Source organism: Saccopteryx bilineata, chromosome 2 (genome assembly GCF_036850765.1).
Source record: "Saccopteryx bilineata isolate mSacBil1 chromosome 2, mSacBil1_pri_phased_curated, whole genome shotgun sequence".
NCBI lineage: Eukaryota > Metazoa > Chordata > Mammalia > Chiroptera > Emballonuridae > Saccopteryx > Saccopteryx bilineata.
In genome coordinates, this window is record NC_089491.1 from 296,998,426 (window position 1) to 297,286,783 (window position 288,358).

General features: G+C 43.7%; 3 protein-coding genes and 1 non-coding gene across 8 annotated transcripts; all 4 read left to right on the plus strand.

Annotated features, from left to right (window-relative positions):
* Window positions 1-3,654: 3,654 nt before the first annotated feature.
* Window positions 3,655-118,651, plus strand: LPGAT1 (lysophosphatidylglycerol acyltransferase 1). Of its 4 annotated transcripts, XM_066261418.1 has the most exons (9): window positions 46,993-47,205; window positions 47,452-47,621; window positions 48,510-48,770; window positions 78,056-78,174; window positions 81,116-81,211; window positions 84,404-84,677; window positions 89,137-89,263; window positions 111,285-111,391; window positions 113,869-118,651. In XM_066261418.1, the coding sequence occupies exons 2-9, from the start codon at window positions 47,510-47,512 to the stop codon at window positions 114,018-114,020; spliced, it is 1,248 nt and encodes a 415-aa protein (XP_066117515.1). In that variant the 5' UTR covers window positions 46,993-47,205; window positions 47,452-47,509; the 3' UTR covers window positions 114,021-118,651. The 4 variants fall into 4 exon arrangements, with proteins under 4 accessions (XP_066117518.1, XP_066117517.1, XP_066117515.1 ...); XM_066261421.1 differs by lacking the exons at window positions 46,993-47,205; window positions 47,452-47,621 and adding an exon at window positions 3,655-3,749 and having other exon boundaries at window positions 48,506-48,770; XM_066261420.1 differs by lacking the exons at window positions 46,993-47,205; window positions 47,452-47,621 and adding an exon at window positions 32,207-32,328 and having other exon boundaries at window positions 48,506-48,770.
* A 10,840-nt stretch (window positions 118,652-129,491) lies between these two features.
* Window positions 129,492-185,757, plus strand: NEK2 (NIMA related kinase 2). Of its 2 annotated transcripts, none has more exons than XM_066261422.1 (9): window positions 129,492-129,609; window positions 171,437-172,162; window positions 173,134-173,351; window positions 173,615-173,855; window positions 177,346-177,428; window positions 178,353-178,479; window positions 179,719-179,938; window positions 181,579-181,704; window positions 184,895-185,757. In XM_066261422.1, exons 2-9 carry the CDS (start codon window positions 172,067-172,069, stop codon window positions 185,119-185,121), a joined length of 1,338 nt encoding a protein of 445 aa, XP_066117519.1. In that variant the 5' UTR covers window positions 129,492-129,609; window positions 171,437-172,066; the 3' UTR covers window positions 185,122-185,757. The 2 variants fall into 2 exon arrangements, with proteins under 2 accessions (XP_066117519.1, XP_066117520.1); XM_066261423.1 differs by lacking the exon at window positions 129,492-129,609 and adding an exon at window positions 159,282-159,299.
* Window positions 185,758-196,462: 10,705 nt separating this feature from the next.
* On the plus strand, window positions 196,463-196,542 carry TRNAN-AUU (transfer RNA asparagine (anticodon AUU)). The gene has a single exon. It is a non-coding gene; the product is annotated as a tRNA-Asn (tRNA).
* Window positions 196,543-274,134: 77,592 nt separating this feature from the next.
* Window positions 274,135-282,722, plus strand: SLC30A1 (solute carrier family 30 member 1). Its single transcript, XM_066261424.1, has 2 exons — window positions 274,135-275,500; window positions 277,987-282,722. The coding sequence occupies exons 1-2, from the start codon at window positions 274,894-274,896 to the stop codon at window positions 278,883-278,885; spliced, it is 1,506 nt and encodes a 501-aa protein (XP_066117521.1). The 5' UTR covers window positions 274,135-274,893; the 3' UTR covers window positions 278,886-282,722.
* The last annotated feature ends 5,636 nt before the right edge of the window (window positions 282,723-288,358 follow it).

Genomic DNA, 288,358 nt, shown 5'->3' on the forward strand with positions numbered 1-288,358 from the left:
CTCCTCTCTAAAATGAATAAATAAAGTCTTAAAAAAAAAACTGTTAAAAAAAAATTATATGTTTCAAGTGTTCGATTCTATAATACATCATCGTAAATTGTATTGTGTGCTCACCACCCCAAGTCACATCTCCTTCCATTACCGTTTATACCCCTTTACCCACTACTACCCTGCACCACTTTCCCTCTGTCTGTGTCTATGAGGGTTGTTGTTTTTTTCTTAATCCATTCACCTTTTTCACTCAGCCACCCAACACCCCTCCCCTTTATTAGTTTATTTTGTTCATTAAATTCTATATATGAGTGAAATCATATTGTATTGTCTTTCTCTGATGGACTTATTTCACTTAGTATAATACTCTCCAGGTCCATCCATGCTGTCACAAAAAATAAGATTTTCTTCTTTTTTTTTTATGGCCGAGTAGTATTCCACTGTGTAAATGTGCCACGGCTTTTCTATCCACTAACCTACTGATGGACACATGGGCTGCTTCCAAATCTTGGCTACTATTGTGAACATAGGGGTGCATATATTCTTTTGAATTAGTCTTTTGGATTTCTTTGAATATATTCCCAGAAGTGGAGTCACTGGATCAAAAGGCAGTTCCATTTTCATTTTTTAAGGAAACTCCATACTGTTTTCCACAGTGGCTGCACCAATCTGCATTCCCACCATCAGTGCACGAGGGTTTCCTTTTCTCCACATCCTCGCCAACACTTGTTGTTTGAACAACTTACAGACTTTGAAAGAAGTTTTGTGACCAGTCGCTGATCCTGAGCTGCATCTGGTTTTTGCAGTGATTTGTGGCAAAGTTTGTACTTTAGTTGATTACTCATAGTTAGTATACAGTGGTAACTGAAATTGAACTGTGTTGTGGGGGGACCCATGTTTATGACTAAACCGTGGTAACTGTAGTCCATACGTATTAGAACCATGCAAAATGAGGACTGCCTGTATAGACCAGGTAGGCAGATTGGTATAATTACCCCCATGTGTTCACCCAGCTTCAACCATTTTCAACTCATGGCCAATCTGGTTTCTGCAAGAAAGCCAAAAGCCACCCCCACTGGCTCTTTCCTGCCTGTATTATTTTGAAGCAAATCCCAGACATCTCATCATTTCATTCATCACTGCCTCTATTTGTAATTCAGAATGGGAGTTTGGACCCAGCTCTATCAAATTCCAAAGTCTGAGTTCTTAACAATGCAGTCTTCTGCTTCCTGGGGAAGGGAGCAGACCCGGAGAAGTGGAATGGCACATTAACAGTGTTGGTCTTTTCATCCTGTCAGCAACCCGATGAAGTATTGCTGTCTTCATTGTTCCAGAGGAGGAAACTAAGGCACAGAGAGGCGAAGTGACCTGTCTGCGGTCACGCAGTGAGAGAATCACGATGAGTCAGGCTGCAGTTCAGGTCTGACTGCGCATCCCATTCTCTTCCCTGCACGTGACAACTGCGCGGAAGGAGGTCCTCAAACTCCCATTGCTGACTCTCCTCCACCCAACCTCCTGTACCAGTTAGCCCCCAGCTATGGCCAAGAAATCTGGAATCCACATACTACTTCCTTCTTTCTGCACATTGGAATATGCTGTGAATGGAAAAAACAAAACAAAACAAAACATCAAAGACTCAGCACAAATCCTTGTTAAGGTGCTGATGTCTCCCAGTCCTGGGGGAAATGGTTCCCATGGGCTCTGGATCCTTTGTCGGGGCCACATTTGCTGCATGCTCAGAAGCCCTGGTCCATCAACCACCCTTCTCTACAGGTGTCTTCTCCGCCCCTGACTGTAACAATGGCTGTGCAAGCTGAAACCACGCAAAGTGATCTTAATAAGCAACGAGAAAAGAAAAGCTTCATGGAGCAGGTTACTGAAATGAAACCTAGTATGCCCCCCACCCCCAAGGCTGCGGTGAATCACTCTCCGCTTCTTAAACACCTGGGCCCTTGACTGGAGCACTCCCTGTGCCAAGCCCCTGGCGAGGGAAGGAATAGTGCCTGGTTCTCTGATACTGTGGAAACAGCAGAGAAGACAAAAAGCAGGAGGAGGGGGAGGGGAGAGAGAAAAGAAACCCTGCCTGTCAGTCAACTGGCACCTCTCTGAACCCTGCCACTAATTGTAATGGGACTTGCTGTGCCCCAGCTCATAATTCCTCAAGCACCAAGATAATAGGCTTTATTAATGGCCTCTCCTTGCTTGCTTTCCTTCCTACTACAGCTTTCTTACTTCCCTGTGAACCTTTCTTCTATTCCAAAAATTAAGCGTATTTTCTCTCCCGCTCTTGGAGGGATTCAAGCAGGATGGGGTCCTCTTTCTCTCTCTCTCTTTCACACACACACCCTTTGTCTACGGTTTCTGGGCAGTTTCAGGTGGGAGCACCAAGAAGAACAGAGGGACTGGAAACTGCCAAAAGAAAGAAATAGGTGGCTCAGTTTAATGTCTATTTTAGTACCAGGGACTGTTGCCTTACGTATGGCATCCCATTGATTGGAATGGACAGTTGGTATTGTGTCTTTTCAAGTTCAGCTCTCCCCTGTCCCAAATTCTTACTTTTGGTAACAGCACTTACAAATACCCTTTCCTTTCCTTTCCCTACTCTCCCAGAAAATTTTGGTGGGCCCGCCAATCACAAAAGCCTTCTCCCCTCCCAAGGATGAGCATAGCAACCTAGATCTGGCCAATCAGAGGCATCTTTGGGCTTATATATACTGACACAGTTTTCCTCTGGGTTACTAAGCAGAACTTAAATAAAACTGTTTATAACCATTGCCACCACTTGTAAGGAGGAAGCTCATTTATAATAGGAGAAAATGAGGGTAATCACAGAAAGAAGCAGAATTTATTGGTGTGTATATGTGTGAGTAGAGAAAGAAATTGATATACATATCTCTGCATCTCTATGTATCTATCTATTGTATCTACCTACCTACCAACCACTCCATCCATCCATCCATCCATCCATCCATCCATCCATCCATCTGTTTATGAGAAAGAGAGACAAAGAGGAGAAAGATATCTGAAGCTATTTTAGTTTCTGAATTAATACTTTTGTACCAATACATTTTTTTATGTAAACTTGAGTTCTGTTTTCGGTACTTAGAACAAAGAGAATTCTAATAGACTCTTTTCACTGTGATATCAATCTTATGAAGTAGTCAAGGCTCAGAGAATTAGCTTGTCCAAAGTGATTTATTTAGCCAATCATTGGTGAGCCAGGATTCCTAATGATGGGTAAAACCTGGTCCTGTCCCCAAGAAACAAACTCTGTGAGGAAATTAGACCTTTATAAACCACTATAAAGCAAGACAGAAAACAATGCTACAACAAAGATACAAATAAAATTCAGTGGGATCCACAGAAGAGGGAGTATTTGAGACTTCAATTGTGCTTTAAGTCAGCCCAGACCCACTTTGGGGGATTCCTGAATATTTGGATCCCCAAAGAAACCCCAGTTGACCAGCCTCCCAAAGTCACTTTGTGCTTTCCTGGGCACTGGCTATTTACTGATGTGCAAACCAGCTGTTCTCACAACCCTGCACAGAAACTGATTGTTGGGAGCTGTGGCCACTATTTGCAGAGCTTGGCATTGTTTGTGACTCTACCACTCATATTTACAGTTGCCCTGAAACCTTTGCTCAGAAGAGCCCCGCCCGCTCCCAGTCCTGGTCACTGCTCACCTGCCTGATCCCTCAGACTTCACTGCTTCCTGCTACAACCGCAGTGAGCCTGCAGCTGAGGGGGTATTGGAAAAGGTAAGTGGAGATAATTATTTTCTAGGCATCTACGAAAGGAGATGACTTTGCACATGCCATTTATAAGCTATTTGTAAAATGGGTAGTATATCCAGTTGTTTATTCCTAGAGTCAAAAACAGTGGCTTTCAATCTTTTTTTTTTTCTACTTGAGCCCACTTTTAACCCTATTCTTTCTCCTGTACCAATGGAAAAATAACCCATGGGCACTGTTAAGGGGCCATTGTAAAGTATATTCGGGGGGGGGGTTAAGTGTACATGTGCTTTAGCAATTAGGGCATAAATGATTCATACTCAAATTGCAATGCATAATTGTCTTTAGGAATAATCACTGGAAAGTTAAAGGCCAAAAGATACAGTTGAAGCAAATATGCAATACCAGCCAAAATTAAGGTTAACCAAACAAACCGCAACTAATTTATTAATGATGAAGGTGCGTTAATGGTGAGTTATAATTAAAAACAAAAATAGTAGCAATTGGGGACCTTGACCCACACATGGCCACGCTGACAGTAGACTAATGACAGTTTCAGTCCAGAGAATGTCAATGTGTGGGCAAGTCTCCAACAGAACTTTCCCTGGAAGCTGGGCTCTTTGGTGGAATATTAATCTAGAATCCTTAATGAAATTTTGTTGCTTGTTGCTTTTGGTCTATGAATTCCAAATTAGATTAACCTTTAATAATTCACTTAGCAAGCCATTAGTAAGCCTTAGATGTACAAAAAATGGGAATGTATGGATTTGTAAACAGTTTGTCCCAAAGGACTAAAGGAAAGATTTGCTTTCTTGGGTCAGTTTGAGGCTCGTCAGGTGAGCCTTGGGTAGCTTTTGAGAATCACTGGTCTCAAACACAGCTGAATTGTTATTTTCAGGGGTCTTAGATCAAGGTAGGAGTGAGAAATAAGATCTGAGAGCTGAGAGCTAGGGACATCTGTTCCAACTGTCTTGCCTTCAACAGGAAGTTTGCTTGGACCTCAGGAGAAAGTGGAACATTCCAATCTGGACACTGTCAGTTAGGTTGTTAGCATGGAGGTCAGTGTGACTTGGAAAATTTCACACGTGCTAATTAAAAAAAGCAGCCTCCTCAAAGCAATGAAAATGGATGCTGTTGACTCACATAAGAGTTATGATATTTTATTTGTACTAGAAAATTAAATGAGGGAAAGGCTACAAAGCAGTCTGCCAGAAAACCCAGCAGTACCAGTCTCCAAAAGGTTCATGCCTGTATTTCTTTTTTTTTTCTTTTTTTTAATTGATTTTAATTTATTGTGTTTACATAGATTCTAGTGTTGGCCCGAATACATCCCCCCTCCCCCATATTTCCCTCAACATCTCCTTTGTCCCCTTCCCAATATCTCCCTCCCCTCTTCCCTTCAGCTTTATCCCATCCTGTCATCTCCTTTTCCTCTGTCCTCTTTTCCTCTGGTCCCTTTGATCTCTCCTCTGTCTCAATTCCATTCCTCAGTTCACATTGTTCATTGGATTCCTCAAATGAATGAGGTCATATGATATTTTTCTTTCTCTGCCTGGCTTATTTCACTTAACATAATAGTTTCCAGGTCCATCCATGTTGTCACAAAAGGTAAGATTTCCTTCTTTTTCATGGCCCCATAGTATTCCATTGTGTATATGTACCACTGCTTTTTAATCCACTCGTCCACTGATGGACACTTGGGCTGTTTCCAGATCTTCACTATTGTGAACAATGCTGCCATAAACATGGGGGTGTATTTCTCCTTTTGAAACAGTGCTATGGTGTTCTTGGGGTATATTCCTAAAAGTGGGATAGCTGGGTCAAAAGGCAGTTCGAAGAAAAAAAAAAACATGCCTTGTATTTCTACCTTAGAAAAGAACACTTTACAATTGATAACTTGTAACCTTTCTTTCCTTTTTTTTTTTTCTTTTTCAAGTGAGAGGAGGGGAGATAGACTCCTAAATGTGCCCAACTGGGATCCACCAGCAACTTCCATCGGGGGTTGATGCTCTGCGCATCTGGAGCCATGCTCAGAACTGAGCTATTTTTTAGCACCTGAGGCGGAGGCTCCATGGAGGCATCCTCAGTGCCTGGGACCCATGTGCTCAAATCAATCAAGCCATGGTTGCAGGAGTGGAAAAGAGAGATAGAGAGGAAGGCGAGGGGGAAGGATGGTGAAGCAGATGGACGCTTCTCCTGTGTGCCCTGACCAGGAATCAAACCTGGGACTTGTACACGCCAGGCCAACAGTGAGCCAACTGTCTAGGACCAACACTTTTAAGCTTTCAAAGCATATTTACATGTCACCTTAATCTAGCCAGAAGGTGCAATTGCTGAAATAACCAATACCCTCCTTTCTTCTCCTTGCATTCATACCCATCTAATTTGTCTTTTCTCTCTTGTTCCTTCTATCCACTTTTTCAGTCATTGCATTAATAGTTGGCCCAAGCCTTGATTATTGTTAAAATGAAACTACCAGACTTTTCAGGGTTACTCAGAGGCAGCTGATCCTGGGATCAAAGTCTAATTCAATCTAGAGCTTTTGGGTCCTTTCTTAAAAAAAAAAATGGACTTTTCAATGAGTCAGGTAGAAACCTTCACATTAAGCTCCTTCACTCCTGGATAAATTATCCTAGGTAAGCAGGTTTATGAATTGTGAGTAACTCATGCATAGCATAGGCTCTCTTGTGTTTCTAGCCTCACTGAGTCAGCCAGTACCAGCTTACATGTCTTGGTTGTGAAACCTAAAGTTCAGTGACTGGAGGAGTGTTATGGGTGAACTGTGGCCCTCTACCTCCCCACCTGGCCCAGCTCATATGTGGAAGTCCTAACCCCCAGGACCTCAGAATGTGACCTTATTTGGAGATAGAGTTTTAAAGAGATAATCAAGTTAATATGAAGTCATTAGGATGGGCCTTAGTCCAATATGACTGGTGTCATAAAAAAATGGGGGAATTTGGACAGAGACAGACAAATAGAGGAAAGACATGTGAAGAGACAGTGGGGAAAACGGCCACCTATGAGCCAAGTAGAGAGGTCTCGGAAAGAGCCAGCCAACCCTCCCAACAGCTTTGAGCTGGGACTTCCAGCTTCCAGAACAATGAGACAGACAATACATTTCTTTTCTTTTTTTTTTAAGTGAGAAGATGGGTGATAGTGAGGCAGACTCCTGCATGCTCCCCAATCGGGATATACTCCACAAACCCCCGACTGGGTGATACTCTACCCATCTAGGACCATTGCTCTGTTGCTCGACAACTAAACTATTTTAGCACCTGAGGCAAGGCCATGGAGCCATCCTCAGCACCCTGGGCTAACTTGCTCGAACTAATTGAGTCATGGCTGCAGGAGGGGAAGAGAGAGAGTGGGGGAGGGGTGGAAAAGCAGATGGTCACTTCTCCTGTGTGCCCTGACCAGGAATTGAACCCAGGATTTCTACTCACTGGGCCACCAACACTCTACCACTTAGCCAACTTGTCAGGGCCAGGATAGTTTTAAAAATTAAATGCACTAATAGATGTCAAACACTTTGCTAATAATTAAAGCTACAGTGAAGATGAAAGGGGTTGGTATTTACATAGCAGTTCCTGGTGACCATATTAAAGTTACTGTGTTTTAAAAACCAGCCCCTGCCTGACCAGGTGGTGGCGCAGTGGATAGAGCATCGGACTGGGATGTGGAAGGACCCAGGTTCGAGACCCCGAGGTCGCCAGCTTGAGTGCGGGCTCATCTGGCTTGAGCAAAAAGCTCACCAGCTTGGACCCAAGGTTACTGGCTCCAGCAAGGGGTTACTTGGTCTGCTGAAGGCCCGCGGTCAAGGCACATATGAGAAAGCAATCAATGAACAACTAAGAAGTCACAACGCGCAATGAAAAACTAATGATTGATGCTTCTCATCTCTCTCCATTCCTGTCTGTCTGTCCCTGTCTATCTCTGCCTCTGTAAAAAAAATAAATAAAAAATAAAATAAAATAACTTAAAAACCAACCCCTTCCACACATGTGTACTGATCCTCTTCCTTGATTATTTTTCCCTATATAGCACTTATTTTTTTTTTTTTTGAGAGTGAGCCAGAGGAAGGGAGAGAGAAGGTGAGAAGCATCAATTCAAAGTTGCTTTCACTCTAGTTGTTCATTGACTGCTCTCATGTGTGCCTTGCCCAAGCCAGAATCCTTGAGATTTTCACACCAGTGATATCAGGGCTTAAGCTGGTGAGCTGTGGGATCATATAGACAATTCCCTTGTTCATGTGAGTGACTCCACATTGATGATCTCATGTTCAGAGCCAGAAGCCTTGGGGTCTTGAACCAGCAACCTCATCATTCTGGGGTCATTGCTTTGTTCACTTCACCACCACCAGTAACGTCACTTATCCCATTCCAACATAATATACATTTTACTTACTGATTTTGCTTATTATCTGCTTCTTCCCACTAGAAGTAAAGCTTCATGAGGGGGAACTTTCCATTTTGTTCACACTATCTCCCCAGCACCCAGACCTTGCCTGGTACCCAGCAAGTCCACAGTACGCTGTCTCCCCAGCACCCAGAACCTTGCCTGGTACCCAGCAAGTCCACAGTACCCTTCTTGGGTGAATCATAAATGCACATTTGCATCCTCTCATCTTCATCAGGCTATTGCCTACTAATCCTTTAAGACCCAGCAGGCATCTGTGCCTTAGGAAACCTGCCCCGGTCCCTTTCCTCTCCCCTAGAGTTTGGAGCTCCTCCTCCATTCTCTTGAATGGGCATTTCCATCATCGCACTGACTCCATCACGCTTCCATGCCTCCTTCATTGTGGGGTCTTGAAGGTGGGGACCACCCAGATGTGTGATTCCAGTATCGCAAGGAGGTGGCTCTGAGCCTGACCTTCAGTGGGCACTCTGTACTTGATTGCTGAGTGAACCAGTAACTGAGGAGCAAGGGAAGGGCATGGGGAGAAGGTGGAGCAGAAGTAGTTCACTAAAATAAAAGTCCTGGTGAGGATGTGAAGAGAAAGGAACCCTTGTGCACTGTTGGTAGAAAAAGCACTGTGGGAAATAGTATGGTAGTTCTTTAAAAAATTGAAAATAGAACCACTATATGGTCCAGCAATCCCACTTCTGGGTATATATCCAAAGGGATGAAATCACTATCTCAGAGAGCTTTCTGCACTGCTGTGTTTATTGCAGCATTATTCACATTAGCCAAAGATGTGGAAACAACCTAAGTGCTCATCTATTGATGAATGCATAAAACAATATGGTGTAGGCTCAGGCCAGTTGGCTCAGTGGTAGAGTGTCAGCCTGGTGTGTGGATGTCCTGGGTTTGATTCCTGGTCAAGGCATACAGGAGAAGTGATCATATGCTTCCGTATCCCTTCCCCTCCCCTTTCTGTCTCTCTCTCTCTCTCTCTTCCTTTCCCACAGCCATGGCTCGATTGATTCAAGGGCTTCAGTCCCAGGCCCTAAGACCCAGGTTTGAAACCCCAAGGTCACCGGCTTAAGCCTGGGCTCACCAGCTTGAGCGCAGGGTTGCTGGCTTGAGCGTGGAATCATAGATGTGACCCCATGATTGTTAGCTTGAGCCAACACTGGCTTGAAGCACAAGGTTACTGACTTGAGCCCAAGGTCACTGGCTTGAGCAAGGGGTCACTCGCTCTGCTGTAGCCCCCTGGTCAAGGCACATATGAGAAATCAATCAGTGAACAACTAAGGTGCCGCAACAAAAAATTGATGTTTCTCATGTCTCTCCCTTCTTGTCTGTCTGTCCCTATCTGTCCCTCTCTCTCTGATTCTCTCTCTGTCTCTGTCAAAAAAAGAAAAGAAAATCTATAAAGGGCATTGTTCTCTGAATGAAGAATTAAGGATCACAGGCTGATGCTTCTTATGGGCAAAGAATGTGGAAAGGCATCCTGCTTGCTAGACTGACCCGCTGTGGGGTTTTACTTTCCCAGGGAGCAATAGTCATGTTTCTGTTGATGTTCATTTATTCATTCACACATTTCTAAACCAAACCCTGGGCTAAATCCTGGGGCTGCAAAAGAAATATTAACCAGTCCAACAAAGAACCTTTACTTCCTGGGTCTATGTACAGACAGACCTCATTTTATTGTGCTTTGCCTTATTGCATTTTGCAAATATTGCTTTTTTTTTTTTTTTTTTTTTTTTACAAATTAAAGGTAAAAACCTCCACTTGCAAACTGATTGGGATTTGCTGAAGGTTTAGAGATTATGGTTAGAGTTTTAGCAATAAAGTATTTTTAATTAAGGTAGGTACATTTTTTTTAGACACAATACTATTGCACACTTAATAGACTATAATATAGCATAAATGTAACATTTTATGCACTGGAAAATAAAAAAATTCATATGACTAACTTTATTATGGTGATCTGGAAACAACTCCAAAATGTCCCTGAGGTGTGCCTGTAATCTATAATCCCGTTCAAACAGGTGTACTATGGCATCCTCCTGGGGTGTTGGGGAGGGCAGCTATGACACAGGGGACCACAGGCTAATCAAGCAGAGCAGAAGGCCCTTAGAAGAGTAAAACGCCAACTCCCTGGGCACCTGGGGCCAAAGCCTCAAAACCTCTTGCTGGGAATGTTGACTGGGACCCATTAGCAGAATTACAACCCCAATTAGGCTACAGGCACTGCCACTGAAAATCACTTAGCCAAAATTACCATTGAGCTGAACAGGGAGGACTCGGGAAATAGATCTTTCTAGAATGCCTGCAGAATCATGGGCATGGGTTGTTGATTTATATGATGCAGCTCTTGACTTACACGAGACCTCCTTACCTGGAACAGAAAAGTTAAAGTGAGCATAGGCTATATACTTCTTCATTTTATTTTATTTTTTTAAATAAGTCTTTTTTTTTAAGATTTTATTTATTGATTTTACAGAGTGGGGGCGGGAGCAAGAAGTATCAACTCATAGTTGCTTCACGTTAGTTGTTCATTGGTTGCTTGTCATATGTGCCTTGACCAGGCAAGCCCAGGGTTTTGAACTGGTGACTTCAGTGTTCCAGGTCGATGCTTTTATCCACTGCACCACCACAGGACAGGCATATTTAAAATTTTTATTAATTGATTTTAGAGAGGGGAAGAAAGAGAGAGAGAAATATCAATTTGTTTATGCATTTATTGGTAGATTATTGTGTGTGCCCTGATGGGGGATTGAACCCACAACCTTGGTGTATTGGGGCGATGCCGTAACCAACTGAGCTACCGGGCCAGGGCCTTACACCTCTTCATTTTAAAAATTAACACTCTCCAGGGTTTGAAAAGTGTATTTCCCTGGAAAACACTTTACATAAGTAATTCCTTAGACTATATATTTTTATATTATCTGTAAATTCTATAAATGTTTGCATATTAGAGACAAGAAGATATGCAGTGTTTACTTTGGATGTAAAGGGAAAAAGTGAAGAGACAGGCTTTGTCCAAGTCATTGTCTGGTCCCTATCCATCAGCAATCTGGTGAGGGTTACTCTGTGCAGCACTGTGCTGAATACTAGGGTGATGGAGCAGGACAAGAGGGGTTGGTAGGTACTAAGAATGTGGCAGCAAGTCCCCTTCCTCAATAAGCTTCCAGTCTCATGGGGTTCAGGTTCCCTGGGTCTGAGCTGGAGATTTGGGAGCTGGAATTTTCCTGGGGACTGTTTGGGGCTGAGGAAGCCAGGACAGGGCAGAGGTGGGAGTTGAACTGGAATGCAACAACAGCCTCAGCCGAGCCCACGGGAGCTCTGAAGTGGAGATGGCCCTGCAGAGGTGTCCTGAATTGAGGCAAGAGAGGTGCCTTTGCACTCTCTATTGAATGTCATTGCACGCAGGCTTCCCCCAAGGAGGGAAAATAAACTTGGACAAAACTTCCCTTCTGTGGAGGGAAATTTATGGGAGGGACCCAGCTGTGAGCTTTCAGCAGACAACAGTCCCAGAAGCTGGGGACATTCGTGCTGTGTCCCTGCAGCTGTGAGTGACACACCACGAGGGAGTTAACATGACAGTACAAAGCATGACATGACATCATGGTGCTGTACTGAATGTACAGATGTAGTAGAAGGAGCATTCAGAGTGTGGAGGGATCACCTCTGATAGGGAAAGAGGAAAACTTCCTGAGGAAGTTGAGGTCCCCAGACTGTGCAAACCCTTTAACCCCTGCCTGCCCTGCCCTAGGAAAAGAACTAAAATGATGGAGTCCCACCTTCCCCAGCACAGTCCCAGTGATCACTCACGTCCACCTCCAATATTTCACGGTCTCCTCGGGCTCAGAAAACCCCTGCTAGTGCTGATAGAGAGCTGCCTGTGGGGACCTTTCAGGTATGGTTACTGACTGCCCTGCTCATGACTGGCTTACCCAACTGAGCAATCCCCTTCTGGTCCAGGAACAAACCCATTCCAGGTGAGCCCAGAATTCTGAGTCTAGATGGCACTTTGCTAAGACAGTGCCTCTCGTTTTCAAAATATTTTGTTCCTATCAAGCCTGGTTGTTCACACGTTTTTGAAGCATCATGTCAAGACTGGTGAACTCAGAGTCACCTTTCCGGGATCAGAGTGGATGAGAAAGTGATGGCCCACTCTCTGGCAAGGCCAAGGGTATTGTCATCAGTTTTGAGATTTATCTTTCTGTTTGAGCTGTTTCCAGGCAAAGGGAAACAGCTTTTCCATGGATTTACCGCCCAAGCAGTAACATGTCCCTTTTCCCAGTTAATATTCCTGCTCAGTTACACCCCCTGACATTCTATCCTCAGGCAAGGCAAAACGCTGCTGTTCAGAAGCTGAATAATGGTTTCCCTCCCAGTCAGTGTTTTGCATAAATTTGTGAGCTCCAACACACAACTTTTTATGCTGTAATTCAAAAGCATTACTTTGAGCAGGCAAAATTAAACAAATAAAGCAAAGCGCTTTAGCCCTTTTGCAGATGGGACCTCATTTTCCTGCCTGTGAAATACAGAGATTGGTCTTACTCAATAATCTTTTTTATTTTATTTTTTTATTGATTGATTTTAGAGAGAGAAGAAGGGAGAAAGAGACAGAAACATCTGTCTGTTGCTGTACTTGCCCTGACTGGGGATTGAACCAGCAACCTTTGCATATTGGGACAGTGCTCTAACCAGCCACGCCATTCTGCAAGGACTTACTTGATAATTTTTGTTTGCTAGGCCCTTCCATGACAAGAGCTACTGAACTACATTGACCTTACACAGCTAATTGAAACTGATTAGAATGTGTAATAGTTCTCTATCACTGCTTAACAAATTACCACAAAATTTAGTTGCTTAAAACAACAAACATGTATTATCTCAGTTTCTTTTGGTCAGGAATTCTAGAGCAGCTTAACAGGATGGTTCTACTCAGAGTCCCTTGTGAGGTTACGGTCAGGATGTAACGGTCAGGAAATGGAAGTTCCATTTCTCACATAGCTAAACTCATAGTCTCAGTTCCATGCCACACAGACCTCTCCTCATGACATGGTACCTGGCTTCCTCCAAGAAAGTGATCCAGAGAGAGTGACCAAGATGGGAGGCACAATGTCTTTAAGTGGCCACAGCTACTCCTGCCATGTTCTGTTCATTAGAAGCAGTCACTAAGTTCAGCCCATAACCAAGGGAAGGGGACTCAAGCTCCCTTCACCAATTGAAGGGAGGCAGGTGAAAGAATGAGTGGACATGATTCAAAACCACTTCAGAAGAGAATGTGATGGAATGCTACACTGAGCGTGAGAGTGGGTCCTGAGCTACTCTGTGAACTGGAGTCTCACCTCATTGCAAGTGTCACCCCAGGGCCCTCACACGCCCATCCCCATTGGCCACTTCTTTGGTTCAGTCTCAGAATGTGCTCTCGCCTCTCCTCAGCAGTCCATCTCAGCCCATCATTTCCCCCTCCCTAGGGATACCTGTCCTGTGCCCATAAGGAGGAGGGTCAGATAAGCTAGCTGATGCACTTTTTCACTCCTGGCTGATGCTGGCATTTCATTATTGGAAACTGCCTCTTCTGTGAAACCAAAAGCTATCCTCTGGAGAATGAATGCAGTTAAAGGGCAGTTTCCTGGAGGACATTGTGGGGTGACTGCCCAGAGCACTCACAGATATGGGGTCTCCTACGGAGCCTGTACACAGCCAGGGATCAAGAAAATAATGCCCAATATGCTCCATTCCCCCAAGCCTGATCCTTTCCCTTCCACCTCTGCAATAGGATGAGCTTCAGGCTTGTGATGGCTTCCTTCAGGGAAGTCCCTCCTGTCAGCCTCCGCTTCTGATCCTGTACTGGGACCATAGCCCAAGAGGCGCTTCATGACAAGCTGTAATAACTGCTCTCTGGGGTCAACCATGGATCTAGCAGGGACACAAGGAGCTGGATCTCCAGCTGACCAGTCGTCCCACCCAGATTTGCCTTCATTGGTTGGTTCCAATCCCCAGATGACGGAATAAGCTCTGCTGATGTCTTTAGGTGTCTCCCATCCAAGTACTAACCAGGCCCGACCCTGCTTAGCTTCCGAGATCAGACGAGATTGGGCGCGTTCAGGGTGGTATGGCCGTAGACGTCTGTAGGTGTCTAAAGAGGGAGTAGAGCCCACTGAACATCTAGGCTGAGTGCTCAGGGGCAGGTTTCCTCTTCCATCTCTTGCTTCCTCTCCTCGCCTTTCCATGGCCAGATTCAGGCCCTCAAGACCTCGAATCAGACAATTGCAAGGGCCTCTGTACTGACCCCCAGGCTCTGCCTTGCGCACTTCAAACTACACAATGCTTCTGGCTTGCTCATTAGCTATGCCCCTCAGCAACTGCAGTGGCTCTTGAATCGTCTCCCAAGGGAAGGATGCAGTCTGCTCTCTAGTTGTCCAGACACGTTCCCCACCACGTGACTTCCTGTGGGCGGTTATTCAGCCGAATTGAACTCTGGGTCGTTTCCCAAACCTACTCTGACATTTTCCCGTTTATTAATTTTGTTCTCTTGTCTGTAATGTCTTCCTTTCTCATCTTCCATTTCTTTCTCCGTCAAATTTCTCCTCACTTTCACCTCAAACCATGTCCCTCATGAATATGTAGAACCAATTCAACCAAAATTTCAGCGAACCAACTCTAGCCATATACAAAAGGATAATACTTCGTGACTAAATAGCGTTTATGCCAGATTGCTTTAGCATTCCAAAACCAATCAATGTAATTTATTGTATTCATTTTCTATGGTTGTATAAAAAAATTATCACAAACTTAGTAGTTCTAATCAATGCGATTTTACTATCTCACAGTTCTGTGAATCAGAGGTCCAAGCAGGGCACACTTGCATTCTCTGCTCAGGGTCTTGCCAGGCTGAAACCGAGGAGTTGGCCATGGCCATGATTCTCACGCAGGGCTTGGGGTTCTCGTCCAAGCTGGCGACAGCCCTTTATGGTACCTCTTTCCATGGCCTATTTTATTGCAGAAATACTTGCGTCTTGTCTTATCCCCTCCACACTGCCTGCCCTGAAGGCAGAAACTGGCCTCTTCATCTAGGTTTTGTGAAATTGTACCAAGAACTCCAAATGCACTGCTACTTTCTTGAGCATTTTGTTACACTGAGTAAAGAAAGAGTCATTTCAGGTTACATATTTCTCCCATTTTGCCACAGAACTTGTCTGCATTCCTCTCGTTTGGCAGTACTTTCCCCAGTCTGGTGGTAGTCAGCGTTTCTGACAGCTGTTTGGCGTGGCTTTCGATTAAAGAGAGCCGTCTATAAAAGGGACCCTGCCACCCAGCCCACTGCTGCTCTGGAGATGGTGGTGATGACAACAACCGCTATTACTTACTCACAGTCTAATGGGCCAAAGCACTTTTATTTTAGAACTCATACCCAAACGTGGGTCTGCTGCTTCTGGATCACACTTGCATTTTGAGAAATTACATCTAGCAAATTGAACCAGACATGGAGATATCTGAGAAACTGGAACAAATACCCCAAATGAGGAGACTATCCTTAGGCACACAGTTCAAAGTGGTTCTATACTCCCTCCAACTCAACTGTACCTACTTTGAGTCCTTTTTTCGCTTTCATTCCCACTTGATGGGGCAGACAGAGGAGTGTGGCTGTGGGAGCCACCAGGAACCTTCCCTCCCTTCTCCCATAGAGATCTTAGCTGGATAAAGTAAGTCAGCCAAGGAGGTTCAGGTATGCGAGACTAGTTAACAGCTCAGGCTTTGGAGCCCAACTGTTGGTGGTTGAATCCCAGGACACATTTCTTGATATTTTTATACCTCAGTTACTGCATCTGTAAAATGGGAACAATGATAGTACTTATCTCATAAGCTTATTCCAAAGACTAAACAAGCTAATTCATTTAGAACAGTGACTGGCCCGTGGTAAGTACTCAGTCATAAAGGTTCGCTATTATTATTATCTTAAGAACTGTTATTCTCAATGCACTGTGTATTCAAATGGACTGGGAAGCTTCTGAACTATGCTGATGCTCAGAGTCCCCTTCCTAGATCAGGGCTTCTCATCTGTGACATGATCGATGTTCTTGATCAGTTAATTCTTTGTTGTGGAAGGGTGTCCTGATTTGTAAGATGTTTAGCAGCATCCCTGGGCTTTATCCATGAGAGGCCAATAGCATATCGCCCCCTCCACTCTCAGCTGTGAAAACCAAAATTGCCTCCAGACATTGCCAGATATCCTCTAGGGGAAAAAAAAAAATCTCAGCTGAGATCTACTGCCCCAGATCAATGAAATCATAGCTCCTGGATATGGGGCTTAGGCATGGGTCTTCCTAGAGCAGGTCCAGACCTTGTGGGCATGAAGCTTATAAAACTTGGGGGACTCTCTTTTAGAAATAGAATACATATTCCAAAATTAGTTACAAAATGACTATTCACTTAGAATGAATAAAGAAATCACAACAAAATAGTGGTGACTTGGAGATTCCTATCTCTTTCTTTTGAGATCACTGTGGACAATTTTTATCAGCAAAAATTCTTCTTGATAACAACTGGGCTTTCTCTTTCTACCTATAATATTTTCCATCTCCCAGTGTTCACGGGGGCCCTGAAGTTTAAGCAACCTGAGCAAGCTTTACAAGAAATCTACCTCTGGGTCTTTTCTGGCTGCAGCGAAGTTCTTTGGACGAAGGCCCAGCTGGGCAGAGCAGGCACAAGGCCCGCAGGGCCTAGTTACCTTAATCAAGATTTCAGAAAACTTGGCAGTGGGAGGTAAGCTGGAGGCAGGCAGGGAATGCCACATGAGGAAATTGAGATTGTAGTCCAAACTCAAAGTCTGTAGATTCATGACTCTGGTCATGAAATAAGTAGCTTTGATTTCTAGCCTCAGCACTGAATTTTGGGAAGGATAACTGGTCAAAATTTAGGACTAGGGGTTGTGGGGGTGTGCCTCATAGGTCAGTACAATTATCCTCCATGAATTCTTCAGGAATACTGAGTCCCAAGGCAGCCCAGGAATCAAAGAAACCAGGCAATGGGCAGGTCGCACAGGCACCCAACAGCCATAACTAGGGAGCCAGACTCCAGTCTTGGAGAGTAGACTTACTTCTCAGCCCCATGAGATGAGGCTGTAAGGCAAGACTAAGCCTGTAAGTACTGAACTGTTCTGTAGACTGAATGTTTGTGTCCTCCCCAAACTCATATGTTGAAATTCTAACCCCCAGTGTGATGGTATTAGGAGGTAGGGCATTTGGGAAGTGATTAAGTTACAAGAGCAGAGCCCTCGTGAACGGGATCAGTGCCCTTATAAAAGAGGCTACGGAGAGCTCCCTGGCCCGTTCAGTCATGTGAGGACAGAATGAGAAGATGGCAGTCTGTTAAGCAGGAAGTGGGCTCTCACCAGACCCTGAATCAGCTGGCGACTTGATCTTGGACTTCCCAACCTCCAGAACAACCTCCAGAGAAATAAATTCTTGCTATTTATAAGCCACCCCGTGTATGCTATCTCTTATAACACCCTGAATAAACTAGGACAAACTCCCTGCCTCCACTTGAGTGGGCTCCAGAATTGGATGTGAGGAAGAGCAGCTAGGACTGGGTGTAGGCTTAAGCCGTGGACCCAGCTGTGATGTGCTGGGAACTGCAGAGGCAGAGGGAATGAGGCCAGGACTGACAGAGTAGAGGCTACTAAACAACTCTCTGATCCTGTGGATGGAAAGGGGATGAGGTGGGCCTTCCAGCTCCTCATGACAACATCAGGGTTGCCCTTGGAAGCATCATGGAACCTGCTAAGATAAAATGAAATTAGGTTTCCAGACCCATGAAATCAAAAGTATTTACCCCTACAGTTTGGGTCGGCCAGACACTCATTTTATCAGCACTGGGGACTACTTGAGTATGAACTGTGCTCCTAGAGGTTAGATGGATATATCAGGAATCATGTAGACTATTTCCATGAATTGCCACCTTTAGCACACTTAATAGGGAGTGTCTAGCCTGACCAGGTGGTGGTGCAGCGTCGGACTGGGATGCGGAAGGACCCAGGTTCGAGACCCCGAGGTCGCCAGCTTGAGCGCGGGCTCATCTGGCTTGAGTAAAGAGCTCACCAGCTTGGACCCAAGGTCGCTGGCTCCAGCAGGGGATTACTCGGCCTGTTGAAGGCCCGCGGTCAAGGCACATGCTTGAAAGCAATCAATGAACAGCTAGTAAGTCACAACGTGCAACGAGAAACTAATGATTGATGCTTCTCATCTCTCTCCGTTCCTGTCTGTCTGCCCCTGTCTATCTCTGCCTCTATTAAAAGGAAAAAAATAGGGAGTGTCTATATTATTAATATTATTAATGCTGTCTGTTCAGTAACCAAGATTCCTGGCAAGTACCGTGCCTTAATTCTAAGGACAGATTTCTTTTCATTCAGAAATCCTCTGGAGTAGACTTTGGGTGAGGTTTATGGGGAGATTGATTACAGCATATGTGATGGCTTAAGGGACAAGGTAGAAGAGGGGGTTTTCAGTCTGCCTTCCCTGGATAACTGTAGTCATCTCTTTAGCCTATCTGTGTTCCAGTTACCATGAATATGGCTGCATGTGCTCCAATCTTTATATTATAAACCATCAGGGGAGAGACGATCTATGTATGTTTAATTGATACTCTAGTCAAACAAACCATCCTAATGAACCAAGGGAATCTCCATTCTGGTTCCAAGTATTCTTTCAGTCATGGGTGTGTGAAGCACTCTACTAAGCTATGAAACTAATTTGACCCAGTGATTTCATCCTCTTCCCCATTCTTTTTTTTTCTTAATTTATTGATTTTAGCCAGAGAGGAAGGGAGGGAGAGAGAGAGAGACAGGAACATCAATCTGTTCCTATATATGCCCTGACCAGGAATCAAACTGGCAACCTCTGCGCTTCAGGCTGTTGCTCTAACCAATGAAACGTTCCAGCCAGGGCCTCTTCCCCATTCTTTCATCAAAATTTCTATTGGAAAGTGAGTCCATCTTTCTCTCCCTTTCCTTTGCCCACTCATTGGTAATCCTGCAATTGAATAATAGAGTGGCCCAAAGCAGGCCACTCTATTAAGAGAGAAAGCAACAAGTTTGGATAATTTTGAAATTAGAACTTCAAACCATCCCTTGAGCAATGAGGACAAGTTGCATAACATTAGAGGTATGTCTTTTTCCCCCCAAAACAACCAAAGTCTTCCATGCCATATTCCATAATTCTAGGAATCCATATTTCCTATGGGAGATTGCTGTCTTATTCTTCTGGGGTTTTAGGTTTGTTATTTTGCAGAGAATAACATTCAGGTCTTTCTTAGAATGGCATGAATTCTCTAACAGTATCTCTGTTTATGCTCTACCTTTTAACCTCTCTAACACTGTGATAGGCCTGAGATTTCAGTGCACTCCCCCACAAACAAGCTGCCGCACCCGCGGAACACTAAAAGGAAGGTTACCAAGGACTGAGAGCATCAGCTGTGTCTCTCAGAAGATCTTTTCAGTTGCTATTTTCCCAACTATGCCGGGGCCTGATTCCAAGTCTGTCAGAGCCAGGCCTGTCTGGCTTCAACTTCCACCCCCCTCTTCTCTCTTCCTCACTGCCCATTCTCACTGGAGGAGGAGGAGAGGAGAAGGAGCAGAAATGCTAAAGGTGGTTTGCTTTTGAGGAAATTCAATATCTGCTTTTTATACATTTGAATGTAACTCTCCATCAAAATATTGTTAATAATTAATAAGGTAATATCTTATAAATATCTGTAATAGCTACTTCATGGGATTGTTGTAAGGCTATTAATATTTAATAAGGTAGTGTTACCTTATTAAAACCTAAGTATTATTTAAATCCACCTCACAGGATTATAGTGAGAAATAAAGATAAGTATATAAATTCCAAAATCAACTCAAAAATTTTATTGGATTCCTTTCTTCTAATCCTTGTTGAGTTTCCTTTGATTACTTTTTCCCCCTTAAATTCTCTAGGTCCTTTCTCTTTGTCATTATTAATTTAAATTAGACCACTCTTGATGTACAACCCATTATTCAAACCCAGTACAACTTTTGACTTGGAAACTCTTTGTTCAGTAACAGTCAGACCCTTTTTTTAAAACCATGACACCTAATTCAAGGGGGCAGCTGTTTTCTCTGATCTTCCATCTGCATGCCCTTGAGACCTCCATGACTGTGAGTGAGCACCCCACAGGGAAGACCACTGCCTCTAAAACTGGAGAGGCAAACAGGTGAATACAGAGACTCATCACTTACCAAAGCAAAAGCCCATGAGTAACAAGCTTTAGAGGACCCAGTACTGGGGTAAGAAAACCTGAACTGTAATTGATGAATTGTTGGAGGTTCAGTATGGACAAGTCTGAGAAATCCAGGGGGACCTAGTCATTAGGGGATCCCACACATTTGGCAATTGTACCTATGGAACTCTACCAGGTTGTCAAAGTGAATATCAGAAAAAAATGCCCTCTTGTTTCCGGCAGGGGGAGGGGAAAGGGAGCCATTCTGAGATGTGCCATAGCATGCTGGTCTTCTTAACAAGGCCCATGAACTTTAAAAGATAATAAAAGAGCCCTGGTCGGTTGGCTCAGTGGTAGAGCATCAGCCTGGCGTGCAGGAGTCCCGGGTTCAATTCCCAGCCAGGGCACACAGGAGAAGCGCCCATCTGCTTCTCCACCCCTCCCCCTCTCCTTCCTCTCTGTCTCTCTCTTCCCCTCCTGCAGCCAAGGATCCATTGGAGCAAAGTTGGCCCAGGCGCTAAGGATGGCTCTATGGCCTCTGCCTCAGGTGCTAGAATGGCTCTGGTTGCAACAGAGCAACACCCCAGATGGGCACCCTGGTGGGCATGCTGGGTGGATCCCGGTCGGGCACATACGGGAGTCTGTCTGACTGCCTCCCTGTTTCCAACTTCAAAAAAATACAAAAAAAAAAAAGAAAGAAAAGATAATAAAAGAATACTACGAATAACTCTATGCCCACAAATTTGATAACCTTAGATGAAATGAACCAATTCTTTTAAAGACAATCTGCCAAAACTCACAAAAGGTAATCTGAATAAGTTTATAACTGTTAAAGAAATTGAATGGATGAAGACTTGGGATGGTAAACAGACAATATGATATACAGAAGATGTATTGTAGAATTGTGCACCCAAAACCTGTATAATTTTTTAACTAGAGTCACCTCAATAAATTTAATTAAAAAGAAAAAAGGTTGAATCAATCATTAACCTTCTAAAACAGAAAGTATCGTGACCAGATGAGTTTACTGGGGAATTTTACCAAACATTTTTTAAATAAGAAATTTTTATCAATTCAACAGGAACTCTCATTCATTGCTGGTGAGAATGTAAAATGGTACACCCATTTTAGAAGACAGTTTGATAGTTTCTTACAAAACAAAACACACTCTTATTATACAATCCAGCAATTATGTTCCTTGTTATTTACTCAGAGAAGTTGGGAACTTATGTCCACATAAAATCCTACACACAGATGTTTATAGCAACTTTATTCATAATTGCCAAAACTTGGAAGCAACCAAGATGTCCTTCAATAGGTGAATCAATAAATGTATGTGCTGACAGTGGAATATACTCAGCACTGAAATAAGTAAGCTATCAAGCCAAGAAAACTTAAATGCAATCACTAAGTGAAAGAAGGCAATCTGAAAAGGCTACATACTATATGATTCCAACTGACATTCTGGAAAAGTCAAATTAATGGAAACAGTAAAAAGATCAGTGGTTGCCAGGGTTGGGAAGAGGGAGGGCTGAAGAGGCAGAGCACAGAGGATTTTTAGGGCAGTGGAAGTATTTTGTATAGTGCTACAATGGTGGATACATTTGTCAGAACCCATAGAATATACAACACCAAGAGTGAATCCCAATGTAAGCTATGGACACTGGGTAATAATGATGTGTCAGTTAGATTCATCAACTGTAACAAACATACCACTGAAGCAAGATGTTGATAGTGTGGAATGTTGTGCCTCTGTGAGGAGAGGGTTTGTATGGGAACTCTCTGTACTTTCTGTTCAGTTTTGCTGTAAACCTGAACATGCTCTGAAAAATAAAGTTTGTTAAATAAATAATAAGGATATGGGCCCTGGCCAGTTGGCTCAGTGGTAGAGCGTTGGCCCAGCGTGTGGAAGTCCTGGGTTTGATTCCCAGTCAGGGCACACAGGAGAATGCCTATCTGCTTCTCCACCCTTCTCCCTCTCCTTTCTCTCTGTCTCTCTCTTCCCCTCCTGCAGCCGAGGTTTCATTGGAGCAAAGTTGGCCTGGGTGCTGAGGACAGCTCCATGGACTCAGCCTCAGGTGCTAGAATGGCTCCAGTTGCAATGGAGCAACGCCCCAAATGGGCAGAGCATCGCCCCTTAGTGGGCATGCCGGGTGGATCCTGGTCGGGCATATCTGGGAGTCTGTCTCTCTGCCTCCCTGCTTCTCACTTCAGAAAAATATAAAAATAATAATAATAATAAGAATATGTGTACATGTAAGAATACGTAGAACATTAATTAGTCTTTAATATACCATCAACTTTGACATTTGTCTCTTTTTCTTAATACATGGTTATTGTTGAAATAAATAGTATCTAATTTTGAGACCCTTTTTGATATCTTAATGCTCAATCCAAAGGGGCTTTCTAACACCAAATGCCAGCTCCAGGCAGACTTTATTCTCTTTGGCTTTTGTGGATTTATTTATAATACCCTACTCAAAAGTTAAGGCATTTTCCAACCAATCCAACTTCCCTAAGAGCCTATTATAAACCTAAATATTTTTTAATTATGAGAATACATAATTAAATTGTGGAAATTTATATCACTTGGTATATTCATACTATGTGGTCATTAAAATAAATGTACATATTAGAAGTCTATTTAGACATTGTATATTAGGTAAATGCTTATTAGAAATGCAGGTCTTTTTTTTCAGAGACAGAGATAGAGTCAGAGAGAGGGATAGATAGGGACAGACAGATAGGAACAAAGAGAGATGAGAAGCATCAATCATCAGTTTTTCGTTGCGACACCTTAGTTGTTCATTGATTGCTTTTTCATATGTGCCTTGAATGCGGACCTTCAGCAGACCGAGTAACTCCTTGCTCGAGCCAGCGACCTTGGGTCCACGCTGGTGAGCTTTGCTCAAACCAGATGAGCCTGTGCTCAAACTGGCAACCTCGGGATCTCGAACATGGGTCCTCTGCATCCCAGTCTGATGCTCTATCCACTGCTCCACTGCTTGGTCAGGCAGAAATGCGGATCTTGAATACACACTTAGTAACAATACCAAGTTGCACGGTATTATCAAAACGTACTATTTGCTCATTTATTTGTATTTATATTTTTAATGACATAATTTCTGCAAAGTATAAAAACACAGTAATAGTAACCAATTGGAAAGAAAGAAGAAGGGTGGGCGGGATGTGGGAGAGCATGCAAGGACTTCTACTTTGTTTTCAAAAGAATCTTTTCTGAAACTTCTGGTTTTCTCTTGAAGGGTCTTGAGCGTCCTTAAGTTTCCTGGCCATTTTGTAAGGTAATTAATTCTTCCTTGCATTTGTCCCCAGGTTTTACTTTTGATTTTGAGAGGCATACCTAATTGCGGCATTCTGAAATTTGTGAACTTAATTTTGTTCACTGTCTTTCCTGTTACAACTTTATAGGTGATACCCATAAAGAGTCTATTTAGAGGTCATTAGAGCTTGGATTAAATCCCTGTTCTATTACTTGTTTGTGGTTGGGTGTCAAGTAAGTTATTTTGTTCTGTTTCTTTTCTATAAAATGGTGGTAACAAAAATATTACTATTTGGTTGTTATGAGATAATGTATGTAATCATGGCTGACATAAAGCTGGTACCCAGTAAGTGCTAGTTTATTTAAGACCTAAATCATATTTTTTTCTTAGTCTTGGAACTATTTGTAGTTTGAATAAATGAATTAACAAATGCAAGGCGAATTTTATAGTCAACAATAAAGTAGCTATAATGAAGTAGCAGGCTAGAAATTTTACATGGAAATATAAATAATAAGGTAAAGTACCAGTTAACGGTTCATGAATGGGTGTGTTTTAAAGGTAAAGTTAGAATAAGTGAGTATTTAAAAACATATCATTGAAGAGGAAGTTGATAAGTCATTGTAAAACATGTAATGCAAGAAATTAAGTTGTCTCTACTAGCCTCAAGCTCCCATCAATTGCATGGATGGGGTCTAATTATGTCATATGATATATCACATAGAATACTTGTATTAACAACAAAATAAAAGTCATGATGCAGGGTTACTAATTGGCTTTAGAGAGAGAGAGAGAAAAAAAAAAACATTGATTTGTCATTCCACTTATTTATGCATACATTGGTTGTTTTTTTGTATGTGCCCTGACCTAGGATCAAACCCACAACCTTGGCTATCAGGATGGTGCTCTAACCGACTGAGCTATATGGCCAGGGCAGAGGGTGGGGAATTTAAGACGTTAAACATAAGGTGAGTCTTGAATGTAATAGCAGCTGTAGTTAATATGTGATCTTCTGAAGCACCTAGGCAATAGACAGATGAGCCCCTTAACAAACCAGCATTCAGAAAACTCAGAATAGTAAAAGTCTTATTTCCTTCTTTGACCACTTGAGGTTCTGAGGCCTCTTGGAACAGAAAGTGCCTAGTCAAATATATTTCAAAGTAGTCAGTTATTTCTCAAAGTGTGGTCTAGCTCACCAATAAGAAGCAAATGGATATCATATGTCTCCAGAAGGGATATTCTGAAAAGGACACATCAGTTATGTAGGAATCTAGCCAAAAATGCATAACCAAAATCTAATCAACTAGAAAACATTAGCTAAACTTACAATAAGGGATATTCTATAAAGTAATTAATTTGTAGTCTTTAAAAAATATCAATGTCATAAAGCAAACACAGACTAGGGCACTGTTCCAGAGTAAAGGAGACAAAAGGAATGTCACACTAAATGCAGCATGTGGTCCCTGGCTTGCATCCTGTATAAGGGGAAGAAAAAGGGTTGCTGTAAAAGACAGTAATGAGGCAACTGATAAAATTGGAATATGGAGTGTGTATCTTACCAATGTTGTTTCCTGAATTTGATAAGTGAATGGTGGTTTTATATAGAGAGACTATCCTTATTCTTAAGAAATACACACTGAAGTTTGTAAATTGATTTTAGAGAGACAGACTTAGAGAGAGAGAGAGAGAGAGAGAGAGAGAGAGAGAGAAGCATTCATTTGTTTTTCCACCTAGTTTTGAATTCATTGGTTGCTTCCTATATGTCCTCTGACCAGAGATTGAACCCACAATCTTGTCATTTCAGGACGACATTCTAACCAAACTGAGCAACCGGCCAGGGCTGAAGTTTTATGGAATAAAGAGGCCTGATATGCAACTTGCTCTCAAATGATTTAGAAAAAAACAACTTTATATAACAAACAGAGATAGAGAAAAAGAGATTAATAAAACAAATGCAGCAAAATACTAAAAACTGATGAGGCCCTGGCCGGTGGCTCAGTGGATAGACTTTGGCTATCACAAAACAGACATGTTGTTTGTCTCTTCTAAAATCAGTCTTTAATGGCACACTAAGGAAGGAAGCAGTGGTGCGGCTAAAGCATTGAGCTTATGATAATTATGATAAGGCACGCGATTCTCCCTGCCTGTCCTCCATCCTGATTACAAGGCCTTGGCTGTGACTCGAATAAGGCCCTAGCCTGTCTTTTCTTCCTAATGGCTACTGTGATTTTACCATCCATCTTGTAGATCCTCCTCAGTCTGCAAGTTCCAGGCTGGATGAGGTCTGGATATACCTTCACCAGAGATAGATCCACCCTTACTTAATGTGGGAGGGTTTCCTCAATGAGGTAGAATTTTATAATGGCTTTATATGAGGAAAAGAATTATCTATGATAAAACCAAGGGAGTGACTTGATTTAAAAGTGTAGGCATTTCCGGAGGAATCAGCTCAGTTGGTCCTGCCTCCTCCAGTCCTGCCACCTGTCTGCAAAGGAAGCAGCCATGCCACGGAAGAGAGCTTGAAGAAGTAGTGCACCGAACCCTCGGAAAGAACCTAGTGCAGTAAGTTAGGCAGGCACGAGTCTCACTGTTAATATGGGCAAAGCTGGCCTGAAAACCAGCCTTCCAATTCCAGGGCTGAGGACATCTTTCCATTAAACCAGGAATCCCCAAACTACGGCCCGTGGGCCACATGCAGCCCCCTGAGGCCATTTATCCGGCTCCTGACGCACTTCCAGAAGGGGCACCTCTTTCATTGGTGGTCAGTGAGAGGAGCACTGTATGTGGCAGCCCTCCAACGGTCTGAGGGACAGTGTAAAAAGTTTGGGGACCCCTGCCATGCTGCCTCCCGAAGAAAGAGGTCAACCCTGACAGTAGTTTGCAGTCATGATCTTATATATTTATGTAGATCAATAAGCGGTAACAAGCCAAATTAGGTTTTTCAGCTGTATTTAGTTGAAACATAATGTATAAATACTTGATAATGAATTTTGTTATTGAGTTATCTTTTCTAACTAAAAAGTTGAAAAGCTTTGAGCAAAAAAAAAGAATCACTATTTTGAAGGGATTGAAGAACCACTCACAGCTCAACCCTACAACTGTGCAGTTGCTATAGTCCTTAAGGACTTTCAAGTGGCACATGACATGATCCTATATATCAAAAATCCTAAGGAATCCACTTACTCTACCACAGCTAATAAATGAATTCAGTAAGGTCACAGGATATAAGATTAATATACCAAAATCCTTTCTACATACTTACAATAAAAAATCTGAAAATGAATTTAGGAGGTCAATTCTATTTATAATAGCATCAAGAGGAATAAATTTAGTAAAAGAATAGAAAAATCTATGCTCTGAAAACTATAAAATATTATTGATAGAAATTAAAGAAGACAGCTAAAAAGACAGTATTGTTGAGATGGCACTGTCCCCAACACAGTCCTTATCAAAATCCCAGCTGGCTTCTTTGTGGAAATCAACAAGCTGATCCTGAAATTCATATGGAGCTTCGATGGACACAGAATAGCCAAAACAATTTTGAAATAAAAGAGTAAATATAAAGGATTTACACTTGCTTATTTCAAATTTACTACAAAGCTGCAGTCATTAAGACAGTGTGGAACTAGCTCTGGTTAGGTAGCTCAGTTGTTTAGAGCATCATTTCAATATGCCAAGTTTGTGGGTTCAATCTCTGGTTAGATTCAACCAATGAATGCATTAATAAGTGGAAAAACAAATTAATCTTTTTCTCTCTCAAATCAATCAACCAATAACAAATTTTTTAAAGCCCTGGTCAGATAGATCAGATGGTTTGAGCATCATCCTGATACACAAAAGGTGTGGGTTCCGTCCCTGGTCAGGGCATATACAGGAAGAGATCAATGTTTCTCTCTCTCGTCAATCAATAAATTTAAAGAAAAGACAGTATGGAACTAGCATACATAAAGAGATATAGATCAATAGATGGAATTGAAGAGTCCAGAAGTATACTCTTACATTTATGGTCAATTTATTCTGACAAGGGTGCTGAAAGGCCAGTGGCTGCCGCTGTGGCCATGCACATGCTGGTTCACTTTGGATTTGGCAGATGGTAAAGGAACTGTGGAGCCAGAAAATGGTGGGCCATTCTGTTTATTAGAGTCTTATAATGGTGACGAGCAAACAGACAGGGAAGATTGCTTCCCTCTCACTCAGGGCTCCCAAAGTCCCTATTCATTCTTTGAAATCTTCCGGACTCACAGGCCCCCACCAACCTCAGCAAGTCTCTCCTGCTTTCTCTGTAGTCCCCAGAAAACAATGACCCCTCCCAAGCAGGAAGGCAATCTGCCGCCCTGGGGGCAAGCACCTGCAGCCTTCCATAGACTACACACACATGGCTCTGCCCCAATACAAATGAACAAACTTAAAAAAAGAAAAGTTTGTTTGACCAACAGACTTGTATTTAGAATAAATAAAGAACTCTTAAAACTCAACAATAAAAAGACAAAAACCCAAGTAAAAAAAGAAGAAAGCATTTGAATAGGCATTATTCCAAATAAAATATACAAATCATCAGGAAAATGCAAATCAAAAGCACAATAAGCTACTGCTTCATACTCATAAGATGGCTACAATAATAAAAAAAAGTAAGTATCAGAGAATGTGGAGAAATTGGTACTTTTATACATTTATTGTTGGTGAGAAGGTAAATTGGTACAGCCAGTTTGGAAAACAATTTGGCAGTTTCTCAAAATGTTAAACATAGAGTCACTGTATGACCTAGCAATTCCAGCCCTAGGTGTACACTCAAGAGAATTGAAAACATATGTCCACACAAAAAGTCGTGCATGAATGTTCATATCAGCATTATTCACAGTTGCCCCAAAGCAGAAACAATCCAAACATCCCTCAACTATTGAACTGATAAATAAAATGTGAGGTATCCAGACAATTGAATATGATTTGGCAATAAAAAGAAATGAAGTTTCAATCCATTCTACAACACGGATGAACCTTAAAAACATGTTAAGCCAAACACAAAAGGCCACATATTGTGTGATTCCATCTATATGAAATGTCTAAAGTAGGCAAATCCATAGAGACAGAAAATAGTATACCAGAGTCCTAGAGCTGGGGATTTGGTTGGGAAATGGGAGAATGACTGCTAATAGCTAAAGGGCGTTTCATTGGGGTGATGAAAATGTTCTAAAATTAATTTTGGTGATAGCTGCACAACTCTGAATATGCTAAAACCATTGAACTGTACACTTTAAATGGGTGAATTGCACTGTATGTGAATTATATATCAATGAAGCTGTTTTACATATAAATGACCATGTATATATGGTCTGTGTCTTTTTCTCCTTTCCTCTCAGAAATAGCAGTGGCTCAATAGGCAGTCTTTACTACTTAGAAGTTGGAGGGTTTTTAAATAGTAGTGCAAAATGAGGAAATTCCTAGTAACTCTTTTACTTGATGTGTCCAAGAAACATGAATTACACTTTTTCTAGATGTTCAGAAGCACAAAAAGGGTCTCTGCAGGTATGTTTCTGGTTGGGAGCAGGATGACAGGCGTTCTACTGAGACGGAGGGGAGAGAATGCAGACCAGAAGTTTAAAGAGGATATTGTATTTGAAATGTGACCCATGGGAGGGCAAGCTGATCAGGGGTATATAAAATGATGTCCAAGTGCCCCATGGCCTGGTTGAGACACCTGTATTGTGTCACCGTTCTGTACAGAGCTGTGTCATTTTTTTTTTTTAAGTAGAACCCAATCTGGGTACAACAAAAAACTGATTCATCTCTGGTTTTGTAGGGCAGGTGTAATCCAAAGACTATGGGGAGGGCTAGTTGAGGGGAATAATGAGAGCTATTAAAGTGACACGTGAGGTAAGAGAAGCCCAGAGGGGAGAGATGAAGTGGGAGAAAGGGGGAGAGTGGGGAGGGAGCTCAAGGTTGCAGGGATGAGGGTGAGAACTGGACAAATAGGAGGCTGTAGTCAGAGGCTGGAATTTGGAACTTTAGGTTTTATAACTGAGGCAGTTCTGGGTGTGACATGGTCCAAGGGGACCTTGACAGTGGGTTGCTGGCAAGTGAAGATATCACTTAGCATAGCCTAATGTTTTCAAGGTTCACCCATTTTGTAGAATGGATTGCTATTTCCTTTCTTTCTATTGCCAAAGGCTATTCCATTCTCTGGATATGCCACATTTTATTTATCAATTCATTCATTATCAAATCTGTTTCTGTGGAGCTCCTAGATGTTGGAGTAGCTTTTTAGTTTTTCTGACTGAATCAGTTATCCTCAGGGATGGAAGCAGGATTTGTTGCTACTTTTAAAAAAAATTCACAATCAAGTTATTTTAATCTGCTGAGATACTTCACATATACGTAAACATATACCTATATCTATCTATCTATCTATCTATCTATCTATCTATCTATCTCTATAGATATCTATAGATCTACCTAAATAGATATATAGATACAAACATGTTACTGTATATTTAATGTTCTTAATATATCTTGGAGCTCTTTTCATATCACCATGTAGAGATTTGAGCCATTCTTTCATTTTTTTATGTTGTTTATTTATATAAATTTTTCCACTGAGGCTGACCTGTGGTGGTGCAGTAGACTGAGCATCTGCCCAGGACACTGAGAGCCCAGGTTGGAAACCTTGAGGTCACTGGCTACAGAGTGAGGGCTCGGGCTTGAGTGAGAGCTTCAGTGTGGGGTCATTGACATGATCCCAAGGTCACTGGTTTGAGCCCAAGGTCACTGGCTTGAGCAAGGGCTCACTGGCTTGGCTTGAGCCTTCTGGTCAAGTCACATATGAGAAACCATCAATAAACAACTAAAGTAAAGCAACAATGAGTTGATGTCTCTCATCTCTCTCCTCCCCTGCCCCTCCCTTCCTCTCTCTCTCTCTTTCTAATTAAAAAGAAATTTATGTTGTTAAAAAAAATTTTTTCCCCACTGATTTGAGAGAGAGAGAGAGAGGAGAAGGGAGAAAGAAAGAGAGAGAAACATCAGTTTATTGTTTCCTTAGTTGTTCCATTTCATTCTGTATTCATTGGTTGCTTCTTGTATGTGTCTTGACTCAGGATCAAACCTGCGACCTCGGTGCACTGGGATGACACTTTATCCACTGAGCCATCCAGCCAGGGCCTGGGTTATTCTTTTAAACATATGCATATTTCATTTCATGATTATATTAAAAATATGTTAAGCAGCAGTCTAGTGATAGACATTTAAATATTTTATTTACCGCCCTGGCCGGTTGGCTCAGCGGTAGAGCGTCGGCCTAGCGTACGGAGGACCGGGGTTCGATTCCTGGCCAGGGCACACAGGAGAAGCGCCCATTTGCTTCTCCACCCCTCCGCCGCGCTTTCCTCTCTGTCTCTCTCTTCCCCTCCCGCAGCCAAGGCTCCATTGGAGCAAAGATGGCCCGGGCGCTGGGGATGGCTCTGTGGCCTCTGCCTCAGGCGCTAGAGTGGCTCTGGTCGCAACATGGCGACGCCCAGGATGGGCAGAGCATCGCCCCCTGGTGGGCAGAGTGTCGCCCCTGGTGGGCGTGCCGGGTGGATCCCAGTCGGGTGCATGCGGGAGTCTGTCTGACTGTCTCTCCCTGTTTCCAGCTTCAGAAAAATGAAAAGAAAAAAAAAATATTTTATTTACCTGACAAAAGATGCAAATGTACATTCCTACCTATATGTCTTTGTAAATTTATGCTGGTATATCATTTGTTTTCCTTTTTAAAAAAATTAATTTTAATGGGTGACATTAATCAATCAGGGTACATAGATTCAGAGAAAACATCTCCAGGTTATTTTGACATTTGGTTATGTTGCATACCCATCACCCAAACTCATATAGTCTTCTGTCACCTTCTATCTGGTTTCCTTTGTGCCTCTCCCCTCCCCCTACCGCCTCCCTTCCCCTCCCCACCCCTAGTAACCACCACACTCTTGTCTATGTCCCTCAGTCTCATTTTTATGTGCCACCTATGTATGGAATCATATAGTTCGTAGTTTTTTCTGATTTACTTATTTCACTCAGTATAATGTTATCAAGGTCCATCCATGTTGTAAATAATCCAATGTCATCATTTCTTATGGCTGAGTAGTATTCCATAGTATATATGTACCACGTCTTTTTTATCCAATCATCTATTGAAGGGCTTTTGGTTGTTTCCATGTCTTGGCCACTGTGAACAATGCTGCAATATGGGGTTGCATGTGTCTTTATGTACCAGTGCTTTTGAGTTATGGGGGTATATTCCCAGTAGGGGGATTGCTGGGTCATATAGTAGTTCTATTTTTAATTTTTTGAAAAACCACCATACTTTCTTCCATAATGGTTGTACTACTTTACATTCCCACCAATGGTGGATGAGGGTTCCTTTTTCTCCACAGCCTCTCCAACACTTGTTATTACCTGTCTTGTTGATAATAGCTGATCTAACAGGTATGAGGTGGTATCTCATTGTAGTTTTTTCTTTAATTTTTAATTTAATTTAATTTTATTTATTCTTTTTTTTTTAGAGAGAGGAGAGAGACAGAGAGGGAGAGAGAGACAGAGAGAGAGAAGGGGGGAGGAGCTGGAAGCATCAACTCCCATATGTACCTTGACCAGGCAAGCCCAGGGTTTCGAACCGGCGACCTCAGCATTTCCAGGTCGATGCTTTATCCACTGCGTCACCACAGGTCAGGCCTCATTGTAGTTTTGATTTGCATTTCTCTAATAGCTAATGAAAATGAGCATCTTTTCATATATCTGTTGGCCATTTGTATTTCTTCCTGGGAGAAATGTCTGTTCATATCCTCTTCCCATTTTTTTTTATTGGATTGTTTACTTGTTTGTTATTGAGTTTTATGAGTTCTTTGTATATTTTGGATATTAGGCCCTTATCTGTGCTGTTGTTTGAAATATCATCTCCCATTTAATTGGTTGTCTGTTTATTTTGTTGTCAGTTTCTCTTGCTGTGCAAAAGCTTCTTAGTCTGATGTGGTCCCATTCATTTATCTTTGCCTTCACTTTCCTTGCCTTTGGAGTCAAATTCAAAAAGTGCTCTTTGTAACCACGGTCCATGAGTTTAGTACCTATGTTTTCTTCTATGTAATTTATTGTTTCAGGTCTTATATTTAGGTCTTTCATACATTTTTAATTAATTTTAGTACAAGGGGACAAACTATAGTCAAGTTTCATTCTTTTGCATGTGGCTTTCCAGTTTTCCCAGCACCATTTGTTGAAGAGGCTTTCTTTTCTTCATTGTGTGTTGTTGCCCCTTTATCAAAAATTATTTGACCATATACATGTGGTTTTATTTCTGGGCTATTTTGTTCCATTGGTCTGAGTGTCTATTTTTCTGCGAATACCATGCTGTTTTGATTATCGTGGCTCTATAATATAATTTGAAGTCAGGTATTGTAATGCCCTCAGCTTCGTTCTTTTTCCTTAGGATTGCTCTGGCTATTCAGAGTTTTTTATAGTTCCATATAAACCTGATGATTTTTTATTCCATTTCTTTAAAAAATGACATTGGAATTTTTATGGGAATTGCATTAAATTTGTACATCGCTTTGGGTAATATAGTCATTTTGACTATATTTATTCTTCCTATCCAAGAACAAGAAATATTTTTCCATTTCTTTAAATCTTTTTCGATTTCCCTTAACAATGCTTTGTAGTTTTCATTATATAGGTCCTTTACATTCTTGGTTATGTTTATTCCTAGGTATTTTTTTTGTTGCAATCATGGAGGGGATTGTTTTTTTGAGCTCATTTTCTGATGTTTCATTGTTGGCATAAAGGAAGGCAATGGACTTTTGTATATTAATTTTGTATCCTGTGACCTTACTGTATTGGTTTATTGTTTCTAGTAGTCTTTTTGTGGAGTCTTTAGGGTTTTCAATGTACAAGATCATATCATCTGCAAAAAATGAAACCTTTACTTCTTCTTTCCCAATATGACTGCCTTTTATTTCTTTCTCTTGTCTGATTGCTCTGGCTAGAACTTTCAGCACTATGTTGAATAAGAGTGGAGAGAGTGAACACCTTGTCTTGTTCCTGATTTTAGGGGAAAAGTTCTCAGTTTTATGCCATTTAATATGATGTTAGCTGATGGTTTATCATAGATGGCCTTTATTATGTTGAGAGATTTTCCTTCTATACCCATTTTGTTAAGTGTTTTAAACATAAAATGATGTATTTTATCAAATGCCTTTTCTGCATCTCTTAATAAGATCATATGATTTTTGTTCTTTTATTTGTTGATATGGTGTATTATGTTAACCGTTTTCCATATGTTGAACCATCCTTGTGATTCTGGGATGAATCCCACTTGATCATGTTGAATTATTTTTTTAATGTGTTGTTGTGTTCAATTTGCTAGTATTTTGTTTAGTATTTTAGCATCTGTATTCATTAGAGATATAGGTCTGTAGTTTTCTTTTTTGTGTCATGCTGGTATATCTTTAGGATAAATTCCTGGGAAGTAGAATTGCTGGATCTAAAAAAATGCACATCTAAAATTTTGATGGATATTGTAGTGTATGACTGTGTCTATTTCCCTAGATAATGGCTAACACTGAATATTAATAAATTTAAAAATTTGTCAGGCTGCTTTTAAAAGGTAGGGAGAAACATGCCTGCCCCTGTCACACACATATTTGACCCCCCAAATCATCTAAACTCATATTGGCCACTGCCATATGATTTTCAGAATCTTTTCATTACCAGTATTTCTAGTGCTTTTATAGTGGAACTAATTTAGTTAAATTAAAATTGTTAAAAATTTTAACAATTAAAATTGCTAAATACTATAGAGTAAAATAATTGAGTTCCTATAGAGTATAATTGAATAATATTAAGATATGATAATGACTAATTTGCAAATAAAATAGTTACATACTTTATGGACATAAAAAACAGAATGCTGTTTAAGTTGTGAATTTTGATTCTGTAACATCAGTCTTGTTTCATCATTGTTTACTTGGCTCACAATTCTAATCTCTTATTTCTAAAGCCACTAATTAGCTTTATGGTGCCAAAAAAGAGTGTGACAATTAAGAAGTTATATATACTGTTTGCTATTCCAACTAAAAAAGTAAAATGTCTTGCAAGGATTGTTAAAATGATCATAAAACCCAATGATGATCTTAAGTAAATAATCATTTCCTTAACTGTATTCAGTAGGAAATAAGACAGAAGCAAATGACTACTTGGAAATAGCCACAGTTCTCATTTAAATCAATAAAGCCTAGCTATTTAGCTCATGGTAACTATTGGAACACTTTGTCAAAATGAAAACATTTTGAGCATATCCAGGTGAAAGAGTTTCTGGCTTCATTCACAAGTTTATTTGTCGTTAAGTGTGGTTGTTAGGCTATAAAGAAGATTTTTTTTCCTTGTGAAACACATTGATCTGAGGTGATTTAAATGGCCCTTGCCTAAAGGCATCAGGTTAAAGAAGAGCCATAATTTTTCCTTTACAGCCTTTGATTCTTGAAACCAAGGCCTTAGACCAGATAGTTTATGCTTTGGCTAAGATAATGTCCTCCTGGGTCTACCCTAGTGTTTCAGTGCTTAGAAGGATATACCTAGAGTAGTCCCATGTGGAACTGGAAGTTCAGATTTCACTTTTACACTTGAATTAATCCATGTGGTCTTAGAAATAGCATTTCCAAACCCTCAACATGTCCTGCTAATTTCACCTCCCAAATTTTTCTCCAACCCACTACCCTCTTCTCAGCTCCACTGCCACCACCACCCTAGCCCAAGCTACTGTCTTCCCTCGCCTGGATACTCCACCAATCTTTCTGGTCATATCCATTCCATTTCTCTCTTAGTTTCCCACACAGTAGCCAGAGTGTGAGTTTTAGAAGCAATTAGATCATGTAAAGCAGCTAGGGTGACCAATCCCTTGGTATGCCCAGGACTGCCCCATTTTAGCATCGACAGCCCCACGTCCCTCGGTCCCAGGCAAATTGGGATGGTTAGATTGCCCTAGAAGTCTGTGCAAAAGCTGCCATCATCAAACCCAAGATGAGTTGGTCACTGTAGGACCACACCAGCTGTATTTCTGATGTGTTCCAATCATCTTGGGAATAAACCTTTTATAATGGTCTACAAGGTGCTATAAGACCTGTCTCTCGCCTTTTCCAGCTCCTCTCTTGCTAAGCTTCCCCTTCGGCACACTTCCACCCCTAGGTACACAGGCTTTATCCTCATTACAAGAACTCATTGTGCTGCATTCCACCTCAGGGCCTTTGCCTGTCTTTTCCCTACAGGTACGTTCTGCCTCCCTTCACTGGGGTAATGCAGGTTCATCCTTCATATTTTGGCTCGCTCCTACCTCACTGTGTTAGGGCCTTCTGACACAAGTTCTCAGAATGTTCTGTTCCTTTTCATCAGAGCATTTACAATAGCTTGCCATATTAGTAGTGGTTTCAGGTCTGATTTCAGGCCATAAACTCTGAGTACAAGAAGCACGTATGTGCTTGTTTATCATTGTGGCTTGAACTATTAGAATGTGCCTGGGACATAAAAGGAGTTCAACAAATATCTTCCTAATTAGTAGTTCCAATACTAATTCCATGGCTAGATTTAAGAGTGTTGAAGCATTTCCCTGCTTCTAATTTATTCACCTTCCAAACTGTGATGTGCGCTACTGCCATGCTGATCTTCTGGATGTAGATACCCTCCGTTTTGGCTCAGCCATCTCTGGGGTCCATACTGCTCTGTAATAGCCCCTATATATACGTAATTAGAGTACATTTACTAAGAGTGTACTATGCACCAGCACTATGCTGAACACTTTATAATCTTACTCTAATTTGCTCCTCACAACCATCCTTGAGGAGTGTTCTTCTTATTTTACATGTGAGAAGAGAAAGGCTTAGAGAGATGAACTAATCTATTAGGATCAAAGGGTTAATAAGTGATGTCACCAAGTTGGTGCCTGATGCAAAAACCCTTGTACTTTCGACTTTCAATTACGGTTTAATTAGGTAGAATGAGGTTTGGCTGGATATGACAGAAAAGTCCAAAGTACAGTGATAGTGGCTTAAGCAAGACAGAACATTACCTTTTTCTCCTGTCAAAGGGAACAGAGGAAAGCAGTTTGCAGCTAGGATGGCCTGCTCATCAGGGACCCAGACTCCTCCTGAGCCGCTGTGTGCTCACTCAGGCTTGTACCTTCCACCTTCCGGTCCAAAATGGCTGCTTGAGCTCGAGTTATCCTCATTACTTGTTTAATTAACCAGAATTTGGAAGATATAATGATGGTTGGTTGCGCCTTTAAAGATAACTTGATTAAAAAAATTTATTGATTGATTGATTTGGCAGAGAAACAGAGAGAAAGCAAAGCATCAACTCGTTGTTCCTCTTAGTTGTTCTATTTTTAGTTGTACACTCATTGGTTGCTGACTGGGGATCTGTAAAGCCAGTAGCTGCGGCCACCATCACAGCCGCCTGGCCCATGCAGGTTCGCATTAGATCCAGACAGTCGGTAAAGAAAAAACAGCCAAGAACTGGTGGGTCATTACCTTTAATCCTAGTTTGCACCCGGTGAGCAAATAAAAACACACACTGGGCTCCAAAAACCCACTCAATCAGTTCTCACAAAGCTACTGACTTATCCGAGTTTCCTAGAATCAAAGGTTTCTAGCTCACTAGTCTTATTCACCTCTATTCCCCATCTCCTTCCTTCTCCCTGCACAAACTCTGCACAAACTGACTTCTCCTTCAGCACTCCGCCATCTTGGCTGCTTCTCCTCTCCTCCACGTGGCCTTACTCTGCACTCCTCCCTGCTCTCTGCCCTCTTCTAGCATGAGCTGCTCCTAGAACATAACCACTTTTCTCCAGGAGCAACGTGATCTCTCTTCTTTTTAAAACCTTTTGGCGTGAAAGCCCTCCCCCAACACATATTAACATAATCACACCCATCCCAAGCAATCACCCGGGTGATGGGCTTCCACGTGGGCAGCACCATCTTTAACAAAGTGAGCATAATGTATTTTATCTGCCCAACAGGATCGAACCCATAACTTGGGTGTGGGACGACACTTTCCACTGAGTCACCTGGCTAGGGCCAGAATCTCTGCATTTTAAAAATATCTCCAGAAGATTCTTTTTTTTTTTTTTTTAAGATTTTACTTATTGATTTTAGAGAAAGGAGAGAAATGGAGAAGAGTGGGAAGCATCAACTTATAGTAGTTACTTCCTGTATGTGCCTTAATCAGACAAGCCAGGGTTTTGAACTGGCGACCTCAGCATTCCAGGTTGATGATTTAACCACTGCTCCACCACAGGTCAGGCATCCAGGAGATTCTTACATTCATTAAATTCTGAAATTATAAAGAACCTGACATGATTCTTGTGATTAAGCATGTTTAAGAAACATTGATATAGAGAAGCCATGAAATTTTTAGAAGATTGTCATTTAATTCAACGTAACAGGGAGTTACTGAAACTTTACCAAGCTTTCGTATAAGAACTTAAACTATATAATTAGTATAAATTGAATGGTTCTAACCTTTAAATATCCCAAGCTTTAAGATGCAGAAGTTTAGCATCACTTTTTTGTCCATAACTTTGATTCATAGGACTTAAAACAGAAGTTTGCGTCAAGAAGACTATACAATAAGAAACTCAAGGATGATGTATTCTTTATCGACAGTTTCCAATGTACAATCAGGTTATATTTTAAGAGAATGTTTGTAAGTTTGCATTTCCTTATAGAAATAATATTCTGGGTAAGTGGGGGTAGAGAGGAGGGCCTGTCAGCCTTTGGAGTGACAAAGAATGGGACACTCATTCCAGGGCCTGTCTGTGGCTGTGCTGGGAGAGGGGAGTTGTTCCAGGATGCCCCCCCCCCCCAGCTCTACTCTGTGTTTTTCAAAATTGTTTGGTTGCCAATAGCTGATTCCAAATAATTTAGATCTCTACTTCAGTTTATGCTTTGAAGCCAAAGTTGAAAAGAAACAAAGCCTTTGAAAGTATATTAGAAAACCACTTGTAAAGAAATTCTTTTCCTTTTCCCTGCTTACTTCTTATAATCAATAAGTACCTGCCTAGCTCAGGGAGATACTGTTAGCATACAACAAGGGGTGTGTGTGTGTGTGTGTGTGTGTGTGTGTGTGTGTGTAGGAGCTTTGTTGACTGCAAGGTGCAGGGGAAATGCAAGGTGGTACAATTTTTATTACAACAGAGTCTTAGGCATCAAGTTTTGTCACCAATGTGACAAATTAACCTTAAATACACAGTTGGAATAGGAGCAAAGTGAAAATTTCTGCTCAAACCTCTTAGGATTTAGGCTGATGAGAGCCATGGAAAGTGCCAAGCTGCACTACAGATGGCTTGGATAAGAGGGGGAAATCTAACCTGGGTGAGGACAAGTAATATACTTTAGAGGAAACAGTAAACACACTATCAGCCCTGAAGGGCTTGTTAACGCTGATGTATCAAGTGATCAGGGAGCAGGTGTCACACAGAAAAGGTGTAGAGGGCAGAGAAGCTGGACCTCTGTAACCTGGCTACAGGATTGCATGGGGACCCACATAGGGTCACTAACCATTTGCCAGAACTGAGGAGTTTCCCGGAATGTGGAGATTTGAATGCTAAAATGATAAAAAGTCTTGGGCAAACCTGGTGGAGCTGGTCACAGTACGACCGCACCAGCTCTATTTCTGACACAATCTATGACAAACAAGCCACATAATTTCTCCACACCTTACTTCCTTTGTCATAAGTGTAATTAACCCCATGTTCCTTTCCTACAGGGGTATTCTTTCCCCTATCAAACACCACTAAACTCCACACCCCAACGCCAGAGCAAAGCTACTTCGATGGGTATTTTTTTTTTTTTTTCATTTTTCTGAAGCTGGAAACAGGGAGAGACAGACTCCCGCATGCGCCCGACCGGGATCCACCCGGCATGCCCACCAGGGGCGACGCTCTGCCCACCAGGGGGCGATGCTCTGCCCATCCTGGGCGTCGCCATGTTGCGACCAGAGCCACTCTAGCGCCTGAGGCAGAGGCCACAGAGCCATCCCCAGCGCCCGGGCCATCTTTGCTCCAATGGAGCCTTGGCCTGCGGGAGGGGAAGAGAGAGATAGAGAGGGAAAGCGCGGCGGAGGGGTGGAGAAGCAAATGGGCGCTTCTCCTGTGTGCCCTGGCCGGGAATCGAACCCGGGTCCTCCGCACGCTAGGCCGACGCTCTACCGCTGAGCCAACCGGCCAGGGCGATGGGTATTTTTTTAATGTGGGAAAACCCAGAAATATAGGACACTTATGAGACAAAATGTTCACATTTGAGCTTGTAGTCAATGCCAGGACTTGGAGGTGTGAAAGAAAGCTTGAGCTATGAGATCAATGGGGTCTCCTGAGGATGGAGGTGAGGGCACAAAAAACAGAGAAGCAGCTAGTTCAAAGCCACTCATCAGGGTACTATTTCCAGAAAGAAGTCAATGCTGGGAAATTCTATGGACAGAGTCCCAGGAAACTGTCAGGTTGGAATTCAGATAACTGTGAGGAGAGTAGTGTGTTCCGGAGACTAAGAAGAACCCATGATCTTTAAAAGACCTAGCTTTTCCAAGGGGCTAGAGAAGCTGAAGAAAGTGGATTTGGCTTTAAACTGGAAAATGAGCTTGTAAGGTCAGAAAAATGGGAACGGTTCAGCTGCTGAAGGACCAGCAGATAAGAGGTGAGATGGAGGGGCTGGAACTTGGTTGCATTCTGAGTGGAGTATCCTATAACTGTGCACCTGGAACGTCTCAAATCTTTACAGTTTATATGCTGAGATCTCCTTGGACTGCGGGTTCCTAACTAGGCAGTAATGGTGGCTCTCTACTGCAATGAGTGTGCAAAAGGAATCTGTGGAAGAGAAGAATGAAATCTAATCTGAATTTGAGGCAGTGTGCTGCTCTCGACAAATGAAGTAGTTACTCAGAGAAGGGACTCAGAGTCCTGGATAAGCAGACAGGCTTCCCCTGGCTGTTGAAAGATGGTCAAAAAGAAAGAAGGATGGCATTCCAGGTAAGGAAAAGAGCGAAAATGAAGCTATGGAATGTGTTCATTTAAAAAAAAAGTAGAGGAAGCTGGTTGGGAAGTCAATGAGAATTGAAGTAGAATTTGACAATGTTTCCCAATCCTCAACTTTATGGTACTTATTGAAAATGGTATAATAGTGTGGGGTAAGTGGAGGCAACCTGTCTGCTGCCCTAGAAGCACCAGGCTCTGCCTTGTGAACTTAGTTGAGACGTATCAGTGTGCATGGCCCATTGGTTGATAAACCCTAGGAATCCAGGTTTAAGGCCCTGATTGAGGTAAATCAAATAGAGACATTCAGTCTTGATCTGTTTAAGACGTAGAAAACCAATGTCAAAACTCGAACAGAAAAATGAAATGTTCAAAATGCTACTTCAAGAAAAATATTATGGCCTGACCCGGCGGTGGCACAGTGGAATAGCGCATCAGACTGGGATGCGGAGGACCCAGGCTCAAAACCCCGAGGTTGCCGGCTTGAGCGGAGGCTCACTAGCTTGAGTGAGGGGTCACTGGCTTGATCATGGGATCATAGACATGATCCCATGGTTGCTGGCTGGAGCCCAAAGGTCGCTGGCTTGAGCTAGGGGTCACTCGCTCTGCTGTACCCCCCTGGTCAAGGCACATATGAGAAAGCAATTACTGAATAACTAAGGAGCTGCAACAAAGAATTGAGGCTTCTCATCTCTCTCCCTTCCTGTCTGTCCCTGTCAGTACCCCTCGCTAACACTCTCTCTGTCTCTGTCAAAAAAAAAAAGAAAGAGAGAGAAAGAAAGAAAGAAAGAGAGAGAGAGAGAGAGAGAGAGAGAAAGAAAGGAAGAAAGAAAGAAAGAAAGGAAGAAAGAAAAATACTATGACCATATTATCTAGGATGGATTGGGAGTTAGGTGATAGCTTGAGAATGAAGGAAGAAAAATATTTTAATAATAGAAGATGTAACAGTATTTTGTACAATTAGTGATTCCATTGAGGTAATTCTAACCATGGAACACTACTGAAACAATAATTTTTGGAAGCTTGAAATACATTTAAAAATAAAGTACTAGCAACGTGATTTCTTCCAGATATAGTTTGCATGATGATGATGATGTTCAAGGTGTTCTATTCAAGGTATCCTATTGTCAACTTGAACAAATGGAAAGTAATCATTTAGTCTGAATAAATTAATCAACATTGAATTTAAAAATTTGTTTCCTACCACCCAAAGGCACAAAGCTAGACACTGGGAAAACAATAATGAAAGAGACAGGTGATGTGGAACCCCTAATTTCAGCAGGCAACCTGAAATATAAAACATCCAGGCTTGTCCCAATGTAGTGTGCACTGTGACAGAAGCATACATATGGCAGAAGACACAATGAATTGTAAAGTGGGTTAAGAGTGAGGGTATGAGTCCTTCACTATCTTACCTGGATGAGGGATGAATATGATCAAATAGACACAGAGAAAGGAAAAGCATAAACAAAAAAAGCGTGACTTTGTATGTGTGAGGTTGCACAGTGCATCCTTTCAAGAAGGTGAGTCCCTCAGTAGGACGAGTAAAATAGCTGACAGGGGAGGCGTATGGGATGGGCCCTGAGGGAGTAATAAGAGGTGAGAATGGAAAAGAGTAGCACCCTCTAAAACTTCTCTCTTTCAGTGGAGAATAGCTTTCTACTAGCCTCTCCTAGAGATGCACTGTGTGTGGTCTGTAGTGTGGACTCTGGAGCCTCAAGTCCCTGCGCTGCCACTTGCCAGCCCAGTAATCTAAGGCAGATTGTTTAACCTCTCCATCTGTAAAATATGGGTAACAATACAGTCCTTGTAAGGTCTTTGTGACTACTGAATGAGTTAATGCATGTAAAGCACTGACAAGAAGGCCTAGAAATGGAAAGTAAGCTATTATTATTATTAATTATATTATTAACATAATCAGCAATAATGCTATTTTTTTAGTTCTTCTATTAGGAAAAGGCCGTTTTAAATGTAAATTTTCCTATCCGTAAGTGTACGACAGGACTTCATAGGCTTTGTCAGTGGAGAGACTTGCTGAAATAGCCTTCTCAAAAATATCTTCCAAGAATACTCATCCACTACAGTGCCTGAGAACCTACCACTGGGAAGTTCTTTATAAAATGTTAATACTTTAGGAAGAGAGAACACAGTTTTCAGCCATAAGCATCTCAGCATGAATTAATTTACCACGGTAGGCAGGAAGGACAGGGCTTAGCCAGTAAATTCAGTGTTGCATGGGTCAGAAAGAAGGTTCTAGCTTCAAGTGTTGTCTGCTAGGAGAGTGAGGTCTTCCCTATGGGAACTAGGGATCATTTTGGTATTAAGTGGGGGAAAAGGGAAATTAGTTGAGGAGTAGAGTGGCCCAGAGGAGAAGGGAGAATTGTTTACTTAATATTGCTTAAGGCCAACCTTGTTCATGAAAAGTTGCTGAAATGGCTTCGATAAAAATGCAGTCAAGCCATGATATGACCCAACTTATCCAAAAATATTAAGGTTATAAGCCCTAATACATTTTATATAAAATGATTACCAATACTAACATAGTAGAAAACATATTTTTTATATATAATACATTCACATATATTTTCTCTTTCTGTTTGAAGTGAAAGCTGACAACAGTCAGAACGCATGACTCTCTTGGGGTGCTCATTTCTAGGCTGCAACTGTTTCTAGTGATGTGGGGTGCCTGGGCCAAGTCATTGTACGCTTACAACACTGCCTGCCGATGAGGTTTCCCTGTAGAGAGAAAATAGCTCATTGGAGCTTTGGTGCAGAAGCTGGCACAGGTAGATGAAATGTTTTTATAGTTGCCACCAGGAAAAAGAGAGGGCCTCAGGGGGGTTCTCCTGCCCAAGGGAGCCCCTCCCTGGTTATAATTGGTTGTGAATATGTGGACCAGATGGGTGGAATTAAACCTTCTAAGGTGGTGTGATTAGATTGTTTTAAAATATCTGGAGACTCTAGGAAATGTGAGAAGTCATTTTTTTTTTCCCCAAAGGTCCATCCTCTTGTGGTTCAAATGTGAGTTTTTGAAACTGAAACTGTAACGCTTGTGGCTATAGGGTGGGGTCTGTTTTCCTTTTTCTCCTATTGGGGTGTATATGAAGATTCTGAATTTCTTGACTTATTGTTGGTATGTTGGTAAACATGGCTCTAAGGTAAAAGACAGGGAGCTAGTCACTGAAGAAAGTCTTTGCTTTCTACATATCTGTCTACCTTGAAGGACTGGCCTTCCCAATGTTCCTGTTACACCCATTCAGAGCATTTACACATCTGTCTGCCTGTGGTGTTGTGGAAATGAGCTATTGAAACATTTCATGAGGCTGCTTAAGTGGGTTGAGGGCAAAAATAAGTATAGGCAAGAGGAAAGTATTATATAGAAAGTGAAAGAGTACAAAATATTTACCTAAAATGAACTCTGAAATGGAATATAAGCATCATGTGATATTGTTCCCTGAAAAAGTCAGCCCAGATATAGTTTCTTATGCATCGTAGGTACTGAGTTATCTTGAAACGGAATGTGCTTCAGTGGTTAAGGAAGTTGAAAAGATAAGCCCCCTTCTTTACCATGGGGGGGCATATCTACACTTGGAACATAATGTATTGCTCTATTTGCTTAGCTTCAAGAAAAGTCTGATGAGGTTTGGAGCCAGTCAAGAGAACAGCTGAAATAATAAAAATTAAGGCTTCTATGTCCCTTCCATCAGGACCTACTTAAATGGCAAATTCTGCAGTATAAACAGTATGAGGAGGATGTTATGAGTGAATTGTGTCCCCCTAAAGTTCATACATTGAAGCCCTGACCCTCAGAAGCTCAGAAGGTGACTACCTTTGGAAATAGGGCCTTTGAAAGGGTAATTAAATAACACGGGGTCATTAGGTGGGCCCTAATCCAATGTGACTGGTATTCTTATGAGACGATATTAGAGCACATAGAGAGGACATCAGACTCATGCACACACAGAGATGACCATGTGAATGACGCAGGGTGAAGATGACTACCTGCAGGCCAAGGACAGAGGCCTCAGAAAAAACCATCCTGCCAATACCTGGATCTTAGACTTCTAGCCTCCAGAACTGTGAGAAAATAAATTTCTGTTGCTTAAGTCACCCAGGCCATGGTATTTTGTTATGGCAGCCCCAGCAAACTAACACAGATGAGAACAGATATGAACAAAAAATTTAAAAATTATAAAGGATGTAGAAATGATGTGATAATCTCAAGATACCTTCAGGTCAGGGTTTCTTACAGCAGGGTCTGCATACTACCTGCGTCAGAAACACCTATGACGTTTCTTAAAAGGCAGGTTTCTAGGCCCTTCTGGTCTAGAGTATTAAAATTTTCTGGTTGTGAGGCCCAGGAATCAATCTTTTCAAAAGACACCCCAAGTAGTGTTTTTGCATACTAAAGCGTGAGTGAGATCCACTATACAAGGTCCTGCCTAACTTCTGGTTCTTTTCTGCACCTCACTGGCTGATACTAATTACATCTCGGCAAGCTCTGGTGTATCTGGCGCACTGGCAGATGATCTGTGGTCCAGGAACCAGGTATACATCTCATCTATGTTGTATCTCTCCAGGTGTCAACCAGTGTTTACCAGCATGTGGGGAATGCTGAATAGGATGGACCAAATGAAACTCTTAGCGGAGTTCACTCTTGATTCTAGGAAGAAAGATGTGCCTCATCTATTTTACTTAAGACTACAATTACATATTTTTTTTTTATTTATTCATTTTAGAGAGGAGAGGGAGAGACAGAGAGAGAGAGAGAGAGAGAGGAGAGACAGAGAGAAGGGGGGAGGAGCTGGAAGCATCAACTCCCATATGTGCCTTGACCAGGCAAGCCCAGGGTTTCGAACCGGCGACCTCAGCGTTTCTAGGTCGACGCTTTATCCACTGCGCCACCACAGGTCAGGCCAGAATTATCAATTACATATTTTGAGCAATAATCCACAGTACATATATTATTTCTCTCATGATATTTATTTAAAGATGCTATTACCTTGACATCTAAATTCTTAGAGGGAATACAGGGAACAGAAAGAGCATATCTAACTTTTGTTATGCATCAGTTGAACTTATATGGAAAGTTCTCTGACAGGGCCTGGTGCCTTTTTTAAGCCCTGTATAGTTAAAATATAATATCAATGAAATAGGTAAATAACACATATAAATAAACACAAATAATAATAATAAATGGAAAGGAATCGAATTATTTCAGCGAGGCTCTCTGCTTTCCTGTATTTCTTCATTACCGAAGGGAATAGGAGTAGAAAGTGTTCTTTCATATAATGTAAGGAGAAATTTATTTTCCTAATCCATGAACCAAAGAGAAACTGAAGCTACAGTGCAAGAGAGAAGTAGTTGAGATTTCAAAGCAAACACAGTGACAAACATTTTCAAATAGGTGACATTCTGATTTAAATATTTATGGCAGGTCACTAGGAACGTGTAAAAATTACCCTCCTCCCCATTTACAAATTCATTAAAGGCTGTAACAAGCTTTTATAAGTTTATTTTCTAAAGTGAAATGTAGACAGGCCATTTGAAAATGTTCAAGTGGGCAGGTCACTGGGCTGTTTCTCTATGTTCCTTCCGGTGGTCCATCCTTGAAATTGAATGCCGCTCGGATCCCAGGAGTTACTAAGCCTGTCCAGGTGTACCTATGCTATAGCCACCAATTTTTGATCATTTAATGGCATGCGCTGCCTAAATGCTTTTCCCTCCTTGACAAACTTAATTTTAGTGTCTTTTTGTAGGCCATTTATTCATTTCCACTGTATTCCCCCTCCCCTTTTTTTTTTGAGGGGACGGGGACGGGAGGATGGATGGGGAATTGCAGTTGCTAATGTTTCAGGTGTTTTCCAGAAACAAGAATTCTGGCACTTAAAATGAATTGACTTTAAACTCTAGAACTTGATGCTCTGGAGAAAGTCAGAAGAAAAGCCTGGAGAGCCACTGGGTTTCATTAGCAAAGAGGACATCTTCAGTCTTCAAGGAAACAGCTTCCCAGTTTGGGCAGTGCTCGGCTAGAGAGAGGAGAGCCCTAACAATGAAAAACAGCTGTTTGGGCTGAACCGGGGCTCTCGATTTGGACCGAAGCGCTCCTCGTGTGGTGGAAGGATTGGTGCTCGTTCCGGGACTTGACCGAGAGGCCCTTCTCCTCGGTTCTGGCCTCAGCGAGGTCCCGGCCCGGGGGCCAGGCAGCCCCAAGGGCCTTGACCCGCGGCGGGCTCGGGGGCGCCGGGTGGCGGCGGGACGAGCGAGCCAGGCGGCGGCGGCTGCGCCTTCATTAGAGGGCGCTCTGGGGGCGGCTCCGCCGCAGTCCCGACTCCCGCCGCTTCCTCCCCGTCGCCCCTCCCCACCAGCCCGGCGGACGCTGCCGGCCGTGGGGACCGAGTCTCCGCGCCGCCGGGGACGGGCGCGGAACACGCCGCAGCCGGAGCGAGGCCGGGTCCCGCCGCCGCCTCCTGCCGCCGGCTATGCATTCTTCCGGCCCCTCTGGCTCCCGCAGCCCGGGCCGGGACCCGGCCAGCCCGAGGTAACTCCCGGCTCGGCGGGCGCAGGCCCCGGGGCTGCGGCGGCGCCGGGCCCGGGGAGGCGCTGGGGGGTGGGGAGGGGTGTCGTCGTCGTGCGCCCGGGGGAGGCGGCGGCGGCGGCGGCATGAGGGACCGGGGGCGGTAGGCCCCGAGGAGGAGGCGGGAGCGCGGGGCGTCCGCCCGCCTCCCCGGGACCCGCCCCGGTGACAGGTCCGGCCTCTGAGTCCCCGCCGTCCCTCTGTCCTCAGGCATCCGCGAGGGCAGTAGGGCGCCCGCTTGCGCCGCGCGTCGGCCGCCGCCGCGTCCATGACCGCGAACCCTCGACCAGCGACACCCGCCGCCGCCGCCGCCGCGCGTCCGCGCGCCCTGCGCCGCCGGTCCCCGGGCCCGCTCGGCCCCGCGCTCCACCGCCCGCGAGGTGAGCCCGGCGCGCGGGCCAGGACCGCCGCCCCGACCGCGTCTCCACCGCTGCGGGCTCCACCCGCCTGCTGAGCGCAGTCGTCGCCTCTGCTTCCCCGCTTCTTTCATCATCGCCTGCTCCCCGGCCCTCCGGTCGGAGACTTCATTCCCACCATCCCTGTTCCCCTCGCCTTTGCCTCCTTCTGGCTTTTGGTCCCCTCCCCCTGCTTCTGTCCTTCCTCCTTTCCGCCTTATCGCCCACTTTCTTCCTCTCACCTTTCTGTCCTTTTCCTAGGCCCCTCTCCTTTTTTACTTAAAAAAAAAGAAAAGAAAAAGAAAAAAGGAAAACAAAACCCCCCTTTGCCATAGAGGATCATTTTTAGCGGAACTCTTTTTGCTCATGCGAGAGACCTTTGGCAGGAATGAATCAGTGTGCAGGAATGATGTTGGAGAGGGTACCAGGTTTCCGGAATCTGGGAAATCTGATCGAGAGGTTTCAGTCTTCTTGTCAGTCATGTCCTCAGTTTGGAGAGACTGAGAGTGTCTGAAGGAAGTGGGTCTATTTGTCTTCCTTAAAGTCAATCAGAAGACTGCAGTGAGACGCGGTGCGGGGACGGCCACCGCTTAGTTAGTGGGGATATAGCATTATCATTTGCTAAATATATTATGACATACCCTGTGCCTCTGTGAACAGCTCCCTTGACCTTGTGCGGCTCCTCCTCCCTCGCTCTCTGTCCCCCTCTGGAATTTCCCGGAGAGATCGCCGAGGTACTACACCGGCAAGGTTCAGACCCTCGATTTTCTTTTATTTATTTTTTGTGCTGGAGACGATTTCTATGTTGATGACTATTTCGATGTTTAAAATCGATTTTCCTTTTTAAGTGAATTTTCCTTTCATCCCAGAAAGACAGGACGGACTCCAATGTGAGAATGGCTGTGACTTTGGAGGAATCTCCGTGGCTGGGCTGGATCTTGGTGAAAGCCCTGATGAGGTTCGCCTTCATGGTCGCCAACAACCTGGTTGCAATTTCATCCTACGTCTGCTATGTGATTGTACTTCAGCCCCTTCGAGTGCTGGACAGTAAGCGCTTCTGGTACATTGAAGGAATCATGTATAAATGGCTTTTAGGCATGGTGGCTTCTTGGGGATGGTATGCTGGATATACAGGTAAGAGTGAGAGCACTTTTGTTTGATGTACAGTAAATGAAGAAATGTATAATGTTGTGCTTAATTCAGGAGCCATGATTAAATATATATATATATATATATTACATGTTGGGTTGATGATGAGCTTTAATGCTTGGACTCTTGAAAAAATAAATAGAAAACAGTCCTATTGAGTTTTTTCTTTAGAATCCCAATTAATAAAGATATTTTCAGAAGTATAATTTCATAATTATGTTTTAATATCTTCAATATGTTATTTATTTGATTGACACTTAGTGAAACTGGTCTGAAAAGGCTCTCCTAGAGAAATAGGAGTGGGTTATATAGAACATAAGGGCTTATAAAATAAAGAAGTAAGACATTTAGCTCCTAAACATTGGGATTTAGAAAAAGGACTGAGCCTTATTTGTGCTAAGATAGTTTGATATATTTTTTTTAATTTAATGTAGTGTTGTACTATTAACATTTAAGCCAAACAGTGGTTTTCTTTTCTATTACGTACATTTATTTTGGTTACTAGAATCTCGGTTTTATCTCATAAGTATGTATTAGAATATTAAATATAAATATTGGGTTTAATCAGTGTTAATCTAATTTATCTTCTGAGTGTCTTTAAGTATATTTTTATTTCTACCTTTAAATTGCATGCTGGGAGGTAGGAGCAGTGCTGTTCTGAAGTGGACTTTTAGAGAACTAAATGAGAAGTAATGTTTATTTTATGTTTTGAAGCCTTATATGCTTTGAGAACTTGTGCCTCTGCTATGGAAATTGTGTATTTAGTTGACTTTTCCCCCCTAAGAATTAGGAGGATGAAAAAGCATTGAGGTCTCTAGCACTTGTCTCAGAAGTTGAGGCTTTTATCTTGGGATTTTATAACTGATAGACTCTTAGAGATCCCCCTGTAGGTGCTGTGGTCAGTGGAGTCTGTAGTTTGTAGCTTGGCAGAGTGAGGAGGGTACTCTCAGGGTCGAACAGCACAGCAGTTCCCCATTTTAAATTCTCTGTCTACCTCTTTGCTGTCCAGGCTGCACCTGCAGATTTTATCAGACACATGGGAAAAGGACTGACAGCACCCAGTGTTTATGGGGCCTGACAGGCTCTTGCTGGGTCAGAGTGCTCTCAGTTGCCCAGATGATGCCTTTTCTCCTTCTGGCAATGCCATTTATTATTCTGGAAGCCCTGAAGCCCTGGGGTAGTGTATGCATTGCTTCCTTGTCATGTGTCTTACCGAGATCCCAGTGCTTTTTGGATACGGTAGGTGAGCTTCTAGTCCTTGTATGAGAACTTGTAGCAGTAGTGGTGATAGAGGTGAATGAAGTTCTCATCTACGGTGTTGAATACGTACCTGAATCATACTGCTGTTTTAGATTGCTTTGCTTTGTATAGTTTGAGCTTCCCCAGATATCTTACGTGGTACTAGTGGCTTTGCTCTTCATATGGTGTACTTAAGTTGCTTGTTTTAAAAGAGCTCATAGTATTTTTAGATATAAGTTCTAGAAGTTCATTCTACTTAATCATGATGAAATTACTGAAATTTTTGTGCTTGTGTGTGCTATAAGTGTTAGCATTGATGAGAAGCTGAAAAAAATTTGTTTGGACATTGACCTTGAGATCATAAGAAGTGCAATTTTAAGTGCTGCTTGAAGTGAAAGTTATCCTATGGTCCCAGCATGGCTGCAATGTATGTATTTATAAGCCTATGTTCTTGGGGTATTTCTTCCTTGCTGACTATAGAACTGCACAGTTTCTTTTGCCACCTGCTTGGAAAGTGATCTTTTTTTTTTTTTAACTATTTTTTTTTATTTATTCATTTTAGAGAGGAGAGGGAGAGACAGAGGAGAGACAGAGGAGGAGAAGGGGGGAGGAGCTGGAAGCATCAACTCCCATATGTGCCTTGACCAGGCAAGCCCAGGGTTTCAAACCGGTGACCTCAGCATTTCCAGGTCAATGCTTTATCCACTGCGCCACCACAGTTCAGGCTGGAAAGTGGTCTTGACATGGTCTGTATAGTTTAGGCTCTCTGAAGCATCTCTTCTCTTCAGGCTGCTGCGTTTTGAACATTTGATCAGTTCGTCTCATTTAGGAATAGGATATTTTAGTGTGTTTATTTTAAATGGTGTTTCTATAGGTAGATCACTTTCAGGGGTCTGGTCAGGGCTTGATCATAACAGAACACAGGTAAGGGGTCAAACAAATGTAGGAATGACTTTCATTGAAAGCTGTAGCTGGGTCTAAAGAAGCAAGCATAAGCAGGGGTTGGTGAGCAGATGTACCCGTCAAAGTGTCTAGGACAGCGATTTCCCACCTTTTTCATCTCATGGCACATGTAAACTAATTACTAAAATTCTGCAGCACACCAAAAGTATATATTTTTTGCTAATCTGACCAAAAAATAGAGGTATAATTTTCATTTATTCACACCAGATGGCTATTGTGTTGGCTGTTGTCATTTTTGAATTTGACAGTGGGGAAAAGGAGTTGGTGCCTCTGACTGGACAGTCAGGTAGTGCATGTTTTAAAAATTCTTGTGGCCCACCAGTGTGCCTGCCGTGGCGCCCTGGGTGAAAATCGCTGGTCCAGGAGGTTATATTAACCTTTGTATGAATTTACATGTTTCATTTCTTCCCTTTGTATCAAGAGGAAGAGGGTTTAAGTTTCTTCCTGTTCCTTTTCCCCCCTCTTTTCCCGATGCTTAAGTTTCACAGATGGGAAATTGCATGTTGCCAAAGGAATTCTGCTCAGCAGTCTAATCTGTTCATGTTTTAGAATAGAAATTGCCAAACTTTGTTGAAAAAACCACTGCCAAGGAAACCTTAAATATGAATTAAATATTAATTAGGAAGCTGAAAAGTGAATAGTGGTTTAGAATACCATTTTTTTCAAAATGTGACATTCAGTTTAAGACAAGTCAATTATGGCTCTGCTGCTGAGGACTTAATGTTGATTATCAATCCTCTACTGCCCCATATGGTAGCTTCTAGCCTATGTGGCTATTTAAATTTAAATTAATTAAAATGAAATAACATTTAAAATTCAGGTTCTCAGTCACACCTACCACATTTCAAGTGCTCCCTGCTGGGTGGCTGGTGACTGCTGTGTTGGATGGTCCGGATACAGAACACTTCCCATCATCACAGGAAGTTCTGGTGGGCAGAGCTGATTGATAGACAGTATGCCTTTTGCCTTTTTCTTAGGAAAAATGCGTTTTCTCTTTATGAAAAAAATATTTTTCTAAACATAGTTCTAAGCAGCTTTCTTTTAGGAAAAACAGGAAAGTTCATCCAAGTTTTTTTTTTTAAGTGAGGGGAGGGGGTATTGTGAGACAGACTTCCACATACACCGCAACTGGGATCTACCCAGCAACTCCCGTCTGGGGCTGATGCTCGAATCAACTGAGCTATCCTCAGCACTTGGGGCTGACATTTGAAGCAATCCAGCCACAGGTTGTAGGAGGAGAAGAGAGAGAGAAGCAGATCGTTGCTTCTCATGTGTGCCCTAGGGGATTAAACCTGGGATGTCCATATGCTGGGCTGATGCTCTATCCACTGAACCAACCAGCCAGGGCCTCATTCAAGTTTTATAAAATTGTCTTCTAATTTGAGGTAAATGTCACACAAATGAGTCCTTGAGCCTGACCTGTGGTGGCACAGTGGATAAAGCGTCGACCTGAAAATGCTGAGGTCGCTGGTTTGAAACCCTGGGCTTGCCTGGTCAAGGCACATATGGGAGTTGATGCTTCCAGCTCCTCCCCCTTCTCTCTCTCTCTCTCTCTCTCCCCCTCTCCCTCTCCCTCTCTCTCTCCTCTCTAAAATGAATAAATAAAAAAAAATGAGTCCTTGAAACTCAGACATGCCTTTTGGTTGGGGAATGGTGAGGCTAATAAGTCCAAGAACTTAAAACTCAGAGCTGGAGTAGTGTCCCTGGAGACATAAGATAGAAAGGGTTTTTCTGGTCTTTCCACCACAGTCTGACTATATGTCTTTTAAGGGGAACACAATTATCAAAAGAACTCTGAGGACATTGGGGTTTGTTCTTCTCTAGCTTGAGACTAAGTAATGATGCTTGTTGGTATCACATTTCTTTTAGTGGTACCCCAACATCTCACATTAAGGAAAACATGAATACCACCTTAGCTCTCCTATTTCAAGGGCACACCAAAAGAGATACTAGCTTAATGAATGGTCCACTTCTGCATGCTTTATTCAGATCTGGGATAAATCACTATACTTCCCTCCCCACAATTTAAGTGAAGATTGGCAAATTTCAGAGAGAGATTTAAAAAAAAAATAAAATGTGTTTATTTAAAAGGTTATTTTAATTCTCATTTCACTTATTTTAATAAATGAATTGTCCTTCATCCAAACACATTTAATTAAAGTCTTTTACACAAAATTGTTTAAAAAAGTATTCATCGTAAGTGGAAGCACCAGAATTTCTGTATGGAATGGGAGTCTTTGGGACGACAGTGTAGCTGAAAGGGAGCTGAGGTGTCCGGGCACTTGCCACCAACCTGCTTTTGCTTAGCAAATGCTGTCTCCCTGAGTGGGTATTCACTTGGGTGGTTTTCTGGAAAGCTAATGGAGACTAGGTTTAGCGTCCGCCCACTCCCCAAGTGACAGCTGTCATGGCTCTGTGCTAGTCTTTGTGAGTTGTTTATTTGATAGCATTTTTACTGGGATACAAATTCATTGTGTGAGAAAAAAATATTAGGTATTATATCTGACCTTGAAATTCTAGAGAAATTTTAAAAAGTATATCTTCTAGACCAGTATTTTTCTACATTTTGATTGAGTCATAAAGCAATTTAATGTGTCAAGATGAACATTTAAAAAAAGTCAAATACAATAGAATTAAACAGAAAAGATCTGAAATGTGTATACCTGTACCAGGAATGTATTGTGTACTGTGAGCTCTGTCAGCATTTGAAAAGCAGTGGAAAGAGCAGGGCAATTTACAACTCTGGAGTCAGACATCTTGATCTAGCTTTAACATATGTACTCACTGTTGGGGGCTCTTTACAGATAGCGATGTGGTCTTCCTTATGACCCCAGGGCCTGATGCTCACTGAGTGCTCCATAGTATCTAACTTTTTCTTGAATGATCCCTTCTTTCTTTCTTGGACCCAGTTGAGGCGCTTTAGCTGCCTACCCTCCTAAGAGGTCTGATATCAAGGTTGTTGCAATCCAGAAATATAAATCCCAAACAGGATCATGTTTTTCACACACATACATATAAATACGTATCCTAGAGTTCCACATTTGTTAATTTAACACACCTTTATTGAGCTTTTATTATGTGTGGGAACAGGTGCCCTGGAGGTGCTGAGATGCACAAGACATAATCGCTGGCTGTAAGGAGTTCACAGCAGCCTTGGTGGGGAAGACAGTGCACCAGCAACGAACACCTGCTGGTATAAGCTCTCATGGACATGTGCCCTGGGATAAAAGAGGAAGGGCTCCTGGTCTCCCATCAGTGGTAGGGTAGGTGATAGCAGACAGGGCATAGGGATTTAAGGAAGGAGTGGTTTCACATTCCTTTTTCTTTTTTTCGTTAGGGAAATATTCCTGTGGGGCCAACTCTATCATAATAGATTTAAAAGACTTGAATAATGTGTCAGTTTGAAATTTATATCTCCAATGATAATATTAGCTAACATATATTGAAATATAAGGCAAGTGTTCTCAGTGTTTCGGTCATTTTAATGCTCAGACCAGTCTTATTTGTTTGGTTCTATTATTATCCCCACTCTTTGTTATTGATGTTGAAATTGAAACACAGAGATTTCACAGTTACTTCCCCTTAAGCATTAACTGAGCTGATGTTGTCACAGGCTTATTTTTTGTATTTAAAGAGCCATTATTGATTTTTATATAATATTCCTGGAGGTTATCTCGATTTTTACTACCCATATGTTCTTTTGTTTCTTTGGCATAAAATCTCTTTTCAAAGCAACAACTCTTTAACACCTGAAAGCAATATCACAGTTACGGATTTCTGTAAGAGATTAAAGAAATTGTTGCTTCATCGGAAGTATTTTTAGTGTACTGTGGATGATAAAACTCCTACTTTCTTAAGTTTCTGCTCTTACAGAGAATAACAGTTCAACTGGAATTTTAATTTTTGAGTGCTTGACAATAGATTCATCAGAGTGAAGAGTTACTATATAATGTTAGGTTGAAAACTGATCTTGACATAAATTCAGCCAAGGAGTTTTCAGTACATATATTGTTTTGATTTTTATATGGAAAATATATCATTAAAGGTGGATATTACTAAATACTTTAAACTTAGCAGACTGGTGATACTTCAGATTTGATAACTGGTCTTATATCAAAGATCGAATGTAACTGAGTAATTAATTTTAGATAGTTTTTCTTTTGAAAGTATGTATTCATTCATGCAAACATACCACGTGCTTATTATAGAAGCACTTGAAGCAGTATTTGTAGTGCTTGAGGATCTGATGCAGAAAAAAAAAAAGACCTCAAATTCTGGAGTCAGAAAACTGAGTGAAACAATTCCTATTTTCCTTTTGTTTACATTTGCGTGGTATATCTTTGCCCATCCTTTTGTTTCTGAACTTTTCTAATGACTTTTTGTTTATTTATTTATTTATTTAATTTTTATTTTTTGTACTTTTCTGAAGTTGGAAACAGGGAGGCAGTCAGACAGACTCCCACATGCGCCCGACCGGGATCCACCCAGCATGCCCACTAGGGGGCAATGCTCTGCCCACCTGGGGCTTTGCTCTGCTGCAACCAGAGCCATTCCAGTGCCTGAGGCAGAGGCCACAGAGCCATCCTCAGCGCCTGGGCCAACCCTGCTCCAATGGAGCCCTGGCTGCGGTGGGGAAGAGAGAAACAGAGAGGGAGGGGGAGGGGTGGAGAAGCAGATGGACGCTTCTCCTGTGTGCCCTGGCTGGGAATCGAACCCGGGACTTCTGCACACCAGGCCGACGCTCTACCACTGAGCCAAACAGCCAGGGCTAATCTAATGACTTTTATTTAGATTTGTCTCTAATAATCCACATGGAGTTACGTCTCACTTTATGAGTCAATTTGAAAATCTCTTTCTTTTAATGAGTTGATTTCATTTATATTTGTTGATATGCCAGATATGTTTGTCAGTGCTCTGTCATTGTATTTTATTTTTTCTGTTTTTATATATAAATTTTAAGTCTTTCACTGTGGAGTTTGTTTTTCTGTGCTTTTTATTGTGCTAATATTTACTAAGGCTTGTCTGTTTGTCTTCTTGGTTACTTTATATGATATCCTTAGTTCTCTATTGCTAATAACTATTAGTTGTCTTTCAATGAACAAAGGTAAAATTTTTTTTTTTAATTTTTGAAAAATATTTTTTGTTGACATTAGAGAGAGAGGGAGGGAGAGAGAAAGAGACATCAATTTGTTGTTCTACTTATTTATGCACTCACTGGTTGATTCTTGTATGTGACCTAACTGGGGATCAAACCCACAACCTTGGCGTATCTAACCAACTGTACTACCTGGCTAGGGCTAAGGTAAAATTCTTTTTAAATCCTGTCTTCTCTCTTCCCTTTTCTCCATCACCCAATTTTAGTCAATACTCCATATTATTTATTCACAGTAATATTTGCATTTGTACTATTATGCATGCTTGTATTTTCCATTACTTGCTTTGTGAGTTTTAAGGCTATCCATTTATTCTCAGCTGTTAAATCAAGGTAATCAGTTAGTTTTATACTTCCTGCTCACTTTCTCCTTCCAGTTTTTGTTATTTGCATTTATATTTTGTTAAGACCTATAATATTTATGTTTCATTTTATTACCCTTATTGCCTTCTGTTTTAGTCTTAATTCTTCAGTTAAGTATATATAGTGGTCACCCAGGCACTTCTGCCGCAAGTTTTCCCAGTCATCCTTTGGTTGGCTAAAGTTCATCCTATAATAGCTTCTCAATAAAGGGTCACGGGAACAACATAGGAATATTATTCTTACAACATTTTCAGAACTTTTTAAAATTGCTTTACACTTGATGGATAGCTTAGCAGGTAATAAAATTCTTGGCTCGCTATTTCTTTCTTACATGTGTTATGCAGATGTCTCCTGGCATTAAATGTTGCTGTAGAGATGTGTGAAGCCAGCTTGAATATTTTCCCTATTATTAATGATTTGGTCTTTTTTACCTATCTACCGAAAGGATTTTCTTTTTCTCTCTAATATTTAGTAACCTTACTGGGATATACTGGAGTAGGACATGCTGGCTCATGTGTGCCCTTTTAATATGTAGAGTCAAATCTGTTTTTATTTCAGGAAAGTTTTCTTTAATTTTTATCTTTAAATATTTATTTTAGTTTTCTGTTTTGGTGACCCTAATTACATGTCTGTTGGATATCCCTTTGTATATCCTTTTTTATCTATTGTTTTTTTCTTTAATCCTTTTAAATACTTTTCATTTGTTTGTCTTTAATGTCTCTTTCTGTGGCTTTGCAGTGTTTCTTCTGTTTGTTCTACTTTCTGTCTCTTCTTCATTTCTCTTATTGTCTTGTTTATTCTTCTGTTTCTTTCTTGAGTTCTTGCTTTCCCTATTCCTGTTGCCTAGACATTTCTTCCTTGAGTTTTTATGCTTTATTGATTTTCTTAGATTCATGCAAGAATATTTAGTTACAACTTTTGTCTCCATTGTAATATTTTTCTAGTGAATATTCTTTGACACTTGGTACATTGTGCTGCTCATTTCATATTTCTTATAGTGTCTCTTAAGTCAGTGCTATGCCAGCCACCTTTTATTCCCTGTACAGCTAGTGCTCGACTTACAACCACAATTGGTTCCGACAGACTGGTCGTAACACGATTTGGTCATAAGTTGAGTAGGCTATATGTACAGTACTGTGAAATGATGTTATAAAAATCTTTAAGTCATATTTTATCATAATTTTCTTTCATTATTGTACCGAGTCTGGGATAACAGTTGAAATGGTGCACGTGGAGATGGTAGTGCTGCCGGAAGCTGATCCGCACTGTCGTACGCCCAGCTGGGCAACGCTTGCGCTGCCAGATGTGGAGCAGTCGTGGCTAGCGATTGTGGTCGTAAAGTCGAATGGTCGTAAGTTGCATAGGTTGTAAGTCGATCAATACCTGTAATTTCATGAATTGGACTTTCCTCAGTTATTGTAGGAGGTATGGGTAAGGCCAGGGTAGATTTCTAGATTTCTGCCCCAGAGAGTGTCCTCTTTTACATATGGTGCCTCGGTGTGTTTTTCTGTGTTGCCACAAGTCCTCTGCCTCTACAGACTGAGTCTGGGAGGCTTTTTGCTACCAATTCTGAACTTCCCACTCCTTTCTTTGCAGTTGAGACTGGCGGGAGACAGCCCCGGCATGCAATATAAACCCCTTTCTGTAAGGAACTGCATCTTGGCTGTTTCTTTCTGAAATCTGCCACTCCAGGGCCCTCTCCTCCTATGTCACACCTTCCATCACTATCTATTCTCTCTGATACCAGCCTTGTTTGATCTCAGCAGTGATCGCATGTGTTTTGGAATTTTTATATTTTTGTTTTCTTCTAGGTTTGCTGAAAAGAGTGTTGTGAGGTTTTTCTCTTTCTCTCTTGTTGCCATGTGTATTTTCCAGGAAGAGCCATGTCTATAACTCTACCATGGTCATAGCAGAAAGTGCAGCACAAGACTTTTATTCAACTAGGTAATTATAATTGAGGCAGCTCTGTCACCATTCTATTGAACTACAAGTTGATTATTCTAAATGGAGACCAATTTTACCTCCTAATTAATTTTCTTTAAGGTCTGTCCAAAAGCAAGAAATAGCGCCCTATTTTTTTTCCTTCCCAGTGGTTCCCAAGCTGTTTTGATTGTTGGACTACTTGTAGTTAAGATATCCACTCTAATTTCTACTTGGGTACTCTAAAAAAATGTCACCAAAAATGAATGGAAGAAGTGAGTTACCCTTGATAACTTCAGTCAGGAATATGGCTATGAAACCACTCTATAGGTCTGGTCTGCAGATCACCTTGAAAACTAAGGATGAACAGTGCCCCTCAAACTTTGATAAATATATTTATTGTATATTCTATATATTAAGTATGTATAGAATATATATCTGTTATATATACAATAAATATATTATATATAGTATATTTATTCATTTGTTAGAAACTAGTTTCAAGAGTTTCTTTTCAGAGTTTGCAAACTAGTGGTCATAATTCACCAGCTGATGTGCTTTATTTGGCCTTTGTACTATCCCAACTTTTTTAAAAATTTGTTGCCACTATTTCAAAATTAGAGAGATTGCACAAAACATAAAAAAGAAAAACAAGATTTCCAGCTCTTGAGAAATGAGAAATCTGGCCATGCTGGACCCTCATTTCTGTCTGCAGCTGTTTGCTGGAGCCAAGTAAGGGCTGCTGCCTCCATTCTAGGGGGCCTATGCTGGCCAGTTCACCGAGGTCCCACTGCTTCCTTGTCTTATTCTGGGCCTGCTCTGCTCATTGACATTACCTGCCTGGACCCCAGAAGAGAAACCTCAAATAATAATTACTAGTTTATTTCTCTTAGGCATACGATAGTTTTGCATTTATAAGCCTTAGGGCTGTACATTAATGAGTTCTACCACTACAGCTGGAAAGTTTAATGACCTTGACTGCTGATTTCATGTAGCAGAGGCCTGTGATGGGAACCGAAAATGAAGTGCCATTAGTGAGAACTGTGATCACAAGGTTTTCCAAGTTTCATGTGACGTATTACTAAGCTGGTGAAATGGTTCCTACTGTTGGTGCACTCATTAATGAGCAGAATGTGTCATTTCTTCTCAGGAATATATGTAAAATTTAAGTTACTAAAAATTATATTAATATATTTCTCTTTGCTTTTCATATTTTTAAATATGAAAGATAAAGCAAGTCTAGCTGATTTATATTTCTTTAAATTATAGTACAGATAATTAAAAAATAGTATTGTAAAAAGAATGCCTAAGTTTTAGTTACATGGTTATATCTTTTTCTTAAGGTTTAATAGATATGATCAAGTTTTGCTAGCAAACAACTGTCCCAAACTTTTTTTTAACTCGTTAGACCTTAAGAACCATTATGACTCATATATAAGACACATTTTGCATATGCTGTTAATTAGAATTTTGCATTATTTGACACTTTAAGGGGAAAAAAATCTATAAATTTTTAAATGCATCAGAAGTTATTGAATCATCAAAAAACTAAACTATGATCAGTGTAGGTTTAATATTAAGAATATATATATCACCCCCCCTTCTGTCTTTCTTCCCCTCTCACCGCCAGTGGCTCAGTTGATTCAAGCATTGGCCCCAGATGGTGGTTGCAGGGTGGACCCCTGTCAGGGCACATGTGGGAGTCTGTCACACTATCTCTCCTCATCTTACTTAAAAAAAAAGTCTATATATCAAACCACTGTGCTGTACACTTGACACTAATACAGAATAATTGAATATGAACTGTAATTGAAAAATAAAAAAATAATAAAAAATATATATTTAAAATGATATATAAACCCCATACCTTAGAATTCACCATATTAAAATGTACAATTTAGTGGTTTTTATTATAGTTGCAAGATTTTACAACCATCCCCCCTCACTAGTTCCAGGCATTTATCACCCCTAAAAGAAACCCCAAACGTATTAGCAGTGACTCCCCATTTTCTTCTCCCTTCAACCACTGGCAACCACTAATCTATGCTCTGTCTCTATGGATTTCCCTATTCTGGACATTTCATATAAACGGAATCATACAATATGTGGTCTTTTGAGCCTGGCTTCTTTCACTAACCATAATGTTTTCAAGGTTTGTCCAGATTGTAATGTATCATTCTTTATTTCTTTTTAAAAATTTATTGATTGATTTTAGAGAGAGAGGAGGGGAGAGAGACAGAAACATTGTTTTTTTTCTGTATGTGCCCTGACTGGGGATTGAACCAGCAACCTTTGCATATCCAGTTGATGCTCTAACCAACTTAGCTTTCTGGTTGGGGCTGTGTCAGTATTTCATTCCTTTGTATGGCTGAATAATATTCCATTATATGGATAGACCACGCTTTGTTTATACATTCATCTATTGGTGAACATTTGGCTTGTTTCCACATTTTGGCTATTGTGCATAATGCTGCTATGAACATTCATGTATAAGTTTCAGTGTGAACATATGTTTTTAATTCTATTGGACGTAGGAGTCAAATTGCTGGGTCATATGATAATTCTATGTTTAACTTTTTGAGGAGTTGCCAAGCTGTTTTTCATAGCAGCTGTTCCATTTTACATTCCCACCACAGTTCCAGTTTCTCTACATCCTCACTAATACTTATTGTTTTCTGGGGTTTTTTTTTTGTTATTGTTATTGTTTTAATTTAACCAATATGAAGCGGTAGCTCATTGTGGTTTATTTTTTATTTTTTTTATTTTTATTTTTTTTTTCATTTTTCTGAAGCTGGAAACGGGGAGAGACAGTCAGACAGACTCCCACATGCGCCCGACCGGGATCCACCCGGCACGCCCACCAGGGGCGACGCTCTGCCCACCAGGGGGCGACGCTCTGCCCATCCTGGGCGTCGCCATGTTGCCACCAGAGCCACTCCAGCGCCTGGGGCAGAGGCCACAGAGCCATCCCCAGCGCCCGGGCCATCTTTGCTCCAATGGAGCCTCGGCTGCGGGAGGGGAAGAGAGAGACAGCGAGGGAAAGCGCGGCGGAGGGGTGGAGAAGCAAATGGGCGCTTCTCCTGTGTGCCCTGGCCGGGAATCAAACCCGGGTCCTCCGCACGCTAGGCCGACGCTCTACCGCTGAGCCAACCGGCCAGGGCTCATTGTGGTTTAGCTTTGTGTTTCCCTAGTTACTAAAAATGTTGAGCATCTGTTCATTTACTTATTAGCGATTTGTATATTTTTGGAGAAATATCTATTCAAATTCTTTGCTCATTTTAAAATTAGTTATTTATCTTGTTATTATTGAGTTACATGATTCTTTCTGTATTCTGTAAACTATATCCTATTTTTTCATTGGCTGCTTATGCTTTCAGTGTCATTCTAAGAAACTATTGCCTGCCTATTCCAAGGTCATGAAGGTTTATACCTATGTTTTCAGAGTTTGGCTTTTATATTTAGGTCTTTGATCCCTTTTACATTAATTTTTCTCTCTGGTGCAAGATAGGGGTCCAAACTTTATCCTTTTGCATGTGATTATTCAATTGTCCTAACAGAGTTTGTTGAAAAAACTATTCTTTCCACATTGAATGGTCTTGGTACCCTGTTGAAAACCAGTTAGCTGTATGGGTTTATTTCCGGACTCTCAGTTCTATTCCCTTGATTGTATATGTCTCTCCCTATGCCGGTACCATACTAGATTTAGCACTGTAGTGTTGTAATAAGTTTTGAGTGTTAAGTATATTTTGTTGTATTTTAATTCTTTAACAAGTCATGATCCTTTTTTGTTATGTATTATGACTTCAATAATTAGTTCGCAAATCAGAAGTCCTAATTAACTTCATCTTGGATTTAAAAATATTCATTGAGAATAGTTTTTCAATAATTAATGTTCATAATTGGGTTAGATGACCCTTTCCTAACTATATGTTGAGGAAGTGGTTACTAGTTATGTGTTTCACTAGGAGTTGTCTTAGAAATACTATTATTAACAATAAAAATACATACTGTTTGCTTTCATAAGAAAATAGGACATTAGTTGTAGGAGTATCTTTGATCAACCAAATGTTTATTGACTGACTAACTGACAGTTAGCAAATTATGGATTTATAAAATAATTTGCTAGAGAGTGTGACTTAGACTAATTCCTACCAAAAGGATTTTTGGCATAGTTCTTACTTTGATGGATGGCTTTGAGTTTATGATGAAATATGTGTCCAAAATGGATCTGCAAAATGTTTTTTGGAAAATGGAGATCAATATGCACATTTTCCCTTAATGTAATGGGTCCATTTTTAAAGTTAATTGAGGTCCTTGCAGAGATGAAAATTAACCAGAAGCTAAATTTATTTTGTAGACTGAAGTATAGATTACATGGATAAGGAACAAAGGTGTCATTTTTAATGAGTCATAGGCTGTTTTTTCAGTGGATAAGATAGAATTGGTTTTTGTCCATGAGAGACTAAATTTTAAAACTGAAATAATCATTTAAAGCCATTTTGAACCTGAGATCCTTATATAAAGATGTAATTTTTTTTTTTTTTTCGAGAGGGGGAGAGACAAGGAGGGAGAGAGATGAGAAGCATCAACTCGTAGTTGCAGCATTTTAGTTGTTCATTGATTGCTTTCTCATATGTACCTTGACCAGGGCCTCAAGCCAAGCCAGTGACCCCTTGCTCAAGCCAGCAACCTTAGGCTCAAGCCTGCGACCTTGGGCTTCAAGCCAGCGACCTTGGGATCAGGTTGATGATTTCATGCTCAAGCCGGTGACCCTACGTTCAAGCTGGATGAGCCTGCACTCAAGCTGGCGACGTTAGGGTTTGGAACCTGGGACTTCAGTTTCCCAGATTGACACTTTATCCACTGTATCACCACTGGTCAGGCATAAAGATGTATTTTTAATGAAGAACAAATATTGATAAATTAAATATGATATTAGAGATAGCATGAAACATTTTTAAAAACTGACTTGAGTTAATATGAGGCTGGGTCCTGCCACCACCACCACTTTCTAATTGTGTAACTTTGAGCTAATTACTTAACTTCTCTGAGCCTCAATTTTTTCAGCTATAAAAATGGAGATTATGTTATTTATTTCTTGTGAAGCTTAAATGTAAAGTGAATAGCATGGTGTTTGGTACTCTATAAATAACTTTTATTATTATTATATTAATGTCTAGGAAAGCAACTATGGTAACCTTTTAGAGAAAAGTATGTGTGATAAATAAAAGCTAACTTACAGGATAGTTTTAGAAATATATTTGAGGATACTCAACCTTAGCTAATAGTATAGCTCAATACAGTTTTGCTTTAATTAGCAAATAATGTTACTGTTATTGATTTAAGCCATAGTTAGACCAGGCCAGTTAGCTCAGTTAGTTAATGTTCCAAAATGCCAAGGCTTGAAGGTTTGATTCTCGGTCAGGGCTCATATAGGAAGCGACCAATGAGTGTACAACTAAGTGGAACAACAAAATGAATGCTTCTCTCTCTCCTTTCCTTTATCTCTCTAAAATCAATCAATTAAAATAATAATTAAAGCCGTAGTCTAACTAAAATATTAACCAAGTTTTATGTTTATAAATTATGCAGTGCTTCAGAGCAGTGTATGTTAACTGTCTTCTAATTGATTCCTCCACCTACTCCAACCAGTAGGACATACTTGAGCACCTGCTCTGCCAGGCCCTGTGCTGGTGGAGGGAGAACAGTGGCACATGAACAGCACAGTTCCTGCTCTCTGAAGTTGACTGTTTTGTGTGGATGACAACAGGAGTCACATGATAGCCACAGAATCACCACTGTGCGAGGGCTACAAAGAACAAGGATAAGGGCTGTGACAGTAAGTCACAGAGGGCTGGGTCTGGAGATGAGTGGTGTCAAGGGGAGTGGCCTCCTTGACAAAGTGGTGTATGGGCTGAGAACTGGGGGACCAGCAGGAGCCAGCCAGGGGATGCCGGGTGAGGGAGCCGGTCCAGGGTGAGCAGGGTGTGTCATGTTCCAGGAGCAAAAGGAAGGCCCGATGGGCTGCAGTGTGGAGTGAATGAAGAGAGGAGTGGGGTGGTGGTGCTGGGGAGTCGATAAAACCAAATCCATTGAGGCCTTTTAAGTGCGTATTAAGGATTTTGAAATTTACCCTAAGAGGAAACCATTCAAGGATTTTAAGTAGGGGGATGGTGAGATCAATTCATATTTGTAATTCTATACTCTGCTTGCTGGCTTGGTGGAAATGGATTAGAGGGAATTCAGAATGTGCAAGGGGTGCCCTCTGGAAGATGGTCCCTTACCCAGGGGAGGTGATAGTTGCAGGTCTAGGGGTGAGGGCAGTGGAGATGAGAAGAGGTGAACTCACTGGAGAGTTCTGTAGGAGGAAAAATGTCAGGACTAGCAGAGGGACTGAACATAGAGGAGGCAGTGGAAGTGTTATCAGAACAAAGTCAGTGTACTCTCGGTGCCCTGAAAAGCCGAAACTCAAAACAGTAGTGTTTGGAGTAAGGAAAGATTTATTTTTATTTATTTATTTTTAGTGAGAGAGAGAAAGAGAGGGAGTGAGGGAGAGGGACAGACAGTGACAGACAGGCTAGAAGGGAGAGAGATGAGAAGCATTGATTCTTTGTTGCGGCACCTTAGTTGTTCATTGATTGCTTTCTCGTATGTGCCTTGATCGGGTGCTATAGCAGAGTGAGTGACCCCTTGCTTAAGCCAGCAACCTTGGGCTCAAGCCAGCAACCTTGGGCTCAAGCCAGCAACCTTGGGCTTTAAGCCAGTGACTTTTGGGCTCAAGCCAGTGACTATGGGGTCATGTCTATGAACCAGTGCTCAAGACAATGACCTCGGGGTTCAAACCTGGGTCCTCAGCATCCCAGACCAGTGCTCTATCCATTGTGCCACCACCTGGTCAGACAGAAAAGGTTTACTGATGGAGAAGGCATCAACTGAGTAGGTGGAAGAGGTAGTAATGCCTTGAATCCATCTTAAGAAAAAACAGTTCAGGCTTCTTTTATACCAGGGGTCCCCAAACTTTTTGCACAGGGGGCCAGTTCACTGTCCCTCAGACTATTGGAGGGCCAGACTATAAAAAAAAACAACTGTGAACAAATATCTATGCATACTGCACATCTTAAAGTAAAAAATCAAAATGGGAACAAATACAATATTTAAAATAAAGAACAAATAAATTTAAATCAACAAACTGACCAGTATTTCAATGGGAACTATGCTCCTCTCACTGACCACCAATGAAAGAGGTGCCCCTTCCCAAAGTGCAGTGGGTCGGATAAATGGCCTCAGGGGGCCGTAGTTTGGGGACCCCTGTTTTATATACCAAGGGAAGGGGAAATGGGAGGGGCAGGAGATACTTGCTGACTGCAAATAGCTGGGGGCCAAAAGGGCTCTGAGGAAGATGTAAAATTTCTTTGTTCTAATCTGTCTACTCTAGTTGATGGCAGTCTGGTCATGAGGGTCCTGCAAATCTTTGAGAAATAATCATCATCTTTGTACATACTTTCCTTATCTCCTCTGGAGAGGCACCATGTGGCAAGGAGCTGTTATTTTAAAACTTGAGCCACAAGCAGATTTCCTCTAATGATTAGTATGTCTACATGCAAGAAGCTATTAACCGGAAGGCCTTGGGAACAAGGCAGGCTTGACTAAATGGAGTGAGAGGCCCAGCATTTCACTGTGTTACAGAAGAGCAAGGGACAAGGATGACCATGAAGTTTCTGGTGTGTGCAGCTGGGTGGTTAGGGAAGCCCAGAGAAGGAAAGATACATATTTAGCATAGGATAGGTGAGAAGAATCTAAGTAGAGCTCTGAAGTAAACATATGGCTATGAAGTCTGGAACACAGAGGAGAAATCTGAGCTGGAAAGGTAGATTGGGAAATTACCAATGGTATTTAAAGCCATGGAGACGGATGAGATCATCTAGGGAGACTGTAAGTGCTGAGTGATTAGAGTCCCAGGATCACAGTCAGGATTCCAATCTTTGGAGGCTGGGAAGAGGATGGCGGAGTCTGAAGAGGAACAGCAGAGAACTGAAGGAATGCCTGCCGGGAGTGTGATGTCATAGCCAACAGTGTGTCAGGGCAGCGGTCTGATGAATGCTGCCGTTTGTTTTGTAAGATGAGAGCTGATTTAGCCTCTTGTTGCTTTTGGCAAGGGCAGCTTTGTTGAGGTGGTAGAAGTGGAAACTAGATTGGAGTGCGCTGGAGTGCGTGAAGTTAAGATGCAAACGTGAACGTATGACTTCCCGGAAGTTTGGCTTTGGAGGAGTAGTTGGTGATAGTTCCAGGAGAAGAGAAGACTTTTTACATTTTTATTTTTATTTTTAAGATGGAAAAGTGGAGATGGCGACCCACTTAGAGTTGTACCTGATGAAACCAGGGTTCCTTACTTACAGGGCTAGTGTATTTAGGAAAGAATTCTCAGTGGAGATGGAGAGAGTGCTTAGCGGGGCATGAGTTTGGGAAAGCACTTCAGTGCGGGCTCTTTGGCCATGCCAAACATGGCTGCGCCTCCATAATTTGCTCCTCTTCCTAACTCTTATTTAGTATAAAGCTGCTGCCTGTCGGCCCCTCCGTATTTTCTCAATATGCTCTTCCCTCCCTGGGATCTTCCCTGCAGTGTCTCTGAACATTTCTGCCTAATTATCTAATCCCATGACATCGCTCCCCATTCCTTTGGTTTCTAGTCCTTCCTTTCTGGACCTCTTTGGCATCTAACCTTGAGGCTGAGATTTCCTATAGTGCTTCAGAGTTCTCTGAGGGAGGCAAGAATATATATATATATGAATACACACACACACACACACACACACATTGTGGATCAGCAAATAGTGTCTTACAAATATGTTAATGTTTTTCAAATATATGTAGCTGCTGGGGTTTTTTTGTGTGTGTGTGTATTTTTTTGAAGTTGGAAACGGGGAGGCAGTCAGACAGGCTCCCGCATGTGCCCAACCAGGATCCACCCGGCATGCCCACCAGGGAGCGATGCTCTGCCCATCTGGGGTGTTGCTCTTTTGCAACCAGAGCCATTTTAGCGCCTGAGGCAGAGGCCATGGAGCCATCCTCAGCTCCCAGGCCAGCTTTGCTCCAATGGAGCCTTGGCTGCGGGAGGGGAAGAGAGAGACAGAGAGGAAGGAGTGGGGGAGGGGTGGAGAAGCAGATGGGCACTTCTCCTGTGTGCCCTGGCCAGGAATCGAACCTGGGACTCCTGCACGCCAGCCCAACGCTCTACCACTGAGCCAACCAGCCAGGGCTGTAGCTGCTGTTTTTATTAATCAGAAATTCCTTAAAAGCATTACAGACTTACTAGTTGTTTTTTGTTGTGGATGTTTTCACTGAACGCTGAAAGAACTATCATAGATGTGTGTCTGCTATGTATTTGGACATTAAAAAGGCTGTTTATACTTGAAATGGTTAGGACTCATTGCTTTACAACATAAAATGTTCAGAATTGCTTCCTGTTTTTCACTGTTTTACCTTTGCTGTTCCTGTCTCTTTAATTAAGTGTGAATCACTCAGGAGCAGGAGTTGTGTTTCTTCTTCCTTTTTAAAAAAAACACCTTTCTGCTGTGGTTGGTAAGCTATGGCCCGTGGGTGGTGCCCAGCCCACTGCCTGTTTGTTTTGTAAATCCTGGCCAGCTCCGGTGGTTTTTACAGATCCCCACTTGCAAACCATCTAATGATAGGAAACACTCACTTTGAACCCCAATTAAGTGAAATGTTATTCCTCCCCAAAAGCATTCTGTTCTTCTCATTAGTAGAGCTGTACCACAAAGAGTTCTGCCGTAACCCACCCTCCCCACGGTTTTGCTTTCTGTGGTTTCAGTTACCCACCGTCAGCCACTGTCTGAAAATATTAAATGGGAAATTCTAGAAATGAACAGTTCCTAAGTTTTAAATTGCACGATATCCTGAGTAGCATGAAGAAACCTTGCACCTTCCTGCTCTGTCCCCAGCGGATATGAGTGGCCCCTTTGTCCAGCGCGTCCACACTGTGCTGTAAGCACCTGCCAGCCAGCCACTCAGCGGCCACCTCGGTTATCAGCCTGACTGTTGTCCTGTCGTAGTGCTTGTGTTCAGGCCCGTTATTCTACTTAATAAGGCCCCAAAGGCATTCACATCTTATGACAGTATATTGTTATAATTCCTCTATTTTATTACTAGTTATTGTTAACTTCTTACCCTTCCTAATTTATAAATTCAGCTTTATCATAACCATGCATGGATAGGAAACAGCATAGTCTATGTAGGGTTCAGTTCTGCCTGCAGTTTCAGACATCCACAGGGGATCTCAGAATGTATCTCCCATGGATAAGGAGGAGACTACTAGATTTAATTATTTTTATAGTTTGAATTTTGTCAATAAAATTTTGGGGTGTTTTTTAGAAAACAAATTTGTTATGTAAATACCTGTATAATATCCTCCACTTTGCCTCTTAACTTGCATGCCTAAAATGTTTATAATCTGATCCTTTATAGAATAAGTTTACTGACCCCTGCCTTAGAGTAGTAGTTTCCACTTTTGTCTGCACATCTGAATTATCACAGGATCTTTAAAATGTATATATATAAGGTCTACCGGAAAGTTCTGTCCGTTTTTGGAATAAAACAAAATACAAATTTTTCTTGCCGTCAATAAACTTTATTGAATAATATAATTGCAATTATTATTAATGATTTCTTGCCAGCATGAGGGCAATTTGTATATCCCATTTTTGAAAAATGTTTTATCTTTTGATGCGAAAAATTGAACCAGTGCTTGCTTGATATCATCTCCATTTTTGAATTTTTTGCCCTTCAAAAAATTTCGTAAGGACAAAAACAAGTGATAGTCAGAGGGTGCTAAGTCCGGGGAATATGGTGGATGCGACAGACATGCTTCTGCAGCATTTCTTCCTTGTTGAAATTCTTAAAAATTACAGTGGCGTAAATGAACTTTATCAGTAGCCAGGGGTACACTATCACCTCACACATAAGACTAACGTGAATCAACTTTGTTTTAGTTAATTTGCTACGTAGTATGTATACATTAAGTGATAAAAATAGAGAGGCACACATGCGCCAAATAAACATGTGCTTACGTGTCGAAACTTGTTGTGATAGAAATGGACAGAACTTTCCGGTAGACCTTATATATATATAAATTCGTCTGCCCTAGAGACTGAGAGTCAGTTCATCTGGATGGAGTCTGGGAACCTATATATTTTACACAAGCTATGTAGTTGTTTGGGAATCACTGCCTTTTAATGCATTCGTAGAGTTGAACTCTAAGGGATAATGCGGTGAATTTTGAATTAGATATCAGAGGACAATGTATTAGTTTTAATTTCAGCATTTATGAACTGTGGCATCTTATTGAAGTAATTAAGGACTTGGTCTGCAGATTTTTAAAACAACTTTCTAGTTTCTTTGTTTATTGTTTTGCTTTATCCCAGGGATCGGGAACCTTTTTGGCAGAGAGAGCCATGAATGCCACATATTTTAAAATGTAATTCCGTGAGAGCCATACAGTGACTATGTACGTTACACATTATCCAGTAAAAATTTGGTGTTGTCTCAGAGGACAGCTGTGATTGGCTCCAGCTACCTGCAAACATGAGCATGAGTGGTAGGAAATGAATGGATTGTAATACATGAGAATATTTTATATTTTTAACGTTATTATTATTATTATTTTTTTTTTGTATTTTTCCGAAGCCAGAAATGGGGAGGCAGTCAGACAGACTCCCATATGCGCCCGACCGGGATTCACCCGGCTCGCCCACCAGGGGCGATGCTCTGCCCATCCGGGGCATCGCTCTGTTGTGACCAGAGCCACTCTAGCACCTGAGGCAGAGGCCACAGAGCCATCCTCAGCGCCCGGGCAAACTTCACTCCAATGGAGCCCTGGCTGCGGGAGGGGAAGAGAGAGACAGAGAGGAAGGAGAGGGGGAGGGGTGGAGAAGCAGATGGGCACTTCTCCTGTGTGCCCTGGCTGGGAATCGAACCCGGGACTCCTGCACGCCAGGCCGACACTCCACCACTGAGCCAACCAGCCAGGGCTTAACGTTATTATTATTTTTATTAAAGATTTGTCTGCGAGCCAGATGCAGCCATCAAAAGAGCCACATCGGGCTCACGAGCCATAGGTTCCCGACCCCTGCTTTATCCTCTACAATGGTAGTTTTACCTTTTGGGATTCATAAGAACCTTCCCCCTAGAAAAGTGTACTGCATAAATGTTCCATGACTGCCATAACAAATTACTAAGAAGCACATAAAACAACAGACCTTTATTCTCTCACATTTTGGGAGGCTAAAAGTTCAAGTCTCCGTGTCAGCAATCTTGCCCGAGGCTCTAGGGGAGATTCCTGACCTCTTCCAGCTTCTGGTCGCTACAGCTTCCCTGGGCTTGTGGCTGCATCACTTGTCTGCCTCCCGAGTCACAGTGTCCCTTCTCTTCTCTGTGTCTGTTCTGTATGTGTCTTATTAGGTAGGAAGAAAGAGAGGTGAGAAGCATCAACTCACAGTTGCCTCACTTTAGTTGTTCACTGAACGCTGAATCAACTTGTTGTTGATTTGGGAACCATCCTGATGATCCAGAGTAAGCTCCTCCTCTCAAGATTGTTTATTTAGTCACATCTTTTACCATATAAAATAATATTCATAGATCCTGGGGATTTGACATAGACATCCTGTGGGGTGGAGGTGAAGCACATTTTTTGGCCTACCACACATAGCACCTTTGCACGTGCTGTCAATTTTACAGACAATTTCAAGGGGTTTATAACTCTTTAAAGTTTGTATATGGACCCATGGACTCTGGGTGTGAACTCTGTGCTCAGTGAGAACCTTACACTTATTGTGTATTCTAATTATGTAGTCCTTTTATTCTCTCCTCCAAGTCATGTTCTTACATTCGTCATCATAGTAATACCAATCTTGAAATGATGTGGGGGTTTTTTGTGACCTTAGAGCTTTCTGAGTTTTTCTGATTCCTTTAGAAACTGTTTATCTTCTGATAAGACTTACAGTTAAAAGAACCTTTCCTGTGCCTTTTTACTTCGTCCTGTACAAGGAGACTAAGTTCTCTGCAAACCATAGATAACTGATAATGCCTCCAGCGAGAAGAGTAGCTTACCTCGATGGAGTACCTGATGGGCCAGGCCTTTTTTAGCAAGTGCTTACATGTGGCTTCTTATGAAATACTAAAATCAGTCCTCAGAGGGAGGAATATCCACTCCATTATTTAAGTGAGAAAATGAAGATGAGGGGAAGTGAAGTAATTTGGGTGGTACAGCTTTGCTGGGTGATAGAGTAGCCAGGGACAGCTGGCCTTTGAATGAAGGTCTTCTGGAGCCCATGCTATTTTCATTATGCCATGAACACATAGCACACTTCCCTTTTAGTTGAATGGGTAGTAATCTCCTTAGACAGGAGCTACCTATGCTTTGGTTCCAGGGCTCAGTGGACCAGGATTTCAGTCAGATTTATAGTGCTTACTTGCAGTATTACCTTCTATATATCTTCTCTGACCCTCAGCTTTAAAAGTAAGACTGATACCTACCTGGCTTGTGCACCTTACAGTGCTGCTGTTGCAATGGAGAGAATGCACACGAAAGCTCTTCAAGATAGGAAAATGTACTGCTGTGTAATGCAGTTATTAGTTTCTCATTAGCTATCAGTGAACAACTAAAGTAAAGCAACTGTGAGTTGATGCTTCTCATCTCTCTTTCTTCCTACCTGTTCTCTCTTATTAAAAAAATTTGATTCTCATTTGATTATAATTTTATCAATAGTACTTTCGTTCTCTACTAGCCTAGATTTCAAGGTTTGGGAATGTAGTCACACCTCATCCAGAGGCTATATATTAGCTCCAACTATGAGTTTCTTAAGACCTCTTGGGCATTTGGCTAGTGTGAATGCTTATGTCTGCTTTCTGCCCTTTCATTTTAAGGGGCATCCCTAGCTTTGTCTAGCTCACCTCCACTTAGGATATCCATGTTCATGGTATTTTCTGAACACTGCTCTTTTCTAGGTGAGTTTTTCAGTCCTCTCATTGCCTACTTTGCCTTGGGTGTGGGGTCTGAGACTGGGGTCTGGAGGCTCTTCCCCTTTTCTCGGTCACCCTCCCCCAGTTTCTTCACACCCTCATTCATCCATAGATATCGAAAGCTAAGATCTCACCACTCTTATTTCACTTTACTAATTACAACCTCCTGTTAGCTTTGCTCTTTAATTTCAGGATATAAAGTTACTAAAGACACTCTTTTTTACAAAAATATTCACCATCTCCCCTTTAACAAAAAACTGTTCTCTCTCATCCCCACAGCCTAGCCCATCCCTCCACATATGTCATGTCAGTTCCTTCACCTGCTGGCTTTGTGTGGTTTATAAGATGTTACGCAGAATTCCGGTGCCTAGTTGTACGGTAACCTGGTTGGAATAGTTCATTAGAGAACCCTCAATGTCAGTATTTTTAGATCTTTTCTCTAGAGCTGGTCAGATTTTCTAGAGAAGACTTTCCAGAGCCCTGGCTGCCATATTCTGGGACTGAGTAGGTGAAAAGAAAGACGAGCATTAGATACGTGGGTCTGTTTCCCATAAGCACATTCTCACTTAGGCCTCCTGCTGGCTGTGCTAGTATCATCTGTTATTTAACCTCACTCTGATTTTACCCCAGGCCTATAATGACCTAACTCATTTTGAACTCTCTAACGTAGTGGTTCTTTAATGGGATGGAGGTGGAAATACATAGGGTTTTGGGGATGTAACAGACTATTGGCTGGGGTGCTAAAAGTTTTGAAGTTCTAATGGCTGCAGGAACAATTGCTTTTCCCAAGATATTAATAGTTCTCCCTTTTGAAAACAGTGTAAGTTTATTACCGTATTTTCCCATGTATAAGACGCTCTCTTGTATAAGACACACTTTAATTTTGGGGCCTGAAATTTGAAAAAAAATGTATTACATATTGAACTCAGGTTTTATTCATCATAAAATTCATACAACTCCTTGTCACTGTCAAAACTCCCATCCATTAGCTTGTCCTCATCTGTGTCTGATGACGAATCACTGTCTTCATATATTGCCTCGTCCTCAGTTCCATCTATGGCATTTGAAATGCCACAACCACTGTATAAGACATACCCAGTTTTTAGACACCAAATTTTTCACATAAGGGTGCGTCTTATACATGGGGAATATGGTAATTAATTTATTTCTTGCACGCACACAACGTAATTCAACATCTGTTCACACTACAGATTGATCCCCCCTAACGTCTAGTTACTATCCATCAACCATACAGCTGACCCTTTTGTCCAGCCTCCAATCCCCTTCCCCTCTGGTACCCGCTGATCTTGTTCTCTGTGTCTATGAGTTTGGTTTAATATGTCGGTTTAAAAATATATACATATACCAGATAGTTACTTACCAGTCATTACCTTTGGCTTTCCTGTTCTTTAATTCAGGCTTGCCAGTGATGATTTTGATTTTATTGATATTTGGAATTGGCAATTCTATTCTGAAGTGCTCTTTTAAGCAGGTGGCTAGGGTGGAAGCAAGATGGCCAGTGAGGAGGTCGCTGCAGAAGTCCAGGAAAGAGTGAGTGGATGCTTGAGAGTAAGGGCAGACATAGAGGATGCAGGATGTGTTTTGGAGGCAGAGACCACGTGACTTAGAGATGGATTGAGTGTGGAGAACTACGGAAAGAAGGAGCCAAAGGTGGTCTTAGGTTTTGTCTTGAGCTGACGTGTGAATGACAGTGTCCTTGGTTGAAATAGAGGAGCCTAGGGTAAAGAGCTGGTTCTGTGTTGAGCGTATTAAATTTAAGATGCCTGCATTCTGGGCCCAATGCTGATTTTTTTTTCTTGGACACCCCCATTACCTCTTTAGACTTGGTTATTATTCAGTTGGTATGCAAAACAAAAAACAAAAAAATCACACTAAATTCTTGGGTGGTATGCTTCTGCACCCTCCTTTTTGCTGCTGTCCACCAACCATATTTGTTGAAGACTTTGGTACGTGGCTTGTCCACCCCAGTTCCTGGCATAATCATGGGCAACTTCAGGGTCTCTGTGAGCAAATCACACAAATTACTGCCTTCAAAGTTCTCTGACCTGTAGCAGGCCAACAGTGACAGCATAATACAGTGGTTGTGAATTTCATTCTCTTATTTCCTAACTGCATAACTTTGAAAATACTGCTTACCCTTTTGTGTCTCATTTTCCTCAATTGTAAATTGGGGATAATGGTATCTGTACACTTCGGATTTTGTGAAGATTGAATAAGAAAATAATGTAAATTATTTTCTGTTACTAATTATAAATGCCTGGCATATAGTAAGATTTCTATAAATGTTATCTATTAAGATTATTGGTATTTAATTACATATCCACTTAATAATATATACTATTATTCTTTTAGTTAATCAACCCCTTCAAAAGCTATATCTTGAGCCTCACCTCCTCAAGTTAAAACTACTAATTTTAAGTGCCAAAAAAAGGGGGCATTGAACCACAATTTCCTAATATGTTCAGTATACTTGCTTAAAGAAATAATCAAACAGAGCTCATCAGTGCTTCAATTCCAGTGGGTCTTATTTACAAGTGTACATGAGATTTACCCAGGGTTTTTTTTCAAAATGTCTGGGCCTTCTGGGAGTTTGAATGGGATGGGTAAGGGTGGAGATGGGGAGTAGTGTCAAATACCTCTATTATATCGTCCTCCCTCCGTTTTCTTTTAGTAAATAACCCCTTGCTTGGTTCCTTTCCTCACCAGTCTCCCCTCCATTAATTAAAACGTGAAGCTCCTTTCTCATGGCCACCCTTAATTATGTTCTCATTCTGTTTTTATCTTGCCCTGTTTGCTCTGCTACACTCTAACTCTGGATGAACCCAATCCAATCTGCCTCCACGTTGGGTACTGAAAGCCCCGGTTTTGAGTTACGTGAGATCCTTAGGTGTGCTCTTTTGCTCTTTCAGTCATTACTATTCATATTAGAATACCTGACCTTATGTTACACAGTAGGCATATGACTCTTTTAGTTAATATGATTTCAAAAGTGAGTTCAACTTTCATATAATCCGGTTGCCCAGGACCTCTGTGATTCTAACGCTTGTCTTATTTATTTTCACAAACTGTTTTTAGTGGCATTAATGATATTATTGTTTTCATTTTCACAATCTGTTTTTAGTGGCATTAATGATATTATTGTTTCATAAATGAGAAAACTGAGGCAGAGGATGGTAAAATAGATTGTGGCATCAGCTTGCAAGCATAAACTTTTTTGAACTTGGAAAGATAAGCTATTCTGGTCATGTATTAAGCAACTTTTCCTCTCCACATTATTCTGTCTTGGGGTCAGTATAATGACTTGAGCATCACTGTTTTAAGAGAATTTGTTTATCACAATATTATTTTATTTATTTATTTATTTTGAAGCTGGAAATGGGGAGAGACAGACAGACTCCCGCATGCGCCCGACCGGTATCCACCCGGCACGCCCACCAGGGGGTGACGCTCTGCCCACCAGGGGGCGATGCTCTGCTCCTCCGTAGCACTGTTGAGACCAGAGCCACTCTAGCGCCTGGGGCAGAGGCCAAGGAGCCATCCCCAGCGCCCGGGCCATCTTTGCTCCAATGAAGCCTCGGCTGCGGGAGGGGAAGAGAGAGACAGAGAGCAAGGAGAGGGGGAGGGGTGGAGAAGCAGATGGGCGCTTCTCCTGTGTGCCCTGGCCGGAAATCGAACCCGGGACTTCTACACGCCAGGCCGACGCTCTACCACTGAGCCAACCGGCCAGGGCCGCTTAAGAGAATTTGTGATGAATTATTCTTTTTAAAATTTTCTTTTTGAGATGTAAAATGTCCTGAAATTCTAGTCTATAACTTTTGGGGGAGGTTTATTGGTGTGTGTGTGTAATTGGTGATAATTTTATGCTTTCGTTTTTAACAAGAATTTAAAAAATTCTGTTACAACCAGAAGACTTCTCTTCCAGTCTTTATTCAGGTTTCCTTTATTCCCTTGGGAAATAGTGGACCTGATCCAATTTTTTTTGAGAATTCATGTCATAGAACAGTATATTAAAATATTTTTTTTCTTTTCCTTCCTTTTATTAAGTGGGAGGTGGGACGGCAGAGAGAGAGTCTCTCACATGAGATCCCACCGGGATCCACTAAGCAAGGCCTCTATGGGGTGATGCTCTGCCCATCTGGGGCGTTGCTCTGTTGCTTGGCAACCGAGCTATTTTAGTGCCTGAGGTGAGGCCATGGAGCCATCAGCGCCTGGGGCCAGCTTGCTCTAACCATTTGAACCATGGCTGTGGGAGAAGAGGAGGGGTGGGGGAGGCGTAGAGAAGCAGATGGTTGCTGCTTTTGTGTGCCCTGACCAGATTGAACCTGGGACTTCCATATGCCAGGCTGATGCTTTACTGCTGAGCCATTCAGTCAGGGAATATTTTGTTTTTCTAATAAAGTTCAATGTATATAATTGTGAGTATGCAAAACACCAAGTTTATTCTTGTATTATTATTTATTAATTATTTTATTATTTTCCACATATGAACAACTGTATGTTCAGCCCACCTGAAAATTTTCTTAACATAAAATTTTAAGATCTTGAAAATGAATGGATGCCTTGCTAAAATAAATGAATTTTAATAGAAAGAATAAATTAGCAGACTCTTCTCAAAGGAGCTCCTATGAAGAGTTCCACTATAGTGTGAGGAGCTCAACTAATATATTGTGGTGAAGGGAGGCTGGGGGAAGTGAAGCAGGTGGGCTCCTTGTGTCCTCATCCCTATTTCATCCAGGACGATTAGCTACAGGTGGCTTGACTTCTTTCCTTGTGGTAGTGAGTGAGATGAGTGAATATTTGTGTGTAATCAGCCTTTGATAATTCATGTCAGCCATTTTAGAAATCCTAAAAGCTTCTTTGTAGAATACCACTATTTTACCTTAGAGTGTACACATAGATTTTGGTGCAATGACTTCATCTGGAGATTTTTAATAAATGTAACATAGTTCTTTTCTTTTTTTTAAATGAAAATACTTTATACATTTTATAATATTTGCATATTTTATTATAATTCAAAATCTGAAGGGCTTTGGAAATCACTTTGTAATGGTGATCAATATTAATAGTTTGGAATTTATGCTCCCGGACTTTTCTCAATGTATTAAATAACAAATTTTCTTCCTTCTTTAGAACTATGTTATCATGCTGTGTATTCTGTTTTATGATTTGCTCTGTTTACTTGACAACAAGTTAGGTTAGGGTACAGAGGTACCCTCCATTCTTTTAATGGGTTTCTACTTTTGTATTATATCTTAATTTTCTTATGCAGTCTCCTTTTGATGAACATTTAAGTTGAAATAATCATCTTTATGCATATATATTTGCCTCTTTGGACAGATGTTTCTGTAAGATAAATTTTAAGAAGTAGAACTTCTAGCTCAAAAGGCATGACCATTTTATATTTTAACAGATGTTTTGGGGATCTGCAAAATGTTATACCAATGTCCTGATTTTTATAGGAAATAAAGTTCTAAACTTGTAGAAATTTTGTGTCATTATTAATGTATACCAGTTTTTCTAACATAAGATTTTTAGTAATGTAAAAGTCTTTATAGTGACAGCTTGTTTATTCTTACAGTGATGGAATGGGGCGATGATATTAAAACAATTTCAAAAGATGAAGCAGTCATGTTGGTGAATCATCAGGCAACAGGAGACGTGTGTACTCTGATGATGTGCCTCCAGGACAAAGGACTGGTAAGCCATCTGATGGCAGAGGCGGCAGCAGGAAGGGGCGGGTGACACAGAAGCAATTCAGTATCTTGTTATGGTTCAGAACATAGACTTTTTTTTTCTGACAGAGACAGAGAGAGAGAGAGAGAGAGAGAGAGATAGGGGCAGATAGGAAGGGAGAGTGATGAAAAGCATCAATTCTGCATTGCAGCTCTTTAGTTTCCATAATTGTTCATTGATTGCTTTCTCATATGTGCCTTGACCCCGGGGGCTATAGTAGAGCAAGTTACCCCTTGTTCAAGCCAGTGACCTTGGACTCAAGCAGTGACCTTGGGCTTCAAGCTAGTGACCTTTGGACTCAAGCCAGCAACCGTGGGGTCATGTCTATGATCCCATGTTCAAGCCAGCAACCTTGCGCTCAAGCTGGTGAGCATATACTAAAGCTGGATGAGCCTGCACTCAAGCTGGCGACCTGAGGGTTTCGAACCTGGGTCTTCTGCATCCCAGTCTAATGCTCTATCCATTGCACCACCGCCTGGTCAGGCTGGAACATAGACTTTAATATGTATACTTTTCCTGAAAATTTAGCAAACTTAAAAGAAGAAAATATATACTTCTAAGTCACTCCAGGAGAGTAATTTAGAGACTTAAAAAAAAAAATAACATGGATAGTATGAATTATAGCTCCATAAAGCTGTCTAAAAAACTGAGATGAAAGCAAAATGAATATGGTTAAATGGGGGGGCTGTCTTGAGGTGAAGTGGCAGATTACCAGTGCGAGAAAAACAGACACACAAAGCAGTGTTGCTTAAGACAGAAGAGTAAAGTTGGTCAGTGAACTTGGTGGACTTGGGGATCTTCAGCCAAAGGAAAAGAAGGTAAATATTATTTTGGATTTCATTTACAAAGCATATTGAAAGGAAAAATATCAGGCTCCTTTTATATTTAGTATTACTAAGGCTCTGTTTGAACTGTTGATTTACATTGCTTATGTTGATAACTAAAATATATGTATATACTGGGTGGGTTTAAAATAAATTCTCTGTGGCATTAAAGAAATTATCACCTTAGAAGTTAAAGAGGTTCTATTCCTAGAAAATATAGAAAACATATAAAATCAGTTGAGCAAATATTTGGTCTAATAGGAAATAACCAATTTAGTAGATGTTTACTAAGTGCTTTATATTCATGGTCAGTGACTGTAAATATAAAACACCATCCTATGAGATACTTTCCTGCTTTTAAAGCAGCTAACAGGCCAGTGATAAGTGGAGGGAGAGTATAGCAAACAATACATTTGCAAAGTGATAAGTATTCCGGTGTCCTGAGCTCACGATGTACATGATGGATATGGAAAACTTTGTGGAGAGAAGAACACATAAACTTGAGCTTGAAGAAGTAGAATTTAGTAAGGCAGAATAGTGAAAAACAAGGGCCTTCTTCTTTAGTGAGACAGTCTTGGCCAAAATACCACGGCAAGAATAAACCTGGTGAGCTTGGGTCCTAGAGATTTTGATTCAGTAGGTCAGGGGTCAGAAAATGAGGTGAGTCAAGGAAAATATGTTTATTATAGAATTTGTTTTTCTTGCTTATCTGAAAAGCAGAGGCTTAATCTTGCTGGAATGTGGAATAAATTTAATCCTTGCTTCTATTCAGAATCTTGAATTGTTAAAATACAGTGTGTCTGTATAGTCATGGTGCACTTTTGACCGGTCACAGGGAAGCAACAAAAGACAACAGAAATGTGAAATCTGCACCAAATAAAAGGAAAACTCTCCCAGTTTCATACCTATTTAGTGCAGTTTGATGTGGGCTCATGCGCAGATTTTTTAGGGCTCCTTAGGTAGCTATCCCGTATAGCCTCTACAGACTTGTCACTGACTGATGGCCTACCAGAACAGGGTTTCTCCACCAAACTGCCGGTTTCCTTCAACTGCTTATCCCACCGAGTAATGTTATTCCTATGTGGTGGCACTTCATTATAAACACGCCGATATTCACGTTGCACTTTGGTCACGGATTTGAATTTAGTGAGCCACAGAACACACTGAACTTTCCTCTGAACCGTCCACATCTCGACTGGCATGGCCGTGGGCTGCTCCGCTGTATACACGGTGTTACATCATCATCTGCGCATGTGCACATGCTGCCACATCATCCTACAGAAACTGGGAGGCTTTTCCTTTTATTTGGTGCAGATTTCACATTTCTGTTGTCTTTTGTTGCTTTCCTGTGACCGGTCAAAAGTGCATCATGACTTTACGGACACATTGTACTATCACTGTGTAGATATATTTGTACTTCTAGTAATATTTATTGCCTGTCCCCTAAAACCATGATGTTAAAATTTTGTAAAACTAGTTTATTTGGCTTTGTATAAAAAAAATGCCTAATTAACATTTTTATTTTTACTGATATGGTAATTACATTATAATGATTATTCAGTATAATCATTGTCTTTAATTAGTTTTGAATCTCAAAAAATGATTAAAATGGTCAATATAGACATGCCTAACATTATTAATTATTACTCTAACTCCAGTTTGGCATAGATAATAACTATTAACCAGAATATAGTTAATCTGAAATTCATCAGTCATGTGGACAAAAGAAAGTTTTATTTGTTTGCTTTTATAAAAAGATTTCAGTTAGTTTGTCTTAGTTTCATTATTAGTTATACTAAACATTTTTAGGATCTAATATTACCAAACAGTTTGATATCTTGAAGAATTTTTTTAATCTTCTTTCATGAAGGAGTAATTGAGAAATACAAAGCTGGAAGTATTATAATCTTTACCTCTTGCCTAATAAGTTAGGGCAGTATTAACTTATGTTTACAAGTTCACTTGATTTATTGCATGATTCATGGTACATTCAAAGAAAGTACTCTTCAACACTTAAAAGTTGTCTATAGTCATGTTTCTTCCATTTAACTTTAATTATTTCCTGTTTTTAAATATGTTAGGTTGTTGCTCAAATGATGTGGTTGATGGATCATATTTTTAAGTACACAAACTTTGGAATAGTTTCTCTAATACACGGAGACTTCTTTATAAGACAGGTAAGTAATGAGCATATTTTTTCCCACATTGATGGCCTGATCATTGTATAGAGAGGCTTAACAAAACCAATTATAATAGGTGAATTCAGGGAGCCCTTCCTCTGATTCTTTGTTCCCTAAATAATTTATTTCAGTCTGAACCTGAGTATGCATGAGCATTAAAATGCTGATAATGTACCTAATCTTTATTTTCCTTCTCCCTTCCAAACAGTACAGTGTTCAGTAAACATTTATCAAGCACCTGCCACATTCTCAGCCCTTCGACTTCATAGCTCTGTGAATTGGGCGAGTTATTACTCTCAGTGCTTCCTCATTTTTCAGATGAGAATCGTAGGTGCCCCCCCTCGAAGGGTTCTTGTGAGGACTGAATGAAGTAGGACCTGAGAAACACTCAGAACAGTGTTTGCTCCCCCATTATCATTTTTATCAGGGTTACCATTGTCATCACTTGTATTATCATTGTTATTTTTATTTACAAGTGTCACTGTTATATGAGGTATGTAAATTAGCAGTAGGGAGAGTATTAAATACATAAGAGGAAATATTTTGAGAATTTATAGGAGGAAAAGTATGTACATCTGATTTCTGTGGACTCCAGAAAGACTTTAGAGGAGAAGATGATATTTGGCATAAATACAGAGTGAGTATGGGTTTGACAGAAGAAGGTGGACTGGGAATGGGCCCCAAGCATTAGGAATAATTTAATGTGCAGGAAAAAGAATCACAGCCTCTTGTCAAGTCAGCACTACATTATAGGGTTCTCCTGACAGGCTGCTAGCATCACACACTTTATTTTCTCAGAATTGGACACTGAAATACAACATGCAAGCATTTTGTGTATGGGAATGACACACGGAGCTGGTAGTTATGTATTTGGCAACTTAAACCTGGATTGTGCAGTAACTTACACATAATAAGAACTTAATGAATCACTAGTGATTCTAACCAAGCCTCATCTTAGAATCACAAATTCAGAAATAAACGAGAAGTGTGTAGAAAAATTCTAAGCTCTATGAAAATAGGTGTCACAAAACACATATTCTTCACTACAGACAGTTCTATGTACAGAACACATTTTTGTTTTTCACACTGCCGTTATCTAGTTTCTTCTGGAAACATCCATAGTTCTTTGGATGAACCAGATTTATGTTCTGGAACCTCAGGAAGAAGTAGAAGTGGGGATTGGCCACAAGGTTGAGACAAAATAAATAGTAATCAGAACAAAAAGAAGTTAGTCTAATATCTCAGACTGTCCCAGGATTTGAAACTTAACAGTTTAGGGGGATCCATAGAAAAAACTAGCTGAACCCTTTGGATCATGGGGGTCTAAGGAATTTGTTGAATTGATAGTGTAGTATAGTATAACAAGTGACCCCAATATGATTCTCAGTTATCAAGAAGAAGCGAAGTTATACTACATTGCCAGTGTACTTTGAAGGGATAAAGGTAAAAAATAAGACCCTGATCAGTTCGCTCAGTGGATCGAATGTCAGCTTGGCGTATGGACATCCTGAGTTTGATTTCCGGTCAGGGCACACAGGAAAAGCCACCATCTGCTTCTTCCTCCTCCCTCTCCCCTTATCTCCCTTTTCTCCTACAGCCAGTGGCTCGACTGGTTTGAGCATCAGCCGCAGGTGCTGAGGATGGCTTGGTTGATTAGAATATTGGCCCCAGACTGGGATTGAGGTGTATGCGGGAGTCTATTTCCCTTCCTCTCACTTAAAAATAAAAAGTAGAAAATAATGCAAACCATTTTCCTTTTTATTACAATGTAAGTCTATCATACTTAAAGACTATTTCAAATGTCAGAGAGATTTTCAAATTCTTTTCTAAAAACATTTTCCCCCTGATAGTAACAGAAATCTATAACATGGAAGGAGTTGAGAGAAAAAGTATCAATGGTAAAGAAAATCTCTCCGGACTTTGCTACTAGACAATTTTGACAAGTTATTTCCAAGAATATTAAAAATATTGTACATGTAGACTCGGAAACTTACATACATAAAGCTAAGTCATAATTCAGTTCAGTAAATTAGTTACGAAAACGTCTTCCTTGTTTTGCATTTGGAATAAGGTAAAGACTAAAAGCACACAGATTATTCTAGGGAGCTTCTGTGATTGAGTTGGCTGGAAAATTATTAGTGAATTGATGATACTGGAAGGAAGAACCTTTGTAAGATTTAGTTGTGGGTTTGGGGCCTTTTTCAAATTTTTCTGGATTCTTCTTCTCAGTCTCCAAGTCATCCTTTTTCCTCTCCTTTCCTCACAACTAAGATCCCGTGCATCAGCGGGTCCTGCTAGCTTGACTTGCACATTTTCTCCTGAATGTATCTACTTCTCATAGACCGGAGTCAAATCTCATCAAACTCCTTTGTCTGGACAAGCTGCAGTAGTCTAGTCTCTTCATTTATGTCCTGTAGTTTTTTTTTGTCACTGGAGCCAGCAGATTTTTTTAAAATATAAACAAGATCACGACACTTTCTTATTCAAAACTATGCAGTGACTTTCTACCCCAAACCACTTACCAAGTGCAGGGCCCTTCCTATCTGTTTCCCGCCTCTGCAGCTTCCTCCCTGCGCTTTCTACCCCATTCATCGCACTTCAGTGCTGGCCTGGGTTCAGGTCTTTGAATCTGCCGCAGCTTGTTCCCAGCTCAGGGCTCTGTCCTCCTTGTTCTTACGACCTGGAATACTCCGCCTCACATCTTCACAGGGCTTGTTCCCTAGTATTATCATCTCTTTGCTCAAATTTCACCTCCTCAGAGCTGCTTTCCCTCTTGACCCTCTCTGTCCTCTTACTCTTTGTCCTAACTCTTATCACCAGTTGAATTTTCACTCCTTATTTACAGTCTTCCCCACTTGAGTAAGCTCCGTGAGGCTCTCTTCTGTTTCTAGTGTGTAGGACAGTGCCTGGGAAGTGGGAGGCGTGCAGTAAACAGTCACTGAATTGATGAATGAATGACCCCTCATGGGCAATTAGAGCAATTTTTTTTTCTGTAGAAAGAAGGGTCTATTTGTACAAGTACTAATAATTGCTTGTTACCACTATGGTCAAGATGGGTAAAAAGCGGGGGGAAATCACCCTTCTAGCCTATGATTAGATTTTACTTTAGAAGCTGTTATTACTATTTAATTCTATAGCAGTTTGAGTTCAAATGTACCTTTACTTATTACATGTGTGTCTACCTTCTAGGGAAAATCTCATCGTGACCAACAGCTTCTTCTTCTCAAGAAGCATCTAGAGAATAATTACAGGAGCAGAGATCGAAAGTGGATTGTTTTATTTCCAGAAGGGGGCTTCCTTAGGAAGAGGCGAGAAACAAGTCAGGCATTTGCCAAGAAAAATAACTTGCCGTTTCTTACACATGTCACTCTGCCAAGGATTGGAGCAACAAAAATTATTTTGAGTACACTTGTGGCAAGACAGGAAAATGGAAGTCTGGCAGGAGGAGATGCTAAAGATTTGGGTATGATGGTTTTTAGCATTTTTCTTCTTTTGTTGGAATTAAAAGATTTTTCTGGAGCCCCAGAAGATATAACATTGTTGTTCTTTTCTATCTTTATAATTTTTTTTCAAATAGAATTAATGCTCAGGGAGAAGATAAAATACAATTTTAAATGTTTCTATTTCTGAAATTAGTTCACGCTTACAATAATTTATTCAAATAATGCAGAAATGCTTGAAGTCAAAGGTGTCTTTCCCCTACCCGACCTATTCTTATACCTGGTGATTCCCACTGCTGCAATACATGTTCCTATAAATAGATTTACATATTGTGGAAATGTTTCTGGGGTGTAGATTACTGGCAGTGGAACAGCATGGCTAAAAGCACAAGGAGAGCACTGCCAGGTAGCTCTGTTGGTTAGAGCATTATCTCAACACACAAAGGTTTTGGGTTCGATCCCTGGTCAGGGCATGTACAGGAACAGATTGATGTTTCTCTCTCTAAATCTCTAAGAGAAAAAAAAAAAAAAGAAAGACATAGGGAGAGAAATGACTAATTTGTGAAACTAATCATAAATATGCAAATGAATAGTAATGAAATAATTTTATCAAATTTAGAAAACTTTAATGTTTGTCTTTAATACAGAGAATGAATTTAATACAGTTTGGCAGTATTTAAGAGCTTTAAAATGTTGATAAATGACTCAGTTATCCACTGCAAAAAATACTTAACAAAAGGAAATAATCTGAAATACTGGCAAAGAAATTTATCACAGCATTATTTATAATAGCAAAAAAAAAAAAAATTGGAAATGGCCAGAAGGGAGGCAGGATAGGTAATTATAAAATATACATACAACAGAATACAATAGCCATTACAAATGATGTTTATGGAGAATTGTTATTGGCTTGTAAAAATACTTATGCTTTCTGATGCTAATGGAGTGGGAGGAACATACAACTCTGGTGAAAATAATCTGAGCTCAAAGATATAAACAATAGCCTAACCAGGTGGCACAGTGGATAGAGTGTCTGACTGGGACGTGGAGGACCCAGGTTTGAAACCCTGAGGTCGCTGGCTTGAACACAAGCTCATCCAGCTTGAGCACAGGGTTGCTGGCTTGAGTGTGGGATCATCATAGACGACCCCATGGCTGCTGGCTTAAGCCCAAAGGTTGATAGATTGAAGCCCAAGATTGCTGGCTTGAGCCCAAGGTCCCAAGGTCACTGGCTTGAGCAGGGGTAACTCGCTCTGCTGTAGCCCCCTAGTCAAGGCACATACAAGAAAGCAATCAATGAACAACTAAGGTGCCGCAACGAAGAATTGATGCTTTTCATCTCTTTACCTTCCTGTCTGTCCCTCTCTCTGACTCTCTGTCTCTGTCAATAAATAAATAAATATAAATAATAAAGCAGTAGAAAATGAGTGAAAGATACCAAAATGTTAGCCACGATCGCTTCTATGCGTTGTATTATGAATATTTTTAATTTCTTAATGTTTTTCTGTATTTTTTTAAAAAGTAATGAGTATGTATTACTTTCATGTTCAGGAAATAAACCATATTCAAAGGTGCAACTGCATATTTTGGAACTAGCTTGGTGAATTGTAAAGATTTGCACACAACATTTGTGTCAACAGCATGAAGTCTGTTATGAGCAAGTTTAAGACACATGATAGGTGATAGAAGCGGAAAGAAACTCACTAGACCTGTTTCCTTAGTAGCATATTGCTATTTTTAACTATATTTTTTAGACAAAATAAAAATAGAAATGATAGGCCCTCAGAAACATGTATTTTTAAATGACAATAAGGACCAGACATAGGAAAATGCCTATGAGATTACACTGAATTTTCCTTTTATTTGTTTTTTCTTTTGAAGTAGCTGCTTCACATTCAGCTCTCACTCAGTCTTTCATTATCTATTAAAAAGACAAATTGAAAAAGTCTTTTAATAGAAAAGGAAAGTTCAGAATAGCTTTGTTGCTAGAGAGACAGTGTGGTAATGTCAGCCAAACCATGCTTGAAGCAAAGGACTTCCAAATAGGATTTGTTGCGCTAATTAAGACTGCTGTTTTTAAGTAGTTGTACCCAGTCAATCTCCTGGGATGTTCTAGATCTCAAATGCAGGGACAGTTGTCATACTGATTACACAATGGTGTAGAAAAGTGTTTGTTTCCTTGGGAACAAGATAATTTCTGCTTATAACCAGAGCAAAGTAGTTATTATTTATCTTCATGAAAAATTCTATTCTGAATTTTGTATCCCATCTATGGAAAAATTGTAAGAAATTCTAGAAAGTTGTATACCTGAAAACTAGTTTTACTTGTGGTTTACCATTTTTTTTCCTCTGTGTTTTGGTATTATGTATTTTATTTACTGTTTCTATTCATTATTTAGTATTTTATTCCATACAAAAATATCATGTTTTTGTATTTTTTTAGGTATCTGTTTTAATATGTAATCCATACACATTATCAAAATTAAGTTGTGTTTGATTAACTTGAAATGATTAGGTTTTTCTTTGCTTATTGTATGATTTAATAGTAATTAAACAAGTCTTGTGTTTTTCCCCCTGGTTTTATTATAAAAACTTTCAAAAATACATAAAAGTTGAAAAAATTTTACAGTTATTATCCGTGAGTTGACCAACCAGATTCTGTAATTAGCATTTTACTGTAATTTACTTTATCATACCTCTCTCCAGCTGTCTCTGTCCATTAGTCTATCTTGTGTGTGTTTTTTTCACATCTCAAAGTAAGTTGCAGACATCAGTATACTGTACCCCTCAACATTCAGCCTGTACATAGCAGGTAGCTCATCAAATTGTATTTTTTTTTTTTTTTTTTTGCATTTTTCTGAAGCTGGAAACAGGGAGAGACAGACTCCCGCATGCGCCCGACCGGGATCCACCCGGCTCGCCCACCAGGGGGCGACGCTCTGCCCACCAGGGGGCGATGCTCTGCCCATCCTGGGCGTCGCCATGATGCGACCCTCCTGGGTGTCGCCATGTTGCGACCAGAGCCACTCTAGCACCTGGGGCAGAGGCCACAGAGCCATCCCCAGCGCCCGGGCCATCTTTGCTCCAATGGAGCCTTGGCTGCGGGAGGGGAAGAGAGAGACAGAGAGGAAGGCACGGCGGAGGGGTGGAGAAGCAAATGGGCGCTTCTCCTATGTGCCCTGGCCGGGAATTGAACCCGGGTCCTCCGCACGCTAGGCCGACGCTCTACCGCTGAGCCAACCGGCCAGGGCTCAAATTGTATTTTATTACATAACTTTGTTCCTTTAGTAATATGTTATTTAAAAATATTTTTTAATATTTTTTTGCTTATTTATTTTATGGGTATATTCCCCCTCTTCAAGATATTGTCTGAAATTTTTAAAATATTTAGGGCCAGTTTATAATTATTTGACATTAAAAATTAATATATCTTTGATTCCTAGTGCACTTTTGGACGTATGTTTGGAAATAAATTTTATTTTTTAAGGATTTCAAATACCTCAGATAAAGGATAAACCATTACATGTTAAAGTCTGGCTCTCAGCACTCTTTGTGAAGATTCTCCTTTCTATTCTTGTTTAACTTTGTACTCCATGCTGACAATAAAAAGCACTTCCCCATTCCCTCTCACAACAGTAGTTACTTATTGAACCGACCAAGGGCAGTCAGGTGTATTGGTTTGTTTGTATGTAACTCTTGCTACAATGGGAAGAGGTTTGGGTTTAGCTTTAAACAATAGCAGCACTTTGACAATCATGTATGTTAATAAAATGTTTACTTTTATTGCCATATTCCAATATTTATTAATGTCTTTTGGGTGTCACAAACCTTGGTGTTCATATTTTAGTATTGTGTTATAGCTAATGAATGTTTTTGTTTGGTTTTGAGGTCTGTTTTTCATTTTTGTGATGTGATACTTTAGCTTTTGACATTTTCATAGGCCAGTTTTATGGGTGATAAAATATAAATTAGATCAGTGGTTTTCAACCTTTTTACCTTTGGCGACAGGTGAAAATAGAATTATTTCAGGGACCGCTAATGCAAAAATCACCCTGAGCATAAGTGAATTTGACTAAGATCATTGGATCTATAGTCTCCATACAACATCAGGGTGGTTAACTCTTTCGCAGACTGGCACAAAATTTCTGGCAGAACGGTCCATGGACTGGCAGTTGAAAAACACTGAATTAAACCTTAATAGTGCATAATTGTATTGAATATCTGAATGGTACATGTCCAATAAATAATAGTGCTGTTATTTGTTAATTTGTTTGAAATTCCTCTATTTTACAATATAATAGGAAATGCTTAATTTCATCCTGAGTGCATCATATAGAACAGTAATACCAAAGTTACTTCTGTTTTCTTACAGCAAAAGGTACATCAACATGCTTTATACTCCTCAAATAACCTATACTTTTATTTGTTGTAAATAATATAAAAAGTGATCCAATTTTAAGTTGTTTTCTTCTTTGTTCTCAGACAGCAAATCAAAAGGCCTCCAGTGGATCATAGATACAACAATAGCTTATCCCAAAGCTGAACCCATAGATATTCAAACCTGGATCCTTGGATACAGGAAACCAGCAGTTACACATGTACATTACAGGTAAGAATTCTGTATTAATACTCAACATATATCCAACATAAAGTACTATCCTATGACTGTGTGAATGTTTCAATATTAAATGTTTAATCGATAATGAAAATGGTTAGCTTGAAATTACTATATTAAATTTTTAATATGAAAATATCATTGGAAGTAGTTATTTTCATTGAGGGTAAGTCTCTAAAAATGACATTCTAGCCTGACCAGGCAGTGGCGCAGTGGATAGAGTGTTGGACTGGGACACAGAGGACCCAGGTTCCAAACCCCAAGCTCACTAGCTTGAGCGCGGGTTCACCAGCTTGAGTGCAGGGTCGCTGGCTCGAGCCTGGGATCATAGACATGACCCCATGGTCGCTGGCTTGAACCCAAAGGTTGCTGCTTGAAGCCTAAGGTTGCTGACTTGATCAAGGGGTCACTCACTCTGCTGTAGACACCTAGTCAAGGCACATATGAGAAAGCAATCAGTGGACAACTAAGGTGCCACAACAAAGAATTGGTGCTTCTCATCTTTCTCCCTTCCTGTCTGTCTGTCCCTATCTGTTCCTCTCTCTGACTCTGTCTCTGTAAAAAAAGACATTCTAGAAGCTCTATGATTACTTGATTACCTGAAATGCTTCTGTAAACATAATTAAAATGCCAACATCAAAGATGAATATATACTCATTTGTGCTAAGTAGATTTGTATTAATAGAAGTAGAATTTGGTTTTAAATCATTAAATCATGTAAGATTTTCTGAATGATTAAATGGATAACTTAGCTATGACTTACATTTTAAAATATTTAATATTTTCATACTATAACATTTGCATAAACAACAGCAAAATATTTAATGAATACTCTGTGGTAGCTTTTTGAGATTTTGTATATGTAGATTTCTTTTTTAAAAGTTTCATTTAAATATATGTAGGTGTTTTTATATCAAAGTATGATACTGATAAGTTCTAGATAGATTTGATCACTTTATAAGCCATTTATCTTTCTTCTGTTTTCCTGGTCAAAGATCTCAACCCATGGTAATTAAGTTACAAAATGAGCAGTTAGTTCCAACGAAGGTCAAAACGGCCACAAAACCCTTCCATTCAAGAGGAAAACTATTCAAAATGTATACCGTTTAGAGTAGGTAGGTAGCATATGTGTAAATCATCAGAGTTTTACAAATATAAGTACACAGTTGGAATTTTTTGGAACTTACATTTTAAAACTTAAAGTTAAGTATTGCGGTTTGGGTTTTTGATGTGTGAGGGATGACTATAAAATTCTTATTGATTCTCTTGTGTGACTTACATTGCTGAATAATGAAGTTCATGTATAAAGTAAGAAAATAACTTTTTTTTTCTTTTACTTAAAATATTTTTTTATTTTTCAATTACAGTTGACATACAATATTATATTTTAGGTGTATACATCAGTGATTAGACATTATATAACTAAGTGAGCATCCTGATAACTCTCATACACGTCTGACACCATACATAGTTATTACAGTATTATTGGCTGTATTCCCTATGCTGTACTTTACATCCTGTGAATATTCTGTAACAACCAATTTGTACCAATTCCTTCACCTACCAGCCAGCCTCCCTCCCATCTGGTAACTGTCAGAATCTTCTCTGTGTCTATGAGTATGTTTCTGTTCTGCTTCTTCATTGATGTTGTTTTTTAGATTCAATTATTGATAGATGGGTATTTATTGCTGTTTTATTGTTCATGTTTTTTTTATCTTTTTTTGTATATTTATTGTAACACTGGTTTGGTGGTAATGAACTCCTTTAACTTTTTCTTGTCTGGGAAGTTCTTTTTTCTTCTTCATCTTTTTTCAAGTGGGATGGGGGGAGATAGACAAACTCGCATGCACCTCAACCAGGATCCACCCGACAACCCCCATCTGGGGTTGATGCTCTGCCCATCTGGGGCCAGGCTCACAACTGAGCTGTTTTTAGCACCTGAGGCAGAGGTTCCATGGAGCCTTCCTCAGCGTCTGGGCCTATGTGCTCAAACCAATCGAGCCATGGCTGCAGGAGGGAAGGAAAGAGAGAGAGAGAGAGAGAGAGAGAGAGAGAAAGAAAGAAGAGGGAGGAATAGAGAAGAAGATGGTCACTTCTGTGTGCCCTGACTGGGAATCAAACCCGGGACATCCACATGCTGGGCCGCTGCTCAACCATTGAGCCAACTGGCCAAGAAAGGGCCATATTTCTTTAATAATTTTTGTTGATGACATACTGAAATAATATTTTAGATTTGGGAGTGGTGAAAGGATTAAATTTCTTTAATGTTATTAGAGAAATAACAGAAGGCCAAGAAATATAAGATAACCAAGAGAGCCAGTGTATACTTTAGTCTGGGTCCCAAGGTCTGAGAGGGGCTGGGGAAGAATAGGCAATGGTATAAGCCTCTGTCTGAGTCTGAAAGCACAGGAGCCAGGAACACTATGTCCTGGGGCGTAGTTGTATGTCTTAGCTTAAACAGAGAGAGTGGGTTCACCCTTCTTCCACCTTTCTGTTTTATTCAGGCCCTCAATGGATCAGAGGATGCCCACCTGCATTGAGGAGGGCGATCTTCTTAGTCTAGTCATTCAGATGCTAATCTTCCAGAGATACCTCACAGATACACCCATAAATAATGTTTTACCAGCTATTTGGGCATCCTTTATCCCAGTCAAGCTGACCCATAAAGGTAACCATCACAATAGTCTATATAGAAACTCTGAGAAACTGAATTCACCATCTATTTATAGAGTGCAGCAGTCTTGACATAAAACCATTACAGAACAATCAGTGATATTTCTTTGTCCTGGCAATAAATCGAAATTTTAATTTTAAAAAGATGCTATGAAGAAGCAAGAAGACTGTAAAGTACTTACCAATAAAACATAACAAAAAAAATGTATGACTTTTATGAACAAAAATAAAAAATGAAGGATATAAAAGACCTTACAAATAAGTGGAAAGAGCCTGACCAGGCAGTGGTGCAGTGGATAGAGCGTCGGACTGGGATGCAGAGGACCCAGGTTTGAGACCCCAAGGTCGCCAGCTTGAGCGTGGGCTCATCTGGTTAGAGCAAAAATCCCACCAGCTTGAACCCAAGGTCGCTGGCTCCAGCAAGGGGTTATTCAGTCCGCTGAAGGCCCGTGGTCAAGGCACATATGAGAAAGCAATCAGTGAACAACTAAGGTGTTGCAACGCGCAATGAAAAACTCATGATTGATGCTTCTCATCTCTCTCCGTTCCTGTCTGTCTGTCCCTGTCTATCCCTCTCTCTGACTCACTCTCTGTCTCTGTAAAAAATCAAACAAAAATAAGTGGAAAGAGATACTATGTTTGTTCTTCAGGAAGACTCAAAATTATAAAGATGTCAGTTTTCCAAAATTAATCTTTAAATTTAACATAATTCCAGTTACATTATATCCAGGAGAATTTAGAATCAGAATCTGGGAGGGTTTTTCTGGAAACTTGACAAATTGGTTTTCAAATTCATTCGACAGAATAATGATAAATGAATAGCTAAGATAGTTTTGAAGATGAGTGAAACAGAGAAATTTTTTCTACTGGAACCAAGGCTTCATGTAATTAGAACATTGTGGTATGGGGGCAGGGCCAGATCAGTGAAAGGTTAGAAAATCCAGATTTATTTGAGAATTTATGTATGATTGTGTAGGCATCACACATCAGTGGAAAAAGAATGAACTATTCAATAAATGAAATGGTTTGGGAACATTGATTCTACATTTGAGGGAACATAAAATTGAAATTTTGCCCCCTACCATATCACAAAATAAATTCCAGATAGATTTTTATCTCAACATCAGTAATGAGACTCAAGTATTGAAAGAAAACACAAGAAACTTTTAATGTTCTCACAATAGGGTAGACCTTCCTTACAAGACACAAAAAAACCTAAGTCATAAATCATGAAAGAAAAATACAAATAGGACTGTATCAAAATTAAAAACTGGAGTCTGCAAAAGACACTATAAACAAAGGTGTTTGAAATGCACATAGCAAGGATTCACATTAAGTATATAAATAAAGTTTCTACAGATCAGTAATTATTGATATCAAGTATTGGTGAGGTTGTAGAGAAAACGAGACACAAACTGGTGAAGCCAATTTGAAGACCAGTTCGGCAATATCTTAAGCCCTTCCTCTATTACATAACAATTCTACCTGGTGCTACCTAGAAAAGACAAGGAGATTAATACAGCATTTAAAAAAAAAAGAGTACAAAATCGGAAACAAATTAAATATCCATCAGTAGAGGAATTGCTAACTAAAATGTACATTCTTCATACTAAACATGTTACATACTAAACAGAATTTTGTATCTGACTGCTTGACATCTTCAGTGGGATATCCAATAGTCATCTCTAAAATGAAACTGGGTTTCCTAAAGATACACACTCCACATAGCTTTCCCTGTCTAATTATTGAATAGCCACCTCCATCCTTCCAGCTATTCAGAGAAAGAATCTTGGAGTTATCCTTGACTCCTCTCTCTCACATCGCGCTCAGAGTTGGGAAGACCTTTTTGTTCTCTATTCAGATACGTACCCTGGATCTGACTACTTCTTTTCAGCTTGATCCTGCAGCCATCACCTCAACCCAGCTCCTAGATTACTATATAACCCCTAAATTTGGTCACCCTGTTTTTTACCTTTGTCCCTCTTAGAGGCTGTTTTCAAAGTGGTCTTTTTAAAATCTAGGTCAGGTTGCCTGACCTGTGGTGGCGCAGTGGATAAAGCGTCGACCTGGAATGCTGAGGTTGCCAGTTTGACGCCCTGGGCTTGCCTGGTCAAGGCACATATGGGAGTCGATGCTTCCTGCTCCTCCTCCTTCTCTGTCTCTCTGTCTGTCTGTCTCTCTCTCCTCTCTAAAATGAGTAGAAAAGTAAATAAAAATAAAATAAAATCTAAGTCAGGTCAATCCTGGGTTCATACCCATCTAAAAAGCCATCTTAACAGTGGTGTCTGAGGCCTTGCAAGCCTTCCCTCTGACCTCGTCTACTACTTCTCAATCACTCCCCTTTGGCTAGACTGGCTTTCTTGCTGTCTGTGAATGTGCCAGTTGCATTCCTGCCTCTGGTCTTTTTGTACTGGCCTTTTTCCTCCTCCTCAAAGGTTCTTCCCATTGAAAACTGCAATGTATGACAGATTCAGTATGATTTTCTAATCATATTTATTATTGTTGGTAGTTATAAAGGTGATATTCAAAGCCTACCCCAGCCTGACCGGTGGTGGCGCAGTGGCTATAGCATCAACCTGGGATGCTGAGGTCCCTGGTTTGAAACCTCAAGTTTACCTGCTTGAGCGAGGGGTCCCTGGCTCTGCTTGAGCGCTGCCCCCGCCATCAAGGCACATAGGAGAAGCAATCAACAACTATAGTGAAGCAACTGTGAGTTGATGCTTCTCTTTCTGTCTCCCTCCCTCCCTCCCTTCCTTCCTTCCCTTATTTTTTAATTTTTTTGGTGAGATTGAGAGGGACAGACAGGAAGTGAGAGAGATGAGAAGCATCAATTCTTTGTTGTGGTGCTTTAGTTCACTGATTGCTTTCTCATGTGTGCCTTGACTGTGGGGCTCCAGCAGAGCAAGTGACCCCTTGCTCAAGCAGCAACCTTGGGCTCAAGCCAGCAACTTTGAGCTTCAAGCCAGTGATCTTTGGGCTCAAGTCAACAACTATGGGGTTATATCTGTGACCCTGTGCTCAAGCTGGTGAGCCTGCGCTCAAGCCGGCGACCTCAGGGTTTTTAACCTTGACTCCTCAGCATCCTATGCTGATGCTCTATCCATTGTGCCACTGCCTGACCAGGCAATGCTTCTCATTCATTCTCCTCTCTCTTTCTCTCCCTTCTTGTCTCTCTCTCTCTCAAAAAAAAAAAAAAAAAAAAGCCTACTACCTAATGGAGGTTATGTCATATCTTAGGTACCAGAATTAAGTTCTGAAAAACACAATAAATGAAAGATCATATTAACTTCTCTGAAATAAGGAGGCAACTTAAAATAAAAATATAGCATTAGTTATCATTTAATTGGATATTTGGCTTGCAGCACCTCAAACAAACCAGCGTCCAAAAAGTACTTGCTCCCTCTTTCCTTCCCCTTCCCGAAGGGCCGAACAGTGACTGCTGTATAGTTAGTATTCAGCTATCGACAGGGAAGGCTTCTGGGAAGGGATCCTAGTTTTCACTTTGTAATTTGGTTTTTTAATGATGTGAATGTATTTTTCAATTTAAAAAATTAATTGGAAATAACAATTATCCAGAATTTAGAATTTTTGTTTAATAATCATTTGGATCATTACAACAAAAGCACTTTTATCAGATAGTTATAAGAATTTAATAGGTTCACATTTAAAATGCATATCCCTTAGTAGACACTAAATAGACTTTATCCCTTGAAATAAAGGATATTGAAATACTCAAATTATATAGTCTAAGATTTTCATATTCTAGTGTTTCATCTATAATTTGTTTTTAAATTTATTTTTATTGAAGTATACATACAATATTTTATGTTTCAGGTACACAACATAGTGCTTCGACATTTATATGCCTTACAATGTGATCACCCCAATAAGTAACCACCTGTTACCATATAGAGTTACTGCAGTATTATGGACTATTTTTTCCTGTGCTGTACTTTATATTCCAGTGACTTATTTTGTAACTGGGAGTTATACCTCTTATTCCCCTCCATCATTTTCATCCATCCCCTGGCCCCCCTCCCCTCTGGCACCTGTCAGTTTGTTCTCTGTGTCAATGACTCTGTTTCTGTTTTGTTTGTTTTATTTTTTTATAGATTCATATGAAAGCATATGATATTTTTCCATTTAGCATACTTTCTAGGTCCATACTGTTTTATCCATAATTTAAAAGTGAGCTTTAGGCTCTGGCTGGGTGTCTCAGTGGATAGCACGTCCTCCTGGAGTGCCAAAGTAATAGGTTCGATCCCTGGTCATGGCACACACAAGAAGCAACCAGTCAGTGCACAACTGAATGAAACAATTAAGTAGAACAATGAGCTGATGCTTTTTTCTCTGTCCTCTCCCTTCCTCTCTCTTCTTCTTTCCCTGTCTCTCTCTCTCTCTCTCCCCCTTCCTCTCTTTCTCTTAAATCAATGGAAAAAAAATTTTTAAGATAAAGTTTAACAGGCTTAAATTTCTAGAATAATACTTGTTTTGGTGTAAAAGTTATAATAAAATAAAATGAAAAAATTCATTCAGTGAATATAATAAAAATCAGTTATTCAAGAGAATGGAGAACAAGTTTCAGGTCACCTTTTCCCAGTAGCTGTGAGTAAAGTTGTTCACAGCTAAGTGGCACATAATTATGGTATAAACTTAATGGTACATGTTTAGGGGTTTACCACTCTCATCCCCAGCCCCAAAATTACTCATCTGGGGGTGAGCTCCTAAGATTGCCTCTTGAACTAAAAGTAGCTTTCTTTTTTCCCTCTAGCATAAGAAAACAGTATCCTATCTAGTTTTTCTTATGCTAGAGCTTTTCTCTGTCATTGCTTATAATTATTGCTCATTTCACCCTTACCCCTGGTGTCTAATAATTGGCTTCCCCCTGTCTGCTTTTCTTACTATCTTTTGTTTTCTATTCCTTTTCCTCTGTGTTCTACCTTTTTTTCTGGAAAAGACTGGACATTGTAGTCATTTGTCACTGTTCAAAGCTTCCAGTTAGAAAATGCAAAGTTACAGATTCAATTTAGTCTTCAGGATTTTAGTTCTGCTTAGCTGCTTTTCTGCCCACATTTATTTTTTATTTTCTGTACCAGCAGGGTTTTTCCCCCCTTTCCTTTAATAAAATAAAACATTTTAGTTTGGTACTATTCGGTGTGCTGGAGGCATTAAATAAGTGGTCTTAACTGAGGTTGATGCTTTTGTGGATTGAATTCTGTATTTTTGTCATGAAATTGAAGATTTGAAAGAGGTGAATCATCATTTCAAATAAGATAAACTTTCCTCTATTTCAAGCATATGCTTAATTCTCAAATTTTTATCAGAAGTTAAACATGAAAGAAGTTTTTCACTGATAACACAGTGAAGAACCAAGACTATATAGCACATAAACCTAATTTACTAAGTTATTTTCAATATGTGGCCCTGGATAGAAGATGATTTGGAGAACTAGAATAAGCTTTGGAACTGAAGAGTTCTCTTCTCGCCTCTGTGGCCCTCTGGGGTTCACCAGTCTTTGTCACTTACAGTAAAATCCAGTACAATGACTACACTTTTGGTTTTCTAATTTAATTTCATTTTGTTGGAAATACTATGTCAAAATTCTTAGAGTATAAATTTTAATTGAATAATTGGTTAGGAATAACTTACTGATGACAGCTGTTAACCCTTTGAGTAGTATGAACGTTCATATACGTCTTCGTGCCTTCTGACCGTCCAGAGTACGATCGATTTACTTTTAAAATGTGTAAGGCAGCATTAAAAAAAGGCAAATGGTCCCTGGCCGGTTTGCTCAGCGGTAGAGCATCGGCCTGGCGTGCGGGGGGGCCCCAGGTTCAATTCCTGGCCAGGGCACATAGGAGAAGCACCCATTTGCTTCTCCACCCCTCCCTTCCTCTCTGTCTCTCTCTTCCCCTCCCGCAGCCAAAGCTCCATTGGAGCAAAGATGGCCCGGGCGCTGGGGATGGCTCCTTGGCCTCTGCCCCAGGCGCTAGAGTGTCTCTGGTCGCGGCAGAGCGATGCCCTGGAGGGGCAGAGCATCGCCCCCTGGTGGGCAGAGCTTCGCCCCTGGTGGGAGTGCCAGGTGGATCCCGGTCGGGCGCATGCGGGAGTCTGTCTGACTGTCCCTCCCCGTTTCCAGCTTCAGAAAAATACAAAAAAAAAAAAAAAAAAAAAGGCAAATGTTCTTCTTGTTTCCATAAATTCATTATCAAACAAACATGGTTTTAAGTTAATAAAACTGTAACTGGAACTAATTTCATTTTTTGAAAAAAAACCCTCCCCACCCAAAAAAAAACAAAACAAACAAACAAACAAAAAAACCTCACTCCCAGGGGTCAGCAAGCATGAAAAGAACTCACTACTCAAAGGATTAAGAATTGAATTGAGTCTGAGAAGTGGGAAGGCTAGCCTTTTGTCTAATCTTTCATTTAATATAAGATCACACAAATATATGCATATATGTACACACACTTATGTACATATGTATGTGTATATATGTATGCATATGTATATATGTGTACTCGTACACACTCTGTCTCTGAGAGACTGACAGATTATATATAAATATAGAGTTTCTCCAGGATCCTGCTTTTAGTCCTGTGTTTTATTTCCTGTGGAGGTTGCATTCCTCAGAGCAGAGCTTATAGAAACGGCTGCTCTGTAAATGACCTCTAGCTCTCAGTCTCTCCCAAATTCCAATCCCTCATTTAACTTCTCTTCCTACACCTGGATACTCTGTTGCTTCTTCAAATCTGTTATTTCTAAAACTGAACTCATCTTCCTTCACACAAACTTGCTTCTCCTGGTTTTCCAATTGGGGTTTATGTTGACATGATTCTGCCCACACCCAGAATGAAAATTTTGGAGTTGCTTTGACTCCTCCACTCTTTAATTTTATCTGACCTTTCACATTCACCTGCTGGTTCCTGCAAAGGGTACCTCTACAATGTTTGTGTCTAGTCCCCTCTCCTTTAAAAAAAAAATCTAGATGCCATAACCAAGCTCAGGCCTTATTACCTCTTACCTGGAGTATGTTTGCTTATTAATTATTCCCTTATTTCCCCTACTTTGGTCTTATTTATTTTTCTGCTGTATTTTTCTTCCTAAAGCATGACACCTTCCTTTTTTCTTTCTTTTTCTTTCTTTTCTATTCTTATTTTTTTCTCTCTCTTTTGTTATAAACTTTAGTGGGACAATTGGAAAAATTTGAATGAAGTAGGTAGATTGTAGATCAGATAATAGTATTGTGTCACTGTTAATTTCCTGGTTTTGTCATTGTCCTATGGTTATATGAGAGACTGTCCTTGTATTTAGAAAATAAACACCAAGGTATTTAGGGGACACAATATCTGTAACTTACTCTGAAAAATGGAGAAAAATCGAGCATGGGCCCAGTGTGTGGAAGTCCCAGGTTCGATTCCTGGCCAGGGCACACAGGAGAAGTGCTCACCTGCTTCTCTACCCTTCCCCCTCACCTTTCTCTCTGTCTCTCTCTTCCCCTCCCGCAGCCAAGGCTCCATTGGAGCAAAGTAGGCCCAGAGGCTGAGGATGGCTCTATGGCTTCCACCTCAGGTGCTAGAATGGGTCCGATTGTAACTGAGCAATGTCCCAGAGGGGCCAAGCATCACCCCCTGGTGGGCATGCGGGGGGGGGGGAGAGTAATGATCCCGGTCTGGCACATGCCTCCCAGGGATTCTGTCTGTCTGCCTCCCCCCACCTCCCACCCCGCTTCTCACTTGGAAAAATACAAAAAGAAGAAAAAGAAAAATCCTATAAGAAAAATATGTATAGAAAGAAAGATTGATAAGATAAAGCAAATATGAGAAATATTGATATTTGGGGAATCTGTAACTTTTCTCTGAGTCTGAAATTATTTCAAAATTAAAAGTTTTAAGTCATTGGGAGCTATGGGGAAATCTTTGTACCTTTTTCACAATTTTGCTGGACACCTTAAACTGGTAAAGAAAAATGAAGTCAATAAAAAATAAAATGTCGTTAGACTCATGGAAAGCATCATAGGGACTATCTTAAGCAAATATACCATTGTCATGTCTGCTTACTATAGACAGTTCATTCAACAAGCATTTGTTAAGATTCTTCCTGTGTCTCAAAGGAGGTAACAGGAATCAAGATACAGTAAAAACTTTTAAGGTCTGAGCAATACCATCTCATTGATTATACCCTCAGTGGCATGTTGGTTTGCTATCGCGTTGACTGTGACAAGGAGCAGGGCTCAGGGGAAGGGGTACCAGGCTCGGCTGGCTCTGACTGTGAAGGGAAGCAGCGCCTGGGTGCTGAGCACATGCCTTCTCCCTTTCTACACATACAGCAGTCACTCAGGATTCTCTCCTCGATGACCCTGTGGTTGCTCTTAGAGCCTTGGTTTATCCGTGTATTAAAGCAGCTAAAAGTTTATATCTGAGTTGCTGAGTTCTATTTTCAGAGAACCGAGTGGAGATTTTTTAAACCTTTCTAGTGGATCAAGGCAAAGCTATAAATAGTATATGTTAGTATGTTGAGGATGAGGCCGAGCAGCTTATCTCAGGACAATGGCTCAAAGCAAAATTTCTGGGAATTGAATGCTGGGTGAAACTCTCACATGTCAAATTTGACAGTATCTGTTCTTGTCCGTAAGTCTATTTTTGGTGGCAAGTAGTAGCTGCGTTTCTTGAGTTATTCTTGTCACTCTAACCCTGGTGGTGTCAGTTAACTGTGCAGTGGTATTGCTGGCTGCCCACAGGTGCCACCTCATAAAGGTTTACGCTGGCAGGTCACTTCCAGTTCAATTCAGTTCATCAAACTTGAGTTCCCACAAAGGAGCAGGCGCTGATTTACACACTAGGTATGCTAAGGTGAGTGGAGCAGGGTCTGACAGAGGTAGCGGACACATAAGACAAGAAATAGAGCACACAGGAGTAAGCATGGTTACAAAGGACAGTTGGCAGTGAGAAGGAATTATTAACCATGGAGGAAGGAGGAGGAAAAGGAGGGGGCCAAAAGGATAGAGGACAAAGGTGTGAAAGACCCACGTCCATGTCTTCCTCAGGAGGAAGTCAGGGAGTACATTTTAAATTGGATGATCCAGGCCAGGGGAATTAGCTTGTTTATTTATAAGCAATACAGAGGGGGATAGCAAAGATGTTTTGGGAAACAGGTTTCTGAGGAAGGAAAAAAATAGGGCTATTATTTTTCATTGTGAACTTTGTATTACTCTGACTTTTGAAAACTATATGCATGTTGTTATTTAGTTAGAAAATTTGTGTGTGTGTGTTGAACTGTATTTACTCTTTTAGGCCATCTCAAGAGATGCCTTTTTCATGTATCCTGCACACTCACTCACCCTTCATGCAGACTTAACACGGAAATGCTTTATAGTTCTCACACTACATTTACCATTTCTTACACTACAGAACTAGATTCTGGTTTTAGATTATTTGTTTCCTTTTTGTATCCCTCTACTAGATTATTATGTTTTTTGAAGTGGGAACAATTTACCTTAAAACCTTCAGTGCTTGTTAGCTCCTTATGTGTAGTTGGCAGAACTGAATTGAGGGGTCAGCCATGTTGTTGGTTAACTCGCATTTTTGGAATCTTTGTAAAATGAAAATTCAAATGTTCTAACTTGAATTTATAGAGGTGCTAGCTGCTAAGCATACTATTTTATATCTTTTTTTTGTGGAAGTATAACTTATCTAGTGCTCTGAAATCTGATTCTGTGGATTTTGGTAGAATACTCAGAGTTCATCTAGATTACAAATAATAATAATTTTTATTTCTTGAAAATTAGAAGCCAGATTGTCATTTGGATAGCTATTGATATTGGAAAGGTTTGTTTCTGTTATTTGCTTGTTTATTTATTTCCCCAAAAGACTCCTATTTAATTCTTAGAGGCCTAGTATTCAGTGCACTTGATACTTTGCCATATTAAGGGATGATTAGTCCTTTTAATATTTTAATCCCATGGTGACCAAACAATCGGTAGATTGCTTTGGTGGGAGCATTTGTTCTGTCCTCCTGGCTGTTTCCTAAGGCAAGAGAATGTCCAAGCTATTCTCGGCAGATGGTGGGGTAGGATTTCTGTTAAAACGCAGCTCCACTCCTAAGCTGTCCCCTGTTTAAAGCCATAGATACTCTACCAGCCTTACCATGTACTTTCGAGAGTCCATTTGGTAAACCCAGACAGACTTCCTCTGTTTAGTTCAGCCTTACTTTTAGTGTCATTTTTCTCCTTATAAAGATGTTTTAGATGCTATTTAAAGATATTCTTTAGTACTATGGCTATTGCTAAGTTATCCTTAGGTTGATTAGGCCTGATTTTATATTTATAGAAATAGTATATTTTTAGAGGTCAAAAAAGTAATGTAAGCCCTGGCTGGATAGCTCAGTTGGTCAGAGCATCGTCCCGGTAGGCAAAGGTTGCTGGTTCAATCCCCGGTCAGGGCACACACTTATATTGCAAAACTGTGTTAAGACATATTAAACAATTTAAAAGTAAAAAGTAATTTGTAGTTCCATTTACTTAAAAAATATATGATTTTTAATTTTTAAGCATTCCTCTACTATCAGTATGAAAGTTAACCAACTTTCCTAAAAATGTAAATATTTAAGGATGTTTAATTTGGAGAAAATAAAATGAAACAAATGACTCAATTCCCTGGGTAGTTAAATTTTCTGCATTAACTCTGGGCACCTCCCTTCTGCCAGAACTAAGAACTGTAGGGCTTTGCTCTGCTTGGACTCTGTCCCACATGTCCGGAGTTCAGGGGTCCTGCAGAGGTTGAGGTGGGGTCTATACTGTCCTCAGCAGGGTTGGCTCCTAGTTTGTTTACTTCTTTCTGGGTTCCTCACTTTCCAGCTGCTGTGGTCACACCCACCTCTGTCCTCTGAGTCTTCAACCAGTAAGACTACTTGTTTTTACATACCTTTTAGCTTCCTTGCATTGCACTAACTGGGAGCAACTTTTAGGTAAAAAGCTGTAAAAAATGGAGTCCCGCCCAATGCCATTCTCCTCTTCCACATGCTGGCTCTCACCTAATAGCTGTCTGCGTTTAGTCACTGTCCAGTATCTCCCACTAATTACTTTTTTGTATTTTGTCCAGATTTTGTAACTGTTATCTGTAAACAGTTGTGCAGTTACAAGGAACAGAACTCCTCCTGTTTTATTTTAATAGATATTAAAAGTCACAGGGAAAGTTATAGCCAAATCTCAAATTTTAAGAGGTGAAAGAATAAATTTTGCTCTTCCATAAGCCTTGTTCACTCTTCTGGCCTTTTACTTTTAAAGTAGAATTGCATTGTGCCAAAATGACTAAAAACATAGCATTGAAATCGCATGGCAGTGCTTGGTTATAAGATGTTTATCTGTACAATTCAGAATATTTTTATTAAGGTTAATACTTAAATGAAAACACAAGATACCTCGTTTTACAGAGAACTCATAGATGGACCCCCAAGACTATGTCCCTAAACTTGCATATCCCAGTTGTGAAACACTACCATCCATCCTCTACACCAGTGGTCCCCAACCTTTTTTGGGCCACGGACTGGTTTAATGTCAGGAAATATTTTCATGGACCGGCCTTTAGGGTGGGACGGATAAATGTATCACGTGACTGAGACAAGCGTCAAGAGTGAGTCTTAGACGGATGTAATGAAGAGAATCTGGTCTTTTTTTTTTTTTTTTTTTGTATTTTTCTGAAGCTGGAAACGGGGAGAGACAGTCAGACAGACTCCCGCATGCGTCCGACCAGGATCCACCCGGCACGCCCACCAGGGGGTGACGCTTTGCCCACCAGGGGGCGTCGCTCTGCTGCAACCAGAGCCACTCTAGCACCTGGGGCAGAGGCCAAGGAGCCATCCCCAGCACCCGGGCCATCTTTGTTCCAATGGAGCCTCGCTGCGGGAGGGGAAGAGAGAGACAGAGAGGAAGGAGAGGGGGAGGGGTGGAGAAGCAGATGGGCGCTTCCCCTGTGTGCCCTGGCCAGGAATCAAACCCGGGACTTCTGCACGCCAGGCCGACGTTCTACCACTGAGCCAACCGGCCAGGGCCGAATCTGGTCATTTTTAAAAAATAAAACATCAGCCTGACCAGGCGGTGGCGCAGTGGATAGAGTGTCGGACTGGGATGCGGAGGACCCAGGTTCGAGACCCCGAGGTCACCAGCTTGAGCATGGGCTCATCTGGTTTGAGCAAAAAGCTCACCAGCTTGGACCCAAGGTTGCTGGCTCAAGCAAGGGGTCACTCGGTCTGCTGAAGGCCCTTGGTCAAGGCACATATAAGAAAGCAATCAATCGAGAAACTGATGATTGATGCTTCTCATCTCTCTCCGTTCCTGTCCCTATCTATCCCTCTCTCTGACTCTCTCTCTCTCTGTCCCTGTAAAAAAAATAAATAATAAAAAAACCCCGTCATTCAGACTTAAATATAAATAAAATAGAAATAATGTCAGTTATTTATTCTTTCTCTGCAGACCAGTACCAAATGGCCCGCGGACCCGTACCGGGGGGTTGGGGACCACTGCTCTACACCTATGTCAGAGCCTGCTGACTTGATTCCTCTCCAGTTTGAAAATCATTTTGCTAGAGGCATTCTTCTAAATTACTAGTGGGAATATAAATTGTTGTAATCTTTATGAAGACAGTGTAGCAATGTCTTTCAAAATTGCTAATGCATTTAACCTTTGACTTAATAATTTTACTTCTGGAATTTTATCCTGTAGATCTACTTGTACATATATGAACTAACATTTGCACAGCGTTGTTCATTGCCACATAACTTGTGATAACAAAAGATGAGCAACTATCAACAGGGAATAAGGAGAATTGAATGTTTACCATGTATTAAGAGATTACAGTGAGATTAGAAAATATTTAAAAAGAAGAATAATGAAAATATGATCTATAAAACATAGAGACTAAAGCTTAATCTGTGTTTAGAGAAGAATTTATAGCCTTAAGAAGCTTTGATAGAAAAGAAGAAAACTGAAAATCTGTGATCTAAGTATCTATCTCAAGAATTAAGAAAAAGAAAATTATATGGAATCCAAAGATAGTAGGCAACAGGGAATAATGAAGAAGAATTTATTGAAATAGAAAAGAATTTCAACAGAAAGAATAACAACAACAAAAAATATTGTTGTTGTTTTTTTAACACTATAAAATTAATCAACTCCTGGCAAGACTGATCAGGGGGGAAAAAGGCCTATGTTACCAGTATCAGGAATGAAGACGGGGGCATCACTATAAATCCTATAGTCCTATAGTCATTAAAAAGATAATAAAAGGACATGAAGTACAATTCTTTGAGAGATAGAAAAGAAGGATTACTTCTTAGCTCATTTTATGAGACCAACATAACTTTGATACCAGAATGTGAACCAAGGATATTATAAGAAAGGAAAACTTATAGGCAGATTTCTTACATGATTATAGATGCAAGACTAATTCAGTGGTACCAAAAAATACATTATATTATGTATTGAGAATATATGTTCCAGGATTGGGCTTGGTTTAATATTCAAAATCAGCCAATTCAATTCATGACTTTAACAATAAAGGGAGAAATTATATATATAAGCATTTCAATAGATAGAAAACAATTGATAAAATATGCTTTGTTTTGGGTAGCAACTTATGCTCACTCAGAAACTTAGCGTAATTATTTACCAATAATTTAACACAGGTTCCCTGCAGAAATTATGTCCTTAGCATACAAATATTGATCAACTTGTGACTTATGCAACATATGACCATTTGACTTTACGACCACAATCGCTAGCCACGACTGCTCCGCATCTGGCAGCGCGTTGCCCAGCTGGGCGTACCAGTGCGGACCAGCTTCTGGCAGCACTACCATCTCCACGTGCACCATTTCAACTGTTATCCCAGACTCGGTACAGCAATGTGTGTTTTGTATCTTGGATATTTTTCATCAAACTCCTCCCAAGATGTCTACCAAGAGGAAATTGTCTTTACAAATATTAAACCAGTTGTACTGGTAATGCAGTGTTTTACTTAAACCTGACGAATGTGAAAAGAAGAAACAAAATGGTGTGGATAGATAGAGATGATACATACAAATGGCAAAAAATGAACAAAGAAAATTATGATATATAACAATAATGAAAGAAAATTATGATAAAATATGACTTAAAGATTTTTATAACATCATTTCACAGTACTGTACTTATAGCCTACTCAACTTACTACCAAATCGTGTTATAAGCGATCTGTCAGGACCAATTGTGGTCATAAGTCGAGCACTAGCTGTATAGGATAATGCCTCTTAATAAGCCAATAAAAAATAACATACTCCTAACCAATGATTTATTAATTACACTGCTGTTCCAGGCAAGGGGGAGATGAAAGAAAGTTCAAATCTAGTTTGAGGTATACTTTTCTATGAGTTGGTTCTCAGCAGAGTCGACTTAGCCAACCCATAGCTGACATCCAGCTGCTAGCCCGAAACAAAAGTTACCTGTTCCTAGAGCACGTTGCTAGGGAATGAAGGTGCTGGTGTTGATGAGCAAAATAGTATTCTTCACTGGGCTTCTGCACCTGCTGGAAAGAATTGCTTTACTACAGCAGAACACCCCAAGGTCTTTGGAGGGCTCTTTAGATCAGCAGGGGGCCGCCTTGCCCAGCCGTAACACTCTCGGATGGGCCTCATAAACTCTGGGTGTTTCTGCTCTGAATGTCCCCTAGCCATAGCTGCCGTAGTTGCTTCTCATTTTCTTTTCCATAAGCCCTCAGCAGCTGAACTACTGGGTGCTTATTGACCACAGATGCTGATGAACGACATGCTGACAACTTCACTCTTATATCAAAATAACTTATAAAAACAACTTTATTTTTGCCAAAAAAAACATCCATATGTTCCTGTATGTGCCCTGACCGGGGATTGAACCCATAACCTAGAAATCTATTTTTAATATATTTTTTCCATACTGCACTCCTTCCTTCTTTTTTTCTTTATTTCCCCCCTGTTCACTGATACTTAAATTTGGTTGTTAAAATACCCTAATCAGATATTTAAATGTTTAAATAACAAGAGAAAGGAATCTGACTCATAAATAATTTTTCTTCTGATTCATTTCAAGTTGTGTGCAAAATGATCGTGTTACATGAGTAATTTTTTAAAAGCCTTTGAAAGAGTTTGAGCATAGTCATTTTTATCATTTAGAATCCTTTGTCCTGTTTGACTGGTTTGGACACTGTTCTACTGATAAACTATAGAAGTTTGGCTAGTGTTTCTATGATGGTATGAATCATCCATCACTATATTTTTTAAATCCTTACTAAGTAACTTGCACACATTTTGCCTAAGCTGAAATAGCAGTATAAACCACTTTGTAGAACAACAGTGGTAGGTACAAGCCAAAGACAGAAAATCATCTTAGACCTTTCAGAAATAACAAGATGGCTTCTCAAAAGAGATGGAGAATTCACATCTACTTTCCAGTCCTTCCAAAAGCCCAGTACAAGAATGCTAAGGAGGCTTTTATTTTTTTTTATTTTTTATTTTATTTTTTTGCATTTTTCTGAAGCTGGAAACAGGGAGAGACAGTCAGACAGACTCCCGCATGCGCCCGACCGGGATCCACCCGGCACGCCCACCAGGGGGTGACGCTCTGCCCACCAGGGGGCGATGCTCTGCCCATCCTGGGCGTCGCCATGTTGCGACCCTCCTGGGTGTCGCCATGTTGCGACCAGAGCCACTCTAGCGCCTGGGGCAGAGGCCACAGAGCCATCCCCAGCGCCCGGGCCATCTTTGCTCCAATGGAGCCTTGGCTGCGGGAGGGGAAGAGAGAGACAGAGAGGAAGGCGCGGCGGAGGGGTGGAGAAGCAAATGGGCGCTTCTCCTATGTGCCCTGGCCGGGAATCGAACCCGGGTCCTCTGCACGCTAGGCTGACGCTCTACCGCTGAGCCAACCGGCCAGGGCGCTAAGGAGGCTTTTAAAGGTGTAGGAGTGGGGAGAACAGTAGGAAAGACAATAACGACAATACTTGGGGAGCGCGAAAACAGATGGGAGTGATAAATAACGTGACAGAACCCTAAGCCAGCTGAGGGGAAGGCCAAGAGCCAAACTTATTTATACCACAGAGCCTCCAAAAGGCTGAAAAACTGGTCGCATCAGTAGCTGTGGGCATGAGGTTGAAAGGGTCGCTGAACTTAGGAAAACTAGTTAAAATCAGTTTAGGGAGCGCTCAGATCCCCCAGAACATCTAGCCCACATCCTACAGCTGGGTGATTATTCTTTCTGTCCCTGGCAAATACTGGAGGTTTACTATGGAGAGGGAAATCAGGCTCTCTGGACTAGGAACACCATCAGAGGTCCCGTAAGAAAATAGCATACTGAAGTAATGTAAGTGTGCTGAGGCTCCCCGGGCTGGTACCTCTCCCTGCTGCCAGAGGGCTAGCAGTCAGGCCTTCACTTAGTAGGCAGACATTAGATGATCTTGCTCAGGGGACGTGGCGAATTCCAGAGGAAAAACCAAGTTAACTAGCCTAGCCAGATAAACCTCAGTGAAGTTCACAGTCCACCTGCTGAGAGCATGCAGTCAGCTGTGAGGCCCCGCATCTAAGTGTGAGCGAACGACCAAGAATGGCCAGGTAGCTGGTAAGCTGCAGCCTCTCCTGTGAAAGAAGGAGGCTAAACCGAAGGGTGACCTGGAAGACGAGAGACTGTACAGGGAAGGAACAGCTTCCACAGACCCTAACAGTGTGTGGGAGTTCACTGACCCTTTTCTGTACCTTTGGGCATGTTTTAAATTGTTCCATTATAATTCGTACAGAGATAAGATTCTCAGAGATATGATATTGCAACAATAGAACAATAATAGCATACTATAAAAAAGGAACACTCAGCTCTTAGAGATTAAAAATATGATGATAGGCCTCACCAGGCGGTTGTGCAGTGGGTAGAGCGTTGGCCTGGGACCCAGGCTTGAGACCCCAAGGTCACTGGCTTGAGCACGGGCTTACCAGCTTGAGCATGGGGCTGCTGGCTGGAGAATGGGATCATAGACATGACCTCATGGTCGCTGGCTTGAGCGCAAGGTTGCTGGCTTGAGCAAGGAGTCACTGACTTGGCTGTAGCCCCACAGTCAAGGCACACTGAGAAAGCAATCAATGAACAACTAAGGTGCCGCAACAAAGAATTGATGCTTCTCATCTCTCTCCCTTCCTGTCTGTCTGTCCCTATCTGTCCCTCTCTCTGTCTCTGTTTCTCTTGCTAAAATTTTTTTTAATATGATAATAGAAGTAAAAATTGAGTAGAAAGTTTAGAAAGTAAGTAAGCTTCCCAGAAAGGACAAAAAGACAGAGATGGAAGAAAATGAATTCCACCCTAAATCGAGTCAAAGTATCAACCAGGTGTATGGACAGAAAGAAGGCCTCGGCAGAAATGCAGGGTTTCAAGTACTCTTTCTTGTCAAGAAGTGCTGGAGGATGTGCCCCATGAAAATGTGGAGTAAATGCAGAGCGGGGCAGACAGAATATGTGAGAAACATTAGATCTGTCCCGGAGTGCAGAGAATCGCCAGGACGGTCGTGAAGGGCCTTCACAAGACGAAAACTACAGGCTGCCAATCCAGAATCAGATCCTTCATGAGGATGAAGTTGAAAGAGTGTCTGATGCATGGGAGATCTAGACCACAGGGCAGTCTGGCTCCTGCCTGTTTTTAAGTAACATCTTATTTGAACACAGTTACACCGTTTTATTTCCACATTGTCCGTGGCTGCTTTCACACTACAAGCAGAGTTGACTTGTTAAGACAGAGACCACATGGCCTGTAAAGTCATAGTATTTTTTATCTGGCCCTTTAAGAAAAAGTTTGCAGACTTGATCTAGAGAATTGATTCTAGACGTTGGCCAAGAGCTTGTGTATGTGGATTAGTTATGTGTACATGGAAAACTATACCTGCTCGGTTCAGAGAGAAGGGAAACTGGTTAGGAAAAGAAAAGTAGCCGTGATTTACTACATGGCGTAGCTTTGAAAATATTGGCATGATTATAAAAATGTAAATGTCTAATATTGTGCTAATTAAAATGATCATACAACGGCATGGGAAGATGGGAAGGATGTGCATGTGTGGTGAGAAGAGGAAGAAGAAGTTTAATCCTTATCCTCCACAGCTGGAAGTCAGTAGATGAGTCCCCAAACCAAAGAAAAACCATGGTGGTAAATATACTGCTCACAGAAATTAGGGGATATTTCAAAATGAATATGAAGTGATAAAAAAAAAAACAGAAGCATTTGATTTTTTTTTTTTATTAAACAAGAACATCAGAAGAGCAAACAACAAGTCAAAGAAAGTTGGTCGATTATGCAAACAAGATGCAAAACCAACGTTTATTTCATTGGTGAAAATGCACTATGTGAAAGGCTGGAAGTACTGGAGTGTCTGCACGCTCCCTGACCCCTGGTTTTTGTGAGCAGTGTATACAGGCAATTGACTGAAAGAGGTAAAAATCGATCCCTCCCCAGAGGGAGAAACAAAGGGCAGAGGGACAGGGTCTCCGCTGTTTTTTCACACAAACAAACCTTTTGTTGACTTATAACTGTGTACTTTTTATGCCTTTGATAAAGGCGGGGAAATTAAAGAACCCCTCCCAAAATATGAAAAACAAGTAAGAAGAGCTGCTCTTTCTCAAGATCAGCAAATCTGTGGTACCTACTCACACTGACCCTCTTCATTCTCACCTTCAGGGGACATTTATCACTAATCATCCCCGTGTGCTTGTAGTTGAGTCAGGACAGAGTTGCAGCATCTTCAGGCTCCTGTTCCAGCAACCACTGCCAATCAGTATGATTGCCTTTGCTCACGGAACCGATATCTCTGAAATAATTAGTGAAAAGGCACCAATGTAGAGGGATTCTGTCTAGTTCAAAGACATCCCCAAACAAAAGTACATGCTAAACTACATTATTTGGCCTACCTAGCATTTGACTACTGTAGTATACTAAAAGTAGTTGCCTTTCAAAATTTCATCTGTTTTAAATACCATTCCTACTTAATTAACATACAAGCATGGGAAGACAGTTACTTCTCAATAATTGTTCATAGATATAGGATAATCTAATAATGCTTTTACCATCTAGCACTAGACCTAACATCATAGGCTAGTAAATGTTTGAGAGAATGAATAAATAAACTCAGTTGTGTAATTGACATTCTTATAAAAAAAATCAAGGTAACTTGAAAAGCTGAAGGAACCCACATTTGCAAAAGAAGATTCCATAACTTTCTCCAGCTCTTCAGTCACCAAAGCTTAATTGTGGTTCTAACGTGATTTTGACTTCTGAATTAAAGTAGTTTTTGCCCTCTTTTTTCTTAACTAGGATTTTTCCAATTAAAGATGTACCCCTGGAGACTGATGCCCTTTCTGACTGGCTCTATCAACGTTTTATTGAAAAAGAGGACCTCTTATCGCATTTTTATGAAACAGGTACAGTATCCTATTACATATCTGAAGGAACCAGTAGTTCAAAAATGTACTTTAGGGGAGATAACCATATTTTTATTATTCTTAAGATACCTAAAGAAATCTAAGTATTCTATATTTATGAATTTCAGGCCCTAACCGGTTGTCTCAGTGGTAGTGTCAGCCCAGCATGTGGATGTCTTGGGTTCAATTCCCGGTCAGGGCACACAAGAGAAGCAGCCATCTGCTTCTCCACCCCTCCCCCTCCCCCCTCTCTCTCCCATTCTTTCCTCTCTCTCCCCTTCCTTTCTCTCTCTCCCCCTCCCCTTCGCTTCCCTTTCCCCCTCCCCCATATCTTTCCCCCTTCTCCTCCACAGCCATGGCTCAATTGGTTTAAGTGCATTGACCCCAGGCACTCAGGTGCTAAAAATAGCTTGGTTGTGAGCAAGGCCCCAGATGAGCAGAGCATCAGCCCCAAACAGGTTTGCCTGGTGGCTCCTGGTTGGGGCACATGTGGGAGTCTGTCTCTCTGTTTCTCCTCTTCTCACTTGGAAAAGAAGAAAAAAAAATTTTTTTTTTAAGTTTCAGCTTAGAATTTTCATAAAGACAAATTTATATGAAATTTATTCAGGCACTTCATCAGCCAGTATGCAGAGATCAAATGATAAGGAAAATGAACCAATGGATCTAATTTAAGAGAGTACACAGTCTGTGCAAGGCTATAATCATACATATGTAATTACATGGGCTATTTTATGAAATAGCAAATGACATTCATTTTTTGACATTGAACTTGATTGTTTAAATAGTATCACTATCTAGTAGTCATTTGAGATTTGTGACTGCTGTTTTATATGCATATTCTTTTCTTTACATGTAGGTATCAAGTTTACTTTTTAGTTTTCATGGACATAACCTTATACTTTTCTCCTTGGGAGAAAAAAGTCTATTTCCCTAAAGTCCCTTTCTATACTTATTGTTCTGTATGTTCTATGAAAACTACAGAGCAGTGAAGAGGACATACACAGCAGGAGAGGAGAGAGGGAAGACGAGAGATAATTATGAAAGAAGAACAGTAGCATTGGCAGAACTCCAGGCACTACCAAAGTGCTATCACAAATAGCTACCTGTAGTATAGTTCCTGTTTTTGGAGGCTCCCGTAGGGGGAAAGGTAAAGAGGAAGTTGTTCCAGGTCTGCGGAAGGCTATAGGATTTTCGATGAACAGGAGGTGCTGGGGTTTTTTTTCCCCACTTAGATGTCTTTTGCTACAGAATTAAAGTTCATGACAAAGGCCTGATGTTGACCAAAGCTGCTACCATTAATTACCTCTAGTGCTTCTGATTAGTGTTTAGGATTGTGTCAGTTTGCCTCCCTGATCTTAACTTTCTGACTCTGGGGCTGTGGAGTAGAGCATGTTAACGTGACAGGAGCTGGGCACTGTGTGGGTCTGTAGAATCCCTAATAAGACTAGTGTGCCATCCCTCTCCACGTGTGCAGTCCTTGGTCTTACTCTCCCATTTTCCTTAAAGGTGAAACAGGATGCCTGTGTAAGAGGCCAGGAGGCAAGAGGTCGACAAGATCTGTTTTTTCAGTCTTTCTGTTGCTTTATGATATTTGACCTAAATTATAGCAGCATTAATGGAAGCCTCCTTTTAAGAAAGCTGTTTGCCTAATAGACCTTAAAACGTGAAAGTGTTCTCTGTACCTTGCTTGTAGGAAGCAAATCCCCTCATGCGGCAGCTTAGGCTAGGGGATTATCAGAGGCACAAAGACTATTTGAAATGCTGGAGTGTTATCATGCTGACCTTAGGTACTTTTGCCTTGAAATGGTCCAGCTTTCCTTCCCAGAAATCTGTTTACTTTGTGTTTTTCCTTTTTAGTATTAAGATGTATTGCCTTTAGAAAATATTAGTGATTTACAACCACTTCTTTTGTGGCAAAGGCATTTAACTTGCAAATAGAGGAATTAGTGGGCGTTGATGCTGTTCTGGAAAGTACTCAATGTTGATTTCACGCATCGTGTGTCCTGGTCCCTGGAAGCCTCGGAGGCTACAGCAGGAGACAGGCAGCAGAGGGCCTGCTGTCATGCAGTGTATGTCCCAGCAGGAGACAGTCTGTAGGAGAAAGATGAGGTAGATCGGGACCATTGCTGATTGTGGAAGGGGCCAAAAGGAAATAAACATGGAGATGAGAGTGACTGACTCAGAGGAGGGGGATGGGATGGGATGGGTGCTATTTTTTGGATACGGGATGAATGCAGATGCCCCAGCCATTCCCTGAGATGCAGGAGGGGCCATCTGGGCAGAGAGAATGAAGATGAGGACTCGGGAGCAAGAACGGGCCCAGCAGGTTGAAAATTGTATTTCAAATGAGATCTCTCTTCCCATTGGAAGTCACAGAAGATGCATTAACAAACAAAAAATCTAGTTAATATTTAGCTTCTATTACAGGAGACTGCCACAAAGGCAAAGTGAAGTAATATTTCCATCTTGTTTTTTAGGGGCTTTTCCACCTCCCAAGGGCCACAAGGAAGCTGTTTCCAGGGAGATGACCCTCAGCAATGTGTGGATCTTTCTCATACAGTCTTTTGCATTTTTGTCAGGCTACATGTGGTTCAACATCATTCAGTATTTTTACCATCTCCTGTTTTAGGAACTGACTTGGACTTTCACGGTCTCCGTAGGAATTCAGACTTTCATGAGTGTGCATTATTTTACATGTGCAGATCAGAACATTAAAAAAAAAAAAAGGAAATTCCATGGATGGATTAATATTTATCCCCCTGCGGGATATTTTAAAACTCTGCTTAAATGAGGATCAGTAATTTAATGACCTGCTAATATGTTTTGAGGACTTTTCATGTTTTAAAAAGATACTCTACCGCACATTTAGGCGAATATCACATTTGAAGAAGAGGAAATCACAAAATCATCCTAGAAGACCGAGAGAAATTCTGTTGCCAGCGGATACTTGATAACTGAGTTCCAGCTCGGAGAGCTGTATCCGTCCTCCTAGCTAGTAGTCCCCTTAGGGCAGTGCTGTAGAGCGCCCTCCCTCTCCCACCTCTGCTGTGTACCTGGGACCTGGAGGAGGGCTCGCTGGCACCCTCTGAAGAACGTTGCCCTGTGTGTGCGGGGACGCTGCAGGCCTCACCCGCCCAGTGGGACTCTGTGTCGGGCCTGCTGTGGGGGAAGCAGTGTCCAGCGGACACGTCCTGGTACCGGAATGTGCTCTTTCAGAAGGCTAGCTCAGTCCAACACCGTGTTTACATGCGCTAGTGCTTGCCCTTGTGTGTGTGTGTCGGGGGGTGCGGGTGGGGGTACTTGGTTTCTCCTTCTGTATAGGAGGCATATCATAGATTGATAACTGTCTTTTATAAAATGCACTTTCATCAGATGCATCTATAGCCAAGGATTAGAAATATAGCCTGAAAACAAGCGTTAAGCGTAACCCGTGAGTGGGACTCTCGAGAGGCTGTCCCATCTCGTGTTCCGTCCATGCGCTGCTGTCTCCCTGCTCCCTGCTCTGGGCGCCCCCTCCCACGTGGGGCTTCTATCTGACTCAGAGGCCTTTCCTTTCCTGTTTTCAATTTTGGGATACTAGCACCACATGCATCTGGGAGCGGTTGAAACAAATTACCGCAAACCATTTAAATGATCAATCTACAGTGAAATAGGCTAGTTTATCAGAAAAATAAGAGCTAGAGCCAGGCCACTGGCTTGAAGTGGTGACAGGTTGTCCCATGGCACCCCTAGAACCTGTCACATCAAAGAGCTGCCCATGTCAGGGCGGTGTGACCAGGAGAGAGACCAGCACACGAGGCTTCCCAATCCCTTCCGATTGCTTTTGAAGAGGATAAAGTCAAGTGTCTATTTCTAGAAGACATTTTTTTTTTTTGTATTTGTCGCTGTGTTCATGCAGTTTACCTCACAGTAGAACCAAACTCCTCTCACAGAGTGCTGGCCCCACACCGGTCGTCACCTGTACTTCCAGTGTCGAGAGGGAGAGTGTCCTTCGGTTTGGGGTTGTAAGACTGTTGAGATCCCGGTGAGTCAGTGATAGTTTTTGTGACATGAGCATCATAGAGTCTTCTGTTGTCGCTAACCATACAAATGACAATTGTGAGAAGTAGGCCGGAAAGTTAAAAGTAAAGGCTGATGTTTTTTGTCTTTAAATAAAACCAAAACATGCTGAGAAGATACAGACTTTCTTCCAGTTCTGTGGGAGAGGTAAAGCCACACCAAATCCAGGCCCCAGCGGCTCCGCCTTGCGGTCCGCGCAGTGTGAGTGCGAGGAGAATGGTGCGTTCCCTGAAATACCTCATTGATTAGACTGCCGCGGGCAAGGCCCGGAAGGCGCGTGCGTGCGTCAGCGTGGGGGGGGGGTGGTTGTCGCGGGGTGCCACTCTTCTGAAGTCTAAGCATTTCATTATGTTTTACAGCGATGGTGACGAGGTGAAACCAGTCTCAATGTAGAGAGATGGAGGCCAGATAGAAGCTTAAAGATGCTTCTGTTTGAGGCCCAGCAAATGCTACTAGCTCACAGGAGGAATTGGAATTGTTCATATGAGAGGTTGGTCAGCCATCTGGGGGATACGTTGTTCACTGCTGAGTGTGGCAGACACAGTCCTAGCTGTGAGAGCTTGTCCTCGCTGCTAAAGCAAGCCACAGGCAGGGTGCCCAGGCCTCCTGTCAGAAAAGGAGAGATGCAGTACGCACACACAGATGCGGTTTAGGCCACTTTTGCCATCACTGTGCTCCAAAGGAACATGATATTAACATACTATACTCATGAAACAGACTATTCTGGAAAATGCTTTACTTTCCAAGCACAGTCATTTCAACAGCCTCTAGAGTGACAGATACCAATAGATGTGTGAGTTAATTTTTGAACAAAGGTCTGAGTTGTAAATAGATGTGTGTTTGATGTGCCCTATCCCTCTTTGATTCTCTATCAACATGTTCCCTCCTCCCTTCCGTCAGCAGAATGTGCTTGTTTGAGAGCATTGCTCGTGCTTTCCTTATTAGTAACTGGAGTTCTCTGCTTGCACTGGACGTGGGGAGAGAGAGTCAGTGTTCTTATATGGCAATCAGGGCAGCAGCAATATGCCACTGTACGGCCTGAATAAAAATTCCTAATTTGTACTTCCTTTGCAAAATGAGACGAGAGGAGGTTTAGTGAATGTCCATTTTGTCAAGGGGAAAGAAGGTAACACCGAGACAGTTGTATAGCAGTAGCTTATAGCCTCTGAGCACTTCTTGGTGTCAGCTGACCTGCCAAGGCCCCCACAGCAGCTAGGGCTGCAGACTCCCTGCTGGATCCCGGATCACAGTGGTGGAGCATCTGTCTGGCCTGAGGCAGGTGCAGTGACCACAGGAGTGACCACCCTAGAAGGTCACGCTTAAGTTCAGAAACTATTATTGGTGTTCAGATATACAGACACTGTAGAGAAGCTTATAGGCCGGTGGAAGGAAGAGAAAAATTACAGAATAGAAATGATGTCTCGGGTAGTCAAACAAACTAGTTGAAAATCTAAATAGCAGGTTTTTGTTTTGTTTTTTAAAAGGATAGATGTGAGTTCATGTCTGTCATGTTATCTGTCATAGTTTAATATAAAAACCAACCCTTAATTTTCCACAGTAAAGGAACTAGAGATGACTGGATAATTATTCCAGTAATAAGTCACAGTAAGCCAAAAATCTCATTGTATTTAGGAGTTCAAATTTTTATTCTCATCAAACTTTTTTTTTTCTTTCTGGATGCTTACTAATTTAAAAAATGATTTGAGTTGTTTCTTAGTTTCTCTTGCCTATATATTTATGACAGTGTTAATGAATAATGGAAAGATTTGGAAAGACAGACGGCTTCAGGAAGAGGAAGCACAGATACCTAAATAATCCATAGGCTCGAAAAGGAATCCATAATAATCAAGAGTTGGCGGTGTTGCAATTGTTCTCAAGCATTTTTATGGAAATGCAATGTTAAATCACCAAATGTAAACCTTCATATCGTTTGGATCAGTGTTAAGAATGCCTCTTCACTCTTGCTCGCGTCACTCACTTCTTGTGGATTTGTCTTAGTATAACCGTTTTTTTTGACAATCACTTCCCTAAAGACTCTTCTGAACTAGTGGGACCCGGTTGTAATCATGGAACATAGTCTGTAACCATGGATAGTCTTACTGGATTCTCTTTGTATGTAAGAAAATTGTATTTGCACTGCTGCATAGGAACAGTTAGTTATCCTTCATTACACAGGACTTCCCTCCAGAGTTACTGTTCTGAGCATGCCAGCTCTGGGCCACAAAGGATGGATAAAAACGGTTAGTCTTATTTTTTGCCATGTAGTGCTGTGAACCTTGCTTCTGATAACATGAAAGGCAAAGTCAACAGCAGCACTGGACAGCAGGTATACTGGTTCATTGTATGAGGGGGTGGAGACTAATATGTTTGGGACCAAAACCACCTAAATTGGATATTTCTAGATTGCCAGGGGGCCGGGCATTCTCTGGAGCAGTCACTGGTTGGTGCTTTATTGTAATTATTTTGCATTGATCCCCAACAAGTAGGAACTGGACCCTGGGAATGAGCTGAGGGTGCTGAACTGTTGGGGGAGGGTAACTGTGGCCACATGGAAGATAATATATGCGTTTTTCTGCAAAATTTCCATTTAAGGAATTTTACATTTAAAATATTTTTTTAAAACAGTTTAAAGAGAAAAAAAAAAAAATTAAGTGTACTCTAGTTGCAAAATATGCACACATATTTTGAATGGCTTTATTTTTATTGTGTAAAACTGTTGAACACATACACGGCTGTGATGCACAGATTCTTTACCTGTAAGGAGTCTATGCATTTTACAGTGACTTACGTTATGACGGGGTAATGAAACAGTTATACTTTGAACTGCCATTGTTGTGTTAAGTGCTTTCATTTTCTTTAAAGTTATCGCAAAGTTGTATTTATTTTCTACAGATGGATTTTAGTTTTCCTGATGCCATGATGTTTACTTCAGCTTGGTGACCTTTCTTTGTGTACTGCATGTTGTCGTGTATGATAAGAATGAATGTAAAGGCTGCGGCACCTGTAATTTTTGTAAAGGGCTGGTCACACGTGGATCTGGTTTATGAATGCATTGGGATTATTTTAGTAACCAGATGACCTTTTCAGAAATTGAGATGTGAACACCAAAAGACGCATTTTCTCAACAACAACAAAAAAAATTAATAGCTGGTTCTATTTTTTTTAACCTAGAAAAAATAAAGTTGATTTTTTCCAAGTAAAGTGCTTTTAATTCTTAGTAGTGGGGATGGGGTATTTCTGTTTTACCGGAGCTATTTGACAGTAACATCTGTGGACATGTACTTAGAACACACTATGGCAGTTAGATGCTGAGGGCAAACTGAAAAACCAAATGGAAAACACTGTTCTTCCTCCTCTGGTTTTAAACTGTTTCCTCCTTCCCCTCCCCCATTCTGCCCATCCAGTGTTATGCTGGTCAACATTAAACAGTCCACTCTTCTGGGAAAAAGGATGTATACAAGCATACATAAATTAAATATTTTGCTGATAGCAAGGATGTTATAACACAATTGAAAGATAATAAAATATATATACTTTATTGTTAATTCTTTATAACCAAGTGATCCTCCCAGGATGCTCTAATTGATTTTTGCTGAACTTTTTGGCTAACCTATGACTGTGATCCAACCATGATTGGAAAAGTAGAATAACATCATAATCCAGTCATTTCTCAGATTTGTCGTTCAATCTGGCATGTGATCTGTTAAAATATTTCTTAGCCTTGTACAAATTATACTCCTTAAAGCGAACCACATTTAGCTTCAGCACCAGTGGGAAGATTATATAATTTAATTTTAGTAACAGCCATTTAACAACTACTGGCAAATTCTAAAACTGAAAACAGTTGGCTCTCTCAAGCTGGAAAGAGATGTCTCCAGCACACCACTGCCCGATGCCATTTTTTTTCCCCAACGATTAGTGTTGGATAAACTTCTCACAGTTAATCTACTGATTGCTTTCAGGAAATCCCTACCTCTGACCCTGGCAGGGGCTTTTAAGGTTAGGAAAGTATTAACATCAATTCTACAGAGCGGGATTTTTAAGGAATTTGACAAGAGCCAGCTTTTCCTGAAGTGCATGTAAAGCTTACATATTTCTAAAGTTGGTTCTATGCTTTTATTTCTCAACGAAAACTGTGATATAGGCATCTCTAAGATTTGATTTGAGCATTTAAAACATGTTTCAATATTTGTAGAATATGTTTGAGCCCACTGAAAAAAATGTTTAATGTATTAAAACATCTTACATGATCTACAAAGTAAGTTAAATCGTGACAGTTCAGTCTACCTCTTCTGTTTCCTGTCTGGGTTTAGGCTGCTATGGAATGAGATTGCAATCTTCTTCCCCTAAAAGTGGTTTCTGTAGAAGACAGAATAAACTGGGCGCAGAGGCCTGAGAGCTAATGTGAAGCACTCAGAGATCTATTGCTGACCAGCCCTGTTCCTCGTGAGTTGGGGAAAAACAACAAACAAAAAAGCCATTGTTTTAAATTGCCACTTAATATGAAAACGTTTGTTTTAAAAATGTTTCTTCCTGCTGAAAAAAAAAATGTATTTTTAAAAGGAAAAAAAATCCTCTTTTGGCTATAAGAAAAAGTCAGCTGTATGAGCAGGTGTGACCATATATATCATAACATGCTGATATGATATAAATCAATAAATTTGTACCTCTCAGGATTTGGACAACCTTGTTCTTAACTCTTAGAGGCTTGAGAAATATAAACTATCAATAAGTATCAATAATCCCGTGGACCATGGGAAGAGGATTGGTTAACCACTGGAAATGAGACAGGCTTCTCTGATAATCAGAAAATACCCCTGAATTAGCTATGATTAAAGGAAGAAACTGGGATGATGTTTTGCTAGAAAGCATGAGCACACCACAGACCTCATTACTGAGCTCTCCTCTGGAGAGTTCTGTTGCCTCTTCTTGGAATACTATCTGTCTTTTAGGTGTCTGACTCTAGAGATAGTGGGAGAGTTCTCTTTGCTTACTTCAGGCTAGAGAGAACACGGGCCACCCTTGGGACTGTAGTACTCTAACTCATGTCACTGAGAAGTGACCAGGCTGGGATACTTACATCCCTTCAAAGACCAATTGCTATATCTTCATTCCTTTGTTTCATTATAATTCTTTTAAAGTGATAGGAGGGGAGACAGACAGACTCCCACATGTGTCCCAACCAGGATCCACCTACCAAGCCCCCTCTGGGGCCATGCTCGCAACCGAGCTATTTTTAGCGCATGAGGTGGAGGCTCCACAGAGCCATCCTCAGCTCCCTGGGCCAACTTGCTTGAACCAGTCGAGCCATGGCGGCAGGAGAAGAGAGAGAGAAAGAGAAGGGAGTGGTGGAGAAGCAGATGGGCACTTCTCCTGTGTGCCCTGACCGGGAAACAAACCTGGGACTCCCACATGCCAGGCGAACACTCTACCACTGAACCAAGTGGCCAGGGGCCCTGTGTTTCATTTTTGATGAAAAAAAATTCTCTGAAAAGGGTCTTATCTTCAGTTTTTTACCAGTTAATTAACACTGTATCAGGATCAGTTGATGGACAGTTGAGGGAAAAGAAAATAGGTACCTAGAAGTGGAGAAATCAGAGGAGCTTGGAGTACTACTAGGAAGATGGACCCAGAAGCGTTGGAAGGCTAGGGAACGCTGAAGGCTGCTGTCTACAAACGCTCACACACCCGACACAGGAAGGCCCCAGGGAGTATTCAGGCACAGAAGACTTAAGGAAATCAACTTCCACAGGAACTCTGTCCTAGACTGCCATCTCTGAGGGCTCAGCTGAAGAGGCACCCGCCTGCCACTTCCAGAACTCACCCCTCTTGGCAGAAGAAGAGCGTGTCTCTCAGCTACTTAGGCATCTCCATGATGCCAAACAAAGGGACAATTCAAAATATTGGGGACAAGGAGCCCCTTTAATAGATCATTGCGGGCATCTAGAGCCTATATAGGGCTTTTTATCATTCCCTGATATGTACACATTTCAGTAAGGCTAAGGGGTGGCACTGGAAACAAGGCCCCTGGGCCTGTGTTGGCTGTCCTGAACTCTGATACATTCAGTGTGAGACAGTGAGAGCAGGGCAGCTCAGGGTGCCCCAAAAGTAGAGCAACCAAGACTTCTTTTGGCTCACACCAGGACCGGCAGTGTCACTTAGCTTAAAGTGAGTCACAGGGCCCGGCCAGGTCCAATGTGGGAAGGTCTCTGGAAGGGTATGAGTACTGGGAGGCAGGGCTTATTGAGAGCTATTAGTGAAGAACAGCTATCACAAAAAAAATCCTCAGCTGTTTGAATAGGTAACACTAAACAGGTCTAGAAGAGTTATTTCACTGACAGATTTGCTCATAATTTTAGTACTTGGAAAGTTTTTGAGTTTCCAAATACTTTTTTTCTTTTTAAGATTTTACTGATTTTAGAAAGAGGATAGAGAGAGAGAGAAAGGCGAGGGGGAGTGGGGGGGGGGAGGAAGTACCAACTTGCAGTAGTTGCTTCTCACATGTGCCATGACCAGGCCCAGGATTTTGAACCAGCAACCTCAGCATTCCAGAGCGATGCTTTATCCATCACACCACCATAGGTCAGGCTCCAAGTACTTTTAAGAGAATTAGATCTGTTGATCTATCAATCATTCATATAAATCTCATTAATCAAAGGAACCCCTATCTGAGAAAAGGGAGGTGTTGTTTGGACATAACCTATATGTTGTTTTTTTTTCTTTTTTCCATTTTTCTGAAGTGAGAAGCAGGGAGGCAGAGAGACTTCTGCATGCACCCGACCGGGTTCCATCTGGCATACCCACCAGGGGGTGATGCTCTGCCCATCTGGGGCTCTTGCCCTGTTGCAACCGGAGCCATTCTAGTGCCGGAGGTGGAGGCCATGGAGGCACCCTCATCGCCCGGGCCAACTTTGCTCCAATGGAGCTTTGGCTGTGAGAGGGGAAGAGAGAGAGAAGGAGAGGGGGAACGGTGGAGAAGCAAATGGGCGCTTCTGTGTGCCCTGGCCGGGAATCAAACCTGGGACTTCTACACACTGGGCCGACACTCTACCACTGATACATCAGTCATTTTTGGAGCCAATAGGAACTTCAGAAATCACCTTGTTTTGAGATGGTGGATTTCGTTCTGGTGTAGTTTGTTCCATGGCCGGCAGCATGAAAGGGCTACGTAACAGCCTGCAGAGACTAGAACTAGGTCCCTGATTTCCACTGGAATGTTTTCCCTCAAACAGCAGATTGCTTCTGTTTGGTTTTCTGTTTTCAGTAAATAAGAGTTAAATCTAGAGGATTAAGTACACTTGTTAAAGGAGTGATGGATCCTAAAGCTTCTGCAATTTCCTTTTCCTGGATTTTAAAGTAAACATAATAGTTCCCAAATGCTAGAAGGTTATTTTTATATGTTCCCCTTTGCTGTTGCAGAGATACAGTTTAGCCACTAACAATGTCTGAAATCCATGTTGTTGTTTTCATGAGTATGAAAGTGAAATGTGTTTTGTTTTTCTTTTTGCCCAGTATAGAAAAGAAAGAGAATGACTTTGTTTCAGACTAAAAGGGATAGTGATTTCAATCTCATATTAGTTCCTTTCATTTCTGAATTTCAGTATGAAACCCCCAGCAGGTAATAAATTCAGGGCCATGGCTACCTCTAGTGCCCGATGTCCCTCTATTATGGTGGCCACTGGGCTCCAGGGCTTATCCAAATAAGAGTCAGCAGAAGGGGGACAGAACCCAGGCTCGGCCCATAAGCTTGAATTCCAAACCCTTTGACAAGTTTCTTACTCTCCAAACCTCACTCTGATCGTGTGTTAAAAGGGAAATTATCAGAGTTCTTTTCAGTATTAAATGAGATCGTGTGTGTGAAGCACTTCATACTGACTGCCCAGTAGGGGAGGCTGTTTTATCTCACCCCAGCTGGGCTTCACAGAGGATGTAAATCATCCCCACACTCAGCTGTGCCTCAGGTCCCAATGAACTGTTTGGTTCATAAGAATTGTCTATAATGCCCACCATCCCATTTCCCAGGGCCTGGGGTTCTTTGGATTTGTAAGGTAAACAAATGCAATCAGCCATCGCCAAGCTCCTAACCTCACCTAGTCAGACTGTATCTAGTTATTGAAGGCTCCAGATAGCAGATCTGAGGGGGAAAAAAGAAAAAGCTCTGAGGTCGAAGAGCCAGTTAGGAAGGCGGGGAGACAAAGGCTAAAGAGGAAACAGGATCCACGAGGCAGAAGACATTACATAGTCTTACTAGGGACCTATTTTTGCTTCTGAGACATGATGTCACTTGTGGTGAAGACCTTGAGCTAATTACCAAAAGGGAGGGAAATATAATTTCGAGTCATTGGAAGCTATCCACCAAGCCCCTGGTTCTCTCTGTATAATTTATGTGACCCTAAATATAAAAGCCTTCATGGCACTGAGGCATCCTAAAGATTCAGGAAGCCACAGCCGTTTTTAAAACCTTTTTCCTTCCTAGTTGCAGAAGTTCCTAAGGTCCATATGTTGAGAATGGACATTTTATATTTTGTTGTAAGTGCAGTGTCCTCACTTCTTAGAAACCCAGGTACCAGAAAGGAATATGTGGATTAGAATCAAATGCTGTTTATGGTTATTGAGGTAGAGTACAGAAGAACTTTAGGTGGAGCTGGGACAGCAGCCATGGATTGGAGGCTCAGCTCTGCTGGGGACGGAGCAGGGAGGTGATAAGAAGGTGATACCTCAAAGTCTGATCTGGCCCTAAGACCTTTTGATTCTTCAGCCTGATCCCCAACAGGCTGTGTGGCCCACCGCTCACAGCACTCGTTCAGAGTATAGACACCAGAAGGCAATTCACGAGAGACGGGATAAAGGACAAAGAGAGATTACGGAATAGGTCTCAAAGATTTGGAAAGACCGAAGAGCCGTCATCTGGTGGGAAGCTTGGCATGAACAATGACTCATGGACATGCACCTGTGCCTGTCCAGGCACGACAATATCCCGAGCAGTCCTGGGCTGGCTTGAAATAAAGAGCACCTGGCTTTGTTTCCTAAAGGGTGACGAAAACAGGCAAGGGAATGAATTAACGAATGTGGACTTTATAAAGCTGTGTCTCCTTGGAGGTGGAGAAATGGAATCATTGACTACTCCACCTTCAGAATCCATTTCATTGAAGATCAGGAATAGTAATTGGAATAAACTGGAGTTGTGTCTGAGTGCTGAGGAAACCTGGTGTGACAGGGGACACACTGACTCAGACTACTTGCTATTTATTGAAAGAGGAAGGACAGGAGGGCTACCTCCCCAGCCCCGCTGGTAGCACCCTGTCTAACCCCAGGGGTAGATTCTGACATGAGAGACCAGCCCAAGTGGGAGCGCCCCGTGGGTTTCTCATTTGGAAGGCATGTGTCGTTGGGGTTGGGGGTGGGGGTGGGGAGGCGTGGTGGTGGTGGGTGCGGAATATAGGTACAGAGAATCTGAAAACCAGATGAGAAGGAAGTGAAAGTAAAGGATGGGGCCACAGAGGGTGTGCTATAAGCTGCAGGAGAGCAGTAAGCCTAAGGAGCAACTGAGAAGCAACAATCGTGTCGTTCAAGGTGGTGCAGGTGCGTGCTTACCAGCAAGTCTGCGTGACGAGCACCTGGCTCTTCCTGTCAGCCCTGCACCCCACCAGGACGACAGCAAGCTTCCTGCCCTTCCTGCCCGCTCAGGTCCCAAGTCTCAGGGACCTCCACTCCTCACAGTTTCTTGTCCTGCCCATTCCCTCGGGCAGCTGCTCTCCCAATGGGAGGGCATTGGTGAAGTGCTCAGGATTCTGTTAATGAATGTATTTCCTGAGTCTAGGATGGGACAAAACCACGTGGTTCTAGAAGCTTCCATTTCTGTCCTTGACTGGTACTTTAAAAAAGTGCACGTTCCACGTTCTACCCTCTTTCCTCATGGATTGTCTCTTTGGTTGTTTGAGGTGGTTGTGTCTTCGTTTGTTTTTACATTTCCGGGCTATTTCTTTGGCCAGTGGGGAGGGAACTTCTGGGACCCTGCAGCGTTTAGGGAAGTCTAGTGCCTTTCCACAAAGGCAGCTCCTGGAGGGCGGCCCAGCTCACGCTGTCTCCATCACTCTTGTCACTGTCACTACGGCTCAGGGGAGAAGGGTTAGTGCAAAGAATCAAAGAATTGTTGCTTCCCTCTTTGATTGGCAGAAAGACTTCCGAGGTGACACGTGATTTCTGAAAGCAGGAAGGAGAAAGGCCGAGTGGGGTAGCCAGCACAGCTCATCTGGAAGTTCCCTCTTTCCGATCCTTAGAAGATGCCTGCTGTATTCACCGGACTCACCGAGGGTGGGGAGACCCCAGTGAGATAATCCTTGGGAAATGGTTTGGAGAACCTTAAAACAAGAGTGAAGGGCGGTTACAATTGGCATCAGCAATGGAACAGGTCCTTTCTTACCACTAGAAGAATTCACAAAGAAGTGGGGCGGGCCTGTGCGGGGGGGGTGCTGGGTGGGAGAGCCCAAACCTGGGGGGGTACCAGCTGACCCCGAAGGCTGCCCCCCCCAGGCATTGTCAATCACTGGGACTGTGATAAAAGCTCCCACTGTGCCTGCATTTTCTGCTGTGCTCAGAGCTGGGAAGAAACAATGAGCTCAGAGGACAGGCTCATTTGCTCTCATCCCTTATAAGAGCCCCCCCACTCCACCCCAGAGCATCAAGCTGCCAGGCAAGACCAGCTAAGTAGGTTGCGGGACCCAGTACAAAATAAAAAGTCAAAGCTCCTGCTCGGTTAAAAAAATGTGAAGAGCCTGACCTGTGGTGGCGCAGTGGATAAGGCGTCGACCTGGAAATGCTGAGGTCGCCGGTTCGAAGGCCTGGGCTTGCCTGGTCAAGGCACATGTGGGAGTTGATGCTTCCAGCTCCTCCCCCCTGTCTCTCTCTCTCTCTCTCTCTCTCTCTCTCTCTCTCCCTCCCTCTCTCTCTCCTCTCTAAAATGAATAAATAAAATAAAATAAAATAAAAAAAATAAAATTAAAAAAAAAATGTGAAGAATTTCAAGATAGCACCTGACCAGTGGTGGCGCAATAGATTGAGCATCAGCCCTGGATGCTGAGGGCCCCCTTTTGAAACCCTGAGATCACCAGCTAGAGCACAGTCTCATTGACTTGAATGTGGCAGGCTTGCTGGCTTGAGCACAGGATCACCAGCTGGAGTGTGGGATCACTGACATGATCCCAAGGTTGCTGCTTGAGCCCAGGGTAACCGACTTGAGCAAGGGGTCACTGGCTTGAGCCTTCCGGTCAAGGCACATATGAGAAAGAGATCAATGAACTAAAATGAAACAACTATGAGTTGATGTTGCTTATCTCTCTCCTCCCTGTCTCTTTCTCTCGCTAAAATAAAAAAGAAAGAAAAAATTTCAAGATGGCAACACTGGGTATTAAAATAAGTGCAGGCGAATCATTTATGAAGTCAGCCCTGCCACCAGGACCAGCAAGGAGGAAATGAGGGATGAGAAGGACCCTGGGGGTCCTCAGTGTCCCTGCTCTGTCCCCTCCCGAGGCACCACACGAGGAACTCTTGTGGAGGAAGGATAGAGGAGCAAACACAAGCATGCCCTGTGTGCCAGGCGATGCTCTCAGCACTGCACACACACACACCCCCCATGGGGCAGACACCTTTAGTATATTGTACAGATGCATGAAATGACACATGGAGTTTAAGTGACTTGCCCAAGATCACCCTACTAGTGGCAGCAGAGCCAGGACTCAGATGTAGAAAGTCTGACCCCAGAGCCAGGCCTCTTAGCCCCTGTGATTTACTCTTCCAGGGGGTTCTGCACAATTGCTGAGAGAGGGCACCGTGGTGGGGGAACTGTTAGAGAAGTGTAAACAGGTCACCGGGCTGCAGGCTCCTCTCTTTTATGGTCCTTGGTAAAACCACACCAAACCCACCTAGGAGGTGAGCAAGGTGGCCAGGAGCCAAGCTGCCCAGATAGGCAAAGGGGACTGTGTGCTCATCCAGCTGAGCCGTGTCTTAGTTTGGGCTCCCTTAAAGCAAAGCCTGAGATGAGATGCAGGTAGTTTATTTGGGAGGACCCCTGGAATGAGTGAGGGAGAAGCGAGAGTGGGAAGGGAAAGGGGAAGGGGAAGGGGGAGGGGAGAGGAGAGGAAGGGAGGGGAGGGGAGGGGAGGGGAGGGGAGGGGAGGGGAGGGGAGGGGAGGGGAGGGGAGGGAAGGGAAAGGAAAGGAAGGGAAGGGAAGGGAAGGGAAGGGAAGAGGGAGGGGGAAGGGAGGGGGGAGGGGAGGGGAGGGGAGGGAAGGGAAGGGAAGGGAAGGGAAGGGAAGGGAAGGGAAGGGAAGGGAATGAGAGAAAGCCAGTGTCAGGAAGCATTACCATGGCCCCCACTGTAGGCGGGGGGAGCTAGGCTCTTTAAGACATGCACTCACCTGCCACCTCCTGCCTCCATTGGGTAGGGGCTGCCCCTGCAGAGGTAGGAAAGCCCCCCTGGCACTGGAGAAGCCCCAAGGCCAAAAGCAGAAAGACTCAAGACATGACTTAAGGTGGGATGTGCCCAGGGTGAGTGTGAGTCCCCAGGGAACCTGAGCCGGTCACCACAATGGCAGCCGAAGACAGTGGGTCAAGGAATATAGTGAGGGACACCAAAGATGCCTGTACAGGGGCCACCAGCCTTCCCCAGGGACCTGCCTCCCCAGGAAGGCCCCCCAAGAATGTCTGTGAACAAAATGCCGTTTGCATTGTCTTCCTCCCTATTTCTTGGTTCCCCTTCTCTCTTTCCTCACTGAGTGCAGTTCTCCTCTCCCTGACTCTGCCCAGGGAACAAACGCCAGAGCACAGAGAGTGGAACAGAGGGCGGAGTCCATCCATTCGTCTGTTAGCTGTTGTCAGCTGAGTGGACTGGGGAGGGGTGAAGGAGGGGAGAAAGGACACTAGCTCTGTCATCCTTACAGCAGCATGTTGACACACCCCAGATGGCATCACAGAAATTAGCTGGGCCCATGCGGAAGGGCTTCAGGGCAGGGTTAATCCCCAGAGGCTTCCTCAACAAGAAGCCCAGAAGCCCAGGGAAGGCTTCCGAGCGAGCCTTCGCTGCTGGCAGGAGAACACTGGGGCTGTACTCTGCTCCTCAGTCCACTCCTCCTGCCTGTGGGCCCTCTGCAGCCTCTAACGGCTGCTGGCCTGAGGCTGTCCGGGCTCAGTGGGCCACCTCTGAGCCTCTTAGCCAAGTCCTCCCCACCCCGCCGTCCTCCTCCCTGACGCACTCCTCCTTTGGCCCACTTCTTCAAAGCCACGCACATTCTAGGCCCTAATCACCTCTCAAGGCTCTGAGAACTAGTTGACAAGTTGATCAGCCCAGAACCTGCTGTGAGCAGAGCATAGGTGCTGCTCTCCCCTTCAGAATCTGGGGGGCGGGGAGGGCGGGGGACGAGGAATCCAGGCCTGCGAAGTAGGAATCTCTGGGCAAGGTCCCAGTTCAGCTTCTTTCTTTCTAGCCAGCGAGGTCACACTGCCTCAGTTTCCACATCTGCAGACAGTATCAGCCCCGCCCTGTCAGCTCACAGTGTTGGTGTTGAGATCAAATGAAACGACGTCTGGAAGCAGAGTTTTCACATCAGTGGAGTCTTATGTAAATGGAACACAGTGACCATTGTTCGCTGCCCTGTGCCTGGCATCATCTTTGTTCCTACGCTCTCTTCCTGGCCCTCACAGTGGACTTCGTTGTTTGGAACTTATTAGTTTGGCAAACTCCTATTTGTCTGGAATCTAAACTGGGGATGCTCCAACAGGCTACTGGTGGGTTGTCTCGGGTTGTGGTTCTGCGGGCGGAGCACTCGGTCCGGGGCCAGAGCCAAGACACCTCCCTCCAGATCCAACCTCTAGGGGCTCTGTGGCTTTTGGCAAAGCCGTTGGTTTCCTAGAGCCTCGTGTGATTCACCTGACAAAAGGGGTTATTAGGCTTGTCCCGCCTACCCCTTGGGTTCTCCGGAGGGTCAAGCTAGATTACATGGGTCAGTGCGGGGTGAGCTAGGTGCTCACGCGCTAAAGTGACTATAGAGACTATTGCTGGAGTAGTCTGCCTTGGTCCCGCAGCATGCATCCACCCACGAGGCCTACTATGGACCTGGACGCACAGACAAGACCCTGAAATGTTTTCTGGATCTTCTGAGAAGGTCAGTGAATGAAGAGAAAGACTCATTCTCTTATAAGCCAGGGGGGTATAGGTAGCCGTCATCATTATGGTGATGGTTGTTCTATGTGTTATGTCAGGGGAAAAAAAAAAAAAAAAACCAAGAGGGAAAGGAGTGAAATTCAAGTCCTAGTAAAGGAAGAAGAAAATGGCAAGATATCTGGGGAGGGACAGCAGGAACCAGAGAAATGCAGCAAGGTGGGACCTAAGTGCAGAGCCTGGAACGAGGCCACGTGGCAGGTGATGTTGGCTTCGCTGTGCTGGCAGAACCCCAATTTTTCTCATGTGTCAGAGGAGCCCTCCCCCTCCCCATGAACCACGGATGAGCTGTGATTGACTTAGAATCTCCTGAGCCAGTGGTCAGCTTACCAGGGTGATCCTGGGCTTCTGGGAGGATTTCCCCCTCCTTGATAAGGAACTGAGAGATGAGAGCACCTCTTCCCTCCTCCCGGTCAACCTCCCACCTGACATTAAGCACCTGAGCTGGATAATTGCGGGTTTGTGTTTCTAACCTGCTCCCACCCCAGCACCCTCTGCCCACACCTTCCTGTTTTGACCCCAGGGCAGGAGAGGCCGAGGCTTGGAGCCGCTGTGGCCCTTCCAGTAAGAAAAAATCCAGGAGTGTCTCAGAGGAGGTGACCAAGGACCCCGACTCTGTTACGGTGTTAAACCTTGGAATCCCCTCCAGGCTTCTTTTTTTTTGTATTTTTCTGAAGCTGGAAACGGGGAGGCAGTCAGACAGACTCCCGCATGCAACCGACCGGGATCCACCCAGCATGCCCACCAGGGGGCGATGCTCTGCCCCTCCGGGGCGTCGCTCTGTTGCGACCAGACCCACTCTAGTGCCTGGGGCAGAGGCCAAGGAGCCATCCCCAGCGCCCGGGCCATCTTTGCTCCACTGGAGCCTTGGCTGCGGGAGGGGAAGAGAGAGACAGAGAGGAAGGAGAGGGGGAGGGGTGGAGAAGCAGATGGGCGCTTCTCCTGTGTGTCCTGGCCGGGAATCGAACCCGGGACTTCTGCATGCCAGGCCGATGCTCTACCACTGAGCCAACCGGCCAGGGCCTCCCTCCAGGCTTCTTGATGTGTGAGAGAAGGAATGTTCTCCTGGTTTAGGTCACTTTAATCCAGTAATGACAAGAGATCCAGGGATAAAACAATGCCGATGTGTGCCTTTGAAGGGTTTGCCCAGCACTTTTATAGACACTTGTTTTATTTGTCACAGAAAACAAGAGGACAAGTGATCTTTCCCTCTTTTTAAAATAAATGAGGAAACTGAGGCCAGGGAGGGATACTGACTGCCGAGGTCACACATTAACTGGTGGGAGATCTGAGAGAGTAAGTCAGGGTTTCCGACTGTCCGCCGGTACTCTTCCCACTCTTCCACCCGGGAGAGACCGAAATCAACACTGGACAGGACTGCCTGACCAGGCGGTGGCGCAGTGGATAAAGCGTCGGACTGGGATGCTGAGGACCCAGGTCCGAGACCTCGAGGTCGCCAGCCTGAGCGCGGGCTCATCTGGTTTGAGCAAAGCTCACCAGCTTGGACCCAAGGTCGCTGGCTTGAGCAGGGAGTTACTAGGTCTGCTGAAGGCCCACGGTCAAGGCACATATGAGAAAGTAATCGATGAACAACTAAGGTGTCACAAAGCTCAACAAAAAACTAATGGTTCCTAGCGTGCGGAGGACCCGGGTTCGATTCCCTGCCAGGGCACACAGGAGAAGCGCCCATTTGCTTCTCCACCCCTCCGCCGCGCTTTCCCTCTCTGTCTCTCTCTTCCCCTCCCGCAGCCAAGGCTCCATTGGAGCAAAGATGGCCCGGGCGCTGGGGATGGCTCTGTGGCCTCTGCCCCAGGCGCTAGAGTGGCTCTGGTCGCAACATGGCGACGCCCAGGATGGGCAGAGCATCGCCCCTGGTGGGCGTGCCGGGTGGTTCCCGGTCGGGCGCATGCGGGAGTCTGTCTGACTGTCTCTCCCTGTTTCCAGCTTCAGAAAAATGAAAACAAACAAACAAACAAACAAACAAAAAAAACTAATGGTTGATGATTCTCATCTCTCCGTTCCTGTCTGTCTGTCCCTGTCTATCCCTCTCTCTGACTCTCTCTCTGTCTCTGTAAAAAGAAAAAAATTAATTAATTAATTTTTAAAAAAAAGCTGGACGGGACTTACAAACACCCCAGACAGCTAACACGAAAGGTCAGACCATTCCCTGTCTCAGCTCCCAGAAGACTCGGGAAAATAAAGAGAGAATTTGATCAACTCTGGGTCAGCCATTAGGTTGGGGAACTGGGAACGAAACGTAGGAAGTGGGGAGATGGACAGAGGAGGAAGGTGGCAGGCGCCTCTGCACCCTCAGGAAGCCCCTCGACGGAGGAGGGAAGGGTGAGAAAGGGCAGAACAAGGACAGGCATCTTTCCAAAGCGCTGAACCGCAGGCACTATGCACCGGGCAGTGGAGAGACAGCCACGCGCATGCGCTAGAGACAAGTGTCAGGAGCACGCTCTGCCCCAGGAGCTCTCTAGAAGAGGTGAGGTCTGAACAGAGGAAGGAGCCAAAGAACTTGGGGGAGGAGCAGGACGGACGAGGAGGGGCGCAGCTGTGCGGCCTCGCTGGAGCGGGAGCGGGAGGCCCGCGCAGGCATCACCAGCAGCTCGGTGGAGAGGAACGTGGTTTTGATTCTTTTGTCCTCCCTCCCACCCTTCCTTCCACTTTTTCTTTCAATCAACAAATCTACACTGGGGCTTACCAGGGGTTAGGTATTGACTGGTTGAAGAAAACTCTGTGGCCAGAGGCTCATAGGCACTTACCCTTGAAGCTCCTGGAAATACGCAGTGAAAAGGCGAGGTCTCTTGGACCTTGCGGTCCAGTCAAGAGAAATAGAGTAAAAAGCAGCCGACTTCCTCATTTTCAGATTCGATATTTGTGAAGTCACCTGCTTGCTAGAACTTATTTACAACCCCAAGGTCAACACCTCCAGCACTTTCAGAGTCATTTGGGGACAAGTGCAGAGTTGTGAAGTTTCAGTCGCCCGATGTGCACGGTGCCAGATGAGGTGGAACCTTTTCATTCTGCTCTGATAGTATAAACAAGCCTCCTTTTTCTGGCCTATTCAGGGTCACTCCTTTTTTTTTTTTTTTTTTTTTTTCCTGAAGTGCCTTACAGAGAAAAGATGAGTGTTAAATAAACTCCATTCAGGCAGGAGTGCTGTTGGCTGTGAGTCCCATGTCAATGAATCAATGAGTATAGTAAATAAGTCATCTTTAAATGGAAACACACATAGCACCAGGTTAGGTATTGACTGGTTGATGAAAAGTCTGTGGCCAGAGGTTCACCCAGAGGCTCAATATTTGCTCATTCGTTGTTCATGGCAACTTTCTAGAACATAACTACCTCAATTAATGAGATAGGACTATGTTTTATTTATGATGAGTGCATAATAATCAAACAGGGAGATGGACTGGCCTGTGATAGGGGTGAGGTACTTGAGGTGTTGTAGCAAAACCAGCAAGAGTATACAGATGTTCACACCAAAGTTCAAAGTTAAAGGAGTCTTTTATTCAAAGCCGGCGACGCATGGAGACTGTTGGGCAGATGAAATATATTATGCTCACTTTATTAAAAATGGCGCTGCCCACGTGGAAGCCTCTTGCCCCTGTGATTGCTTGGGATGGGCATGATTATGTTAGTATGTGTTGGGGGAGGGTGTAAAGCCAGTAGTCACGGCCAGGGCCACCATCACAGCAGCCTAGCCTATGCAGGTTCACATTGGATTCGGACAGTCGGTAAAGAAACAACGGAGCCAAAAACTGATAGGCCATTTTCTTTAATTCTAGCTTGCACCCGGCGGGCAAGTAAAAACACACACTGGGCTCCAAAACCCACTCACATTCAGTGCTCACAAAGCTACTGACTTTTCCGAGTTTCCTAGAATCAAAGATTTCTAGCTCACCAGACTTATTCACCTCTGTTCCCCATCTCCTTCCTTCTCCAGCATCAAACTGCACAAACTGGCCTCTCACTCAGCACTCCGCCATCTTGGCTGCTTCTCCTGGCCTCCTCCACATGGCCTCCTTCTGCTCTCTGCTCTGCTCTCTCCTCTAATGATAATCTCAGGAACCAAGAGAGCAAGCTCCCGTTCTACCCCTATTTTATAGTGTAGAAATCCAAACCTTTAATCCAATATACAAATAGGGAAGTCTCTAATACAAAGTCACTTCTCTGAGGCATGATTGGATTGTACTGCCCCACATCAAAAAGGGTGGGAAAGGCTTAATTCCAAAACCAAGCCCCAGGCTACAATGATTCTGCCTGCCTTTAGCCCACCCCAACACACATTAATATCACCTGGCAGCGTTATCTTTAACAAAGTGAGCATAATACATTTTATCCGCTTTTGCGCCAAAAGGTTTTAAAAGGAAGAGAGATCACGTTGTTCCGGAGAAGAGTGATTACATTCTAAGAGGAGCCCATGCTGTAAGAGAGCAGAGAAAGGCCACATGGAAGAGAGAAGAGGCAGCCAAGATGGCAGAGTGCTGAAGTAGAAGCCAGTTTGTGCAGAGAGAAGGAGATGGGGAACAGAGATGAATAAGGCTGGTGAGCTAGAAACCTTTGATTCTAGGAAACTCAGATAAATCAGTGACTTTGGGAGCCCTGAATGGAAAGGGAAGTATTTTCTCACTGTGTGTATTTCTTGCCCGCCGGGTGCAAGCTAGGATTAAAGATAATGGCCCACCAGTTCTTGGCTCCATTGTTTCATTACCGACTGTCCGAATCCAATGCGAACCTGCATGGGCCAGGCAGCTGTGATGGTGGCCATGTCTATTGGCTTTACAGAAACGTAAGTCAGTCAAATCATGCAGCCCCAAACACAGTTTGAAGTTAGCTTTTAAAGACAAAATCACACACTGATTGGGGTATGAGGCGGAGGGGAAGCCTAGCAGTAAAACAAAGCAGTGAAACAAGCTCATTTATAATGTTTATCTATAGGATTAATTCAAGGAGAGACATTCTGGGAACATCTGCAACCTTGCAGCACTAGCCCAAGGCCAGAGCCTGTAACACCCGCCTCAAGGCCAGGAGTAGGGAGTCTTTTATAAAAAATAAGTTCTGCTGAAAGTCTCTTTGTTTTAGAGTAAGTTCTGCTGCTTCATTTCAAAGGGAGACCAGTCTAGAAGGTGACACTTGAGCTAAGATCTGTATGACAAAAAAAGCATGTTGCCTAATGAGACCTGAGAGGGGACAGCAAGGACCCTGCCTGGGTAGGGAAGCTGTGGGCATGGCCGGCAGCGGACTGAGAGCCCGTGCAGCTGGGAGCTGGTCTGCAGTCCCCCTGGGTTTCCACAATGTTTCAGGCTTATCTCACGTGTATCCCTTCAGATCTGGGAGGGTTACATCGTCAGCCCCTGGGCCCTCATTGTACTCCGTTTATAACCTAATGCCTGGCACAGAGATGGTATTTTAAATTGTTTTGATGGATGAATAAATAAGTTCAGAGTTTGCCTCTGGAATGTTCAGGTGCCCAGGAGGGCTTGTGGGTATATAAATCATCGGGGGTGGGGGTGGGGGGATTCTGTGTCAGCAGGGCAGGTGGAGGGGGCATGTGGCTGTGGGCAGTGAGTGGTGAGGAGGGCGTAATGCCCCAGTCTCTTTCCAGTGGCTTATTCAAGAGGGAAGGAGAGAAGTCGGGTGGTGACTATAGAGGCAAAGGTGGGGTTTAAAATCCAAAGACCCCAGTACATTTATATGTTAAGGGATTGGATAAGTGGAGAGAGACGGGTGAGAGTAAGGAGAACCAAGGCATGGAACAGGGGAGGGGAGGGGCCTGGAGCACAGGTTGGAAGCTCCAGGAACAGGGTGATCAGCAGACACTCCAGTTTAGACAATGACACAGTCGGGGCGGGGAATGGGCATCCAGCCAAAGCAACTTCACTCAGCTGCCTCACAGGCAAAACAGAACCTCCATCTTCTTCCTGTTAGGTCCAGAGCATTCCTTTTTCTCAACTATTCCTTTGCCTCCAGCATGCAGGAGCCATTGTTGAACTTCAGTGGCCCTATCAGGTCACTGGCCTCCCGCTGGGTCCAGATCTCCAGGTAACATTGGCCAGAGTTCAGGGTAATCCTGCATTCTTCTCCCTGTTGCTCTGTTACCTGACCTCAGAGATTGGGTTACCCTGGGATAGGGTTCACTGCTTTGTCCAGGGCCATGCGATCCTGTCAAGGAAGGAGCATGGGTGTGAATTATTAAGGAAACCTCAGGTTCTCAACAACTCCCTAGGGGTTCAGAGATGCCAAGAAACCCGAGAGGAGCCAGCCCTTGGGGTGCATCAGCTGGGATTGAGCGGACGATCACTTCCCAGGCCTCTGAGCCTACTAGTGATTGAAGCCTGAAGTCTGGGGGCTCCCCAGGGCTGTGTTGAAGGCCCTCTGCACCCAAAGATCTGTAGGGGAGAGATTAGCCCACTGATAGAAACTCAACTCAGAAACTCTTTATTCAGGGATCCCGGGCCTGTGTGAAGACTATGAGGCAAAGTCAATGCCTATTCCCCCTGGAGGAGTTCAGGTGAGACTGGTCTCCCCTAAAGAGAGGCTCAGCTTCACTATGGAAGGCAAGACCCCTATCCTTGGGGAGCTCCTGGCCAGACAGAGGCCACACGCATATGCTGTGACTGTAACTCGTAGCAACTAGGACCAGATATAGGCAAGGTATACTACTACGTAGGAGGCCAGAACTGGCCAGACCAGGGCAGGGGCCAGGCCCAGAGCGGGGGATTAGCAGGAAGTCCTCCCTTGCCAGGGGCTGCCCCGCCAGCTAGTGCAGAGCTGTGCCAAGAGAGTCCAAGCTAGATAGATGCTTGCTGGTTCCGGCTGAGGAGCATTCAGACACTGTGGTTGCTTCCGTACAGGTCCTTGCTGCAAGGATCTTCCTTGCCTATTGCACTAAGTCCCAGACTACTTTCTGAAAAAGGGGAGGGGATAGCAAGGAGGAGTTCAACGTTCAGCCTCTCCAAGCTTCCTTTGGCTTTGGTTATCTAGAGACAGCCCCTGGCTTTGCTCAGGGCTCTAACTTTCCTGCGCTTCAACACATGTTATCACACTCGCTGTGTTTCTTGGGCTCTCAGAGGCTGCAGAGCCTCTGTGTGTGCATGTTCACGTACATACCCCACCATCTACGTGTGCCTGCGCAATCTACATGTGTTGTCATCTTGGTGTGATAATTCATGTTTGCCTGAGTTCTCCAGGTGCATGTGAGTGTGTGCAGATGTGCGCTGGGGTCCTCTTCTGCAAACACTCTGAGTGTTTGTCCACCTGGTTTTGATGTCACCGATGTGATGCCATCAACACAGCCGGCTGAACCTTGAACTGAGTCTCACTACTTCCCTGGCTTTGTCCAGAGCTGACGCATGTGCCCTAATGTCCCAAATGCCTCTTCTTCCTCCTCAGCCTGCCATGAGTCCCTGAAGAACCTTGTATTCTACATCCAAGACTTTCCAAGAAGGGATGAGGATGTCTGATCTTTGGAGGTTCTACTGGGTCTCAGTTCATTTGTTCACTTAATCCTCTATCACTGAGCTTCTGCCAGGAAAGCCCTGTGTTAAGAGTCAGGGCTACAGGCCCTGGCCAGTGGCTCAGTGGGTAGAGCATTGGCCCAGCATATGGATGTCCCGGGTTTGATTCCAGTCAGGGCACACAGAAGAAGCAACCATCTACTTCTCTCCCCCTCCCTTTCTCCCTTCTCTCCCTCTTCCCCTCCAGCATCCAGCGGCTTGATTGGTTCAAGCGTGGCTTGGTTGATCTAAGCACATCAGCCTCAGGTGCTAAAAATAACTTGGTATTTGAGCATCAGCCCAAGCTGGGGTTGCAGGATGTATCCCGGTCAGGGTGCATGTGGAAGTCTGCCTTACTATCTCCCCTCCTCTCACCTAAAAAGAGAGAGAGTGTGTCAGGGCTACAGAGATGAGTAAGACATAATCACTATCTTCTTGAAATGCACACTGTAGTCAGGGTGAAAGGCCTGACAAAACTAATCATGTTCAAAGGCAGCTCTGATGAGAATATGAAAATACCGAGGAAGGAGATACTAATGCCCCAGGAGAACCCAGGATGGTTTCCTTGAGGTCACAATTAGTACTTGAGTAGAGTTTGGACAAAAGAATGTACAGTACAGTATTCCAAGCAGAATAACTGTGCGACTGGAGATTTAGAAATGAGAAAGCCCACGGAGGGTCTACTTCACACCCTCCTCAGGGCTGGTATGCTGTTAGATTCCAGGGGGGTGTCTGTCATATAGAATACAGTGTACCCCCTAAAGTTGTGAGGCTTGATGGTCCTGCCCTTCCTCAACTGTGTTCTTATTAGTCTCTGCACCCCATTCCTCATGTTGCAGTAACCCATTCCAAGTTTAGACCAAATGACTAAAGTGGGGTTCAAAGAATCTGGGGCAGAAGGAGGCAACTGGAGATACAATGATTTCAGACTTCAGGCCTCCTGAACCAGGAGACAATAAACTTTTGTTGGTTTAAGCCTCCAACTCTGTGCTGCTTGTTAGGCAGTCCTAGGAAACGAATCCAGTGCATAACTGATTTCCTCCAAAGAGGCAAAGGCAATTCAGTGAGCAAAAATAGTCTTTTCGGCAAATGGTGCTGGAACAATTGGATATACATATGCAAACGCATAAACTTGGATTCCTACCTTTTAGCATATATAAAAATGAACTCCAAATGGATTGTGAACCTAAATGTGAAACCAAATCTATAAAAATGTCTGAAAGAGCTCAGAAGAGAAAACCATGGTGACCTTCTGTTAAGATGAGATTTTTTTTTAGATGGGACACCAAAACATGCTTCATAAAATAAAAAATTGATAAATTAGACTTCTTGAAGTCAAAATCTTCTGCTCTTCATAAGACACTGTTAAAAGAATGACAAGACAAGTCACAGACTGCAGTGCATATATCTAATATAGGCCTCATGTTTAGATTTTATTTTTAAAACTCAATAATAAAGGAACAAACAGCCCAATTTAAAAAATGGACAAAGATTCAAAAAGACACTCCACCAAAGAAGATATACCGATGACAAATAAGCACATGAACAGATGCTCAAAATTAGTTGTTAGGGAAATGCAAGTGAAAACAACAAAATATTACTACACACCTATTAGATTAGAATGTCTACAGTTAAAGAGCTTCAGTACCGAGTGATGGCAGGAACGCAGAGCATTTTCTTGCACTGCTGGTGGGAACAAAAGCTGAGACAACCATTTTGGAAGACAGTGAAGTAGTTCCTTAAATAAACATATATCCACTACGATCCAGCTAGTCCACTCCTAGGTGTTTACCCAAAAGAAATGAAAGCGTATGTCTACACAAAGGCTTGGACACAAATGCCCATCAGCAGTTGAATGGATCAAACAAATTATGGTATTTATACAATGGATACTGTTCAGTTACAAAGACAGAATAAATATATAAAAATATTTTAATAACAGCGATATATGCAACACTGGATAAATGTCTAAATAATTATGCTGAGTGAAACACTCTGGACCAAAAAATAAAAGTACATACTGGCTGGTCCATTTATATAAGATGTTATAAAACAGAATGAATCTATAGTGATGAAAAGCAGATCAGTGGGCTATGGGGGTGTAGAGGGGAGGGAGATGTGGAAGGAAGGATATGTTCACTATCTCTAGGTGATGGTTTCATGGGTGTACACGTGTCAGAGCTGATCAAAATGCATACTTTAAATATGTACGTTTATTGTATGTCATTAACTCCAGTAAAGCTCTAAAGCAAAAAAAAAGGAGAAAAACTGGATGTGTCCAGTGTTCTCAGAATTAGCACTGCAGACAATGCCTAATGATGGAGGATGGAGGGAGGGCGTGGGGCACGGAGGGGTCCCGCAGCCCTCACTCTCCGGCAGCCACACAAGCCCACCCACATCTACACCCCCCCCAGGACTGGATGCAGTGACAGCAGGCCACTGTCCCCACTCCTCAGCCCCCCCATCAGGAGACTGCCCCGTGCTTGCCTGCTGGCTGGCCAGAGGGAAACGTTAAGGGGAAATGAGGTCAGCAGAGCCTGGGAGCGAGATTCCAAGAGAGTTAGTGCACACGTCAGAAATCATTTGTCCAGTAGATGCTGTGACCCCCTTGGAGAAATCACTTTCTTTGCCTCATTAGTCTTTGCTTCGTCTGCACATGGATCTTTCTGTGGAACTGGGGTTACTGGGAGGGGGGTGTCCAGGGCCCAGGCTTCACTGCAGAGAGATCCCAATAAACTGGGGCTATACTTCCAGATTTTTAAGGGTGTGATCTTTTCCCTTTTAATACAATTGCTTATTAAATGTAATTCCATTTTATAGTTTCATAAGGCTTTTTTATGAAGACATTTATTACAATTCCTGTGAGGGTTCACTCGGCTGGAAGATGAGAGGGTTTATAACCATCTTTCTGGAAACCCCTGCTGAAGGACCATGAGGTAGCTTATTCTCTAAGGAAATTCAGACATCTCTCCTGCGTTTTACCTCTCTGGTTTGTGCTAGAACAGAGTTCAGCTCACCTTCTGCCAGGTGAAATGCCCAGAAATACACCTGCTGTGTATAAATGATCACAATTTCAACATGGTTAGAGTCTTCATAATTGGGAGGCTCTGGCAGCTCTGCTGGGACCCGGATGTTTGGTCAACAGCCTTAAGGAATTTCTCCATAGTGTGAGTTAGAGTCCCCAAGTCCCAGAATAGACTCCCCTCCCCTCACACCTCCACCATGTCATCCTGCATCCTGGGATGATGCTTTACCCATTGAGCCACCTAGCCAGGGCAGTTTTTAAATTTTTTTAATTGTGGTAAATTGCACATAACAAAAATGACCATTTTAGCCGCTTTTAAGCATTCAGTTCAATCATGTTATGTACATTCATGTTGTTGTGCATCCAAAATTCTTTTCATCTTACAAAACTGAAATTCTGTTCCCATTAAACAACTCCCCATTTCCCTCTCTACCCAGGCCCTGGCAACTACCGTTCCACTTTCTGTCTCTCTGAATTTGACAACTCTAGGTACTGCATATGATTGGAATCATATATATATAGTATCTGTCCTTTGTGACTGATGTCACCCAGCACAATGTCCTCAAGCTTCATCCATGCTGTAGCTTGTGTCACAATTATCTAGAATTTCAGTTTTGCAAGAAGGAAAGAATCCTGGCGATGAGGGGTTGTAATTTGCACAATGATAAGAATGTTCTTCATGCCACTGAACTGTACACTTAAAACTGGTTAAGATGGTAAATTTTATATACGTGCATCTTACCACACTTAAAACAACAACCACAGGAACAGGTGAGATCCGTCAAGGGCGTGCAGTGCCCGGCAGATCCAACCCGAGTGGGTGGGCTCCCGTGTCCCGCTCTGCAGCACTGTGCTGTCCTGCCACTCGGAGCGGGGGTCACACTGAGAGAGCCGGAACCCCGAGTCCTCTGTGCGTGGCTGTGGATTCAGCTTTGGGGTTTGTTACCAGCAGGAATGGGCTGTCCAGCGGGGCATTCAGAGGGAGACAATGTCAGACCTAACAGGGTTCTCTGATCAGACAGAAGACAAGAACTCTGGTGTGTGTGTGTATTGGGGGGGGGGAGTCTGAGGGTCTCACGGCCACTGTGACGGGATGAGCCAAGAAGAAAGTTGCGTGAGGGTGGGTAAGCCAAGGGGCCATGTTTAATGAGAGACCTGGGTGGTGCCAACCGGAAGAAGGGCACCTGCTTTTGTGACCTCTGTAGAGGCCCCTAGAGGGGCAAAGGAGCGGGGGGTGCAGGGAGCTGTCCCCCCTGAGAGGCTTCTGACCCTCTTCTGTGAGTGGGGAATAGGGGAAGAGGATGGTAGGGACAGAGAAGGGGAGGGACAAGAAGCTGGGTGGGCACAGGGTCAACTCACCATGGCCCCTCCCCCATCCCTTTCCATGTGTCTTAGACCTGACTGGACCCTGACTGGGGAATAATTTTCTTTCATCCCCCTTAGAGATAAGGAGTAAGTTACCACTAAGAATTGTCTCCTTGGCCCTGGCCGGTTGGCTCAGTGGTGGAGCGTCAGCCTGGCATGTGGAGGTCCTGGGTTCGATTCCCGGCCAGGGCACACAGGAGAGGCGCCCGTTTGCTTCTCCACCCCTCCCCCTCTCCTTCCTCTCTGTCTCTCTCTTCCCCTCCCAAAGCTGAGGCTCCATTGGAGCGAAGATGGCCTGGGCGCTGGGGATGGCTCCTTAGCCTCTGCCCCAGGCACTAGAGTGGCTCTGGTCGCAGCAGAGCGAGGCCCCGGAGGGGCAGAGCGAGGCCCCGGAGGGGCAGAGCATCGCCCCCTGGTGGGCAGAGCGTGGCCCCCTGATGGGCGTGCCGGGTGGATCCCGGTCGGGCGCATGCGGGAGTCTGTCTGACTGTCTCTCCCGGTTTCTAGCTTCAGGAAAAAAAAAAAAAAAAAAAAAAAAAAAAAAAAAAATATATATATATATATATATACACACACACACACACACACACACACACACGAATTGTCTCCTTTATAAACAATTTTAGGTCGTTTTCAAGAATCCAGATAACAACAACAACAAAAAAAATCTAGATTATAAAATAAAAATTAGAATGATCAGAGAAAATACAAACTGAATGTAAGGTCAATAGGAACACACAATCTCTCTCTCTCTCTCTTTCTCTCTCTCTTTCTGATTTGTCCCTGGCATAGCAGATCTCTTGCTGGGGTGTAAGTGCTCTCATCCTGTTTTGAGGGCAGCAGGGAAGCCAAGAGCACACAGCAGAGAATATGCTGGAGTCTTACTGTTATCCATGCAGGGTGGGGCCAGGCAGGAGTGAGGGAGGGGCTCAGAGACCACTAGAGGGAGACCTGAGTCGGGAACCCACAAGCAAGAAGCACAAGGGGCCAGACCGTTCAGCGCCAGTTGAAGTTACCAGGTCCCAGTCTCTCTAGGGCTTCGTTCTAACAAGCAGAGGCTTGGGACCCGGCTGCGACTCTTCTCTGGGACAGGACAGCAACTGGATTACCTCCGGGGGACTCACTGGAAGGTGCTGAGGAAAAGCTCCGTCAGCCTCTGCCCCCAGACGAGGTTTGCGGGGGCGGGGGGGGGGGGCCCTGCCTGGTCCCCGTGGGAGAGGAGGCTGGCCTGTGCAGCCAGGCCTGGGAGTTTTAATGCAATGGGGGCCCCCAGTTAAAAGTTCCTGGCAGGGGAGTGGGGCGGGGCAGGAAATGCACGTCCTGAGGATTAGCTCAGTGCATGTGCAAGGCTGTTCCCAGCAGTGGAAGAGCTGGTTTAAGCCACGGAGCTTATTACAGCGTTGAACAACCTCCTACTCCCCAGGTAGATAAATAGAGATGCTTCAAGGGATAACCTAATCAAAAAGTCAAGGAGTCAACATGAACAGGATGCCTGTACTTTCCTCTTCCTGGTACCTGGAGCCCTGAAGGGCCGGCTCCTCCTGGGAAATCTTTATGGCTCCCTCCCTTTCATACACACTTATTTATGGCCTCGCCCTCTCACCCTCCCCCCCCCCCCCCTTCAGTGCTGACAACCTTGTTTAGACCCTGCAGGGGATACTGATTTTGGATACCGATTTTGCACTGCCTACTGCAGTGAAGACTGTGCACATGCATAACCTTATTTTAGGCCGTAGTTCCTGGAGCAAGTTGAGGCTCAGATTCCTGACAGCTTTTGGCCTGTAAACCCTCAGGGCCACGAGGCCTTAAGCCAGGTGGCCTCACCAGTTCTGCCAGGAAGCCAGTTCAAGACAGGGCTCAGGCCACACGAAGATTTTTTTGACAACCTTCTAATGTTCCAGTGCTTAATAAAAGAATAACAAATGTTTATTGAACTTGTACTATAATGTAGCTTCACAATTTTAGAAGTCGGAACTAGAGGTTAGGTGATGTTTTTATGCCCTTTAATGATAAGACAACTAGATCTGAGTAAGCAGAAAACCAATTCTCAAACTGGATTTTGTTTGTCCCCAAAGCCTTCCTTGTATCTAATACCAAGTTTCTCAACTTCCGGGAGCATCCACAACTCCTGAGGGAAGCCCACCCCAAAGTTCCAGATTTAGTAGGCCTGAATTGTATTTCTCAAAAGCTCAGAGGGGGCACTGGCAGTCCCCAGGAGTCACTCTTTCAGTTGCACTGCCCTGAACTGTACTTGCGGCTCCCAAACTCCTGCAGAGGCCATCTGAATCACTTATAACCCTCTGGCGTTGTCACTTCACGGTCTCTATTGATTAAATCCAGCCACCGTGGGTATTGCATGTCCCCACCACCTCAGCCAGAGAGCCTCATGGTTCTCCCCTAAAATCAGGGCTGCAGAAGGGAGAGGCACAAACTAACATCCCCATCTGTGCTCAAGATGCATTTTTCTGGTTTCTGGTCAAGGTGGTGGCATCGATAAATGCTACACTTGCCTCTTGCCACAACGACTTCAAAATTACAGCTAAACTACAGAACAATCATCATTGAAATCTAGATAAACAGAAGCCATATAACGAAGGACATACAGAAGAAGCCACATCAAAATTGATAGGAGGAGTGAAGACGAGGAACGAGCTGGTCCCACACCCACATATGGTGGATAAAAATCAGGAGGGATATTTTGGCTTCAGAGTTTCCTCCTGAGGAGCCAGTGATCCCAGCCTCACACCAGAACCCCCAGCATAGGATTCTAGTGCCAGGAAGAGAAGTCCCCATAACTTATGTCTGTAAAAGCTAGTGGGGATTATGGCTGAGTGAGATGAAGGGTTGCTGGCGTCCAGGATAACTCTCTTAAATGTCCAGTGCACAGACTTACTCAAACTCACTCTCTCCAAGCTTTAGCACAGGGGCAGCAGCTCAAAAGGTGCCAAAGGCATATGGGAAAGAACTGAGTTGTGTAGCTTCAAGAAGAGGACTGGAGGTGAAGATTTCTCATAAATGGAGTGTTGGCAAAAGCCATTACTCCTTTACTGAACCTTCTTTCTGCAGGCACAGATGGGCGCCATATCTGAGTCTCCATCAACCTAGCTGATGTTGTTCACCCCACCTGGTGATTCCCTGAGACCCTGCCTGTAAGTCCAGTTGTCGTGGCTGCTGCCACAGCCTCCTGGCTCGTGCAGGTTCACATTTAATTTAGATAGATGGTAATGAAACAATGGAGCCAAGAACTGGTGGCCATTTTCTTTATTCTAGCCTTGCACTCAACAAGAGAGTAAAAGCAAACACATGAGCACCAAAATCCATTCACACATTCTCCAGTCCCACAACCAGGAGAATTTTTTTGAATTTTCCTAGAATCAAAGGCCCTACCAGTTCAGTGGAGCTCACAAAGCCCCTCACCTCTGTACCCCTTAAGCTCCCTGCCATCTTGGCTGCCTGCCTACTCTGCAACCACATGGCCTCTTCCAAAATAGCCTCCTAGCTGCTCCTACTTAAAACTTTTTGGCAAGACAACCCTTCTTCCAGCACACATTAGCATAACCAAGCCCCTTCCCAAGCATAAAGGTAATTAGCTATATCACATGGGAGCATCATCATGTGAGCAGCGGCCATTTTTAACAATAAAAGTGAGCAAACCCCCAAAATACAGATTTCATAAACTTATCTGCCCAACACTGCCCCACCCAACTTGTGGGCCTACCCAAGCAGATTCTAAGGGTCTTTCCCTGAAAACAGTCTATCTTGGTTTGAGCTGTGGATTTTCCTAAATTCTGTCAAAGGTTCACAAATCCCAAACAAGTAACATTTGGCCTCAGCATGCCCTATACCTCTTGTTAAGCCACCCCAAGTCCAGCCTGAGTAGCAGCCAGCCTCAGTTTGCAACTCACCTTCTTCAGGAATCACCAAGCCTAGCGCAATCACTTTGTAGCTCATACCAGGTGGCCTCAGGCAAGGCACAGGAAGTGGCTGGCTTTGGCTTGCACCTTCCAAAAGGTTCTAAAAACAACATACCCAGTGGCCAGCTTCAGGCCACACCTGAGCACCACCCAGCCACCTCCACAAAAGACACACTCAAAGGGAAGACTTGGCAGGCACCAGAGTCCCACTTAAGCAATCCTGCTCTGTAGGGTCAGCCTCTATGCAACACCTTCTCCACTGTAGTGACAGCCAGTCCTCACAATCAATCAGCCTGAGGGTCAATCCTTCCCACTGATGTGCCAACAGCAATCAAGGTTCAACTGCAACAGGAAGGCACACACAATCCACACAAGAGACACAGCTGGAATATCCAACTTAGGTGACCAGGGAAACTACACCACTGGGCTCACAGGATACCTACTATATAAGACCACCCTACCTGGGAGACATAGCAGCTGTACCTAATACCTAAAAACAAATGCAAGGAGGCTGCCAAAATGAGGTGACAAAGAAACATGTCCCAAGTGAAAGAACAGACAAAAAGTCCAGAAAAAGAACTAAGCAAAATGGAGATAAGCATCTACTAGATGCAGAATTTGAAACCGTGATTATAAAGATGCTCAATGAACGCAGTGAGAACTTCAACAAAGAGACAGGAAACATAAAAATGGGGATAGAAAAGATGAAAAAGAACCAGTTAGTAATGAAGAATATAATAACTGAAAAAAAGACTATGTTAGAGGGGATCAATAGTAGATTAGATGAAGTCAAGGATCAAATCAGTGATTTGGAAGATAAGGTAGCAGAAACTACCCAATCAGAATAGCAAAAAGAAAAACAAATATTCTGAAAATGAGGATAGTTTAAGGGCTTCTGAGACAATATCAAACATACCAACATTGCCATCATAGGGCGTAGCAGAAGGAGAAGAGAGAAAACAAAGAATTAAAAACCTATCTGAAAAAATAATGTGATGGAAAACTTTTTTAACTTGCCAAGGAAATAGATCTACAAGCCCAGGAAGCTCAGAAGGTCCCAAACACGATGAATTCAAAGAGGCCCACACCAAGACACATCATAACTAAAATGCCAAAGGTTAAAGACAAAGATGGATTCTTAAGAGCAGCAAAGGAAAAGCAGTGAGTTATCTACAAGGAAACTCCCATAAGATTGTCAGCTGATTTCTTAACAGAAAATTTGCAGGCCAGAGGGCACTGGCATGAAATATTTGAACTGATGAAGAACAAAGACCCATATAACTAAGATTACTCTAATCAGCAAAGCTATCATGTACAGTAAAAGGATAGATAAATGTCTTCCGAGAATAGAAAGAGCTAAAGGAGTTCATCACCAACAAACCAGTATTACAAGAAATGTTAAAAGATGTTCTAGAAGAACAAGAAGAAGGAGAGGAAGAAGCAAGATAAAAATATTTGAATTATAAAATGACAGTAACTGCATATTATCAACAACTACTTTAAATGCAAATGGATTAATCAAGTATAATGTAAATGCTTGAATCAAAAGACATAGGGTGGCTGAATGGATAAGAAAATAAGACCCTTAAATATGCTGTCCACAAGAGACTGAATTCAGATTGAAAGACACACACAGACGAAAAGTAAAAGGATGGTTAAGATAGTTCATGCAAATGGAAACAAACAAGCAAACAAAAGCTGGGGTAGCAATACTTATACTAGACAAAAGAGACTTTAAAACAAAGGCTGTAACAAGAGACTGTGAAGGACCCAGCAATTTCACTTCTGGTTATTTATCTGAAGAAACCCAAAACACTAATTTGAAAAAAGATATGCATTTCTATGTTCATTGTAGCATTATTTACAATAGTCAAGATAAGGAGACAACCTAAGTGGCCATCAATAGATGAATGAGTAAAGATAGATGGTGCATATATACAATGGAAATACATACATGAAAGCAAGAAAAAAAAAAAAAGAAATCTTGCCATTCGTAACAACATGGATGGACCTAAAGGATATTGTGCTGAGTGAAATAACTCAGACAGAAAAAGGCAAATGCCATATGATTTCACTTACATGTGGAATTTAAAAACCAAAATAAATGACCAAACAAAACAGAAACAAACTCATAGATACATGGAACATTCCGATGGTTGCCTGATGGGAAAGGGGTTAGTGGATGGGTGAAAAGGGGGAAAGAATTAAGAAGTACAAATAGTTACAAAATAATCATAGGGATGTAAAATACAGCATAGGAAATATAGTTAATATATTGTCAGGTGTCAGATGGGTACTAGACTTACCAGGGCAATCACTTTGTAAGTTATATAAATGTCTAATCACTAAGTTGTACACCTGAAACTAATATAAACTGTGTGTCTACTGTAATTGCAAAATAATTTTTTTTTTTTAAAGATGCACACGTTTTCATTACCAGCAAAACACAACAGCACAAGTCTGTTCTATTCCTAAGGAAACTGAACTTGCCCTCCTGTGGAAGCAGGGGGAGAAAGGGGCAGGGTTAACTGGGAGATCAAGAGCCCCAGCTATTTGCCCTTGGGCATCTTCTTTCGGTCATTTGCAGCACTTTTTACCATTGTAATTTACACTGACTTCAGTATTGTTTGGTTAGTGCCCTGGCCTTTGTTATAATGATAGTGCCATTAGCACAGGCCTTTTGTTTGTCTCTTCACCCACTGTTTGCTCAGCCTTTAGAAACAGCAGCTGGCACCAAGATGGGGGCAAGACAAATGAGTTGAATGAACAAATAGACAGTAGACAAACAAAGGAGTAAGTAAATAAACAAATGCAGAAACAGTCACGGACAGGCCGCCTGCTGACTTGTAAAGAAGCTGGAATACAGGCAATCCTTTGGTTATGAACGGGATAGGTTCTGTAGGTTTGTTGTTAAGTTGAATTTGGATGTAAGTTGAAACGGGTGCATTTATCTATTAAATGCAACCTGTACAGATGTTTGTCTTAGCACAGTACTTAGTTTTACCTTTCTGTGCATATAAATACTTAAACATTTTCAAATACTGTACAACCTTAAACAATCTTGGATGACGCAGAAGGTGAGGGACTTGTAGGAGAGGATAGGACTGGTGTTAGTTAGAGTCAGGGTTTGATTCTGGGGCTGGAGTCCATTTCTTGAAGTAGGCGTCCAAGGAAGTTTATACAGAGCTTTTTTCCCCCCATCATAGCTAACCCTATAGCATCTCAGGCTTTTGGTAACTGTAGGGTATACTTGGGTGAACCTCTCTGTATCAGTATCTTGCTTCTCTAACTTTGCCATTCCTGCCTGCTTCAGTGAGATGAAAAGCATCCACTAATTCAGTGGTTCTCAAAGTGTGCGCCCTAGAAGATTTCCAGGTGCGCCCTATGATTTTCCAGAGAAATATGTGCCTGTTGGTGACCAAAAAACCAACAGGGTTTTGGAGTTTAGATTTTGGGAGGACAGAGGTGTGGGGAATTGGCTGTAAACTGACAGTCTGCCCAACCCCCCACCTCACTTGCCTGATTAGGTTGCAAAAGGCTATTAAGCTGTGGTGCTGGAATGTTCCTGGGAAAGACTGGAGGCAAGTTTCTTCTATTTTTTGTTTGGTATAAAGTTAAGATAATATGTATGGTGGGAGTTTTCTGCACTCAACACAATTAAGAGTAAAAAGAGAGGAATTCTTCAATGTATTAAGGAGGAAATGAGAGTTTGCCTCTCATATGTATGCCCAAACGTTGAAGAAATTGCTAGGACACATCAGGCTCATGTTTCTCATAAACACAAGAATGAAAAAACTTAATACATTCATGTCAGGACCTGCCGTATTTACTAAATCTTACAAAGAATGTATCTATCTATATAAAAAGATAACTTTTTGTCATTTTTTTTATTTTTTAACTCCTCTTTTTTATGAATTCTAAAAAGTATAACTCAAAAAATGTAACATAAAAATGTTTTTTAATGTCAGAATAAATTTAATTTTGTCATATTTATTTCATTTAATTACCATAAAAGCACATGTTGGGCAGATAAAATATATTATGCTCACTTTGTTAAAGATGGCGCTGCCCACGTGAGGCCGTGGCCCAGGTGATATTAATGTGTGTTGAGAATCCTTGTAGCCTGGGGCTTGGTTTTGGGATTAAGCCTTTCCCACCTTTTTTGATGTGGGGTGGTACAATCCAATCATGCCTCAGAGAAGTGACTTTGTATTAGAGACTTCCCTATTTTGTATATTGGATTAAAGGTTTTGACTCTACACTATAAAATAGGGGCAGAACGGGAGCTTGCTCTTGGCTCCTGGGATGATTAGCATTAGAGGAGACAGCAGAGAGCAGAGAAAGGCCACATGGAAAAGGCCAGGAGAAGCAGCCAAGATGGTGGAGTGCTGAGTGAGAAGCCAGTTTGTGCAGGGAGAAGGAAGGAGATGGGGAACAGAGGTGAATAAGGCTGGTGAGCTAGAAACCTTTGATTCTAGGAAACTCGGATAAGTCAGTAGCTTTGTGAGCACTGAATGTGAGTGGGTTTTGGAGCCCAGTGTGTGTTTTTACTTGCCCGCCGGGTACAAGCTAGAATTAAAGATGACAGCCCATCAGTTCTTGGCTCCGTTGTTTCTTTACCGACTGTCCGAATCCAATGCGAACCTGCATGGGCCAGGCGGCTGTGATGGTGGCCCTGGCCTTGGCCACTGGCTTTACAGCACACATGGACTTTATATTATTTTCTTTAATATTTGACGTACTTATTATAACATATTTCTCAGAAATTTGTATGTAGTGTGCCTACAATTATTTGTAGGATTTTAAATGCACCCCAACTTGAAAAAGTTTGAGAACCACTACACTAATTCTTTTGTAGAAAACTTTTTTGGTTCTAGAGTTTCTAGGTCCCTGTTTTCTTTCCTAAATGCTTCCATCTGCTGCGCTAGTTCCATCAGGTCTTCATTGGTTAGTTCTTTGCCACTGTGATATGATATCCTTTTCACTGATGTCCAACTGCAGTTGATTACCAATAGTCCTTATGGCGCTCCATTCATAAGTATGAGTTGTACGTAAGTTGATGATTTTAATTCTGGGACTAACTGTACTAACTTGGCTGGATAGAGAAACCAGAAGAAAGACTCTGTTCTGGGACACTTGGCTTCCCATCCTTTTTCTCGAAGGAGTGCACCTTTACACAGGAGTGCAGTATGTAGCCTGGTGTGTCTCACCTGCAGAGTAATTTGGACAGGGATGTATTTGTTTGCTAGGGTGGCTGTTTCAAATTTCCACAAACTGTCCCACTGTTCTGGAGGCCAGAAGTCCGAGATCCAGGAGTCGACAAGGTTAGTTTCTGCACGGGAGAATCTGTTCCACACCTCTCTCCCCTGCTTCTGCTGAGAGACTAGCAATCTTGACTTGTAGAAGCAGAACCTTGACAGCCTTCGACTTCACAGGGTGTTCTTGTGTGCTTCCAAAATTCCCCTTTTTGTAAGGACCCCAGTCATATTGGATTAGGGCCCACCAAAATGACTTCGTGTTAACTAATTTCATCTACAAGGACCCTATTTCCAAATAAGGTCACATTCTGAAGTCCTGGAGGTTATGACTCCAACATGGCTTTTCTTGGGAGACACCATTCAACTCATAACAGATGGATAGTGAGCAGTTTGTGTTTGCAGGCACACTTTCCAAAAGGAGGCCCTTTTCATTTGTATCCAGAGGTAATCTGTTGACATGACTCCTAAATCTCTGAGGAAGATACATTTGAAGCAGTGTGAAAATAGGATGAGGACAAGACCTGCTGAGAAGGTTGTCAAAGGCATGTGCCCCCAGGCATGGGACTGGAGCCCACAGCAGGGACTCCTATGCAGCTGTGCCCTCCTGGGCCTGGGCGATAAGAGCTGAGGGCTGACGGTGGTGCTGGGCATGAGCCCTGTGCCAGGTGCTTCGGGTCCCAAGTAGACCTCTCCTCTCCAGGAGATCGCTTCTGTGAGCCCGGCTGCTGCAGAAGGGGCCAGAGGAAAACACGGTTCTCGCTCACATTGCAAACTTCCTTTTTGGTGCTCTCTGTTGTGGGTACAAATTACAACACTGCCACCTCTTTGGTGTGGCACAGTCTAACCTCTCCCCCACCCCACCCCCCAACTCCCACGATAGCCTCCTGCTTGACTTCCTTCCAAAGGTCATCACTGTACTGAGCATCATGATGTTTCTACTGGTGTGGGGGTGCACCTTTAACTTGCTTCTATATCTTAATTACTTTTTCATTCAATCAGGCTCAATGAACTCAGTTTTAACACTTTTACCAACAGCCCGTAATGAAGGCAGCTGCCAGTAATTACATAAAACAATAAATTTACTATGTATTATAGACTTGTAAACCTGAAGCCTATATAATTTTATTAACTAATGTCACCTCAGTAAATTTAATTTAAAAAGGAAACAAATAAATACCTTAAAAACAAACAAAAAACTAATGACTTTATTGGAGATCTACTTTTGGTCCCAGGTGACATTCCCGATTTAGTGATTGTCAGCAGAATTTACCCGGATTTGGACTCATCAGAGCAGGAGTTTGGCAGTCATGAGGACAGAGAGCCCTCTCCCCATACAGCTCCGTAGCTGGTCCAACTGCCTGTGACCCTCTGCTCACCTCACTCTCCCCTGCAGGCTCCCCTCACTCCCCGCTCTGGGCCTCCTCATCCTATCCACATCTGTGGCTTCCACTGTCATTTACCTGTCAATGACCCCAGGCCTCTATGTATCTCCTCCCCATCACCTATCCCCTACATGGAGGAATCCAGTGGGAGGGCCATAGGCATTTCAAAGGCTCTGTGCCTGGAACAGACCTGATCTCTTCCTCCTCAGACCTGTTCCTCTTTCCTGCTTATCTCTGTGGGTGGCGCCATCATTCTCCAGGTTGCATATCTGGAAACCTGGGTGTCTGTCTCAGCTCCTCCCTCCTGTTTATTGCCTAGTGCAGTCACCTCTTCCCAGTCCATCTACCTTCTAGACATGACTAGAGGGCGCCCTCTCCTCTCTAGGCCCATTGCTGACTCAGGGCACTCACAGTAACCTCTTATCTGGATGCCCTGCCTCCAGGCAGAACATCCATCTTTCCCCCTGACTCAGATGTGGTCCTCATGAAGGTCTATCTGGTCATGCCCACACCCTCCTGCTGAGAGCCCTGCGGCGGCTCCCTGCCACTGTCAGGAGGAAGCACAACCTCCCCAGTGAAGATTCACGGACTTCAAAGGCCTGGCTCAACTTCTTGTTCTAGTAGCATCTTCACACATCCAGGGCTGCCCCTGTTCTCTCTGCCTGTAACACTGTCCCCCACCCAGCCCTCATCTCCCTGGCTAACGCCTACTTGACCTTCAAAATTCAACTCAAAAGTCACCTCCTGGGGAGTCTTCCCTGATCCTCCAAGTGGGAGGTAGCTGATGCCCTTACATGCTCCTTGAGCACATGTACTGAACTCTGTCAAAGGACTCAACACAATATATGGCCATGATCGATTTTTTTCTTTTCTCAGTCGAATCAGGTTCTAAGTCTTAGCGATCAGGACCGTGTCCTGGGCATTGTGGGGTCCCCAGCACTGAGAGCACTATCTGGCATGTTATAAACGGGTGGCTTTGGATGGGCAAGTAATCAGAATCTAAGGCATAGAACCAGCACTTGGCTCTGAGTGAGGTGAGAAGAGGTGTCCATATACGTACTAACTTAGTCAGTGAGGTGGCGCCATCTGGTGGCGCTAGTGTGGGCTTTGAGATCAGCCAGACTTGGATCCAAATCTCGGTTTTACCATTCATCAGCTGTGTGACCCTGGGCAACTGTCTTAACTCTCCTGAGTTTTAGTTGCTTAATGTGTAAAATGAGAAGAAATGGGTAGATGGGAAGGGATGGGGGTTGAGGTATATGTTAATGATGCTCCTGCAGCCTTCAGTAAAATCCTGCGCTGATAATGCTCCAGAATTTTTGAGGAAACAAAACCAAACCTGCCCCTCTCCCCCCCAGAAGCCCAGAACTTCATTATTTTGGGATGTACTAAATCAGGGGTCCCCAAACTTTTTACACAGGGGGCCAGTTCACTGTCCCTCAGACCATTGGAGGGCCGGACTATAGAAAAAACTATGAACAAATCCCTATGCACACTGCACATATCTTATTTTAAAGTAAAAAAACAAAATGGTCACAAATACAATATTTAAAATAAAGAACAAGTAAATTTAAATCAACAAACTGACCAGTATTTTAATGGGAACTATGGGCCTGCTTTTGACTAATGAGATGGTCAATGTCCGGTTCCATATTTGTCACTGTTAGCCGTAACAAAGAGGTGCCCCTTCCGGAAGTGCTGCGGGGGAAGCCAGATAAATGGCCTCAGGGGGCTGCATGCGGCCCGCGGGCCTGTAGTTTGGGGACCCCTGCTAAATCATGCTGAGTCATGCCTGGTCCCTGTGTTCTAGAAGAATTCAATTCACCCTCAAGGTAATCAGTTATGTGATGAAGAAGCATTCAATATTTTGTGATGATTTAAAAGTCAATCTTAATTTTGTCCCACACTGATGGACAAATGCTTGGTGCTTTATGAGCCAAATAATGGCACGATTAGCCTATTTATAATTCAACAGGGAAAAGGCCAACAAATTATACAGTTCAGCAGACCTGGTACATTCAATACAGTTTAAACTTGCATAAGAATTATCTTCTAAAACAACATGGGGATAATACTTCCTCCATGAGTTGCGAGGAGGGTTGAAAGAGAAATGTTCAAAGCAAGCACACAGAGGACATTGGTGGTGAGACACCTAGGTCTCCAGTGTTGGGGACGTTGCAGGAACAAGAGGTGGCTTATATCTGCAGCAGGAAAGAAGGCAAAATGAGCTCCTTTTCAGAACTCCTATCATAATGGAGTGCTTGCACAAATGTGTCCTGCATGTGCACTCTCCTGGTCCATTTGGTGAGTAGGGACCCTCGTCCACAAAAGCACTCATATAATCATGGCTCTGTAGTGCTGGAACAGAACTGAGACCTACTGGACCCTCTCACGTCACATGGAGAGAGGAACTAAGACCCCAAGAGAAAAGATGGCCCAAAGCCGTGCAACTCACCACTTTTGGGACCTCGCCGTGTCCTGACTGCCCATCAGTGGTCCTCCCGTCCTCAGCCTCCCTCTCCTTGTCCGTGTCCCCTCCCTGTGCTGTGAGGCCAGCTTCTCTCCCAGTCAGGATCTGGCCTAGGGAGAGGAGGCGTATAGCTCATGGCTCAGCCCTGGAAGCTCACCTCCAAAGCCTGGAGGATGCAGTTGGGGAGGCCATGTCTGCAAAGGCTTCTGGGAGGAACTTTCATGGTCCTTCAAGAGAAAAATGCCTCACAGCCATGGACTGAGTTTTTCTAAAAGTGAAGTCATGGTAGAAAGAAAATTGGAAGTGAAAAGATCGAAGGTCTGAGAGCAAACCATCCCCAGGCTTGGACAACCAGGCCCGGAGGCACGCAGGAACATGTCTGTCCTTGGGCAGTAGCTGGCTATTACTGTTTCAGTAATAAGGTCATCGTTTCTATAATCCACACTGTGCAGCCTGTAAGAATCCTAAAGATTTTAGTTATCCAGGGTCCTGTCTCTCACAATCCACTCACCCCGCCCCTCAGATGAAGAGTGTGCTGGCCCATGGACGTGGGGTGGTCCCTGTCATCTTCCTGCAGTGCCGGGAGAGAAGGGCACCCTGACCTGGCAACAGGCAGGATGGCAGAGAGAGGGCAGGGTTGAGCGGGATGCAGGACCTTCTCTTACTGCTTCTGGTCTCTGGACGTCCCTCAGAACTACTCAGGAGACTTCACTGAATCACAGAAGCCTGGCCCCTTACCAGACACCCTGATTTAGGAGGTCCAAGGTTTTGCCCTTGCATTTTTTTAAAAAGAGAGAGAGAGAGATAGAGACAGGAAAAGAGATGAGAAACATCAACTCATAGTTGCAGCACTGTAGTTGTTTATTGATTGTTTTCTCATACATGCTTTGACCAGGGAGCTCCAGCCAAGCCAGTGACCCCTTGTTCAAGTCAGCGACCATGGGGTCATGCCTAGGACCCCATCCTCAAGTTGGAGACTCCACTTAATCTGGTGAATCCATGCCCAAGCTGAAGACCTTGGGGTTTTGAACCTGGACCCTCCATGTCCCAGGTCAATGCTCTATCCACTGTGCTACCACCTGGTCAGGTTGGCATTTTGTTTTTTAAAAAAACAAACCCCAGAGGACATGTGATGAACACCCAAGAACTGTAGTGTAGTATTGAGATCAGACACAAGGTGTTACAAAATAACTTCCTGCTAATCATAGTTTAGCTGCCAACATTTGTAACTCTTTTATCTTATTGAATATATAAGTTAGAGAAGATTTGAAGCCAGTCTTACACCTCATATTCTCAGAGGAAAAGCCAGTGTGGTGGCTCTTCCAGGAAGTGCACACATGGCTGCCGCCCTACTAGCTGCAGCGCCTGCTCTGAGCGGCTGTCATTGATGCTGTGGGATGGTTTAAAACTGGTCAAGGGCTTTGTGGGCCTCCCCCAAGCTGAGCGCTATGCTCAGATCTGGGACTTCAATAAAAGTGTGTCTCCAAAGCAGATATCCACGTGGTTTGTCACCAGAGAAAGGCTGCAGTCACCACTGCTCCAGAGCAGCTATTTTTGACTAATCTGCCCTGAAATCACCTGCGGGCTGTGGGAAAGAACAGGTGCTGATTCAGCAGGTCTGGGTGTCCCCGAAAGTCTGTATTTCTAACTCCCAGGGGACGGCATTGCCACTGTCCAAGGACTACAGTCAAGTGCCTGCACCTGTTATGAACAACACTGTTTTCTGGCCATGAATGGGTTGAGGAACTTGCAAAGAGGTAGCTCCATAAGCAAGGTGACCAACCATCCCATTTTGCCTGGGACTGAGGGGTTTCCCAGGATGTGAAACTTTCAGTGCTAAAACCTAGGACAGTCCCAGGAAAACCAGCATGCTTGGTCACCCTCTCTGCAGCCTGTGTCTCAGTACAATTAGTTTAGGTTAAGTCTGGAAAGCCTGGAGGATGCTTACAAAGTAACAAACAGGATGTTAGACGTTGATTTCTGTGTAGAAAGAAGTTATAAATCACCAAAGGAAGGTAGATTCAACTCATGGTCACGGTGAACTGGGGTTGATCAGGAAAGGCTGAGCTCAAGTCACGGTGGGAGGGACAAGGGATGAGAAAATGATCTAAGGCCAAGATGAAGGAAGGGCTCCCATTCCTACACAAGCCGGCTTTGGTTGGCACTGAGTTTACATGATGCCGTGTCATTTTGGTTGTCAGAAGCTACAAGACCATTGAAAATCATGTTCAAGTGTGAGCTGGGGTATGTATATTAAATGCTTATATCTATTTCTCTTTTTTTCCCCATTTTAAAATCATTTTTATTTTTCAATCACAACTGACACACAATATTATATTAGTTTCAGGTGTACACCCCAGTGATTAGATATTATATAACTAAGTGACCCTGATCAATCTTGCACCCATCTGACACCATACATAGTTATTACAATATTATTGACTATTTCCCTATGCTGTACTTTACATCCCATGACTGTTCTGTAGCAACCAATTGGCACTTCTTTTTTTTTTTTTTTTTTGTATTTTTCTGAAGCTGGAAATGGGAAGAGACAGTCAGACAGACTCCCGCATGTGCCCGACCGGGATCCACCCGGCACGCCCACCAGGGGGCAACGCTCTGCCCACCAGGGGGCGATGTTCTGCCCCTCCGGGGCGTAGCTCTGTTGCGACCAGAGCCATTCTAGCGCCTGGGGCAGAGGCCAAGGAGCCATCCCCAGTGCCCAGGCCATCTTTGCTCCAATGGAGCCTCGCTGCGGGAGGGGAAGAGAGAGACAGAGAAGAAGGAGAGAGGGAGGGGTGGAGAAGCAGATGGGCGCTTCTCCTGTGTGCCCTGGCCGGGAATTGAACCCGGGACTTCTGCACGCCAGGCCGACGCTCTACCACTGAGCCAACCGGCCAGGGCCCAATTGGTACTTCTTAATCCCTTCACCTTTTCACCCATTCCCCCAACCCTCTGGCAATGTCAACATGTTCTATCTATGAGTGTCTCTGTTTTGCTTGTTCATTATGGTTTTCTTAGATTCAACTGTTAATAGATATGTATTTATTGCCATTTTATTGTTCACATTTTCTATCTTTTCCCCTCCCTTCTTAAAGAAGACCCTTTAAGAGATATGTATATCTATATATAATGAACACAAAAAACAAGCACAAAAAAGCGGGAAATGCAAGTAAAAAAGTCTACAACCACTGTATAAAACGCACCCAGCTTTTAGACTCCAAATTTTTTGAAAAAAGGTGCACCTTCTACATGGGGAAATGTGGTAGGTTTTCAGTTTCTTGCTCTCTCTTCTCCTTTTGGCATTCCTCATGATGTGAATGTTTATACACTTGGAGTTGTCCCAGAGGCCTCTTTTATTCTCTTCATTTTTTTTTTAATTCTGTTTTCTTTCTTGCTGTTCTAATTGTCTATTGTTTGCTTCCTTATATTACAAATCACTGATTTGATTCTCAGCTTTATTCACTCTACTGTTCATTTCCGGTAAATTATTCATTTCCGTTAGCGTATCCATTTCCGACTGGTTCTTTTTTTTTTATACTGTTGAGGTTCTCACTAGTTCATTGAGCACCTTATCACCAGTGATTTGAACTCTTCATCTAGTAGATTGCTTGTCCCTATTTTGTTTAGTTCTTTTTCTGGAGTTCTGTTCTGTTACTTAATTTGGGACATGTTTCTTTGCTTCTCATTTTGGCAACCTCCTTGTATTTGTTTCTGTGTATTAGTTAGAGCTGCTACATCTCCCAGGCTTGGTAGAGTGGCCTAATATTAATATAGTAGGTGTTCTGTAGGGTCCCGGGGCACAGCCTCCCTGATCATCCAAGCTGGGTACTCCAGGTGCATCTTGCCATGTGGACTGTGTACACCCTTCTCTTGTAGTTGAGCCCTGATTGCTGTTGGCACATCAATTGGAGGGGGAGGTATTTACCCCCAGGCTGATCCGCTGTGAGGGCTGGCTGCAACCCCTGACCACCAACCTCTGATCACCGAGGAGGAGCAGCTGTGCACGGCTCCGCCCTACAGAGCAGGACTCACTTCAGTGGAGCTCTGGTGCCCACTGAGTCTGCCGCTTAGAGTGTCACCTGTGGAGGTGGCTGGGTGACGTGCTTCGACGTGGTCTGAAGCTGTCCATCGGGCGTGCTGGCTCTGGGGCCTGCTGGGAAGTGCAGATCAAGGCCAGCCACCACCTGTGTTCTGCCTGGGGCCATCCAGCATGAGCTGCAAAGCCATCTGCAGATGGCTGCTACTGCCGCTGGGCTTGGAGGGTCCCAGGAGAGGCCAGACTGCGAACCAAGGCCAGCTGCTGCTAGTGTCAGGCCTGGGGCCACTTAGTGAGAGGCACCGGGCACACTTAGGCCAGATGCTGCTTGTTTGAGAGATGTTAGGAAAGTCTGAAGCAAGAGCCAAGGCAGACTGCTTGTATTGAAAAGCCACTGGAAACAGCTCGAGTGGGCCTGAGAGCTGGGTGGGGTGGTGGCTCAGGGGAGTCACCAGGACGAGGCAAACAATGTGAGCCAGGTTGATGGAGTCTCAGCTATGGCTCTGTGGGGACAGGGCTCGTCAAAGGAAGATGGCCTCTGCCAGCACTTCTGCCTGGGAGAAAGCTGCCCCTCCAGCTCTCCTTCTCCTGAAGCCGGATAATTCAGTTCCTCTTTGTGTGTCTTGGTGCCTTTCAAGCTGCTGCCCCAGCGCAGAAGCTCAAGAGGGAGTGAGTCTGAGTAAGTCTGTGCGTGGGCCCTTTAAGAGGAACTGCCTGGGACTCCAGCAGCCTGTCTCCCTCAACCACAATACCTGCTGTTTTTTGTTTGTTTGTTTTTATATTTTTCTGAAGTGAGAAGTGGGGAGGTAGAGAGACACCTGCATGCACCCTACTGGGATCCACCGGGCATGCCCACTAGGGGGCGATGCTCTGCCCATCTGGGGCATTGCTCTGTTGCAACCAGAGCCATTATAGCACCTGAGGCAGAGACCATGGAGTCATCCTCAGCGTCCGGGCCAACCTTGCTCCAGTGGAGCCTCGGCTGCGGGAGGGGAAGAGAGAGACAGAGAGGAAGGAGAGGGGGAGGGGTAGAGAAGCAGATGGGCGCTTCTCCTATGTGCCCTGACCAGGAATCAAACCCAGGACTTCCACACACCGGGCTGACGCTCTACCACTGAACCAACCAGCCAGGGCCCTGCTGGATTTTACAGCCAGAAGTTGTGGGGGCTTCTCTTCCTGGCACTGGAAACCTGGGCTGTGGGTTCTGGTGTAGGGCTGGGATCCCTTGCTCCTCAGGCGGGACATCCGCAGCCAAGATATCCCTCCCGCTTTTTATCCACCACACATCAGTGTGGGACCAGCCCGTTCAGCATCTCCATACCTACAAATCTCAGTGAGGTTTCTTTATTTCCTGTTTTAGGACTTCCATTCAACCAGATTTCAGGGAGTTCTTATATCTAATTTTAATAGGCCACTTTCTTCTCCTCATATCTGTAGCATTTGACCCGGCCCCACACATAAGTAGCATTGGCCTTCCTGCCCAGGTGGCTTTTAGACAATGTCAGATAGTATAGTGGTCTGATGGCTTCGCCTGGGTCTGCGGTGGGGTCTGCAGTTGGGTCTGCATTTGGTCCTGTCTCTACCCTGCCATGTGCCCTGTGATTTGGGTAGAAAGGGGTCAGCATCTATCTGTCCCTGCTTTTCTTCTTCCCCTCACAGGGATGACTGAGGCAGGAGGGCCCTGAAAGCCTCCCGGAGATCCCGGACCTTGCCCATATTTAGCAGTCTGGGAAAACCTTGGGCTGCGGCAGGAAGGCTCGTCACTACAAAGACTGCACAGAGAATCTGTGGGAACGCAGCCATGCTCTGGTCTACGGGTTCGATTCCTAGAACTCAGAGTATGTGGGTTTGGAATGCAGTAGCTTCTGGGCTGGAATACAGAGAGACTTCTTAACTCTAAATTATATTAAAAGAAGTGCAGTTTTTATATGATTCCATACATAGGTGGGACATAAAAATGAGACTCAGGGACATGGACAAGAGTGTGGTGGTTACGGGGCCGGAGGATGGGAGAGGGAGGGGGTAGGGTGAGGGGAGGGGCACAAAGAAAACCAGATAGAAGGTGACAGAAGACTATATGACTTTGGGTGTTAGGTATGCAACACAATCAAATGTCAAAATAACTTGGAGATGTTTTCTCTGAACCTATGTACCCTGATTGATTAATGTCACCCCATTAAAATTAATTTAAAAAAGTAAGTGCAGTTTTATTCCTTTAGCAGTGGTTAGGAGTCGGAGGGCAAGGTCAGCTCTGGCACATTCTAGTGGCCTGACCTTGGCAAATCACTTAACCTTTGAAGCCTTGGTTTCCTCATGTGTAAGACAGATACAATAATAGTTCCTGTCTTCAAAGCTGCGGATGTCTTGATGTCTCTGTTGCATAAGGTCAATGCCCCAGAAGAATAGCTACATTAGCATCACTGTGTTACTGTCACAGTTTCACAGACTACAGGAGAAGATGGCTGGCAGGACCCCTCCCTACTGCGCCTCCTTTAAGGAAACTGCTCATTAGCACATTGTTAGTAAGTATAAGCTCCAGGATGCTGCCAGACCACTAGAAAAAGATGTGTCAGAAGCCCACATTTGTTAGAAGGGAACAAAATTCTTAGTTCACAAATCTTAGAGAACAGGCTAACTCTTTTTCAAAAGTTAACTGTCTTATTTTTGAAGAGTTTTTGATGCATAGGAAAGTTGTGACGCTGACACAAGCATCCCCATAGAGCCTGTACCCAGTTTTCCCAAGTGCTAACAACTTAAGTCCATGTGGAACACCAGTCACAAGGAATGAATCGGTATTATTATTACATTATTAACTAAAGCTGATACTTGACTCCAGTTTCCTTGGTGTTACCCGACGTTCTTTTTCTGTTTGAGAATGGATGTCACAAGACACTTGTTGTCATTGTCATGGCTCCTTGGGGTCCTCCAGACTGGCAGTTTTTTAGACATGCCTTGTCTTTGGTGCTCTTGACTATTTTGAGTACTTGACCATTTTGAGTACTGCAGACCCTCTTTTTACAGATGAGGAAACACAAGCCTAGGAGACTGCGGGGCAGCTGAGGGAATTACGGAACCCACTTCTCCACAGTCTCCTTGCTCTGGTGACGTGCACAGCAAAACTACTCTTTTCTGTCAGCTCGAAGGTGAAATTCTGCTTGGCAGTGGCCCGGGTTCTGCATTAATGTGTGACATTAACCTGGGTCTTGCCTGATGCCCTGGGTTCCTCAGGCCTCTAGGCACCCTCATATGCCACCCTGCCTATAGCTCCTGTCAGCCCCCCAGTCCAGACCAGGGCCCTGCCTGGTACACTGCCAGGCTGCTCACATCAGGGCTGCTGGGGACTGGGGCACAGGAAGGTAACAGCTGAACGGGCAGTTGCCTTTAGCCTGGGTCCCTGGTGGGAGGGCACTGCTGAGCAGTCCCATTTTGCCCCAGCCTCGTGTGCCCAGGTGGGCCCATCTCGTCTCTACAGGGAGTTCCGTGCCAGCTCTCTGCTGGGGCAGCTTGCTGTGGTGCAGCTATTCACCCTTGCCCAGTTTCCTTTTTCCTGCAGGGAAGCAGTGGCTTTTCCTTTTGTAAAAATGACTCCTGTCTTCACCTGCGCCTCTTCTTCTGCATACACAACACGCACGTGCACACACGCTTACCCACAGTAGACAGCTACCGTTGTGATAGGCGTATCCACTGAGCCAGGCTTATGGCCCCTGACTCCTCCTCCCTGCAGGCCCCAGTTCTCACCTGAGTCCTTGAAGGAGTTACGCGGTTTCTGGGTGGTATGGGGAGGCCTGGGGGGCTTTCTCAGGGATCAGTGAACCAGGCTTTCAAGAACCTATAGGGTGCGTACATTTCTGCTTAATCTTTGATGATCTGAGATCTTGGGCTTAACCATTCTGAGCCTCAGTTGTCTTTCCTGGAAAATGGGAATAAATTAATGCTACAATTATGTGGTGAAGATTGAAGGAAAAGAATGAGTAGCGTGGAGCTGGGCATAGCTGAGTGGCTTCTACCATGCCCAGCTCTGTGGGCCACGTCAGTCTGCCAGGTGTGACTGTGGCCTTAGCTCGCTGGGTGCCCCAGGACAGCCCCGCACCGCTGCCCAGGGCAGAGGGCAGTGTGAGGGCGGCCTCATGATAACGCATCAGCCTGACACAAGCCTGAGGAGGTACGTGTGTGAGTGTCACCATGACCTCCTCAAAGTAGGTCTTCTCTCTGTGCATCACAAAATTGATCCAGAAAAAAAAAAATAGGACAAAGAATAGCTTTCTATTTGAACCATGTTTTAAGAGCACTCCAAAAGACTGGTGTTTAAAATAATGAGTAGCAAATGTTTTATAAATGTTGATTGTTTTGTGTCAAAAATAGAGACAGTCCCTGACTTAAAATGGTAGTCGACTTACGATTTTTCAACTTTACAACGGTGTGAAAACGATATGCATAGTAAATGACACAAGATAGTCAACATTTTATTATGCAGCTAGATAATTTTGCCCAACTATAGGCTTATGTGAGTGTTCTGAGCACGTTTAAGGTAGGCTAGCCTAAGTTATGATGTTCGGTCGGTTAGGTGTATTAAATGCATTTTGACTTATGATATTTTTAACTTATCATGGCTTTATTGGGACATTACCCCATTGCAAGTCATGGAGCATCTGTAATCAGATTCCTCAAATTACTCTGTGCAGCGAATTCTGATTTTATGTGTTGGGTTCTCTAAAAGCAGGGATTTAATTAAGAACATTGTGCTTTGGGTTCCACTTATGTATTTGAGAGAAGATATATACATGCTGTCTCTCATAATAATGCAACAAATGAAGACTTTTGGAAGACTGTGCAGGAGTCTGAAGTCCCTTAGAAGCCATGTGGCAGATCTCCCCATAGGAGTGACCATACATTTCCTGAAAAAAAAAAAAAAAAAAAAAAGACAGGAAGAGTGAGGTCTCTCACCACATTCCAGGTCCAAGTGAGGCCAGTTCTAGAACTTGAGGTCGGTGAGGATCGAGTTAGGTCTGAAGGGCCATGGACCAGGACCATGCCCCTCCTCTCCTCAGCTCCCCACAGCTGCTGGTCTGCACTGAAGAGAGAGAGAGACAGAGACAGAGACAGAGACAGAGGAGGTCAGCGCGCAGCACAAGAAGGGAGGTGGGCACTTGGGAGTCATCTACACCTGCTCATCAATAGGGAAGGGGGTTTGAAACCACCTGAGAACAGCCATGCCTTGACCTGGCTCCCCTTGCCTTGTCTTGAGAGCTATGCCCTTGAATGCAGGTCTGAGAACCCACTGAGGACAGGATGCCACATGGGGGCAAGCAAAGCAGAAGCCAGGAGAAAAAACCAGGCAAGTGGGGAAGTGTGCCCTTGGAAATGCTGGCCAGGGTGACCCAGTTGGAAGCTCTGGAAAGTGCCCCCAGAGAGCCTGAGCAGTCAGCAGAAAGCCTAGGGTGTGTGTTTCCCTCCATATTGAAAATCATAATAGCTATCATGTCTAGGGCATCTACAGCAGGTCAGACTACATGTATTTCGTTCAGCCCGCAGTGAAACCCTGTGAGGTAGGCAGTGTTCCCCCCACTCTGCAGGACAGGTGCCTGGGACTCGGGGGTAACTGCATGTAGTCTCGTCCAGCTTGTATGTGCAGGGCCAGGCGTCAGCCTCAGGTCAGGTGATTCAGGAGCAGGGGCTCAGATGCCATGTCACGCTGTTACAGCAGGCTGGTTGTCTGGGTCCAGCAAGGGTGGTGAGGTCTGGTCAGCAAGCAGATGCCAGGCTTCATGGCACAACTGTTAAAACAGAACCTGAACTAGATATTGGGTTGTTGCTATTGATTTTTGACAATTCCCCTCCACCTTAAATGAAACTAGGGAAGCCACCCACACTAGCTGCCAAGACCCTGGATCCCATGCTCTCTTCCACTCACCACCCTGAGTCCCTGAGTCAGTCACTTAACATCTATGCCTCTAGTTCCTCATTTGTAAATTCCCCATGGGTAGTAGTGGGATGGACTGAGATAATGCTTACCCAGCGTCTGGCCTGATCTCCGTGATCAGTTGCCGAGCTGAGACCCGGAGGGAGCGGGCTATGCTGTAAACTTTCCTTTCTGTCTCTGCCCTGGTGCGTCCTCCCTGTCACAGACAGCAGTCCTAAGGTTACTTTCCTGCCAGGCTTTGTCAAAGAGTTGGCACTAAAAAACCCCCCAAAAAGAGTGTGGCTCTTCCTTGTAGACCAGGGGTCTCAAACTCAACTCAGCATGTGGGCCGCAGAGCAAGATCACAGCCGTTCGGCGGGCCGCACTAGGTCTACAAAAGGCAACTGTTACGCAACACTTTTCTCACTGCAGTTGAAAACAAAAAAAATCAGTACAACAAGTACAATCGGACATGCAGTTTACTCAGTGTCACAAAACGACCAGAAACTGTAGTTCGCATCACAACTGCTGTTAACTAAGCTAATATCTAGCTAGGATGCTAGAGAAATGAAAAATACAAGTAGGCCCCTAGGCTTACTTAATTTTATCCAAAATATTTTGAACTTCATGGATTAGTCTGCGGGCTGCACAAAATTGTTCGGTGGGCCGCATGCGGCCCGCGGGCCTCGAGTTTGAGACCCCTGTTCTAGACTGAATCCAGACCCAACTGGATGCTGACCAGAAGTATCTGGGAGCTCAGGACACACCTTGACTGTGGACAGGCTGGTGCTGATGCCTCAGCCTTCGCTTCTGTCCTCCGAAAGTCAAATTCTGACTGCTTCTGAGTCCCCCACACTAAGCAAATGCAGGCCAACCTCTCCCAAGGTCTCTGTGGGTTGCATTCAAGTGACCGGGGTCATGACCTTCATACTCCTATAAGATGACATGATTTGAGCATGTAAAGTGGAATCAACTGCAGGCTGGTGTCATGAGAGTGGTGACAATGAGGATAGGAAAGCCTCTGGGACAGGCCACCCATCATCCTGGGGCCAAGGACTAAGGTACAAGCAGGCAGAAAGGCAGAGCCTGCAGCTACCGTGGAAGGCTGCCTGAGACTGCGTGCGCGCACGCGCTCTGTCTACCCTCCCTCGCCATCTGGTCCTGCTGCAAACCTCTGTGTGCTGGCTTCTGCTCCACTTGACTTGAAACTGCTGTCAGGCAGGTCACCTAGACTCTCCGAATGACCAAACCCAGTGTTCTCATTTCTGCCCCTACCTTCCTCACTCTGTTGGCAACGTCTGGCACTGTGGGCCAGCGGCACCCCCCAACCATCTCCTTTACAGGAATTTGGGTTATAGATGATTTCCACATTGCCGCGACCTTACTGGTTGCTTTCCTTGGTCTTGGCTGACTTTTCTTTCTCCTGCCCACCTCCCTTCTCACTCTGCCACTCTCAGGCATATTTATCCCCCTCCTGGCTCTCTGTCTCCAGCCCAGGCTGCTCTGTTGAGACTCTGTTTCCAGCGGCTCACTGACTAGCTCCCCCACAGGCCCTTGGACTCAATGTTAGCTCAGTGCCCCCTCCCCAACCTGCTCCTCCTCCAGCAGCTCCTGCAGTGTTCTTCCCCTACACAATGAGGATCGCTGCATCTCATCTAATCGACCTCCCGAAAAGTTCTGGGCTCCCTTCCTCTTCTTCATCCCCACAGCCATTCCCTTAGTTCAGTTGGTACCATCTCCTCCTGCTACCGTACCTCCCACACCCCTGGTTGGCAAATCGCGGCTCGTGAGCCACACGCGGCTCTTTGGGCCCTTGACTGTGGCTCTTCCACAAAATACCACATGCAGGCGCTACCTCGATAAAGAATGTACCTACCTAATAGTTTAAGTTTAAAAAATTTGGCTCTCAAAAAAAATTTCAATCGTTGTACTGTTGATATTTGGCTCTGTTGACTAATGAGTTTGCCGACCACTGTCCCACACCATACTCCTGTCCCCATAGTCATTCTCACTAGAGTGATCTTTTTAGAGCACAGTCTGGAAATGTTTGTCTGCTCAAAGCTTCCACTGGCACTCCAACACCTTCAGAAAATTTCCTCAACTCTCACGTTGTCCTGCTCACCTGTCTAGCCACCCGTTTCACAAGGTAAAATGCATCACTTGGTCCCCCAACCAGGAGGCCCCGGAATGCCTCCATGCTTTTACCTACAGTCCTCTTCCTCTTGATTTCAAATCATCCTTTACATGCAGTTCAAGTGTCACCTCCCCTGGGAGCACCTGCCCCAACCTGCACTCCCTTCCACCAGCATCAGAGCCTGGCTCCTCCTCTGGGCTCTCTGGACATTCAGGCAAAGCCTTTTCGGTGCTGAGCACACTGCGTAGGGAGAGCTGGTTTCAGCTGTCTCACCTTTCCAGGTCCACCTCTGTGAGGCCAAAGCTTAATCTTTCCTCTATTCTCCAGCACCTCTCACTGTCTGTCACTCAGTAAATGTTGCTGGTGAAAGTAAAAAATGGATACAAGGGATGTTGAGAAAGCCACTGCAGACATAGCTACTTAATACAAACTGTCACCTGAGGTCAAACTAAGGATCAAACAGAGCAGTGTTCTGGCTCTGACAGCGGTTCCCGTGAATTTTCAGAAAGAACAGATAGAATTATAACATGTAAAACTGGAAGTGTCCTTTATGGTCATCTATCTACTTTATCACTCTGATTTTATAGGGCCCAGAGAAGTTGATTGGTTTCTCTAGGTCACACAGCTCATCAAAACAGAGTTAAATGAACCTGGGTTCCCTGACCTCACACCCACTGCTCCTACAGTTTCATTGTGTTGCCCCCAAAGGGAAAATTAGGACTGTTCTCTAAAAGTTCCTATAGTCCCTTGGAAACACATTATGGACTCAGCATCCACGATTCTTAATTTATATTATCAATATTCTTAGAGATAACAAATATCCTGAATTTACAAATATCTTGAAAATCCATACAAAGTTTGTGAATGGCTCTCTTTGTTTGAAAGTTTATCCTTGCATTGAAGAGAAGTCAGCCTTCCCCTAACTTATACCCTTAAGTGCAAGTTTGACATCCCCCCTCTTTAAAATGTGGTGGACCTGGCTGAGCAGCTCAGTTGATTAGCATGTCATCCCAATACACAAGGTTGTGGGTTTAATCTGAAGTCAGGGCACGTATAAGAATTGACCAATAAATACATAAATAAGTAGAACAACAAGTCGATGTTTCTCTCTCTCTTTTCTCTCTCTAAAATCAATAAGTAAATTTTAGAAATGAAAAAAGAAATGTGGTGAAGCCCAGAACTAAACACTGTGTGATTTCACAGTTAAATTTCTTCTCATATGTTATTCCATTAACCACCTGCCATTCAATCCAAAGCTATCTCTTACTTCACAACCTGTCTTTCTGTTTATATCAAGCGATGTGTTGCTCTTAGGGCCAGTGTCCACAACACCTCATTCTTTCTTCTAGAATTTGGTTATTTATTGAGCACAAGCTATCTCATGCATCTTTCTTTAACATCTTTTAGCATCTGATTGATATAAACAAAGAATGTCCCCCATTTTTTCTTTTTTTGAACACTTTAAAGAATTTTCATAATCCCTGACTTCAAATGCACAAAATGTCTTATCTGAGATTTGAAATGCTTGATATGAAAATCTCGAAGTTTTCTGTAAGGACAGGTCTCTGCCAGTGTACCCACTCCTTGTTTATTATGAAGTTATTTACAGCCCTCTAGTGGGTCTTTAATGTAACATAAGAAGGGAAGTTGAGGGCAATGAGGTATGGCTTTGTTTGTTTATTCCTAAATTCACTTGTTTATTTATTTAATAGACAAATGCTAATTGAGTGCCTACTATGTTCTGGGTATGCTATAGGTGCTGGAGATACTGCAGTGCACACACACACACACACACACACAAACTACAACAGAAAATAGATGTATTAATTACTTAAGATGAAGAAGACAGTAGAACAAATTCGGGGCAAAGATCAGGAGTTTGATTTAGGATATGTTAAGTTGGAGATGCCCATTTGAAAAATGAGTTGGTGTCTCTAGGAACACCTATAGAGCACTCGTGAGCAGAAAGCATAGGCATCGTGAAAATAATCTGAAATGTCACTAAATTTAAATGAAAACTAACAACATAAGCACATTTAGCAAAACAATTGTGAAGACAGTGAATTAGACCCTGGGTATGGAGAAGTTCAAGCCGTCACCCTATCTTCCTGGAGCTGATCATCCCTTAGATCTCTTTACAGGAAAATGTCTCAGTTTCTGCCTCAGTTCCTTGTTCGTTTTCTTAACTTTCACCACACTGTGTAATGGTTGGACTTCCCTGTGATCTTGTGCACATCTCCCTCCTCCACCTCCAGGAATGCACGCACTGGGGAATCTTCAGCACCTGGCAGGGCCTCAATTTTTATGTATTGAAGGATGAGTTTTCAAATTAGTGGGTCAGATAAGTTAGATATACAGGAGAAGCTGGTAATATAGATTAGTATATGGCACATTCCAAATGAGTAAAAAAAGAGAGTTAATTACTCACTTAGGAGATCAAGTGAATTGAAAGTAGGAAAACATTTAGGGAAGAAACTGGGAGTGAGCTGAGTTTTAAAGAATGGATGGAATGTGAATAAAGGAGGGTGTAAGTGATGGGGAAAGGGTGTTTTCTGTACAAGTATTTTTTGTTTTGTTTTATTTTCTTTTTAAGTGAAGGAGAGAGGGGGGATAGACAGGGACAGACAGGAAGGGAGAGAGATGAGAAGCATCAACTCATAGTTGCAGTGCCTTAGTTGTTCACTGATTGCTTTCTCATATGTGCCTTGACTGGGGGGCTCCAGCTGAGCCAGTGACCCCTTGCACAAGCCAGCTACCTTGGGCTTCAAGCCAGTGACCTTTGGGCTCAAGTCAGCGACCATGGGGTCATGTCAATGATCCCACGCTCAAGCCAGCAACCCCATGCTCAAGCTGATGAGCCCGTGCTCAAGCTGGTGAGCCTGCACTCAAGCTGAAGACCTCGGGATTTCGAACCTGGGTCTTCTGCATCCCAGTCTGATGCTCTACCTACTGTGCTACCACTTAGTCAGGCCCTATGTCACTCTTTTCTTTATGATTGTCATTGTGGCCCCACTGTCTTATTTCTAATTAACACTCTACATATCAATGCCTGTCATTACACATGGGATATAGTAAGTGCTCAATAAACTTTTGTTCATTTTTATTTATTGATTTTATTTTTTAGAGAGAGAAGAAGGGAGAGAGAGAGAAAGAGAAACATTGATTTGTTGTTTTACCCATTCATGTGTTCATTGGTTGATTTGTGTATGTGTTATGATGGGGGAATTAAGCCCTCAAACTTGGCATATTGGAACCATGCTCTAACTGAGCAACCCAGCCAGGATCATAAACATTTGTTAAATGAACACGTGATCCTAGGAGCCACTCTCCATACTCCTGGGGTGGCCCTTTCCCCATTATTTATTCTCTAACCACAAGGCTGGGGACATTTAAAACATGAGTACTTGAGGCCATCCTCTTAAATCCTTGCATGATAAATAAACTGCTTTCTTGTATTTTCATTTATAAAAGGATTTATTATACATTCTTTTTTTTTTTTTTTTAACAGAGAGTCAGACAGGAACGAAGAGATGAGAAGCATCAATCATTAGTTTTTTGTTGCGCATTGCGACACCTTAGTTGTTCATTGATTGCTTTCTCATATGTGCTTTGACCACGGGCCTTCAGCAGACGAAGTAACCCCTTGCTTGAGCCAGTGACCTTGGGTCCAAGCTGGTGAGCTTTTGCTCAACCAGATGAGCCCATGCTCAAGCTGGCAAGCTCGGGGTCTCGAACCTGGGTCCTCGGCATCCCAGTCCGATGCTCAATCCACTGCACCACCACCTGGTCAGGTGCACACATCCTTTATTATAGGACTTATGCTAGCTACTATGAGCTGAACTACTGTGAGACCTATGTAAACAAATAATGATAAATAAAAAGTTAAGGGTTGATTTATGTACAAAGCGGTCTGTGAATAATGTAGATGAAGAAATGGATTGTTATAGTGTGCTAGCTAGCAGAGGCTTCCCAGAGTACAAGTTGGCAATGAATCCTGAAAGACAAGTGTGTCCTCTAGACAGACATGATACTGGTTTGGGGAGTGGAGAAGGGAGTGGAATAACAAGTGCAGAGGTAGTGGTAGGGAGTGGGGCTGAGAAAGTGTGCCGGGTTTGGGGAATTGGGACAAAGAACAACAGCAGAAGAGTGGCCAGAGAGACAGTGTGGGTCTGGATTTGGGGCAGGCCAGCCAAAGAGCTCTGTGGATGTCAATTTTAAAGAGGTATTAAAATGAAAAATATAATGCCAATTAACACAGCCAATAGTAGCTCCTTATATAACTTTTAAAACCTAAATTGGTCCTATTCCCTTGAGGGTAAGGTTGTGCCCTTGAATGTTATTTCAAAAATTCTCCTGGCTGGCAATTCCAATTATGTTATATTCAGTACATGTAATAAACGTCTTATTTTTAACATAAAGAGGTTCGTAATTCTTAATATTAAATCGAGTTGCTTTCAATCCCATGTTGAACAGATATTTAAGGAAAATTGACCTATTTATGCATTTCCAGATTATTAGCCTTCTGGTAGTGCATTTCTCCATCCAGCCCTGGATGGGGGCCTTCAGGTTCTCTCTCCGGGGTAAAAATGTGACGATTCCTTCTGGCTGGATGAGCTGAAACTGTTGGTTTCTGTATGTCCCCAGAAGAGGCTACTTTAAGTCGTTACTATGATTGTCCACTGCTTTTGCAATGATTCTTCTATCTCTGGCTGTTGGACCTAGAGCAAATAATGTACCTTTTCTGTGCTTCCACTTCTTCATTATACTAATTCCTGCTTTATAGGTTTGCATCGAGGAATAAACAAGACAATACATGTAAAGTGCCTGGCACAGTCCCGCATCATAGCACTCTCATGCATCCTTCAAAGAGGGGCTGTACTCATCTCTGTACTCAGCTCTCAAGTCTTCGGCGTGATCCCAGCCAGGCTCAGGGTACAGGAACCTGAGAGAGGGGTCACAGTGCAAAGGTCAGAAGGCAGCTGGTTGAAGCAATGTGCAAATAAGGCTGAGGAAAAGTCTCTGGACTTCGGTTACCTTGGCGACTTCAGCCAGACCGCCAAGAGTTGCGCAGCCCCACCTATTTTCACTATGAATCCCTCACCCTCCGTTTGATTTAGCTCTGCGTCTTTCTCCCTACTGGTGGAAAACAGACACCCACAGAGACGCCGATACAGGTTGCCTATGGATACGCCTTCCCAAGATGCCGAGGGAGTTGTGTTCCTATTAGCCAATCAGAGAGGCAAAGCTACCTCATCATGGGCCAATAGGCTGCCAGGCCAGAGCCCGCGACGGTTAAACTGGGCTGGAGACTGGGACTGCAGGCCTGTGGCTTGGAGGGGTCTCGGAGTCGAGTAGGTGGCTGCAGCCCCGCGGCTGTGGCGCGATCTGCAGAAGTCTGGCGGCGGGCCCTGCCATGCCGACCCGGGCGGAGGACTACGAGGTCCTGCACACCATTGGCACGGGCTCCTTCGGTCGCTGCCAGAAGATCCGGAGGAAGACTGACGGCAAGGTGAGCGTGGACCCCTTCCTTGTCCCCGCCCCTGCTAAGGTCTCACCAGCCCAGTCGCTGTACTGGGTTTCCCAAGGGATGGGAGTTTGTATGTATGTATGTATGTATATGTGTATATATATACTGTTCACAAAAATTAGGGGATATTTTATTGTTTCATATTCATTTTGAAATATCCCTAATTTTTGTGCAGTAATATATAATATTTATGTATTTATATATACTATAGTTTATAGATAGATATAAAGTATATTCACATATACAGATATATAACATATATATATATATATTTGCTTATATTTCCGTCTTTTTTGCTTTCTCTTCCATTTCCTTCCTGTTTTTCCTACTTTGACCTGCTACGGGCCTTCCGCTGTTGACAGGTGGCTGACTCCTGAGCTATTAGAGAAGAGCAGACTTCTGGGACGGGAGGAAGGGGCAGGGCTACAAGAGGAACCTGGAACTTTTATGTCTTGCAGTCAGAGCTCCTTTAAGATACCCTTTATTCAGAGTATTGGATTCGTATTTCTCATGTGTGGAGGTAGACTTTATTCAGAGAGAAACAGTGGGGAGGAAGCTGCCTAACAGCTGATGGAGGGATAAATACTCAAGTCTTCTTTCTACCTGGGAAAGGCTTGGGCGGTGGGAATGGTCAGGGACTTGGGCTGCCTCTGCCCCACCTCTGGCCAAAGTAACTTTGCCAACCTCCCAGAGCAATGAGGGTAGGGAGTTGGGGGAGCCTGGTGTGTCTCATCTCCCTCTCTCCCGTTACTTTTTTTTTTTCTTCTTAAGAATTAAAAAATGATTTTGGAAATAAACTCAGTGGTCCTTAAGTTTATTGAACTAAATTAGATGATCATGACTGTATGATCTATTTAGTAGAAAAGGAATTCTATAGTTAAAAAAAAATCGAAGCCCTCATTTTGTTTTTGAATGCAATGAGTTCATTCCTACCTTGGCAATCTTTATTTCAGATATTAGTTTGGAAAGAGCTTGACTATGGCTCCATGACAGAAGCTGAGAAACAAATGCTTGTTTCTGAAGTGAATTTGCTCCGTGAACTGAAACATCCAAACATTGTCCGTTACTATGATCGGATTATTGACCGAACCAACACAACACTATACATTGTAATGGAATATTGCGAAGGAGGGGACCTGGCTAGTGTAATTACAAAGGGAACCAAGGAAAGGTAAGTTAACCTTTTAAATGTAAGCTGAAAATGGATCTGGTTTATCTTTTGTGAAGCATCTTGTTTTAGGATCAGGGATGAATTACTTTTTTGGTGGGTCCACAGAATTTTAGGAAATACCTTGTGAATCAACACCCATATTTTATATCAAAATAGGATATTTATTTCCCTAATGTACACTTTGAAAACTAGATAATTTATTATTTCATCTTTGTAATGGTTTTACTCAGAAGCTCTATGCTACATAACTGTTTTGGTTTCAGACAATACTTAGATGAAGAGTTTGTTCTTCGAGTGATGACTCAGTTGACTCTGGCCCTAAAGGAATGTCACAGACGAAGTGATGGTGGTCATACTGTACTACATCGGGATCTGAAACCAGCCAATGTTTTCCTGGATGGCAATCACAACGTTAAGCTTGGAGACTTTGGGCTGGCTAGAATATTAAATCATGATACAAGTTTTGCAAAAACGTTTGTTGGCACACCTTATTACATGTCTCCTGTAAGTCTTTCAGAATTTAGATACTTTTTAAACCTCTTAAAAGTAAGCTTTCAAATGCAAGGACTGTGAGGTGTGGGGGTTTTTTGTTTTTGTTTTTAGTTTTTTGTTTGTGTGTTTAGTAATGTCCAATATCCAAGAATTACTAACACTTTAATTTTAAATACATATTTTTTCCCTAATGAATCACCAGACCGTTAAACTCCTCGGTATCAGCAATTCAAATCAGCATTTATTGAATGACTGCCATGTGCTAAATTCTGAGATTAAAAAGGTGAAATAGAAATAGGTTTTGTTTCTGGCCTCAGAAGCTGTGTTTCCCAAAGAGCTGCAGGTCCTGTATGCCAGCTTGTACCCGTTTGGAGTGTTTGTTCAACATGCACAGTTCTGGGCCCCAAGTCGCAATGCAGGGAATTCAGCTCTCTGGACCGGTCCTTGCACTCAGTTTTCCTTCTGCTTTTCAATTTGGACCCTGCATTTTAACAGACTCTCTAGAGCTGATTCTTGTGCATGGAGAGTCAGGGCTCAGGAGGCTCACTTACTTCAGATAATGTGTTTTTACAGAGTTAACTCTTCGTATTTGCTATTATTGCCTTTTCCTACAAGGGAGCTGCAGAGCCTATCTACTTATCTGTTTCCTCTATTGCTGGATATTTTGTTTCCAAAATTTCCCACCATTCTGAAAGAACATATAAAGTCTTCTCTCTTCCTTTTTGGTTTTTTCCTTGGCAGATAGCTCTTAACATGAAATTGCTGAGTCAAAGGGTATGAACTGTGTATGGCTCTCTAGATATTGCCTGATGGCTTTTGAAGAGCTTGGATCAGTAAGTGATAGCACCAGTGGGCTGTACTATAGATGAATTCTGAGCAGGTAAAGGTGGAGAGGGATTAATTTGTATTTTTCTGAAGCTGGAAACGGGGAGAGACAGTCAGACAGACTCCCGCATGCACCCGACCGGGATCCACCCGGCACGCCCACCAGGGGGCGATGCTCTGCCCACCAGGGGGCAATGCTCTGCCCCTCCGGGGTGTCACTCTGTTGCTACCAGAGCCACTCTAGCGCCTGGGGCAGAGGCCAAGGAGCCATCCCCAGCGCCCGGGCCATCTTTGCTCCAATGGAGCCTCGCTGCGGGAGGGGAAGAGAGAGACAGAGAGGAAGGAGAGGGGGAGGGGTGGAGAAGCAGATGGGCGCTTCTCCTGTGTGCCCTGGCCGGGAATCGAACCCGGGACTTCTGCATGCCAGGCCGACGCTCTACCACTGAGCCAACCGGCCAGGGCTGAGGGATTAATTTTTTTAGTTCACAAACATCTCCAGGCTTTTCTAAGTCATTTTTAGTTATGTTGACCAATCTGTCTAGACCAGGGGTAGTCAACCTTTTTATACCTAGCTGCCCACTTTTGTATCTCTGTTAGCAGTAAAATTTTCTAACCGTCCACCGGTTCCACAGTAATGGTGATTTATAAAGTAGGGAAGTAACTTTACTTTATAAAATTTATAAAGCAGAGTTACAGCAAGTTAAAGCATATAATAATAATTACTTACCAAGTACTTTATGTCGGATTTTCGCTAAGTTTGTCAGAATAAATCTTTATAAAACAACTTACTATAGTTAAATCTATCTTTTTATTTATACTTTGGTTGCTCCGCTACAGCCCATCATGAAAGCTGGAACGCCCACTAGTGGGCGGTAGGGACCAGGTTGACTACCACTAGTCTAGAGTGTAAAACCTTGTATTAATGATTTTGTTTTTCACTAAGATTAGACACGGCCAGAACAGTGTCATTTTCTCATTGGATCAGATTCCCAATAGAAAGCCTTTAACATAAAGGTAAATTATCCAAAAGTGGTTCTTGGGAAATTTGAAACCTGCACAACTCCATTGTTCCTTTTCCCTCCTGCCCTTGAATCAGATCTGTTCAGCCTTCCCTACGGCATTGCCAGGGCGTGGTATCACACTCAGCCATTGGACTTTATTTTTTTAATTTTTTGGGGTACAGGTTTCAGGTGTGCAACTCAATAAAACATCCTCTGCACACTGCATGGGGTGCCCATTGCCCCAGGCTAAGTCTCTTCGCCCCCATTTTCCCCGCCTTTGCCCACCTCCACTGACCCCCACCCCCTTTCCCTCTGGCTATCACCACACTGTTGTCTATGTGTTGTGTTATACATATATACATACATATATATATACACACACACACACACACACTTTTTCCTTAATCCCTTTACCTTCTGTTATCCAGTCTCCCAACCCCACTCTGCCCCCCCAACAGCTGTCAGTCTGTTCCATGTATCCATGTCTCTGTTTCTATTTTGTTCATCAGTTTAGTTTGTTTATTAGATTCCACATATAAATGAGATCATATGGTGTTTGTCTTTCTCTTGCTGGCTTATGTCGCTTAGCATAATACCATATTTTTCGCTCCATAAGACGCACCTGACCATAAGACACAACTAGGGTTTTAAGGAGGAAAATAAGAAAAAAATATTCTGAACCAAATAGTTAAAATATTTAATAAAATACCATATTTTTCGCCCCATAAGATGCACGAGCATTTTCCTCTCCACTTTTGGAGGGAAAAAAGTGCGTCTTATGGAGCAAAAAATACGGTAATCTCTATCACCTGATGGACTTTATTTTTACAATTTTTTACAGAGACAGAGAGAGAGTCAGAAAGAGGAATAGATAGGGACAGAGAGACAGGAATGGAGAGAGATGAAAAGCATCAATCATTAGTTTTTCCTTGAGACACCTTAGTTGTTCATTGATTGCTTTCTCATATATGCCTTGACTGGGGCTACAGCAAACTGAGTAACCTCTTGTTCAAGCCAGCGACCTTGGGTCCAAGCTTGTGAGCTTTGCTCAAATCAGATGAGCCCACACTCAAGCTGGTGACCTCGGGGTCTTGAACCTGGGTCCTCCGCATCCCAGTCCGATGCTCTAGCCACTGCGCCACTGTTTAGTCAGGCACCTGTTGGACTTTAAAACACTGAGAAACCTGCTGAAGATTCTGGTCGCTGCCTCTGTGCCCTCCATTGAGAATAAGAGCTATGGCAGACTGCTTTTATGATGAGTGTGGAAGAAAGACGAACAATTAAAACAGGAAATGAGAATATCAGTTAGTGTGGTTTATAGAACAGACCAAAGAAGAAAGCTAACTGAATAATTCAATTGCCATTTAAGTCTGCATCTATTTAAATGTGGGCTAGATGTATGTATTGATTATTCTGGAATACCTTCTGCCTCTTTTAAAATGTAGTTTCTAGATTATGAATGTCATGAGGGTAGAGGTCTCTCATATTCACCTAAATTGCAGTGCCTCGCCTATAATAAACATTTGAGAAGGAAAAATGAATGAATTATATGTGACAAAGTGTATTAGGATAAGATTTTTGCCTTTTTTCATTATAAATTGGAAGATAAAGTATATGTTTTAAAAACAAAATAAACTTTTAATTCCTCCCACTTTCTTACTTTTTTCCCCCTTAAGGAACAGATGAGTCGCATGTCCTACAATGAGAAATCAGATATCTGGTCACTAGGTTGTTTGCTGTATGAATTGTGTGCATTAATGTAAGTATGATGAAGACAGATTTCTAGTCTGAGGTATATATTCAGAGGTTTGTCACCTTTTACTGGCTTCAGTTGTTTGACCATCCATGCATATTCAAGTCTGAAAGAATCATACCTTGAGCCCTCGCCACATCGCCCAATTGATTAGAAGATCATCCTGATATGCTGAGGTTGTGGGTTTGATCCCTGGTCAGGGCTCATTCAAGAATCAACAATGAATGCATAAATAAGTGGAACAACAAATCAATGTTTCTTTATCTCTAAAATCAATAAATAAAAATTAAAGAAAAAGAAGAATCATACCTTGAGTTAAAATTAAGGTAGGTGGACAGGTAAAAAAAAAAATTATTTATAAATTAATAATATGACCCCTGAGGCTGGATCTTGACTTGTTCAGGCTTCCAGCCTGATTAGATGCTACCTTGTTAGACTGACACTCAGCTCACAGGGAGAGCAAATAGGTCAGGGCTATGGAAGAGATGAAACAGAGATCTGGGAGGAGGTCTGGAGATTTGGAGACTGAAAGAGCTTCAATTCTTTCCCTTTTCTTTACATTCTTTCCCTTCCAAGCTTCACCCCCCTTGGATGAGCAGTGATTCTCATCCAGGGATGGTGAAGCAGTTTTAGCCCTCAGGGGACATTTGACAATGTCTGAAGACATTTTTGGTTGTCATAACTCGGGATAACTACTGGCATCTAGTGGATGGAGGCCCCTGATGCTGCAGGCACCCTATGGTGCACGCGGGACAGCCCCCACATCAAAGGGCTATGTGACCCCAGAGGTCTGTAGCGCCAAGACTGGGAAGCAGCTATAGAGGAAAATCTCAGCAGTAAAGACATAAATGCAAACTGGAGCATAAACTGTGTTCTTGATTTGGTTCCTAATACATTTTCTTTTGTACAGAAAATATTTTTGTCTTTCAGGCCTCCATTCACAGCTTTCAACCAGAAGGAACTGGCTGGGAAAATCCGAGAAGGCAAATTCAGGCGAATTCCATATCGTTACTCTGATGAACTGAATGACATTATTACAAGGATGTTAAATTTAAAGGTAAAGACCCTGGCCAGTTGGCTCAGCGGTAGAGCGTCAGCCTGGAGTGTGGGGGACCCGGGTTCGATTTCCGGCCAGGGCACATAGGAGAAGCGCCTATCTGCTTCTCCACCCCCCCATCCTTCCTCTCTGTCTCTCTCTTCCCTTCCCGCAGCCAAGGCTCCATTGGAGCAAAGATGGCCCAGGCGCTGGGGATGGCTCCTTGGCCTCTGCCCCAGGCGCTAGAGTGGCTCTGGTCTTGGCAGAGCGTTGCCCCTGGTGGGCGTGCCGGGTGGATCCCGGTCGGGCGCATGCCGGAGTCTGTCTGACTGTCTCTCCCCTTTTCCAGCTTCAGAAAAATACAGAACCCCCCCCCCAAAAAAAAAAATTTAAAGGTAAAGATGAGAAGGTTATTTTCTCTTTTTCCATCTCTCAATTAAGTTTTGGGGAGTGTTCTCTCTCATAGAGCAATGAGAGGGAAGAAACATTAAATATATTTCCTTAGCTAAATCTGCTCTGTTAACACAAATGAAAACATATAAATATGGCACATTGCACGTCCTTGCTGGCCTACCCTCCGTGCTTTCTTTATGTCACCTCCCACTCGCTGTCATGCTAACAGATGGTTGGTGGCAAGAAAAGATTGCAGGAAGCATCAAACCCTCAGTTCCCCTTGTCCCTCCCTACCTCAGTGTGGCAGATGGTGCAGAGGGGCCACAAAGAAGACTTTATTACTGTGCCTGTAGCTCCAGTTGAGAGACTAGAGACCAGACAGAGGGGGGTGTGTGGCCAAAAAGAGTAGCAGGAAATACTCTGAGAGATTATGTGGAAAAATCTGGCCGTGGATGGCAAGGGAGACATCCAAGAGATCAGGCTAATGGGGAAGGTCGTCGCCGTGGGATTACAGGAAAGGGGGAGACAGGTGTAATAGGAGTTAGGGTCTTCGGGAGAGCATCCTGCTTACTGAGCTTTAGAGCTGCCCTCAAACAGACTCTGGCAATGCTGCTGAGCACCTGCACTGGGATGGAGCCTTCCGGTTGAAGGGGGAATAAAGATAAGTAAAATCTGCATTATCATTTGGACCCAAAACCTCAGGAGTTAAAGCCACCAGTGAATTTATTTTCCCAGGTGGTTAAGGCCCATCTATAAACAAGTCCTTTCTTTTGCCTTGAAAATATATGCCATTTTAATGTGACTGCTCTTTTAGGGTGAGTATTCTGTTACGAAACCTGACTGTAACACTGAATATTTCTTCCCCAGGATTACCATCGACCTTCTGTTGAAGAAATTCTGGGGAACCCTTTGATAGCAGACTTGGTTGCAGAAGAGCGAAGAAGAAATCCTGAGAGAAGGGGGCGGCGATTAGGAGAACCGGAAAAGCTGCAGGATTCCAGCCCCGTATTAAGTGAGCTGAAACTGAAGGAAGCACAGTTACAGGAGCGAGAGCGAGCCCTCAGGGCAAGGGAGGAAAGACTGGAGCGTAAGTGTGAATGGGGGGCGAAGCCAAGGAGAGCTACGGGGTGGTGACTGTGATAGGTGTGAAAATTGACTTAAATGATGGGTCTATTAGAACAGTGGTTTTCAACCTCCAGTCCACAGGTGGGTCCACCAGAAATTTCCTGCCGGTCTGCGAAAGAGTTAACCACCCTGATGTTGTATGAAGAGTCTGGACCCAGTGATCTTAGTCGAATTCACTTATGATCAGGCTGATTTCTGCCTTAGCGGTCCCTGAAATAATTCTATTTTCACCAGTCCCCAAGAATAAAAAGGTTGAAACCACTGTATTAGAACACTCTTATACTTGAGAGACTGCAATATGTTTTGTAAATATGTAAATAAGCTCTGGCATCTTCCTGTTGAGCTGATTCTTTTTTGTGATTCATTGCTGTCATTGTATTGTTGGGCTCTAACTGTGAAGGCCCTAACAGTAGTCACTGTATCTTCCTATAGATTTTGCATACTTGAATGTATACATTATACTTTAATGTAGCCATTCTACTTTACTGTTACTTTTTTTCTGTTTCTTAATATATATATACCCTACATTTTTACATTGTAAAGGTAGGTCTTAGAATCTGCTAATAACCATAATAACCATTACTTCTACCTTCTGACATGGCTGATCCAACACAATTCAGGCCTAAAATCCTTCAGTGTATAGTAAGTTCAGTAATGTGCATACAAGATATCCCGGTTTATAAATGCTGGGATGGCTATTCACTGATTAGATGCTGGTTAGTGTTTGATGTCAAAAGTCTGTCTACTCCACTGGAGTGACAGCTGGCAAGGGAGCACAGCAGTGAGGGGCTGTCTCCTCCCATCCTCGTGGCTCTCTGATTTCACTTGTGCGGTTTTAAGCCCAATGCAGAGTTTTGTGATTTTTCCGTTTACATGTACTTATAAAATGTCCAATGCATTTGCTAATGTTTTACCTCCTGCTGACAACTGTGTGGTGCTTTGACACATGCTTTCTGTAGAGCTACAACTGATGCTTACCTGGAAACCTTGTTTTGGCTCTTCAGTCAAAAGAATGCTATAAAAAGAAAAGAAAAAGAGATGGCAATTTTTATTGACATTTCCCCTAATGTTGTAATTCCATATAGCAACTGAAATCTGACCTATCTGACTTCTGGGCCACAGATAAATAATAGCCTTTGTCACTGGTCTAATTGAGTTGTAGTTTTCCCTCCCTGTGTGGGTGCTGTCATTCACCCAGAAGAAGGAGGGATTGTACTGTGGGGCCAGGTAATGCCCGAGAATGAATTGTCGCCCGTTTTCAGTGAAGATTAGAGATGACATTAGTTTTTGTTTTCCCAGGTGAGTTCCTCTCACACCTGGTCAGCCAGAGGCTGAAGCTAACTTTGTGCTTGTGCTTACACCAGTCCTTCCAAAAAAACCTAAGACAACATGCCACACACTAAAACACCAAATTATAAACTAGCACAATCAGGTTGACCAGCGTATACGGTGAGAAACCTTTGACAAAGCATCGCTAATCGCTGCTTAGGCAAGCCGGTCTCGGTGATTAGGAACGATTAGGAAAAATGGTAAGATTGCCAAATGTAAATTGTTTTCTACCCAAAGCCACTTGCTTCTTTCTTGTTTATTCCTCTTCTAAAGAGAAGGAACGTGAGCTTTGCGTTCGGGAGAGGCTGGCGGAGGACAAACTGGTGAGAGCAGAAGGCTTGCTGAGGAATTACAGCCTGCTGAAGGATCCGCGGTCCCTGTCCCTGGCCGGTGGCCCAGGTACACATGTGAGCGCGGGGGACAGCAGCGGCCTTGCCTGCGGAAATGGGTGCCACTGTCGCCTTCCAGGGGCTTTGGCAGCCCTTTTAATTTACAAAGCCTAGAGATTTAAGGTGGACTTAACTGACTATATGCATTTCAAGGGGAATAAGAATAGTGTTACTGCAATAATTTACTTACTGGGTTCAGAGGCCTGAATGAGTCATAATGATTTTATCTTCAAATTTACTTATCAAACTACATGTTTAGTATTTGATGTTTGTTTTTTAAAACAGGACATTTTTTTTAAATGATGTGCATTTTAGATTTTTCTCTGGGTACATTTCTCTCTACATTTTCAAGCAAAAATTCTAGCATTTAACTATTGGCACATGCCCACATACCACGTGCCACACCCTTCCCAGAAAGTACGGCTTGTATGTGTGATACACCAACTGTAGAATAAGCCATCACTTTGGGATCTTTGCTAAGACTCGTTCATATTGAAACATGTATTTGTCAAAATTCCATTGTTTAATATCTACGATTTCTTTATTTATATACAGACAGGGTCTCATTCAGAGACAGTCGGCCTGCCCAGTGCCTGGCGTGGGTGTTATCCCCAGCGCTCTGCTCTAGTTCAGTCTTCTCTTTGAGATTATGGAAAATGCAAAGCGTCAGTCTTTTTTCTTGATTTCTTTATGACACAAATTATTTTTTAAAGGCTTTTTGTTGGTTTTCAAAATTGAGTGTCTGACGTTTCCAAGGAAACTGAGAGTTCTTACAGCTCCCTCATACCATGTAGGACAGCAAATATGAAGGCTCCTGTTTGCATCTGGAATAAATTGAGAGGGAATCTGGTCACTTCAGTGAGAATGACAGTGTTTTGTAAATAGAACAGACATGAACTATTAAATAACTTTACGGGGAAAGGTGATGGGAAGCAGTGAAACTAGCAATGGAGGTAAATGAAACAAACTTGGGCTTCAGCTGTGTTAAATGATCTTTCTTTTTTCCTCAATATTACTATCTGCCATTCCAGTATTTTTGTAATATTTATTTTAGCTTTTCTTAGATTCCACATTGCCATCGTAAAGACAAATAGACCTCAGTCATGATGACAACGATAGAGCAAGATAAATTTTTATCTGGATGAGTTTCCTGCAGAAAGTCGTGGCTGGGAATCATTGAAGGCCCTGTTGGTGGCTCTTCCAGTTAAACACTCTACTTACATCTTGCTTTGAGAGTCTTTGAGCGAAGGATGAAAAAAGCTAGAGAAGGATGATGTGTTTCACTTTATAGGATACATAGTTATAGGATCTGCCTGTATGCAAATCACGGCAGACACCTAAACTGAGCTATAGGGTGGAGGATCCACTGGGGCTAGGAGGTATTTTAAAGTACTGAGCACAGAAAGTACTGAATGTTAGAGCCCTAACACAAGCAGCAGGGCAGTGGGCGTGGCTGCCGCTGCAAACTGAACAGGTGGGAATATCTCTGCCCCACCCTGGGCTGTAAACTTCAGAGAGAGAGAGAGAGAGAGAGAGAGAGAGAGAGAGAGCATCAGACTCATGTCATGGTCATCACAGTAACCAGCAGCATCTTCTCTAAAGCTTGTGTTAGTCTAGTTAATGAAATACGAATTTTTTTCTTCTACTTAATGAAATACTTTAATTCTTTTTCTAAACAACTTTCTTTCTTATAAAATTATCCCATTCGTGAGATATACGATTTACATAGGTATTTATGGGGAACTTGTGGTAATAAAGGTGGTTGTGTGTGACACATTGGCGCAAGGCTAAAAGTCCTGGGACAACAGAGGCCGCTCTTCTGGGTTCCGCCGGCTCCTACCTCACGCCTGTTTGTTTCTTTAGCCCGGAGTCAGTTCCCCCAGGTCCGGGTGGCTTCTTGCTTCCTTAACGTCATGTCTGCTCACAGTCACCGTGCTATGCAGCTTTCCTCACAGTGACTGCCCCAAGACGTCTGTGTCCCTTTCTCAGTGTTTCCCCCACAGCACACACCCTCCAGCACCCCTCACTGTGCTTGTCCACTCCCCTCTGGGAACAGGGCCTTTGTTTGGTCCACAGTTGCCATGCAGTGAGCTCAGTAAATATTTGAATGTATTTCTTTCAAATGGAAGGACAGGAAAACTAAAAAGGTTCTGGAGCTGAAACCTGCAGATCCCCAACCTCCAAATAGTCTGTCGGTACTAATAGTGTTACCACTTCAAGGAAGTTATTTTTTTTTTCATGTAAAAAGCACAATTCACCTTCCTCAATCTACTGTTACTCAGTTTACCTTTTCCACACTGAATTTGCCGAGTTTCTTTTGGAAGCAAGTTCCCAATCAGCTTAGAAGTAAGTGTTCTGACTATCCAGAACTAGGTGCTCCCTGTAAGAAAGAGCTTCTGCTTCCATTCTTTTCTTTCCTTTTTTTTTTTTTGTATTTTTCTGAAGCTGGAAACGGGGAGAGACAGTCAGACTCCCGCATGCGCCCGACCGGGATCCACCCGGCACACCCAACCAGGGGCAACGCTCTGCCCACCAGGGGGCGAAGCTCTGCCCATCCTGGGCGTCGCTCTGCCGCAACCAGAGCCACTCTAGCGCCTGGGGCAGAGGCCAAGGAGCCATCCCCAGCGCCCGGGCCATCTTTGCTCCAATGGAGCCTTGGCTGCGGGAGGGGAAGAGAGAGACAGAGAGGGAGGAGGGGGTGGGGGTAGAGAAGCAAATGGGCGCTTCTCCTGTGTGCCCTGGCCGGAAATCGAACCCGGGTCCCCTGCACGCCAGGCCGACGCTCTACCGCTGAGCCAACCGGCCAGGGCCATTATTTTCTAGAAGAGATATATTCTAGGTAGAATGGCATTTACTTCAAGAATAGAGAGAAATGATACTGATTTCCAGAAGTTTCATGTTGTGGCCCATAATGGCCAGTGCACTTAACCTTAAGAGAAAAGCTGATTGTTAAGGAAATAAAACATGCTCCTTACTATTTGGCACACTTAAGGATTATTTTTTCAGTGCTGTGGATTAAAAGTCTGATTAATTCCTTACCACTCTCAGGCCTCTGGCCTCCCAGAGAAACAAAGATGGACTTCTATCTATATTTCAAATGCAAACTGAAAGAGGGAATGTTTCTGGTAAGTGTGATTAACATGGAGGAGTTGAACTCCTGTTCAAATAATTCAAACCCTTTTTTCTTTTTCTTCCTAAAGAACTTTTCAACCTTCCATCCTCGATAATTAAGAAGAAAGTTCATTTCAGCAGAGAGAGTAAGGAGAATGTCATGAGGGATGAGAATTCTGAGAGTCAGCTCACCTCCAAAGCCAAGTACAAGGACCTGAAGAAAAGGCTTCATGCTGCTCAGCTGCGCGCTCAAGCCCTGTCAGACATCGAAAAAAACTACCAGCTGAAAAGCAGACAGATTCTGGGCATGCGCTAGCCAAGAAAGACATGAGCTGTGGGCAGTATTTAATATAGCCAGCCCCTTAAAGATGGATATTCAGCTGCTGTAGTTTGATACACTTGTTCTGTGAGCTGTGAGCAGGAGAGCTGGGAACTGCCTTTGCTCTTCAGCAATAACTGTACAAAGTGTCTACACCTTTCTTTTCTGGTTTTTTTTTTTTTTTTAGAACACTTCATAGAAAAAATGACACTTTCTTGGTTGGGTTTTTATAATCCTATGTGTGATTGATTACTACTGGTACACGAAATGTTACATTCTAAATGTTGGAGAAAAATAATGTCAGGAAAATATTTACCCAGGAGTAGCACTCAGAAGTTTTAAGTGAATGGATGGTGTGCCTACAATTGTCATGTCTAGATTTAAAATTTAAAGTCTGAGGTTTTAAATATTTTAGAGCTTAGAAAACCGAATTGGATACAGACTGGTCGCTAATACCATGACATCTTGCTTTCAGAGACCGCTTACAACATCCTGGTATTCCTGTGCTGCAAATCTGTCACCTTTTGTGAAAATCCACTGTGATACCTATATTCCTTTTCCTTTTTATTCTGTCTAACTGTATATAAGCTGGCTGTCATTTACTCATCTCTCACTAATTAAAAGAATTCTTTAGTTTCCTATATTTGTGTCTCTTACATTTGTTGACCCCTTAGTCGGAGGGAGTCTGTTTTTACGGTTCACAGGCACTGAAGGATGCGAGGAGCCGGCTCCCACGCTCAGGAGCTGCAATGGCTCTTGGCTCTCATTAATCTAACCCAGTGGTTCTTTCCGGGGGACTACTTTGCTCCCAGGGGACATTTGCAGTGTCTGGAGATATTTTAGATTGTAATGATTGGGGAGGGTACTGTTGAATGTAGTAGGAAGAGGCCAGAAATGCGGCTAACTGTCCTACAACACACAGGACAGCCGCCGCTACAAAATGTCAATAGTGCCACTTGAGAAACCTAACCTAAGCTAAGATTGGTTGGAATAGACCCAACCCTTGAAAGAAACTTACTTTGGTTTTGATGGCTTATTTTTGAAATCTGACTTTTTTTTTTTTTTTGTATTTTTCTGAAGTTGAAAATGGGGAGGCAGTCAGACAGACTCCCGCATGTGCCCTACCGAGATCCACCCGGCATGCCCACTAGGGGGCGATGCTCTGCCCATCTGGGGCATTGCTCTGTTGCAACCAGAGCCATTCTGGCGCCTGAGGCAGAGGCCATAGAGCCACCTCCAGCGCCCGGGCCAACTTTGCTCCAATGCTGCGGGAGGGGAAGAGAGAAACAGAGAGGAAGGAGAGGGGGAGGGGTAGGGAAGCAGATGGGCGCTTCTCCTGTGTGCCCTGGCCGGGAATCGAACCCAGGACTCCTGCACGCCAAGCCGACGCTCTACCACTGAGCCAACCGGCCAGGGCCTGAAATCCGACTTTTAATAAAATTTGCAGTCCTTCCTGTGCCTGTCACATTTTTCATGTGCTGTTTTCCTTGCAGTGCTAATCCTTTTAGCTCAGGGGTCGGGAACCTTTTTGGCTGAGAGAGCCATAAACGCCACATGTTTTAAAATGTAATTCCGTGAGAGCCATACAACGACCAGTGTATGTTATGCATTATCCAATAAAAATTTGGTGTTTTCCCAGAGGACAGCTGTGATTGGCTCCAGCCACCTGCAACCATGAACATGAGCGGTAGGAAATGAATGGATTGCAATACATGAGAATGTTTTATATTTTTAACATTTTTTAAATTAAAGATTTGTCTGCGAGCCAGATGCAGCCATCAAAAGAGCCACATCTGGCTCGCGAGCCATAGGTTCCCAACCCCTGTTTTAGCTTAAGGAAGTAAGACCAAGTTATGAAGGGTTAATAAGTGGGAAGAAATAGTTCCTTTATTAGTTATTTTATTACAGATTTACTACCCAGTTGGTAATGTAGTTCTAAAAAGACAATTGATATTACCAAACACAATCAGAAACTGATTACCATGGCTTACAGATTAGTTAGTCCTAATGACCACTTTGATATATTTGGTGAATATAATTTGCAGGGTCCATAGCAAAGTAAAAATGTGAGGCTCCTTTTTATAATGCAAGGAGCAACTAGCATTAAAGGTACACAAAAATCCTTGTCCTTTTTTCCAAGGTCTTTCTGTTTTGTTTGCTAGTTAATATTCTAAGTAAAGAAAAAAATTTTTTTTTAATTATTAGCATGGATTTTACTATACATTCATCTTTTATGTGGTGTGATGCCAGTTTTAAATGCAAAAAGCACATTTAGCTTGCGTAGAGTCGCTGGAATGATGTAATTCCTATTTTGTGGCTCATCCGGGAGGGAGCCTCGAGGTGGCCAGGACAGGCAAACGCACAGATCCCTGTGGCAGGTGTCCAGGGACACCTGACTGGCGCATGCTTGGTTCCCCTGTCGTCCAGCCACAGACCTACATTGCCAGGTTGGAGGAGGTGAGCCTCTGCCCCAACCCCCAGGAGACAGAGGTCACCCATGAGGAGCTTTACACCTCCAAGCTGGTACTTGATCCAGGGTCCCTGGATCACCCCTGCCAAGGTAGGGCCTCCAACTGGCCACCCACCAGCCATGCCATGGGGCTGTCAGCCCAACGAGTGGAGAAAGACATTGGGGAGCAGCTGCTGCTATGGCTGCCCTGGGAAGCCTCAGGGCATGAGTGCTCAACCCTGAGCATTGCCCAGGCCCAGGCCCCTGCTGGGCACAGAGTGTGGCAGTAGTCAGGGTGTGCAGATAGGAAGAGGAGGCGAGTGAGGTGGCAAGGCTGGTGGCGGGAAGCAGGATCGTGAATAAACTGAGGTTCTAAGCCCCAACTCATGCACTATTAGTCATAGGACTTGACTTACAAAACAAGAATTCAAAGATACAATTACTGTATTAAGAATTTCCAGCCTGACCAGTGGTGGTGCAGTGGATAAAGCGTCAACCTAGAATGCTGAGGTTGCCGGTTCGAAACCCTGCATTTGTCTGGTCAAGGCACATATAGAAGTTGATGCTTCCTGCTCCTTCCTCCTTTCTCTCTCTCTCTCTCTCTCTCTCACTCTCCTCTCTAAAATGAATAAATAAATAAGAAGTTTTAGACTTCAACTATGAGGCAATCAGTCCCAGGTGCCTGGCCCTGCTGAATGCCAGGTCCTTTGCATGTGGGGCATGTGTTGCTGTGCTGATCACCCACTCTTGAAACCAGCCTTTCCTTCAGGAAATCCCTTTCTTCCTTGGAAAGTAAGTCTTTCCGTGGCACACCGAGAGGGCTTCTCTAGCTTTCCCATCTCGAACTCCACCCTCATTATTCATTCTTTCCTTCAGCTGCTATGAGCCAGGTGCTAATGACAGGCTGAGGACACAGCACTAAAGGAACGCAGAAGTCCCTGCCCTCGTGGTTTCCATTCAAATAAGTCAGGACAGCGAGCAAGCCACACAGGGCGCATGGTCATGCTAACGAGCAGAAGGGAGCAGGAAGGGGGCACGAGGAAGGGCACTGCCATTTTGGAAGAGGTAGTGACTTGGGGCGCAACAGGAAATGGGTGACAGACACATCGAAACTGAAAAGGTTATAATCTGATCATGCTTCCTGTCTCCTTGCTCTAAAGCCAACAAAACCTTGCTTCCTGTTCAGGCCGGGAACATCTGGGTTAGGTGGGCCATGATGGTAGGTTAGAAGGGTATCTCTTCCATGAGAGTGTCCTCCCAAAGGACGCTTCTCCAGCATCACTCTCTAAGATTTATGAAGATGCTCTGCTAGGCCTTCGCAGGGTTGCTCAGTGGATAGAGCGTCCACCCCACCTCGAGTTTGCAGGTTCAGTCCCTGGTCAGGGCACATATGAGAAGCACCAATGAGTGCACAACTAAATGGAACAACTAAGTAGAACGAGTTGGTGCTTCTCTCTCACTTTCTCTCTCTCTCTCTCTCCCTCTCTCTCTCTCATCAATAGGGATAAAAGATGCTCTGCTAGACACCAACACGTACCATTATAGACTTTACATAATGAGTTTTGCTAAGCACCACCTGCTCCTAGGCATTGGAAAACGCGTCATTAGATTTAAGATTAATGAGCTGTTTTGAGAGACAGCTACCACAAGATGGCGCCATGATTCTGTTAGACCGGAAGGCTCACACTTGACACGGAGCCAGGGCAATTGGTTGCTACTGAGAGATTGCCTGCCAGTCGTTGATTACAATAAATGCCTTACTCCCATTATTTCATTCAATCCTCACAACATCCCCTAGTAAATAGGCATCATTAGTGCCACATTTTTCATGGGGAAACCGAAGATCAGAGGTCACAGCTAGGAAGAGGCATTCTCTGAACTGATCTCTGAACTGACATTTTTTGACTCCAAAGCTCTTATGTGCTCTTAACTATAACCCTTCACAAGACAGTAAAAAGTTAGCTTTGTTCCCAAATCATCTGGTGCTCCATAATGATTGATGGGTTAAGAGTGATAATCCCTGGCTTTACCCCAGGACATTTGAACGACTAAGGAAGGGTGGGCACAGAGTTGGCATGGTTAGGGTCCAGTAGCCTTCCACACCTGCGGCTAGGGGGGAATGGGTTAGTGGTGGAGGGGAGAGAGATGATCTTCAAGTGACCCCAGTAGAATCCCAAGCCTCCCCCCCTTTCCTTAGCATTCCCATCACTCCATGGAAGCTCTCCATTCCCTCGGAATCCCAGCCCAGATGCCCAGTGCCCTTGGGCTGCCCAGCTTCTGCCCCAAGGGCCGCTTCTCTGGTGCCAGGCACCCCCTGAGGTATAGTGTGCTTCCAGGTGGCCCTCTTCCTTCAGGACAAAGCCTGCTCCTTCCGGAAGGCTAACTCCCTCAACACTCAAGGCTGCCCTTCTAGAAAGCACCAAGGATGGAGGCAAAGGTGACACAAGGCAGCTGTTTTAAAAGAAATGGAGAGAATTCACATGTATCAACAAGAAGGGTTATTGTTCACTGTGACTCGGTGGCCAGGTAAATAGGGATCCATATTGGATGGATAAATTTTGAGGCGAGGAGGGTGATAATGGCAACCTTTCCTGGGACATGGGCCGTGGCTGGCTAGCTGATGGGACCACAGGTGTACAAGGGCCTGCCTTCCCTGGTATGTTGCTCACTTTGCCCCTTCCCCCACCCCCACTGGACAGCAGAGGTCAACTGCCTAAGAGCTTCCTACACCTGAAAGTTTGGGTCCAATACCACATTCAGAGGGGCCAGTGGAGGCATGCTTGCTTACCTCCACCAAAGTTCTGCCCCTACACTCTGACACCAAACCATAGCAACGGCTCGGGCTCCCCCAGACATCGAAGGCTGCATAGTGACTCCTTAGGACCACCCAGCCGGGAGGCAAATGCTCCTCCTCCTGCCTGACTTTCTCTGAGACAGCACCCTACACCCTGGGCCACCCGATGGCACTAGTGCTCTGTAATCTTAACCACGCATTCACGGGGAACGTTCACAGTGTTTGATTTTATTCATTACACTTTTAGAAATCAGTTTTTCCTTAAGTTATGAAGTGATAACATGAATGTAAAAGTTCTAATAATATGGAAATAAATACAAGGGGTGGGCAGAAGTAAGTTTACAGTTGTAATGCAAAAAAAAAATGATACAATAATTAATAATAATACAAGAATAAACTCTAAGCCTGACCAGGCGGTGGCGCAGTGGATAGAGCCACTGGGATGCGGAGGACCCAGGTTCGAGACCTCAAGGTCGCCAGCTTGAGCACGGACTCATCTGGTTTGAGCAAAGCTCACCAGCTTGGACCCAAGGTCACTGGCTCGAGCAAGGGGTTACTCAGTCTGCTGAAGGCCCACAGTCAAGGCACATATGAGAAAGCAATCAATGAACTACTAAGGTGTTGCAACGAAAAGCTAATGATTGATGCTTCTCATCTCTCTGTGTTCCTGTCTGTCCCTATCTATCCCTCTCTCTGACTCTCTCTCTGTCTCTGTAAAAAAAAAAAAAAAAAAAAAAAAAAAAGAATAAACTCTAAGTTTTGTGTACTCTCAACTGTAAACCCGCTTTTGCCCACAACTGTATAGTAAAAATTAAAAAGTGCAAGTCTCCTCATCCGGAAGCTTACCTTCCATCTCACTTTCCAGAAGTAGCTGATAACTGTCTGGTGCTTGGTGTTTCCTACCAGGTTGAGTTCAACAAACACCATAGCAGAGGGCCCAGTGGGGGTTGGGGAGTGGGGAGGGCCATCGGGGTGGAGTGTCTCTGCATATGGGGCCTGTGCTGTGTGTGTCTACATATATATGTCTGATCTGACTAGGTGTATTTAAAGCACACTCACAATTAGGATTTTAATTCATATACTGTTCTTAATTTGCTTTTTTAAATGAACAATTATCTTTTCTTATTGGTACATATGCATTTTCTTCATTCTTTTTAAAAAGCTGTCTTGTGTCATCTTTCGCCTTCATGCGAACTTCATTTTAGTTGTGCAGCCTTCCCTGGAACCTTCGAGGACACAGTCTGCCTGGAGCATCCGGCGGTGTGGGGACCACGACCCCTGTTTGAAGGACTGAGGGGGAGGCAGGCACATGCCTTTAAAACGCCTACACAGTCCCACAAAGCAGTGACAGCCTGCTGCGGTCACGGAGTCACTGGCCCTAGCTCTGCTCTCAAGAACCTTCATGGTCAATTAACTAAGGAAATAGTGGACAGAGCATCCAGAAGCCTCCCAACCGGGGTCTGGCTGCCCTGCAGCAGGCTGGGAAAATGCCTGGGATGCTTGGAGGAGAGTCCAGGGCTTCATACCAGTTGGATAACAAATCTCCCTTCTGCTTCCTCTCAGCACAGTGTTGGCCCACCTCCCATGAGAACCATGTCCAAGTGCTTCCTGCTGGGGGCCAAACTCTGAAGCAGAGAGCCGCGCCACCTGACTTACACGCTCAGCAGCTGCCCTGACTTTGGCTTGTTTGTTTAATCTCTCTGAGCTTCAGTTTCCTCATCTGGAGAAAAGGACGGTATTATCAGCAAAGATTAAGTGGTGCAACAGGGACCTAGAACTGTACCTGTCCATGAATTCATTCCACCTGCCTTCAGGAAAGATGTAAACCAGCTTATAAGGAAACATGGGTTTTTAATAAAATGCATGTGTTAAAAGTAAGGTGGAAGGGTGACGTCAGGAATGAGTCCAGCGTATCACCTATAATTACACGTTATTGGTGGGCCGCCGAGTTCACAGTAAGCTTCCTAACAGCCAAAGCAAAAGTGGGGGGGGGGCTTAATTATCCCACATAGGCCCCTAAAATAAAGGCACTCCACCGGCACAGGCAATGTGGAAGCATCTGGGGCTCTTTCTTTGCGCCCTTCTAAAGAGGGCGCCGTGCTCTGGAAGGAGCCCCCTCCCACATGCCCTGTGCAGCATGTGCAATGCCCACGCCCAGAGCTCCCTCTCCCCTGGCCCCTCCACGCAGGCTGCTGGCCTCTCCCGAGCGCAAGTCAGCAAAAGCCATTGTAACTCAGACAGAGGTTTGGGGAATGCATTAGTATGTTTTTCTCTTCCAAAGTTCTGTGTCTTTGACTCTTTACTTTCGAGCTATGCCTTGGGGAAGATTAGGGTTGTTATAGTGATAATATGGATGGAAAGAAAATGTCACTGTTTGGCGTAAGACCGACCAAGGCACTGAGGCAAGATTCTTGAGTCTGCAGCATCTGAAAGTTGGGCTTTGGCAAGAGAGAAAAGGATTTCCTAAATTTGCTGAGCTCCCATTAATATATATCAAGAACTAGCCTAGAGGACCTGATTAAATATAGTCTGGCCATCAGGCAAGGATAGCAAGCACCCAGAATGTGATGGGAACAGTTCTGCTCCTCAGACTTAAATGTGCACATGAGTCTCCGGGGCATCTTGTTAAAATGCAAAATTTGACTCCATGGGTCCAGGGTGCTGCTGAGAGTCTGCACTTGTAACCAGCTTCCTGGTGATGCTGACGCTGTTGTCCGTGGACTACTGTTGCTTCTGAAGGTGTGAGGGTAGCAAGGCTAAAAGGGAAGGGAGAAGAACCCTCTCCTGCCCAGGGCCAGGGGTTGTGGAAGGAAGATGGGCTGAGGTCGGGGATGTGGGGAGTCAGCCTCATGTGCTGGCCTGATGCTCCTGGCTGAGGCCCCAAGAGAGGAGGTAAGCTGAGGGGAAATGCAGAAGCAGAGGGTCTTGGTGCCCTCACCTCCACTGAGAATGCTGATAGTGGGAGGACTTGGGGGCAGGGGAAGCCCTGTGGCAGCATGGGGCAGGAGAGAGCCTGGAAAAGATCCAGCTTCTTGCACATCCCTGTGGGGATTGCCAATAAGATCTGGCTGGGGCATCAGGTTACATGTGGGTCTTGGGATGAATGGGAGTTACAACCATGCTTCTGAGGTCAGCTGAGCTTTCGGGGACAGAAGAGGTGGCCCACGGGCCACCCACGCCAAGAGGATAGGCTAGGAGTTACATCTGTCATTGATGCCAGTAGCAGATGTCCCCAGGATGGCCATGGCAAGACTGAGCCAGCCTAGCTCATGGACCAGACAGACAGTCACCTAGAGAGGAGAGCCATGTAAGGGTCAGCTGAGGATCCCTCATAGGACTACTAGCAATGACATAGGACTACTAGCTTTCCTGATGTCATTAACAAGGGGACCAGGAGGGGTACAATGACTCTTAGAGTTGAACTTTGAATTCACTGAGTATTTATGTCAAGTCAATCTATTAAGTAGCTCATTGAATGTTTCTTTCACTACTCTACCAGGTGGAAAGTGTGACAGTATTTATTAGATTTATTCAGGAAACAGAAGCCACAACTTTGCTTGTCTGGATGGAGCGTGTGCATTTTTAAAGCAGGCATAATAAACATAATCTGTAATGCTGCTCGATAAATTGTCCTCTCTGTGCATATACAGACTGCTTCTTAGTGAGATCAGCAGACACAAGGACACAAGGCTGGGGCCACATACCTGGGGGGATGCTATTGGAGGTATCCCAGGGAGGTGCAATTTGAGCACAAGTTAGGAGAGGAGACCCCTGGACAGGCAGTCAGAGAGCAGAGAAAAGAAATGAGAAGGTTTAAGCAAAGCATGGGAGAAGGCCTCATTCGTTTGCTCAAGGATCCGCTATTAAGCTCCTGTTGTATGCCAGAAGCTGAGCCAGGAACTGGAGAGTCACAAAGACATTCCATGCCTCATGTGGGTCACTCTCCAGGGAGAGGCTGAAAGGACGGCACTTCCCTCCTGCCATCCATAAGGGAGCCCTGTGGATAAGTGGCTTTGAGAATAAGGTGTTCAAAATACTCTTGCTGCCCTGGCCAAGCGGCTCAATTGGTTGGAGCGTCATCTCAATACACCAAGGTTGCCAAGGTTGTGAGTTTGATCCCTAGTCAGGCAGGGCACATATGGGAATGCAAAGCTAAGTGGAACAACGAATGAATGTCTCTCTCTCTCTCTCTCTCTCTCTCTCTCTAAAAATTAATCAATAATAATAATAAAAGAGTCAACCAATGATATATGGGTGGGTGGAGCAGCAGGTCAATCAATATTTCTCTCTCTCCCTCTAAAATCAATAATAATAATAATAATAATAATAATAATAAAAGATCAAAATACTCCTGCTAATGCCTTTGCTGCCCTGCCCTCCGCCCTCCGCCCTCCGCCCTCTGCCCTCCGCCCTCCGCCCTCCACCCTGGGGAGCCTGGGATGTGGATGTGGCTCATGGAAGACCAATGCTGTGCATCCGTTTCCCCATTCAGATTTATCGTAGAGAGAAGGGAGCAGCATCTGTGCTTGGAAACAGGTTCCCAGTGACATGCTCAGTTGCCCATCTCCTCCACCCCACCCTTAACACACACACACACACACACACACACACACACACACACACACACACAGGCTGATGTGTCTAGAGCCTGAAGTTCAAGCTGGGACATGAGTTCAAGTGGCATCAGCGGCTGGCAGGGAGGACAACTTCGAAGGTTTTTACATGTTTCTCATCAGACATCTGATTTATTATTTTGCAGAATTTTCCACCTGCAAATTCACTTTCATGGAGCATAGCCCCTCACTGAACAGTGGGGGACCCGGGGGTCAGAGGGGAGGGCTGGCTTGTGACCACACAGAGCCAGCTTTCAGCAGTCACCTGACGGCTCTCAATCACTCTGTGCAAGGCTGGCTGCTTTCCAGCATGCAGGAAAGAATTAATTATTAATATTTATAACACCCCAGAAACTGATATCTGTGAACCATGAGACCCGACACTTCTTCTCCATCATCCAGCTACTTAAGCGTGGTTTCAGCTGGATCAGCGTAACAGACTGGTAGTCTCAGAAGGGGAGAGTCGTGAAGGCTTTTATCAGCCATTCCTGAGGGGCGAAGGCCAAGTTCACAGCAGGCAGTGGTAGCGTGGGAGCTGATAACGCTCTCTAAGAAACTCAGATGCCTTCATCATGTGTGAGGCCTGGGCCTGATTATGTTCCCTTTCCTGGAATTAATTGTCCCTTACCTCTGGGTTATGTAACTTCAGTTTTTAAAGCACTTTCACCAACACAATCTCAGCTGATCTCCAAATGATGTGATGACTGGATTGGGCAGATAGTTGTTCTCAGGGGAAAATAAAGATTCAAAGAGGGAAGTGACTCCCCCAAGCTCAGGTATACCCAAGGACTCTGTCCTCAACACTGCCCACCTGGAGGAATCCATACCTGAATCCCCTTTTTAATTCAGGGGTGAAAAGTACAGTCCTTGAATGTGTTTTGGGGCTGTCTGTAAGTCCTCTGGATATAGCAGCAGCATTTTGGGCATTTTTCTGAGCGTCCATGGTTCTCACTAGGACAGGAAGACCCACTGCTTTATTATTATTTTTATTTATTTATTCATTTTTAGAGAGGAGAGAGACAGAGAGGAAGAGAGAGGAGAGACAGAGAGAGAGAAGGGGGGAGGAGCTGGAAGCATCAACTCCCATATGTGCCTTGACCAGGCAAGCCCAGGGTTTCGAACCGGCAACCTCAGCATTTCCAGGTCGACGCTTTATCCACTGCGCCACCACAGGTCAGGCAAGACCCACTGCTTTAAAACAACAGACCAAAGCCCTGTCTGTGCCACTGTCTGCAGCTGTATCCACTGGATGTGGCCTCCTCTTGTTGGGCTCTGGGGTTTGCTGGGCACAGTCATGGCCAGGAGCTGGGATGACCAGGCACTTTGCTGAGCTCAGGTGTTTGGTGGCCTTTGAATCTGGGACTATCTAGGCAACAGACACCAGGCTGGGAGACCTGTGACGCAAAGGCCCCACTACAATAGCAACACCAAGGAATAAAGGTTACAAGAAGTGCACATTATTCATAATAAAAAATCTGCCAGGCCCTGACTGGTTGGCTCAGTGGTAGAGTGTCGGCCTATTGTGTGGATGGATGTTCTGGGTTCAATTCCCAGTCAGGGCACACAGAAGAAGCAACCATCTGCTTCTCTACCCCGCCCCCTCTTCTCTCTCTTTCTTCTCCTGTAGCCATGGCTCAATTGGTTCGAGCACTTCGGCCCCTGGCACTGAGGAGGGCTTTGTGAAGCCTTCACCTCAGGCCCTAAAAGTAGCCTAGTTGCAAGCATGGCCCCAGATGGGCAGAGCATTGACTCTAGATGGGGGTTGCTGGGTGGATCCTGGTCGGGGTGCATGCAGGAGTGTGTTTCTCTATCTCCCTTCCTCTCACTTGGAAAAGAAGAAAAAACTGCCAAACTACACTAAGAAACATTAAATAGATGCTAAAACATGCAGCTTTGAGAAACCTAAGTACTGTAAAGTGCCATTTGCCCAAATGTGTATTTTATGCAATCCTAATAAAAATTTTCAAGGTTTTCTTTTCTTTTCTTTTTTTTTAAATTTGTCACAATGACTTTACATGAAACAATTCACCTGGAAAAAAAAATAAAAGTATGAATAGAGTCATGATATTTCAGGGAAGAATATAACAGAGTGCTTCTGCACTCCCAGATATTAAAACACATTAAAAGCTTCAGGTATGAAACCAAGAGGAATGGAGGAAGGACAGGACGCTCATTGAAAAAGAAGAGAAAGCCCAGGAAAGAGCTTAGGTATTAAACAAAATTAATAGTATGTGATGTCAAACCAGCAGGTGAAGATTAGTTGTTTAGTACATGACTTTGGGATAATAGGGGAAATAAAGCTAGATCCCTACCTCGTCCCACATACCAAGTAAAACTCAAAATCTCCATTTCTTTACAGTAAGAAGGGATTTATTTCCTGCCTCTTAGCATGATTAGAGGGGTTACATGAGATAAGGTGTGTGAAGTTCTTAGCCTGTGTTACACACAGTAGCCACCCAGTAAACATTAGCTGGTATAATTATTAGTGTTGTGATTTATCCGAATGGATTATAATTCACACATATAATGGCAAAGCCGTCACATTACTAAAAGTTCAGGCTAATAATTCCCTGATCTTGAGGTGGGCACGGTTTTTGCAGAAGCAAGGGAAGAAGCCAGCAAAGGCAGGGTGTGCCAGGGGCCTTAGGACGTTCCTACCTGGGACCCAGCAAGTCCACTTCTAGGAGGTTCAGTCTAAGCATGTTCTCAGAAGAATGTGCCAGGATGGTCACTAAACAGTTTTTTTTTTTTTTTCTTTTCATTTTTCTGAAGCTGGAAACGGGGAGAGACAGTCAGACAGACTCCCGCATGCGCCCGACCGGGATCCACCCGGCACGCCCACCAGGGGCGATGCTCTGCCCACCAGGGGGCGATGCTCTGCCCATCCTGGGCGTCGCCATGTTGCGACCAGAGCCACTCTAGCGCCTGGGGCAGAGGCCACAGAGCCATCCCCAGCGCCCGGGCCATCTTTGCTCCAATGGAGCCTTGGCTGCGGGAGGGGAAGAGAGAGACAGAGAGGAAAGCGCGGCGGAGGGGTGGAGAAGCAAATGGGCGCTTCTCCTGTGTGCCCTGGCCGGGAATCGAACCCAGGTCCTCTGCACGCTAGGCTGACGCTCTACCGCTGAGCCAACTGGCCAGGGCCACTAAACAGTTTTATAAGAGCAAAAAGTAGGAACAACCTAAATGTCAAAAGGGAACTAATTTTGCCTGACTAGGCGGTGGCGCAGTGGATAGAGCATTGGACTGGGATGCAGAAGACCCAGGTTTGAGACCCCGAGGTCACCAACTTGAGCGCGGGCTCATCTGGTTTGAGCAAAAAAAAAAAAAAAAAAAGCCCACCAGCATGAACCCAAGGTCGCTGGCTTCAGCAAGGGGTTACTCAGTCTACTGAAGGCCCGCGGTCAAGGCACATATGAGAAAGCAATCAATGAACAACTAAGGTGTTGCAATGCACAATGAAAAACTAATGATTGATGCTTCTCATCTCTCTCCGTTCCTGTCCATCTGTCCCTGTTTATCCCTCTCTGACTCACTCTCTGTCTCTGTAAAAAAATTAAAAAAAAAAAGGGGGAACTAGTTTTAAAAAAACCTTCTGTTTGATTATATGGTGGACTACTATGCAGTCATTAAAAATGAAAAAATCATCTCAATGAACATTAATTGATTGATTTGGGGAAATGCTTAGGTTAGAATGCTAACCATGACCCAAGTAGGCATATACAGTATATCTTGGATGCACCCAGATGTATACTGAAATGATTATCTCTGAGTGGTGGGAATAACCCAATTTGTTTTTCCTTTAATCTTTGCAAATTCACTATATTAAACCTGCTTACTTTATGATTCTACCAGATTTAATTTTTTTTTAACATCAATTTTACAGTTTGAAAACACTGGGCCTTGTCAGATAATTTGTGCCTTTAAAAGTTATTTACTGAGTAGAGATTTTTACAAAACATCCATGTCCATCCTTGCTTCTCAAACTGGTGGACATTTAGGATTTCTGCTAATAGGTCATCACAGGAACATGTCCATAATTTTCTTGAATCATCTTTCCAAAGACATTACTTTTCTAATACAACAAGTCCAAATGAATTGTGGGAGAACTAGAAAATGCTTATAATTTCTCTTTCCGGAGGGTCAGGAGTCCCCCGCGGCATGGACCCAGGCGGTGGCTGCTGGGGCGGGTCTGTCTGAGATGCTCATCGCCTTTGGGAGAAAGCTGCGCAGGCCCACGGCGCTAAGTTTCCTTTGTCCCTGCCCCCAGGCCTGAGTTGGCCAACTGTGTGCTGGGTTTCTTGGGAGTTCAAAGTCTCCAGTGTCACAAGTCCCTAGAGTTAAAGATTTCCCCCAGGTGGAGACGCTCACTTCCCAGAAGCCTCCAACGCAAACATCGATAAGCAAATGAGCCTGGAGATGCTGGCTGGTAGCAGCGTGGGGCCGATGCCAGGCTCAGGAGGTGTCAGCCCAGGGAGCCGGGTTTCCCACTACACAGGCCTGTTGGGGCAGCTCCTTCCCAAGTATCTCTTACCCCCTCAGCAGCCGTCCCCTCTGGGCAGGATGAGGCACAGAAAATGGAAACCCCGCTTGGCCAGGTGAAACTTGGCTGGGATTAGGGGTGAGGATGGGGGTGGGGGATGGGAGGAGGGACAGGCTGGGCTGGAGGGAGGAGGGAAGCTGGGCTGACGTCATGTGCCGGCACAATGCCAAGGCCCAGGGCGTTAACTGTGGGGGCATCTCACCAGGGCAGCCTGGGTCTCAGGCTGCCTGAGGGACCTGGGAAGCAGACTCCCGGGTGCCAAGCCTTGGCTTATCCCACACTTTCTGGGCCACGGATATCAGCCCACGCCAAGCGCTCTCGGGGCACCTGGGGCAGTGAACTTGCCACTCTCAGCCCTGCTCTGACTGTGGGCTGCAGCCCTAACCGAGGTGTGGTTTATGAAAGACCCGGAGTGAGGACAGCCTTCCAGCCCCGTGAAGGGGACGGGTACAGGACAGCTAGCATTCGCTTACAGAGCCTTAACTCTCCCTGCGCCCCTGTATTAGTTGCATATACTCAGCTCACATTTCTCATCACAATTACTGCATTACCCCCATTTCACAGATGAGGAACCTGAGGCTTAGACATGGTCAGTGGAGACAGGAAGGTCACACAGCTAGTGAATCTTTAGCTGGAGATAAAAGGATTCGTACGCTGATCTGTTTCCCTGAGCCAGGCTGTTCCCATGAACCCCCAACCCCACCCCCCACTCCTGGCTCCAGCCCCTGCCATAGGCTGCCCCTGCAAACCTCCAAGCCTCTTCTCAGGCCCACAGGCTCCCCTGGGGACCCTGCCTTCTTTCCTTGGTCAAGTCCCAGAGACTGCTGGATGTCCCCTCTTGGGGAAAGCTGTCACTCCTCCCTCTGGCCCCAGACACAGCTGGGAGCGCGCTGCGGCTTCCCCTCTCTGTGTCACCAGCGCAGGCTCACAGACCTTCCTTCCTTGGGCTGGTTTTCCCTCGGAATCAGACAAGCAGCTATCATGAAGTTACAAAGGTCCTAGAACAGAGCTGAGCTCTCCTAGCCCACCTTCCCCCGCCCGGGTTGGTGGTCCCTGACTCCCTTTGAGAGGGTGCATCCTCAACTTTGCTTTTATTTCTGAGAGTTAAGTTGGTTGAGGCCTTCCCCCGCCGCTCCGACTCTGTCCTTTCCGCTAGACGGAGGCCCTGTGCCCTGGGCACCGGGCGGTGAAGGCAGAAGGAGGGCCTTCCTTTTTTGGGTGGGGTGTTTGCTTCTCTGGGATCTCCACTCCATCCTGCTTCCCACCCGCTTCCTCAGAGGCCAAAATTGGTCCATTTTCTTTTCAGGCTAACTTCTGACCTGCAGAAAATGCAGATCAATGTGGTGGCATTTCTTTTCCTAGTCATGGCAGAATGCCTTACTAAGGTGACCAATCGTCCTCCTTTAGGGAGGAGAGTCCTTCTTTTGTAAGTTCCGTCCTCCCTTGAAAAGTGCCCTCCTACATGTCCTCCTTTGTGATATTGGAAGACTAATCTGTCAATGTCCGTATTCAATCGATGCAGAGTTGATCCATTGTGTGTCATGTGACGTATTTGTATTTGACATGACCATTCGTTAAGGATCAGTACAGTGTGATGAGACGTGATTATGAGACGCATGTGCTCCTCCCGGGAGACCTTGAGAGAGCGCCTGCGATAACCGAGCGCACAAATGGCTTTGTGTACTTCTTACTGAAACACAGCACATGTGACATTGTTGACTCACGATTATTTCTTTTTCAGTGAATATTCAATCATAGACAGGTAAGCACAATTCACATTTTATTAATTCATTATCTATTTAATAATTTCCAAATACGTATAATTTTATTTACAAGTATTTTCCTGAAATTTGAGTTTTAAAGTGGAAATCTAACCTCAAATCATATCTATTAGTAACGCATTTTGATTAAATAATTGCAGAAAACAGATGTTTTTAAATTAGAAAATGATAAATACACCTGAATATCACTCCAAACTAGTGGTTTTGTTTGATATTTAGTTTTACTAAATGAGTACATGTACTTTTTTCTTACAATTATTATTAAAAATTAATAAGCATGTTAGCATAATTACAGTATAAAACATTACAAATGTTTTTATTATGCATTTATCATAGTGATTATTGTTGCAATGAATAAAATGTTTCTTTTATTTATGATATTATTTTCTTCAATTTATTTTTGTCCTTTTCATTGTAAAAAAGTTGGTCGCCTTATTATCATAGGCTCTGGGCTTCTTGGAGAGTCCGGGCTTCTGTCCTTCCCCCTAGACGGAGGTCCTGTGCCCTGGGCACCGGGTGGTGAAGGCAGAGGGAGGGCCTTCCTTTCTTGGGTGGGTTGTTTGCTTCTCTGAGGGGCTGGGCTTCTAAGAGGGGCTACAGAGGGCTGACACTCAGGCATGTGGGCCTTGCAAATGCTATAAATGTTTGTAGGCTGAGCTTACTCCTGCCTTATCAGGAGGGAGGTAAGTAAAGCCCCATAGGTCCATCTTATGGGATCCCCAAGATGGGAGGTTGTCATCTGAAAGGGGCTCCACGGGGTCCCCGTAGTCCAGCCATACAGTCTTCCCCAGGGGGCTTCCCTCCTTGTATGTGGTCTTCCTAAGGCAGGAAGGTTGCCTGGGTTTGCCCCAGTCATCGTCTTTTATCTTAGTGTGAACGATGCCCAGATTTTACTTGACCCCAGCAATGGGCTGTCCCAGGACCCACCTTGTAAGGCCAGTATCCACGGCCACTATCCCAGCCGCCTGGCCTATGCAGGTTCGCATTAGATTCGGACAGATGGTAAGGAAACAATGGAGCCAAGAACTGGTGGGCTATTAGCTTTAATCCTAGCTTGCACCCGGTGGGCAAGAAATACACACAGTGGGAAAACACTCACTTTCCATTCAGGGCTCCCAAAGCCACTGACTTATCCGAGGTTCCTAGAGTCAAAGGTTTCTAACCTCACCAGTCCCATTCACCTCTGTTCCCCATCTCCTTCTCTCTGCACAAACTCTGTACAAACTGGCTTCTCCTTCAACATCCCGCCATCTTGGCTGCTTCTCCTGGCCTCCTCCACGTGGCCTTACTCTGCTCTCCTCTCTAATATTAATCTCAGGAACCGAGAGAGCAAGCTCCCAGTCTGCCCCACTTTATAGTGTAGAAATCCAAACCTTTAATACAATATACAAATAAGGAAGTCTCTGATACAAAGTCACTTATCTGAGGCATAATGGGATTCCTCATAAGAATGCACCACCCCACATCATGTAATCAGTCAAGGGTATGAGAAATAGCTTTAGTCTTAAAACTAAGCCTTAAGCTATAACGGCCCGGCCTGCTTACAGCCTGTCCCCCACACACAATGCAAAATATAAGCGAGCAAACATATCATATTTACAAACTTACTTGACCAACACATCTGCATGACCATACCTTAAAACCACAGAAGATTGGAGTCTACTATTTTCATTTTCCAAGCGAACTCAAAGATTCGAAATAATATATGTGCCCAGTGAGGGGCAGTATGGTTAGTGCATGGCTGGTTGGCAGTGTGATGGCTGGTGAACAGAGGCTAACCCACACCCACACAGATCTCATGCAGGAGCTGGGTGAGGCTGGGCGGGGTGAGAGGTGCGGGCCTCCAGCTCCTCATCTGCAGAAGGGGGATGGGACTCTCTGCTTCCCAGGGTTGTCGGTGAACAGACAGCATTGACACAGCTCCTGGAACACAGATAGCACTGAATTCATGTCAGCTATGATTATGCTTTAGAATCAAGAGCTGTGGGGGCCCAATCATTCACTGAACAATATTCGTGACTATTGTTCAAAAGCTCCATGGACCAGGCACAGTGCAGGCACCAGGGAGAGAGTAGTCGCAAGAACTGTGCAAAGTGTTAAACAAATTACAAGCATAGATGTGTGATGAATTTATGGTGGGGGGCATGTGAGGTGCTGAGGGGGCAGGCTCAGGGCCTCGCCTCACCCTGGTTTCCATGGGGAGGAAATGGTCAAGTGGAATCTCAAGGATAAGAAAGATCTGGCCAGGTCCTTCTAGGTGAATTTGAATGGACATTTTCCAAGAGCTTAGTCAGGCTAGAGCTTGACTCTTGGTTAGGAGGGTAAACCATTTGAAGAGTTCAAGGTTCAAGTGCAAATCAGGCCGAGATTACGTCAGTTCACCCAGTCTGGTGAACTTTCTTTTTCTTTTTTTTTTTTAAAGACTTTATTTGTTCATTTTAAGAGAGAGAGAAGGGGGGAGGAGCAGGAAGCAGCAACTCCCATATGTGCCCTGATTGGGCAAGCCCAGGGATTCGAATTGGCGTCCTCAGCATCTTAGGTTAACACTTTATCCACTGCGCCACCACAGGTCAGGCCAGCCTGGTGAACTTTCATTCTCACCAGTGACTTTCAGTGGAAGGAGCTATCGGGCAGTCTTCTCCCTTCCGGTTCCCTTTATTCCACTCTGCACGCTCCCTTACAACACCGAGAATCCCGATGCAGTTAGGAAGTCAGGCCCCCTCCCCCAGAAGGCTTGCTTTTCCCAAAGGCCTCTTGGCACTTACACATCCCGATCACTTTATGTAAACCTGAAAAGCTAGGAGCGATCAGAAATGTAACACTCTGGAACCAAGCGCTAACAGGTATTGAGCAAAATCTCCCACACAGTTTCTAACTACCTGCAAAAGAGATGCTACACTTATCAGCCCACTTGGAAGCACAGAAAAGTTAAGTAATTTGTTTAAGATCATAGAGTTAGCAAACAGTGAGGCTGAGTGAGATTCAAATCCACACATTTGACTCCTGACTATTTGGTCTATCACCTAAAGTTGACCTAAGGAATTCCTCTTCTTTACCTCTGAGCTAGTATCCAACCCAACCCTTCCAGTCTCTATCACTACCGGACATTCCCTTCAGAGACAACTCAGGACTCAGGGAGTCTCACATTGTACTGATGGGTCAGAATGTTCTCCAAAGGAGAACGTAGAGCCTTGCTTGTGGGAACCACCGAGGGCCAGCAGGTGTCTCTGCTCTGGGGCTGCAGAGCCCTGGGTGGCCACTGCCAGGGGTGGGGCAGGCAAGGACCCGGCTGAGGGAAACATCCAAAACAGTGTCCAGGGGCATATTAAGGAATGAGTGTCAATCTACAAAAGGCTCAGAACCTCGCTCACAATTCTTCTTATAACTATCATATGAAAGCTGGTCCAGCTTCTGCCAGAGAGAACGAAGCTATTAAACAGAAATAAGATATTGTTTCAGGTCTTCTGATTTCCATTGAAAAAATTCCCCAGGCTGCCTTGTGCAATGTTGTCTGTGTTGACATAAGAAATATCCAAACCTGTAGAAAATTATTGTAAGAGTTTATTGGAGCCCAAGCTGATGATAATGGCCGGGAAATAAGATCTCCCATGCTCTGGAGAATTAGTTTGCAGTTTGTTTTACGCTTTGAGATTAAGGAGGGGATGTAAGGAAGATTACCTGCAGGTGGGAGAAAGCAAGACAGAGATTAAATGACAGGCTAGTTACCAAGATCATGTGTTCACTTGAGGGTGGTTAGCCTTTGAGGAGTATTACTTCCTGTATTTCAAAGGTGTGTTAACCTAGAAGCACATAAACTGTGGTAAGGTACCAAAGAATAGAAAATTAATATTAATATTTTAGGGAAAATACTTAGGTTTCTTGTCTTCTCCTTTCTGTAGGGAGTGAAAGTAAAGGAATGTGAAAGTTTCCTAGCTTGCAGAGACATACTGTGTAGGAAACCCTTTTTACCAGGAAGCTTAAAGGGTATTTTATAATTTAGGCTAGGCATACAGAGAGATTTTGTAAATGTGATTTTTATACTTGTGTGTGATTTGCACCAACTCAGGATAGACAACAGTATTGTATTGTAAAGAAATTTTGTGTTAGGAGGACTTAAATTCCCCCTTCCTCTACCCTGTGAGAAACAGGGTAAAAACCTAGCCAGGGGAGGGTGGGGGTGGTAGGAGGAGAAGATTAAGCAAATCTTTTCCTCTCCTCTTCTTCCTTCTTTAATGGGCCATTCACAAAAGCTTATTCCCTGGCGCCATGTAGACTCCCCACCCCATCCTGAAAGCTTATAGTTAATGCATATACCTCTAAACAAAGGAATGGCAAATAAACACTAGAAAATCTGGGAATATCTTTTTTTTTTTTTTTTTTTTTTCATTTTTCTGAAGCTGGAAACAGGGAGAGACAGTCAGACAGACTCCCGCATGCGCCCGACCGGGATCCACCCGGCACGCCCACCAGGGGCGATGCTCTGCCCACCAGGGGGCGATGCTCTGCCCATCCTGGGCGTCGCCATGTTGCGACCAGAGCCACTCTAGCGCCTGGGGCAGAGGCCACAGAGCCATCCCCAGCGCCCGGGCCATCCTTGCTCCAATGGAGCCTTGGCTGCGGGAGGGGAAGAGAGAGACAGAGAGGGAAAGCGCGGCGGAGGGGTGGAGAAGCAAATGGGCGCTTCTCCTATGTGCCCTGGCCGGGAATCGAACCCGGGTCCTCCGCACGCTAGGCCGCCGCTCTACCGCTGAGCCAACCAGCCAGGGCGGGAATATCTTTTAATATGTAGAACATTTTCACTATTGTGTTACCCTGTAAGTTTTAACATATAGAAATGTTTTTTTATAAATCCTATAGAAAATATTATAAGCTTACTAACCCCTTTTCCCACCAACCTGTGTGTGTGTGATCAAAGGTATATATTCTGCCTCAGGGCTGTGCGTAATGCACAAGATTTGGGTCAGCTTTGCCCCATGTTAGCCATATGTGGCCAGCATATTAAATTTTCTCCTTTTAATAAAACTCCTTAAAAATTAATTTGGACTTGGTGTCTCTACATAAACCCAGCGAAATGGAACTTTATAACAAAACAATGGACAGGGTTTGCTTAAAAACTTTTCACTAAACAAGTTATAGGCTTGGGGTATGACTACCTACCATAATTTGCCCAGTTAGGGGGTAATGAGTTATTATAGCACCCCTATTTCATCCACACCTGGAACCCCAACCCTGAGACTGACAGTCACTTGAAGTGGGTGGTACCGTACGGGGGTGCTATTTACAATAAAACTTTATTTACAATGACAAGCAGTGGACCACAGATTGCCAGTCCCTGCTGCAGCTTAAAGATGAGAGATGCTTCTTTGTCTTGTGTGTAAAAGTGGTGAAGTCAGTGGTCTTAGTGTTGGGGACAGTTGTTTGGGGACCTAGTTCCTTCTATTTACTTGCTCTGCTATCTCTCAGAGCCCAGGTCATCCTTTGCATGGTTGAAACTGTAGGGAGAGGTAAAAAGAGTAAAAAGGGCATAAAGAAGACTTAGGCCCAGAGGTAAAACACAGACCTGCTCATATTCCACTGGCCAGAATTTCCCCTGGCCAACCTAACTGCAAAGGAGGCTGGGAAATGTAGTCTGGTGTGTGTCCAGGAAGAGGGGAGAATGGATATTAGAGGCTGGCCCACAGTCTCTGCCACACCTCCTAGACTTCTCCATTTCCCCTTTGCCTTGTTTTAGATACCTATGTTGTGTTGCTTACGTATCTACTCTCTCCCTCATACTTCTTTGTTCTCCTCTCTCCGTCCATAACCCTTCCTGCTCATGATTCTGGGGAAGTTGAACTCCACCCCTACTGTGGAGGTTGGCCCAACTAGTCTAGCATAATCCCAAACCTTTTGTAATGTGATATTTGGGTCAGGGATCTAGACAATCTAAGACAATTAGTGGGCATATTGTTTCTGGCCACAGCGGTGATTTAAGAATGATAGAATGTGACCTAAAGGAGGTAGTTCATTTGTTAGGAGTGCCTGGAAAAAAACCGTTTTTTTCCTTTAAAAAAGAATCCTCTTCATACTGGTGGGAATCCTGAGGCCACAGTAGTCATTTTGTAAAAAATGTGGTAAAATATACGTAACATAAAATTTACCATTTTAATAAGGTGATCAAGTTTTTACAATGAAAAGGAGAACAAAAATAAATTGAAGAAAACAATATCGTAAATTAAAGAAACATTTTATTAATTGCAACAATAATACACTATAATATGATAAATGCATAATAAAAACATTTTTAATATTTTATATTGTAATTATGCTTACATGGCTATTAATTTTTAATAATAATTACAAGAAAAAAGTACTCATTTAGATAATATTATCTAAATGAGTACTTTTCCACTGAATGAATATTTTTTGTCAATATATCATCTTGTAACAATATATTGGAAATATCTGAACAAGAAATATTCTTCATATTGAATTTTATTGCAAGTGATGCAGCTAGAGTATCAACATTCAATCTCGATTTCTCCCTTATCCAAAAATCATTAGCAATCGAAAAAACTCTTTGAACTGCTGCGTTAGTTCCAGGGCAGCACAATGTAAATTTAACAAGAATAAATAAATTTTCACATGGAATATGTTCATTTTGGATGGCTGAATATTTCTACTCATCTTTTATCAATTTCACATGTTCATTTTCCCATTGTATTAATTTTTCAGAATTTAAGTATACATTCAGTCTTCTAATTTCTTCAAAGAGACAACTGTCATCTATTTTGATGTCTGGCATTTCTTTAGATAAAAACTCAAGACAAGATTCAATATCTGTCCAATATACTTGCAATGAATTCAAAAACACCATTGAAAACTGTTATTTCTCATGATGTTTCTTTCAGACTATTCTTCGATATATTGAAATCATGTCTGTTAAAAATTCTGCACTTCTTTGATAAACTTTTCTGTTATGCCCGAATTTGATTTCTCTAAGTCTGACAATTTTCTTTTTATAATTAAAGGAAGAAATTTTTCTTCAAAACAAGATTTATATTGAAGGATAAAGTTATTCAAAATAAGACTAACTTCATAGCTGAAATGTGTTCACTTTCAATCTTTTGAATCATTTTGTGAAAAATAGATGCTTGATTATGTCTAAAATACATTAATATCTCAAATATTTTATTATTGAAAAATGATTCTAGGATTTTAGGACATTTGTCTAAACTTAAAAAATATGAACAAAGAGGCCCAAATAATTGTAGAACACAGTCTATAGCAGGTGTTAGAGCAAGCCATTTAACTTTTGAGTATCCTAAAAGTTTTTTTGTATTCAACATTTGCTTCTTCACAAAATTGTTTTAAAGTAGCAACATGAACAGTAAAATGACTAAAATGCAAATAAATTGTAGTTATTATTACTTCTACATCGATTGGCATGGCACACGACGCTATGTTGATTGCATTTGACAAAATATGTGCATTACAACCTATTCCTAGTATTTTCTTTTGGAGTAACTTGTAATTTTACATTCACATTATTCACCCCTTTGAGTCTTCACCCACCAGAATTTGTATTTGTATTATCAGCCGTTAGTGCAACAACTTTGGGTTTCAAATTGTTTTCACTTATTACTCTGTATAGATGGTTTGGCAAAATTTCAGAAGTTTTGCCCTCAATGGATTCTAAATTTAAAAATTTTACTTGAATGCCCTTGGTAACATTAAAATATCTTAGTATTATTGAATACAATTTAGTTTCATTATGATTTGATGCATCAGATAAAATCATTACAAATGCTGCAGTTTCCAAGTCCTCTGTAAGTCTTTTGTCACAGTAATTTTTATTTATTTATTTATTTATTTATTTATTTATTTATTTATTTACAGAGACAGAGAGAGAGAGGGATAGACAGGGACAGACAGACAGGAATGGAGAGATGAGAAGCATCAATCATTAGTTTTTTTGTTGCATGTTGCAACACCTTAGTTGTTCATTGATTGCTTTCTCATTTGTGCCTTGACTGTGGGGCTACAGCAGACCGAGTGACCCCTTGCTTGAGCCAGCGACCTTGGGTCCAAGCTGGTGAGCTTTGCTCAAACCAGATGAACCTGTGCTCAAGCTGGCAACCTCGGGGTTTTGAACCTGGGTCCTCTGCATCCCAGTCCGACGCTCTTTCCACTGCACCACCACCTGGTCAAGCTGTCACAGTAATTTTTAAATACTGATTTCAAAATAGCCTCGCATTTTGTCCTGGCACATGAAAATTCTGCATTGTGGGACTTTTTCAATAATTCAGTTGTACAATCCATACTACGAAAACTTTAATTGTGAATTATGGTATGAAATGCTAGTGTTCTCTCCATTGCAGCCAACTTTACTTTTTTATTTTTATTTCTTTATTTTTTTACAGAGACAGAGTGAGTCAGAGAGAGGGATAGACAGGGACAGACAGACAGGAACGGAGAGATGAGAAGCATCAATCATTAGTTTTTCATTGCGTGTTGCAACACCTTAGTTGTTCATTGATTGCTTTCTCATATGTGCCTTGACCGTGGGCCTTCAGCAGACCGAGTAACCCCTTGCTGGAACCAGCAACCTTGGGTCCAAGCTGGTGGGCTTTTGCTCAAACCAGATGAGCCCGCGCTCAAGCTGGCGACCTTGGGGTCTTGAACCTGGGTCCTCTGCATACCAGTCCAACGCTCTATCCACTGCACCACCGCCTGGTCAGGCTCATCTTCAGAATAATTTGAAGTTTTAAAAAGACTTGTTACTTTACAACTGGAAGCTGATGCATCTAATGATTGCTTATGTTTGTTGGTGGTCTCAAGTGTTTCATTATCGCTGCTCTGCCCCAATTGTAATACAAAATTCTCCACTGCAAATATTGCAGAAAATAATGGTATCTTTCTTTGATATGAAGAATGGAAATTCCTTTTTCAATTTATCATTGAAATGGTATTTTCTCTTTTTTGATTTTTCCACCCCTTAAATGAAATTTAAAATTAAAAATAAAATATAGAGCTACATGAACGATGCGAGCACATTAGGAACTGAAAACATATCATGTTAGGCGAATTTTCTGGGAGCTAAATTAACAAAACTAAATATCAAACAAAACCCTAATTTGGAGTGATATTTGGGTGTATTTATCATTTTCTAATTTAAAAAGTGTTTTATGCAACTATTTAATCAAAATGCTTATTAATAGATATGGTTTATGGTTAGATTTCCACTTTAAAACTCAAATTTTGGGTAAATACTTATAAATAAAATTATATGTATTTGGAAATTATTAAATAGATAATGAATTAATAAAATGTGAATTGTGTTTATCTGTCTATGATTGAATATCCACTGAAGAAGAAATAATCGTGAGTCAACAATGTCATATGTGCTGTGTTTCAGTAAGAAGTACACAAAGCCATTTGCGTGCTTAGTATATCATGCGCTCTCTCAAGGTCTCACGTGTGGAGCGCATGCGTCTCATAATCGCATCTTGCCTCATTGTACTGATCCTTGACAAATCGTCATGTCAAATACAAATACGTCACATGACACACAGTGGATCAACTCTGCATCAATTGAATATGGACATTGACAGATTAGTCTTCCAATATCAAAAAAGAGGACGCTTTTCGAGGGAGGATGGGACTTACAAAAGAAGGACTGTCTTCCCTAAAGGAGGACGATTGGTCACCTTAATTTTAACCATTTTTAAGTGTACAGTTCAATGGCATTAAGCACATTCACATTGTTGTACAACCATCACCACCACCCATCTCCACTTTTTCATCTTCCCAAACTCCCCCAGTCCCCAGCAACTACCGCTTTACTTTCTGTCTCTATGAACTCAACTATTTAGGTAAGTAGAATCATGGAGAATTTTTGTGACTGGCTTATTTCACTTAGCATGTCTTTAAGGTTCATCTATATTGTAGAATGTGTCAGAATTTTCTTTTTTTATAAAGCCGAATAATATCCCACTGTATGGATATACCACATTTTATTTACCCATTCATCAGTTGATGGACACTCTCATTGCTTCCACCTTTTGGCCAGTCACCGCAGCCATTTTGCTCCTATGAGAAGAAAAAACTTGTCCACAAAGCCAAGGCTTGGAGTGAAACACAGCCAAAGGAATTGCTGAGAGCAGACCCTAGCTACTAGATCGAGCTGATCCTGAAGCCTGATCTACATCTGGATTAACAGATCTGCAAAATAATGAAATTCTACATTGTTGAATTGAGGTTTAGGCTTATTATAGCTCTAAGCCATCGAACTGACACATCTCTGAAAAAGTTGCTTAGTTTCACAACTGTAAAGGAAAATGAAACTAAGCAGAACCACAGAGAAGTGGGAAATCTTTTGCTGACATGAATACTGAGAATAAATTAAAAGCACATTTTGAAAAAGATTTCGTGACTACTATATATCTATGCTAGTTACTTTTCTCCTGATGAGTGAGAGTGACTAATGCTAAGAGTGATGGAAAAACTGAAAAGAAAGACAAATTTAATTCAGTTTGTTTGGTTACGTGCAGCGCATATCATAAAACCTTTATTTTGACCTTTAAAGATAAACTTTTCTTCCTTTTTAAGGAATTTATTGGTGTGACACTGAATAACAAAAGTATACAGGTTTTAGGTGCAGAATTCTATATATAGCACACCATCTGTGCACTGTATTGTGTGTTTACCCTCAACTCAAGTCTCCATCCATCACCATTTATCCCTCCCCTATATCCTCTTCCAACTTTCCCCCTTCCCCTTGCCCTGCAACTTTATCTGAAGAAACCCCAAACACTAATTTGAAAGAATATATGCACCCCTATGTTCCTTGCAGCGTTATTTACAATAGCCAAGCTATGGAAACAGCCCAAGTGCCTGTCAGTATACTTCACAATGGAATACAACTCAACCATAAAAAAAGAGAAGGAAATCTTACCCTTTGCATAGATGGACTTGGAGAGCATTATGCTAAATGAAATAAGCCAGTCAGAGAAAGTAAAGTTAGACTTTTATTAAAAGGAAAAATTGAGCTTCCTTATACTTTGGCTGGACCAATGCTGTGTGGCTGGAAAAGGGGAACCAGATTCTGAGCATGCCCAGAGCTCTCACATGACCCTGTCTGCCTCGACTATAAATGCAGCTGGGGGCTTGGAGGTCCTTTCTGAGCCGTGGTACCTTTTGGTGGAGAATGCCTTGAACTCACTGGCAGCCCAGGCATCTTTCCCAGCTGCCACCCCGGGGAAATCTAACTTCTTTAGGCCTTCCTCATCTGTGAAATGGATTTCTTAATACCTTTCCTATCCAACCCACAGGGTTGAAAGTGAAACTGAAAGCCCCATGCAGATTTAAGTTGCTCAAAGTTCAGCAGCCTGAGGGCGGGCAGCAACCCCTTTGACAACAGCCCTTTAGATGACAGTCTGGAAGCCCAGCCTTGCATGCCTGTGCAGTGGCTGATTACAAGTGTGTTCCTTCCCTAGATCTCCCTCCTAAACAGGTGGGTACTGACATTGGGGCTGGGCACATTCACATACATTGTCCAGTTTAAGCATCTACAACTGCCTCCCCATCTGGAGGCCAAGTAACCGAGGCTCAGAGGGTTTAACTGCAAGCCTAGATCTGAACTGAGAACCAGTCTTGGTCTCTGGATTTCTCCCTGCTGTTCCATTCTGCCTTTGTTTCCAAACCCTGGACCCTTCTTCCTGCCTTGTCCCTGCCTTGTCCCTGGGTCTCCAAGGGTTCTCTCTTTCTGCTTGCCAATCTGTGGCCCTGGGAATCTTAGGGAGGGGTTTGGGGGTGGCTAGGAAGAGACAGATCTTCACAAGTAGAGGCAAGTGTTCCGAGATCATGCATCAGCTCACACAGCTGTGGCTCCGCGATCACGGCTCAAGTTCCTCGCTCTTACTCTGACGTTGGAGCTGCCTGCGGACACTGAAGAGGTCGAGATTATGATAGTCTTCCAGGAGAATAATTCTCCATTTACTAGTCCTGAAGGAAGAAGACTCCCTGTAGGTGGGAGTGTGTGTGTTTGTGGGGAAAAGGAGCCAGAAGTGTGAACTGCCCACCATGGACTTACAGAACCCTGGATGTAAGGACAGGGCCACTACCTTGATCACCTTGGTGTCCAGAGGAGGACCTAGCACACAACATGTTCTCAACATCAGTGAGTGAATGAATGAATGACGACTTCTGTGAATGATGGCCCCACCCTGCCTCCCTTCCTGTGCCCTCTACCTACCTCTCCCAGCTCTCACTCTCTGCCTACATCTCCTTCTAGTCTCCCACCCACTGCCCTCCTGACCTGTTTGAGTTTGTCTGCCTCCTCCTGCCCCACCCAAGCTCCCTTCCTTCCCCCTGCTGGCCTATCCCCTGATAAGAGTTGTTTAGCTGCCTGTGTCCCGATAATTCTCCTTTCTAGCCCCTGGCTCTGCTGAGTTGCCTTGCCCTGTGACTTGACCAGGCTAGTCAATTTGACTCAACCTTTGTCCTCCTTGCAAAAAAATGTTAACTCTTGAATTCAAGCACCTTAATTTAAGGTGGCTCCTGGAGAGATACTTTGGTTCTGTGCCATCCAAAGGAAATGGAAATGAAACTCACTGTTTATGCAGCGACCCTTGAGCCTTGCCCAGGTGAGGAGATGCCATATGACTCCCTGTTGGTCAAATAAGTTTGTAAATTGATACATATGTTTGCTCGCTTATAGTTTGCATTGTGTGTGGGGGACAGGCTGTAAGCAGGCCAGGTCGTTATAGCCTGAGGCTTAGTTTTAAGACTAAGCTTTTCCCCACACCCTTGACTATTGCATGATGTGGGTGGTGCACTCTTATGAGGGATCCCATTTATGCCTCAGATAAGTGACTTTGTATCAGAGACTTCCTTGTTTGTATATTGGATTAAATGTTTTGATTTCTATACCATAAAGTGGGGCAGACCGGGAGCTTGCTCTCCCTCGGTTCCTGCTATCACCATTGCAGGGGCCTCCCTGATCCCTTTCCCTTGTCTTCTCTTGTGGCTTGCCAGTCTTGGTGAGACACCAATAAACAGAATGGCCCACCATCCTCCAACTCTGCCATTTCTTTACCATCTGCCCGAGTCCAGTGGGAACCTGCATGTGAAAGGCCACGATGGTGGCGCCTGGCCATACACTTCCCCTTTGGAAGCCTGCAGGAGAGACAGCCTGTCAGGCAGCCTGTTCTTTGGTGGGAAATCTGAGCGGGTGGAAGGTTGCTTCTTGGGATGTAGAGTATTGTACTATAATCTTCCGTCACTCTGGCTCCTGCTTTCTGGCCTGATTGGACCCCTGGCTCTGTATAAAGTTCCCATGACCATCCCAGAAAGTGCCTGAGGTGGCTCATCTGTGTCCCCCAAAAGTCCCATCTCCACAGTTGGCCACCAGTCCTTCCTCCTACTGCTGTCCTTTTCCAGAACTCTCCTCTGAATGGCTCCTATCACCTATTGATGGGACTCACCACCTCTCCTGCAATCATTCCTGCTGTGCTTAACATTGCTGGAGGTCTTGCAAACTCCTCATGTTTGGGTTTAGTTCAAACAGAACTTGGGCTCAGACTGGATCTCTCTCCTACCTCCACTTCTGAAATACTTCACCATTTTCATACGAGTTTTCTCACTGACCCTTCACCAAATCCTCAAAACCACCTTATGGCATTATTAGTGTTTTATACAAGGAACAGAAACACATTCAGACCAACTCTAGCAGGAGGAAAGGTTTGTAGAAAGGACTCATCTCAGACTTAAAGGTAAAACAGAGTGCAGTCAGATGGCTTTTGGAAATTTTAGACAGGAGGTGTGAGAAGGGTTGAGATAACTGATCTCTGCTGTGGTCATAATCAGCACTGCCCCTGCCACCTACTGCCTGGGGTGCCTATGAATTTGCCTCTCCATGCATCAGTAGCTGCACTCCTGACATAAGTGAATGAATCTGCCACACAGACTGGCCTTAGCTATTAGTCTTTCAAGACTTTGAAATAAAAATTTGGTAGACAGAATAATGTCTGTTTCCAAGATGTCCACACCTTACCCAGCAATTCCACTCCTTGTTATATACCTAATATAAATGGAAAAAGATGTTCATACAGAAGCTTGTACACAAATGTTTATAGCAGCATTACTCATAATAATCAGAAGGTAGAAACAAACCAAATGCCCATCAACTGATTAATGGATAAACTAAATCTAGTGTATCTATACAATGGAATATTATTTGGTCATAAAAAGGAACGAGGTACTGACATGAATAAATCTTGAAATTATTATGCTGAGTAAAAGTTAGACACAAAAGACTGCACATTGTATAATTCCATCCATGTCAAAGTCCAGAATAAAGACATCTAAAAGACAGGGAGTAGATTAGTGGTTGCTTAGGTAGGAGATCAGAGATGGGAGAGGGTATACGGGTGAGAACTAAAGGGTTTAAGTTTCTTTTTGAGGTGATGAGAATGTTCTAAAATTGATTGTGCACTAAATTACTGAATTGTGCACTTTATATGGGTCAATTGGATGCTATGGATTATATGTTACTAAAGCTTTTTTAAAAGAAACAAATATAATGTCCACATTCTAATTTCTTAAACTAGTGAATATGTTACCTTTCACAGCAAAATGGATTTTGCAGGATTAAGTTAAAGATTCTGACATGGGGAATTTATCCTGGATTGTTTTGGTGGGTTTAATGTAATCACAAGGGTCCTTCTAGGAGAGAGGCAAGGGAGAGAGAGAGAAAGTGTGGTGAGGGAGAGAAGGGAGAGGGAGAGAGAAAGATGAGAGAGGACAGATTGGAAGAGGCTTCTGTAGATGAAATAAGGGACCATGAACCAAGGAATGAAGGCTCTAGAAGCTGGAAAAGACAAAAAAAAAATTATCCCCTGGAGCCTCCCGAAGGCAAGCAGACCTGCTGACACTGATTTTAGCCCAGTGAAAGCCATTTCAAACTTCTAATCTCCAGTGCTGTAAGATAACGATGTGTTGTTTTAAGCCACTGAGTTTGTGATAGTAGCAAAGGAAACTAATGTAAAATGTTACGGAAAGAAGGTCAAGTGGTGGTGGGTATTGTGGAGCTAGGAGGTCAAGTTGAGACAGTAAATATAAAGAAAGCAATATTGCCTCCTCCAGGAAACCTTCCCTGATCTCCTTCTTTCTCCCACCTTAAAATATTTTGGAGGTCTGCTACAACATAGAGGGGTTACTACCACTTCTGCAGGGCAGCTCTCGATCACCTGTCAGTTTCCCTCATTCAGATAGAGATTCTTAGAGAGGGCAAGATCTTGAAGACTTATTTTTGCCTCCCCAGTGCTTAGAATTGTGTCTGGCAGATGGTAAGTGTTCAGCTATTTGGTGACTGGATGACTAAGGTCCCAGAAGCTTAGATATTGTAAAGATAATGATAATAGCTGGTCTTCAGCGAGTTCTTACTGTGCTCAGAGCTTTATATTCATTTCGTTATTTAATCCTCAAACTGATCCTATGAGCCCGGTGCCACGTGATCTTTACTACACAGATGCAAGAGAAGCAGCTCAGGGGAAGTCAATACCATGCCCGGCTGGCCACAGCTTCGCCAGCTTAGGGCTCATCCTGAGCTGTGCTGGCCAACACCACAGCCACTGGCTCCACCTGGCTGCTTACTTTAAAATTAATTCAGATGAATTAAAATAAAAATTTCTATTTCCTGGTCACACTAGCCATGTCTCAGTGGCCCAGGAACCACAGTTGGCTAGTGGTGACCACACTGGGCAAAGATATCAAGAATATTTTCACCCTCACAAAAAGTTCTATTGCATAACTGTATGGCCAGTAGCCGCAGCCACCATCACAGCCGCCTGGCCAATGCTGGTTCAGGTTTGATTCGGACAGACAGTAATGAAACAACAGAGCCAAGAACTGGTGGGCCATTAGCTTTAATCCTAGCTTGCATCCAGCGGGCAAGAAATACACACAGTGGGAAAACACTTTCCTTTCCATTCAGGGCTCCCAAAGCCACTGACTTATCCGAGTTTTCCTAGAATCAAAGGTTTCTACCTCACCAGCTTTATTCACCTCTTTTCCCCATCTCTCTCTCTCTGCACGAACTGGCCTTTCCTCAGCACTGTGCCATCTTGGCTGCTTCTCCTCTCCTCCACGTGGCCTTTCTCTGCTCTCCTTTCCAGCATGGGCTCCTCTGCCCCATTTTATAGTGTAGAAATCAAAACCTTTAATCCAGGGTTCTCAAACTTGCGGCCCGCTGAACAATTTTGTACTGATTTTTTTTTTGTTTTCAACTGCAGTGAGAAAAGTGTTGTGTAACAGTTGCTTTTTGTAGACCTAGTGCGGCCCGCGGAAGGGCTGTGATCTTGCTCTGCGGCCCACATGCTGAGTTGAGTTTGAGACCCCTGCTTTAATCCAATATACAAACAGGGAAGTCTCTGATACAAAGTCACTTATCTGAGGCATAAATGGGATTACTCATAAGAGTGTACCACCCCACATCATGCAACAGTCAAGGGTGTGGGGAAAAGCTTAGTCTTAAAACTAAGCCTTAGACTATAATGACCCGGCCTTCTTATAGCCTGTCCCCTACACCCAATGCAAACTATAAGCGAGCAAACATATATGTCGTATTTACAAACTTATTTGACCAACAATAACATTGCTTTCAACCACTGAGCTGTATAGCCTATAACAGGGGTCGGGAACCTATGGCTTGTGAGCCAGATGTGGCTCTTTCAATGGCTGCATCTGGCTTGCAGATAAATTTGTAGTAAAAAGAATAATAACGTTAAAAATATAAAATATTCTCACATATTACATTCATTTCCTACTGCTCATGTTCATGGTTGTGGGTGGCTGGAGCCAATCACAGCTGTCCTCTGGGACAACACCAAATTTTTATTGGATAATGCGTAATGTACATGGGTTGCTGTGAGGACAGGAAGTAAACTTCCCTCCTTTTAATCAAGTAGTCAGCTAGCTAATTGCAGAAACCCTTTTGATGAAGATGGCTAAAAGAAAAAAAAAGATGAGGAGTATTGTACTTTTCAACAGGAGTGGTCAGAGGACTTCGCCTCTGTGAAGAGAGCAGGTTCTGCAGTGTGTCTAATATGCAATGATAAAATTGCATCTGCCTGACCAGGCGGTGGCGCAGTGGATAGTGCATTGGACTGGGATGCGGAGGACCCAGGTTCAAGACCCCGAGGTCGCTAGCTTGAGTGTGGGCTCATTTGGCTTGAGCAAAAAGCTCACCAGCTTGGACCCAAGGTCGCTGGCTCAAGCAAGGGGTTACTCGGTTTGCTGAAGGCCCATGGTCAAGGCACATATGAGAAAGCAATCAATGAACAACTAAAGTGTCAGAACGAAAAACTGATGATTGATGCTTCTCATCTCTCTCCCTTCCTGTCTGTCTGTCTCTATCTATCCCTCTCTCTGACTCTCTTTTTGTCCCTGTAAAAAAAAAAAAATTCCATCGATGAAATGGTCAAATATAAAGCAGCACTTCAACACATGCCATACTACATTTGCATGGAAATATCCAGCGGGGGACAGCAGGAAGAAAGCATGTCAAGAGCTACTGTGCAGAGTGCAAGCTAGTCAGCAGCAACTCCGTGTTTGGACCTAACAAGGTGACTAGAATTCGGCTAGCTTTGCTGGTGCTTTAGCAATTGTGGGAAACAGAAATCCATTCACAGATGGGGAGTATGCCAAACATTCATGCTTGATGTTGCCAATGAACTTTTTGACGACTTTTCAGATAAAGACAAGATAATCAAACAAATGAAAGACATGCCTCTTTCAGCAAGAACTGTTCATGATCGTACCATCATGGTGGCAAATCAAATTGAGAAAACACAAGTGAAGGACATAAATGCAGCACCATTCTTTTCTTTCACTTTGGATGAGTCAACAGACATAAGCCATTTATCCCAGTTCAGCGTGATTACAAAAGGTATACTGTCAGTTACACATTATGTGAGGAAAGTCTTGCTGTTTTGCCTATGAAAGAGACAACTAGAGGGGAGGGTTTATTCAAGTCTTTCACTGAGTTCACTAAAGAAAAAAATCTACCGATGGATAAACTTATTTCGGTATGTACTGATGGTGCTCCGTGCATGGTGGGGAAAAACAGAGGATTTGTAGTGCTTCTTCATGAACATTAAGAGACCCATCCTAAGTTTTCACTGCATCTTACATCAGGAGGCGCTTTGTGCTCAGATGTGTGGTGAGCAGCTTGGTGAGGTGATGTCACTGGTCATTCAGGTGGTCAACTTTATTGTTGTCCGAGCTTTAAATAATTGCCAGTTTAAAACACTGCTGGATGAAGCTGGGAATAATTATCCTGGTCTGCTTCTGCACAGCAATGTGCGTTGGTTGTCAAGAGGGAAGGTGCTCAGCCATTTCATGGCTTGTCTGAGCAAAATCCAGACTTTTCTTGAAATGAAAAACATCAAGCATCCTGAATTAGCTAACACTGAGTAGCTCCTGAAGTTCTACTATCTCGTGGACATGACTGAACATCTGAACCAGCTCAATGTGAAAATGCAAGGCATTGTTTTTTTGTTTGTTTGTTTATTTTTTGTAGTTTTCTGAAGTCAGAAACGGGGAGGCAGCCAGACAGACTCCCGCATGCGCCCAACCAGGATCCACCCAGCATGCCCACCAAGGGGCAATGCTCTATTATCTGGGGCCTCGCTCTGTTGCAACCAGAGCCATTCTAGCACCTGAGGCAGAGGCCACAGAGCCATCCTCAGCACCTGGGGCCAACTTTGCTCCAATGGAGCCTTGGCTGCAAGAGGGGAAAAGAGAGAGAGAGAGGAAGGAGAGGGGGAGGGTGGAGAAGCAGATGGGCGCTTCTCCTGTGTGCCCTGGCCGGGAATCGAACCTGGGACTCCTGCACACCAGGCTGACACTCTATACCACTGAGCCAACCAGCCAGGGCCGAAAATGCAAGGCATTGGAAATACAGTCTTATCCCTTCAACAAGCAGTGTTTGCATTTGAAAACAAGCTGGAACTCTTCATCGCCAACATTGAAACAGGTCATTTACTACACTTTGAAAAACTGGGAGAGTTTAAAGATGCATGCACAGCAAGTGACCCTTGATCTCCAGCAGCTAGCAGGCTTCACATCTAATCTCCTGCAGTCATTCAAAGTGTGCTTTGGAGAATTTCATGAGCACACTGTCTTTTTAAGTTCATCACCCATCCACCCGAGTGTGCAGTGGACAGTGCCAACCTGAGTTACATCCCCGGTGTCTCCGTCTGAGATTTTGAGTTACACGCCGCTGACCTGAAGGCCTCAGATATGTGGATGAATAAGTTCAAGTCACTGAATGAAGATTTGGAAAGACTTGCACAACAGCAAGCAGAGTTGGCGAGCAAACACAAGTGAGGAGAAATAAAAAAACTTCAACCCGTGGACCAGCTGATTGTCAAAACTTGGAACGCACTTCCTGTCACATACCACACACTGCAGCATGTGAGTATTGCTGTACTGACAATGTTTGGCTCTACCTATGCATGTGAGCAGTCTTTCTCACATCTAAAGAACGTTAAGACCAACCTACGATCATGTTTAACGGATGGAAGTCACAACACCTGCATGAAGCTTAACCTCACCATGTATCAACCAGACTACAAAGCCATCAGCAAAACCATGCAGCACCAGAAGTTGCATTAATGGTAAGAAGTACTTTATTCATCATTGGTCAGCAACAACATAACAATGTTATTAAAAAAATTCAGAGACTTATTGTACTTTAAAAGTGTTGCTTTTACATAAAATTCACACATTTATTTGTATTTAGTGTTAAGCATATTGTATATCTCTGATGGTATTACATTTTAAAATATGTAGCGTTCATGGCTCTCTCAGCCAAAAAGGTTCCCGACCCCTGGCCTATAACTACTTCAAATAAAACATGTCATTTAAAATACTTGATTGCCTTGAAAAAAAGTAAAAATCGACCCAACACTTCACCTTCCCAAGGCAGCATATGTTTTCTCAAGAAAGCCTGTGGCTCCCGGCCTCAGAGAGGGAAGATGCAGGAAAGACAAGGGCAAACTTTCCCCCTCACCTGAATAGATCCGATCAACGTGGTGCTGCCCACAGGGTGGGTTGTGTGGCCGCTGTCTGCTGATGGCTGTCTCCCTCTGGGGCCCTGTGAGGGTGGCCTGGGGCCTCATTCTTCTCCCATCTGATAAAGCTGACTCCAAACTTACTCTGTGTTTACACCAGTTCCAGATGCTTTTGTGCTGTAACCAGCCCACCAGAAGCTTCCAGAAGCTTCCAGAAACATAGTAGGAAGGCAAGAACAACAATGATAAAATAACATTTAGGGAATGCCTGCTGGTCACCAGGCCCTGCTAAGAACTGCTTCGTAGACATTATCTTAGTTAATCTTTGCAAGCAGAACCCCCAATCCACAGATGACAAAGCTGAGACTTGGCAAAGCCCGGTTGGCCTGCCCAAGGTCACGCACAAGAAGTGGCAGGTGGGGCATGAACTTCAAAATGGGTGAAAAAAATAAAGAAGTCATTTTTTGTGTAATGGCTGCATAGTTTGGGGAGCTCGTCCCCCAGATATAGGCTTCCTCAGGAATTTCACGAGGTGGAGGTGAGGTCAGCGAGCGAGCTGTCAGCCCTGCCTGTTCCCAGCCAGGCCGGGCCTGTGGCACTGGCTGCCTCCCCTGTGGGGAGGGTGAGCTGTTGGGCTGAGTGAACTGCCCAAAGCGACCTTCCTGCTGGCCCAGCTGCAAAGACAGGCCTGCCCCGGGGTCCCAGTCTGTGTTGGCAGCCACTCCTCACTGTCTTCTGCAGAGACCAGCACATGTGATTCCACATGGAGGGTTAGAACAGAGGGTATCAGGGGACCCTCCCTGACCCAAGACGAGGCAGCAAGAGGGGAGAATCTCAAGCCAGTAACACAGCCTGAGGTTTCTTGGGGAAAACCACAGAAGACTCAGCTTGGGATGGCAAAACCACAGTCCCTACCACACAAGACGTGGCCCAGGAGCACCTTGGCTGCCAAGGCCTATATTGGCCCAAGACGCACTGGCAGCATCTTCCTGTGGCCATTCGCTCTCCTGCCCAGCAGCAACCCCTGGAAGCAGAGGCTCTGTGGTGGGCTGCCCTGTGAAGGGAACAGTGGAGGGAAAGGGCAGTGGTTTACACAGAGGAAAGAGGCTTCTAGCTCCGCCCTCAGCAAGTGTTCAGCATGACTCAGGGACAGATTTTTTTTTACCCCAACGAAGCTCCCAGTCTGATGGGAGGGGCCTAGCCCTCAGAAGACTCCCAGAGCTAATTCTGATCTAATGAGGGAGGTGGGGTACACCCACATAGAAGCAAAATTTAGGGGTCCTTTGCTAATTTGATCAGCAGGTCTTGCCCCCTCTCCTTCCCAACAGCAAATGTGGGACCATAAACTACACCTGGTGCAGGAGTGAGACACAAGGCCCGGCCCCTTCCGTGTATCACCTGGTGCAGGAGTGAGACACAAGGCTGGTCCCCTCTGTGTATCACCTGGTGCAGGAGTGAGACACAAGGCCCAGCCCCCTCCGTGTATCACCTGGTGCAGGAGTGAGACACAAGGCTGGTCCCCTCTGTGTATCACCTGGTGCAGGAGTGAGACACAAGGCCCAGCCCCCTCCATGTATCACCTGGTGCAGGAGTGAGACACAAGGCTGGTCCCTCCGTGTATCACCTGGTGCAGGAGTGAGACACAAGGCCCGGTCCCCTCCGTGTATTACAGGCAAGACAGGCGGTGCTGTTAATACGCATAATCTTGATTTTATTCAAATTGATTTTAAAAAGTAAATAATTCATGAGTTTTGATACTTTTGCTTTGGTAATAGGTTCAGGTACAAGTTTTTTGTGGACAGAGGTTTTCATTTCTCTTGGGTACATCTCTGGGGTAGAACTGCCAGGTCCCCCCCAGGTCTGTGTCCAGCCGTCTGAGGAGCTACCCCACCATTTCTACAGTGGTGGCGCCACGTGACACTCCCACCAGCAGGGAAGTGGGGTTCTGATTTCTCCACATCCTCTGACGTGTCAGTTTGAGATGTCTATTGGAGGTCCCATCGGTGATGTCAAGCCGGCGTGGAGCTCAGGGAGAGACAGGCCGGAGAGTCACAGGCCATCAGTGTAGAGATGGTGTGTAAAAATCTGACACCGTGTGATCACGCTAAGCAGTGGGTGTGGGTCCAACAGCCAGAGGGTGGCGAAGTGAGGAGACACCGGCCAAGAAAAGCGAGGGGGCTTTCGAGCGGAGGAGGGGCCCCAGGAGGCCGGGAAGGACAGTCCTCCTGCAAGAAGAGAGGAAACAGGCTGTGTCAAACGCTGCTGCGGAGGAAGACGAGGGTGACACCTGACCCCAGCACTGGGCCCCATGGAAGTTCCTGGTGACACTAACAACAGAAGCTTCACGGCAGTGGGCAAAGCGCACTTGCCCAAGGGTGCACAGCAAATCAATAAGTCATTAATGCAAACACATTATACTTTGCAGCTCACCATGGCTGAGCTGAGGTGGGGGTGGGATGTGGGTGGGCATGTTCTTCAGGTTTTAAGGTTTTCAGATGCTGATGACTGATCTTGAGCAGGTTTGTGAAGGGAAGGTGAGACCGGAAGCCCATCCACAAAGCTTCACTCACCTCGTTCCCGACACTCCTGTAGATGGTTTGGCAGAATTCTTAAAACTCTGTTTACTTGTCTTGAATTCCTCTGAGTGCCCAGAACAGCAGCCATCGTGGGGTGGGGCCGCGGGGTGGTGGTTCCCTCCCAGACCGTCCCATCCCATGCTGAGACCTCTGCTTGCTCCAGGCCTCCTGGTTCCCCAGCGTCGGGACCTTGGCGGCACGAGGAGGAGGCCTCACTCCCGGGATGGGCATCCTGGAAAGCTGCCACACTCTTCGTCCCTTTCTAGCTGGCACCAGGCTGTATGTATCCTGTGCCAACATGTGGGTGCCAAGCCATGGGAGGCACGAGTGAGGCCAGCACCCCCAGCCTGGTTCTGGCAGGGGCTGCGTCATGCCAGCCTGCAGTGGGTCACCCCCTTTCCCACCCAGCCCCTTCCCCTGGCTTCCAGGCCTCTTTGTGGCTACTTGTCTCCCACGCAGGGTTGTGGACGTGGACCCTGAGCCAGAAGGCACATGAGGGCATCTGGCTCGGCTCTTGCTGAGGGGAATTCCGTGGGTGGAAGAACAGGAAGGCACGTTCCTCAGCCCACTCTTTCCTCTACTGACCAGTGGCCAGGGGGGAAGCAGGGCTCTGGCAGCTGTGATCCCAACCAAGGCAGTCCGGAGTGACTCCTCCAACCTCCATCTCTCAACACATTCCTACCCTCAGCCTTCCCACTCCGGTCTGGTGGGCACTGCTCCATTCCACAGGCTCTGCAGCTCCAGGGCGGCTGGGCATGGCCGAGCTACAACCCTGAAGAGTGCTCCCACATTCGCCCCTTAAAAGTGTGTGGGGGTTGCATTTATGATAAATCTCTCAGCAAAGTGGGAATAGAAGAAACACGCCTCAACATAATAAAGGCTATATACGACAAATCCACAGCTAACATCATACTCAACAAGGACAAACAAACAGCGTTTCCCTTAATATCAGGAACAAGAGAGGGATGCCCCCTTTTACCACTCCTATTCAACACAATGCTGGAAGTCCTAGTCACAGCAATCAGACAAGAAGAAGAAATAGAAATAATAGGTATTCAAATTAGAAAGGAAGAGGTGAGGTAAGACTGTCATTATTTTCACATAACATGATATATACAGAGAGAACCCTAAATATTTCACCAAAAAACTACTAGAACTGATAAGTGAATTCAGTAAAGTAGTAGGATAGAAAATAAATATTCAGAAATTGGTTGTATTTTTATATGCTAATAATGAACTATCAGAAACAGAACCTAAGAAAACAATCACATTTACAATTGCATCAAAATAATAAAATACCTATGAATAAATGTAACCAAGGAGGTAAAAGACCTGTATTGGGAAAGTTATAAGACATTAAAGAAAGAAATAAAAAAAGATACAAATAAGTGGAAGCATATATCATGTTCATGGATAGGAAGAATTGACATCATTAACATGCATACTACCCAAAGCAATCTATAGATTCAACACAATTTCTATCAAACAATACTGCAAAGGTACAGTAATCAGAGCAGCATGATATTTGAATCAAAACAGACACATAGATTAATGGAACAGAATAGAGAGTTTAGAAAAAAGCCCATATTTACATGGTCAATTAATCTATGTCAAAGGAGACAAGAACATACAATAGGGTATGGACAGTTTATTTAATAAATGATGTAGGGAAAATTGGATGGATACATACATAAAAGAAGAAAAAAATAATCTTCTTGGGGCCTGATCACGCGGTGGCGCAGTGGATATAGCGTCAGCCTGGGATGCGGAGGACCCAGGTTCAAGACCCCGAGGTCACCAGCTTGAGTGCGGGCTCATCTGGTTTGAGCAAAGCTCACTATCTCTGACCCAAGATCGCTGGCTTGAGTAGGGGGTCACTTGGTCTGCTGAAGGCCTGCGGTCAAGGCACATTTGAGAGAGCAATCAATGAACAACTAAGGTGTCGCAAGGAAATACTAATGATTGATGCTTCTCATCTCCCTCTGTTCTTGTCTGTCTGTCCCTATCTATCCCTCTCTCTGACTCTCTCTCTGTCTCTGTAAGAATTTTCTTACACTATAAACAAGAATAAACTCCAATGGACTAAAGACAAATATAAAACTCAAAACCATAAAACTTAGAAGAAAACATAAACAGTAAACTCTCTGACATTTCTGTTAGCAATATTTTTTCTGACATGTCTCCTTGACAAGGGAAACTAAAGAAAAATAAACAAATGACACTTCATCAAACTATAAACTTTTTGCATAGCAAAAAGAAAAACCCATCAACAAAACAAAAAAACCCAGCCTACTGAAAAGGAGAAGATATTGGACAATAATACTTTTCATTTGATAAGGGGTTAATATCCAAAATTTATTAAGAACCCTGACAACTCAACATCAAAAAAAGAGAAAAAAACCCCAGACAACCTAATTTAAAAGTGGGCAGAGGACCTGAATAGATTTTTCCCCAAAGAAGACATAAAAATTGGCCAATAGACATATGAAAAGAAGCTCAACATCAATAACCATCCAATTAAAACCACAATAAGATGCCACCTCACACCTGTCAGTGTTATTTATCATCAATAATCAATAAACAAGTGTTGCCTGACCAGGCAGTGGCGCAGAGATAGAACATTGGACATGGAGGACCCAGGTTCGAGACCACGAGGTCGCCAGCTTGAGTGCAGGCTCATCTACTTTGAGATCAGCTCACCAGCTTGAACCCAGGGTCGCTGGCTTGAGCAACGGGTCACTCGGTCTGCTGTAGCCCCCCCCCCCCCCCCCGTCAAAGCACATATGAGAAAGTAATCAATGAGCAACTAAGGTGCCACAACGAAGAATTGATGCTTCTCATCTCTCTCCCTTCCTGTCTGTCTGTCCCTATCTGTCCCTCTCTGTCTCTGTCACAAACAAACAAACAATAAACAAGTGTTGACAAGCCTGTGGAGAAAAGGGAACCCTCCTGCACTGCTAGTGGGAATGCAAACTGGTGCAGCCACTGTGGAAAACAGTATGGAGGTGCTTCAAAAAATTAAAAATGAAGCTGCCTAATGACCCAGCAATTCCACTCCTGGGTATATATCTAAAGAAACCCAAAACACTAATTCAGAAGAATATGTGCATCCCTATGTTCACTGCAGCATTATTTACACTAGCCAAGATATGAAAGCAAGCCAGGTATATAAAGCATTATGCTGTATACCTGAAATTAATATAAAATAATGTTAAATGCAAACTGTAACTGGAAAATAGTGTACGGGGTGGGATGTATGGCTTGATAATGGCCCTACTAACTGAGATGCTGGGGGTTGGGATGAGTGGACTTGGGGGGGTCTTAGAGGCTCACATTTGGGCACCATGGTTTGTTTCTATAGCAGGTCCTCTCAGAAACCTCCCTTTATGCTTCCCCCTGAAATGTTCGCTAAGTCCATTCCCCAGATGTTAGGTCACTGGATAGTTTCCATGGCCTGGACAATGCTGCTTCCTCCCATAAAACAAAGTTATAAACTGGTTCTGCCGTTCTCTTGCCAAAGGCCCTACTGCCCCCATGGGGAATGCTTCTCAAAGCTGAGGTCAGAAATCACTAACGAGCTCAGCAGGACAAGCTCAGGGGTCCTCAGTCAGCTATCTTCTTCATCTCCCCAGCCTGGGGGAAGGACGGGGTAGGGCGTGAGCCGGAAGTGGGAGAAGCGATGAAGGGTGTTGGAAATCATCCTTCTCATTTTCAAACGGGGAAATTGAGGCTGAGCCGTAGACTGCCTTGCTGAAGAGGTAAATCAGAAGCCTGTACCAGATGCTAGATTATACACACTAGCTCCAATATTCTCACATCCCTGAGGCACTTATATCGATCATCGTGCTGGTTTGACAAATGAGGAAACTGAGGCTCTGAGGTGTAGATAATTTCTTAAGAGTGATACATCATAAAAGGGCTAATATGGATCCTACCTTGGCCATTGGTGTCGCTGTCCTCGGCCCCTACTCCTGGGGCCATCATTCTAGTGCATGAGGATGAACCCGCAGCCTGAGGGTCCAGGAATTACAGAGCATCTAGAACCGCAGAGCCAGTTGATTGAGGCTGTTATTCCCAGAAGGGGACAAAGATTGACACTCAGAGAGTGAACTCAGAGCCAGTCCATTCTGGGTTGGTTCACTGCTGGCTGTGGGACTTTGGGCAACTTATCTACTGCGTTCAGCCTCACTGTACCCATCTTTGTATTGGGTCTGATATTAGTATTCATTTTATAGGTTGTAAAAATGACTGAGATCACGTAGGGAAGGGCCCAGAGCAGGCACAAGTTTCCTGCTCGCAATATCGAAGTTATTCTTGTCATCCTAAGACCCAGACTCAGGCATCATCCTTCTCCTGTTAATCCACCCGGTTCCTTCCCCAGTGGTAACATTGCAGTTACAAGGAGCTTTAGTCATGAGAGATGGGTCAAACATTGAGGTTTTGACACTGGTTGTTATTTTACAAGAATGAGTCGCCTCATCTCACCAGTGGCACCAAGGTCCAGGCCCCACTGCTGTCCCCTGTCCCCACTCAGGAGTAAGGATGGCCTTGAATGCATTAGGCCGAGGGTCTCACTGCCCTCACTCTGTCTCCTTCTCTTCTTGGAAGTTGCTAACTGTCAGGGGTTAGGGGGCACCAGGCTGTCACTGGGAAGCTGAGGTCTCCAGGCGCATGTACGACAGTTACCAGTCCTCCGATTTGGAGCCACAGACAGTAGCCATGAGCCCTGCCAGCCCTGGGTCCCATGGAAGGCCAGGAAAGAGTGTGGAGAGCTCAAGGCTCATAGTTCCTTTTACTGAGGGGGCAGAGAGCCCAGCTTCTGTCCTTGCTTCTGACAGTGCGTGCTTAGGCCATAGTGTGATGGCCCAGGCCGGTCACTTAGTCTCTTCCTGCTGGAGTCTCTGTTGTAGTCGGGGGAGCATCACGTAAAGGCTGGGCTTGGCCAGGTCCGGGAATAACTATATGGGAGTGTGACCGGCCGGTCGGGCTGGTGGGGAAGAAGGGGCGCTGTCTTTTCTTCCCACTCTTTCAACAGCCCCGTTCTAGTGGCAACATGTAAAAGAGAATTATTATTGTTATTTATTACCATTTGATGTATAATTATAGCAGCTCTTAAAGCAAAGCCTCACACCCTTGGCACTGCTGGGTAAATTAGGCATGTAATTATGTCATGGAGTCACCCTACCTCTCCTCCCTCCATTCTCTCCCCTCTCCCACTCCAGCCCAGCCTGGCCACGCCCCACCCTCACAGACGTTTACGGGACTGCTCTGGCTCTGGGCCAGTGAGATCAGTTGTCTCCCTCCCTACTCCCCAGTGCCTCTGGAAGCCCCCCCCCCCCCCATTGAGCTGTAGTTCACACTGGGTCCAAACTCAGCAGCCCTTGTGGCTGGAGCCCCAGAACGGAAATCACAAGTCTGGAAGGGCTGGCTCTGGGATCTCAGGCTGGATGGAGTGTTTGCAGAGCCCCAGCCACCGGGCAGAGTCAATGCAGCACAGGGTGGAGAGGGAAGAGGGGCCTGGGAGTGAGGGGGCCTCCCGATCAGTTCTCTGACTGAGCCTCCTTTCCGGAGACTCCCTCAGGCTGCTACATCCTCCTGGGGACCAAGAAAGACAACCTCAGGAAAGAGTGTGGAGAAGCTAGCCGGGCCCTGAGAGGGCCCTGTGGTCTGCTACTCTCTGGGAAGTCTGGTTGCCGGTTCTTCTTTCCTCTGGGGAAGGAAGGTGACGTGGTTGCCAACTGGCTTCTTGGCCATTTTTTTTGTGGATGCTGTCAGCGCACCAGGGCCGTGGAGATAAGGTGGCAGCCTCCCCACCCAGGGGCCCCGCAGTACAGATACCAGTTGCCTTGTTCTCCTTCTGGAGGTGATGACTCATGAGAGAGGCAGGGTGGGGAGGGTGCCTGCAGCCCTGTCTCTGAAGGACCACAGCCCAGGAATCCCCCCCGCCTAGGACAGGCCTGGGGGACCCGGAAAGAAGGGCAGCCACAGACTGTCCAGAGGGCCACCCGATTCCCACCAAGGTTCTGAGGTGTGAAGAGGGGGACAGCCTGCTCTCCCACACTTCAGGTGCTCCACTATCGGCCCAAATGCTCTCGTGACAAAAACCATTTGAGATCTAAGTCCTCGGCCCTCCGTCCCAGGTGTATTTCTGCTCAATGCAGGGGATTCGGGTCATCCGTAGGGTGGAGAAGCCCTGTAGGGAGAGCCTTGAACAATGGCCTGAGTTGCTAGGAAATAAAGTTGCGGCTGGTTTTCAGTAAATTATCTTCTCCTTTTCACCATTTGGAGGATCTACGAAGAATCAGGTAAGGCCACACAGTTCTGATGTGGTGCCACTCAGAGCCGCAACACGTCTACACGGCCAGAGACTCATCTCTCGATGTTCTGGGCATGCCCCAGTGCGGGGAGTGTTAGATGACAGGTTGACCCCCTTAGCCAGGGGTGCGGTAGGGCCAGAGGAGGGAGCTGGCCAGCCTGTTCGCAGTGGTCTGGTGTGAGACGGGACCACGTGGCTAGAACAATGGAATCTGCTTGGGGCGGAGGGGGGCATGAGAGAAGTTTCTAAGGGTGACATGTGGACAGGGCCTTGAAGGGTAAGTTTCCCAAGTGGATGAGTTGAAGAGGGAGCTCTGGGCCCAGGCAGGGTTGCCGGGTAAAGTACTGAAATTTAAACTCAGGTAAACAGTAAAAAATATTTAGTACATGTCCCCAGTGTTGCCAAGACACGCTTATACTAGAAAGGTGTTTGTAATTTATCTGAAATTTAAATTGAACTGGCCATCCTGAATTTTGATTCGCTGAATATGGTAACCCTGGGCCCAGGAAGTATCAGAAACAAAGACAGAAACTGTATTTGTGGGAAGGAGGAAGGGTCAGGCCAGTTGAGTCATAGAACCGTGGGCTGTCAGTAGCCATGATGGATTGCATTGGGTGGGTCCAGACTTTGGATCACAGGTCACCCACTGGCAAATGCCAACACTCAGGCCATCGCTCTTCGCGCCCATGCTAGTTCTTTCTTCCAGGACCACCTTGTCGCTATCCGGAGACATCTAGCAACAAGTGTTCACTATTTCTCTTTCTCTTTCCAAGTTTCTTTGTCCAGCCCCTTCCATTGGGTCAATATTCATTCAAGCTCTTCGGCATTCATTATGAAATGCAGTCTTGTGCCAGGCACTGTGTTTGGCACTGGGGATACGGTGGCACATGGAACAGACATAGCCACTGGTCACATGAAACTTATGATGTACACCTTTAAAAACCTCTTTTACAATGGAATACTACTCAGCCATAAGAAACAATGACATAGTACCATTTACAACAACATGGATAGACCTTGATAACATTATACTGAGTGAAATAAGCAAATCAGAAAAGTCTAAAAGCTGCATGATTCCACACACAGGTGGGATACAAAATTGAGACTCATGGACATAGGGGGAGAGGGCTGGGTATAAAGAGAGACAAATATAAGGCGACAGAGGACAATCTGACCTTGGGTGATGGATATACAACATAATTGATTGTCGAAATGATATGGAGATGTTTGCCCAAAATCTATGTGCAGTACTCTTGTTGACCAATGTCACCCTGTTAAATTTAATTTTCTAAATAAAAATAAATAAATAAAAACCTCTTTTGATAGTACATATGATGGGAATAGATAGTAAAAAATGTACGTATAAACATATACAAACTAAATATATACAAACTAAATTTATCCTATCCTATTTTTTTTTAAATAGCTATATCTGAGAAAGGAAATTTCTGAGCCTGAGGCCTCCCCTGGAATTCTTAACTTCTTCTTCCAGCCCAGAGTTAGAACAACTGACTTCTTAGAGTTCTCTCCATCTTTCTGTCTGTGCACTGCATTAAAGAGCCCCTAGGAATAGAGCCCCGTTAAAAGACACAGGGGGAAGGAGACTGTCCCAGACACCGAATGCTCACTGATGAGGGACAAAGAGTGTACAGTAAAAGCAAACATTCCCCCAGCCCTTAGTCCAAACTGCCTCTAATACAAATATTTAGTTAGAAACACAAACTGGTAACGAGAGTACATTTATTTCTATTGAGGCCAATAATGGCCTCCAAGTGTGAGGCGTGTACCGTGCACTGGGCACATTCCACGCCCCGTCCCATTTAGCCTATGATCCAGAATAATCCTTTGATCCTGATACTCTTATTAGCCCCAAATGACAGTGAAGGGGTGACGAGTCAGAAGGAATGGGCCATTCGCCCAGGCTCTGACAGCTGGCAAGTGGCCACTTCGGCTCTGAGGCTGAGGCTTCAAGACCGCAGACCTCACGGAGTGAACCACAAAGCCAAGAAGAGGGCGGTCCATGCCACTGGGGTCTAAACTTGCCAGTAAGTAAATGTGAATGTGCGTGCATTTTCAGAAGCGTGGTTGCACCCACGCCAGGGAACGGGTCTCGGCCAACTCTCTGACCCGCTCAGGGAAGTAACTGAGCCAGGAGACTTTAATTAAGTCAAGTATGTCAAGGGTGGAAATACCAACCTCCTCCCATTGTTCTTTTCTGCCCTGGAGAATCAGCATCAGGTTTGGAATCCCTAGAGCAATAGTTTTTAAAGTGTGGTCCCCAAACCTGCAGCAAAAGCAATAGCAGCATCTCTGTACCTGAGCGCTTGTTTGAAATACCAATATTCTGGCCCATTCGTGAGTTCTGCTGAGTTGGAAACTCCTGGCCCAGCCATCTGGTGATGCTCCTTCAAGTCTGAGAAACTCTCATCTAAAAGGACTCACACTTTTCAGCTGCTGCTGAGCTGCTAGGGCCTTTGCTCCATTGATGAGGCAGGAGGCAGCCCAAAGGGGCTTGTCCTGGTTATAGACACACAATACATATATTTTGGATAAATGAATGACTGGCATCCAGAGTTCACATGTCTGCTACCGTGTCAGGAGGGGACGTCGCCAGGATACACCTTGGCTGCACTGCAGTGCCAGGATCCTCAGGGGCTCTGGCAGACCAGAAACGCCCTGCTGAGCAGAAGGGTGAAATTTTACTTCCCTTAAGTCTCAAGATAAACAGACCACAGGAAGGACTCACCACGCATTTGACCTTTGGAGTTTTCAGCAGGAGGTACTGGAAGAGTTAAAAGTTACCACAGAGTTAACTGGTGTATCTAGGGGTTTGCTGATAACCCAAAAAACTCTGGCTTGCAGCATTTGCTGACTTCCAAGGTGTAAGTACTTCCACCAGGACCCATGGTGGTTCTTCTACGGTTGTTCCAGCACACCACTGGCCCTAGCAACTCGTTTGAAATGAAAAGACTACTTGTTCTACAAGTATACACATCATACTATATGTACAGGGAAAATCAAACAGCATGGAGGACTTAAAATGAGAAACATCCTCATCCCCTTCAGTTACACCCCAGGGAGAACCGTCTGTAAGTTTTTGGTTTTAGTTCTACTCATGGTCCCTTCCATGGCTCCAAATGGTGAGCTGACACTTGCAGTTATTGGTCCCCCATCCCCAGTGTCCACCGATGCCATAGCCTGAAAGACTAGGAATCTATCTCATCTCTGATACCTTTTGCTCCCTGTCCCCCCCCCCCCACCTCATGGTTATTTTGATGATTGGTTACCTTTATATTTTTAAATAATAGTAGCAGGCACTCCTCCAGTGTTTGTTCTCAGGAAAGGTGCTGTTATGTTATACACATTGTAGACATATTAGTGATTAAATCCCCACAGCGGCCCTCTGAGGTGGGCTGTATTTTTATTCCTATTTTATAGATGAGAAAACTGAGGCATGTAAAAGTTAAGTAACTTTCCCAAGCTAGTAAAAGGCAGTGATAGGATTCAAACCCAGACAGGGTGGCCCCAGAGTTCATGCTTTTAAGCCTCTCAGAGAAAGGTCATATGAAATATGAAGTTACTTCATGTGGGGAGACAGTTGCTAGGGGGAATGGCCATAGGAGTATAAATATATACTTATATATTTATAAATAGGCAATAGCCTATTTGCTTTTGTTACCCTTACAGTAAGCAAGCCAGGGGACAGACGATGTCTATACAAGCCTGCCTCTGCCCTATCAGGTAGCCTGGGCTGGAATGGCTCTAGATACACAGCAGGTGAGAAGTTGCTGCAGGTCTATGGTCAAACTTCGCCTTTTATATAAAGGCTTCAGGTAATTTGGGGGAAATTGCCTGGGGTGGGTTTCTTTTCGTACTCATTCATTCTGTGCGGTACTTGGTGGGCCCTTTCTGACAGGAAGAGTTGAATCTTCAGATTTAGGAGACTGTCTTCTCTTATTTCTTTAATCATTTCTCCTCTTTCTTTTCTCTCTTGAAGATTGGGCTTCTTAGATTGATTGTCTCTTTCTCTCTCTCTCTCTCTCTTTTGGTTTATATTCTGTAAGATCATTTCATCTTTTTCTTGTGGCCCTTATGCAGAATATTTTATTTCAGTTTTAATTTCCAAGAACCTTTCTTCTTTGATGGCTCCTTTGTCTGCCTTGTCAGCCTGTGCTTGGTTTACAGATTCCATCGGTATCTTCACGGATCGCTCTGAAATTACTGGTCAGCATTATCTTAGAGTTCCCTGAGTTGACTCCATTTATTTGGGGGCCAGTCATTCTGGTTTCTTATCTTGATTTTTCTACTCCTGGTTTTTTGGTCCCTGTAGTCAGCTAATGTTTACCGAGCCCTGTTCCATCTCTGTGCGAGGCACTCGGCCTGGGATCGGGGGTATGATGTCACGTTTCTGTCCTCATGGATCTTTCCAGTTCACAATAGATCAGAGCCCCCAGCATTGGATCACCCCATGTTTGTACATTCCACCTGTAGTTAACATTTTGGTTTCTTGTCTGCCAGCCTCACCAGACTGAGAGCAGGGACTCACAATTTATATCTTGATCCCATGCAGGCCCTTGGTAAATGTCTGATACATCCTGGTTGAATGGAACTGAATTGAGTTCTGTGATTGTTGATATATTCACACACACACACACACACACACACACACACACACACACACACACACACGCTGGTGCTGTGGAGTTATTTTGGGGGCTGGGAGAGACCAGAACCAAATGCAGAGGCTTGAGAATCAGAGTAACTCCAAGGCCTTTGCCATTGCTACTCACCCTCCACTCACCTTCTACATAAACACCAAAGCCTGCATTGTCTTTTCTCTCCTTAGTGGCTTCCCACTGTCACTTTTGCCTGCATTGTCTCTAATCTGCTACCTAAATTCTCTAATTGCGATTACTAAGAAGAAAAGGGGGCAGGAATGCACTTCTGAGGCGCCTTCTGGTGCCTGCCTTCCTCTTCCTGCTCTCCTGGGTACGAGCCCTCTTTCCCATGGACAATGGGCTACAGGTCCAGAATCTCAATTCATTCATTCATCCATCCATCCATCCATTCATTCATACAGGCATTCATTTATTCATTTGTTCATTCAACCATTAATCCTTTATTAAGAAGCCTTATGTATTAGACTTAGTGCCAAATCTAGAAACTTAAAAAAAAAAAAAAAAAAAAAGATACAGTGCCCTCCTTAGAGGTTTTGGGATTACATTAAAGCATTTGACATTTTTCCAGGGGTGTAGCAGACCCCACTTCACTTCCCTTGCCTGACCAACCTTGTGATTCCATTGATCTTGACCTCTGCTCCCGGGTCTCCACACTAGGCTGTGCTCCTTAGGTAGGCCCTCAATAGATACGTGCTGGTTGAATGAGGAGAGAATGAATGAATAAGTAGCACTGCTTCCTATAGTGGTGACATGCCCAGCTTCCTCACCCTGAGGGGATGCATTGCCAACTCCCAAACTATTCTGGAATCCCAAAGACAGTTTGAGGCCCATGACAAGCAGGGAGACCGAAACCCACGCAGCCTCCTGCTTCACGGCAGCCTTCAGGGCGGCCCCCATCTTGGGAAGGAGCTACATCTTCTGGCCCAGGCGCCCGGCTGGGGAGGGCTGAGCTCATTAAAATCTGGATCAAAGAGAGCTTGAGAAACGAGGGTCTCATTAACACAGGTCCCAGACAGGCAGGCCCAGGGAGTGAGGGTGGCAAGGGGGGAGGGAGAAGGGAGGCTCTGGGGTGCTAATAAGTTGAAAGAAAGAAAAGCATGTGTTAACATTAGGGACTGGGCCCAGACTCGGGCTGCCAGTTCTGAAGGTGGGGCTGTGGTGAGCGCAGAGAGGGGGGCCCGGGCTTCCTCAGGGCACTCTGCCAGATGTGGTCACAGAGCCAAACTGAGCTGTAAGGCCACTGGCACTGTGAGGGACGCTGGAATTCCCCGTTTTCCTGGCTTCCCAGGACTGAAGCTCTGGCCTGTCCGTCAGGGTAGAGGCTCTTCCCTTTGCTTCCTGGGGACCGGGAGGCTGAGCTCTGAGCTGGCATCAGCTTCACCTCCGCGCTTTTGGGCAGTGGGCTTGGGCTGGAGGTGTGGACTCTGAGTTCTGTGGGGCCGTCCCAGGGCGGGCTGGGAGCTCAGGCCAGGAATCCACAAGAGGACTCCGTGTCCAGGATGTAAAGGAATTCCTTTCTTATGAAAAGGATGCAGGAAACCAAGGACCATGGGAGGCTCTGGGAATGGAGGGCTGATCTTCGGGCCAAGTGAACCCACGGAGCAGAGGCTCCTCCACCCCCCAGGGCGGCCCCTGGCAGGATCCTGGGCAGGCAAGAACAATGGGAAAGAAGGAAAAGGTGCAGGCCGGAGGTGGGGGAGTCCAAGGCTGGGGCTCCTGCCCTGTGGACATCCAGGGACTGGTTAAAATACAGGGGTTCTGTTTGTAGGCCAAGGCTGCTGGGCCTGGGTGCGGTGAAGCCTGGGTCACGGGGCATGCCAGGAAGAAGGCCCAGTCCTGGGGTGGATGAGAGGCCTGGGGCAGGGGTCAAGGTTGAAGGCCAGAACCCAGAGGCCCAGCTATAAAAAGGTTACAAAGCAATGGTTATGGGAACTTTTGGGGAAGCGCCAGGAGGGTGGGTTGGTAGGTTTCTTGGGGCTGATTGAGACGCTTGGAGGGGCTTGTTTACAAAACACCTGGGTCTCTGGCTAACATCAGGCTAGAAAACATTCCACCTGGCGCACAGTCAGGAGCCTTTGCGTGGGTGTGTGGACTACAGAAGAGACTTGAGGATATCAGGTGCCTGACACCCAGAACTTCTGTCCTTATGGTAAGAAAGGAATCATCATCAAGAACAGAGCAGTGAGTTGGAGTTCTTTCTTGCTTTGCCTAATCTCCCTAAAAACCAGAGTTTCCCCTTCCCAGCTCTCTCTACCTCCCTCCCCAGCAACCCCACCAGCCCTTCCCAGACTGTGGACACGCGGCAGTGGTGTTCACTCCTGACCTGAGCCCCAGGGACAGCAGGGGAGGCCAAGGGGGAGACAGGGCAGCTCCAGCGATCTCCCTGGTGGTGGCCCAGGCCAGCCTGCCCAGGTGGCACCCCCACACCTGGCTGGGGTGGGAAAGCCCTTCTGGACAGTCCTCTGCTCCCCTTTGTCGCCAGCTGTCTGCAGGGCAGGAGGGAGCAGAGCCTACCTCCTTCCCGCTCTCGGCAGCAGCAGCGGACAAGGTCCTGCCTCTGCTCTAGACACCGTCCCTGTGCTCAGTATGTGTGCGCGAGGGAGTGCATGTGTGTGTATCGGGTGGTGTGTGTGAGAGTGAGTGTGAGTGTATGAGTGTGAGTGTGTGGGAGAGTGGATGTGCGTAGGTGTGAGCACGACAGCACGTGAATGAGTGTGAATACGTGTGCTGAGCCTGTGCGAATGGGGTGTGTGTGTGGTGAGTGTGTGCGTGAGGAGGTTCCCCTACGGCTGGGCCCTGCACTCCCCACAGGGGACACTTGGAGTTGACCCTGAGGTTCTCCTGGAGCGAGGGTGGTGGCCTGGACAGCTCATGTTTCCAGAAGGTCCAGCCTTGGGCTTCGGCAGCTCTCCCCCCAGTTCCCCAGAGGCAGCATCCTTTCTGGTTAAAAGGCCTGACAACGCCCAGGCTTTGTCTTCCTCCTGGAACACCATCTCATGAGTGTGCATGTGCCTGCAGGTGCACACAGCACACTGTGTGGTCACTGCACCTGGACTCTGGGGGCTGCACAGAGCCTACCCCAGGAGCGTACGTCTCACTGCGGCTGTGGGCAGTTTCTGCCACTGAGGATGCTAGATATGGCCTTTGTCCTTTGTCAGAGAGCTTGGCTCCAACCGGGGCACTGGTCAGTGGGAGTCAGAGGCCACTGTGGGAACCCCTCGGAATCGAGCCTGCTGCCCTGGTCACCAAGGGCTCTGCTTCTCTCAGTCCTACTTGGGGTATGATTGGGGGCGAGGACGGCTGGCCCACAGAACGCCCACCAGCTGCCCTTTCTCGTCTTTATTTTCAAGCCAGATTCCCGCATACCAGAATCTTAAGGGGCTGCCATAGCCTAGGAGGACCTTGAGCCCCGATGGAGCCGAGGGCTGGGCCTGGACAAGAGGATGGAATTCCTGCTGGATTCAGGCAGAGTGGAAGGATCCCTCTGGGAATGGGTAGGCCGTGGTGCCAAAACAAACTTTTAGCCAATTAAGTCCCCAGGCCTTCTGCTCCACCTAGTGACCACATGGGGCAGAAGTTAGAGCTCAGCCTCTGGAGTGGCACAGATCTGAGTTCAATTCCTGGCTCTACCACTTACCATTCTGTGAGACCCTGGACAAGTTACTTCATACTTCTTCTGAACCTCAGTTTCTTCATCTGTAAAATGAGCATAATGCTACTTATATCATAGCCGTGTCTGGAGGAGTGGTCTATTTTAGAAGAATCTAACAGTGGGTCATGTGGAAGACCAGTGAGTCGTGAGACCGAGGCAGGAGGGCCCCGGCTGGGTGGACATGGATGCTTCTGTGTCTGGGAGACCAAAGATAACAGAGCATTTCCCATGTTCTCTCCACACTCCCACTCCAAACGTACAGGCCTGGATGTCACAGCTGGCAGGGCCTTGGAGACCACTAGAAGCAGAGGAGCCAGCCAGCCAGCTTTGCAAAGGCCAGCTGGGGCCTGGAGCCCTGCTCTCCTGACCTGATGAGACTCATTCCGGCAGTGATTGGAGCACAGCCATGGACCTGGAGTTTATCTTATTCAAATCCCAGCTCTGCCACTCAGTCACCGTGCCTCCCTGTTCTGTCCTTTCACTCCCGAGATGACTATACTGCTAGTCTGCACCTTGGAGCAGGGCTGGCTAATGCCACCTGCCAGGTATGGCTGGCTGTATAAGTTTCATTAAAATAAATAAAGTTTATTTCTTAGTTGCACCAGCCACATTGCAGATGCTCACTGGCCACATAACCAGACAGACTATTCCCATCACTGTGGAAAGCCCACGGGGTCAGTGCTGCCTTGGAGGGGTGTGTGAAGAATAGTCGGGACAAGGAAGATACAGCGCTCAGCTCAGAACCGGGCTCTGAGTGGAAGATGACAGCTGTCCCTGTCATTAGCTGAGCCTCCTAAGAAGTGTTCGTCCAGCGAAGGGAGGCCTAAAGGCCAGGACACTCCTGGAGACCGTGGCCCCGGCTGTGGTCTAAAGGTACACAGGGGATGGAAAAATGACCAGCTATGCATCCTTTTGAGTCACACTCTGGGGAAGGGGACAAATTATGTAAGCTCTGTTCTTTACTGACAAGGAAACTGAGGCCCAGAGAAGTGACATAAGGTCCCCAAAGTCACCTGACAGAGCTGAGGCCAGAGTCCTGTTTCCGGACTCCTCTCCCCACGAACCTGTCCACTTCCCTCGATTCCGGCACACCTAGAGCAGGCCACACCAGAATTATCTGGGGATTTCGTACGAACCCGGGTTTCTAGGCCTCACCCCAGATGTACCGAGCCAGAACTCGCGGGGTGGGGCTCCAGGTCTGCTTCCTTACCTGGAGTCCCAGTTGCTTTTGCTCTTCAGCTAGTTTGGGGGCACTGGGCCAGGAGACCAGGTCTGGCTGGCCCTGGGCCTGGTGGCTTGAACATGACAAGCTCAGGGAGCACAGCCTCACCCGTCACTCTCCTGAGCTCATGTCCCCAGAGTGCTCTTCTTCCCTTCGACACACATCAGAAATTCTCGGGGTCCTGGGGAAAGGTGAGTGAGTGATGACCTCAGCATGTGCCCATCAGGCATGCCAGACAGCCACTCTCACCGAGGTGGTGAGGCCGGGGCCAAGGAGCCTGAGAAAGCACCCAGGCTGCGGCAGGGAGCTCACCGAGGGACTCTTCTGGCATGGGCACCTTGGCTTTACTTCAGGGTGGTTGGCCAAAGAGGAAGCCAGTTACTCCGTCCCCGGCTGCCAAGAGCAGTCCTTGCAAAAGGACGCTGGCCAGCCTTCAGTGTTGTTTGGCTCATGGGGACTGCTCTCTCTGACAGGAAGCCTTTAATCTCCACTGTGGTAATCACAAGTTGAGAGGGACCAGCTTCCTATTCCAGGGAGCTCAGTGGGATTGTGGAGCCCGGCCCTTTGCAAGGAGAACCCCCTTTCATCTGAGCATGCCAGGTGTCTTGTTATCCATGTGGCTGGGGAATAGAGACGCTTGCTGATGTCTGCCCCCTGAGTGCGTGCAGTTCAGCTGGGAGGGGGGCTGGAGTTGGGGGGGTGCCTCTGGATGGCCCACAGCCATCTGGGGTGGGTGCTTTCCAGAAAGTTTCCCTGTTTTCCACAGCAGGCTTCAGACATTGCCACACTCCAGGGGGGGGGGGGACTCTCAGGAAAGGGCATCCCCTTGGGATGGGTGGGAACAGTACTGCCTACATCCTCTGTTCAGGGCCTAATAGGTAACAACAGGGGCCTCTTCTCAAGCACCAGTCCCCTGTTCCTTCCCTCAAAGAGCAGAGCCCAGGAAGATTCTCCATCTGGTTGACGCTGCAGAGGGGAGGGGGGCTCAGAGGACTCTGGCACCCACTCCCCAGAGAAACTGACACAGAGGCTGTCTCTATGGGGTTACATGACACCTCAAGGTACATTTGCTCATTCATTCATTCATTCATTCATTCATTCATTCAACATACCGTTACAGAGGGCTCTTATGTGTTCTGGCCTCTGGGGAACAGTAACAAGCAAAAGAAAGAATCCTTATTCTTGGGGTGCTAACATTCTCACAGGGGAGTGGGGAGATAGAAAGCAAGTAAATAAACAAGTTAGTACCTAATGTAATGTGCGTTAAGAGAAAGGCTATTTTTGATAGGGTGTTGGAGGAAATAGGCTCAGGAAGCATTGACTTATTGTACCTTTTCCCTGGCGTTAAAGACATCCTGACTCATTGTTCCCACCACTTGCAATGTCTTAGAAATCAAAGGTTAAAATACTCATTGAGACCTGTTGTTATCTTCTTACTACCTTCTTGGTGCACAACTTCCCCTAAGGGTCAAATATTCCTACATCTAACGTCACCAATCATGAACCACAGAACGTGTATGATGTGGTACAAATGGTCAGGTTGACATTACAGCTGTTACCTGTACGGCTGACACTAAGTTCTGCTTCTATCACTTTGGACTTGATCTAGGAAAGTGCTCCCTTTAGGTCACTCTCTTAACTTCTGCTCTGCTGAACTGTCTGACACCTTGGGATCAGCCCTCGTGGGTCCCCTTTCCCTTAAGAGGATGGAGGTGCACGGGTGTCATTTGTGATAAGGGAAGTCCGCCTGGAGGCCAGTCTGCTAGTGCTGATACCGGTTTCCCACACTGACAGGCATTCAATCAGGGCGGCAAGGCAGGTCTCTCGGGAAAGGTGGGGGCGAGGGGTGGTGTGGTGGATCTAGAGGCAGAGAATGGTTGGAGTCCTTGCTGCCCTGTGACCTGGAGAAAGCACTGGCTTGGGGTAAGGCAGACTCAGAATCAAGGAACTGCATTGCTACTTACTGGGATGCCTCTGTCCCTCTGAGTCTCAGTTTCCTCATTTGTAAAATAAAGATCTTTACTTATCTTTTAAAAACTATACACAAATCCCTGGAATATGTTAGACACTTGAGAAATGATATTGGCTTCTTGAGGAAACAGTTTAATGGCTCACAGTTTTGATTTTTCATCTGTGAAAGCGAGATATCAATATATTGGTCTCACAGGGTTATTGTGAAAGTGAGATATGTAAAATCGCTTATTCCAGGGCCTGGGGTTCAATAGCGTGTGTCTAATCTACATTGGGAGCTCAGCCCAGAGTAAGCCAGTGGGTAGGTAGGTGTATAGCAGGACATAAACATTGCTCAAGCCGCCGTCCACATCGCAGGGGTAGGCCCTCTTTCCTGGCCACTGGCTTAGTCAGTGAAGAGAAAGTAAGGAGAGGAAGTGGGAGGAAGGACTTTCTGTATGTTTTGGCTGATTTAAATTCTGGTTTCAGATTCAGAACTGACAACATTGGTAATGTACCAGCTGAGCAGATCACATACTCAAAGGAGGGTGGGGTGGTATGAGGCCAGAGGTTGGTGAAAAGTGCAGTGTCACAGCCTCCACTTCCCCTGTCGGATAGTTCTGCTTCTCCAGGTTCACCATTGGCCTCTCTATCTGCTGACTCATCATCACCCAGCCTCAGCTCCGTAAAGCCCAGCGTGTGCAAGGAGGCCTATTAATAACCTTTGTCATCTTGACTTTTCCTAAGATATACTGCTCACAAAAATAAGGGGATATTTCAAAATGAATATGAAGCGATAAAAAAAGAAGCATTTGATTTTTTTAAAAAATTAAACAAAAACATCAGAAAAGCAAATGACAAATCAAAGAAAGTTGTTTGTTTATGCAAATGAGATGCAAAACCAACTTTTATTTCATTGGTGAAAATGCACTATACAAAAGGCTGAATTTACTGAAGTATCTGCATGGTCCCTGATCCCCTAATTTTTGTGAGCAGTATAGTTTGAAGCAAGCCTTGATGCCCCTCATTCTCATTCCCCAGCCCAGCCCCAACATTCTCCTCCTAGAGACTGAGAAGTATCAATTCTGGGCACTGAGTAGTTTCTAGAAGGCATCCTGTCATTTCTAGATTGATTGGGATTTTAAAATGGTGGCCTATTTATTTCAGAGGGCAAAGCATGGGGAGATCTTTATATAGTGTCCCAGAGGGCTCCCCTCACAGCTACTTGATAAGAAGCTATGGTAGGTGGGGAGGGGGATGCAGAGCAAACCCTTGAAAGTGTCCCAAGGCCTGGCAGAGGGCGGAAGGCAGCCGTGTGAGCCAGCATGGTCAGGTCTGCGGGGGGAGGTAGTTGTGGCCCCTGGGTATCTGCCCACTCCAGGCCACGATCAGGTCACAGAATGCAGCAAGCACCTGGACTGTGTGTGGTGTGGAGTGCCAGCTGCTGCCTCTGTGACCACAGCCCCACACAGCACAACCTGCTTTGGGAACGTCACCCGCTACAGTGAAGAATGGTTACTGGGCGGAATAGACCCTGTGCCCATAGATTGAAGCCCCCTGGTAAAGAGAGAAGTGATCCAGGTTCTTGGATACTGTATTGGGAGACCTTCCCGCACATTCTCTGTGGGCATGTGGAGGGTTGTATGGGCAAATGAGTCAGAGGCACCCTCGTGAGGTACAAGCATTATTTTTTCATCTCAGCTTTACTGCTCATTAACTGTGTAATTTCGGTCAAGATATGACACGTTTGTGTACCTCCATTTCCTATAAAAAGATAGTGTTGGACAGATGAATTCTAAAGTCTCTTCCACATGGGATGTCCCAGTTACTATTAGGTGCCTCTTCAGAAAATGTGGCTGTGTTCAGAAGAGAGAGGAACAGCTAAGGGAGGCCTGCTGGACTGGTGGGGGTCAACAGGGACAAAGAGAGGAAGGGGTGGGGTTCTCTCTCCCTCAGCATCTGTCCGGGTCCCTCTCATAGAAGGCTTCCCCATGGCCTCTCCCCAGCCACCCCGCTGGAAGGCCCACCGCCGCCGTGGGAAGCAGACCTATAGTGTGGTGTTTCTCCAGGCCGCAGGCCTCCCCCTTCGGCCGCGTCAGCTGAATCTCTGCTTCCTCTTCCACACTCCCCCCACCCCCGGCCCACACTTCTTCCCTTTTCCTCCAGCACCTCTGTGTTCGAGTCAGGCTTCGGAAGAGTCCCCATGGAGGGCCGGCCGCAAGGGCCCTGTGAAGAAATAAAAGTGAGGTGGAGGGATCTGGGTGGTGAATGGAAAGCCTGGCCCAGTGGGGCGGGCAGTGGGAGGACAGGCAGGCCAAGGAGAGAGCCAGGGGGCGGGCCGAGGAGAGAGCCAGGGGGCAGGGGAGACGCTGGCAGAGAACTGAGAACATGATGCTCCTGCCTCCCACCAACCAACAAGACCTGCGTGGCTCCCACATTCTGCCTCCACTTCTCTAGCTTCAAAGCGGACAAACCTGCCCCTTTCTGCCTCAGAAGGAGGTTGGGGGCGTTTGTATAGCCCTTAGACAGCCTGTTGCTCACTAGCCCTGGCAGGGAGTTGGGGAGGGGGACAGGAGGCATAGTCACTCCCAACAGAGGAGTGTCACTGGGGACCTGGGAGAACTAGGGGCTAATGGATTCACGGCTGGGGTGGGAACACCCAGCACCCAGCTGCAGGAGACTTGGCTATCATCCCAGGGGAATCTGGGCTAGGATGCCCCCGCTCTGTTCCCTGAACTTGGCGTGAGTGGGAGATGGAAGCCTCTGAAATGACTTCCTGGCTGGCATTCCAGCTCGCACGTCTGTCTAGCAACTGCTCGGGCCTGCAGAAACCTTTTTGCACGCGGCCCCTGGATCCAGACTTCTGCAAAGCAGTGCCAAGAAAACGTGGAGAAAGGGAGGGTCATCTGGCTGATGAACTTACAGCAAGCCAAGAGGGTATTTTTGGTCTGAAAATGGATGGTCTTTTGCTCTGTTGATATTTCTCCGGCATTAGTGTGCTGACTGTGAAAGAGAGGCTTTTGGCCACAAAATCAGTCTTCCTGGAACACATGAGCCAGTGAGAACTAATCTAGCACAAGAGAGAGAGTAGTTTTCCTCTTCGGCCTGGTATCCACAATTGCAATACGCAGGTAGAGAGCACCTGTTCTTATTAACAGGAGGAGGAGCCATGTGCCAAGAACACAGATTCTGGAATCAAATTGGCTGGGTTCAAATCAGAGCCCGCCCTCTGGCTGCTGTGTGATGTGACCTCCACTGCCTTATCTATAAAGTAATTAATAGATGAGGCCTTGTTGTTGTTTTAGTAAAGCAGTTAGAAGTATACTGGCTACATGGTAAGTGCTTGATAACTATTATTTATAGTTATAATTTTGCTACAGACGTTTAGGGGCATCATCTCTATTGTTAAGGACATTTATAATCTAGTTGAAGGGATAAGAACAAAGATGTGCAAATTCAGATAATAAACAAGACTTTAAATGACTCAGTGTAGCAGCACACAAATGGAGTGTGTGGTTGATTGCCAAATGGGTGGTACAGCATCCTGAAAGGCCAGGCTGGTCCTGCTGGGCCCGAGTCCATGTCTAAAATGCCAGGCTGCCCCGCCCTCAGCCCTATGGGACTATACAACATGTCACCTGCCCACAAGTATTTAAACAAAGAGTGACCACTTGACCTGGTAACTGGCCAACTTCAGGCAACAGAGACCCAGCAGGGCCTGATGGGAAAGTTTCCTTATTCCAATCAGATTCTTTCTAGGAAACCTGGGTTGGACCCAGGGAGAAAATGAGCTATGCAGAGGGAGCAGAAACTGAAAGGACCCTCCCGAGGTAGCAACAGGGTTACGAGGGGCAGAAGTGCACCGATGTTACAAGGGAGCAACAACTCTGACGAGGAGGCTGCCTGTCCACAGAGAGGGGACCAGAGCAGACACACGGGGAGAGAGTAAAAACAGTGTGAGAAGGGGACCAGCGGCTCAGAGGAGGGACGGGAAGGATGACTCGGGAGCTGCCTTCTGAAGGGACTTAAGTGAGTTTTGAGTCTTGAGGCAGAGAAAGCTGGGGTGCAGGGAGCATGGAGGGCCGGGCACCTGTGGAGAGGAGAGTGGCTGCCGTCTGGGAGGCCGGGAGGACACAGACAGGGCAGAGGGGCTGGACGGAGGCATGCTAAGAGAACAGTCACGGCGATGGAAAAGCAGGACGCCTGTCTGGGAGGCGCGAGCAGCCTGTTGGTTGGAGCCAAGGAGCAGATCAGAATTTGCAAATATTCAGAAAGACACACTGATGTCAGTTCAGATGCTTTCAGTTGGACCTGACAGAAAACTTGTACAAACCCAGGTTAAACTTGTATGGGAACGGACTGGCTCATGTCTGGGAAAAGTCAGCAGGTTTGGCAGGCTTTAGTCAAGGTCCGAGCCTGAGTCCAAAGGCCACAGCAAGGACCTTGCATTTATGCTTTCCCATTCTTCTTGTGAAGGAGTCATCATCCTAAACCTTCCGGCCTGGCTCTAAGTCAATCTGCAGAATGACCAATTTGCCAAAAACATAATTGAAAGAATATTCTTTTTTTTAAAACAGTCAATGAACATGCATTTTTTTTTTTTTTTTGTATTTTTCTGACAGACTCCCACATGCGCCCGACCAGGATCCACCTGGCACACCCACCAGGGGCGACAGTCTGCCCACCAGGGGGCGATGCTCTGCCCCTCCAGGGCGTTGCTCTGTTGCGACCAGAGGCACTCCAGCACCTGGGGCAGAGGCCAAGGAGCCATCCCCAGAGCCCAGGCCATCCTTGCTCCAATGGAGCCTCGCTCGGGAGGGGAATAGAGAGACAGAGAGGAAGGAGAGGGGGAGGGGTGGAGAAGCAGATGGGCGCTTCTCCTGTGTGCCCTGGCCGGAAATTGAACCCGGGACTTAAGCACGCCAGGCCGATGCTCTATCACTGAGCCAACCGGCCAGGGCTGAACATGCATATATTTTTAATTTGACTCAGAAATTGGCTTTCAGCAACTGGCTTCTAGAAAATCATTTCAGGCAAATTGCCCTGCTTCTGGCTATTCTTGAGAACAAAGGTGACCGGGAGAAACCCCTAGAAATATAAGCTTCTTCATTCTTGTACAGGTGGATAAAGGACCTCCCATGTCCCAGCCTGACAGGTAGAAGTCCCAGGGTTCACTCTGGTGTGTCATCTGGACTCACACGCAACCCCCAGAGTCAATGACACTGGCCTGGAGAGTGTGCTGGCTAGAGTGGACCTAGCTCAGTGCCCTTTCCTGAACCATTCACTGGAGTCAGCGTGATGGGTGTTGGGGTCTTTAGCTATTCAAGGCCTATGCCTGAGGCTGGGAGCAGATAGAATCATACCCTGGGCACATGGCTGGGAGACTCTATGGAAAGATCTTTGAGGTCACAGATACAGAGGAAGCAACTGGCGATGCTGGTTACAGCTGGAGACAGTCTTGAATAGCCGGCCAAAGTGTTTGGACTTTATCCTACAGGCAGCCAAGTAACCTGACCCTGGAGGTTTTGAGATTTGGTTCGCAAACTCTTCCATTCTGACGGTGGAAAGGATGGGAAAAGGGAAAGCCTGGCAGACTAGTGGCGTCATCAGAGAACACAGGAGGTTAAGCAATGAGGACCAAAACTGAGGAACTCAAGTGAGAAAGGAAAGAGAGGATGGCCAGGAAGTATGTTGAAAGAAGAAGTAATAGCAATTAGTGTCTTATTAGACGTTAGAGAAGTGGGTGGCTGGTGGCAGAGGGAGGAGTCAAAAATGACCCCAAGGTCTCTAACCTGGATGAAATTTGGGAATATCTGCCCCGCATCCTTAATTAATCCTTTTCTCTAAGAGCTATTCTTTCACAGAGAAGAGTTCTTGTCCTGGAACACCATTGTTCTGGTGACCTAGCACTCCCTATTTCTCTACAAATGGACTCTTCCTTCCTTCTGGGAACGGCCCACTCTCCACCCTCCTTCCATGGATATTGTGGAGGCCGCTGTGCTGAGACACAACCCCTGTCTAGGGGCACCTGACCTGAAATGGGTGATTCCGGACCCTTGCTCCTCTTGGCAGTAGAACTGAGAAAGCAATGCCTGTCTCTCCGGGAGGCGGGAAATGGGACTGGCGAGGTGGGTGACCTGCTACTGACCTCATTCTTCCCCATAACTAACAGCAGAGGAAGCCAGTCTGTAACATGGAGAAGGATGAAGCAGATGCAGTTATGGCTTCTGAGAGCAAGCCTGGGAGCAGCTCCTGGGTCCCAAAGGCTGTCTGCTTTGAGCATGTGCTTCCCATCCCTAGGTATGGGGGACTCCCTTTGTCTTTTTGATATACATTTTAAGCAACTATTTCTAATTTGGGGGGATCAGGGGAATCAGGAGTAGCTGCTGATGCTTTTGTTCTTAAATTTTTTAATTTATTCATTTTAGAGAGATGGGAAGAGAGAGAAAGAGAGAGAGACAAGGGCAGGGGGAGGAACAGAAAGCAGCATCTCCCATGTGTGCCTTGATCAGGCAAGTCCAGGGTTTTGAACTGGCAACCTCAGTATTCCAAGTCAACACTTTATCCGCTGTGTCACCAAAGGTCAAGCCAGCCACTGATTCTAAAAAGAAGCTACAGTTGACATTTGCACAATGCAAAACATCAGGGACACCAACCCTCACATAGTTGAAAATCCACATATAACATTTGACTCCCCCAAAACTTAACTGCAGTCTTCCCTCAGAATCTGTGAATACCCTAATTCCCAGATGCTCAAGTGCCGTATATAAAATAGCGTAGAACAATGCTTACAATCGGCATTTGCATCTGGGGATTCCTAATTGTGGGTGGAAAATACCATTTTCTGTCCTCATTTAGTTGAATCTATGATGGGAAACCCAGGGATATGCTTGGACGACTGTATATTTGTGGGAAAAAAATTCATGTATAAGTAGGTCCGTGCGGTTCAAACCTGTGTTTCTCAAGGGTCAGCTGTACAACTTGGAGCTTATTTGCATTCCCAGTGAGTTTGCTGAAGGCATCCAGGCTGGATCATCACTTAGAGGAGATGTCATAAGGGAATGCCATGAACAGACCCTCAGTAAAGAAGGAAGCTTTGGGAGTGGGTGAGATCTCCCAGAGAGAAAGTGTGGAGAGAAGTTCAGAGGAGCCTGCAGAACAACCACATTTAGAGATTACAGGGTGGAGTGGGACCCAGCAAAGAGACAGAGGGGTTTGCTAGAGGATTAAGGGTGCTCAATTAGTGTCCAAAGAATGTAAAGGACGAGCAAACTCAAGGATCTCAACCAACATGGAAACAAGAGCGACTTTCGGCAGGTTCTGAGGTTGGTTGATTCAACAGCTCAAAAACGTTACTTAGGACCCAGGTTCTGTCCAGCTCTCTGCTCTGCTGCACTCAGCTTGGGCTTCACCTAAGAGTGAATTCCACCGTTGGCAGAGTAACTGGAATGGTGGAAACGAGACAGTGAATCTTTCCCCTGCCTTGGAATCTAAACTTCTGTCTGCACTCTGATTGAGCCACGTTAGATCATGTGCACACTTCTAGCCAAGTAAGACTCACCAAAGAAATGCCATTTATTGATTGACTTGGAATAATCAGGTACTATTCTTTAAGCTGGGGGTGGAATCAGTGTCCCCTGAAACACCGGGAGTGTAGAGGCTGGTGGCTCCCCCTGAGGCTCCAGGGAACATGCTCAGGGTTCTGCTGGGGAAGCCTCAGAGGCAATGATCAGAGAAGGAGACAGGTAATGCACAGGTTTTGACGTGGGCCGCAAGGCCTGCATAAGCTGGCCCTGCCTCACCCTGTTCTTGCTGTCTGGGCTTTTAAAGTTCTCAGATTGTATGGACCAGCCCCCTCCCCCATCCTTTCCTATGCTGATCTCTCTGTGGGTAATAGTATCCATGATATTTGCCTGACTAATTCCTGTTCTTACATCAAGTCTCGCTTAAATGTCACTTCTGAAAGAGAATGTTCCAATCCTCCTACACTAAATTAGCCACCCCCTACTTTCCCTGTCGGAATCTAATTTCAAGTTGTGATTAGGCCTATATTACACTCATTTGTAGCCCTGTGGGGCAGAGGCCATGCCTGCTCTGCTCGCCGATGGATCCTCAGAGTTTGGTAAACAGCAGATATTCAAGAATTATTTGATGAATGGATCAATTAGTTCACTCACTTCTTTTTCTAACACATATCTATTGCCTGTTTTAAGCACCTGAAACATCTTTTGAAGTTACTTGAATATAAATATTCCTACAAAACAATATCTCTTCCAAAAGAATGATGGCTTTAAATAAACTTTATTTATTTATTTATTTATTTTTAAAGATTTTATTTATTCATTATAGGGGGGGGGAGAGAGAGAGAGAGAAGGGGGGAGGAACAGAAAGCATCAACTCCCATATGTGCCTTGACCAGGCAAGCCCAGGATTTTGAACCGGCAACCTCAGCATTTCCAGGTTGACACTTTATCCACTGCTCCACCACAGGTCAGGCCCTTTAAATGAACTTTAAATAATAAGGAATGCTTTGGAAGCTTCTAGAGTCCAAGCAATGGGAGTTTTTTCTCATCATGTAACTTTATTATGATCAAGTAATTTATGCTTCATGTCAGTTACACAGATAATCACAAGACTAGGGCAAACTGGTAAACTAGTTAGACACTGTCTTTGTTCCACAGTCTACCTCATTAGTTAATTATATTATCAGGCATTTACTGAATACCTCCTCTGCATCAGCCTCTGGGCTGGCCTGGAAGACTTGGCCCTGTTTCATCAATGTTTGCATCAGAATCTTTCTTATCTACTAAGGCAAGAACTGAACGAATACATCTTAAGAATGGTTTTCCAGTACAAAGATGGAAACACATAAGCTTCTGCTGGTTAACCTTTAGATGATTCAACTAGCTTCTATTATGAGAACATTCTAGTCTGCTTTGCCAGTCAGAGTTTTTACATAGGAGGGGATTAAATGCCAGAGATTTGCTAGGCAAGGAGGCTGGAAGATGTTTTGAAGCCATGTTTATACAACAAGCACACTGTGTCTGCTCAGATTGTGTGGAGCTTTGGCGTAGCAAGAGGCGGCTACTGAAAATTGTGGGATACTTAAATCATTGTCTTTTCCCAACCACTCATTAGAGCTACCACTGACCCTAGTTAACTGAAGCATAATTGCTTTTGTTTTATCAGACTTCAGATATCTCAGGCTTCATATCCCACATAGCTTCCCAAAAGAAAATTTCAAAGGGAGGAAGCAACAGTGGTCTGCTCTGATGACTTGTGTATCAGTATATTTTCTAATCATCCTGTCTTCTCCCCGAGGGGGACGTGGATGAGAACCTGACTCTCAGGGTTGATGTGTCCATGACAGGCGATGAATAGCTAACTCATTTTTTTTTGGAGGGGGTGGCCTTGAAAAATAAGAGGAAAATGTAGTTAGAATGCCACCTTAGCAATCTGTGAACTGGCTCTGTGGAAGCATGTATTTACCTACTTTGCAGGGACATCATGGCCTCAAAATCAGAGGAATGTGCTGTGCAAATACAAAGGGTGTAATTTAAGAGTTTCCAAGTGGCCTTTCTTGTTTTATTATTACCCATCCACTCCTTACACACTGGAAAAAATAAATAAATAAAAACTAGTTTATACTCATCCTTCTCATTTATGCCAAATGAACGTATTTCACTCAAGGAAAGCAAAACTAGACAGGTCTGGTTTAATTGCACAATCAAATATTCATATACTGTATTTGAAGATAAATGCTTTATGACCTCAGAATGAATCAGCTCTCAGAGCAAGGAGACATGCAGCGCCTGCCAGTCACGGTACGTGGTGCGGTTGTAGCATGATGGGGTTGGCTTTGCGGTCACACCACATCGGTACCAGGTAGCAGCTGGATTAGCAGGAATGTCTGGACTTGGGCTTCATTCTCTCTCTCCTAAATTCTTCACAGGAAGCTAAGTTTCATTGATATGCAGTCCAACTGAGTGGAAACTCATAATTATACTCCTAATCAGAGCTAACAGTTACTGTGCACCTATTTTGGGCCAGACGCCTGGCTACATACTTTGCATCCTCATCTTTGGGGTCCTCCCAACACCACTATGAAGTCTATTTTATTGTCTTACCGTTTTTCTTGTTTTGCAGATGAAGACACTGAACAGAGAGCCCTTCAGTCACTTGTCCAAGATCACACAGTTGAGATTTAAACCAGGCTCAGAAGGAGATCTGAGAAACTAACGAGCTAAGGTTTTAGGGCCCTTCTCTTACATTTTGTGTTTTTAATGTTGCATTCTTTTTCTTTAAGAGGCTGCAAACTGTCTCAGCTGTAGCCCCACAAAAGTTGGATCCATCCCTAGCTTGACTTTAGAGCCTCCATTCTTAAATCTCCAAACCGTAGTCTAACCAATTATAGATGACCTGAATGTCAAGGGCTGTCTTATTTCCAATACAAAGTAGGTGCACTGTTTAACTCAAAAGTTGAATGAAAGCACAGATGTCTGATATATTCCCTACTTGAAAACCATGCTGTGGATTGACCAATACTCTCTGTTGAAAACCAAGGATAAATAACAATGCTGGGAAGCCAGGGTGCCCTGTGAGCCTGAGAAGCTGGCTCTCCTCTGATACAGGGCGCTGGGCATCTGCGGAGATTCTGCCGTGTGAAAGAGCAGACAGGAAAGGCAGATGTCTCTCCGTATCCCTCTACTCTTGGCAAATCATGGAGAGTGCCCCATTGGTGAATTTACAGTGACTTCCTCTTTGCAGCCCTCTTTGCAGCCTTTCCACAAGAGACACCTCATTTCACTTAGCGTATCCAATTAGCAAAGGGAGACAAACAAATTAAAAGGGAGTCTCTGAGGTGGCTGAGGCTCAGTGTGCCTAAGTGGATGAACAACATAATTGAATCGCCTACCCTGATGAAAGCATCGTGCTCAGGGCTGGCTTTGAACAAGTCGTTCTTGTTTTGCAAGAGTTTGCCAGTGTGGTTTCAAGGAAAGGCTAGGAGGAAATATGTTTAAAACAAGAGTTTTTATTAGACACACAGATGGTGAGGATTGATACATATTGGAAGAAAACTACTGAAGGAAGTTGGAAGGTGTATATTCCTTATGTCTGAAGTGTAATCTTGATTCCAAGCAAGGAACCTGGGTCATTTCAAGGTTTCTTCCAACCTGGAAATTCCAGCATCCAAATGGGATGCATTTGCCCTATGATTTACTCTAAACGATGTGTCAGAATGAGGAGATTCTAAAGAGAGTGGATTATCCTTGAGAACAATCAGTAGTGGTTCCCAGGATCATCTATGCTTTTTCTGGTAACCTGACTCCAGGGTCCTTTGCCTACTAGTTTTACGCAGGTGTCCTCACCTGATTCAGAGGAATTTGTCTCATTTGGATTTTAATGCCTTGTGTACAAAAGAAATGGCTTGGTGTTACGTAAATTAAGGCTAAAGGTACTTGCTCTTGTCTGTAACAGTGGAAGTTACTAAAATTACAAATTGTCTATTTATCAGATATTGAGGCTGCTTGTGGTTTAGTTTTTAGGCACCTTTGCCTTGGTAAGCAGTATCGTGACTTAAAATAGTTGGCTTTCTACACAAATCAATCAACAAATCCAGTTGATGGCCTACTGGGATGATAAGGAGGAGGGAGAGAGAGAAAGAGTAGAATGTGAAGTAACAAGTAACAAGGTAGTCACTTTCCTTTCATATATTAATACACATTACAGGTGTTGAGATATATATGTGGTGATTAAAAGAATGACCCAGAAATCCCACTCCTATGAATTTGCCCAGTTGAAATGGAGACACATATTCACACGAAACTCAAATATCAATATTTAAAGCAAATTTATTCATCATCACAACTCAAATATCCCTCAGCTAAATGGATAAACACACTGTGGTACATCCATAGGTGAAACACTATACAGCAACAAGAAGGAAGGAACTATTGATTCATGTGACAACCTGGATGGATCATAATGACGTTATTATGCTGAATGGAAAAAGCCAGGTTCACTGCCTGATTTCATTTACATACCATTCTGGAGAAGGCGAAGCAATAGGGTCAGAAAACAGATCAGAGGTTGCCAGGGACTAACGAAGAGGGACAGCAAAAGGGCAGTGTGAGGGAACTGGGAGAATATGTGATGTTCTCTATCTTACACACTCTATGCATTTGGCAAAGCTCAGAACTATACACCCCACATGGTGAATTATACTGTATGTAAAAGAAAAAACTAAAATAAACTAGTATTACACCAGTACAGGTGTAGACACATCAATAGAACATCATAGAGAGCTAGAAATGGAATGAAGTATAAGTCAATTAGTTTTGCTAAAGATGACATTTTCAAATCCACAGCAGGAAGATGCATTTTTAAATAAATGGTGCTGGCCCCCATGTTCATTGCAGCATTATTCACAGTGGCCAAATATGGAAACAACCAAAGTGTCCCTTGACAGAGGATTGGAGAAAAGGAGATGTGGTACATGCATACAATGGAATACTACTTGGCCATAAGAAATGATGACATATTGCTATTTATGACAACATGAATGGACCTTATGAACATTACACTGAGTGAAATAAGTAAATCAGAAAAAGCTAAGACCTATATGATTTTACACATAGGTGGCATATAAAACTGAGACTCATGGACATAGATAAAAGTAAAGTGGTTACCATGGGGAAGGGGATGTGGGGGAGGGGTGGGGAGAAGAGGAGTAATGAAGGACAAATATACAGTGATGGAATATGATTTGATTTGGGGTGATGGGCACACAATGCAATCAGCAGTTCTAATGCTATAAAAATGTTTACCTGAAACCCATGTACTCTTTTTTTTTTAAAGACTTTATTTATTCATTTTTAGAGAGGAGAAAGAGAGAGAGAAGGGGAGGAGCAGGAAGCATCAACTCCCATATGTGCCTTGACCAGGCAAGCCTAGGGTTTTGAACTGGCAACCTCAGCGTTTCCAGGTTGACGCTTTATCCACTGCGCCACCACAGGTCAGGTGAAACCCACGTACTCTTATGGATCAATGTCACCCCATTAAATTTAATTTCTAAATAAAAAATAAATAAATGGTGCTGGAAAAACTGGTCCTTATCATTAAAAAAGATACCTACTTTATACCTTAAATCAAAATAAATTCTAGAAAGATTAAAATTTTAAATGGAAATAAAAATGAAAATATACAGATTTTCAAATAATCTTAGAGAGAGGGGAAGGATGATAGAAAAGTCACAAGCCAGAAAGAAAAAAAGAACTGATTTGACTATATAAAACATTTGAAAAACTCAGTAAAATAAACAGAGTAACTGTTAACAAGTCGACAGACAAATGACGAAGTGGGAACAATAGCCACAACACATATGGTGGTTAAAGGTATCTGCAGTGAATGCTGGGGTGTGCTTCCCAGGCCCCTCTTCAGTATTGCGGTGTTAATTCCCAGGTGTCTGGAGTGTTGGTGTCACAGCTGGGTTCTTCTGCAACTATTAACAACAAAGAGAACCACTTTGCCTAAGGTCATCTGCACTCTGTGGAAGCAGCCAATGACAGGTCAGTAAAGGGATATAAATATTTGGCCCCTTTGCCTCAATGCAGAGCTGTGAAGGGTAAGCTCAACTCCAAAGCTACCCATGGGGTCAGCTGAGTAAAGTCTTCTGCCCAATCCTGCTTTGTTCATTTTCCCATAGGTGTTGATCCCAAGGGCACTCCCCCAATTAACTCAGCATGGGAATCTCTCTTAGAGTCTGCTTTTGGGGAACTCAACTAATATCCTTAATATATAAAGAACTTTTACAAATTAACAGGAAAAAAAAAAAGCAAAAGACATAAACAGCCAGTTTTTATATGCACCATAATTGAAATTACCCATACCTTTTATCAGAGCAAGTTCACTTCTAGAAATTCATCATAAAGAAATAATCTCACAAGTGTATAAAACCATACTTTATAAGAGTGAAAAATTGGAAACAGTCTTTTTTAAAATTTACTTTTTATTTTTTAATTATTTTTATTTATTCATTTTAGAGAAGAGAGACAGAGAGAGGAAGGGGGAGGAGCACAAGCATCAAATCCCATATGTGCCTTGACTTGGCAAGCCCAGGGTTTTGAACCGGCAACCTCAGTGTTCCAGGTTGACGCTTTATCCACTGCACCACCACAGGTCAGGCCAGAAACAATCTTAATGTTCACCAATTGGTTAAATAAATGTGAGACTATGTAGTTAATAAAAACAACGTAGATGTTTATAAACATGAAACAATGTCCAACATTTAAATATATGTCTTAAAATAACTTCTGTAAAATGAATTGCAAAATACATAATATATAAAATACAAAAATAGTCTAGAAGGTCATAGAAAATTTTTCATAGTTTATATATTTTTTAGGATTATAAGGGATGGTTATTTTCCTCCTCATACTTTGCTGTATTTTCTGAAAGATTTTTATAATGAGTATTACTTATATAACCAGAAAAAAGTTGTTATTTTGTAAAGGATTTTATTGGATAAGGCTTTAGTGTGAAATTCAAACATACTGAATGAAACTTAAGCCTATTTTTGTTTTCTTATTTTAATAATTTCAATTAAAGCAAAATGATTAACTTCAAGATTAACCATAATAGCAATATGTAAAGAAAATCTCTCTCTCTTTTTAAAGAGAGGCAGGGAGAGAGACAGGAGACACAGGAATATCAAGTTGTTCCTGTACGTGCCCTGACTGGGGATCAAACGAGCAACCTCTGTGCTTGAGGACGATGCTCCAACTAGCCAAGCTATCCAGCCAGGGCTTATATAGAAATCTTAATTTATGGTTTTGCTATTCATATTAACCCATGAAAGCCACTTACTACCTGTTTTGGACACCTGTAGTTTCTGTGTTTGATTTGCCTGAGTAGTATCTAGTCCCCTTCTTCAGGTAAGGTGTCCTGGTTCGCCTTTGAGGAAACACCCCGCCTCCTGAGGCCATAAGGTTCCCATAAGGCTCACCTGACAGCCCCTGTGAAAAGCACATAATCCATCCACACCTCCCATGTTTCTGGCCCCATGGGCATTCAGGCAATGCACATGTCCCAAGTCGATCCACTGAGAGTCAGCCACAGACCTTTTGCTGCACCTATTTTAGGAGAGCAATGTTGTCTTTCAACTTCGATTGCTAAACTGGTCAAAGATAAGCTTGGAGAAATACCGCTGAGTATAAAGTCAACACAGAACAAAGCAGAGAAGAGAGATGATGCGAGAAACATCCCTGAAGACAATGTTGGTGAAAATCAGGTTGTGGCCAAAGATTAATTCCTGGACTTTTCAATTACATGAACCAACAAAGTCTCTGTTTTTGCTGACCCATATTTGAGTTAGGCATCCTTTGCATCTCAAAGGACACATCTTTGTACATCTCCATGGGAAACAAAAACTTTTCATTGGTCAACCTTTCAATCATTCAATTAAAATGTACTGTACTCTCTTAATTCAGGCTGCCATAACAAAACACCATAGACTGAATGGCTTAAACAACAGATGTTTCTTTCTCACAATTGTGGAGGCTGAGAAGTTCAAGATCAAGGTGCTGGCAAGATAGGTTTCATTGTGAGGCTTCTTCTTCTGGCTTCTAGGTGGCTGCCATTTTGCTGTACGTTTGTGTGACTTTGTGCATACTGAGGCAGAGAGCAAGCTCTCTGGTATCTCTTCTTGTAAAGGCACTAATTCCATCATAAAAACCTCACCCTCGTGACTTCATTTAACCCTAATGACTTCTCAAAGGCCTCACCTCCAAATACCATCACAGTAAGGGTTAAGGTGTCAACATACAAATTTGGGGGGAACACAGACAGTCCACAACAAGCACCTAGCACCCACTCTATGTCAGCAATGACACTAACCCTAGGAATACAGGGGGGAAAGACACACAAACAGGAGGGGTATACTTAGTAGGAACTCAGCCCCAGAGAGCGGTCCTTGTGGGCGCACACTCTCTTCTTAGGAAACTTCCCAGATGCCTCTAAGGAGAAGGTGGCCATCATTATTTTTCTCTCTTTGGACAGTTCTGTGGGAGAATTTGCATCTGGCTTCTCTCTGGCTCTCTCTAGCTTCCTTCCTTGGATATTTCCATTTGTCTGCCAAGTCATAAAGGCTGTCACTGCCCCACCTGAGGGCCTTGGTGTGGGCAGTCTGGACCAGCTCTGCTCCTGCTAGAGGCACAGATGCCCTTTGCCTTGGTGCCTTGCTTCTTGGGCGCTTCTCTGTTGCCTGGACTTTCCTCTCCATGAGATATATAGTGAGATCCAGGGCTTTCCACAGTAGAATTACAGAAAAAGGATAAAGGAAAACACCTGCTTCATGCCCAAGTCAAAGGGATTCTGCAGGAGCTTTATCCAGCCTAGACCTTGGGCGCCATGTTGGAGTTTGGGGCCCATGTCTCAGAGTCACAGCCCTTGCTGTCACCCATTGTCCTCTGAGCATGGGATTCCCCCTAGGACCTCGTGGAGAGGGGTTTCTGGCCAGAGGACAGGGTCTGGGCCTTCTCCGGCTCCTTGGCCAAATGCTACCTTATTGGATCCACCATTCTCAATTCACATATGTGCATAAGACCTGAGGAAAGTGCTCAGAATGAGAAAAGAGTTGGGAGTGTAAGCTTCTTACCATCTCTCACTCAGCCAGATGGCTCTCTCAGAGGCCCTCTTAGGGGATTTTTGAGGTTGTAGATCACATCTCCAGAAGGGAAAAAGAAGCATCTTCAGCAGATTCCATTTGAATAGTGGTAACCAGTGAGGTCATGTCTGCTAATTATAGAATTATCTTAATTATTTATTAATGTATGCAAGGCTTGAGAACACTGGCATTTTCATTATACAATATTAATTCTTAACACCAAACCTAACACTCCCTGGAAAAACTACACAAGCGAGCAGCGAGCCCCCACCACGCTTTGGGATCGAATGCCCTAGGCTGGGCTGAGTGATAAACTGGACTGAATGGAGCTACCTACTGAATTTTATCTTTCCTCGTTATCCTAGAGAATCATAGAATTGGTAACCTCTCAATCCAGTGGTTCTGTCTTTGGCATACACATCAGAATCTCCTTGGGAGCTTTGTAAACTTCCCTGTCCGGTCCCCACCCCTGGAGACTCTGCTTCCTTGGGCCTAGGAGGGGCCCCTGCATCTGAATAAATGCTGATTAACCTCTAAGTTAGCAGATCCAGAAGAGAAAGCAATTTGTCTAAGACGACAGTGACCCTTTGTCAAAGGGCCAGGGCGATCACCTAGGTCTCCTGACTCTGAGCCAGTGTTCTTTTTACAAGCAGAAGTATAAAGAAATAGGCATTCTTACCCAAACTGGCTATTCATCCTCAATTACCCAAGTGTCCACCTTGAAGAATGGAGTGTGGTTCCTGTCTGTGCCAGGGAGCACAGACACACAGACACTTGACAGACATATCTGGCCTTCCTTTTCAAAGACAGGACCTCTGCCCTTCACATTCCTCTGGAGTAGATGAGATAGGGAAATGTGTGGCACGTGTCTCCCCGTTTCCTGTGTGTCACCCTTAATGTCCTGTGGCTTGTGTCTGTGGTCACTTGCTTACGAAACCCGGCTCTCAAAGTCACAGTCAGCCCGGAGCCTTAGTTAAAGGAGAACTCACCTTTTATGCCATCGCTTCTGAGAGCTGCTGTCCTCTCCTAGTCCTTCCTCTTGAAGCCACTGAGGTTGGACATGGGCATTTTCACGGAATGTGAGAGACACGGCCTGTGACGTTAATCAAGAAGTAAATAATTTTTGAGAGATAATACATAAGCCACATTGCGCGCAAGTTTAACATATGCTATAGTTAGAAAGCATTTCAGGGTGTTGGGGAAAAGAAATGTAAGCTGCCTTAGAACTTTCTTCTGGAAAAGGAAGGCCCACTTACAGCACTCCTAAAAGAACACTGAAATGCATTCCTCCTGGAGGAAAACATCCTTCACATACTCTGGAAAACGTCCACCTAACTGCACTGGCCGATCTGTAGGAGCTCGGCCACACACCACCATCAACCATCGCAAAAGCACAACCCTCTTTTGCAGAAATCTGGCAACATCGAGTCGTACAGCTACCTGGACACTTGGACTTGTCACCCATTACAACCACCTGTGTTTCACAATTGAGACTGATTGATTAAAGCCCAGCAAGGTGAGTCGCTTAGAGTTCAGAGTACAACCACAACTGAAAGGAAACTTGCTGGGTTTCTAGAATCAAAGGACACCAGAGCTGGAAGGGATTACAAGAGATCATTTGGCTCACTTGCTTCGCGGCGGGTGAACAATGAAACTGTCCAAGACTAATGATCATCTGGGGGCAAAGGCTTCATAATGCCTCCAACCTCTTGGTTCTAGCTTGTCCTTCCTTACAGTTCTTCCTTACATCTAACCAAACTCTTTCTTGCTGTTACTCTTTCTACCTTGCCGCCTAGTGTTGTTTAATGGAGGGAATTGTGTTTCTTTATTGTGAGGCCTCTATTGTTCTATTGAAGAGTCAGCTCCAGGGAAGTCTTGAAAGACCCGCTGAGAGCGGCTCTGTGGGGAGCTTCAGCAGGCAAAGGCAGACTGTTCTGTAGTTTTGGCTCTTTCCCTGCGCTGCCCGAATGCCAGACATTTGTACTTTCCTCACCCATCGTCTCCAGGGACAGCTTTCCATAGAGAAGACTGACAGACAGACCAATGGAATGTAAATACCGAAGAGATCTTGCGGGTTTCATTCCAGACTACGGCAATAAAGCTAATATCACGATAAAGCAAGTCGCATGAAGTTTCTGGTTTCCCAGTGCATATCAAAGTTTATGTTTACACTGAAGTCTGTTAAGTGTGCTATGACATTCTGTCTAAAATACAATGTGCATACTTTAATTTAAAAATACTTTATTGTTAAAAAATACCATCCGCTGAGCCTATTGGGAAAAATGGTGCCTATGGACTTGCTCAAGGCAGGGTTACCACAAACCTTCAATTTGTAAGAATGCTGTATCAGCAAAGCACAATAATGGGAAGAGCAATAAAGCAAGGCATGCCTGTGCGGAAGATATGGGGCTACAGTATCCATGAGCAGAGGAACCTGCGGGGGGAAGGCTCCCAGGTTAGGCTGATGGAAAGAAAGGCTATTATTGAAGTAAGGTCTGATCCAGCAGGAGACGATGGTGTTCCTTCCCAGGAGGACTTATGGATGGGAGGTGGTCTTGTGACAGGGATGACTCCTCTCTGCATCCCTCACAGGGATGACTCTTCTCCCAGTGGGAGAAGAGGGGTGGAGCAACTGTTCTTGGACCCTTCCCCACTTTGCAGCGGCTCTTCTCCTGGTCTGTAAAGAAGCACTAGTCCTAAGCATTTTGAAAGAACAGTGTGTATGAGGAAACTCATAAGCAAACTGCAGCTTAATGAGCTTCCCTTTGAATCTGGCTCTTACCCTGCATGAAACCAGCATGGACAAGCCTAAAATGAGATGGTTCTTATATGGCTCCCCGGGCAAAATTTGGAAAGCTAACCACTGCCATTTTCTTCTTGATGCTTTCCCACCCTGCTGCCTCCTTTAATTAGACTGTGCAATGGGAGGAGATGCAGATTAGCCCCATGCTTGGGAATTTATTTCATTAAGTCTCCTTTGGGGGTGAACTACCCACTGGCATTTGCATCATTTGCCGTTGAATCACTACCTAACCTGAAATGCTTCAGTTAGGAGGAAAATTTATCTTAAGCCAGTTCTTTCTTAAGGTGAAGTAAGAAAATAAACTCTATGCAGAAGAGCTTTAAAGGAAAATATAGGGCAACTCTACCGTCTATTCTTTACATGAACATTTTTCTGAACGCTTTCCACTGATTTTTTCCAATTTACCAACAACCACGTCCATCAATTAGGAAGCATTGACTGAGCCCAGCTTTAGGCCTGGCAGTGTGGGATTTGCCCCAAAGTATAAGGTTTAGTTTCTGTCCTTAACAAGTGTACAGACTAATGGCACTACAAGACTAACGCAGGCTAACGCAAGGAAATACACAGTTAGGTGCGAAGTGATGTTAGTGTCTCAGTGGATTCGAGTAACAGGACGTTTGTACTAAAGCGTGCACAGCTTGAGCTCGCTCTCCAGAAAGGGCAGAGTTGGGAGAAGCAGAGTAAAAGAGAAACAAACAGGGAGGAAATAAAAGGTAGAAAGCCAATTATGCAAATTTAAACTAGCATTTCAAAAACTTTTTAATTCTATAAAAAGGCACAGAAGCCCTATGTATTCGTCACTATTTTTCAGACTTTATCAATTCATGGCTAGTCTTACTTCATGTATCCTTGCCGCCTCTCATCCTTTTTCCCACATCTTAGATTATTCTGAAGCAAATCCCACTCATCACATCCTTGCACTTGCAAATATTTCAGTATTTTGCTAGCATTTAATGTAAGCAGGCTCAAATTATACAGGTCAGAGCACGTTTCAAAAAATAGCTTAAAGCCTAAGGTCTTGGCACAGTACGAGCATCCCCCAAGTTGCAGCCAACCTTACATTTATTTCTAGTTCTATTTTGTTCAACAAAATCCCAGCATGTCAGAACAATCCCTATTATTATTATTATTATTATTTTGGAAGAGGTTGAAATAAGATGTATTTGTTCACAAATTCATACATGTTGCTCTAATAGTTGGACCTTAACGGAGTGCTGGAAGCATATGGACAAACACTTGTTCCTGTACATCTGCTGCTTCTTAAGTATATTTCTTTCTTCTATTTTCAACATGGCTCAGAGGGGTATTTCAGGAAGACATGTCTTTTTTTAAACCAGAGTCCAACAAAAGCGGTCATTGGAATCTGAGGATGGTGGGACAGTCTGGGGCCAGGGTAAAAGAGCAGCGTGGGAGGGGCGGGGGTTGAATAGGGTGCAGAGAGTCTCAGGGCTCTGGCTGGACGTGAGACTGAGTGGGAGGCAAAGAATGAAAGTGGAGCGTTTTACTCTTGGAATGAGGATGTCATGCAGGAAATGAGATGCCTTTCCACTGATGCTTTGAATAATATCCCTTAATTGGGAAAAGAAATGAAATTAATGTTGCTCTTGATCATGGTGGAGCTAGGCTACGTATGTCATAGAGAGTATGCAGTTGAAGACTGGACATTCTTTCTAGCTCTTCTACTCCTCCTGGGTGACCCAGAGCAAGCTATCGAAACTCTCAGGGCCTCAGACTTCTCACGTTCAGCAAAAGGAAAGTAGGGTTACGATTCCCTGTGGAACCCTGGAGACCCACAATATTCAACATCTCACTTAATTGAAATATATTGTAAACAGGCAGATAGATATGAATTTGGGGTGCCTTTTGAATGGCCACTACTAGCAATAGGGAGCAGTGGTAGCAGTTGAAACAACACAGACCATGTAGTAGCTGTCATATGGGGTAATAAAATGATGGTGCTAGCTCACATGTATCAAGTATTTATGTATAAGTTACTCTACCAAGCAGTTTATATACATGATCTCACTTCATTTTCACTGCGTCCCCATGAAGTAGGTTTTTTTTTTAATTTATTCATTTTTTAGAGAGGAGAGGGAGAGAGAGAGGAGAGACAGAGAGAGAGAAGGGGGGGAGGAGCTGGAAGCATCAACTCCCATATGTGCCTTGACCAGGCAAGCCCAGGGTTTCGAACCAGCGACCTCAGCATTTCCAGGTGGACGCTTTATCCACTGCGCTACCACAGGTCAAGCCAGAAGTAGGTTCTAATATTATCCCATATCACAAGGAAACGGAGGCATGGGAAGGGTAAGTGATCCACCCAAGAAACAGTGCCAATAATTAAGAAGGCCAGAATCAACCTTAGATCTCTCTCAGTTCCAAACTCTTAACCACCATACAACCTGTTTTACTAGTATGCCAGGGTACATGGCATAAATGTGAAAGTCTTGTATTATATTTTATCTTTCAGTCATAATCCAGCTTGAAGGGGTTGCCATGTGGTAAATCTGGGACAGATTCAGCACCCAAATTAAATACAGTGATGAATCATAAACCACTGAAAAAATAGGATTCATCAGTCCTTTATTTATAATAGATAAATAAAAATAGTTAAAATACGGAGGGTTGACTGGTAAGTGTTGGGGGACTGCTAGACTTGGAAAGTCACCATTTGGCAGTCACCAGAATAGAGGGGACCAGGCAGGAGCCATCAGCAGATGCTAAATCTAAGGGAGAAATGTTGATGAGCGAGATATTTCCACAGTCTTTAAAATATCTCCCCAGAGACTACTTACTAGTTCAAGGGAGGAAAAAAGAATAATTAGACAGTGGAGAAGTTAAACAATACCTTGATGGTAGAAAAATGTGGATCACCAACAACAGGCAGATAGACATTGTGTGCCTCCAACTGTGATACACTTAAAAGGACAAAATGTTAATTTTGCACTATTCCAGTCAAGAATGCATAAACAAAACAGATAAATGCAGTATAGGAATGTTGTAATTGTTTTTTAAGACAAGGGGAATTGTATTCTTTTTGAAAAATGTCAACATCATAAAATTCAAAAAAAAAGGTTGTGGAAATGTGCCAGGTTCAAAGACAACTAAATGCAAACCCAACCGTAGACTTCATGCTGTACAGGAGGGGGTGGGGTGTGTGTGAACAACACTATAAAAGACATTATTAGATCAAATGGCAAACTTGGAATATGGGTAGCACCAACAGAAATTTATAAGTCAATGTTATGCTGAGAATATTCCCACTTTCAGGGAATACACAAAGTATTCAGGGTGAAGGATCCTGATGTGTGTATGTAACTAAACTTCATGTGGTTCAAAACAGAGAAAACGAGAGAGAGTGCGATGCTAAGCAAATAGGGTAAAACATTAAAAATAAGTAAATCAAGCATCACTTATGAAGCATTCCATCCTCTTCCCCCCCCCCCCAAAAAAAAAAGAATAAGTGAATCTAGGTCAAGGATATATGGAGTTCCTTGAAACTTTTTCTAAGTTTGAAAATATGTCCAAAAAGGGGACCTTTATTGTTTAAGTCAATCTGGTATCACTTTAGCACGTGGTGGTCACTCTGAGTATTTGAACTGTGTGTGTGTGTGTGGCGAGCGGTAGGGAGGGAAGACATGTGGTGAGAATAATTGTCAGGGGGAGCTTAAGGCTGAGGTAATTCCTGTAGCGTAGGGGCTCCACCACTAACACGAGGAGTTATGTGGGTCACACAGAAAACAGGCTCAGGCGAGCGCATATCAGAGTACCGTAATTCCACCGTGAGAAACACCAGGGGAACCAAAATCTCTGTACGTGGAAGGAAAAGACTTTCAGGCCTGAGCCCATAGCTCATTCATCTCAGTACAAGCCTACCCAGCATCAGAAGAATTAGCCTGTTCAAGCTCATCTTTCATTTGCTGCTCCTCCTTAAAATATATCAGGACTGGAAGGTTCTGTGTCAGTAAGGGAAGGCAGGTGATTCAAAGAGCAAGCTGCTAGTGTCAACAAGGACACAGTACATGCAAAGGACCCTTTTTATAAATATTGACTAACAAATTAGTGGACGACTTTTGACAATGGGGTTACTATTATTATTGCCACACACTAGAGTGCTAGGATGTAGGAATACAGAAAGATAACAGAGACAATCCTTGTCCTCAAGAAGCTCTGTGAAGAGAGGAACACACACAGGTGCCTTACAGGGCAGCAGACGAAAAGTCCCAAATGAATGTCCTTGTCACTTATGCTAAAGTTATGGAATAGGATAATCAGAGAAGCTGTTGTGAGTATGTAACACCAAGGAAGTGGTAAGAATAGACATTTTTCCTTCCTCTCCTCTCCTCTCCTCTCCTCTCCTCTCCTCTCCTCTCCTCTCCTCTCCTCTCCTCTCCTCTCCTCTCCTCTCCTCTCCTCTCCTCTCCTCTCCTCTCCTCTCCTCTCCTCCCCTCCCCTCCCCTCCCCTCCCCTCTCCTTTCCCTTTCCCTTTCCCTTTTGCTTTTCCTCCCTCCATCCCTCCTTCCTTCCTTCCCTCCCTCCCTCCCTTCCCTCCTTTCTTCGCTCCTTCCTTTCTTCCAATAAATATTTATTCCATTTTCTAATTGCAAAGTACAGTGCTAGACACTTAAAGAGAACAGTGAGATAAAAATATGATACTGAGAGGGAGAGAAAAAAGCACATTTGTGGATTAATTAACAATAATAGCTAAAATTTACTGGGCCCTGTATGAGTGTCCTGCGGCTGCCAAAGCAAATCACCACGAACTTAGTGGCTTAGAGCAACAGAAACTTACTTTCTCACAGTTCTGGAGGTAGAAGTCTAAAGTCTAGGTGTTGGCAGGGCTGGGCTTCCTCCAGATGCTGTGGGGAGATCCCTTTCTTGGGTGGCTGTTGGCATTCCTTGACAATCTCTGTCTCAATCTTCACGTGGTCTTTTCTTCTATCTGTCTAGTCACCATTGTGTGTCTCTCATTGGTACACTTGCCATTGAATGTAGGGCCCACCTAGATAATCCAGGATGTTCTTTTCATTTCAAGTGCTGTAATTATACCTGTAAGGAATCTTTTTTGTAAATAAGGTGGCATGCATGGTTTCCAGAAAGTAGGACATGGGCATATTTTGGGGAAGCCACCTTTTAACCTATTACAATCCTCTTTCCATGTACCAGGAATTGTCCTAAGCATCTCATATGCATTAACTCACCTTATTGAGTTTCACAACCACCCAATAAGATAAGTTAGTTTGGTCCATATTGAGGAAATGAAGGCACAGAGCCATTAGGTAACTTGGAACCAATACTTGGGATAATCTGCTTTGAGTGGAGGGCTTATGTTGAAAAGGACTGATAGATAAGTTTGGACAAACAAGTTAAAGTCATGTGCAGGATGTCTTAAATAACTAGAAAAAATGTGCCTTATAGTATGGGCAATGGCCAACCACTGAGGATTTTGAACTAGAACATCATATAAGCATTGGTGTATAAGAATATTGATCAGAAAGCACTGTGTCAAACAGATTGAAGGAAGGCAGAAATGGGAGACCTATTAGAAGTGCTCACTCCCATAGACCCTGGCTGATTGGCTCAGCATCAGCTGGCATGTCAAAGTCCCAGTCAATTCCCAGTCAGAGCACTGAGGAGAAGCTACCATCTTCTTCTCCCCACCCCTCCCTGTCTCTCTCTCTCTTCCTCTCTCCCTCCTGCAGCCATGGTTTAAATGGTTTGAGCAAAGTTGGCCCCGGGTGCAGAGGATAGCTCCATGACTTCGACTCAGGTGATAAAATAGCTGAGTTGCTGAGCAACCAAGCTGCAGTCCAGACAGGTAGGACATTGCCTGGTAGGGGGCTTGCTGGGTGGATCCCAGTCGGGGTGCATGCAGGAGTCTGTCTCTGCCTCCCCCTCTCACTTAATAGTAATAGTAATAATAATAATAATAATAATAAAAAGAAGTGCTCACATAATTGTTCTGAGAGACATACAGGCTAGACCAGAGGTCTGGCCACAGAAACAGAGGAAGACATAATAGCCTATCCTCTTTTTCATCCCAGTGTGTGTAGCCAGACTGTCTTCTTTATTAGACTTACCGTTTCCATTTTCCTAAGTTCCATACCAGGAGGCAGTTGAGATACCAGAAATCTCCATTTGCTCCAATTTAGCATACACTGGTTTTTTCATTGCTCTTAAATTTGAAAGCACTTGAATAGTGTCTAGAAATGCAACCCCCATAGTTTTGATTGTGGTCATTTTTAAGACAATGGAACAATGGCAATGAATGATGTCCCTCTTGAGATTAAGAGATGGTCAACTTTGACCTATGATGGAATAAGCCTAGAAGCCAATTAAAGCATAAATAAAGTCAATAACAAGGACTAGTGGGAATGGTTTGTACATGCAGCCACCGTGGAGCTTGGTCTTTGCTTTCTCCCTCTAGAACAGGGGTCTCAAACTCAACTCAGCATGTGGGCCGCAGAGCAAGATCACAGCCGTTCGGTGGGCCGCACTAGGTCTACAAAAGGCAACTGTTACGCAACACTTTTCTCACTGCAGTTGAAAACAAAAAAAAAATCAGTACAACAAGCACAATCGTACATGCAGTTTACTCAGTGTCACAAAACGACCAGAAACTGTAGTTCGCATCACAACTGCTGTTAACTAAGCTAATATCTAGCTAGGATGCTAGAGAAATGAAAAATACAAGTAGGCCCCTAGGCTTACTTAATTTTATCCAAAATATTTTGAACTTCGTGGATTAGTCTGCGGGCCGCACAAAATTGTTCGGCGGGCCGCATGCGGCCCGCGGGCCGCGAGTTTGAGACCCCTGCTCTAGAATCAGCAGACAGGCGGAAGGAAGCATCTCTATTCTCACCTCCCACATACTTGTCTTGGCGACCATTGCTGCTCCTGCTGTGACCTGAATACTAAACACCCCTTATTCATTTTTAGTTTTTTAAGCTTTTTGTGAGAATTTGATCAGTAATGCCTGATGGAAAAGGTATTTCCTGTTGGACCATGAAAGTTTTGAATGCAAGAGACCCCCAATCATACTGAGTCTTCAGTTCAACCTATTCTTCAGACCCCAGACACCACCAATGCCAGTCAAAGTAACCCAAATGTTTCCAAAAGCTGTAATTATTTTTACCTAACACAGTGAAAGCAAAAACTAAAATGCTTATTTACTCCTGAAGTTGGATTAATTTTAAGGAGTGCTTTCCTAAAAGGATAAGATATTTGATTTCATTTTAAAGTTTTAATAAAGTGATATTATTCATTATAAAATAAAATTCAAATATGACATGACTATAAAATAAAAAGTAAAATTACAACATTTTTAAGTTTGAAGATACTATTTTTGATGGGAATATCTTAACTCCATGTAATATCCTCCTTCCAGGGTTAAAAAATAATAAGCTTCTAATACATGGGTCCTCAAAGTGTGGTCTGGGGGCCACAAACGCCCGCATCCCCCAGGAGCGTATTGGGAATGCAGACTCTCAGTCTTCACGGCAGAACTTAGGGAATCAGTATCTGGATTTTAACAAGATAACCCAAGTGGGGGGTGTTTTCACTAATATTAGTCCTTTGGAAGGCATCTGGTTGTGAAAGAAATTGAAGGTAAGAAATGAATAAAAGCGGTAGGCAGAAAAATCAGCTAATTCATTCTACAGTTATGTGTGAACACAATCCAATTTGGGAACACACCACTAGAGAATCAGACGTTAGAGTGACCTGTTAAAAAGATGTCACTCACAAGTAGGCCACCTCCCCTTAGTCCTTATAGTAATTACAAATTAATAAAGAAAATCATAGAAAGAGAAACTTTTACAACCGAGATGAACAATAAGAATTTATAGTTGTTAGTGCACGTGAAGTCTGGAGCCTCAAACTAAGCTTGTTCTCCCCAAATCTGGGTTACTAAAAAATAAACATGTTGCTTATGCAGTTAGGGCCCCCAAAGGCCATGGGAGTAAATTTCATCATTTTGGGAGGTCTCAGTCCCTAATATGTAGAACCCAACTAACAAATGTCACTGGATCATGAGGGATGCAGAAAGAATTTGAAAACTGAGAGCCCAGAATGTTATTGTGGCAGATTTCAAGGGTGGGTCCCAGTTTCATCCAATTAATTGCCACTCGTGTGAGATAATATCACAACAAAAGGGTGGTAGCCTGCTTGAAGAAAAAGGTGAGCTAATTAATAAGAAGGTGTCACAGTGTTTACTCTGCTGTCTAGAAGAAAAGGGTCCTCATGAGAACCAGAGGATTCTCAGGTTTCAATATAGATAGGAATCCATGGGTGTTCAATAAGGATCTGCTGAATGAATGCATGAATGGCTAATCTTGAGACAGGGAATGGATAATCATTCATTCAACAAATATTTACTGAGCCAGGCTGGCTAGAGACACAATGGTGAGCAAAAGCACACACTGCCTTTGCCCACAGGGAGCTTAACATCAACTCAAATACTCCCGTGGATAAATGTACATTGTATCATTGCTCTGTGTCATAAGAGACAAACAAGGGCAAGGAACCAGGAGAACTTGCACTAGAGCGGTTTAATCTGGTCAGAGGTTAGAGAAGACTTCCCTGAGGAAGTAGCCCTTGAGCTAAAAGCTGAAGAATGAGCAAGAACTAAGGTAGGGAAGATAGGTGGGAAGTGTGTCCCAGGCAGAGGGAACAGTATGTGCACAAGCCTTTTGGCAAGAGGGAGCATGTGGGTGCATGGTGGTCAGAAAGGCCAGTCCTGTTGGGTGGAGTGATGGGATGTGGCTGGGGACCATGCTGAGCTGTGTACACCTTGGTTCTTCTCAGAGTGCTGGGAGACCACTGAAAGATCACAGCTGTGGTGGGGGTGGTTGTGGAGGATGTGTATTTTGCAATGACCATATCTGGGTTTTTAAAAGATCACTTGGGCAGCAACATGGAGTACAGCTCAGGGGCAGGAGGGCAGAGGGTATGTGTGGAGACAGTCTGGGAGAGAGTAAATGCTCCCCTTCACAGAAGATCCAGCTCTGTGGGTCCAGTTCTCATCTCTCCCTGAAGCCTTGCTTCGGAGAGGCCTGCCCACCCAGAGCGAGGCAGGCTCTGCGCAATGAGCTCTCTCCTCTAGACACAGAAAGTGAACAGGCTGGCGATCCCGCCAGCAAACCAGTCCATTCTGAATCCATGTGAATCAGTTCCTCCCAGGTGAAATGTAAAAATGCAGTTTCTGAACCTGCAAGTTGAACACGCAGCCCAAATACAGGGGCCTGAAAGGCCCACCTGAAAGTATCACTGAGCAGCACGCCCTCCGTTACCCACATCCTAACTCTGGTTAAAATGCCATTTCTTAGACCCCTTGCTGAAAAGATGAGGCCTAGAGAGACTACATAACTTGTCCAGTCACACGGTAACTTTTAAGGACCAGTTCCCTGAACTCTCTAAAATTTAGGTGTGTGACACTTTCAAAATGCTCTACTGGTCAGCATTTTATATACATATAATGGACAGAGTCATAGAAACATGCTTTAAAGTTAGATTTTATTTTTTACAACTTTGTACTTTAATTACAATCTCCAGCCCCTAGAATAGAAGACCTAACGAATGGGCATTCGGTCTAAACCTAACAACCAACTACTTGAGCCTTCAACAATCTCTGCACCCAAGACATTCACAAACCCTGGAAATGAGTCTTTCTGTGTAGGTGTCAGTGTCTTTATTTCGAGATGACTTGGAGAACTCAAGTCCTGTTTTCAGTCTCTGAGAAAAATGAATTTTCCTTTGCTATTCACTCTCACCCACCATTGCTTAGCTCGGCTAACAAATAAAAAAAAGCCCAGTGATTGTCCTGGGCCTCTCAGTATACATTCTGCACTCCGCACAGTTCCTGTTTCCCCTTTGCTTCCTTGTAGGGCTTCCTGCTCTGACCCTTTTACATGATTCCCCTTAGACCTCTGGGCCCTTTTGTGATGTTTCTGGGTTTTATTACTGCATTGTTACTTGTCTGTTCTTTGTTCTACTGCCTGTTCCCTCAGGAAGCAGCTAAAAATTCAAACCTTGGCCCTCATGTTGTTGCCAGAGATTTTAGTTCATATTTGTAATAATTATTCAGATACGTTCCAAAACAAAGATCTGAATTCCCCATCATTTCTGCTTTAAGATTGAACATTAAAAGTGATTTCTGTCAACCACAAATGCAATCTGTTTTTCACATGGTTTTCTTCCTCTGTCTTTCCAAGATACAGCTTCATACACTCATAATTTTTGATAGCCAAGATTCAGAGGTGTAGTGTGTTCAGCAGTTTTATGAGAATCCTCTCAAACCTACGATTTGGATTGCTGACCTGCCGGCTCGCTCCTGGAGCCTGGAAACTGCAGATTGGAAGAGCAGCGTGGCGGAGAATGCTGGGAGAGGTCCTATTTACAGGGCTCTGAGATTGCAGTTTGTGTTCACCATTTGACTTTCTCTCAATTCGGCAGTTTCTTTCCAAATGGAGCATTATTCTCTCATCTTTAAAGTATGCCGAGTTTAGTCAGTTTGGACAGTGAGCAAATTATCAGGAGAGTTCTCAAGAATTAGGAAGAAAAAGCCAAGCCATTGCACTCAACCTGGGGCCACAATCTCCTGGGGTGCTGGTGAAGACCAGTATGATTTCCCTTCGTTTTAACCCACTCCTGTCTGTGTTAACACTATGCTAGGTACCAGCTGAAGAAGGACAAATTTGAAAGAAGCTACCCAAGTATTTTTTCTTCACAATGCTAGGGTTAAGAAAAATTTGTTTGACTACTATGAAATGTTTTGCTATTATGTAAATAATACTACTCTTTATGAAGTATATGATTGTAACGTTTTACAACCTGGAAAATGTACCTACCACCACCACCAGCATTCCCCCTGGTTATGAGAGAATAAAGAACATTGTCTGGGAAATGGCTTATAAGGAAAAAAAAATAGCCTGCACAAAGTAGTTTCTTATAAGTGACTGTTGAATTGAATTAAACCTAAGGGGCCTGGTTTTATATGGGCCTAACATCTTCCAATTCAGGCTGCTTAGTTATTGAAGGGATAGCTACTCTGTTTGTATCTCTGCCTTCTATATCTCCCTATTGGTTCCTCTTTGGACATTAAATCCTTACATTTGTAGAAAAAAAATTTTTTTTTAAATAAAGACACACAGCAGCTCCCAATAGGAGGCAAAATGGTCTTCCAACTGCCTCCTGGCCATTTCCTTAGGGTATTTTTACCCATAAGTTGACCCCCAATTTCTGTATAGGAGGTTTGAAAGGTTTAAGCTGTGTTTGTATATGTGTTCAGATAAACGGCAAATGTCCATACCAAAGGATAGAACATTATGGAAGTGCCCAAACCCATCCCCCCACTCCTTAGTACTGCCACCATCCAGACTTCATTTCAAATTCAGCACATTAAAAACGGGCTCAGTAAGGGTTATTGCCCCTTAAAATCAGCTCCTTCCCCCAACTTCCTCACTTGTTTAAGGCAATATCTTGTCAGGTTAAAAACAGTGCAACTATCTTTGTTAAATTCTCCTTCTTAGTGTTCACCCTCCCACTACCCAATTAATCATCAAATTCTATCTATACTGTCTTTATAATGTGTTGGAAACTCTCCTTCATTCTTTTCTATTCCAGCAAGACAGAAATAGGGGGTGAGGGTCCAGCTCTCTAGTCTGGGTGGTGAGATCAGAAACACCACGTACAAGTGGGGAAAAAATCACAGAAATAGAAAAAAACGCAAAATAACACAGCTTCAAACATGCCTGTATACCGATCCTGGGGTACTAGCAGTCCATTTGTCTTGTGAAATCTGAAGCAGTTGGGGAACCTTCCTTGGGTTCAGGGGCTGTGGTGAGGCCTGTGGTGGTCCCGCTCAGGCCACTGGGTTCCAGCCAAGCCTCCTCCCACTTAGCATCAGGAAGCCCTCATTTCCAGATTCACCAATCTCCACGCACAGCACGGCACATATATACATATATCTAATCCAAGCTAGAGTTGGCATATTTCATTACGAGTATTTCATGGTGATTTTTAAATTCTGTCTTTATATTTTACCTCCACCTGGATAGAAGCTCATTCTTCTGTATTCTTATGGCCCCTTCCCCTCCCCATAGCAACCAACACAGGGTTCCGCAGTATATAGTCTATAAATAAAATGTTTGTTAAATCATAGAGCCTTAGAATTTGAATCAGAAGGAATCTTAGGACTTCTTCTTGTCCAATCCTTTATTTTATAGACGAAGAAGCAAGTTTAGAGAGATTAGTTGACTTGCCCAAATTCACACAGCTGGATAGTGGGAAAGGGCCAGAATCCAGGTTTCTCCGCTTTGAAGTCCCCACCCTACGTTGTCCTTAGATAATCAGTGACAGAAATATCTGATTTTACACGAGGTCTCCTAAGGATGGTAATCATAGGGGTGATTTGCTTTACAGAAACATTTGCAAAGCTTCGGTCGCAGGACAAGTATTAACTTCTCAGCTCGGCGCTGGACAGGCACAAGTTACATGCGGCACTTGTTTATGAGTCTGTAGCCCAATCTAGGTTCTTTTGACAGGAGGGCGCACCCTAGGGCCGGTACACAGGGGGCTCCCTCCCGGCCCCTCCCTCGCTGCAGTCTGTCACACAGCAGCCGCGCGGCCCGCCCCACGTGGACTCGGCTCTCAGGATCAAAGTCTGTTTGGTAGCCGGCCCCTGCAGGTGTGCGGGGGGCTGCGAGGACCCGCAGCGCCAGAGCAGCAGCTCCGCCAAATAACTGTGAACCCCGCCTGCCCCTCCCCCTCCTGCTGCACGCGGCCCGCGCCCCCAACCCTCCCCCACGACGCCCGCTGTTGCACCCGGCCGCGGCCCCCCAGCCCACGCCTGGAACCTAGAGGAGAAGGCCCCGCCCCCATCTGTTGGAGACACGACACCACCCCCTCCCGCCCCGCCGACACTCCACCCAATAGCGAGCGCGGATGGGCGGGATGCGGCGGCTGTCGTGAGGGGGTCCTGTCCAATGGGTAAGAGTGCCGGGCCCGGTGGGCGGGGCGTCAAAGCCTTGTCACACTCGGGTCCGTGTGAAAACGGGGGTTCCGAGTGCAAAGCAAAGTTTTTTTGTAAACCGTCTGCAAAGGCGGGGGGGCGAGGAAGGCGCCCCACACCGGGCCGAGTGCAGCTGCTGTGGCCGCCGCCTTTCTAGCTTCCCCCCGCGTCGGCTCCTCGATCCGAGCCACAGCGGAGGGAAGACCTGCGCCGAAAGCCTGCAGATGCTTGGAACCATCGCAGCGCGGAGCTGCTTGTCGCCGGTCCCCGCCGCCCACCAGCTCTTGGTCTTGGTCGGGCTCTTGGTCCCCGGGCTCCGGAAACCCCTGCTCCCCAACGCCGCCGCCTCCGCCGCCCCGCTGCGGGTGTGGGGACCGCTGGGGCTGAGCCGGGCCTCCGCCTCGGCTCCGAGGACGGGCGCCTGAAGAGCTGCGCGCTGCTGGCCCGCCGGGGACGCCCCCAGGCGCAGGGGTTTGGCGGCTTGACCCGGGGCTCACCCTGTCCGGCTCCGGAGGCCCCTCGGCGGTGTCCCTAGTGGCCCGGCCCGGGTGGTGAGAGCCCCGCGCCGTCCTTCTCCTGTCGCCGGGTCGTAGACCGACCCTCAGAGCCTCGCAGCCACCGCCTCCCAAGTGTCCGGGCCGCGCTCGGCGGGCCCTTGAGCCGCAGCCATGGGGTGCTGGGGTCGGAACCGGGGCCGGCTCCTGTGCATGCTGATGCTGACCTTCATGTTCATGGTGGTGGAGGTGGTGGTGAGCCAGGTGACCTCGTCGCTGGCGATGCTGTCGGACTCCTTCCACATGCTGTCGGATGTGCTGGCGCTGGTGGTGGCACTGGTGGCCGAGCGCTTCGCCCGGCGGACACACGCCACCCAGAAGAACACGTTCGGCTGGATCCGGGCCGAAGTGATGGGGGCCCTGGTGAACGCCATCTTCCTGACCGGCCTCTGCTTCGCCATCCTGCTGGAGGCCATCGAGCGCTTCATCGAGCCGCACGAGATGCAGCAGCCGCTGGTGGTCCTCGGGGTCGGCGTGGCGGGGCTGGTGGTCAACGTGCTGGGGCTCTGTCTCTTCCACCATCACAGCGGCTTGGGCAACAACTCCGGCCACGGCCACTCGCACGGGGGCCACGGCCCCCCGAAGGGGGTCCGCAGCAAGAGCAGCCGCCCCGGGGACAGCGACAGCACGAGCCCGGGCGACCAGAGACCTGACCAGGAGGAGACCAATACCCTGGTGGCCAATAGCAGCAACTCCAATGGGCTGAAACTGGACGGGACAGGTGAGGAGAGAAAGTTGCCGCCTCAGGTGGTTGGGTTTGGGGAGCCCAGACCCTAGCCGGGGCCCAGGGCAGGATGGCCCGCACGCCCCCTGGTGCCCGAGACGGCCACCTTCGCGCCACCTCCTTCCCACTCCTTCCAGTCCCGCCCCGCCGGGGAAAGCATGTAAATAGGGCCCCTTTCAGCCCGGTGGTGGCCAGAGGGCGCGTGTTGGTCTGGGGGTGCCCTTGGGGGTGTACTTGGGGACCGTACTTGGGAAACGGGCAGGAGGTGACAGCCGTTGCCGTGCGCTACCGGACTTGCCTGTCTTACAGGCTATCTTTTCCAGGGACGGTCTGATGAGGGGTTTTAAAAGATCCAAAATGCTTCCTAATTCAGTTTCTTGGCCCGGTTGGAAAATGGAGAGAATCACCAATTTGTTCTTAGTTGTTGGCTGTTTGAAATCCAAACGGTTCATATGCCCTTTGAACATGTTTCTTGATATCAGAGCTATCTAGCCATTGACTTCCCTGAGCTCAAAAAGATTTATCAACAGCAGTGTATGTTTCAGTTAATTGTCTAAAAGCTAAACCTGGATCCTGAAAATGCTAGACTTGCGATCTGTCTAGGCATGTTTAACATTTTAGTTAATTTTCAATCACACTAAAATAAAGAGTGATGGTAATTTATTTGTTCATCTTATATTTTTAATGGATGCTGTTCATTCTAAACGTAAATGCTCTTGAAAGAAATCTAGAACGTAAATGTTAAAGAAAGGAGATGGAAAAAGGAGTCAGTCAATACCCTTCCACCCAAGTTCAATGATGTTAAAAATTTGTATTTCCTTCCAATTTTTTTCCATTTATATTTCATTACCTAGTTGTATGGTACTACCTAGACAGTTTTCCCCTCAAAATGCAGGATATTATGTTAATGAAATTCAAGTTGTATATTGAAAAGGTTTAATAAATAATCTAATTTCCTCTCACTTTTACTCTGCAGGGTGTTATTCCAAAGAATATTAAGCTTCTCTGGTGTGTAAATTTCCTTTAACAGACCAGTACATTTGGTTTAAGAGTTATAGGGTATGGGGAAAATAGAGGTTGGTAAAAACTTACAGTCAGCTTAGGATAAGGTCTGAGGAGCTATGTAACACATGGTGACTGTAGTTGATGGCACTATTGTATAATTGATATTTGCTAAGAGAATAGAATTTAAATGTTCTCACCAAAAAAATATAAATAAATAAATATGTGAGGTGATGGATGTGTTCATTAAATAGATGGGGGAAGGGGTTCTTTCATAATGTATACAAATAAGTGACCATGGTGTACACTTTCAAAATGTTACAATTTTATATGTCAATTATATCTCAATAAAACAAAATCTTTAAATATTCTAAAAAAAAAAAAAAATAGGGTCGTTTGCTGGGGTTGCAGTGGGATAGAGTGCTGACCTGGGATGCTGAGGTCCCAGGGTCGAAACTCCAAGGTTGCTGGCTTGAGGGTGGGATCATTGACATGATCCCATGGTTGCTGGCTTGAGCACCGGGTCACTGGCTGGGCTAGAGCACCCTTCTCTCCTCCTGCTGTGTCCCATTGTGACCCCCCACCCCCACCCCACGGATGAGAAGCATTCGGTAAACAACCAAAATGCTCCAACTACACGAGTTGATGCTTCTCATCTCTCTCCTTTCCTGTCTCACAAAAAAAGCAATAGAGAGTAGATTATTAGGAGCAACTTTTACTGAGGTTACTCTGATTGTTGATAACTTCATATTGATTTGTCAGTTTCTAAGTTCTTTCTACCAAGAAACTCTTACCTTTTATATTCACAATAAACATTTAAAAGTTAAAAACATCTTAAAGACAAAAAGTGGCTAGAGTTATATGTCAAATTAGTCCTTTGTATTAGACTTATCCATAGTTGCATTTAATTTGGGACATTAGCATTCAATTTTGCTTCTTTTTGGCGTATGCCAAAAAGTATTGCAGAGTGTTCCCAGGACCCCATCTCCACAGAAGATGGACTTTTTTAGAGAGGTAGGGTGGATAGAAGAATGAAGAAACTGTCATCTTAATGACTTAATTTAGCCCTGGCCATTATGTCCTGGCTTGGTCCCAGTATGTCAATTTATATTAAATTCCTTGAGCACATTTTAAAAATTGTTTTATGAAAAATTTTCATTTCCTTATTTATTTATTTATTTTTCAGGGATTTTTTTTTTATTTTATTTTTTATTTATTCATGTTTAGAGAGGAGAGAGAGAGGGAGAGAGAGGAGAGAGAGACAGAGAGAAGGGGGGAGGAGCTGGAAGTATCAACTCCCATATGTGCCTTGACCAGGCAAGCCCAGGGTTTTGAACCGGTGACCTCAGCATTTCCAGGTTGATGCTTTATCCACTGCACCACCACAGGTCAGGCTCATTTCCTTATTTAAATGAACTTAGACAAGGATGTTGATATAAACATTTTAAGTGTATTTGATACAGAATTTGTATTACTTACAGATCCAGAGAAGTCCAGAAATGATGCAACGGAAGTACAAGTGAATGGGAATCTTATCAGAGAAGCTGACCATATTGAATTGGAAGATGAAGATAAGACCGCACAACTTAACATGCGTGGAGTTTTTCTGCATGTCTTTGGAGATGCTTTGGGTTCAGTGATTGTAGTAGTAAATGCCTTGGTCTTTTACTTTTCTTGGCGAGGTTGTCCTGAAGGGGAGTTCTGTGTGAACCCATGTATCCCTGACCCCTGCAAAGCATTGGTAGAAGTAGTTAATGCTAGTCATGCAGCAGTTTCTGAGGCTGGTCCTTGCTGGGTGCTATATTTAGATCCGACTCTTTGTGTTGTAATGGTTTGTATACTTCTTTACACAACTTTTCCATTACTTAAGGAATCTGCTCTTATTCTTCTACAAACTGTTCCTAAACAAATTGATATCAAAAATTTGATAAAAGAACTTCGAAATGTTGAAGGAGTTGAGGAAGTTCATGAATTACATGTTTGGCAGCTTGCTGGAAGCAGAATCATTGCCACTGCTCACATAAAATGTGAAGATCCAACATCATACATGCAGGTGGCTAAAATCATTAAAGACGTTTTCCATAATCACGGAATTCACGCTACTACCATTCAGCCTGAATTTGCTAGTGTAGGCTCTAAATCAAGTGTAGTCCCATGTGAACTTGCCTGCAGAACTCAGTGTGCTTTGAAGCAATGTTGTGGGACTTTGCCACAAGCCCATTCTGGAAAGGATACAGAAAAGGCCCCAACAGTTAGCATTTCTTGTTTAGAACTTAGTGACAATCTAGAGAAGCCCAGGAGGACTAAAGTTGAAAACACGCCTGCTGTTGTGATAGCGATTAAAAAAATGCCAAACAAACAACCTGAATCATCTTTGTGAGTCTTGAAAAAGATGTGATATATGACTTTTGCTTTAAACTGCAAGAGGAAAAAGACTCCATTGAAATTCCAAGTTTGCCAAGTAGTGTAATTGAAGTCCTTGTCTGGTCATACCATTTAATTCTATTTTTGTAAGAACATAATGGGACTGCTGAACAGAGTTCTATATTACGACTTTGTGATTCTTAGTACAGAGTACAGCTATGCTGTAACAATTTTGGAAAGCCAGTTTTAACACTATGTTACATTTTTGTTTAAAGTAAGTGTAAACCTTATATAACATAATGACATTTGATTTCCAGTTTTTCTATGGTGAAAAATTAGGGGGATAAATAAAATTGTTACTGGAATTTCTCTGCTTTTCTCTTCCCCCAATGTTCTACTTTCTTTATTAGAATTACAATTGCTAGAACTTTAAAAGTCAAGAACTTTTGTTTCCTTTGATACTTTAGGTAATATTTACTTGCTCTTTACATAGCATAATGGCAGCATATTTTAAGAGTGACTCATGGAAAAGTTTCTTTTTTTCACATGGGGTATTTATAATACTAAAGATCAGTTATTATCCTGTATTCTATATTGCTGAGTATTATTCTAATAAACAGATAAAATTAACAAGTTGAACTAGAGTTTACACAGAATAGGGCATATGGGGAGTAAGAGCAGGGAAGAAAGTTTACCAAATTAAATATTTAGGTTATTGTAAATTAATACTGAGACTACATTTCTAAATTATTCTGAGAATTTGAACATGCTTTCTTTTTTACCAAAGTTAGTCTAAAACATGGATGTGTTCACCAGCATTACTTTCTTTGAAAGAGGGGCATCAAAAACACTGAGCTGAAGGTTGACTTACAAAATATATACAGTAAATGTTCTTAAGGACATTACATTCAGTCTAATAATTACATGTTAAATACAAGCTTATTGGAATCTTTTAAATTGTGGGTGTTTAAAACAACTCTTCAGAGTTAGTCATTTCATAGTGACCAATCATGAGTGGATTCAGTTGCAGCTTTTCAAACAACCAGCAATGCTTGTGTTTTTGCCAAGAGCCAGTGACTTCAGAGAAGAAAGCAATCTGTTGGATATGAAATTCTTAAAAAGCAAAATGAGTTAAGGCAAAATTAATAATTAGGATTTTATAAATCATCCTGTCTTGATATTGCTCATACCTTCTAATAGTGACTTATTTTGTGAGAGGCCACAATACCGACACAGAAAATTGTTCTTGGCTATTTGATTGTTGCTATGGATTTCAAATCCATACACAAATGTTATTTAAGGGTATTTAAGTTATATTTTTCTTGATAGAGAGGGATTATGCTTTGTGAAGAAACTAGATTTTTGTCCTCAAAAGGATGAATATTAATATCAGTTATCATGTATAGCTCTATTTTTCTAGAAACAAGGTATCCTGACTACTTCAGTGACTTTTATAGCTGACTACTTTTGGAATGGTAGCCTTTTGGGATTTGAAATAATTCATTGTATAATGGGTCTTAAGATGAAAATGCTGGCCTTTGACAGTTAACTTTTTAAAGGGATGCTCTTTTGTGGTAGGTGGTGTGGTTTTTTCTAGCATAAGCCTATTGCTGGCAATGGGCCTGTATAAGAACAGCCGATTTTTCCAATGAGAATGTGGTAATTTTAGGAACACAGTTTGTAAGTTCACATTTACTATAATGGGCCAAAACCATAACCTGCCAATTTGCAATACATCTTGATATTTTAATACTCTTACCTGATATTGTGGAATTCAGTTCCTGAACTGGAAATTACTTTGCAAAAAAGATTTTTTAGACATGGAATTGGTGAATTTTATTATATGGGTGAATAAGAGAGAAAGCTTCAAACTGTACTGTATCATGTACATTCCTGAATTAACAGTTTAAACCACAAAACATTAAGATCTCAAAACTGTTATAGAAACATTTCAGTAATTATACAATAGGATAACTGGTAAAAACACATTACATTCAGTGAAGTTTTCTTTACAAATATTCTATTGAGTCTTTTATTTAAATGTTGGATAATGTTTAAGACGTCAACCAAATGAGGATTTTTAAAATAGTGTAAGCTTGGGACAAGAACTACTTTTTTTTTTCAAAAGTGCTTTGAAGGTAACAGCATTCAGATTTCAGTTATTTCACTTTTCATAATTTTTAAGCAGCTTATATGTAACAAAGTGGTACCGTGGGAGGAATCTCTTTTTTTCAAAGGATTTTGTCATAATAGCAAGAACAGTGGGCACTGCCTCACCCGTTGAGTTTTAGCAGAGACTTATTTATTTCTTTCCAATGCACTTTCTAACCCATTTTTAGCTATATTAGCATTATCTTTTAAAAATGCTTTTATATTTAAATATTGTGGGATTTAAGTGTCTTTTCCAAAATAGCTTATTCCTTCCTGAAAGAAAACCAGGGAAATACCCTGAATTACCAGGAGACTTAAACCCAATATTTAAATATTCTGTTTTATAACACTGCATCAGTTTTAGGAGGCGCATCTCTCCTGCTGGCTCTTTTATATTTGAGCAAGATCAGTGTATTTAGAATGTGTGTTTAGCAACTTGTCTGTTGTCTCAGTGAGAAGGAGGTGTGGCAGGTGCCTGAATTAAAACCAACCTAGAAATTTTTGCAAGGCAAATGCAGCCTTATTGATGAGAGATTTAATTCTCCATTGTCGTCTTATAGGTTATAGCATTGTTTAATAGTTTTGTTTTTTCTTTGAAGGGCATATGCATTGTAAAAGTAGGGACTAGAACTTAACAAAAAAATGGTCACAAAGAAAATGGTCAAAAAACTTTGCTATATGTATTTTAACATTTTAGAAAACAATGTTTGACTGACTAAGGTATATATTGATAATTTGAATAAGAAAAATTTCCATCCAGAGCACCTTTGGAAAATCACCATAGGTAGAAGACTATGTTAACATTTTGTATCTTGTTAACATCCTCATTTAATTTTGAACTTTTGAAAATTTTGAGGGAAAAGGCCCAAGGAATCTGATGTGAAGTATTTAGTAGGCTAACAGGTATTGAGTTGAAGATTTTTACTGTTTCTAAGCAGATGTCATTTGAATGATATAATGTCATTTACCTGCTGTCATAAGGTGTTCACATACATAAATATGGGGGATAATTCTACATATAGAAATATTTATTTTAAGAGAGTTTCAGTTAAGTCATAAAACAGTGTTAAAACTCTTGGGAAGGTGGAGGGGTTTTTTGTTTGTTGTTTTTTAAGTTGAAACTGTCAAATACAGTGTTTGACCATCTGAAATGGAAATTGTCATAGCACTATTGTGATGTAGCTCTACCAATACTGTGTGGCAGGCTATTGTGTTTTACTAACAAGCTCTGAAATATTAAGCAGTCATCTTCACTGGCACAAGAGCTTTTCATATGTCATTCAGTTTAAACTTTTAAACCAAAAACTTAACGGTCCAGTGTCTGGTAAAAAGATGCTGAAGGGAATGTAACATAAAATTCATATGTGGTTCTATATTAAAAAATACACAAATTGCCATGTTATTATGGTTCTGCCTTGAAACAGCACAATGAAGTGTATCAGTGTGTTCTGTGATTCTTCATGAACTTTCCATGTTGTGGTGTTTTGTGTCTGCTAGCCTGTTCTTTGGGCCAGATGTGGCACAGTTAAATGCAACTATCATCTCATTAAATGCAGATGCACATAAAATGTCTTTAGTGCTGCAACATTTTACCTAACCTTTTGTATGTTTTATGACTGTGCATTGTTTTCCAAAGCTGTTCCTACCTCGCCATGAGGCTTTATGGATTGTTATGTATTATAAATGTCTTTTATGAGACAGACTACTGTGTTTCTTCTCATTTATTAAAAGTTAAGTAGAAAAATAAATTAATTTTTAAATATATTTTTGAATATTTTGTGCATATGGCCTCCCCTCCTGTGCCAGGCTGGGTAATGTAGAAGAGAGTTGGACTTTAGATATTGGGAAATCTCAGCTTAAGGGAAGCATTGCTAATGTGCAGAATGACTAGGTTACAGGACAGTGATGTGGAGGAAAACAAATGTGGGTAAAAATTCTAATGGGAATTAAAAGTATAATAGTGCAAAGGCTCACCAACAAGAAATACTCAAAGGCTGTGAAATATTTTTATAAACATTAAGCTTATAAATTAATATAGCTATAGGTTAATCTTTTCGTACTTGCTATTGTTTATTTGTAAGCGTAGTTATAAGGAATATTAAATATTTCACATGTATATAAACACCTGGAACTATCAACACAAAAGTACATTAATTAGATTCTGTGAGTTCAGGACTATTATAAATAGAGTTTCATGAAAAGAATTACAAAAATCTTGTCCTTCTGCCTGGGAAATAAACAGTTGAAAAATCGATTGACAATAAATGGCAGTAGATAATAGAATTGAAAAATGAAGTAGATATTCCAAAGAAGGGATAAAAATGTTCGGATAGGGTATCTGTAGGTTAAAGTGGAAAAGGGTAGGGGTCCAGAAGTACAGGGGCATGGAATAGTATAGATGGTTGAGGGTCAAGAGGTGGGAGAGGGAAAGAGTTAACAGCTGGTTTTCATTTGGTTTTACTACAGGAATGGCGGAAGCCATCAATTTTTGAGGGTAACTGAGAAAGTGGAGAAGGCACTGTATAGGATGGAGGGATGTATTCGGAATGGGAAGTAGATGAAGTGAGATGGGACAAGTCAGTTCACTAGGTATTCAGTGCTAAGAGCCAGAACTGGTTCCCAAATACACATGCCCACTCTATGGACTCGTTCCTATTGATTCCACACATTGTGCTTTCATACTTTAATTTATGAAATCAGAATGCACAGATACAATCAGTGGTATAATTGCTGTTGGTCAACTTCTTATCTGCATATATTTTTACTAGTAAGGGTTCAGAAAAAATTCCTCAGTCGATAGGTCTTTCAAGTATTGGCTAGTGTGGATAAGAGCTGTTGCTTTTGAGTTAGAAAATACTCTTAAGAAGTTCAGCAAGAGAGCTAGGATGTAGCCAGTAGCTTGTTTTCCTATTACTTTGAACCGTCAACAACCTGCTTCATAAGTAAATTTAAAATGAAGAGTTCTTTTTAATTTTCATCCAATGAGCAGCAATAGGGAGACAAAAGAAATAAGGAAAATAAATTTTAAAGAATTATATTTATTTAAAAATAAATCAGAGTAGTCACCAGATGAAAAATTAGAACATTCTTACCTAAGACTTTATGCTTTTAGTATATATTTAGGGCCCATCTTGGTTTTAATCCAGCCTTGTGGACAAGTGCTGGTCTTTGCAAACTAGTAATATTTTCACACAAGCTAAAATATAGTATTGTTTAAAGTATTAACTGCTTCTGCTAGAGCACAAAAACTGGCTTAAATATCGTTTTGTGCTGAAAACAACTAGTCTTTGAGGGAGTGAGTTGCCGAGGGGGTTGAATTAAATGCGGGTGAGGAGACAGGACCAGCTGCTCTTCAGGAGGGGTGCTATAGGCATATGGGTGAGACACTTTCTCATCCTATAGTACAGACATGTCCTATGCATGCAGTCTAGCAAACCTGGTCTCCTTCCACACAAATGCCTGAAGCTCTCTCCTCCCCCACCCATCAGCAAGACACCCCAACTGTTTCAAATGTCCCCTAGGGAGGCAGTCAGTCCCTATGGGAAATCATAAAAGGCTAACCCAGGAGGTACTCCTCTGATCTCTCCCCTGTGATCCAAATGCTACAGCTAGTCTCTTTTTACATAGATTGGTAACAGATCCTTAGTGTTTCATCCTTAAGTGCAGGCACCATGCTCCCATGCCTGCACCGTCAGATAGAAAGTCTGGGTCTGGCCTGTGGTGGCACAGTGGATAAAGAGTCAACCTGGAATGCTGAGGTTGTCAGTTCAAAACCCAGGGCTTGCCTGGTCAAGGCACATATGGAAGTTGATGCTTCCTGCTTCTCCCTTCTCTCTGTCTCTCTCTCCTCTCTTTCTAAAAATGAACAAATAAAAAAAAATTTAAAAAAAGTCTGAATGCTTGATTTCTGCAACTTATGACTGTAATAGGACCAGCTTAGGCAGGAGATCCTCTGATAGGTTAAGGACGTTGTTCTGCACAGGCAAGCAGTACAAATAGGGCCATCTGAATGGGTCGTAAACCCTTAACTCTTTTGAAGTATAATGTAAAATGGGTTCCTGGTGATATAAAAGGGACTCAAAACCAGTGTCTTTTTAAAAAATACATATTTGAATATTCAAATAGAAATTTAGAAAGATTGACCCTAATTTTTCTTTCTAATGGTAAAAATTTCAATGACAATATTGGACAAAATTTATCATCAGGACTTTTCATAGCCTGGAACAAGAGTGACCATAAGTGACACCTGCCCTCGGCTTTTGCATCGTTTTAATTCCCTGGGAAGGTGACAGTGATGAGGCAGTATTTGTTGATAAAGCCAATTAGGTCTTGAGTTTCTATGTATTATTGAAAACCAGTGAACTAAAAAATTAGATATCATTTTATGGTAGAATAATGACACCCCCCCCAAAAAAAAGATGTTCATGTCCTAATCCCCAGAACCTGTAAATATGTTGCTTTCCATGGAAACTTTGCAAGCATAGTTAAGGTTCTTGAGATGGGGGGGGGGAGGGGTTATTTTGGATAATCTAGATAGGCTTAATATAATCCTAAGGTCCATTAGGACCCAGAATTTTATGTACACAAATGTATTGTACATCTGGTGTGATGGTTAGTGTGTGGGTTTTGGAGACAGGAAGATGAGGATTGGAGCCCTGTGACCTGTCCACTTCCTGTCTTTATCACCCTGGTCACACCAGTCTCTTCATAGGATTGTTGTGAAGAATCATGCAGTTACAGTCTTTGCCATGGGGCCTGGTATTAAATAAATGCTCAGTAAAATGTTATTGGTCCTCACTATAATCCCAGGAGGCCAATATTCTCCTTTGACCGACCACAGAATGAGGCTTAGATTAAGCATTAATCTAGATTATTTATCTAGATTGATTATAAACTAGATTAAGCTTAGATTCACATCCAGGCCTCCAAAGCTCTTGACTTGTCCCTTAATGCCACACTGAAACCTGGTGGGGTTTTCCAGAACCTCCTTGTTCTTCTCTGAAGCAGCGATTGATTTATTCATTCGATAAATATTTGAGTGTCTATTATGTGGTGATATTTAGATATAAAGGCCAGAAAAGCCTGAATGAATGAAAAAGGGATTATTTGAGTAGAGAGTTCAGGGGTGAGGAAACAAGCCACTAAGTTTTGGGGGCAAGAGTTTTCCAGGGTAGAGGTCCCTGGGGAGAAAACCGCCCAGCTCTTGGAAGACAAAAATGAATGTCACTGCAAGAAGGACTGAGTTTTATCAACAAAACAATAAGCCAACTTACTGAATGAAAGATATTTGCAAATGATGTTTGGTAAGGGCTTAATATTCAAAATATATAAAGAACTCATACAACTCCATATAAAAAAAAAACAATCCAATTAAAAATGAGTAAAGGACCTGATAGACAATTTTCTAAAGAAGACATACAGGCCTAACTAAGTGGCACAGTAGATAGACTGTTAGCCTGGGACACAGAGGACCTAGGTTGAAACCCTGAGGTCACTGGCTTTAGCATGGTCTCATCCGGCTTGAGCACAGGGTTGCTGGCTTGAGTGTGAGATCATAGACATGATCCCATGGTTGCTGGCTTGAGCCCAAAGGTCACTGGCTTGAAGCCCAAGGTCGCTGGCTTTAGCCCAAGGTCACTGGCTTGAGCAAGGGGCTGGCTTGTCAGGAGCGCCCGGTCAAGGCACATATAAGAAAGCAATCAGTGAACAACTAAGGTGCTGCAACTATGAGTTGATGCTTCTCATCTCTCTCCCTTCCTGTCTATCTGTCCTTGTCTGTCCTCTCTCTCTCTCTCTCTCACTAAAAAAAAAAAAAAGACACATAGATGGCCAACAGGTATTTGAAAAGATGCTCGACATTACTAATCATCAGGGAAATGCAAATCAAAATCACAGTGCCGTATTACCTCACAACTGTCCAAATGACTATTATCAGAAGCACAACAAATAGCAAGTGTTGATGAGGATGTGGTAAAGAGGGAGTTCTCTGCACTGCTGGTGGGAGTGTAAATTGGTGCAGCCACTGTGGGAAACAGTATCGAGGATCCCCGTTAAAATTAAAAATAGAACTACTGTAAGACCCAGCAATTCTCCTTCTGGGTAGCTCTCTGAAGAAAGAGAAAGACAAATACCATATGATTTTACTCGTATGTGAAATTTAAAAACAAAACAAAAACAAACAAATAAAACAAAACAGAAACAGACTCACAGGCACAGTGAACAAACTGATGATTGCCAGAGGGGCGGGTGGGGATGGGGCAGGGGTGAAAGGTGAATGGGAATAAGAGGTACAAACTCCAGTTTTGTTTGGTTTTAAAAAAGTCATGGGCTGGTGATGTACAATGCGGAGAAAATAGTATTATCGTAACAACTTTATGTGGTGAACGATGGTTACTAGACTTACTGTGATCATTGCTTCATAAGGAATAAAAATATTGAGTCATTTTGTTGTACACCTGAAACTAATATACTACTGCATGTCAACTATACTTAAATTTTTTTAAAAAGAGCAAAAGAGACAAAGAGAGAACCAACTTTTTTTCTACAAAGCATGTTTTTCTAATGTTTGTACTTCCTTCTAATCAGTCGCCAGCCTTTGGTTGGGTCACTCAAGTCCGGGGTTGAAGCAACACTGCTGGGTAGGGCTGGCTTAATAGTGTTCTGATTTGTTGCATAATAGCTACAACTGCCTTGGTGACTCAGCAGGGTTCTATGCATGAAAGTCAACCCAGTGGCTGACATGCTCCAGCCCTAAGGCCTCCCAGTTCCTGGGATCCGCCACAAGGTGAAGGAAAGGGTCATTTCTCTGAGCCTTATCTTGATGTCTGGACTCCTGGAGGTTTGAGTAAATGCTTTACCCCAGAAGTAGAGATCTCCCAGCCTGATTTTGTCTTCCTGGAAAATAGAGAGCCTGATAAATGCAATGGGCGAAAACATGGACTTTGCAACTGGAGAATTGGTTCAACTGCACGCTCTGGCATTTATGAGCTATGTAACTTTGAGCAAATTATTGACATGCAAAATGAGGACAGTAGTATTTCTGTCCTATAAGACTGAGTTCACGTGTGGTGATGCAAGGAACATGCCCAGCACAGTGTTAGCTCATAGTAGAAGCTCAACAGATGGTCGCTATGATTATCATTATTTTTAAAACTTTATTTATTGATTGGTTTTAGAGAAAGAGGAAGGGAGAGAGAGAGAGAAAGTGATCAATCGTTCTACCCATTCACACATTAACTGGTTGATTCCTGAATGTGCCTTGACCTGGGATTGAACCTGCAACTCTGGTGCATTGGGATGGTGCTCCAACCAACTAAGCCACCTGGCCAGGACCTACTA

What these genes read in the sequence shown, in the direction of transcription:
- SLC30A1 (XM_066261424.1), top strand. Translation starts at nt 274,894, where the DNA reads ATGGGGTGCTGGGGTCGGAACCGGGGCCGGCTCCTGTGCATGCTGATG. An exon ending in GCTGAAACTGGACGGGACAG is followed by an intron (nt 275,501 to 277,986) that starts GTGAGGAGAGAA and finishes TATTACTTACAG; the next exon opens with ATCCAGAGAAGTCCAGAAAT.
- LPGAT1 (XM_066261418.1), top strand. Translation starts at nt 47,510, where the DNA reads ATGACCGCGAACCCTCGACCAGCGACACCCGCCGCCGCCGCCGCCGCG. An exon ending in GAGACTTCTTTATAAGACAG is followed by an intron (nt 81,212 to 84,403) that starts GTAAGTAATGAG and finishes TCTACCTTCTAG; the next exon opens with GGAAAATCTCATCGTGACCA. An exon ending in AGGAGATGCTAAAGATTTGG is followed by an intron (nt 84,678 to 89,136) that starts GTATGATGGTTT and finishes CTTTGTTCTCAG; the next exon opens with ACAGCAAATCAAAAGGCCTC.
- NEK2 (XM_066261422.1), top strand. Translation starts at nt 172,067, where the DNA reads ATGCCGACCCGGGCGGAGGACTACGAGGTCCTGCACACCATTGGCACG. An exon ending in GGAGGAAGACTGACGGCAAG is followed by an intron (nt 172,163 to 173,133) that starts GTGAGCGTGGAC and finishes TCTTTATTTCAG; the next exon opens with ATATTAGTTTGGAAAGAGCT. An exon ending in AAGGGAGGAAAGACTGGAGC is followed by an intron (nt 179,939 to 181,578) that starts GTAAGTGTGAAT and finishes CCTCTTCTAAAG; the next exon opens with AGAAGGAACGTGAGCTTTGC.